The sequence below is a fragment of the Vulpes vulpes genome, chromosome 15 (assembly GCF_048418805.1).
Source record: "Vulpes vulpes isolate BD-2025 chromosome 15, VulVul3, whole genome shotgun sequence".
Classification (NCBI taxonomy): Eukaryota; Metazoa; Chordata; class Mammalia; order Carnivora; family Canidae; genus Vulpes; species Vulpes vulpes.
The window spans coordinates 81,147,428-81,381,602 of NC_132794.1; the positions used below are offsets into that span (position 1 = coordinate 81,147,428).

General features: G+C 45.2%; 3 protein-coding genes and 1 pseudogene across 23 annotated transcripts; 3 read left to right on the forward strand and 1 right to left on the reverse strand.

Moving 5' to 3' along the window:
* Window positions 1-22,252: 22,252 nt before the first annotated feature.
* LOC112913545 (dolichyl-diphosphooligosaccharide--protein glycosyltransferase subunit TMEM258 pseudogene) lies at window positions 22,253-22,614 on the forward strand (annotated as a pseudogene).
* A 44,876-nt stretch (window positions 22,615-67,490) lies between these two features.
* Window positions 67,491-157,182, forward strand: RASGEF1A (RasGEF domain family member 1A). 12 transcript variants are annotated; one of them, XM_072739451.1, is made up of 15 exons: window positions 67,546-67,667; window positions 131,470-131,634; window positions 134,034-134,172; window positions 145,365-145,565; window positions 147,969-148,094; window positions 149,474-149,611; window positions 150,381-150,602; window positions 151,163-151,237; window positions 151,574-151,666; window positions 152,159-152,261; window positions 152,349-152,428; window positions 153,337-153,528; window positions 154,396-154,519; window positions 155,001-155,073; window positions 155,374-157,182. In XM_072739451.1, the coding sequence occupies exons 4-15, from the start codon at window positions 145,371-145,373 to the stop codon at window positions 155,396-155,398; spliced, it is 1,446 nt and encodes a 481-aa protein (XP_072595552.1). In that variant the 5' UTR covers window positions 67,546-67,667; window positions 131,470-131,634; window positions 134,034-134,172; window positions 145,365-145,370; the 3' UTR covers window positions 155,399-157,182. The 12 variants fall into 12 exon arrangements, with proteins under 12 accessions (XP_072595548.1, XP_072595552.1, XP_072595547.1 ...); XM_072739446.1 differs by having other exon boundaries at window positions 67,549-67,667; window positions 131,448-131,634; XM_072739448.1 differs by lacking the exon at window positions 67,546-67,667 and adding an exon at window positions 125,670-125,784 and having other exon boundaries at window positions 131,448-131,634.
* Window positions 157,183-164,378: 7,196 nt separating this feature from the next.
* LOC112913570 (aurora kinase A-like) lies at window positions 164,379-165,705 on the forward strand. Its single transcript, XM_072739461.1, is given in 2 exon segments — window positions 164,379-165,163; window positions 165,165-165,705. Coding segments are annotated over 2 exon segments (1,212 nt in total). The 5' UTR covers window positions 164,379-164,417; the 3' UTR covers window positions 165,631-165,705.
* Window positions 165,706-167,107: 1,402 nt separating this feature from the next.
* CSGALNACT2 (chondroitin sulfate N-acetylgalactosaminyltransferase 2) lies at window positions 167,108-223,180 on the reverse strand. Of its 10 annotated transcripts, XR_011997490.1 has the most exons (10): window positions 222,984-223,170; window positions 195,100-196,037; window positions 192,675-192,891; window positions 190,954-191,055; window positions 189,978-190,069; window positions 189,047-189,320; window positions 187,532-187,710; window positions 185,633-185,727; window positions 174,619-174,700; window positions 167,482-169,179 (listed from the first exon to the last, which is right to left on the reverse strand). XR_011997490.1 is itself a non-coding variant. In XM_025990390.2 (8 exons), exons 2-8 carry the CDS (start codon window positions 195,758-195,760, stop codon window positions 168,887-168,889), a joined length of 1,629 nt encoding a protein of 542 aa, XP_025846175.1. In that variant the 5' UTR covers window positions 195,761-196,037; window positions 222,984-223,180; the 3' UTR covers window positions 167,108-168,886. The 10 variants fall into 10 exon arrangements, 6 of the variants coding, with proteins under 6 accessions (XP_025846175.1, XP_072595560.1, XP_072595559.1 ...); XR_011997489.1 differs by lacking the exon at window positions 189,978-190,069 and having other exon boundaries at window positions 167,108-169,179; XR_011997491.1 differs by lacking the exon at window positions 189,047-189,320 and having other exon boundaries at window positions 167,108-169,179.
* Window positions 223,181-234,175: the final 10,995 nt, after the last annotated feature.

Consider the following 234,175-nt stretch of genomic DNA (forward strand, 5'->3'; position numbering starts at 1 on the left):
AGATTAGTTTGCATTTTCTGGAATTTTATATAGATAAATTCATACAGTATATACTCATTTGTCTGGCTTCTTCCCATCAGCATAATTGCTTTGAGATTCATCCGTCTTACTGTGTTCACTCTTTTTATTGCTGAGTAGTGTTTCATTTTACGGATGTGCCATAATTTGTTTATCCATTCTCAAGCTGATGGACATTTTAGGTCGTTTCTCTTGTTTGGCTATTGCAAATAAAGCTCCTAAGAATGTTAGTGCATAAATCTTTATTTGGGCATATATTTTCTTTCTTTTCTTTTTTTTAAGGCTTTATTTATTTGAGAAAGAAAGAGCATGGATGGGGGAGGGGCAGATAAATAAGCAGACTCCTCACTGAGCAGGGAGCCCTACACTGGGCTCAGGCTCCATCCCAGGACTCTGAGATCATGACCTGAATGGAAGGGAGACACTTAAAGACTGAGCCACCCAGGTGCCCCCATAAATTTTCATTAAACTTGGGTAAATAGCCAGGAGTGGAATGACAGAGTTGAATGAAATTTGTGTGTTGAAATTTATAAAAACCTGCTAAAGGGCAGCCCGGATGGCTCAGCGGTTTAGTGCCACCTTCAGCCTAGGTCCTGATCCTAGAGACCCCGGATTGAGTCCCACACTGGGCTTCCTGCGTGGAGCCTGCTTCTCCTGCCTGTGTCTCTGCTTCTCTCTCTTCTGTGTTTCTCATGAATAAATAAATAATAATAAAAAATAAAAACCTACTAAACCTTTTTCCATAGTGGTTGCACTATTTATGTTCCACCAGTGTAGAAAGTTCCAGGCTCTCCACATCCTTGCTGACACTGGTCTTTTTGACTGTAGCCATCCTAGTGGCTATGTAGTGGTATCTCTCTGTGGTTTTAATTTACACTTCCTTCATGACTAATGATGTCAGGCACCTTTTCCTGCACTTATTTGCCATGAGTTTATCTTCTTTGCTGAAGTGATTATTCATATTTTTTAACCCATTTTTTAAAAAATAGGAACAAAATCTTGTGCAAGTAAGTGCTCACAACCTTCTCCTTCCTCTGTCTTCTGACGAGGTGTTGGTGCTTTTGCTGCTTCTAAAGGGGCAGAGATGGGAAAAAGGGGCATGGGTCTAGAATGATTTATTTAGAACAGACCTGGGAGTATGGGAGCAGGGAGGGAAGGAATCAAAGAATCCTGTTGAAGGAGAAGAAGGCTAGGAGCTAGGGAGAGAGGAGGGCAGAGCTAGGGGATCTGCTGTGAGGATCCTCCCTTCACAGTCTGTCCCAGAAAAACCTAGGCTCTTTGTGTCTGCTTGCTCAAAGCTTTTGGAACTGGGTCAGTGTTACGTTTGGCTGTGTGGCTACACTGAGATGTTGGGGCCAGAGGTGGGGAGTGGTTTTATTTGAGTGTTACATAAACATTGAGCAGTTGCAGTTTTACTCTTGGTCTTGGTCTTAGCAACAAAAGTACAGTGATGGAGAGGGACAGGGTGGGGAAGCATTTAAAAATATATATATATTAAAACATTTTTATTTTGCAATAATTATAGATCCATGAAAAGTTTTGCAGAAATATGTACAAGGAAGTGTCACCCTTCACCCATTTGTCCCCAAAGGTAACATCTTCCCTATATACAGTATGATATAAAACCAGGAAATTGGCAGTGCTTATTCAGATTTCACAGTTTCACCTGCACTTGTGTGTGTGTGAATGTGAATAGTTCTGTGCAATTTTATCACAAGTATAGATTCATGTAACTAGCACTACACTTAAGACACAGAACAGCTGTAACCCCAAGACTCCCTCCATCCCTCTCTCTCCCTCTCCTCTTCTCTTAACCACCGGTGACCAGTAATCTGATTTCCATCTCTATCATTTTGTCATTTAAAAAATGTTACATAAATGGAATCATTCAGTGTATTGCCTTTTGAGGTTGAATCAGTGTTGCTTTTCTCACTCAACACAATTCACTTGAAATGCATCCAAGCTGTTAAAGGTATCAGTACACTGTTCCATTTTATTGCTAATTCTTGGTATGGATGTACCACAGTTTGTTTAACCACTCACCCACTGAAGGACATTTCGCCCTACCCCCCCACCCCCAGTTTTTAGCAATTGAGAATAATGCTGCTATGAACATTTGTGATCAGATTTTGGAGTGAACATAAGTTTTCATTTCTCTGTGGCAGATGTCTAAGAATGTGATTGCTGGGTTGTACAGTGAGTGTATATTTAGTTTTATATGAAACTACCAGATTATTTCCCAGAATGGTTGTACCATTTTACATTCCCACCAGCAACGTATGCATGATCTAGCTTCTTTGTATTGTCGCCAGCATTTGGTGCCTCCACTATTTTTTATTTTTGTCATTCTGATAGGCATGTAGTGATACCTGATTGTGGTTTTAATTCACATTTCCCTAATGGCTAATGATGTTTAACATCCTTTGATGTGTTTATTTGCCCATGTATATGTTCTTTGGTGAGATGTATATTCATGTCTTTTGCTCACTCACTGAGGAGATTTTTAAAAAATTGGGTTGTCTTCTTATTGGGGTAAAAGAGTTCTTTATATTCCAGATTCAAGTCCTTTATCAGCTGTGTATTTTGCAAATATTTTCTCCAAGTTTCTGGCTTTTCTTTCCATTTTCATAGCAGCATCTTGTATCTTTTGAAGAACAAAATTTTAATTTTGATGAACTCTACTGGTTTTTGTTTTGTTACGGATGATGCTGTTTGTGTGCTTTATTTAAGCAGTCTTTGCCAAACTAAAGGTCACTAAAATTTTCAGAAATTTTCTCTTGCGTTTTCTTCCAGAAGTTTGTGCTAATTACACATAATTATCTTCAGTGTTTGATTGCTGAAATGACCTATAGGACTCATACAGTTTATACTCATCTTTTATTACAGGCGTTGCAGCTCCAGCAGAAGAAGGAAATGCACTGGAGGGGTCTGAAGATCTCAGGTGGAAGCTTCTTTGAACATCTACCACTCAGTTACCCAGGATGCACTTTGATTTCAGGTCTCAAACTACTTGTGTACTGTGTATGCAAAGCGCCTCAGTACTGGAAGCCTAAGTCTACTCATGATGGGTCTTATATTTATATTGAGCTGGTCACAAAGGCACATTACAGCTATGTGACCAGCCTAACTTGTAACATCCCCCAGGCCTCATTAAGACTGGGTACACATAACCAATTCAGTGATTACTGAACAGTGTTGACAGGCTGGTGGTCCTGCTCTGAAACAACTCACTACCTATGGGTTAGGACATCATTTATCTTTAGTTAATATAGTCTACAGTGTTGGCCAAGGGTCAGTACCTTGAGATAAATGTGTAGTTAACCCAGATCAGCTGAAGTTAACCCATGCTATATAAACATTACAGTTTTAGATTGTACATTTAGGTTTATGATTTATTTTGAGTTAATTTTTGCATATACAATTGATTTATGTGTATTGATATTGTATCTTCCAACCTGTTAAACTGATCAGTGAAGATTTTTAGGGGTCTAGTGGTTTGTGGCATAGTTAAACATTCCCTCCAAAGTAAAAGGCAAATTATTACCTCCCACCAATAAGAAGAAAGCACAATGTTTAGTAAGCTTCTTTGGGTCTGAGGTTGGTATATTCCCTGGGTGGGAATATTGCTCTGGCCCATTTACTGAATTACATGGAAGGCTTTTGGTATTGACTGGGGCCCTGAGCAGGATAGGGCTCTGTATTAAGTCAGGCTGTGCTGCTGGCAGCCCTGTCACTTGCACCATACAGTCTAGCAGATCTTATTGTATTTGTGTTATCTGTGTTAGGAAAAGATGCTATCTGGAGTTTATGGCAAGCACCTATGGGAGAGTCACAATGTTGACCCCTAGGGTTCTGGATCAAGGCCATGTCATCTATAATTGAGGATTATATATATACCATCCAAAAAACCCAACCCATTCCAACCTACCAGCTCCTAGTGTGTTATTTCCATATCCCTGATGGTGCTCCTGATGGAACCCACCAAGACGGTTCAAGTGATTCTACAGCCAGAACTGCCCATCTTGAGCTGGGGTCTACCAGACCCACCAGGTCATCAGGTCAGTGGGCCCACCAGTAGTTTACAGTACTGGTGCTACAGTAAGATGGTAGTAGCTCATCCCATATTGGACATGCGGCTTACAGGGTCAGGTGGCACAAATAACTTGTACAAGCAGGTGGCCAAAGCCCTGTGTCACTCACTAATGTTGCATCAGGGCCTCTCAGCTTATAAGAAGGGTCCCTTATATACAGCTTACAGAGGAGGGGGGACATGATAAAGCTTGAGCCATGAACAGGTAGGTTGAGATAAGCCAAAAATGCTGCTATATGACAGTCTCCTACGAGGTGGCCCTGAAAAACAGTGCTGAGGGGGAAATTTCTCAATGGGCAGAAATTCAGACAGTGTCATTCACTTTGTGTGTAAAGAGGTGGACTGGTGATTGGAATATATATGAGCTCAGGGTAGTGACTCATGGCTTGGCTGGCTAAGCAGGAATCTAGAAGGCGAAATATTGGAGGATATGGTTGATTGAAAATTACATCCCCATCCTCCAAAGATATGTCCATATTCTAATCCTAGAACCTTTGGACAAAGGGTCTTTGCATATATAATTAATTTAAGTATTTTGAGATAGGAGCATCTGGATTATCTGAGTGGGCCCTAAATGCCATCACATTTGTCCTTATAATACAGAAACAAAGGGAGAGTAGACACACACAGAAGAGAAGGCCATGTGATCATGGAAGCAGAGATTGGAGTGATGTAGCCCCAAGCAGAGAGAGAGAGAGGCAGAGACACAGGCAGAGGGAGGAGCAGGCTCCATGCAGGGAGCCCGACATGGGACTGGATCATGGGTCTCCAGAATCATGCCCCGGGCCGAAGGCGGTGCTAAACTGCTGAGCCACCCGGGCTGCTCTGTTCATTATTTTAAGAACTAGCATATCTGTATCAGTCAGAGTTCATGTCATCACAGTCTTATTTATAATGACCTTCTTCACCACCCATTCTGTATTCCCTTTACCTTTAGCAAGCACCTCAGCTGGTATGATTCTCTACCTGGTAGGGTGACCCAAATCTTCATTCCTGAATGGTCTGGGCCATTAGCAGTTGTGTCTGACTTGGCTGTTGCAGTTTTCTTTTCTTTACTTTTTTAAAAAAAGATTTTATTTATATATTCATAAGAGACACAGAGAGAGAGGCAAAGACATAGGCAGAGGGAGAAGCAGGCTTCCTGTGGGGAGCTCAATGCGGGACTTGATCCCAGGATCCCAGGATCACTACCTGAGCCAAAGGCAGATGCTCAACTACTGAGATACCTAGGTGCCCCTGATACTGTTTTCCATTGATTTTAATCACAGAGCATCGTAGTATAAGAGACTCCCTAAGGGATCTTCTGTATTCCAGACACATTTCCTTACCCCCATTGTGTAGTAGCAGCCCAATTTGCCCTTGGTAATCAGGATCAATCACCCTATATAACACAATGACTTCCTTATTTGCTTGTTGGTTCAAAGCCCAAAGTAGTCAGGTGGCGGTCTCAACTTCTAGTTCAATGGAATCATTGGGTCTTCAGGGGTCAATATTCCTCCCTTTGAAACTAGGGCTTCTAGGTTAGTGGAGCATAATGCAGTGAGGGTAAGAAGCAAAATTTTTGCTAGTGGATCTTGAGGGATAATAGTGAGTAGAACCACTTCCATTTCCACTTCTTAATTCCTGAAGCCATGAATCCTGGCTATGGGGAAAATAGCATCATATATTGAATGCTGCTTTCTGCATCCTGCAAGGCACTGTGACAGTCCCTCAAGGTATTTCTCCCTACCTGGCACCAAAATGAAGTCTTTGAAGGGCTCTTCCACCATTATGTCAAGCCAACTGCTTTAGGATGATGGGAAACATGGTAAGATCAGTGGATTCCATGAGCATTTCTTCATTTCCATCTCCATTTCTTCACTCCATTTGCTGTGATTTGAGTTCTTTCACCAGAAGTGATGCTGTGTAGAACATAGGGCATTCTGTAAGTCCACAGATGGCAGTTTGGGCAGAAGCATTGTAGGCAGGAAAGGGGAGTCTATATCCAGAGTAAGCTTTTATTTCCATACGATCAAAGTTCTTGCTGTCCCTTCATGATGGAAGGTGTCCAACATAATCAACTTGGGAATGGCACCATACTGGGGACTTAGTCTCTGCTGCTGGCAAGTGTGCCAGTGGCTATAGCCAGGCTGATCTTGGTGAATGATCCCTGTTGCTGATCCCAGGCATAACCTCCATCCCTGCTATTAGGGCCACTGCTACTAAGCCCATCAGGTGATGAGGAGGGTGGCTGGGAAAAGGGGCTGAGTAGTAACCATGGAATGGGTCATCCTATCTACTTGATTATTAAAATCCTCCTCTGCTGTGGTCACCCTTTGGTGAGCATTCACACAGGACACAAATTATGTTTCTTAGCCCAGAGAGGTCTATCCACACACCTTTTCCCCAAACTTCACCATGACTAATTTTCCAGTTGTGTACCTTCCAAATCCCTGATTGTCTAACCCAACAATCGACAGACTCATGCCTCTGGCCATCTCTCCTTCCAGGAAAAATAATCAGGTTTATTGTTACTCTCCAAGATCAGTCTGTCTTCTGCACAGGCCAGTTGAGTGGGGATGGTAGAAGTCACCACCCCTGCAACCTTTAAGTCCTTGATGGTGGCACTAATCTCTGCAGACCTTCCAGTAATTGCTTTTGGTTTACTGTTTTTCTAGGCAGAGGCAGTTCTAGTGGCTCCTACTTGGCCTTTCCTGCCATAACAGCCCTCACTCCCCAGGTCAGGGAACCAATGTGAGAATTCTGCCAGTTGTTGAGTATGTCTATTCCAATTCTGGAACTGGACAAGTAACCAACCACGGGGTGGCATCAGGGATCCACTGTGCCCATTGTGAGATGAACCTGAGCTAAAACTCCATGGATCACCCGTCCTCCCTAAGCTCTGAATGTGGGTTTCCAGGAGTTAGTTCAGAGTTACTGTCCAATAATCTCTGAAAGGTATAATTACTTCTCTTTCTCTAATGCACAGCAGTGACCCTGGCAAACAGCTGTTGGTTCCTTTGGGGAAGGCTAAGAGAACGATTAATGTATAAATTTTTGTCAGTTTAGTGGGGTCCTTCCTCAAGGGGACCTGACCTCCCCTTTATTTAAGAAGTTCTGAGTCTGTAAAATGGTTTAAGCCTGGATTTTTTATAAATATTTTATTTATTTATTCAGAGAGAGAGAGAGAGAGAGAGAAGAGAGAGAGAGAAGAGGAGAGAGGCAGAGACACAGGCAGAGGGAGAAGCAGTTTCCATGCAGGAAGCCCGATGTGGGACTTGATCCCAGGACTCCAGGATCATGCCCTGGGCCGAAGGCAGGTGCTAAACCGCTGAGCCGCCCAGGGATCCCCTTAAGCCTGGAAATTGAATGAAGCCTATGACTCTCTATTTTTATGATTCAAATGAGACTTCTGTTCACCTGAGCTAGAATTCTACTAGTATATTTTATTTTATTTTTTTATATATTTTTATTTTTATTTTTTATTATTTATTTATGATAGTCACAGAGAGAGAGAGAGAGGCAGAGACATAGGCAGAGGGAGAAGCAGGCTCCATGCACCGAGAGCCCGATGTGGGATTCGATCCCGGGTCTCCAGGATCGCGCCCTGGGCCAAAGGCAGGTGCCGAACCGCTGCGCCACCCAGGGATCCCTACTAGTATATTTTAAAATGAGAGTTTAGTAGACTGCTCATCTATTTCTCTTCTAGGGACACCATGGTCAATTAGCTAACATCATAGGTCTTTGTGAGTCAGACTATTCTGATTACTGCACTGATGGTGTTGTCCATAACCACTTTGCCTGTTGGTGATTGAGGGCCATCATTTGGCCCCTGCCACCTCATGATCCAATCATCCCCATTGCATTTGGGGATCCCAATTCAGATGCATGGGTCAAAGTGAGAGTGCAAGAGCCTTGTTGAGGAGCAATGCCTATGAAAATAAAGCAGGATGACACAGTCCTGGGCAGATGGAGACTCAGTCCATGATGCAGGCCTGAGGAAGGCTTGGTCAACCTCATAGGGGCTCAGAGCAAGGACTGCCTTTTGAATAGTGCAGCACTGAGTGGAGATGGTCAAGTGAGCCTCCTGGCTTGCTCAGTTATCTGGGGCTGCTGTGGAAGAGTGGACTTTGGTTCCAATACCATGGATGAACAGAGAAACATAAATTATCGTAACTTGCAAGGTCTTCCAATAATCCTGATTTCAGGGCAGCCCAGGTGGCTCAGCAGTTTAGCACTGCCTTCAGCCCAGGGCCTGATCCTGGAGTCCCGGGATCGAGTCCCACGTCAGCCTCCCTGCATGGAGCCTGCTTCTCCCTCTGCCTGTGTCTCTGCCTCTCTCTCTCCCTCTATCATGAATAAATAAATAAAATCTTAAAAAAAAAAAACCCTGATTTCATTAATTGATATTGAAAGTTTGTGGCCTGCCAAAGGAGCCTGGGTGGTACCTGCCCACAGTGACCATACCTTGTCCTCTAGTGAAGGTTTGGGGAAATTATTGTAAATAACAAAGAGCACCACATTTTGTGCCAACTGACTCAGTCTGTGAATAAATCTCTGGTTCCTATCTGTGCATTTGCCTGTTTAGTCAAGGATAACTGTACATGTTGACACCTGGCATAGTCCTATCTCCCAGGAGCACCTGAGGCTGGGGGTCACCCACAGCTTTGGCCTACAGGACCCCTGACATCAAAGAGAAAACTTAGAATCTGAATTATTCTTTGCTATGGCAGTACAATTTATTTTCCTTCCCTTGGTTCTCAGCCTTTGTCCTTCATCTCCCAGAGAGAGGCCATGGGACAAGAATAAATTTGTGAGCCAGGCTGAAAACTAGGTGAGTATAAAGATCTAGAGTCTTGGAGCTCACAGAAATGCTCAGAATGGCAGTCAACATGCAGAAAGATTTAAGCCCTGGAGACTGCATCTAACTCCTTACTTTGCTATGCACTGGCTGTGGGATGTGGAAGTTCCTTTAACTTCTCTGTGCTTCCCAGCTAATGAGATAACCACAGAACCTACCTCACCAGGCTGAGAATGCAATGAGTTACCCTATGTAGAGAACTCAGAACAGTCAGTGAGGGCTCAGTAAGTGTGGCCTGTCATTAAATCTACCAGCTGTCGAAATGCTGAAATAAAATAATTTCTCCATGCTTTAGTAAGCCCTGTCTACCCCACAGCACTGTCCTGATGGCCAAATGAAAGTTCTTTGCTGCCTGTCCTAAACCAGTCCCCCAATGGAAAGAACTCTCCAGAAGAAAATGGCTCCCCAAACTATGTGCTCAAAATTCCTCTTGATAACCAGACCCAGGTTTCAGGCGTTCAGGCAGGGGACAGCTCAGCTCTGAGCTCCTGAGGACACCTCATGGGCAGCCTTGCCATCCTGTCTGAGTCCCTTTGGGCTTCATTCCAAGCATCCTGAGGTGCATCACAGTCTCCAGTTCCACTGTGGGGCCATGGTCTTCACTTCATTGTTGTCTGTCATCCTAGGTTGTCTTTTTGGATCCGTTTCTTGGGCTTTACAGAGGATGTTTCTTTAATTTTTTTTTTTTTTTCCTAAATAGAATGAGCATGAGCAGGGTGAGGGGTAGAGGGAGAAGCAGGGAGCTCTATGGGGGGCTCCATCCCGGGACTCCAGGATCATGACCTGAGCCGAAAGCAGACGCTTAACTGAGTCACCCAGGCGCCCCTGTACAGGAAGTTTCTTTGGGGAGTTATGGGGGCTCAAGAGTGGCCAGGGGGAAGCTATTTTTTATGCAACCTGGGCATTAGTGGCATTGCCTGGGAACACTTTTGTAAGTCTCTGTACCTAGTCTTCTGGCCTCTTTACCCCTAGCGGTAAGGGATGTTCGCCCCCCACTTTTTAATTTTTTAAAAGATTTTATTTACGAGAGACACACACAGAGGTAGAGACCCAGGCAGAGGGAGAAGCAGGCTCCATGCAGGGAGCCCAACGCGGGACTCGATCCCGGGTCTCCAGGACCACACTCTGGGCTGAAGGCGGCGCTAAACTGCTGCGCCACCGGGGCTGCCCTTAATTTCATTTTATCTTAAAGTAATCTCTACACCCAGTGTGGGGGTCCGAACTCATAACTCCAAGATCAAGCGTCACCTCCTATGCTAACTGAGCCAGCCAGGTGGCCCTGCCTCTTTCTATTTTTGCCAGTCCCCAGCGACGAGGCTTCGCCGGGGCGTCGGGCAGGCTCACTCAGCCACCGCACCCCCGCCGCCACGGGTCGGCCTCCTGGCCCCGCCCCTCACCGCGCTGCCGACCAATCCTGGGCTCCGCTCCCCGCGCGTCACAATAGCGCCGTCGGGAGCGCTTCCCGCAGGCGGGTCCCCGGCGCGGTGTTGCCATGGGGACTGCAAACAGCCGGGCCCGGAGGAGAGAGGAGGACTTTCCCTAGAGGAAGCCGCCTCACCTCGGGAGACACGCACAGGTACCCAAGGAGCAGGTGAGTGGTTGAGGGGCTGCGGCCGTGCGAAACCAAGTCTTTCAGAGCTCCCTGCCCGGCCCTCGCGTTGGTTTCTGAAGATTTGGGCCCCTCCTCCCGTCTCTCACCTGTGTCACCAGATTCCTTCTACTTGTGTCCTGGCCTCTCAGGTCCTTGACTCCTCTCCGACACCAGAGTTGTTTCTTCCTCAACAGCCATTCCTTTCTTCTTCGTCAAAGTAATGACATTCTTCGGGCGTCTCGAGCGAAGTGTGCAGAGCCAAGCCTCCCCTTGACGGTCTTTGCCGTCGTCAGACATTGGATTGGAGGGGACAGCCTGACCCGATTCTGACCCGTGGATCCGGAGACCTGGGACTGGGTGTGTGTGGTCTGGGCGTGTGGTCTCCGTAAATGCCGTTTGGAGCTGTGGCACCCTCAGTGGCCACCAGCAAGGAAAATCCACTTGGGGAGGAGGGCTTGGAGTCGTGCTTACAGTGGCTGGGAGGTTGAACTATCTGACACTCCACTGGTAATACCCATTTCTCATCCCCCGGCCACACCTCCAAGCTTTGAGCTTTACCTCACCTTCCCACTTCCTTGAAGTTCTTTTCCCAGTTTGCTTGAGGTGGCCTGCCTTGGTCTTTTCTCAGTGGGCCCCCTGCACCTCACCTTCTCCACCCTGGATGGAGGCAGTACCACAGGATTAGCCCTCCGACCTTTCCTCATTGTTTCTTCATCCCACTAACGGATGTTACTGAAACTGTAGGTTTAAGTCTTGTGGGCTGAACTCTCCCAACCACTGTCTCCAGTCCGTTTTCCTGGACACAAGGCCCAAATAGCCAACTATCTTATGTACATCTACACGTGGGTGTCTAATAACTATCTAAAGTTGAGCATGTTCAAAATAAAATTGATGACTGTCCTTCAGCATTCCCCATTTCCAGGAAAGGAGCCAGCTTTACCTGGAGGCCCAGGGCTTGCCCTGTTTTCTCACTCATATCCTGTCTGGTCCTGTCTAAATCCCATTGCTCTCCACTGCTCCTGCTCTAAACTATTGCAAGACCCTAAGAAGGGATCCCTCTGTTGTTTCTCTGGAATCTAATCAACTCTCCCTACATTTTATTTTATTTTATTTATTTTTATTTATTTATGATAGACACAGAGAAAGAGAGAGAGAGAGAGAGGCAGAGACACAGGCAGAGATAGAAGCAGGCTCCATGCAGGGAGCCCGATGTGGGACTCGATCCCGGGACTCCAGGATCGCACCCTGGGCCAAAGGCAGGCGCGAAACCGCTGAGCCACCCAGGGATCCCCCTCTGCCTACATTTTAAATGAGAGCACATCACTGTGACTTGGGCAGCTGGCTCCCTGCTGCCTCCCCTGCTTCCTTGCTCGGCTCACACTCACCCCTATGCAGTCTCCTAATGTAACAAGCTCATTGTTGCTTCTAGGACATTTACCTTCCCCAGCCATCATATCTAAACCTGCCCACTGGTCTAAGGCACTCCCAAACGGGTAATATTCCAAAGAAAGAAATATCACTAATAAGCATGTGAAATGGTTTTCAGCTTAACAGTGGTGATTGAATTACTGGGCCTGGACCTTAAGCTTGGCAGGTGGCTTGCTTTGGCCAATGAAACTCTTGTGGCTGTGATGTGAGCAGATGCTTTTTCTTCTCTGTTTCTGCCATTTTGAGCAGAAGAATATGCCCAGGTTCCCTGTTGCTCCCAGGAGAATTAAAGACCCAGAGAGCAGACCTGAGGCCAGACTAAGCCAAGCCTGTTGGCTGAGGCCCAACCACCCCACAGGTGCATGAATATGAAACAGACTCTTATATGCCAGAGAGACTTTGTGGCTGGCTGTTACAGAGCATGATTCTAGCAATAGCTAACTGATATGCTTTCATGGGAACTTTTATAATTCACAAAGACATATAATTTTTCATCTAGGAAACTGGCAGTAGTATATACAGATAGAGAGACCATGAAATATGCATTTGGCAAAGGTTCGGGAAACAGGAATGTTAGTTTACTGCTAGTAAGAGTGTATATGGGTAGCAACCTGTTTGGAAGCCTTTTTGTTTTTTTTTAATTTTTTTTTAATTTTTATTTATTTATGATAGTCACAGAGAGAGAGAGAGGGGCAGAGACACAGGCAGAGGGAGAAGCAGGCTCCATGCACCGGGAGCCCGACGTGGGATTCGATCCTGGGTCTCCAGGATCGCGCCCTGGGCCAAAGGCAGGCGCCAAACCGCTGCGCCACCCAGGGATCCCTGGAAGCCTTTTTGTTTGTTTGTTTTCTTCTCAGTGGACTCCATGCTGGGCATGGGGCTTGAACTCACCACCCTGAGATCAAGACCTGAGCTTAGATGAAGAGTCAGATGCTTAACCAACTGAGTCACCTGGATGCTCCCTTGTTGGGAAGTCTTATTTGGCTATTTATGTCAAAATTCTTTTTTTTTTTTCCCCAAAGGATTTTTAAAAAGATTTTATTTATTCATGAGAGACACACAGAGAGAGGCAGAGAAACAGGCAGAGAGAGAAGCAGGCTCCATGCAGGGAGCCCGATGTGGGACTCAATCCCCGGACTCCAGGATCACACCCTGGGCCAAAGGCAGGCGCTTAACCGCTGAGCCACCCAGGCATCCCATTGCATCAAAATTCTTAAACTAACTCAATAATTCTACTACTAAAAATTTGTTCTAAGAAACAATTAAGGGCATGCACTAGATAATTATCAACAAGGGTATTTACTAAAATGTTATTTCAAAGGGTAGTGAAATGTAAATGTTAGCAGGGGATGTTGTTGCTTTATAATTTCCAAACAATACATACTGAGCATTTCTGAGAGAAACATCTATTATGTGGGGGATCCCTGGGTGACGCAGCAGTTTGGCGCCTGCCTTTGGCCCAGGGCGCGATCCTGGAGACCGGGGATCGAATCCCACGTCGGGCTCCCGGTGCATGGAGCTTGCTTCTCCCTCTGCCTGTCTCTCTGCCTCTCTCTCTCTCTCTCTGTGTGACATACATAAATAAATAAATAAAAAAAATTAAAGAAACATATATTATGTGGAATTCTTGGCAATGTGCCAGGCAAGTAGGTCTCGGAGGGAGGACCGGGCCCCATGTATCCATGGCCTACTTTCTGTCCCATTGCCCAGAGTTCACCGTCAGGTTTCGCAACATGCAGAGCACCTCAGCTATGGATGTTTGCTTATCTGTCCTGCTCCTGGGGGAGCAGAAATTCTGCCCTGAAGAAGTGGAGGCAAAAATGGAAACAGGAGGAGTTCTCCAGTAGGGAGAGAGTGCAAATAGGTACAGGGGCTTTGGCAGGAGCCTAGAGCTGCAGTGGGGGAGGGAACAACATTGTTCTAGAGAAGCTATAGAAACATAATGTACTGATTTCCCAGGGCTGCTCCCATGTCATCAATGAGTTCTCTTGATGAAGAAGCACTTACTCAGGATCTTAGCTCATCTCCAGGATGGGGCTGAAACAGACAGTGGTCATCAAAGCTCAAAAGGACAGTCTTCCTTCAGGTCTCCAAGTGAAAATGAGATATAACACCATGGTCACTCATAATGCTATGCTGTTCTAACTTATTTGCACATGTTAATTCATTTAAGATTCATAACAAGCCAAAGTGGTGAGGCTTTCCTCATTATTCTATGGAAAGGGAGAACAGAAATGCAGACAGGCCATGGCTAGTTTGTAGCAGAACTGGGGCACAAATTCAGGAGTTGGTTTATTTAGGTTCCATACGCTTAGCCACTGTGGCTTAGATCCCAGCTGGTTGTCAGCCTGGCTCTCAAATACCTTCTCTGCCTCGCTGCCTTGCTCTGGGAAAAGGAACAGACTCGTGGATTGTCCTGGCTGGCCACATCAGGGACTGCTGCAAAATGTAAGATTACTTCTTAATACCAAGATTCCTTTGGGGGTAGAGCTGAAGCAGAAGATGATCATGGGAAAGTGTGAGCTTCAGATGCCTCCCTAGGCGTGAGCCTAGTTATCTGTCATCTCATCCTGGGGGCTGGGGGCTGGGGAGCAGGAGGCATGCTGGGCTGTCACCAAGTTTTCATTTTCTTCTCCATTAGAACCTAGGCCTGTCACTGTCTGTCTATTCATGGAATTTGTGAGTGAGCATGAAGGCCCATTGACTGAAGATGTGTGACTTTGTTCCCCTTGGACACTGAGGGCAATGCAGTACCAATGCACAATGCAATGACACACAAGTCTCCATGGATTCCTGAAACACAGGTCAGTGCCCCAGCCCCAGAGTCATGGTGATTTGCTTATTTCTTTTATAAACCAGGAGTTCTTACTCAGTTCCCTTGGATAGTCTTACAGGTAATGTTAGCTGATGCTAAGAATCCCGTACCCATGAATCTTTTTTTTATAGTGTCCTTTGCTTAGTATCTAACCAGTCCCTTCCACTCTGGATTTCAGACAGTCCTTTGTTGGACATGCAATTTCTGGCTTTTAGCTTATAATGGATCTTCTGGCAAGCATGATAGGAAAGCAGAAACCATCTGCTGAAGATAAGACTGAGTGGTTAAATTACAATAGTAACCAGCAATATCATAATTAAGAGAAGTAACCTTCTGTGGAGTTTGATACAGGACTATACTACAAGGATGTCCCCACATTCACATAGCCAGGCTTTTCAAGTCATCCTGTAAAGCATACAAACTCTAAAATGTTTTTATTAGTATATTTTATTAATGCTTGTACATTTGCCTATACAAAATTAAACTCTGAATGATAGAACTTTACTTTTAGATTTTATAGCTTTTCCTACCCTGTAGGCTGGATAAGTAAGTCAGCAGGTCAACTCTTTATGCACTTGGGATTTTTTTTTTTTAAATAATTTATCTTTTATTGAAATTATTGAATACTTTATATTACAGTAAATTCGATTGAAAAAAATGAGAGAAGAAATCAATTTTAAAAAATACACTCATGTTGAAATCAAAATTAGCCAGCCAAACCGAGTACAAACCAAGGAATTCTGTAGGGTAGTTTGCTTTTCAGTATATGAATACCACTGAGTCTATATACAATTCTATAATTCGAGAAAAGTCATTCATTAAACACTTCAAGAAAGGTGCCAACAGCCAGGGAAGGACAGTGGCCACGCCCTCCCGTCCTGCAGCACTGAGAGGCCAACCCAGCACCCCCAGAGCAGGAATCCCAAGTGCAACGTTTATGCAATGTTGCACTAATAAAAAAATGTGGAGCTAACTAAATGTAAGTGATAGTACCATGCCTGTTATTTCTAGAGTCTCTTGCACGTGATTGCCATGTCAGGGTGATAAGGTAAGGGAACAATCCTTTGGGGCTGGTGGCTATCCAGGAAATACCAAAGTGGGGTTGAGTGTAAAACCATGCTGACAGTCTTGGTCTTTTTGAGTTTAGTGTCTGACTGTAAGAAAAACAACATCTGAAAGAGACTTGTCTGAAGAGACTGGCCTCTTGTTTGGGGCTGAATCCTAAGTACTTGAGAAGAAGACCCAGGTACCAAGCCACAGATAGAGAATGTTCTAGAGCATATGAATCTAGTCCTTCCAGGATACATCATAAATGTTGTAAAACTACAAAGAAAATCGATCAAGGAAATCATTACAGCTGAAGATAATATGTGGACCCCGTTAGGGTCAGGGGTTATGTTTATATTCAAGGCCAGCCGTTTGTACCCTTGAGATGGAGATTCAGGCTCAGGCACACAGAGGATATCTGAGGTAATGGTGTGTTCCATTTCATAGGCTGAGTCTTTACTTATGAATCCACTGGTCCATATTTATCAGTGTTTTTTATATCTTACTTTTGTAACATCTCGTATAAAATATTTATTCTTTGAAGGTGAGAAACATGATTTTTAAAAAAGATTTTATTTATTTATTCATGAGAGACAGAGAGAGAGAGAGGCAGAGACACAGGCAGAGGGAGAAGCAAGACTCCATGCAGGGAGCCTGATGTGGGACTCGATCCTGGGACTCTAGGATCACCCCTTAGCCGAAGGCAGGTGCTCAAACGCTGAACCACCCAGATGTCCCAAGAAACATGATTACACACAAAAACTTGAATGCAACAAAATCTGTGAGAGCCTAGGGCACAACCCTTGAGTCTCCCTCACATAAGTGTCCTATGCAAATATGGTTCAGGAAAAACTCACCTTCAGGATGAGTTAAGGAGAAAGAACCAGCAAAGGATCACTTTGAAGATACGCCTAAAAAGAGAAGTAAAGGAAACACAAATGGATAAGGAAGAAGACTGTTGCCTTGCCTTGAGTTGCATGGAAAGCTGACCAAACATCTTGTATCACATGGCACATAAAGGAGTCACATCTGCAAACAAGGGACACATGTTGTGATACGAGAGCTAAGGGGAGAGTGGCAGGACCTCAGAGGAAGTGAAAGCGACCTGGCAGAGCTCAGAGATGGAAAAGGCCAACTGGGAAATGATGTCTGGGAGCAGGCAGTGGGGAAAGGAGTCGCTGTTTTCCATGATACAGCCTTACAAAGGTATTTGGCTCTTCAAACTATGTGACATATAACTATGATTTGAAACATTTACAAAGAGCCTCTTTCTTCACTCCGCCCAATGTCTGAGCCCTCTGGACAGATTCCCTTGCAGGACTCCTTAGCAGTCTGGCTCATTGCATCTGGACATCTGAGCACTGAATAAAAGGTGAAGATATGGGACCTGGAAGTGACGCAGAGACAAGAGTTTAGGTTGTATACCATTACCACAGAAACATCCTGTCATGTGCTCTGGATGCAGCTTCTCAGGGTGGGACCAGAGGCAGACTAGGAGGAGTGTCAACCTCTACTCCACACAGTATTTCTGAGCAGCTGTTCTCCTGCTATGTCTCTTCTCTCCCCTAATCTTTCCAGACCATTGGGTTCTTGGGAAACATCAGTTTCCTGGGGCTCAGTGAGGAATGGGGAAGCTTCACTTCTAGCTTAGTGTGTGAGGGTGGCATAGCAAGTATCAGATGAGAAGCCTGTCACAGGACAGAGCAGAATAAACACCAGCTAAAGGAGATAATTAGTGGAGGACCCAGAGAATGAAAGACCAGAGTGAGTGAAGTGAGGAGGTTCATTATGCATCAAAGAAGACAAGAGAGTGGAAAAACAAGTCTTGGAATGAAAATGCATGAAGAGGGCTATATGTACCAGAAGACCCATGTGGCCCCAAGAACTCAACATCTCTGACTCTGGCTTAGAAGAAGCCCAAGCCTTCAGGCTGTGGCAAGGTCAGGGCTTTTAATGAAATAGCATCTGTTAAGGAGGACCGGGTGACCTAAGGGCTATACTGCCCAAGGATCCATGGCCTGGGCCAGTTTCTTGATGTGTTCTAGAAGCCAGTGCTTATTACCACTTTATTCTTGGAGACATTGAGTGAATCAACAATGAACTGAGCCAAAATTTAAAAATATCTGCACAGAAATGTAACAAGTGCTGAGAATATGGCCAGATTGTGATAGAAGGCCAACGCAACAGAACTACCTTTTGAAAAACCCACAAGGCTGAAATCCAAAAGTTAGCTCCCAGAAGATATATTCATAAAATTTTTTCCAGAAGAATCACATCTGAGTCAAGAGGGCTCTTTTGGCCCACCCCTTGGAATTTGGAAAGTCCTTCACAACCTATCAGTGATGTCCAAAACTGGTTCTCTCATTGCTGAATGTGCCTGAGAACTGGACTCTGCCTTGCCCAAGGAAGCACCCAAGGACCTCAAAGAAGTCAAGCTGGGTACAGAAGGCACAAGGCCATTCATGCTGGTGCTCTAGAGGGGCACGCCAGCCTGCAGAGGTTCACAGGGTCAGAGTGAACAGCCATGAAGGCCTTAGATATACAGAAAGGAAGAGAGAAAGGGAAGGTACGAGAAAGTGTAGAAATACAAAGCAACAAGCAAAACCCACCAAAGCAAGTAAAAACTTAACAAGGAGAGGAGTCAAGAACTGTAGGAAAAGTGACAAAACTGTGGGCCCATCTGGAATGTAGGCGAGTATCTTTGGTACCAGAGAGCCACTGCCCTCCTCACCTCTGCTAGTGGCTATAGGGCAAATTCTGGTCAAGAACAATACAGAAATGACTACTCTGAAAGTTGTCATTGTAGTGCATCTCAAACTGAAGTGTTTCAAAGACAAGGAATATAAAATCTCTAGGAAGACCTGGGGATGTGATCTCAAGGCAAAGTTCCTTTCTTTTTCACAGAGTAGAATTTGGGCTCAAAGTGAGGCCTCCCTTTGGCCTCAATTTCACTTAGGGATTGAGAAGTTTAATGTAAATGTAATTCTTTTCAAGAATGTTTCCCTCCTCCCCCAATTTCTAGAATTTATTGTTTTATGAAGTTTGAAGTTTTAAATTTTATGAATCTATGCCAAAAATATCTTTTTTTGGTATTTTTTTATTGGAGTTCGATTTGCCAACGTATAGTATAACACCCAGTGCTCATCTTGTCAAAAAATATCTTATGTTTAAGGATCTCCCTAGTTATGTATTTGTGACTTTATGTGAAAAAAAAAATTTCAAAATTAAGAATAATTAAAAGAATGCTTTTGTTTTACATTATTTTAAAGAAGCTCACCCAGAGAGTCTGCTGTGCACTGCGGGATGGGCACCATCCATCCTGTCAAAAGGAACTAGGATATGAAGAATTCAGAGTTTATGACCATGTTCCTGCTGGACTCTTGAAAAAGCACTTTACTCGTCATCCCATTTGGCCCTCAGGACTGTGCTGTGAGGGAGATGGGGTCCCCAAGGGTCACTGAAGTTACCATACCTCCTCCTCCACAATAAGGACAGTGTCAGGAGAGCCACACTAAAGAGCTCCTGGTGCTTCACCTCAGTGAGAACCTACAACCACCAATTTCTGAAGTGAAAGAAGGCCTGACTCATGGGGTCACTTGTTCAAGATCACACAGTCTGTGGCTGAGAGGTCCTGTCTTCTGGATCCCAGGACATCTGACCCTGAGCTCACCCTTGGTGTACCTCCTCAGCCTCACTTTCATCTGTCTCAGTCTCCCCAGCATTGGGCAAAGGGGCTCCAGTGGAGTTACTTCTTCACAAGAATCACTTTTCTCCACCAAACGTTTGATCATGGAGGGGGCTGTGAGCTCAGGCGCTATTCTATGGGTGATGGAGTTTATCATCATCATTTGCCCATCAGCATTTGCTGTTACCATTGATGCTGTGGCTCCTGAAACTGTGCAGGTTCTTATTGTTTCCATGAATTATTATTTCAGTTTGCTTAGGCTGTCTCTACTTGCCCTGTGTTCTTGTCAGAGCACTTGCGCTAAGGGCAGGGAGGTAGGGAGAGTGACCTCAGGGCCAGTGGGGCTGCAAGAGAAGCCCAAAATGTTGCATCTAGAAGCCACCCTGACTTGTGAGCCCAGAGCAACCTGCCTCTTTCCTAGTCCCTCTTTAGCTTGCTCCTGGAGTCAAGCACTCTCAATTTCATGTTGTCAAGATGCCCTTGGGACGCCCTGGTCAAGGCTGATTTTTCTGTCATCCTTCCAGGGCACTTTTATGTTGGCACAATGGTAAGATATCCCTGCTTCAGAACAAGCCTTCCTTTTGCACTGCTGGTCTAACCCCCAACTGACCACAAAGCTGCCTGGCATTCATTTTGGATGCTGTCTAAAAGGACAGGCTCAGAATTTCTGAGATAACCCCTGGAAGGCCCCCTGGGTAAACAGTTGTCTTGGTTACCTTGGTTATCTGGCTGACTCTGGCAGTGAATTAATTCCTTCTGCAAGTTCTTGACTATCTCTCCAATGGACAACCTGGCCAGCAGCTCCCTGGTTAACTGAATAACTAATTTCTTCTTGCAAGCTGGTGTGCACATGTCCATTGTGTCTGAACTGGGAAGCCTGGAGAATGCTGCCTCTGTTGGGATCTCAGGGGGTCCCTATCAGTCCTTAGAAGCAGTCCTTAGAAGCAGGTCTATCTTGAGAAACAGTCTTAATTTGAGGCCCATGGAGCCCATGTGCCTGATATCACATTCAATGTTGTGTGTAGGGATGATGTATTCAGAATTGTGGATGACAATGTAAATTTTCTGAGGAGATGGCCAGTAACATTTATTGAGTTCTCAAAGGGTCTAGGAGCCATGAGAAGTTATGAACCATTTCTCTAAGGAGACCCATCCATCTCAGAAAGGCCCAAGATTGACTCTCTGGATCCTTTTTCATTCCTGTTCCCAGACACCAAAAAGATAGGGAGGGGACTTGTAGGGAACCTTATGGTCTGGGATGAGAATGAGAATGTGGGAGGCAGTTCAGGACCTTGTGGTCTTCTGTGTCCCATTTAGAGTTCTGCAAAAAATGACTTAATGACCCCTCAGGGGTCATCAAGCTTCAAGGGTCCATGAAGTATACTGCTATGGGTGGGTGTGGGGTTCCCAGAGAGGGTCCATGTCTGCTTATACTGTGGGAATGGGATGACCTGAGTGGCCTGAGGCTAACTTCTGGGTAATTTGCCCATGAAGTGACTAAAGCATATAGCCATGTTCCCTGTTAGGCTTATAGGTCCCAAGTTTACTTTGGGACCAGTTTTCCCTGGTTCTGATCTCTTGTAGTGTGTAAACTGGTTTCTTGGGCAACTGGACTTTACTATTAGGTGACTTTATAGACACAGAAACAGGCCAGGCAGCCCAAATCAGAAACTCCTTATTTTGTACTTTACAAATACTAGGGACTTCAGTGGGAGCTAAAATTTTTGTATGTGGCCTTTCACTGATCTGGAACCTTGACAGTGGAGGGCCAGGGAGCCTTGGGATACTTGGGATATCTACAAATAGGTGGTACCTATTTGGAGGCTGTCTCACTTTCACAAGTCCTAGAAGACATTTTTCTTTGTTCTAGATCTACCTAATGATTTGTATGTTACAAACATCCTCGGCTGACATGTAATTTTTCTTGGTAAGTGGCTCCAATATGTTACTACAATGCTATTTGGTTATCCCATAGGGGCATTTTGGTTAAAAACAGACCAATGAGTGGTTCCCAATGACTGGTAATTGGATTTGTGACACAAGACACTCTGTTCTTACCCACAGACCAGATGGAAACTTGTTGCTTTCTTTTTCTTTTTTAAAAAGATTTACTAGAGATAGAGACAGAGCAAGTGGAGAGAGAGAAAGAGATAGATAGATAGATAGATAGATAGATAGATAGATAGATAGATATAGATAGATAAAGAATCTCAAGCAGACTCCCCACTGAGCATGGTGCCCAGTTTGGGGCTAGATCTCACAATCCTGAGATCATGACCTGAGCCATCCAGGAGCCCCAGAAACTGGTTGCTTTCTTTTCAGATTGCTTCTGATATTCCCCAGTGTCCATTCTGGCTCATCAGTTTCTCCTCTAGGGAAAAAGAGGTTAGGTAACATAATTCAAGTAGGAAAAAAACTGGGCCTTGATTTAAACAGAAACTCTAACCACTCAAGGGAATTCTAGATTACTTTCTTCTTTCCTCATGCCTCTTCACTTCATGCTTTACAGGAGGCTCAGAAAATGGGAAATGTGCTACATGGACTAGCAGGTAAGTTAGATCAAGCCAATGAAGCTATAGACCTCCTTGATTAGGAGGTTTGTGAAAAAGGACTGGGAGTAGGGTGAAATAGGCATGGCACTCAGCTTGGGCACATTTAAGGGTCTGTCAGAAAACCATGTAATCAAGCCAATGTGTTATTCTGGTGGTGGAGCAGTGGATTAAACTGTGCCTGGCAAAATGGAGCTCGAGGCCATGAGCCCAGGGAACCCCACTCTGTCTTCCCCCATCTGACTGTGGTGCTGTTGGCCTCTGGCATGTTCTTTACCACATAGTTCTTCATTAATAAAGTTACCTCCACATTTATGAAGTACTTGGGATATCTACAAACAGCTCCTCATCTCCTTGGTGTCTTTCTTCTTCATGGGCTTCAGAGTCCTCTTCCTTCTGCTCTGGGTTGACATCTACATATGAACTCCCAAGGGTTCCAACCAGGCAGCTTCACTAAATCCCTGCTTTTGTAAATTTTTTTACTTTTTTTTTTTTTAAAGATTTTATTTATTCATGAGAGACATATACAGAGAGAGAGGCAGAGACACAGGCAGAGGGAGAGGCAGGCTCCATGCAAGGTGCCCGATGTGGGACTTGATCCTGGGACTCTAGGACCACGCCCTGGGCCGAAGGCAGGCACTAAACCGCTGAGCCATCCAGGGATCCCCCCCCCCCACTTTTTTTTTTTTTTACTATTGCTGGAAGTGTCCCACCTGCTCCCCACAATAAAGACAGATGTGTAACAGAAACAAACAACCCAACCCTGTAATCAAGAAAATATTTTAATGTAATCTTTTAAAAAGGATTTTATTTATTTGAGAGAGAGTGAGAGTGAGAACGAGAGAGATCACAAAGGGAGAGGGAAAAGCAGACTTACCACTGAGCAGAGAGCCTGATGTGGGACTCAATTCTAGGACCCCAAGATCATGACCTGAGCCAAAGGCAGACATTCAACTAACTGAGCCACCTAGGTACCCCTTAATGTAATCCTTTAAAAAAAATCAAGACTAATGCCAAAAAATCTATGATAAAATATAATTTTAGATAAAGAAGTAACAGTGCTGTGCTCAGCTGTACTGGAATTTGATGCTGAAGGAAAAATCAGTAATGCTGATCTTTTTTTCTTTTTTAAGATTTTATTTATTTATTCATGAGAGACAGACAGAGAGAGAGAGAGGCAGGCTCCATGCAGGGAGCCCGATGTAGGACTCCAGGATCACTCCCTGAGCCGAAGGCAGATGCCCAACCACTAAGCTACCCAGGTGTCCCACTGATCTTCCTTTTGTTTAAAACTGTATAGACACTGAAAGGGCCACCCCCATGTTACACTCAAATCAGATGGAGATGTGCAGAGATGGTTTCAGATAGACTATCCAGGGGTACTGCAGCTCAGTGTCTACACTAATAGGACATCACTATTGGGCTGCCTTCTTCAGCTCAATCTCTCCTACGAGACTCTCATAAACAACCTTATTACTCATTCTAACATCATCTGGGAAGACCCATCAGCTCCTGATTAGGAGGCAGGAAACAACAATTTAGACATTAAAACTCTTTGAACCTTTGCTTTGCTGTGTCCACCAATCCTAAACTATTATATCATGACCCTTTTGCAGTTCTAAGCCTTCGAGTTGAAAGGCCCACACTCAACCAGACTTCAAAACATCTTGGCCTTGTTTTTTCCAACCAACAGGCCCCACAACACTCTGTTGCGGTTGTGTTCTCCCTTCTCAGTTTCATCTTATGGAAGGAAAAGGAGGGAAGGAAGGAGGTAAGGGAGGAGGAGGGAGGGAAGGGGAAAAAAGAGGAAGACAGGAAAGGAATGAAGAAAAAAGAAAACAATGGGTATATCAGATGATTTTCTTTCTATTCTCAGTCTTCTATTTATTATGCAAACAGTAAAGAGAAGTCAAGAGAAAAATAATCACCTAAGATACAATCTTGTGGAGGAATTAAATTTGTTTTTTATCTTTTCCAGTATCTGTTAAAACCACTAATAATTTAAAATAATCCAAAGAGATCATAAGTGGATTTTTATATTCCCCATATTTTTAAGTAAAATAAAAATGGAAAAATCCTGAGGCCACACCCAGCATAAGCAGATGGCGTAGCTGTGTCTGCACTGGTTTGGGAGGGATCATATCAACCCTGAGCTAAACCTGAGAACAAAAGGTATCAGTGAGTCCCTCTATTCTGGATGTCTCCTCCTTAGTGTTACAGCATGGGGGTTTATTGAACGAATATTTCCTGACATTAACATCTGAAAGAATTTTGGTCACTCAATCTTAAGAATAACACAAGTAGAAATATCATAATAATTGAAGAAGCAGAAGTTGAGAGACAAAAATAGTAGTACCTGTTCCCATAAGATTAGTATATACCTCAATCTACAGCATCATTTACACTGCAGTGGACTTCTGGCAAGTGATATCCTTTCAGGGTTCATTTTTATCCTTTGAAGAACTGAGGTGAAATCTCTGCAGCATTTCTTCCTGAGTTAAAGCATGCTGTTTGGGAGTGGGGTAGCCATGCACCCATTCAAAAGGGTATCTTTTCCAGCCTCCCTAGCAGCTGGATTCCCTGTGTAATCCCTGTGACTGTATTTCAGGCAATATGTACAGAAAAGATTGTATGTGGTTTCTGAGCAGCGTTCTTCTTATTTCTTTTTTAAGATTTTATTTATTTATTAGACACACACACACACACACACACACACAGGCAGAGGGAGAAGCAGGCTTCATGCAGGGTGCTCGATGCGGGACTTGAACCCAGGTCTCCAGGATCACACCCTGGGCTGAAGGCAGTGTTAAATCGCTAAGCCACTGGGGCTGCCCGTGAGCAGCGTTCTTAATAGGGAGGGTGTGCACCCTTCTCTTCTTATCTTTGCCCAGAATGTGTGTGGGCACACACACGTGGCCAGAGCTCTAGCAGCAATTCTGGGCCATCCTGCTCTAGAATGGCAGTGCAGAGAACCATGAACCTTCATCCCTGTGGATAAACAGAGTGCTATCCATGTTTGTACTATAGCTCTTTGGGCTTTGTTTTGGAATAGAGTTAATCCTTCCTGATAAAGTCCCTCTCTCTTGGAGTTGCTGTGTGGACATCCAGGGGAAATCTCTATGTTGGCCTCTGTGGTGTACATCTGAGAGAAAGCCTGAAAGGTCACAAAGTTGAATGTCTAACATCACTAAGCTCATCACAGGAGGACTTTAGATTGCCAATTTTTTTTCTGCTGCTTTTTTGTTTTTATTAATTTTCTATAGTCAACAAGTATCACATAATAAAAATGAAAACAGAATATAAAGAAAAGATTAAGGATATTGGCAGATAATTCACAGAACCAGAAGTGTACTTTTGCTGCCATGAAAAAATGTTCAACTTCTTGAGTTATTACATGAAAACCCAATCCTGAGACTCTCTTTTGCAGTTCTCCTAAAAGCAGATTATTTTCACATAATAATACCCAGGATAATAGAAGACACTGTGAGCCAACTGTCACAAATATATATAAAACCTCCCCAGTGAGGCATAGGACAGATGGGGGTGGGAGATGTGGTAGGGGCAAGAGAGTTTGCTAAAGTACTTCTTGTGGCAAGAAAGAAATAGATACTGTTAAGTTTAAGAAACAAATACAAATAAATATAAGTATGGGTCTTAAGAACAACCACCATAAAAAAGAGTGCATTGCTTTTTAAAATTAATTATTTTTGTGAGAGACTGCATGCCCATGGGGGTTTGGGAGTGGCAGAGGGCAAAGGAGAGAGAGAATCTCAAGCAGGCTCCTCACTCAGCACTGAGCCAGATGTGGGGCTTGATCTCATGACCCTGAGATCATGATCTGAGCTGAAATCAAGTCAGAGGCTTAACCAACTAAGCCACTCAGATACCCCCAGAGTACATTGCTTTTAAAGCACCGGTGAAATATTCCCCCCAATTTTTTAAAAAGATTTATTTATTTATTCATGATAGACATAGAGAGAGAGAGACAGAGAGACAGAGAGGCAGAGGGAGAAGCAGGTTCCATGCTGGGAGCCTGACGCGGGACTCAGTCCCGGGACCCCAGGATCGTGCCCTGGGCCAAAGGCAGGCGCCAAACCACTGAGCCACCCAGGGATCCCTCTATTCCCTAAAATTTGATCTGTACAATGGACATATGTAAGAAAAGTAGACAAAACCTCTTAGTAAACTAGATCTATAGGGGAATTTCCTTAATCTTGTTAAAGTTACAAACCCAATCTTATAATATCTACTTAATTTACAACTTTAGAAGCATTCTCTTTAAAACCAAGCACAAGATCTGATGACCACATTATAACTCAATAGTTAATGGTACCTGGGGGGCTCAGTTGGTTAAGGGTCTGCCTTCGGCTCAGGTCATGATCTCAGAGTCCCAGGATTGAGCCCCAAGTCAGGCTCCCTGCTCAGCTCTCACTTTGCTGCTCCCACTGCTTGTGCTCTCTGTCTCTCACTCTCTCTCTCTCAAATAAATAATCTTTTTTTTTTAAATAAATAATCTTAAAAAAAAATACCCTCCATAATTAAACGTAGTTACAGAGCCTGGCAAAACTCTAGAATAAGAAAGGATGGGGGCGGGGAGGATAGGTAGGTAGGTATGTAGATAGATAGATAGGAATAAATGAGAGGAAAGAATGTAAAGAGGGAATAACACTGACATAATCTGTAGGCAATGTGATCATCTACTGAGAACATCTACTACACAAACCACTATGTATTTTGCCCTAGAGCATCATGAAGCTTCTCCATGGTCTGGATGTCTTCTTCTAAAATGAGTGGGAAATATCAGAAAGGGAGACAGAACATGAGAGACTCCTAACTCTGGGAAACGAACTAGGGGTGGTAGAAAGGGAGGTCGGCGGGGGGTGGGGGTGATTGGGTGACGGGCACTTCGGGGGGCACTTGATGGGATGAGCACTGGGTGTTATTCTATATGTTGGCAAATTGAACACCAATAAAAACTAAATTTATAAAAAAAAGAAAAAAAATGGATGTCTTCTCCTTATGCCCAGGTTGTCTTTAGGGAAGGAGGGAGGAAATATCCAGACAACGGTAATTCCAACAGTAGAAAAGTCCTTGTTTCCACCTCTAGCATCCCAAGGTTAGCATGAGAGACAGAAAGACTTGGGATTACCACAGCTTCTAAATATTTTTTAAAGATGTGTGCACATGCAGGGGAGAGAGGGACAAGAGAGGGGAGCAGGAGGAGCCTAACACAGGGCTCAATCTGTGGACCCTGCGATCATGACCTGAGCCAAAGGCAGATAGATGCACAACTTAATGAGCCATCCAGGTGCCCCCCAAAAGCTAGCTTTTCTGTTTTTTACTGTATTAATACCTTTTGTATCAGTACAAAAATATTATGTGTACTGATACATGTGTACACACACACCCTTATCTTGACCAAAGAAGTGCAAGTCAGAATCAGAAAAGTATTCACTGACATTTCATGTGGGCCATTAGCTTTTAGGTTTTACGTTAGAAAGGTTGGTAATTGTGTAATTGCATGCCCATCTAAGAGGAGGAAAAATCAAGTGTATGTACTTCACAAGAAATAAAGCCAAAAGCTAACAACAGCCAAAGGCAATTCTGATTTACCTTTTCTGGCATCAACTCCAGGATATGTTTTGATTGAAAATTCAAGGAGCAGTACAGGATCCCAGTGATTGTTTCCAGGAAGTGAGCCCAGAGAATGTGAAGGCATTTATAGTTAAACCCTGGTTAAATGTTTACATCTTTAGGAATATGTTTCCTTTGATGAGCATTTCTTGCTTTTCCAGGATGAATTAGAGATAAATTGATGGGACATGGCAAATCAAGCATTTAGCCCTGTGCCTGACAGGCTGAGGCTTCAATTCTGCAAACTCAGATGGTACAGATGGCCATGTGCTCACATGGCCAGCCCCTTCAGGACTCAAGGATGAAAAACTAGGGAGGTGTCATGACATGTCACATGGGCTGCATTGGTGGGAGTCGAGAGGACTTCAGTATTTCATTCCATCCACATGGTGAGCAAGTAGGACGTGTGGAAGACTCTCCATATGTTTTCAGGAAACATATGTAAGAAAAAAGCCAAGTCCTTATTAACAATCTAATTTATGGTGTAAGCCTAGCCATTTGAGTAAATAAAAATAAAATGTTAATCTGTCAGGCCAAATGCAGATTGAGATGCACAGTTGCTAAAGAATTATTAAATAAGTGGCAAGCTTCATATGAAAAGGAAAAAATTTGGAATGTCAATATTTTCTAATTCATAAGAGATTAGTTCTCAATTGAAAAATAATAGAATAAGACTTAGGTGGAAAGTAGAGTTTCTGTGTCAAATCTGTCCAACATGGCTCTGTTCAAATCACCTGGAGGGATTTTCTTAAAGTTTTTTTCTTTTTTTTTCTTTTTTTTAAGATTCATTTATTTTATTTGAGAGAGCAAGAGAGAGAGTGAGCATGCATGCACCACATGCACACACTGGGGAGAAGCAGAGGGAAAGGGAGAAAGAATCTCGAGATTCTTTGATGAATTCAGACCCTGACTCAATCTCATGATGCTGAGATCATGACCTGAGCTGAAATCAAGAGTCAGACACTTAACCGACTGAGCCACCAGGTGCCCCTAAAGATTTTATTTTTAAGTAATATCTATACCCAACATGGGGCTTGATCCTACAACCCCAAAATCAAGAGTCCCATGCTCTGCTGACTGAGCCAGCCAGGCACCCCTAGAGGGATTTTAAATATATGGATGCCTGAGGTCTTACCTGGAATATCAGTACAGGGGGCCTGGGACTAAGCTGGGAAATGGACAGTTTTAAGAGTCTCCAGATTTTACATTTAATTGACAGTGATGCTAAGTCAGCATTTCATTTTCTCTCCAAAATCAGATTAAAAACAATTATGATCTTCAGATAAAATAGGTGAAGCTGAAATGCTGAACCACCAACAGGGAGAGGAGCCATGATAAACTGGTAGAGGAGGAAGGGCTCAGAATGGGCTGCAGGAGGGGTGCCCATCCTGAGCAGCAAAATGTAAGTACCTTTCTTGCAAGATCAGAATGGGGTACAGCAGCCTCCTCTGTATGGAGAAGGAGTGGGTACACATAAGGAATCTCACACCTAAGCCATATAGGCAGAAAAGAGTTTGATGGAGAAAAGGGGGGCTTTCCCCCAAGTCTACCAATGTCTGTTCACTGTTAGTGAGAATTGATAAACCCACGAAAAGGGCAGCCCTGGGTGGCTCAGCGGTTTAGCACTGCCATCAGCCCAGGGCCTGATCCTGGAGACCCCGGGATTGAGTCCCACATCAGGCTCTCTGCATGGAGCCTGCTTCTCCCTCTGCCTGTGTCTCTGCCTCTGTGTGTGTGTGTGTGTGTGTGTGTGTGTCATGAATAAATAAATAAAATCTTAAAAAAAAAAACCATGAAAACATGTGAATGGCATGGAGCAGTTGGCCATCTCTGAGGGTTGGAATATCTACATGGTGGCCACTTGGGAGACTACTTGTTGCCATCTAGCAGGGCTGACTTGAGGCATCTCCTAAGTTCCAGCCATTCCTGTCCAAAGGAGTACACCCCAGCAGGACTCGGGTAGACGGCTTCCTTGTTCTAGATAGTCTGGATAGATAACAGCGGAGAGCCTGAGGATGACACAAAGGTCCTTCTACAAAAGAATGGAGACATTTTGTGGAATGCTGCCTGGCAGAGACAATGACCAACAAATGTCACCATTTCCTCCAACTTGGAGCATGCTCTCAAATAAAATGTTGATTATGAAAAGCAAATCACAAAGATATACAGCATAAAACCACTTCTTTGAAAGTCTAAGCATATGTAAAACAGGGTGTACTGATAAAAAAAGACATTGAATATCTATGAAGAATAATAGGTGATTAGTAAGCACATTTAAGGCCATGGCTGGCCTGCAGTGGGGGCAGTATAAGAACCCCAAAGATGGTGATAATACCCAATTCTGCAATCTAAGTGCCCAGGTACATTGGACTTTGTGTCATTTTCTTTTTTTTTCTTTAAAGATTTATTTTTAAAATTTATTTATTTATTCATGAGAGACAGAGAGAAGAGGCAGAGACACAGGAAGAGGGAGATGCAGGCTCCATGCAGGGAGCCTGACGCAGCACTTGATCCCAGGTCTCCAGGATCAGGCCCTGGGCTGCAGGCGGTGCTAAACTGCTGTGCCACCGGGGCTGCCTGCCATTTTCTTCTCTATCTTAGATATATATTTTATATTTCATATATTCTCTCATGTCTCAGATATTTCATTTTTTAAGATGGAAAAAGATAATCACATGAAAACCTTGACTAGTCCTGGGCCCTGTTTCATATGAAACTTCTGCAAAGAGCTGACTCGGAAAATACCTCAAAGGAGATGCATTATCAGAAAGGAATCAGAAAAGGATCCACACAAAGACATTATGAGGAAAAGGGAAGCAAGAGGAAAACAAGAATGCTCAGACTTACTATAAAGCCAACAAAAATGGAGACCATACAACAAAAATGTTGTACTGACAGAGACTGGTTGGGGGAGTGGTTTCAAATACTTTGACAAAATGAAATGTGGAACTGCAACTTGGCCCTGCACCCTTGCTACAGGTCAGGGAGGAACCAGAATGTTCCCTGACATAGGAGATATTCTTAGGGATTTCCCCAGTCTCTCATCTATCATTATAGTTCAGCCATTCAAGGCATTTCAAATGCTGTCTATTTTGAACTCACTCAGTTTGGAGGTCTTCCTGTGTGCCAGGTGCTGTGCCTTCTCTTTGGTGTCTGGAGGTAGAGGTGATGATCACATGGTGCCATGGGAGGGGGCATACAGGGTCCCTCCAGCAGAGGGTCTAACCAGTCCAGGGATCTGAGAAGCTCACCAGAGGAAATAGCATTCCAGATGGAGCCCAAAGGATGAGTGAAGGATGAGCAAGAGTCAGTCATGGCAGATAAAGGCCACGTGGAGGGTGGGAAGAATGTTCCAGATAGAAACAAATATGCAAAGGCCTAAAGGAAGCAGAGGGTGTGGAATCCTAAAAGAGAGGCTTGAACTGCAGGCCAAGCCCAAACAGGGATGCCTTGCAGGCCAAGTTAGAGAATGTGATGCTATCTTATAGGAATTGTTCAATACTGGCTGTTTTAAGCAAGGGAAGTATATGATCAGACTGGTTTATTTTAGACAATTCACTCTTCCATCACATCAATTTTTGCCTGATTAAGACCTTTAAACTATCTACTCTCCTACTTTTTTTTTTTTTTTTTTAAGATTTTATTTATCTGACAGAGCACAAGTGGGGGAGCAACAGGCAGAGGAGAGGGAGAAGCACTCTCCACTGAGCAAGTAGTCTGACGTGGGGCTCGATCCCAGGAGCCTGGGATCATGACCTGAGCCAAAGGCAGATGCTCAACTGACTGAGCCACCCAGGCGCCCCTACTCTTCTACCCTTATCTATCACAGGCGCCCCTACTCTTCTACCCTTATCTATCACCTTCCTACATAGTTCCAATTCCAGGGATCATCATCATAAACACTCCCTCAGATCAACTTTCCCCTCTCTGGCTCTACTTTTATTGCTGGACTCACCTGGCTGTACCCCACAATGCAGCCTATAACACTCAGGTAAGAACAAGATGTTGGGGATCCCTGGGTGGCGCAGCGGTTTGGCGCCTGCCTTTGGCCCAGGGCGCGATCCTGGAGACCCCGGATCGAATCCCACGTCAGGCTCCCGGTGCATGGAGCCTGCTTCTCCCTCTGCCTATGTCTCTGCCTCTCTCTCTCTCTCTCTCTCTCTCTCTCTGTGACTATCATAAATAAATTAAAAAAATTAAAAAAAAAAAAAGAACAAAATGTTGGCTGGATTGTATTTTTTCTGGAGGCTCTAAGGAAGAATCTGTTTCCTTACCTTTTCCAACTTCTTGGATCTACCCATATTTCCTGACTTGTAGCCTTGCATCACTCCAGCCCCGGCTTCTGTCCTCAGATCTCCTCTGATTCTCCTGTCCTCCTTTTTCCCTTGTGATTACATGAAGGCCACCTAGATAATTCAGGATAATCTCCCCATCTTAAGATCTTTAATCACACCCATAAAGCCCCTTTTTCTATGTAAGGTCCCATTTCTAGTTTTCAGTGCTTAGGATATGGATGAACCATTATTCTGCCCACACACCATCTTGTAGGACAATATATCATACCCTCTTCATTCTCCTCACTTTCCCAGCTCTGTCTCTGCACCCTATCACATTTCTTTGGAGAAATAGACTCCATTAGACCAGAATTTCCTTGTCATCCTGCCATTTAAATCACCTCCACCAGGCACCTGGATAGCTCAGTCTGTTAAGCATCTGCCTTTGGCTCAGGTCATGATTTTGGGGTCCTGGGATGGAGTCCTCCATTGGGCTCCATGCTCAGCAGGGAGTCTGCTTCTCCCTCTGATCCTCCCCCAACTTGTGCACACACTCTGTGTCTCAAAAATAAATAAATTAAAATCTTAAAAAAGTAATCACCCCCACCCTGCACCTTGGATTCACACCCAGCTGGGCCTCCTGTCATCCTAGATGTTGTGTCCCTGCTCCCATCTATAGTGAGGACTTTTACCCTTGCTCTGGCTCTTCTCAGCAGACAGTTCTCGGTGGTCTCTCGTGTTTCTGCACATTTAGCTAGGCACTGACCTTTGTTCCAGATAATCTTCATTTAGCAAACAGCCTTGGAAGATAGAGATGCTATCTAACCCTGGAGCAAAGGGCAGGCACGTGTCCTTTATCAGCATTGGTGAAACTTGGCAGCCTAACTTGTTAGCCTGCAAACGGGGTAAAATCTCTCTTTCAGTTCTCAGCAGAATCCATCTCCTCAAGCTTCTTCACACCTCACTTAAAAAAAATTTTTTTAAATTTATTTATTCATGAGAGACACACAGAGAGCCAGACAGAGACACAGGCAGAGGGAGAAGCAGGCTCCATGCAGGGAGCCGGATGTGGGACTCGATCTGGGGACTCCAGGATCATGCCCTGAGCCAAAGGTAGACGCTCAACCGCTGAGCTACCCACGCATCCCACACTTACTTTTCTCTATCATCCATTGATCCCTTTCTAATGGCTCTTTCTCATCAGCATATAGTCATGTTCTGGCATGTCTCTTCTCAAAACCAAAAAGAAACCCAAAACCACTCCTGTTTGATGCCTCCTTGCCTTCCTGCTACAAATCTACTTTGTTCTCTTTTCAGCAAAAAAATCATAAAACTATTGTCTATAGCGGTGCTGCCCAATAGAACTTCTTGGATAGTGGAAATGTTCTGTCTCTGCGTTAACTAATTTGGCAGCCACTAGCCTCATGTGGCTGTTGAACAATTGAATGTGGCTAGTATAACAGGAATGAAATTTTAATTTAATTTCAATTAAATTTAAATAGCCACATGTAGTTAGTGGCCATGATATTGGAGAGACAGATCTATGGTGACTCATCATTTCACATGCTCTGTCCTTTTCCTATATGACTTCTCAGCTGTACTTGACCTAATTGACTGGTCCGTTATTCTGAGACATTTAGTCTCTGGCTTCCATGACTCAGCTCTTTTAATCCTACTGTATCACTCTCCAACTCAGTCTCCTTGATTGGCCTCCTCTGCTTGACCTATAAGTGTCTGAATACCATAAAGATCCATCCTATACCCTGCATTCCTCTCCAAGTGACCTCATCCAGTCACCTAGCATTAGATATTATCTACAGGCTGATGAGTCCCAAGTGTGTACCTCTAGCCCTGTACTCTTCCCTGGGCACTGAACACTCATCCAGTTGTCTACTTTACATATCCGTGTGGGTGTTCAACAAGCATCTCAAATTTAATACATCCAAAATAGAACATTTGATTTCCTTACAACCTGTTCTTTCAGCTTTTCTATCCCAAGAAATGCACCCTCTCTACCCAATTGCTTAAGACAAAAACCTGAGAGTCTTTGCCCAACCTTACTGTCAATGCTGCGGGCTCTGCCTCCAAAATATATTCATATTTATGTCTTCTGTCTCTACTGCTAATACTTGACTTTAAGCTTCCATCCTTGCTTCTGATTTATGGCAATAGCATCACCACTGCTTTCTCTTGCTGCATTCTACATATGATGACTGCACAGCAGCCAGAAGGAGCCTCAGAAGTACAAATTGTTTTGGGGCACTTGGCTGGCTCAGTCGGTTAAGCATCTGACTCTGGATTTGGGCTCAGGTCATGATCTCAGGGTTGTGAGATTGAGCCCTGTGTTGGGCTCCATGCTCAACACAGAGTCTGCTTTCCTTCCCCCTCTGCTCCTCTTCCCCACCCTGCTTGCACGCTCTCTCTCAAATAAATAATTTTTTTAAAGATTTTATTTATTTATTCTTGAGAAATAGAAGGAGAGACAGAGCCAGAGACACAGGCAGAGACAGAGCCAGAAACACAGGCAGAGGGAGAAGCAGGCTCCATGCACCGAGAGCCCGACGTGGGATTTGATCCCGGGTCTCCAGGATCGCGCCCTGGGCCAAAGGCAGGCGCCAAACCGCTGCGCCACCCAGGGATCCCTCAAATAAATAATTTTTTTAAAAAAGTACAAATAGTTTTCAAGATGTTTTTAAAAAAATCCTCTAGTAGCTTTCTCTTGCATATAAAATATCAGATCAGTAAGCCTGTCAGCCCACCTGGAAACCTCCCACCTTTGGGTCTTGTGTGAGATTCTGTACTAGGCTTATTGTTTAAACCACTTTCATTTAGATTTACTGTTACTTGAAGCCAAAAACATTCTAACTGACCTAATGCTCATTAGAGAGCAGCATATGAGTAATTGAAAGTTAGAAATGAATGAAATAACCCAAACTAGAGAACTGATTATGGAATCATTATTGTGCAATGGCATCGTATACAGGAGAGAAAATATGTCATGGGCATCTGTTTATTGATATTAAATTATGCTTATTGTGTAATGTCAAATTTAAAAAGCAAATTTCAGTGGCATTTATATATGAATACACATACACATAGATACATACATATACACACCCATTATAATGAGTGTACAATTTGTTTCAAACGGACATAAACACACCCTGTAGATGCATGTGCACATTTTACAGTGGTTATTATTGGGTAGTAGGATTACAAGTTTTTGTTCTTTATGATTCTTGATATTTTTCCTTTTTTTGCCATTCAATTTTATAATAAACAGCAATAAAAGATATTTGACACAAAAATACTATTTTTAGGGTGCAACTGGTTAAGCAGATTGCCTTATTTATTCCAGCTTTATTGAGATATAGTTGACATCCTCATGATTGTTTAGTCTCTTCCTTTACTCACTTCCTTTACTTACTCACTTTGTCAAGGAGCTGTCAGTTCAACTTCAGGTGTCCTGCAGGAGAATTGCATTTAGAAATATTCTCAGAACATGTGGGAAGAAAGGTGTCTGCAGGGGACAACTAGGCTGAATGAAGCATGAAGGGGGTGGGTCCTGATTTCCCTTCCCACACAGTGGACAGATGGGATGGTGACTTCCCTAGTCTATCCATCCCGCTCATGCCAGAAGACCTGCGACAGCTGCCCATATTCAGCCACCCCAGCCACAATGGTGCCAGATGTAGTCACCAGAGGGTGAGCAGAATTCAGCTGATGTTTTGAATTGCTCTCTTGACCATCAAACCAGCATAACCTGGCTTCTGTTTCATAATGCCAATCTGTGTAGCGGAGTTCCTATACTATTGCGGTATGGGTAGATCCCCACTTACTAGAGTTAGGTATTTAAAAAAAATTCCCTCTTCTCTTCAGGGACATAATAAGGGGTACTTCATCCTGATGTGACTTTGCAGTGTGTGTTTGTGGGAGAACATGTGTTCTCCTCCCCACAAGGCCCCGAGCCTGCCGGATGCTCCTGCTGTTGAGTACAGGACACCCAGGACACAGACACTGGGCCACTGCCTAAGGAAACCTGCATACACCTAAACAAATCAAGGGAGTCTGTGTTCATGGATGGGATGATGCAACATCAGTAAGATGGCAATTCTCTCCAAAATGTCTATAGATTCAATGCAATCTTTTTCAAAATTCTAGCAGGAATTTTCTGCAGAAATTGGCAGGCTTATCTCTGCAGGCAAAGACAGCCAAAAGAATTCTGAAAAAGAACAGAATTGGAGGACTTACATTTCCTGACTTCAAAATACTGTAAAGCTTCAGTAAAAAAAAAAAAAACAAACAAAAAACAGCATGGTACTGGCATGTGGACAGACCTATATATCAATGGAACAGACTTGAGAGGCCAGAAATAAACCCTTACGTTTATGGTTAATTGGTTTTCAACAGAAATGTCAAGGCAATTCAATGGAGGGAAAGGATAGTCATTTTAACAAGTGGATCTGGGACAAAGTAGGTTAGTGGTTGCCTGGGGATGGGGTAGGAGTGGGGAAGGACTGCAATATGGGGTGATAGAAATGTTCTAAACGTGGACTGTGGTGATGGTGGCTTCATTCTATAAATTAACGAAAAATCATTGAATTCACACTTAAAATGGGTGAATTTTATAGGCGGTGTAGAGGAAGACACCTCAGCCGGGGGTTGGGTTGGATGTAGGCGAGGTGAGATGTACCAGCTGAGTGGAGCGCTGAGGTGGGCGGGTCTGAGCTGGCCTCCCCACCCCCTTGTGGGGCCTTTCAAAGCCTTATTAGCTTCTTCATTTGTATAAACTGGAGGAACTGCCACTTGCAGTTGGTGCCCTTTGAGGCCCTTGGCATAAGAAAAGCAGTGCCCTCTCCTGTGGTCTCACTCAGCCCTCGGGGCCAGGGAGGGAGACCTGTCTGGGAGCCTCCCTATCTTGGCTTCAGAGTCTCCCCACCCCCACCGACCCTAACATCCACCCCCACCCCCCACCCCACCCGCGCCGGAGGCCAGGAGAATCTGAGGGCAGCGCTGTCTTGCAGGAGCATTGTGGACCTCCTGTACACTTAACTTTTCTCATGGCTGCATTTAAAATGTTAAAGCATGTACTTCTCAGGTACAATTCATTTTAAAACTATATTTATTTTTATTTAATTTAAAAAATATATTTTAAAGGATTTTATTTATTTATTTGACAGAGAGAGAGAGAGAGAGAGAGAGAGCGAGCAAAAGCAGGAAGAGTGGCAGGCAGAAGAAGAGGGAAAAACAGAGAGCCAGACTGGGGCTTGATCCCAGGACCCTGGAATCATGACCTTCGTTGAAGACAGACACTTAACTGACTGAGCCACCCAGGCACCCACTAAAGAGATTTAATTTTTAAGTAATCTCTATATGCATGTGGGGCTTGAATTTCTAACCCTGAGATTAAGAGTTGCATGATCTACCAATTGATCCAGTCAGGTGCCCCAATACTGTATTTTATTAATCTCCTATATCCCAACTATCATCTGACATGTAATCAATATAATAATTATTAGCAAGATAGTTTATATCTTCTTTTTCTTACAAAGTCTTCCAAATGTGATGTGTATTTTACACTCACAGCACATCGCAGTTTGAGCCAGCCATTGTGCAAATGCCCATCAAGCTGCCTGGGGCTCCTGATCCCTGCAGTGGATGGTGCAGTCTTGATGTATCTGACAAACACAGGGCAAGATTCCATGTTACACTGTAAAAAGTGTGGCCATCTTTATAAAATATTGCTGTGGGTCCTCCTGGGTAGCTCAGTTGGTTAAGTCTCTAACCCTTTATCTCAGCTCAGGTCTTGATCTCAGGGTTGTGAGTTCAAGCCTTGCACTGGGCTCCAAACTGGGCATGGAGCCTATTTTAAACAAACCAACCAACAAAAAACTAAATGCATTAAGGGTGCCTGGGTGGCTCAGTCTGTTAAAGCATCTGACTCTTAATTTCGGCTCAGATCTTTATCTCAGGGTTGTGAGCCTTTTTAAAAAAAATACTGCTGCAAGAATTCCTAACTTATTGTGCAACCTAAATCCAATCCATTAAAAAAATATGTAGCCCATCCTGTACAGTTCTTCCTGTATCTTTCCAAAGTACCTTTACACCACTCCCTTATCTTGACTCCACACGGAGGAGAGGCTGCATTATCCCCACTTCCCCAAGCAGATTGCAACCTTTTGGGTCCAGGAGTTCAGAGTTCTCATTCTGGTTCTGCCACCTTTAAGCTGTGTGGCCTAGGGCAAGTCTTCTGACCTCCTTAGGCTCAGTTTTGTTATTTTAAAAATGTGGATGATAATAACATCCCTTTTGTAAAACAAATATTTATTGAGCTCTAGAGAATAAGGCCTAGCATTGTTCTAGATGATTGGATGCAGTGGTAAAAAAGCCCTGCCATCATGGAACTCACATTGGAGGCAGCTGCATCCCCTTCCTGAGCTATTGAGAGAATTTCAGCAAAACAATGCATGCACACAGGCACTCAGCAAGCTTCAGCTTGGTCAGAAGGACTGCTGGGGAATACAGGTAGTCATGCCTTCTTCATCGTCATCATCATCACCATCCTCTTTTCAATGCTCTTCCTCCTAAGACAGGCAAAATATGTTCCCACAGACTATGACACACAGGAACTTGTGCTTCAAATTAAGAGTCTGAATCTTTTGGGACAAAGGAAGAACTGGCTGGAAAAAAAAGCATTTCAAGCACATCATCACTAGCACTATAATCACTTAAAAACAGTTAAGTCAACCATGAAATTAATAAGGAGCAGAAATCTGTGTTCCGTTCCATTCAGATCGCCATGACTGGCTTCACATTTACTGAGATATATGCCTCCCATGATCATCCTGTGCCACCAAGGAGTGTCCCTCTTTGGAGATAATATTCTCATTAATGCTAGACAAACAGAATGCAGGCTTCAGCAGCAGTCCCAGCCCCAAGAATATCTGACCATGTGACAAGTGTCTCTCCTCTTGAGAAGACTAGGCTGGAGGTAAGGAGAGAGATCTTCTCAACGTGGCTCTGCCCTACATCCTGTTCACTCTATCCACCAAGACCAGTGTACCTGTGCTCTGCCTCTAGCCTCTGATCTTTCAACCCATACCATCATGCCTCTACCAGAGTGGAGCCAGAGTGACCTGGGGAGTTCCATAGGAAATCCCAGTTGTAACTAAGGTGGACAGAGGGACACATGATACTCAGGGAGATGGCACATAGAGGCAGATGGGAGTTCTCCTAGAGTCCAATTAGATTGGTCAGGAAGAGGGCATGGTTGTCTTTAGGAGGTGGGCAGCCCACGTGTGGATCAGCATTGCTTTGTCAGGAGCAAACCCCTTAGCTCTGCTGAAGCCCAGCTATGTTTCTCCCTTGAGCCTTTCTCTAGAATCAAGGGAGGGCTTCCCTGACGTGGCTAACAAGGACCCTGTTTTGCCATCCCTAGTTTCTCCATCCATGATCCTGGGCCCTCAGAAAGTGAGCCCAGTGATCTAAGGCAAAAGGCTTTTGCTCACAGATATTGTCTGGATCCAGAGGACTGTGGGGGCCACTTCCCCTGACAGGGTTCAGTTCAATGAACTTTAGCAACACAGTCTTTCACCACCAAGTCCAGAGGCCTCAGGCAGGATGAGGACTGGAGTCCTTGGTCCAGGCACTACCACCAAGCTCCTTGGCCCACAGGATGAGCCTTCACAGTCTCACATGGTTTTCTTTCTGGAAATCACCCAGTTGCAAGAGCTCAGAGTTGGGAGGGTTTTCAGAGACTCTAAAGTCCAGCGTGTGCACTTTTATACCTCAACATTTCAGAAATCAGAACATGCCTCTCCATTGGCAGTCTTGACTTTGTGTAGCCTAAGTGGCAGCCCTGAAGTTAATACTGCTTCCTGCACATGTCACTCCTCCTAGCTTGACTGGATGACCTCAGCGCCTCAATGTTTGCATTAACAAACCATTGAAGGACCACTGCGGGAAGAAATGAATCCTGGAGGTGTCTGAAACATTCTGCTGACACCTACTGGTAAGATTGAGAAAGTACTAGCATCAAACCTTGCAGAATGGGGAGCAGTGGCATGGGAAAGTATCCAGAAAGAGATAGCAGGGTGTTATGTTCAAAAATGCCACATCTGATGGCACAGAGGATGGTATTGTGTGGAAAAATGTGGGCATTGATGTGTCAGAGTCAGAAAGTGAACCTCAACACCTCTCTCTCTGGGTGTGTCTCTCTCTCACACACACACATATACACTCTTTCTGCCCTGGGGATAAAGTACCTCCCATGACTGGGCAGAGACTGGAGTTCTTTCCTCTTCTTTCTGTCCCTGGGGGCTGTTGTGACTGGGAAAGCAGCCCAGGAATCCATATTAAGAATCACTAAGCCCCAGCAGCTGTTTTCACATTTTCGCCTGCTCTTTGCCTCAAACCAAATCAGATCCTTTATATTTGCATTTGATTATATTCTAATTACACCAATAATACACGAACATGTTGTTATTTAAAACAATGAAACTTGGGCGGCCCAGGTGGTTCAGCGGTTTAGCGCCGCCTTCAGTCCAGGGCCTGATCCTGGAGACCGGGAAATGGAGTCCTACATCAGGCTCCCTGCATGGAGCCTGCTTCTCCCTCTGCCTGTCTCTGTCTCTGTCTCTGTCTCTCTGTCTCTGTCTCTATCTCTGTCTCTCTGTCTCTCATGAGTAAATAAATAAAATCTTTAAAAAAATAAAAATCTTTTTTAAAAAATAGCATCTTACAGTTGCTATTTCCTCCTGCATGGCCACTCCCTCCCTGCCACCAAGCCCAAGGCCTTCTCCAAAGATGACATAACTGATGTGTGTATCCCTGGTGAGAGTATTTTTCCTCAATTTGCTTTTGCATAATTTGGATTTAGTCTGTAAGTTAAATGGTTAACATAAATGGTATCTTATGTATTCATGCTTTTGCAATATGCTTTCTCCACTTAATAACATAATCGTGGAAGAACTTCTCATATTAATGCGTATAGGACAACCTCACTCTGAACTGCTGAATAGTCATAATTTATTTACACATTTCTGTGTTGATAGACATTTGGGTTATTTTATTTTATATATTTGCATGGCTATTATAAACAGTGCTAAATAAACATTCTTGTATATCGTGTTTATGCCTATGTACAGGAAGTGGAATTTTTTGGTCTAAGGGACTGTATATTTCCATTTTAGAAGATATGGACAAATTGGCCTCCAAATTGCTATACCTATTTGCACCCCTGCCAGTCCTAAGTAGTATCAGTATTGACAGTTTTTTCCAAGTTAATGAGAGAAAAATGTATCTCAAATCTTGAGGTTGCATATTTTTTTCATGTCTCTTGGCTATTTCTATTTCTTCTTCTTTGACCTACTTGTTCAATCCTCACACCCCTGCATCACTGAATTTTCCTTACTGATGTCATAAGGACTGTCTTGCCTATTATATTCTTGCCTGTGATAGATGTGGTGTCTGTTGTCTTCATGCTGTAACTTGTCTTTTACATTTGCATCTAGTAACTTTTTTAAAAAGATTTTATTCCTTTATTTGACAGAGAGAGAGAGCGAGCGAGAGAGAGCGAGCACAAGCAGGGGGAAGGGCAGAAGGAGAGACAGAAGCAGATTCCCCGCTGAGTAAAGCCCAATCCGGGACTTGATCCTAGGACTCTGGGATCATGACCTGAGTCGAAGGCACTTAACCGACTGAGCCACTCAGGCACCCCTCTTGTGTCTTTTATTGTAGAGAAAGTTTTTCTTTTAAATTCAATGTAGCCAGATACATTAATCATTTATTTTACAGATTTTGTAATCTGTGTCTTAAGAATGACTTTCCCACTTCAATATATATTCTATAATATTTTCTTCACTTTTAAATGTATTTTAAAACATTTCCTTCAGGGCACCTGGGCGGCTCAGTCAGTTGGGTGGCTCAGTCAGATTCTCTCTCTGCACTGCCCCACCCCTACCCTGTGTGCATGTGCATGCAGGCTCTCTCTTTTTCTTTTTTAAAAAGATTTTATTTATTTATTCATGAGAGACACACAGAAAAAGGCAGAAACATAGGCAGAGGGAGCAGCAGACTCCCTGCGGGGAGCCTGATGTGGGACTCCATCCCAGGACCCTAGGATCACGCCCTGAGCTAAAGGCAGACGCTCAATTGCTGAGCCACCCAGGCATCCCTCTCATCCCTCTTCTCTTTATATAAATAAATAAATAAATAAATAAATAAATAAATAAATAAATATTTATATTTCCTTCAAATGATTTTTATTATTTTATTGGGATAAATCAACTGGGTTTGAGTATTGGGAGGAAGCTACCTACCACTATTATGTTACAAATTGATGGTCATTCTAGTACCATTTTTTGAATGTATATTTTTACATTCTTAGTTTATATAGTAAATTCCTAAACGCATGAGGCAGTGTCAGTTTCAGGACACTATCTTCTTTCAAAGTGAATATCTATATGTTTATTCTTACATATTGTTTCAATTATAATAGTTTATTATAGATTTTTATGTATCATAGAAAATTTCTACCTCATTGCTTTCCTACCTACATTGCATTCTTGAACATTTTCTCCTTCAAATAAAAGAATCTGCTCATCAATTTCATTGGGAAAATCTTGTGTGGTTTTAATTAATGCCGAATTTAAATTCTATACTAATCTGGGGGAAAACTGACATGTTTGCACATGGCAGAGCCACCCAGAATCTGTCCAAACAGCACTACTGTGTTCCCGGGGTCTGCTTTGGGTTTTACCCATTACCTGTGTGTTTTTTTTCCCCATTATATGTTCGTTTTTATTTCATTACTTACTTTCTTTTTTCCCAATCACTTTATTTAACTTTTCTTGGGTTTATTTTGATGCTGGCATTCCTGCTTTTGAACTAAGATAGTGGTTCATTTATTTCTAATCTTTCTTTTTCTCTAATAAATGCATTTAAGGTTTTAAATTTTCTTTGGATACTGCTTTGAAAATATTTGAAATATATATTTATTTTTTGCTTTGAAAATATTTTGCAAATTTAAAACATGGAGTACTTTGTCATCCATTTCCCAGTAGTTGGTAATTTCTGTTGTGATGTTCTTTAAAATCCAAGAGTTATTTGGAAGTGTTTTGTAATTTGGGGGATTACTCATTTGCAGCCAGTGAATATGGGCTTCCTAAATTATACTTTTGGATTTAAGAAATACTTAGAAGTTTATATCAGGAAATTTTTGTGTTTTTTAAAGATTAGTTCTATTGTTGGTAGAAAGATTTTATTTTTTATTTATTTATTTTTTTTAATTTTTTTTTTTTTTTATGATAGTCACAGAGAGAGAGAGAGGCAGAGACATAGGCAGAGGGAGAAGCAGGCTCCATGCACCGGGAGCCCGATGTGGGATTCGATCCCGGGTCTCCAAGATCGCGCCCTGGGCCAAAGGCAGGCGCCAAACCGCTGCGCCACCCAGGGATCCCAGGTAGAAAGATTTTAATGAAATAATTTAAATTATCTGTGTATCTACCTATCATCTGTCATTTTTTCATTTTCTCTGTTGATTTCTCAACAAAATGCATTAAAAATTCCCACTCTAAGGGGAGTTATTTTAATATTTCCTGATATTTCCATCAGTTTTTAAAAATGGTTTTCCCCTCCAGTTTTATTGAGATATAATGAACACACAGCACTATATAAGTTTAAGGTGTACAGCATGACTAGACATACATATATATTGCAAAATGATTACCCCAATAAGTCTAGTTGGCATCCATCACCCTCTATAGTTAAAAAAATTTTCCCCTTGTGATGAGAAATTTTAGGATTTACTCTTAGCAACTTTCATATATACCATTAAGCACTGTTAACTATTGTCATCATGTTGTACATTATATCCCCAGTGCTTATTTATCTTATAAGTAGAAGTTTGTAGCTTTTGAACACCTTCACCCAGTTCCCTACCCACATCTCCTTCCTGCCTCTTAGCAACCGTAAATCCAATCTTTCTTTCTCTTTTAAAATATTTTATTTATTAGAGAGAGAGAGAGAGAGAGAGAGAGAGAGAGAAAGCACAAGCAGGGGAAGCTGCAGGCAGAGGGAGAGGTAGAAGCAGTTCCCCCACTGAGCAAGGAGCCTGATGTGGGGTTGATCCCAGGACCTTTGCATCATGACCAGAGCCAAAGGCAGATGCCCAACTGACTGAGCCACTCAGGTGCCCCTTGATCTCTTTTTCAAGAAGTTTGGGGTTTTAAGATTCCACATATCAGAGAGATCATACAGTATCTCTGTTGTCTCAAACAGCAGGATTTCCTTCTTTTTGAATGACTCCATTCTATCTATCTATCATCTATCTATCTATCTATCTATCTATCTATCTATCTATCTATCTATTTTTAAGATTTTATTTTTAAGTAATCTCTACATCCAACATGAGGCTTGAACTTATAACATGAGTCACATACTCCACTGACTGAACCAGCCAGGTGCCCCTCTATCTATCTGTATCATAATATCTCCATATCTCATATTTTGCAGGCTCTTTCCATGTATTGGCTATTGTAAATATGTTGCAATGAACATGATGGGTGCAGATATATCTTCAACATAGAGACTTTCCTTCAGATATATACCCAGAAGTGAAATTGCTAGATCATATGGTAGTTCTATTTTTAATTTTTAAGGAACCACCATACTGTTTTTCATAGTGGTTGTACCACTTTGTATGTTCACAAACAGTACACGAGTTCCCTTTTTTCCACATCCTTGAGAACATTTATTTCTCCTATTTTTTGTTGATAGCCATTCTGATAGATGTGAGGTGATAATTTATGTGGTTTTGATTTGCATTTCCCTGATGATGAGTGATGTTGATCATCTTTTCATGTACCTATAGGCCACTTGAATATCTTCTTTGGAATAATGTCTATTCAGTTATTTGCCCATTTTAAAATTGGAACATTTTTTTTTGCCATTGATGTTTACAAGTTCTTTATATATTTTGGATTAACCCCTTAGCAGATACATGATTTGTGAATATTTTCTCCCATTCAGTAGGTTGCCTTTTCATTTTGTTGATCGTTTCCTTTGCTGTGCAGAAGCTTATTGGTTTGATGTAGTCCCACTTGTTTATTTTTTATTTTGTTGCTTATGCTTTAGATGTCCTAACCCAACAATCTATGTCAAGAAGAATTTCCTCTATGTTTTCTTCTAGGAATTTTGTGATTTTAGGTCTAACAACTAAGTTTTTAATCCATTTTGAGTTAATTTTTGTGAGTGGTGTAAGGGATCTAGTTTCATTCTTTTACATGTGAGAAATAACTATTGAGATATAATTCACAAGCTATAGAATTCATACATGTAAACTGTGCAATTCAGTATTTTGGGCATATTAAATTATTAACTAAAAATGGTAAAACATAACAAAATTTGCCATTTTATTTGGTTTATAATTTTTATTATTTAAAAAGATTTTCTTTGTTTTTTTTTTTTTTTTTGTGAGAGACACAGAGAGAGGCAGAGGGAGAAGCAGGCTCCATGCAGGGAGCCTGACGTGGGACTCGATCTCGGAACCCTGGGATCACGCCCTGAGCCAAAGGCAGAGGCTCAACCACTATTCCACTCAGGCATCCCTTATTTATTATTATTATTATTATTATTATTTAAATATTTATTTATTCATGAGAGACAGAGAGAGAGAGAGGCAGAGACACAGGCAGAGGGGGTAGCAGGCTCCCCATGGGGATCCTGATGCAGGACTTGATGTGGGACTCGATCCCAGGACTCCAGGATTACGCCCTGGGCCAAAGGCAGATGCCCAACCACTGAGCCACCTAGGCTTCCCTTATGAGCAGGAGAGGAGGGACAGAGGGAGAGAGAATTTTTTTTTGAGAGAGAGAATCTTTTTTTTTTTTTCTCATGGAAAATTGCAATATCCTTTATTTTATTTATTTATTATTATTATTATTTTTTATTGGAGTTCAAGTTGCCAACATATAGCATATCACCCAATGCTCATACCATCAAGTGCCCCCCACAGTGCCCGTCACCCCATTCCCCCCCCCACCTCCCTTTCCACTACTCCTTGTTCATTTCGCAGAGTTAGGTGTGTCTCATGTTCTGACATCCTCACTGATATTTCTCACTCATTTTCTCTCCTTTCCCCTTTATTCCCTTTCACTATTTTTATATTCCCCAAATGAATGAGACCATATAATGTTTGTCCTTTTCTGATTGACTTACTTCACTCAGCATAATACCCTCCAGTTCCATCCACGTTGAAGCAAATGGTGGGTATTTGTCGTTTCTAATGGCTGAGTAATATTCCATTGTATGCATAAACCACATCTTCTTCATCCATTCATCTTTCGATAGACAGCGAGGCTCCTTCCACAGTTTGGCTATTGTGGACATTGCTGCTAGAAACATCGGGGTGCAGGTGTCCCGGCGTTTCACTGCATCTGTATCTTTGGGGTAAATCCCCAGCAGTGCAATTGCTGGGTCGTAGGGCAGGTCTATTTTTAACTCTTTGAGGAACCTCCACAGTTTTCCAGAGTGGCTGCACCGCTTCACATTCCCACCAACAGTGCAAGAGGGTTCCTCTTCTCCACATCCTCTCCAACATTTGTTGTTTCCTGTCTTGTTAATTTTCCCCCATTTTCACTGGTGTGAGGTGGTATCTCATTGTGGTTTTGATTTGTATTTCCCGGAGAGAGAGAATCTTAAGTAGGCTCCACGTCCAGCACGCTGCTGGACGAAGGACTCAATCTCACAACAGCAGATCTTGACTTGAGTTGAGACTTAACTGACTGAGCCACCCAGGGGTCCCTAAAACTTGCCATTTTAAAGTGTAGCATTCAGTGGCATCAATTACATTCACAATGTTATATAACTATCAACAGTATTTCCAAAACTTTTTCATCATTTCAAAGAGAAACTCTGTATCCATTAAATAAAAACTCTCCTTCCTCTCCTCAGCCCCTGGTAATCTTTTTTTTTTTTTTTAAATATTTTATTTATTTATTCATGAGAGACACAGGGAGAGAGAGAAAGAGAGGCAGAGACACAGGCAGAGGGAGAAGCAGGCTCCACGCAGGGAGCCTGATGTGGGACTCGATTCCAGGACTCCAGGATCACGCCCTGGGCGGAAGGCAGGCGCCAAACCGCTGAGCCACCCAAGGATCCCCAGCCCCTGGTAATCTTTAATCTATTTTTAGTCTCTGGATTTGCCTATTCTGGGTGACTTATATAGGGAAATCATACAATATTTGTACTTTTGTGTCTGGTTTATTTCACTTAGTATATTGTTTTCTTTCTTTTTTTAAATATTTTATTTAGTTGAGAGAGACACGAGCAGGGGGGAAGGGCAGAGGGAGAGGAAGAGGCAGACTCCCCGCTGAGCAGGGGGCCCCCCCTTAGGACTTGATCCCAGGACTCTAGGATCATGACCTGAGCCAAAGGCATCTGCTTAACCGACTGAGCCACCCAGGCACCCAGTATATTGTTTTCAAAATTCATCCGTGCTGTAGTGTGTATCAGGGCTTCACTCCTTTGTATGGCTGAATAGTATTTCATTGTATTTATGTAACATATTTTGTTAATCTATTCATTTGTTGATGGCAATTAAGTTGTCTGCACCTTTTGGCTACCCTGAATAATGATGCCAAACACTGGGATACAAGTATTTATTTCAGTTCTTGTTTCTGTTCCATGGTTTCTATTTCTAGGTATCAATACCTAAGAATAGAAGTGCTGAGTCATACAATAAATCCATGTTTAGCTTTTTGAAGAACTGCCAAACTGGTTCCCAGAGCAGTGGCACCATTTTAACACTCCCATCAGCAATCTATGAGGGTTTCAAAGCTGTGCCTTTGGTGTCTAATCCAAGAAACCACTGCCACATCCAATGCCATAAAAATGTCATCTATGTTTTCTTCTAAGAGTTTTATATAGTTTTAGCTCTTATTTTTAGATCTTTGATCCATTTTGAGTTAATGTTATATATGATGTTAGGTAGGGTTACAACATCATTCTTTTGCATATGGATATCCAGTTTTTCCAGTACCATTTGTTGAAAAGACTGTCCTTTCCCATTTAATGGTCTTGGCACCTTTGTCAAAAATCATTTGATCATATAATAAGGATTTACTTCTGGGTTCTCTATTTTGATCCTTTGGTCTCTATGTCTGTCTTTATGCCAATACCACACTGTTTTGATTTTTGTTGATTTGTAGTAAATTTTGAAATCAGAAACTGAGACCCCCAAGCTTTGTTCTTTTATCAAGATGTTTTGTCTATTTGGAATCCCTTTATAGTCCATATAAATTTTAGGATGGATTTAAAAAATTTCTGTAAAAAACATCATTGGGATTTGATAGGGATTGCACTGATTCTGTAGATCATGTTGCATAGTATTGTCATTTTAATAATATTAAGTCTTCCAATCAATGAACATGGGATGTCTTGTCATTAATCTATGTCTTCTTTAGTTTATTTCAGCAACATTTTGTGGTTTTCAGCATATAAATCTTTAAGGTTCTTAATAAAATTATTTCTAATTATTTTACTCTTTTCAATGCTATTGTAAATGGAATTTAAAAAATTCCTTTAGATTGCTCATTACAAGTATATAGAAATACAACTGACTTTTGTGTATCAATTTTATATCCTATAACTTGACTGAATCATTTATTTGCTCTAGCAATTTTTTTGTGTGACTTCCTTTGGGTTGTCTACATATAAAGTCTGGTGCTTGCTTTGGCAGCACATATACTATGTATAAAGTCTGCAAATAGAAAAAATTTTACTTTTTCCTTTCCAATTTGGGTGCTTATTTTGCCCTTTTCATGACTAATTGCTCTAGCTAGAACTCTTAGTATTATGATGAATAGAAGTTGTAAGAATGGACATCCTTGCTTCATCCTGATATTTACAGGAAAAGCTTTTAGTCTTTCACCATTGAATATGTTATTAGCTGTGGGTTTTTCATATATGACGTTTATGATGTTGAAGTAGTTTCTTCCCATTTCTAGTTTTTCTGGGTGCTTTTATCAAGAAAGGGTGTGGAATTTTGTCAGATGTGCACTTGTGTGCATGTTTTCTTTTAATTGCATCCATGTCGATAGAATATCAATGGATTTTTCTTTTACTGTACTCAATCTGAGATGTTTGTTGTTTTAATAGGAGAATGATGTACCTCAGTCTCATGTATTGTGATTAAGGATGTGCTTGGTTTGATTCCTGCCAGTGTATTTTGTGCTTTCAGTTTCATGCTATTTTGTTGGTTTTACATTTCCTTTTCCTTTCCTCTTGTTATATTAAGTTTACTCCATTTATTTTATTCTCAGGAATATGTTAAGCCATGAGAGAATAGTGCAACTCTTGCAGTTTAATCTCATGGTATGTTCCTTAAGTTTTAACATATTGCTAAACTTTTTTCTGTTGATGCCTAGCATTGATCTCTATTTCTATTCTCTTTATAAACAAAACAAAATTCTCAGCACATTTTTTTTTTACCTCTACCTCTTCCATCATTTCTTATGAAGTTAAGAAGTAGTATTCTTTTCCAGATTATTATTATATATTTATTATCTGTACTTTTTTCAAATTAACATTATTGGTTTTCTTTTTATCATAGCCTCTTGTATTCCTTATCTTCCTCTATACCTATTTTGCATTCTGCTAGAATAAATATTTTCATAATTCTTTCTCAAGTTTATGGGTATTAAAAGTCATACATAAGTGATGTATGTCTGAAGACTTAAAAATTATTCCTTAAATGGATACTTCTCTATAAACAAAATCTATATTTAAAATTATTTTCACTCAGGATTTTGAAGGTACTATTCCATATAAGTTGTATGTTTGTAAAAAAGGAGAGACTTTATGTACATTTTTTTTCTATTCCTTCAGATAAAAATCTCTTTTACTTTAAATCTCTGAAAGTTTTAGGTATATCTATCTTCAGAAGTCTGGAATTTCACTGAGCTATTATGAGGTTTGTGTGTGTGCAAGTCAATGAGTTTTAGTAAATTTATTTATTTTTAGAGAGAAAGAACAAGCTGGAGGGGCAGAGAGAGAGAGAGAATCTTAAGCCGACTCTGCACCCAAGCGTGGAGACTGATGCAGGGCTGGATCCCATGACTCTGGGATCATGATCTGAGCTGAAATCAAGAGTTGGACACTTAATTATTTATTTATTAAAAAAGATTTATGGATGCCTGGGTGGCTCAGTGGTTGAGCGTCTGCCTCTTGCTTCGGTTATGATCCCCAGGTCCTGGGATCGAGTTTTGCATCGGGCTCCCCCTGGGGAGCCTGCTTCTCCCTCTGCCTGTGTCTTTGCCTTTCTTTGTCTATCTGTCATAAATAAATAAATAAAATATTTTAAAAAAAGATTTATTTATTTGGGAGATGGAGAGAACACAAGTTGAGAGGGAGGGACAGAGGAAGAGGAGAGAGAGAGAATCTCAAGCAGACGTCCTGATGAGAGCAGAGCCCAATTTGGGGCTCAATCCTAAGACCATAAGATCATGACCTAAGCCAAAATCAAGAGTCAGTTGTTTAACCAACCCAGGCACCCCTGATTTTTAGTAAATTTAAAGAGTTGTACAAACATTGACAGAATTCAGTTCTAAACATTTCCATCACCCCAAAAAGATCTTTTAAGCCCGTCTTCAGTAGGTACTTATTCCTATTCGCAGACCCAGGAAATAACTAATCTACTTTCTGTCTATAGATTCATCTGTTTTGGACATTTTAAAAAAATGAAGTGATATAGTGCATGGTTTTTTGCTTCTAGTTTCTTTCATTTTGCATAATGTTTTTTTTTTTAAGATTTTATTTATTTATTCATGAGAGACACAGAGAAAGAGGCAGAGACATAGGTGGAGGGAGAAGCAGGTTCCCCATCAGGAACTCAATGTGGGACTCGATTACAGGACCCTGGGATCACAACGTGATCCAAAGACAGATGCTCAACCATGGAGCCACCCAGGTGCCCCTGCATCATATTTTTAAGGTTCTTTGTGTTGTACTTCTTTACTTTTTATTGCCAAATAGTGCTCCTTTGTATGGATAAATCACACTTTGTTTATCAGTTGGTGGACATTTGGGTTATTTACACTTTTTGTCTCTTGTGAATAATGCTGCTATAAACATTTGCATACGCATCTTTGTGAGGAGATAGACTTTAATTTCTCTTGGGTAGAAATCTAGGTGTGGGACAGCCTGGGTGGCTCAGTGGTTTAGTGCCGCCTTCAGCCCAAGGCATGATCCTGGAGACCCGGAATCGAGTCCCACGTCGGGCTCCCTGCATGGAGCCTGCTTCTCCCTCTGCCTGTGTCTCTGCCTCTCTTTCTCTCTCTCTCTCTCTCTCTCTGTCTCTTATGAATAAATAAATAAAATCTTAAAAAAAAAGAAATCTAGGTGTGGAATTGCTTGGGTTATATGACAAATTTACGTTTACCTTTTAAAGAAACTGCCAAAATGTTTTTCAAAGCATTTGCATCATTTAAATGTCATCAGCAATGTGAGTGTTCTAGTTTCTCCAAATTCTCACCAACACTTTTTATGATCTTTTTGATTATAGCGACCCTGGTGGTTGGGAAATGATATCTCACTGTGGCTTTAATTTTCATATCCCTAAATAATTAAAGGTGTTGAACATCTTTTCATTTGTGTATCAGCCCTTTCCATGTATCATTTGATGATATATCTCTTCAAATCTTTTGCCCATTTTAAAATTATGTTGTTTGGCTTTTAAAAATATTATTTACTGAGTTGTAAGAGATCTTTATTTATTCCAAATATATTTTTTAAAAATCAGGTATAAAATTTAAAAACATTTTCTTCTAGACTGTGTCTTGCCAGTTAATTTTCTTAATCATGTCTTTTGAAGTATAAAAGTTTTAAGTTTTGATTAAGTCTAATCTATTTTATCTTTGGTTGCTTGTACTTTAGGTTTCATATCTAAGAAACCATTATTTAAGCCAAAGTCATAATAATTTACACCTGTTTACTTCTAGAAGCTGTATAGTTTTAGCTTTTACATTCAAGTTTTAGATGTATTTTCAGTTAATTTTTATATATGGCTTGAGGTAGGGGTCCAATCCATTCTCTTGCATGTGAGTATTGAGTTGTTCCAGCACCATTTGTTGAAAAGATTATTCTTTTCTCCTTTGAATTGTCTTGGCAACTGGGGTGCCTGGGTAGCTCAGTCAGTTAAGGATCTGCCTTCAGCTCAGGTCACAGTCTCAGGGTCCTGGGATTGAGCCCCAGATTGGGCTCTCTGCTCAGCATTGAGTCTGCTTCTCTCTCTGCGATCTCCCTGGCTCTCATTCTTTGCTCTCTCTCAAATAAATAAATAAAATCTAAAAAAATAAAAAAAAAAAGAAAAAAGAATTGTCTTTGCAACCTTTCCAAAACCAATTGCTCATAAATACAAGGGTTTATTTTTGGACTTTCAATTATATTCCATTGATCTATATATCTATCTTTGTCTTAATACCATATAATCTTGATTATTGTAGCTTTGTAGTAAGTTTCGAAATTAGGAAGAATGAGTCCTCCAACTTAGTTCTTCTCCCCTGCCAAGATGGTTTTAGTTATTTTGGGCTCCTTAAATTTTCAAATGGATTTTAGGATCAGCTTGTCAATTTCTTCAAGGAATTCATCTGGGATTTTGATAGAGATTGCTTTAATCTGTAGATCAATTTGGGGAGTACTGCCATCTTAACAATATTCGGTCTTCCCATCATAAACACAGAATGTATTTCCATGTATTTAAGTTTTCTTAAATTTCTTCCAATTATGTCTATAGTTTTCAGTGTACAAGTCTTAAGTTTCTTCTGTTAAATTTATTTATAAATGTTTTATAATTTTTGATACAATTGTAAGTGGAATTTGTTATGGGTTGAATTTTATCTCCCAAAACCCATATGTTGAAGTCCTAACCTTTAGTATCCTAGAATGTGACCTGATTTAGAGTTAGTCTCTATGGAGATAATCAAGTTAAAATGGGAATATTAGAGTATGTCCTAATTCAATTTGACTGATGTCTTTATAAGAAATAGAAATTAGTATGCAGATATGCACACAGTGAGAACATCATGTGAAGATCAAAGTTATGCTGCCATAAGCCAAAGAACTACCAGAAGCTAGGAAAGAGGCCTGGAACAGATTCTTCTCTCACAGCCCTCAGAAGAAATCAATCCTGCCAATACCTTTAATTTTGGATCTCTAGCTTCCAGAACTGTGAGACAAGAAATTTCTGTTTAAGCCACCCAGCTGGTGGAATGTTGTTATGGCAGCTTTTGCAAACTAATACAGACTTATTTTCAGATTGTTCTTATGTGGTGTATAAAAATACAACTGATTTTTGTATATTGATTTTACAAATACAGCAAGGTTTACCTGAAACCTTGCTGAACTCATTTATTAGCTCTAATAATTTGTGTGTGTGTGTGTGTGTGTGTCTGTTCTTTAGGATTTTCTACATTCTAGATTATGTTATCTGCAAACAGGGATAGTTTTACTTCTTCCTTTCCAATCTGGATGGCTTCAAGATTTGTAATTGAATATTTTTCTGGCTTTTTGTTCACTCACATCTCTCTATGGATACTAATTATACTTACTCTAACATCTATTCTGTTTTCTTGATTAACTCTAGGTCCTTAAATATTGATTTCCATTGGATGCATTTAGTTCCTCTTTTGTGTTTATTTTCCTTGGTTGTGTGTTAAATTACAGGGACATATGATTGTGTTCATTCTTGCCTTTGCCATATCCTGTTTATCCACATAGGAACATTCCTGCAAGCCCTGCCCAAGGAACATGTGTAAGCCGAGCAGTCAGTTGTGAGCCCCAGTGGTGGAAGTTCCTGGAAAGGGGTGACTTGTCTTCTTGGAAGTTGCCCCAGACTCTGTCAGGTCTCTGAAGCCCAAGTGCCTATACCTATTGTCTCTGTCCTGGAGCAAGTGAAGGGGGAGGACAGAAGGCCTAACCCCCAATTTTTGCCCCTAGAATCCCCAACCCTCACCCCTCAGTAGCCCAGGTCCCTCTGCTCTTGTGAATCCTTCCTCTCAGAGCCTCAGAACCCACTTTTGGAGTAGTCTTCTCTTGATATGGTTTCCTAAAAAAATATCTTGCTATTGTACAAATTTATTCCCACAAGGGACTAGAAAACTGACCTCATTGGTTTCATCCTCTCATCTGTATGACAGATGCACTATTTCTCTCTTAAAAGGTCAACATAGAGGGGATCTCTGGGTGGCTCAGCATTTTAGTGCCTGCCTATGGCCCAGGGCGTGATCCTGGAATTCCGGGATCGAGTCCCGTGTCGGGCTCCCAGCATGGAGCCTGCTTCTCCCTCTGCCTCTCTCTCTCTCTCTCTCTCTCTCATGAATAAATAAATAAAATAAAAAAAAAGTCAACATGGAAATGGACACAGAACACATTTTGGGAAGCCCCTGTGCATTGAGGTGCATTCAGTGCTCAAGACTGCCCTCATCACCTTATTGCAAGTAAATTAGGAAAGTGCCTGCACAGCGCTGGCCTGTCTGTGGGGCTCTGAGACCCTGACCAGTGCATGGCCAGACTCTGTGAGAACTTAGAGGAGCAGAAAAGACCAAGCACCCTTTCAACCTTGGGCCAACCCCTGGAGAATTCCAGAAATTCCAAGCTGACAGTGCCCATCATGATGAATACCCAAGCCCATGGTAGTGGCCCTGTGATTGGTGCTCATGCTTAGCTTGGAGGTGCTCATGGGAGTGTCTGTTCACACATGCAGTGTTCACACATACACCCTCTACTCCTGCTTCACATATGTGCACCCACATAGACATGCATATACACTACCCATGCCCAAGCATGGATGTGCATACATAGGTGCACCCACACAGTTTTATTCTTCAGTTTTTCTCTTTCTTTTTCCATAGTTATCTCTGCTTCTTTATTTTTTCCTATTCCTTTTCTACTCTTTCTCAAGGAATCTTTTCTTCCTTCATCTGTCTCCTTCTCTGTTCTCGCAGCCTCATTTTTGGTTTTCTGTGTTATTTTACCAGCCATTGGCTATGCTGCAGACAGGGCAGCAGAGGTTGATTCAACACCACTCACTCCACCATGCCAGCCCCTTATGGGGACGTGGCCCCAGAGCATGGGATGTAAGGCTGATGCTGCTCCACTGCCCCTAATTAAGTGGGGCTGGGTCATGCTAGGGGGCATATAGTGATGTGAAAATCAGAACCAGAGACCCAATGCAGTGAGCTCACACAGCAAAGACACTGCCGTCCTGTGATGAGGCCCAAGGTGCCCACCCAGACCACCTACTGTGCCATCCCTTATTCCCTGGGCAGGGGTTTATGGGACATTCCCTCTAGGAGCAGCTGTGGTTCTAATCCTGTGGTCATCAGAGGAAGTGCCTCTGGTGCAACCTGGAAGAATGGCTGGGGTCTGGCTATGTATAACTCAAGACCAGGTAAGAGGCCCCACAATGAAGGGGACGGGCCTGTTCCTGAGTGATCTGAATTCTGCTTCATCCCTGCCATTGGCTTGGAGCAGGTTTCCCAACCTCTCAGGGCTTAGTCTCCCTCTGTGTATAATGGCTGCCTGTTTCCCTCATAGAATGTGGGCGTAACAGGATCTGAGAGAGCGGCCATCTTGCCTAGCTAAGTGAACAGGAATCCTTTCTTGCATTTCCCACATTGCCCACAAAAAACTGTGCCTGTTTTTTCTATGAATTCATTCACTCATTCACTTATTTAATGAACATGTGCACAGGGTGTGACACCATGCATTGAGGGTACAGCAACATTATCCAGCCCTGACCCTTTGAAAACCGTCTTGTTTCCTCTTTCACACACTCCTTCTCTCTTCTCCAGGAGACCTTTAGCTGATGGGCCCTCCCAACCCAGAACCCATGGACTACTTTTTGAAGCTGACGTTTAAAAGCAGATAAACCAGAATGATGGGGAAAACTTTCTTGTCAGTTATAATCTGTTTAGATTAAAAACAAATATTGTTAACAGTGTACCTACATAGGAACTTTATCTTCAGTAGGATTTTTGATCCAAATGAGAAGAGTCATTTAATTTGTGAGGAGAGATAGAAGTTGGATTTTGATAAACACATCAACCTCCAGAAAGACAGAAGTGCTCAACTGGTGGGAACATAATTCTCTCATGTGACTCTCCCCTTTCTAGAAGAGAAAGGGGCAGGGAAGGGGAGATAGGAAGGGGGCATCCACACACCAGGCTGTCCTGGCCTATTTGGGTCAGGAGCCTGGGAGATGGGAGAAGCAGGCAATGTGGCCCAAGAGGCTCCATGTCCTTCCTCTTTAAGACCAACCGGGACGCCTGGGTGGTTCAGTGGTTTGGCGCCTGCCTTCAGCCCAGGGCGTGATCCTGGAGACCCCGGATCATGTCGGGCTCCCTGCATGGAGCCTGCTTCGCTCTCTCTGCCTGTGTCTCTGCCTCTCTCTCATTAATGAAAAATAAATAAAATCTAAAAAAAAAAAAAAGACCAACCATACCTTTTTTTCCAAGGAGGCTCAGTGTGCTGTGTGGGAGATAAGGGACTAACTGTACTTCCTGAGAAATTCTATTGGCCTCCAGGAATTATGACTCTCAAATGAATGTTTCTGTTGTTCAAAAGCAGTATCCAGTCTTGGAGAGCTTGCTCTGCTTGTCTAGTTAAGCATGTTTTGGGAGGTGTGTGTATGTATTGTCAACCTCTGTTCACTGCCATGTGCTAGGCACTCTCCTGGTGTCTTCCATATGTTACCCTCTACTTTATCTGAAGAAGGGGCATCAGTTTACTCCACTTGGCTAATATGGAAACTGCTGCTTGTAGGGTACAAGAGACTTGCCCAAGTTCAAATAGCCAGTGAGTGGCAGATCTGGGATGGGAATTAGCTATGGCTACCTCCAAGTCCTCTGAGGCCACAGTCCTCTCTCTCTAGTGCAGGTATCCCTACTGTCCTCTTTTGCCTCTCAGTTTGGGATACCAGCCCTTACCTTCAAACTCCATGCTTTGTGGGCTTCTAGTGATTCCTTATTGAGAGGCACCTTGGGCTTCCAAAGAAGAGAATTACATGGCCAGGAAGGCTCACAAACTGACCTTCAGCAGCATAAGAGTGAAGGAAATGGAAATGACCAGAGAGTGACTATAGGAAAAATTTCACTCCACCTCCAGGATAGTAGGTCCATTGTAATGCCACCATGATGTTCCACCTTCACGGCCCTCAGCTGGAGACCTGCTAGTGACTCAGTGTCCAGAAAGAAAAGGCTCAATTCACAAGTTCCCAATATGCAGCCAAGAAGGAGGTCATATTTATTGAGTGTATGTTGGGCCAGACACCTTTTAGTGGAATTCTTCCCTTGGGCAGTGCTATCAGAAAGACATGATTGTCTCGCTGAACAGGTGAATAACAGAGTCTGGGAGGTTGACAGTGCATGATTATTTGGGCATTAATATTGGCCTTCCTGCCAGATTCTGCTGCAGGAACAGAGACCCTATAAGCCCGGCACCAAGTAATTCCATTTGTTGTTTGAATCCAAAATTTAAATGGCCTTTGATTACCCAGAGGAGGAAGGCTATGGAGCTCGGATGTGGTATATTATTTACTCCAGAATCATTGCCCCAGGAATTTTCTGCCCTTGGAGCCATGTAGTACAGAACAGGGACATTCGTACGAGGCAGATCTGGGTTATAGTCCTGGATTTACCACTCATTGGCTGTGCCTTAGTTTCTCAGAGTCAGTTTCTTGTCTAAAATGGGAGCAGCAGCAGCACCCATCCCACAGGACTGCTATGACAATCAGAAGAGAAGAGAGATTAGTGGATGTGTGATATAGGAAGTGGTCAGAAGGTAACCCCGCAGGAGCAGAGAAGGAACAGTGTTGTACCACTCAGTTGTTCTGGGAACAGGGAGTTTCAATTCAAATGGAGCTACTACCCAACACAGCAGCTATGTGGGAACTTGCAGTGTCATCTCAGTGGGACTTTCTCTCTCTTGCAGTGATTCCTACCACTCTTGGGATTTTCATACTTTAGAAAGGTGCAGCTGGATACTCAAGAAAGGGCATGTCAGCTGTCTGTGGCATTTGCAGGGTACTTGGGCACACCCCTACCCTGACTCCTTCTAGTATCCTTAAGGAGGCCCTTCTATCCTGACAGCCAGAAGGCCAGAAATTCCCTTAGACGCTGGCCGGGGCTCTGTCCTTGGTGCTGATCAACATCACACCCGCTACTGGTGGCCAGCTGCCAAGGACCCCTCAGGCAGAGTGGGCCTTTCAGTCTTTGTATGAAGCTGGATTTGGCTCCAGAGTTGTAAGTTCCTGAGCCTTCAGAGTATCTGAAACCTGACACCACCTGGCTGTCCTGTTTCAGAAGCAGGTGCTAAGGCCCTGTTTGGCCTTGGGAGCAGCACAGCATGCGCACCCTGCTGCTTGTAGGGCAGTGGCCAATAGGCCGGGGTGGCTGGAACAGAAGCAGCTGCCATGGAGGCACTCTCCTACCAGAGGCATAAGCATTCCACCAAGGTGGAAGGACATCAGTTCTGGCCATTGCCTCAAGTAAGTGTTGCTTTGATGTACTCTTTTCCTTTCTATGCAGTGATTTTTTTTAAAAAACCCCCAATCTTCTGTGAAATTAAAAAAATTGGACATCTTTAAGAGACAAGTTGAATCCCAGCCTTGGATACTCAGGGGCCTGGACTTGGTACCATCTCCTGGGGCAGAGTCCTTTGGCTCCTCCATAGGACTTCCTGCCTCAGGGTGGGGACTGAACCTCAGAAGTCCCCATGTACCTCCCTCAAGGATACCCCTGGCTGAATCATACTTATAGTATCCTGATCAAGATTCAGGCTATGTTTCTAGCATACATATATATAAAGTTGCTTGGATGAAGCTGGAATTGGGGGCTCTGAGGTCTCATACCCAACCTTCTTCCCACTCCTTGGGAACCCACAGAGGTCACACTGAAAACCATGACCATAGAAAGAGCCTTGTAAACTGAGAGTCCAGGTGAGGTGAACAGAAAAGTACAGCCTGGGGGCATTTTGAAGTTCTCCCTCCAACTTCCCTACCTTTCAACTCCTCCTGGCCCTGCTAATTTGCAAAGGTAAATTACTGTAGAATAGCTTAAGGTAGGAGTTCTTAGCTCAGATGAGATAGAATGTCTCAGTTCAGAAAACTTGCCCATAATTATGCTCTACAGGCAGGGAAAAAAATCTTTAGTTTTTGTATTTAATGCAATAGACTCTCAGATAAAATGGCTACATTCATATACAAGTCTAACTTGTTTCCAAATTTCCATTGAAATGACCATCAACAGAATATAAAAATAGGAAAAGAATGGATCAATGATAAGAATTGAAGTGTGACATTGCCAAACCAGAAATTCAGATATTCAAGATAGTCTTCCAGAAAAAAAATGGGACAAGATCAAATAGAAAGGAGGGCTGACCTGACCCTTGGCAGAACCCCAAGATCATTCTGTTTGGAGATCCAGGTACTGGCAGCAAGGAGAGCTGGGGGCACAATTGGATTCCACCCTCCTTATGAGAAAAGACTAGAACCTTCGGTCATGGCAAAGATGGAGTATAAAGTTATGCTTGATATGTGTACAATAAAAAGTGTTACCACACTAAGCAAAGAATGAGGATACCACCCCAACCATGGTTGCCATAATAAATATGGTTAAGAGGAATGGTTCTGATCAGGGTTAGAAATGTCTGGATTTTTATTTAATCTTCAGTATCTGAGTGGCTTTGGAGAATTACTTGGTTATCTTGGAACATCAGTTTCATCCATCAATGAGGGTTATTTTAGGATCCACTTCATAGAGCTGTGAGGATTAAATACAATAATCCACATTATGGGCTTACTCACAGGTAATGTTTACCTGGGTAAACATTACTTTCTGAATATAGCAGTGGTTTCCAATGCTGGGTAAGCAAGGTGATCCATTTACATCTATTTATTTAAAATAGAGAAATACAGCTTTACAAATGGTTAATATGCAGACATAATCCAAACGTGAGATAGATTTTGGTCATATCTAGTAAAAAGGCCATGTACTTGGGGCTGAGCAGGAGCTCTCATGCAGAAAATGATCAGTGATCCTCTCACACATTTCCTGCCTTCTGAATTTTGTGCCTATCATGGTTTCCCTGGGCCCAGCTAAGGATACATATAGATTATATATTTTTTTAATAGTTGAATCTTTGCTTATATTGTCTTTGGCTTTAGTCTTAATGTAATGCTGAATGAATTAAGAAGTAGTCCCTCTACTTCCATTTTGTAGATTAGATTGTAGAGAATTGGTATAGTTTCTTTCTAGAATGTTTGGTAGAGTCCATCAGTAAGCCCATCTGGGCCTAGTGTTTTGTAAGGTTATAAACTATTGATTCAGTCTCTTTAATAGATTTGGACCTATTCAGATTGTGTATTTCTCCTTGTGTGAATTTTGGCAGATTATGTTTTTCAAAGAATTGGTCTGTTTCATCTAGGTTATCAAATTTGTAGAGATAGAGTTGTTCATCTTTCTCTATTATTCTTTTAATGTCCATGGGGTCTGTAGTGATGTCCCTCTTTCATTTCTAATATTAGTAATTTGTGCCCTCTCAATTTCTTACCCTGGCTAGAGGCTTATCCATTTTATTTATATTTTCAAAGAACTAGTTTTTGGTTTCATTGATTTTTCTCTATTGATTACTGCTCTAATTTTTATTATTTCTCTTCTTTGGTTTACTTTGGATTTAATTTGCTCTTCTTTTCCTAGTTTTCAAAGGGAAAATCTTAGATGATTGATTTTAGGTCTTTCTTCTTTTTAAATATATGCATCCAATGTTACAAAGTTCCTGTTCACTTCCTCTGGAGGTTGGGGAGTGGTGCTCAAAGTTCCACTCTGGAACTCAAAGTTCCAGGTTTCTAGTCACAGTTTGGTCTTTCTGGTAACCAGCCTCAGCCTGAAGCTATCTAGCACTTGCCAAGAGACATTTTATTAGAACAAAAGGTGCTTCTATCACTCAGGAAATTCGAAGGCATTTAGGAGCTCTATGTCAGGAACTGGGGACAAGGACCAAACATATATTTCTTATTATATTACAGAAATTCAGGCAGATTGGAGGGAGACAATCTTGCTGAGCATCCTAGCTCTGAATGGGAAGAGAAGACAGGGTGAGACCTAGGAGGCATATGGGAGGTCTCATATGTTTTTTGAAAATGAAGAGGGTTAGATGTTTATATAGAGGACACTAAAGAGAGAAATGGGGGAAAGTATATTTGAATACACAGTATTAAAGAGGAGGTAGGGGGGAGGATGGCATCCAGAACAGAGGACAAGAAAGTGCCTGTGAGAAAAAGGGTTGTGTTCTCCATCAGGAAAGGAAGGAAAGAAGAATGGGATGCAGACAAATGTGTAAATTTGAGAATGCATGAGACAATTCCTGATGATGGTTTTGAATTTCCCTGTGAGGTAAAAGAGGGATAATCATCACTGACAAGGAGGGAAATAGAGAGAAGCTTGGGGTTTGGGAAAGGTCTGAAGGACTTGAAATTATTGGTAATGTTTAGAGAATTTGAGACAAGTAGTTGAAAAACTCAAACCATAAAGGAAGAGGGCCTAAATAGGACTCTAGTACACAAATTAAGACATTCTTTCCATCAAAAGACAAAGGAGTAACATATAAGTCACAAATGGAGAGAAGATTTCCAAATAACAGGACGTTTCCCAAAATGTAACATATTTAACTCTTATTGCACTGGCACTTAGGATATACAGAAAGCTTCTAAATCAATAAGAAAAAGAATAATCAATAGAAAACTGAGCAAAAACCTTGAATAGGAATTTTACTAAAGACTAAACCCAGGGGTGTCTGGGTGGCTCAGTCGATTAAGCATCCAACTATTGATTTCAGCTCAGGTCATGATCTCGGGGTTGGGAGATCAAACCTCTGCACTGGGCATGGAGCCTGCTTAAGATGTTCTCTCTCTGCCCCGCACTGCTACTCAGACTGTCTCTAAAAAATAAAAAAAGAATAAACCCATGGGACGCCTGGGAGGCTCAGCGGTTGAGCATCTGCCTTTGGCCCAGGGTGTGATCCTGGGGTCCCGGGATCGAGTCCCACATCGGGCTTCCTGCGAGAAGCCTGCTTCTCTCTCTGCCTGTGTCTTTGCCTCTCTCTCTCTGTGTCTCTCATGAATAAATAAATAAAATATTTTTTTTAAAGACTAAACCGAAATGACTAATAGATATCTGAAAAAGATGTTTTATATCATTTATCATCAGGAAAGTGAAATTTTTAAAAAAGATTTTATTTATTCATGAGAATAAAGGACACATATTCCCAAATTTGGGGGATTAGGACATAGACTTTTTTGGCCATTATTCTGCTTACTACAGATTGGAACAAGCAGTGGGGAGAGGTAGAGGGAGAAGCAGACTCCCTGCTAGGAAGGGAGCCCGATGTGGGACTCCATCCCAGGACTCTGGGATCATGACCTGAGCTGAAGGCAGTCACTTAACTGACTGAGCCACCCAGGCACCCTATAATTTCTTCTTTAAAAATATTAATTGTAGTTATATGTCCCTAGGATACCCATGTGGGAAGGAAATTTTACCTGTTTTGATCATTGTTCTGACATAATAGCTAAAGTAGTGCCTGGCACATGGTAGGTGCTCAATAAATATTTGTTTAGTGACTGACTAATAGAAAAAATATGTTAGCTTCCCAAACATCAACTAGTAGTAGACCAAAAAAGTATAACAGAATACCAAACAATAGTCAATATTAATTAACTACACTCATCAATGTGCTGAATCTCACAAACATAATATTGATGATACAAGTAAGTGACTGTAAAAATACAGAGTATGATTCTATTCACAAAAGTTCAAAAACAGGCATACATATCTAGGGATAAAAGTTTAAACATAGACAGGGAAATAAATATCAGGATAATGATTACCTCTGGGAGGGAGGTGGTGGGGAAAGCGTACAAGAGCAAGCAATTGGGGAAGGACACAGAGGGAGCTTCTCTTGTACTGGCAGTGCCCTATTTCCAAACCTAAGTCCTGGTTCCACTGGTTTTCTTGTTGTGATTATTCCTGAAACTGTCATACACATTTCATACATTATTCTGTGTGTAGCACATATTTTCACAATTTAAGAAAAGGAAAGAAGTGCATTTGGGTGGCTCAATCAATTAAGTGTCTGACTCTTGATTTCGGCTCAGATCACGATCTCAGGGCCCTGGGATCGAGCCCCACATCAGGCTCTGTGCTCAAGCAGAGAGTCTACTCGAAGATTTTTCTCTCTCCTCACTCATGCTCTTCCTCTCTCTCTCTCTCCCCCCAATCCAATAAATAATCTTTTAAAAGAAAAAGAAAGAAAGATCTATAGGAGGATGACTGAGTAGTGTTGAGTTCTCAGTTCCATTGACAAATTTATTGTGAATTTAGAGTGATAGCAGGGCTGTGTGATTGCCTCTACCAGCACTTAGATACCTGAGGGGACATCTGGAGAAGGCAGAGTTGGATTTATCTGTCACTGGAGTTTCATCAAGTGAGAGACATGAGGGTAAAAGAATCAAGAAAATCCAGGGTGTTGGCAAGGGAACAACTGAAAACCTGCTCTACGGAAACAAGGCTAAAAAGGAAGACAAGTGAAGTTGGGAGGGAGAATGCTGAAATCCTCAGAAAAACTAGTTTGGATGGATAATCAGAGATCTAGAGGACCTAGCGCAGTCAGTGACCTGCACTCCACAGAAGTAAAAAGCTGTAAGCCAGTGCCATCTTTGTGATGAGAGGTCTTGAAGGGGAATACATTTGAGGCAAGACAGTGTCTGGGTGCAACAGGAACAGTGGGTGGCTGTTTTAGTTCCCATAACCTCCAGAAATCCCTCTACCCTAAGGCCAGCGCAAATAAAACAACCTTCAAAGTACTACCAGTGTCCAGCTATGCAGACATGCCTTGGAATGTGCTCTGGAGCATGGACAGCAAGACTGCTTGGGGCAAAAGGACTGTTGGCTTTTCTCTTTTTCTCTGATTCAAGTACTTTTGGCTTTATCTGTAGCACACGTCGATTTGCAAACACTTATCTTCATGAGCATGGCTACCCTGTTCTAAGCAACCATCATTCATCATCTGACTATTGGAACAGCCTTTAACTGCTCCCTCCAATTCCTCTGTGCACCCTATAGACTTCCTCATTTTGTAGCAACAGTGGCAATACTATATTCATTGGCAGTAATAAGTCATCCTGATTACCTTCATAATAATAGATACAAAAAGGAGGGGAAAACCAAAAAAATACCTAAACAAAAAAGAGATGACAAGGTCACAAGAAACCTCTAATTATATTGGAGATTAAAATAAGTTTTTAGGGGCGCCTGGGTGGCTCAGTTGGTTGAGCTTCTGCCTTCGGCTCAGGTCATGATCCCGGGTCGTGGGATCGATCCTGGCATTGGGCTTCCTGCTCCACAAAGAGTCTGCTTCTCCCTCTCCCTCTGCCTGCCACTCCCCCTGCTTGTGCATGAGCGCAGGCTCTCTCTCTTAGTCAAAAATAAATAAATAAACAAACAAACAAATAAATAAAATCTTTTAAAAAATGAAATTATTTCTTAATTTACAGATAGTAAAATTCACTCTTTAGAGTACAGTTACTTTAGGTTTTGACAAATGCATAGTCATGTGACCACCACCACCACAAATCAAGACACAGATACACTTTCAGGTCCCTACCATTTTCCCTATGCTGGAGTCATCCTTCCCTACCCCTCAGTCCCACCAACCCCTGGGGAACACCAATCTATTCTCCACTGTGTAATTTTGCCTTTTCTAGAAGTCATATAAATGGAATCATACAGTTTGAATCTTTTTGAGTCTGGCTTCTTTCACTTAGCATAATGCCCTTGAGAATCGTTCATGTTGTTGAGTGGTATTCCATTGTATGGATGTGCTACAATTTGTTTATCCTTTCACTCATTGAGGGACTTTTGGGTTGTTTCCAGTTTGTCTCAAGAACTTGACAGAATACGAACTACATTCAGTAGCAATATAGATTTGGACTTGATTAGCCGACCTGACCTAACTGATATATGCAGAGTATTCATTCCTTTCAAGGGCATATGGGACATTTACCAAAATAGAACATATTCTGGGCCATAAATGTATGAGTAGATTTCAGAGAATTGAAGTCATTCAGAGTTCATCCTCTGCCTGTTATATAACTAAACTGGAACTCAATAATAGGAAGATAACTAGAAAATCACCTAGTATTTGGAAACTAACCAACACCCTTCCAAATAATTCATGGACCAAAAGAGAATCAAAATGGAAATTGAAGAATATCTTGAGCTAACTGATAATAAAAAACCCTGAAAACTTGTGAGACAGTAAAGCAGTGCTTGAAATGTATAGCTTTAAATGCATATAGTAGAAAAGAAGTTTGAAAATCAATGAGCCTAGCTTCCAACTTAAGAAACTGAAAAACAAAACAAAACAAAACAATAAATATCTTCCCCAAAGCAGAGATACAGACATAATAAAACAAAGGGTAGACAGCAATGAACTAGAAGGTATAATAAATAAAACAAAGTCAAAAGTTTTCTTTGAAAAAGATTATAAAATTGACAAAACTCTAGCAAGACTGATCAAGAGAAGAAAGAGAAAACAAAGATTCTCAACATCAGAATGAAACGTGGGACACCACTATATATTATGCAGACATCTGAGGGCTAATATAAGGATGTTATGAACAACTGGTCAGTAAATTTGAAAATCTAGCCAAATTAAAAATATTTCAAAAAGACAATTTATCAAAAGTGACTTTGGAAGAATTAGCTAATCTGCAAGGCCCTAGATCTATTAAAGAAAATGAATCTAATTTAAAACCTTCCCATCGTGAAAATCAAGGTGCAGATGGTTATTAATATTCTCGTTGAAAACCAATTGAGAGCACAAATTTATGATTTGTGTATTATCACTTATGTATATTATACTTTAAAAGTTATATATGTTCACTTAATAATAACAAATGCTCGCTTAAATATAGTGGTGGGTGGGGGTACTGATGAAACAAAATTGGCCACATATTGATGACTGTTGATGTTGGGCCAGTGGGCTTACTACTTTCTTAGCTCCTACTTTTGTAAATGTTTGAAATTTTCCGTAACAAAATATTTTTGTCAGGAAAAGCCAGACCATAAGATAATTCTGCAAAACCCTCCACCAGCTTGGCATTGAGTCAAAGCCACAATGGGCCAATGGCCAATCAGGCTCTCCCTGATCTGGTCACTTTGGCACTTCCTGGAATCTCACTCTCTACCACACTTGCCACTCTGTCTCCTCGTTATTTGCTTGCACACACTCAACGCATATTCTTACATCTGGGTCTGTGCACGTGGGGTTGTTTCCTTTGCCTCAAATATTCATTCTTCGGACTTAGTGTGACTTGCTTCAGTCAGGTCTTGGCTCAGATGTCATTCCTTCTGCAAAGACTTCTCTGACCTGCCAAAATAAAAGAATTCCACAAACTGGACTCCCTATGCCCTGTCTTTGCCATGCTTTTCTCCAGAGCATCTGCATCATCTGACCTATAAAATATTTTCTTGTGCTTTTTATTTACTGCCTGCTTCCCACAAGAATGGAAACTTCAACCAGACAGGAGGATTCACACCTGTTTCCCAGTACCCAGAATGACACCCAGCGTACTATAGGCACTCAATAAACATGTACTGAATGAGTGAATGTGAAAGGTCCCCAGCCCCACCAAGGGGGGTCTACGGAGTATTTACTTCCCCTTTCCTTCCACCCAAACCTCTTCATCCTGTGAGCTTCCTGGCCCTAGACCTGTTCCACTGTAAAGGTCACTCCTGACACCTGAAGTTGTGACCAGAGAGGGAGGATGCCTGTTCAGAGAACAAGAAGCTTCACTGGGAGGCAGAAGACCTGGATCCCCCTTCCTCCTCATAGTGGTTTTGGAGAAATGGGGACTATAGAATCTCTCAGGGTGGTTTTCGCCTGCCTGATCCTGATCCTGCAGGGTCATGTCACTTCCCTACCATCAGTTTACTCATCTGCAATGGGAACAAAACCAACACCAACTTCACAAGATGGTTGTAATGGTTAAGGGGAATAATCAAAGGGACCAAGAGTTGTCTACGGAAGCGGTTCCAGAAGCCAAAATTTGGGCGTCTCTAGGGAGTCCCCACAGGTTCTTTCACAAACACGGTGGTCACATCACCTTTGGGGGTTGTTTGTGGGACTACCTTTTCGCAAATGGAGGCTGGCTCGCTGTCTCCCTGCGCTCTGTCTATGCCTCCTACCCCAGGTCCCGTCCTGCGCCCGGTGCCCCGCCCACGCGCTTTACCTCCTTCCACCCCGCGCCGCGCTTCCCCTCTCCACGCGCCCGCCCGCGCCCTCCCCGGCCTGCGCCCGCCCCGCACCCTCGCCCCGCGCTCTCGCGCCCGCCCGCTCCGTGCCCGCTCCGCGCCCGCTCCGCGCCCGCTCCGTGCCCGCCCCGCGCTCGCTCGCGCTCCCCGGCGCCGGCTGCGGAGGGAGCCGCTCTGCCCGCAGCTGGCGCAGCGCGGGGGCGGCTGCGGGTGGGCGGGTGCCGCGGGCCCCGGCGCCGAGCATGAGCCGCCGCCGGCGCGGGCAGCGCGCTGCTTGGGGCCCGACTGCTGCGCGAGGGCTGCGCGGGAGCTTCGCCGGCCGGGACCGAGGTAGGCAGCGGGCGCCGAGCCTCAGTCCCTCGGTCCCTCCCTCTCCCGCGGGCTGTCCTCCCCGGTCTCCGGCGCGGGCGGGGCGCACGCGGGCCGCGGGTCCCGCCCGGCGCGACTGTCGCGGGGCCAGGGAGGGCACCGGCTGCCGGCGCGGGCCGCGGGGCGCGCGTGGAGTTGCCGAGAACTCCGCCCCGGGCTGGACAGCGCCAGGACCCCGGTCCCCGAGCGCCTGCAGGGCCCCGGGCGGTCTGTCTGGGCGTGGCGGGAGCGCACTCGGCAGGCGGGCGTGGGCACCGGCTGGCAGGTCCGCTGCCCCCGGCTTCGCGTGGGGGAGGGGCTGGGAAATCCGAGGAGCTTGGGGCTGCGCAGTTGGAAGTTTCCATTTGCTTGTCTGCATTCTGGGCCCCGCGGTGGCTTCTCACGCCCTTGCTGTTTGGCGAGGAATTGGGGCGTGAGCTCAGCATTTGAAGGGAGACGACCAGATACCCCTCTCTGCACCTTGGGCAAGGGTCATTTCAAGGACCGTGCTCTCTTTGCCCCAGGCCTTGCAGGGCTTGGGGCAGGTGCAGTTGGTTCTGGGCTGCGTGTGTGAGGGAGGGAGGGGGCGCCTGATGTCTGGGAGACAGGCATCAGGCCCTTGCCCCCTGCATCCCTAGCGGCTTCTGAGCGCTGGAGCTGGGGGATGTTTACGGGAGGTTGCCTGCCTCTTGGGAGCCACCTGGGGGCTAAGATGTGGTGGTGGCCAGCCTCCTTCATTGGCTGCTTGGAGCTGTGAGCCCCATCTGGTTCACCCTCCCCACTACTGTCATTCTTTTCCCACCCCCTGGAGCAAAGGCAAGGCCCAGGTGGCCACCTGCCCTTGGAGTCCAGGACATATAGAGTCAGGTTGGCGTTCAGGGGAACCTCAAAGAAGCAGTGGTCTGCTCTGACCCTCTGGGGGTCTTCCGCCTCCTTCTGGACACAGTCTTGCCCAGTTCAGCCTAGCTTCTCTCCCTGTAGGAGGCCTAGGGTGCAGAGCAGCAGCTCCCGTTATGAGCAGGGAACTAAGGAGTTGGGAGGCCACAGGTCTTGACTTCTGAACTGCAGCCAGGTTGCAGGCCTCCCAGGGACTCAGCTTCCCCATCTCTAAATGGTTTCAGTGACTTTTAGGGGTATTTCCCCCAACATCCAGGGACACTTTGCATTGGAACCTCAGGACCCCAGCCCAGAATAGGAGGAGGGAATCTAGAGTGGAAGGAAGTAGAAGACGTTGGCTCTGGACATGTGGATGAGTTCTGTGCCCTGCTAGCTTTTATTTGTTGTTAGAGACATGGGTCATAGTGACCAGCAGCACTCGGGGTGGTCATGGCTAGGTAGGGGGTGGCAGTAGAACCTGTAGGCCCTGCCCTGAGAAGGGAATGAGTACTAGTAGAGACTTCCCAGAGGAGGTCTGTGTACTCTTGCATATGGCTGTGTACTCCCAGGGCAGCTGTGTACTCTTGCATATGGCTCCTGGGTTTAAGAGCACAAGTAGCTGTCCCCAGGTATGCCATGGGGGCCTGAAAGCCAGCCAGCAAGTTTGTTTTTCTCTGAGAGGCATCCTTGAACTGCCAGCCTGATGGCTCTCTTCCACCTGGCAAATTGTGGAAATGGAACAGTTCACACAGAGCAGAGGGTTTTTTTGGTGTAACTTAGCAACTGAAGGCAGAGGAAGAGGATGGGGGAGAAATGCCAGCGCCACTGGCATTGGTGCTGGGCTGTCTTGAGTGAGGCCAGTGGCTGGTGGGCCTGGCTGAATGGGGAGGGCATCCCAATGCAAGTGGCCCCCTTAGGCTGACCAGCTGAGGAACAGACCCACTGGTCCATCCCCTGGGTCCTTCAAAGGAGAGTAACTGGGGGCGGAGATGCTCAGGTATGGCCTGAGAAACCCCTGAGTACACCTGCCTCCCTGGCTGCAAAATGATGGGCTGAATGGGCAGTATTGGAATAGATTTGGTTGATTTTTAGATTTTAACCACAAAACCCTCAAGCCACATGTTTCACAGGAGCCAAATTTGTCAAATAGGCCAAGTAAAGGTACAGGACTTGGGGCATCCAGCCAGAGTCCTCACAAGTGGTGGTGCTGGCATAGACTAGTGTGGGGTGCATACCTCTGCATCACCCTACCCTAGAATAGGGGCTCTGGGCCTCCCCAACAGGGCCTGCTGGGGGCAGGTCCCAGGGCCCTGGTGGCAGAGAGGGCTGGTGATGCAGATGGGGCCCTGTCCAGGTGGTCCTAGCACTGTTGCTGCCCCCTGCTGGGGCTCCTCCTCCCTCCCTCTTTTCCTCCTGAGGCCATCTGCTTCAGCCCTGGTCTGCTCTGGCTGTTTTTCTCTGAGAGCTTCCAAACGTTGAGCAGAAATCTTCCTCCTGTAACTCCCACCCACTCCAGGCTGCCTCTCAGTTCCTTTGCCCTTGCTTGCCCACCTCCCTCCTGTGGATGAGTGTTTACTTAGCAACTTGTCTTCCAGGCAGAATCTGAGGAGGGAGCAGAGTAGAAGGGAGGGGTGCCTGTCATCACGGGGTGCTGAAGTGGCATCAGGTAGGGAAGCTGCCAGGCCCACGGCTATGAGGGGAGGGCCTCTGACACCTACTGGTCACACGTCAGGGACCCCTGACCTGCAGGGGCCTGGGAGGATGCTCTGCTCTTTCTTCAGAGTATATGCTCTTCTCACCTCTTTCTGAGCACAGAGCCTGGGGCCGTGGGTGTGTGTGTTTATGTGTCAAAGAGTGAACACAAGGATGCCTGGCTGGCACAGAGTCGGCTCTGGGTCCGTTCAGAATGCCCCTGTACTGGGGATGCCAGGCAGTCCCAAACTGACAACCCTAGAGCAGGGTTTGGGAAGGTCAGCAAATTGTCAGCCTGGCAGTGGTGTGGCAGGAACCATGGGAGGGAAAGCCTGAAAGCCCCATTGTGTCCTGGCCTGTTCAGAGTGTAGGAGGGACAGAGACCAGGGCTCATCCTGGGGAATGGGGGGCCTTGGGGATTCACCTCCTGGGACAGGCTTCAGAGAGGTTGTGAGAGGTGTCTGGCCAACAGTATGAGAGTGTTAGGATCCATACAGATGCCTGCCAGGAGGGTGGCGGTATGCCTCCAGTCTGCCGCTGACCCTGCCAGAGGGTGGGCCATAGGATGGCCTCAGGTGTCTGAATGCTCTGGTCTGCAGAAGCATTTCCTAAGAACCACATAGGTGCCTTTGAGTATGGTCCAGGGAAACCCCCAGTGATCCTCTGGGGAAGTTTCTACCCACCTCACTTATTTGCCAGGAAGCCCCTCAGGATCCATGCGGTGGTGCCGGGATGTGGACATAGCACAGGAGAAAAGAGCCTCTCACTCCACCTCCCCACCACGAGCACCTGTGCTGGGTCTGGGGGGACAGGCTGAGGGCCTGTGCTGCCCTGGGTGGTGGGTGGTGGTGGGAGCTCAGAACCTGCCATATCCCTTCTGAGTGGCTGTGGGGTTTTCTGCTGTGCAGGGTGAATTCAGGGAGCAGTGGGGAAGAAGCAGCTCAAGGAGAGGCTTGGCACTGGGCCTCACTGAGTCTCCCTGACTCTTTAGAGGAGAACATCCCATTTTGCCCATGGGTCATACACCCTGAGCCCTCTGAGAGAGGGAGCCAGCCCTGGGGGCAAGACATTAGGCACCCAGGGGGACTTCATTCCATTCGGCCAGCTCTTGTATCATTTCCTCACAGGTGAGGTGTTGCTGTCTTAAGTTGATAGGTGATATCGTCAAAGGTGATATTATTTTCTTTAAAAACATTTTCTTTTAAAGATTATTGTTCGTGGGGGGGGGGGAGAGAGAGAGAGAGAGAGAGAGAGAGAGAATGCGAGTAGGGGGAGAGGCAGAGGGAGAAGGAGAGAGAATCTCCAGCAGACTCCATGCTGAGCTTGGAGCCCTACTCAGAGCTCCATCCCAGGACCCTGAGATCATGACCTGAGCCAAAATCAAGAGTCTGACACTCACCTGACTGAGCCACCAGGCACGCCAACTTTCATGAAGCTTCTTCCAGTTTAAATACAACAACAAACTGCTGCTCTCTGCTATCTCCCCCACCAGCTATTTTCCCCTTTCTCTCCTCCCCCCTGCAAGTAGGCTGCCTTTGAAGCTGTGTTCTCTGCTTACTCATTCCACATCCTCACTTCCCACTCCCTTCCAGCCCACTCCAATCTGGCACGCCCTCTTCACTCCTGGAAAATGCTCTTCAGGTGCCCGTGGACATCTACAGCCCTAGTGGTGTTCACTGCTCCTTCTCCCAGGCACTTGTCCCCTGGACTCTGCAGGCCCACTCCTGTGCCCCCATGTCCTCTGGCCACCCTGCAGACCTCTCTGCAGGCTCCCCCTCTTCTCCTGGGGCCACTCACTAGTCGTGTTCCTCAGAATGTGGACCTATACCGTCTCCTCCCCAGCCATGGCCTCTGGTCCCTCCATGATGCTGATCCCATTCTAACCCATATCAGCCCAGCCTGTTCTCTGGGCTCTATCAGCATTCCAGCCAGTGCCTGCTAGATGCCTCATGGATGACCATGGGCAGCCTGTCCATTGTCATTGTGCCCCTGAACCTCTCCTATTCCAGCCTTCCCGTCGGAGCAGTTGGGATGGCCAGGTCTACCCTCACATTGATTGAGTGGTCAGCCAGTCACCCCAGACCTCTCTCCCAAGCCCCTTTCCCCTGGCCACTGCTACCTCCACAGGTCGGGCTAAGCCCTTCAGCCCCGGACATCTGCAGCAGCATCTTTCCCCTGCGATTCCTTCCCCACACCACAGCCAGGTGACCTTTTTAACCTTCTCTTTGTAAAATGAACCTTCTGTTCCCATGCAGGATGTCTTTTCCCCACCTCGTTGGCTCTCAGCCTTCCTTGAGGGTGCCCTCCTGCATGGGTGTGTGGTGCAGGGTGCTCTGGGCCCTCTGCAGCACGTTGCCCCCATGTAGTTGTCTGTCTGTGATCTCTTGCAGTCAAGTGCACACTTGGCCTGTTGGCTCCAGTTGCCCCCTCAGCTCCGAGATGGTGGCTGGGCTAGTGGATTCATAGAGCCTTCCTGGAATATGTGTGAAAGCGTGAGCTTGTGCGTGTGATGGGGCAGAGACATGCAGCTCTGTGTGGGAACATGGGCAGGGGGCACCTGGCCTGGACTATGTTGCTGTCCCCGCGCAGGGAGAGGAGAGGGGAGCAGACCCAAAGCTCTGGGACAGACAAGGGGCAGTCTCTGGGGAGCTGGACTTTCTCAGGAAGGAGTAGTGGGGGTAGGGCTAGGAGGCCAGGCCCCTGCTTGTTGTCACCACCACTTCCGTTTCTCCAAGTGTCACCCTCAGACTCTACCTTGAAGAGAGAGTTCTCCCTGGATCTGGTTGCCATGGCAACACTGTTAACAAAGAGTAGCTTTGGTGGAGGAGGCTGGCTCACCCAGAAGCTGAGGGGGCTGGGAGAGGGTGTGCCTGTTCTGATGGGTTTATTAGCTGAGCTGGTTTCCCACCCCCAGAGCTACCTGAACTGCATGGACCCCTCCCCGGATCCTTTCCATCTGTGGGGCTCTCTGAGCCTCTGATCTTCTGACCCTTGCCATGTGAATGTCATGAAGTCTCTAGATTCCACCTGGATCCCAGCCACAGCTAGGTCACCTGAGCAGACCCAGGGAGGCTTCTGACTTGGGATGTGGGAGGATGTGCCCAGTCCCAGCCCTGGCACTTCCTGGGGTGAGGAACCCTATTTTCTTGCTGTAGAAACCCAGGCTTGGAGGCCAGAACTTCTCCTACCTAGGATTTCCTCTTCAGGAAAGAGGGTTTGTGTTCCAGCCCCTTCCAGCTGTGAACTGTGAACATTTGGGTTCCCTTCCTCCTCTGAGGCTATGGTCTTGATTACACGCGGTAAGGGCGCACAGCGCTGGGTGAGAGCCTGGAGCTTTGTGGCCCTGGCTGTAGTGACTGGGGAGGGTTGGTCCCTCTTGCTGGGACCCAGGTCTCTGCCCTTAGAGCTGAGAGACAGGGATCCTCAGAGCTGAGGGACAGGGATGCAGGAGGGAGGCTGGCTGGTGAACCAGCTGGGAGCGGGGGCAGTGGTTAGTGTCCCATGGGGTTGGAAGCTCACATAGAAGAAGCTCATGGAGTTCCTAGGGGGAGCCTCCGCAGCTTTCATGAGTTAATCACTCAGGGCAGGCAAGAGGCTGTCAGTTATTCATTTTATTATTGTTGGTATTAGTAGTGGGTGGCCCCTGCTCGTGGATGAGGCCAGGAATACAACATCAGGCCTGCCCTTGGGAAAGCCCACCTCATTTCTACCCTGCCCATGGAAGGCCAGGGCCCTTCCTGCTGAGCTCCACCACATGAAGGGGCCTCCCCTATCCTGCACTACCTACCCCCACTGGCGTGGGAGCCCAGATGACTACCTTCAAGGTGAGTGTGTCTGTGAGTGATCCTGTGAGGGATCGCTGGAGCGGGTGACCTGGGAACACTTGGTCCCTGGGCTCCCACTGCTGGGTCAGCAGATGGGGTTTCTCAAGGATTTAGAAGCGGGGACTGACAGTGAGCAGGATTGGCCAGAGTCCAAGCTGTCACTCTGGGGAAGACCATGACGGCCAGATTACTTCCAAGAACAAGGGGGGAGGAGTGGAGGGAGCACATATGGGGCGGGGCCTGGAGGGGAGCCACCCACAACCCTAGCATCACCACCTGGACCATGCCCCCAGCGATGCAGTGGCTGAGGTGCTTAAGGGTACTTGCAGAAGAAGCAGGAGGTCAAGTATCTGCAATAAAAACACCTCAAGAAGCAGGAGGTCAAGTATCTGCCATAAAAACACCTCAAGAAATATCACAAAAACACTGTGATTCAGACCATGTTTTCTACCTACAATGCAGTAACGACAGAAATTAATAACAAAACATAATTCTAAAAAGTCTAATATTTGGAAAATTTTAAACACATGTATAAATATGCAGTGGGTCAAAGAAGAAATAATAATAGAAATTAGATTTCCCTGATGGCAAGTGATGCAGAGCATTTTCTCATGTGCATGTTGGCCATGTCTATGTCTTCCTCTGTGAGATTTCTCTTCATGTCTTTTGCCCATTTCATGATTGGATTGTTTGTTTCTTTGGTGTTGAGTTTAATAAGTTCTTTATAGATTTTGGAAACTAGCCCTTTATCTGATACGTCATTTGCAAATATCTTCTCCCATTCTGTAGGTTGTCTTTTAGTTTTGTTGACTGTATCCTTTGCTGTGCAAAAGCTTCTTATCTTGATGAAGTCCCAATAGTTCATTTTTGCTTTTGTTTCTTTTGCCTTCGTGGATGTATCTTGCAAGAAGTTACTGTGGCTGAGTTAAAAAAAAATCAAACCACAATGAGATACCACCTCACACCAGTAAGAATGGGGAAAATTAACAAGGCAGGAAACCACAAATGTTGGAGAGGATGCGGAGAAAAGGGAACCCTCTTACACTGTTGGGAATGTGAACTGGTGCAGCCACTCTGGACAACTGTGTGGAGGGTCCTCAAAGAGTTAAAAATAGACCTGCCCTATGACCCAGCAATTGCACTGTTGGGGATTTACCCCAAAGATACAGATGCAATGAAACGCCGGGACACCTGCACCCCGATGTTTATAGCAGCAATGTCCACAGCACCCCAATGTTTCTAGCAGCAATGTCCACAATAGCCACACTGTGGAAGGAGCCTCGGTGTCCATCGAAAGATGAATGGATAAAGAAGATGTGATCTATGTATACAATGGAATATTACTCAGCCATTAGAAATGACAAATACCCACCATTTGCTTCAACGTGGATGGAACTGGAGGGTATTATGCTGAGTGAAGTAAGTCAATCGGAGAAGGACAAACATTATATGTTCTCATTCATTTGGGGAATATAAATAATAGTGAAAGGGAATAGAAGGGAAGGGAGAAGAAATGTGTGGGAAATATCAGAAAGGGAGACAGAACATAAAGACTCCTAACTCTGGGAAACGAACTAGGGGTGGTGGAAGGGGAGGAGGGCGGGGGGTGGGGGTGAATGGGTGACGGGCACTGAGGGGGGCACTTGACGGGATGAGCACTGGGTGTTATTCTGTATGTTGGTAAATTGAACACCAATAAAAAATAAATTTATTATAAAAAAAAAGAAATTAGATGGTAATGGAATTAAGTGATAAAAATGTGAAGAGGGAAACTTGTGGGACACAGCCGCCATCACCAGCTGACCCTGCCTGGAGAGCCCTCAGTCTTTGAGAAATCCATAAACAGGTGCCTCCTCCCTGGCCCCGGAGGTGGGAAAGAGGCTGGGAAGCTGTGGGGGGTTGGAGTCAGGGAGCTGGTGGCCAGGTCTCGCGTGGACTGCAAGGGTGCCTAAGGGAGGTGAAAAATCTCCCAGCGTCTCCTTGTGGTCAGGCCAGCCTGGGGGCCATGGGAGCTGTCCTGCCGGTGATCCTGTAGGGACTGGGGGTTTTAAAGCATGCTGTCTGGCCAAGGTGGCCTGTAGCTCACAGCCTGTCACGTGTACAGTTGGGCTGATTTTGAAGAGCTGTTATTTTGTGAGGTGAGTGGGGCACTATTAGGGGATGAAAAGGAAGTACTAGTGCCAGGAACAGCTCAAGGTTCCAAGTGGAGAGAGGAAAGAACAGCAGGCAGTGTGGGGGAGGCCAGAGTCCTTGGACCACCTGTCTGCTCAGACCTTGGTACGTGGGGCATGTGTGAGGGCTCTGTGTGTGTGCGTGCATGTGTGTGTACATGTGTATGTGTATATGTGTGTGTCTGTGTACATGCATTCACCTGCTAGCACCAGGAAGGGGTCCTTGGCCAGCTCTTAGTCCCAAGGGTTCTGCCGTGGGTTTTACTAATAAGTGATTTAATTTAATGTCATAATTTTTTTTAATGCTGGCATCCTTATACTAGTTTTGTTGATGAGCTTCCTCTCTGGAGACAAGGGCAGAAACAGAATTTGAACCCAGGTCTTTCCTCTGTGCCAGGGAGCTCTTTGGAGAGTGGGTAATGTGCTTCCGTAGCGCCTCCTTTCACTTTCCTGTCCCCTTCCTGCTACCTCTCCTTGGGTCCAGGCCCTGAGCTGCCCCCTGTGACCACCTGCTGCCCTCAGGCTTCTCTGACCTCACATGCCTCAGGTCTCAGCTTGGACAGGGCTCCCTGCACATGGCATTGTCACTTTCTGGGGCCATTAGGATGCTCTTCCTCTGGACTGTAGAGTGCCAGGGATCTCAAACAGCAGTGACTAGCTTCTGAGTGTGTCCTGTGTGCCAGGAACTCTTCTATGTGCTTTGCCTGCACTCATGTCATGCACACCTTTGAGAGACATGGCTTAGGTCAGCTTCCCCGGATATAGAACCTGAGATAGGGATTTGGATGCAAGGCATGTAGAGGATATGCTCTTGAGAGACACCTCTAAGGGGATGAATAAGGAGGGGTAGGAAAGGAGAGGAGGCCGGGCACAGGTGCCATTTCAGGCAGAGTCTCACTTCAGCCTAACTCTGGGGGGGAACTCCAGAGTGTAGACCGCATCGGATCCATCTCACTGTGAGGCAGGGAGACCCCCTGAACTGGTCGGCTGTTGGCTGTTGTCCCTTCCAGTCATCTGGAGAAGGTTGCAAATGTGAAGTGTGCAGCATGCCAGCACCTCTGGGGACAGATGCCCCAGGCTGAGAGGAGGGCCCAGTGGTCTGCGTGGGCCCCGCAGTACCACCCCAGGGGTGCAGGGCACTGTTACCACTCCTAGGAAAGAAGCTACCTGCTTTTCCCACAGTCCCCGCTAGTCCTTGGAGGGCTCAAGACGCAACCTTCGGTCTGGCGTGCTGTGGCCTGGCTCACGGAGCACTGGCCACTTTGCCACGAAGGCTCATCTTCCTGGGGTATATGCTAATGTGTCCATGACTTCTGCTTTGTGCTGCTTACAGGTGGGCCCCAGGACTAAGTGCTGTGCTGGTGTGTGGAGGGACTCTGTCAGTTTGTTCAGGGAAGGGCTCACTGATGGGCATGGTTGTCAGCCCTGACCTGATGGTGGGAGGCTGGGCAGGCCAGGGTTGGAAGAACCTGAGAACGACGGCTGTCCAGCGCCCACCAGACTTGAGAGAGGGACATGGCCCTGGGCCAGTGAGGATAGTGTGGGGTAAGGACTCCTGGCCAGGGGCTGTGGTACCTGCATTCCAGCCCTAGACACTGGCTTACTGCCTGTTCTCTGCTGTCCTGCCTGGGGCTCGTGAGCTCCCTGGGGTCCCCGCTCAGGCACGTCCTGTAGCAGGACACTCATGAACACTTCCAGGCTTCTTGCAGCCTAATTCAGGGGTGGGGGCATGCAAGACTGACTGAAGAGGTGTGGAGAGGCTGAGCAAGTGGGCAGACAGTGAGGGCCAGTGTGGGTGTGGTTGGCACAAGGATGGGCAGTGGGCCTGGCCCATGAGATGCCCAGTCCAACTGCCCTGCTAGACCGGCAACCCACCCCATACTGGCCAGCACCCTCTGTGGCTCCCTGCCATCTAAACCACTTGGTCTGCCCTAACCACACATGGCATCACACACAGTATAACAGGTGGCTTTGTGGGCAGCCCCATGAGGAGCGGAGGACAACAAGCCCCAAGCTGGCTGTGAGGATCAGGGCAGGGGCAGGGAGAACTCTGACTGAGCCCTGACTTCACCTCTCGGCTGCCCTCCCAGGAGGATGTCTTCACCCTGCCCCTGCCCTTGACCTCAGGCCTCCTGACAGGGCAGGCTCATTTGGCAGTGCCAGCAGTGGGCGCCTCCACCCATGAATCTCCAACACCAGGGTTAGACACACTCATACCCACCTACTCAGGTGATGCTGAGTTGAATTAAACTGAATTGCATCTCAGTTAGCCTGTCTTTCAGTGATAGGTTGACTGGGGTAGGGTTCTTAGAGCCCTGGGGCCCTGGGTAGCTCAGGGTCAGGTAGGCCTCTGTGAAAGTGCTTCCATGAATGTATGGCCACCTGTCCTCTGTGCAGCCCCAGCAGCTCTCAGCTTACCTGTCATGGGTGAAGCTCTTATCTAGGGTCGTAAATGGTCTCCTACAGGAAACCCCTGTGCCTCTACAGCTCTGATGTTGGAGGCCCTCGTGTCCTGGCCCTAGCCTGCCATGTTCACTGGGCTGTAGCCATGTGCCTTGGCCAGAAGTGCTGACTGCCCAGTTTGCCAGGCCCTGGATGGTGGGGGGAGGGCATGCTGTGTCCCCATGAGTCTGTCAGTCCTGAAGGGGCACACTGTTGTCCAGGCTTGCACGGATGGCCAGACCAAGGCTCCCGAGTTCCCCAGGGAAGCCAGTGAAGAGGAATCCTGGCTGCAAACAGGCATTTTATTGCAGGGATTAAAATGATAAACACAGCCCAATGTGACAGACACCAGGGCTGGTGTTGGAGAATGATAATGTGTGTGTCTCAGGCCTGCTCTGGGATGGGCAGGGTGCCCTGGCCTTGGGAACCTGTCATCGCCCAGGGCTCTGTGCTCTCAGAACCAGGGCGAGAGAGGTCGGAGGGGCCTTGGCAGCAGAACCTTGCTTCATAGGACACTGGTGCTGGAGGGTCTGCAGGCCAAATAGGATGGAGGTGGAGGCTGAGACTTAGAGGAGTGGTGGGACCCAGGTGCCAGGAGGTGAGGTGGATGTGGAGGGGTGAGTAGACACAAGTGGGCCCAAGGAGAGTGTGGAAATTATCTTCTGTGTAGCAGCAATGCTCCAAGGGGCTGAGAACCCTTCTCCATTTGGGAGAGCTCAGGCCTGCCCCTCCTTGCCATCTCACTGTGACCTCTGGGGCCATATGAAACTCACTCTGTGAAGTGCTGTCTGCCCTTCAGCTCTCACCTGAGAGGGACCTGGGGAGAGCCAATGAAAAACCAAAAGAATGTGGGGGAGATTTCTTTCTTTCTTTCTTTTGCAGTTCCCTGTTTTATTTTATTTTATTAAAAAATTTTTTTATTGGAGTTCAATTTGCCAACCTATAGCATAACACCCAGTGCTCATCCCACCAAGTGCCCCCCTCAGTGCCCATCACTCAGTCACCCCAACCCCCCGCCCACCTCCCCTTCCATTACCCCTTGTTCATTTCCCAGAGTTAGGAGTCTCTCATGTTTTATCACTCTCACTGATATTTCCATTTTCTCTCCTTTCCCTTTATTCTCTTTCGCTAATTTTTATATTCCCCAATGAATGAGACAGTATCATGTTTGTCTTTTCCGATTGACTTATTTCACTTAGCATAATACCCTCCAGGTCCATCCACGTCGAAGCAAATGGTATTTGTCGTTTCTAATGGCTGAGGAATATTCCATTGTATACATAAACCACATCTTCTTTATCCATTCATCTTTCAATGGACATCGAGGCTCCTTCCACAGTTTGGCTATTGCGGACATTGCTGCTAGAAACATCGGGGTGCAGGTGTTCCAGAGTTTCACTGCATCTATATCTTTGGGGTAAATCCCCAACAGTGCAATTGCTGGGTCGTAGGGCAGGTCTATTTTTAACTCTTTGAGGAACCTCCACACAGTTGTCCAGAGTGGCTGCACCAGTTCACATTCCCACCAGCAGTGCAAGAGGGTTCCCTTTTCTCCGCATCCTCTCCAACATTTGTTGTTTCGTGTCTTGTTAATTTTCCCCATTCTCACTGGTGTGAGGTGGTATCTCATTGTGGTTTTGATTTGTATTTCCCTGATGGCAAGTGATGCGGAGCATTTTCTCATGTGCTTGTTGGCCATGTCTATGTCTTCCTCTGTGAGATTTCTGTTCATGTCTTTTGCCCATTTCATGATTGGATTGTTTGTTTCTTTGCTGTTGAGTTTAATAAATTCTTTATAGATCTTGGAAACTAGCCCTTTATCTGATACATCATTTGCAGATATCTTCTCCCATTCTGTAGGTTGTCTTTTTGTTTTGTTGACTGTTTCTTTTGTTGTGCAGAAGCTTCTTATCTTGATGAAGTCCCAATCGTTCATTTTTGCTTTCGTTTCTCTTGCCTTCATGGATGTATTTTGCAAGAAGTTGCTGTGACCAAGTTCAAAAAGGGTGTTGCCTGTGTTCTCCTCTAGGATTTTGATGGAATCTTGTCTCACATTTAAATCTTTCATCCATTTTGAGTTTATCTTTGTGTATGGTGTAAGAGAGTGGTCTAGTTTCATTCTTCTGCATGTAGCTGTCCAATTTTCCCAGCACCATTTATTGAAGAGGCTGTCTTTTTTCCAGTGGATAGTCTTTCCTCTTTTATTGAATATTAGTTGACCATAAAGTTGAGGGTCCACTTCTGGATTCTCTATTCTGTTCTATTGATCTATGTGTCTGTTTTTGTGCCAGTACCACACTGTCTTGATGACCACAGCTTTGTAGTACAACCTGAAATCTGGCATTGTGATGCCCCCACCTATGGTTTTCTTTTTTAAAATTCCCCTGCTATTCGGGGTCTTTTCTGATTCCACACAAATCTTAAGATGATTTGTTCCAACTCTCTGAAGCAAGTCCATGGTATTTTGATAGGGATTGCATTAAACGTGTAAATTGCCCTGGGTAACATTGACATTTTCACAATATTTATTGTTCCAATCCATGAGCATGGAATATTTTTTCATCTCTTTGTGTCTCCCTCAAATTCTTTCAGAAATATTCTGTAGTTTTTCGGGTATAGATCCTTTACGTCTTTAGTTAGGTTTATTCCTAGGTATCTTATGCTTTTGGGTGCAATTGTAAATGGGATTGACTCCTTAATTTCTCTTTCTTCAATCTCATTGTTAGTGTATAGAAATGCCACCGATTTCTGGGCATTGATTTTGTATCCTGCCACACTGCCAAATTGCTGTATGAGTTCTAGCAATCTTGGGGTGGAGGCTTTTGGGTTTTCTATGTAGAGTATCATGTCATCGGCGAAGAGGGAGAGTTTGACTTCTTTGCCAATTTGAATGCCTTTAATGTCTTTTTGTGGTCTGATTGCTGAGGCTAGGACTTCTAGTACTATGTTGAATAGCAGTGGTGAGAGTGGACATCCCTGTCTTGTTCCTGATCTTAGGGGAAAGGCTCCCAGTGCTTCCCCTTTGAGAATGATATTTGCTGTGGGCTTTTTGTAGATGGCTTTTAAGATGTTGAGGAATGTTCCCTCTATCCTTACGCTCTGAAGTGTTTTGATCAGGAATCGATGCTGTGTTTTATCAAATGCTTTCTCTGCATCTATTGAGAGGATCATATGGTTCTTGTTTTTTCTCTTGTTGATATGATCAATCACATCGATTGCTTTACGAGTGTTGAACCAGCCTTGCATCTCGGGGATAAATCCCACTTGGTCATGGTGAATAATCTTCTTAATGTATTGTTGGATCCTGTTGGCTAGTATCTTGTTGAAAATTTTTGCATCCATGTTCATCACGGATATTGGTCTATATTTCTCCTTTTTGGTGGGGTCTTTGTCTGGTTTTGGAATTAAGGTGATGCTGGCCTCATAGAAGGAGTTTGAAGTACTCCATCTCTTTCTATCTTTCCAAACAGCTTTAGTAGGATAGGTATGGTTTCTTCTTTAAACGTTTGATAGAATTCGCCTGGGAAGCCATCTGGCCCTGGACTTTTGTGTCTTGGGAGGTTTTGGATGACTGCTTCAATTTCCTCCCTGGTTGTCGGCCTGTTCAGGTTTTCTATTTCTTCCTGTTCCAGTTTTGGTAGTTTGTGGTATTCCAGAAATGCGTCCATTTCTTCTAGAGTGCCTAATTTATTGGCGTATAGCTGCTCATAATAAGTTTTTAAAATCGTTTGTATTTCCTTGGTATTGGTGGTGATCTCTCCTTTCTCATTCAGGATTTTATTAATTTGAGTCTTTTCTCTCTTTTTTAAAATAAGGCTGGCTAACGGTTTATCTATCCTATTAATTCTTTCAAAGAACCAACTCCTGGTTTTGTTGATCTGTTCCACAGTTCTTCTGGTCTCTATTTCATTGAGTTCTGCTCGAATCTTTATTAATTCTCTTCTTCTGCTGGGTGTAGGATCTATTTGCTGTTCTCCAGCTCCTTTAGGTGCAAGGTTAGCTTTTGTATTTGAGTTCTTTCCAGTTTTTGGATGGATGCTTGTATTGTGATGTATTTCTGGGGGGGGAGATTTCTAATCATCATCCCAACCGCTGAGTATGTGTGGAGGACCAGCATGTCCAGGGTGAAGTAGAACAAAAAAAATCCAGAAATAGTTAGGAAATGGACAGAACAGGTAATTGGAAGGTGCTTGGAGGAAGTGGGAGGGAGTGTGGGGGGCTTTTGTTTAGAATAGAGTAATTAGGGCAGCCTCACTGGAAGGTAGAGCTTCAGCCCCTTGGACATCTAGGGGCAGGGGCCTCTTTGCAGAGGGAACAGCTGGTCCCAGGCCTCGAGATGGACGTATGTCACCATGTCCAGGAAGCCAAGAAAGCCAGGGGACACATAGTCCATGGCCGGCGGTAACTGTAGGCCATTGATGACATGTCACTCTGGGGTGAGCTATGGACTTATGGCTTTACTGGGACCTCGTGCCTCCTCTGCAGCTTAGCCATGTGCTTGTGTGGATGGCCCCAACAGACGGGCCACTGACCTGCCACATCAGCTGTGTCCTCAGCCCTGTGCTTTCCCCAGGAGAGAGCTTAGTGGAGGAGCCTGCTTGGGAATGTAGCTACATTGAATTTGAGGTGCCCTGGGAAGCTAATAGAGACATGACCTGTGTGTGGCCACGTGGGTAGGGACTCTGGAAAAGTCACTCTGGGTTCCTAACCCAAGGTACCTCACCTTCTTTCTCACCACTCTCCCTAATCACCCCCCCTTCCTTCCCTAGGATTCCTGCCCAGCCTCCTCTTAGGACTGCCCTTCCTTCTCCGCAGTTTGTAAAGTTTGGTGTATTGTATTTATATCATGAGGCATCCAACAAGTAAAATGGGTCTATGTGGAGCATGTCTCCTCCCATCCCTGCCAGCTCCTAAAGGCAGAGACCGAATTATTATCTGTTTCAGGTTTCCTCCTGACATTTCTGGTCCATATCCATGAACAACACGTTATTATTTGTTACGCACAGGGCAGTGACATATTTTGCTTCTCTTGCTTCATGGAGCATCTTGGGGCCCCATTTCAGTGTGCATGGAGTGGAGCTGCTATTTTTATTTATTTATTTTTAAATATGAGAGAGAAAGTGCCTGTGTGACTGGGGCAAGGGGCAGAAGGAGAGGGAGGGAGAATCTCAAGCAGATTCCATGCTGAACACAGAGCCTGATGTGAGGCCCCATCTCAGTGATCATGACCTGAGGTAAAATCATGAGTCAGACACTTAACCATCTGAGCCATCCAGGTGCCCTGCCTTGGCGTTTTTAACCTCAGTATGATCTTCCACCAGTGGTTGCATGGTTATTCATTCATCCAGGCCCTGAAAAGTAGTCATTTAGATGGTGTCCACTCTCCTTTTATAAGCAGTACTGTGGCAAGCGTCCTTGCCTGGATATCATTTTGCTCCAAGTATGAGCATATTTGTAGGATAAATCCCTCAATATAGAACATCAGGGTGAAATGGAGGTGCATTTGTAATTTTGATAGATTTTGCTAAGTTGTCCTCCTCATCCATAGTAATTCATATTTGTTGGTGATATATATAAACACCTGTTCTCCACTCCCTTATTTTTGCCAATTTGATAGGTGAAAAATGGAATTTGTCACAATGTTAGTTAGCATTTCTCTTACTATGAGTGAGATTTTAACATACTTTTGTATGTATAAGATTCATCTGTATTCTCTTTGGTGCACTGGTATCTGAATTATTAACACAGTATTTCTGTTGGGCTGATGATGGTATTTTTCTTTTTTCTTTTTTTTAAAGATTTTTTTTATTCATGAGAGACACAAAGAGAGAGGCAGAGACATAGGCAGAGGGAGAAGCAGGTTCATTGCGGGGAGCGTGATGTGGGACTCCATCCCAGGACCCTGAGATCACAACCTGAGCCAAAGGCAGACGCTCAACCACTGAGCCACCCAGGTGTCCCTGATGGTATTTTTCTTATTTATTCATAGAAGCTTTCTATATATTAGGAAACTGACAGTTGGAGCATGAGTTGCAAATCTTTTCCTCAATTTATTTTATTTTCATTTTGTTTGTTATAATTTTTGCCATGCAGAATCTAAAAAATTTATGTAGGCAGTATCGTACATATTATGTTTGAACCTTGTGAAATTACTGTTTCTACAGGTCAAAAATGGTTGCCAATCAGTAATTTCACAAAGTTCAAACTATTAGAAAAACTTCTGTACCCTGAAACTATAAATAAATACTCTCATGTGTTCCCCTCATAGGCTTATGGTTTTGTTTTTCAAATGTATTTGGTTTATCTGGTAGGACTCCAACTTTATTTTTTTTCAGATGGCCATCCATTTGACCAACACCACTTATTAAACAATTACCATTTCTTTACTGATTTGAAATATCACCTTTATTCATACTAAGCTGCCATATGTGTTTGGGGTTATTTCAAGACTTTCTTGTTTGCTTCATTGCTCTGACTGTAAATTCCTGTGCTGATACCATGTTTCAAGTTTAACTGTTATCATGAAATTTTCAAACAAAAAATGTAAAGAGGACAGAATCATGAACTTCCATATTCACTCATATTTTTATCTTCCTTCCTTCCTTCCTTCCTTCCTTCCTTCCTTCCTTCCTTCCTTCCTCCCTCCCTCCCTCCATTTCCTTCCCTTCCCTTCCCTTCCCTTCCCTTCCCTTCCCTTCCCTTCCCTTCCTCCCTCTCTCTCTCCTTCCTTCTTTTTTTCTTTCCTTTTTCTTTTATTTTTCCTTTGGCTGAAGTATTTAAATAAAATCCTTGACCTCTGTAATTTGCCCCTATATACTCTGGCAGTGAATTTCTCAAACAAACAAGGCCATCTCCAAACAGAGTCACGTGGTCATTATCACACTTAACAGGATTGTTAGCAGTTCCTTGCTGTCATCTAGCACCCAGCACATATTCTGTTTTCCTTAGTTGTCTTAAAAATGCTCTTCTGTAGTTGACTTGTAAAGTTAATAACCATGCTGAATCCATGTGTGGCATGTGGCTTTTATTTGACACAGTCTGTGTAGTTTGAAGTAGCCCTTGCTTCCCTGGTCACCTCTCTTGAAGCCATTGGCTTGTGTCAGAACCGTGGTGAGTCTGTGTCTCTACAATGTCCTATTTTTGAGATATGTCTGTTTGCTTCCTCACAGCGTCATTTCACCAGTTCCCCGACTCCTTAGTATTTTCTCCAGACCGAGTTGAGCTCAGACAACTTCATTTTACGGGGCTCCACATTATTTGGCAAGAATGCTTTGTGTTGCTGGCCTGTACTCTGCCCGAGTCTGTCACAGTGGGACTGGAGGCAGTGGGCGTGGATGTGGGGGCCATGAATGTGGGGGCCATGGGCCCTCACCCGCTGCGTCGGTTCCATCCTTCTGGCAGTTTCAGCCCTTGACAACCACTGTCTGAGTCAAGTATCCCATCAAGGACTGCAACACGGCACCTTCCTAACTTCCCAGTGCACATGCAGGATTCTTCTATAAAGAACGTTCTCTCATCAACTGGGCTATTTGGTTCCCCAAAAGGATCTCAGTCAAAAAGGCAAGGGAAATGCTAAATTCTTTCTTTGCCAACACATGGCTGATTTTGCAATCTGTGCTTATCTCCATAACTCAGCAGCCTCAGCCCACCACACCCTTTCTCATCCAGTTGCTTTTGCCATTTTGTTCAGACATCACTCTTTCTTTACCCTAGTGTTGTTCTATCTGCTGGGAGCTTGCCTTGTAGACTGTGCTGGTATTTCCCATGGCTGGCACTGCAGCTGGCCGGTCCCTGTTTGTGACGTCCCAACCCATGGGAGTGGTCGGCCCAACCTGGGTTTCTCATCAGTCCTGATATGTTGAGGGGCGACCTTACAGCAGGTGAGGTTCTTCCCCCAGATTGCTAGAACTTTAGTGTCGCAGAGATGCCTGCACGTTTGGGAGGCTGGTGAAGGGGATGTGTGGATAAGCCTCCCTGGATCTGGGGAAGAAGTGCATCCCAACTGTCTTGTTCTCTCTCTGTCCACTGGTGTGAGCCTCACATTCTGCATTAGGAATGTGAGGAGGGTGAGAGGGGAAGCTGAAGGCCACGACAGGCTCAGATCTATTGAAACCGAAGAGGTGCTTTTGCATGGTGGAGAACATCAGGTGAAGTCAGACCCATGGCACCCATGGCAGAGTTCCCAGCTGGGAGAGATGCTGTCCCCAGAGCACTGGAGAGGCAGGGCATCCTGGGGTAGAGAGAGAGCTGGGTGATGAAGAAAGGCCTTAGGAGCTGGTTCATAACAGCCTCTCAAGGCAGAGATTGAGGTCCCAGAGAGGGCAGGGCCAATGGGAAGCGTCAGCCCTGTGAGTCCCTGGGCTCCCAAACTCAGTGCTCTGAGGCATCTATGCTGACTTTGAGGGGTCTGAGCTCTGCCCCTGAGCTGCTGTGCCTGCCTTTGGGGTCTGATGAGGGCCCCTGCAGGTGGGTGGATACCAGGAGGGTCAGGGGCAGTGGGCAGAGTGTCCCTGACTTCACTGGCCAGAAGCACCCACTAGGAGCAGATTCCATTCCTAAAGCCCTCTTTGCCCTCTCTTGCCAAAGGCCCCTCACAGCCTGGCATTGCTGCCTGGCAGCACCAGGCTTAGAACAGGGCTCCAGCAGCAGGGGTTTCCTTGTGCGTGTATTAAGGGTTCAGTGTCTAGGTAGCCTCCCCTCCATTCCCCTCCCTGTGGAGCTGATGCTCCCAGGTGGTGCTCCTTGCCCCCAGGCCTTCAGGTGGTCTGTCAAATGAATGAACCCACAGAAGCTGCCTTCCCAATGATGCAGTGCTGGGGCTACAGTGGTGGCCATACTGGGAGCTGTCTGGCCTGCTGAATCTACACTGGTAGACACTATGGGAGGTATGCCACCTGTAGCAGGGGCTTGGCTGAGTGGGGGGCTGGAGAGTCTTCCCCCACAGAAGCATTGAGGAATTCTGCAGGCAGTGAACAGGAGCCCAGAGGCAGGGGCAAAAACACTGTGAGAAAGCAGGTTGCTGGAAGCTCCTAGGACCCCCCCCCCCCCCCCGGTGTGTGGGGCAGTGCTGGGCAAGGGAACAGCAAGCCTAGGGTGGCCTTCCTCTTGAGCCATCTGCTTCCTAGCCCTGCCTCACCTGGTCTGGGCTCCAGGTGACCCCAAGGCCGCCTCTGGTTGGGCCTGGTGGGGCACTGGGCTCAGAGTTCAGCGCCTTCTTGCTTCTGCTTCCCAGGCCCTCCCTCTCCCATCTAAGATTTTAGATCATTGGTTCTCAAAGTGGGATACTGGGGCCAGCAGCATCAATATCCCTTTGGATCTTAAAAAAAAAAAAAAAAAAAAAAAAAGAAATACAGATTCTCAGGCCCTGAATCAGACCTCCTGAATCAGATACTCTAGGGGAGGAGGCTGCAGTGTGTGTTTTAATAAGCCCTCCAGGGGATTTCAATGCCCATGAAAGCCTGAGAATCATTTCTTAAGAGTGAACAGCTCAGCCCAGGGTTCAGGCATGGATGAGAATAAGACCCTCACTCTTGGTTCTGAAAACTTCCCAGGCCTCAGCCTGTGGTTCTGAGCCCAATGAACCCTACTGAGTGCCACTAGGGTCAGCCCAGAATGTTCTGTCCATTTGGGTCCCAGATGTTCACTGTGTTGAGGCCTGGGTATGTATATGACCACCAAAGGCACACAGTGCAGGGACCTTTGAGTTCAACACAGAACAGGAGCCTTGCTGTTCATCATATTTGCTTTGGTCTCTAGAGAGCTGCCTGTGGCATTCAGCTGATTCAGCCTTGGTCACAGCAGAAACCTTTCCCGGCCCAGGCTGACTCCACTTTTGGGATGGTCCTCAGGGGCTTTGGTCCATGTCTTTATCTAAAACCCTGTAGGGGAGGTTAGTGACTGGCCCAGGGCCAGGATGTGGGGGGGCTCACTTCTCGGGGCAGCCCTGCCTGTCACCCCCATACACATTCAGCTCAGACAGTCACTTGGGAGTCACTGGACCCAGTTACTCAGAGCACAGATGAATCAGACTTCCCGTAATTGGCATTCAGGAACTTGGGAGCTTGGAAGGGTTTCCAGGACACCGGGTGGCGGGAGGGTTTGCTGACATCTCTTGTTGGCATCTCTCTCCTGGCCCGGGGGAACAACATTCAGATCAAAGAGCCACTTCTTGCCTGGTTAAATCCTCTTTAAATGGATCATTTGACAAAGGATACCTGACTTTGGGTAAGGGAGGGGGTGGGACAGGAGGGAAGGGCATCATACTTTGCGGGCCCTTTATATGAGATCTTTCCACTCTCACAGAGCCTTAAGATAGCGGTTCTCCAGTTCCTCAGAAGCACAGAATAGTCTCAGAGAGGCTGAGAAATCCAACAAAAGGTACGCAGCAGGAAGGCTCAGAACTGGGGCTCAGACCTGGTCTGGCTGTCCCCACAGTCCCAGGCCCTCTCATCCCGTAAACCCAAGGTACGAGGTCCAGGAGCAAGTGTGTGGTCTGGGACTCTCCTCTCCCTCCTCCCTCTCGTAGAAATACAGGGAAAAATGTTTAGTCATGAAATAAGTCAACTTGATGTCCTTACCTTTGTATTTGATGGAACTGTAATGTGTTTCTGGTTTCTGAAGCTTCTGGAGGGGACACAGTGGGCAGAATCTGTACAGCCCCTTGGGGCGGGGTAGGGGGAAAGACAGGTGCTCCTGGGTGGGCGTGGGGGCCCCCTGGGTGGGGCAGCCAAGGAAGCAGCTGTGGGCTGAGGCTCCTGGGGTGGTGTTGGCGAGGCCGCGACCTCGCACGCAGCATGGTCCTCCTGGTCTGCCCGCCAGTTGGGCACAGGGTGCTGGACATGCCTCAGGGGAGGCGCAGGTTCCTTGGCGAGGTCCCGGTGCTCACAGCACCCGCAGCCTGGCTGGCCTTCCACCGGCAGAGGGCCAAGCTAAGTCAGGCCTGATGGGTAGGGGGCTGTTTGTGAGGAGCTGTCCAGGGAGGTCCATGGGGACACCATGCCTCCAGAGACCGTCTACCTACATGGCCTAGGCTGCAGCATCTGCCTTTCCCTCACCTGGCCCCGAGCACAGAAGGGGCCCTGCACCAAGTACAAGGGGCTGGAGAGGTGAAGAAATGTCACCAGAGAGCTCAGGGAGAGGATCTTACCCCCTAGCCCCTGCTCTCCCACTGAGCCACCCAGCTCTCACCCTCCCCAGGGTCCTGGGTAGATGTGGGGAGAGACTTGTCCCAGGGAGAATGGGGGACAGGAGCCTCTGACCCTTCAGAGTCGGGGGAAGTCCCAGGTGGGGGAGGGTACAACTGATGTGAAACCCCATTCTATTCATTCACCTGTGTAGCTGGGCTCACTGTCCCTGGAGCCCCCGGCCTGCCGCCCACCCAGCCTTTTTCCTTAGGTCATCCACAGTGCCCCTTCCCGTGGTTTCCTCTCTACCACGGATGCTTCCCTCCCTCTCTACCTCTGCCCACCCTTAGCTCCACCCCTCCGGGTCTCTCTTTACCCACTGCCCCATGGCAGGAGAGTGCATCCCCTCCCCATCTCCAGCTAGGCCATCGCCCTTGCTCTGTAACTAAGCCCCCAGCCTTGCCCTGCACTCTGGTCCACTCCTCAGGTTGAATTCCTGGGAGCCTGTACCCTGGGCTGCTGCAGGTCCTGTGCGTGGAGCTGATGTTCTGGCACGACTGTGTGTCTCTAGGTGAAGGCCTATCTGGACCTTCAAGACCCCTGCCTAGGCTGGGCCCCACCCTGACTCCGCCTGGGTGGCTGCCTGTTTCTGCACTGCCTCCCTTACACCCTGTGGCTGTGCCGTGTCCTGGCTCCTGCCCACGCCTGATGGTCACCATACCCTACTCTGCACCCCTCCTGACTTCCACCTTCCTCCCCTGCAGCTGAGCCACCTGTCCTTGTCCCACCCTTCCCACAGGGGAACAGAACACCAAAGCAAAGCTGAGGAAGTTCCAGCGAGGCCAGGCCAGGGTGACCTCTGGGGGCTATGTGGTCAGAGGAAGAAGGAGAGGGAGTGTCCACAGGGCCCCTGCAGCCCCTCCTCCCTCTCTCGGCCCTGCCTGTGGCCCAGAGACCCTGGAGACATGCCTACGGGCCTGCCCTCCCATTCTGGAGGTGCAGGTGTGGGCTATGGACACAGGGGGCTTGGGTGCACTCTGTGGGTTGGGCACCTGGGGTGCCTATGCCTCATGATGCTCTGTCAGGGGCACTGTGGGAACCTCACCTGCATCAACTCCTCTAGTCTCATCAGTCCTGAGAAATAGGGCAGTTCCTGTCCCCATTTTACAGGTGAGGAAACTGAGAGGTTAAGGGAGGTACAAGCTGGCTCCTGGATGCACTAGTGCCTGCAGAGAAGGGGGCGCTGCAGGGGAGGCAGGCCCAGGCGTGGGGTTTCAAGGTGCAACTCACTTCAGGAATCATGGGGCCCCTTGGTGGGCCTTGGACCCGTGGTGTCCCATTTGGAGATCCCTGTGGAGACATTACTGCAGGTGGCAAGGCCTGTCCTCATTCTTCCTCTGGGGCCTGTGAGGCCCAGGGGCTGGGGGAGGGAAGGGGCCTCCCCGATCAGATGCAGTGAGAGGGCCCCAGAAAGCACACTGAGGGGTGCCCGTAGGTTCTCTGAAGGCTATGGATTTTCAAACACCCAGGCCTGTTGTCGGGGCTGTTGGGTTCCATTGTGGTTTCTGTTACCTGGCTTAGCAGACGGCAACTCCGTCGACATGCTACTGGTAAAGGCCTGGGCTCTGTGTGCAGTCTCCTGTGGCTTGGAGGCCCTGTGCCACCCCTGGCAGATCTGGCTTTTGAGTTTGCCCACAGCACCCCAGTAGAGCTGGCTTGAGAAACATCAACTCAGGCAATTTCTCTGGCTGCTTCTGCTGGGTGGGTAAGGTGCCCAGACATTCCTTTCATTTTCCTGTTCCCACAATGCAGTGAGCCACTCTAGTAGCTCAGAGCCAAGGCCCCTGGCCTGGCTGGGCCCAGGACAAGCAGCATGGTACAGCTTTCCCATCTGTGTGGAAGACAGCCAGGTCGAGGCTGTCCCAGCTCTCTCATGGGTGCACAGATGCTCAGCGCACCCTGCCTCACTAGACCCCGAAGACTGTTTCCCTGAGGACCTCATGGCGGTTGATCGGCCACCTTCCCTTGTCATCCTTTCCCTTGGCCTACCTAGCTCTGTTGCCTCTTGCTGACAAGAGTCCCATGGGCCTTTAATGGTTTTGGGGCCTCCTCAGGATGCGGATGGTGGGAGGTGTTAGCAACACCAGGTTGAGGCCCTGTTCAGAGATGCCTGGAAATCAGAAATGCTTCCTGCCTGGGAGCTGCTGGGCTATAGGTCTAGGCTCTGTGACACATCTCCCCTGCAAGCCTGGACCCCCTGACCTGACTCCCCAGCACTGAGCTGTTGCTCAGGCCTGGGCTCTCCTCCCTTTCCTTCGTGTCTAAAGCTGGGGGCCAGGAAGCAGGGAGACCACCTTCCGACATGATCCCCCACAATGGAGAGCTTAGGGAGCATGCAGGCGGTGAGGGTGCAGCTCTGGTTGGAGCTAGCTTTGCCACCTCCCACCTTGCACATATTGCTGCTCCCTCTGGGTCTCAGATGTCTTCTCTGTAAAACAAGGTGACCTATAAGCTGTGTTCCATGGCACGGTGATGCTGCACATTGCTGGGGACCTGGGCTTTCTCTGGCCTGTCCCCTGGCCCTCTTCCCCCACCTGGCATGAGGCCCCCAGGGCTCCACCTAACTCAGTCTCTCAGGGTCCAGGTCCAGGAGTGGGTGGGCCCTGGCCCACCGGCTACGTGTTGGGAAGTGCCGCACCACTACACAGCTTGGCCTGGCCCTGGGTCAGTCAGCAGCCCAGCCCACAGTCATGGGCTCCCTGCAGACCAGGGGACCAGGGCCACCTCGGGGTCTCTTTCTGCAGTGCTTCTCCCAGGCAGGGGACTAGCACACAGTCTCTACTGTAAATAATCTGACAGAGGTGGCAGGGGAGTGAGGAAGGGGAGAGAGGGAGGGAAGACCAGAAGGACCTCCCTAATTCACATGCATGACATAGCTTTTAGTGTTGCTTGGCAGCCAGAGGAGAATGGAAGGTGACAGAGAGGAGCCCAGACCTTACCAGTGCCCCAGCCCTACTCAGTGTCTAACCTTCAGTGGACAGACAAAGCTGGGAATCAGGCCCCAGGTGGCTCCAGGTTCTCCAACCAGGGCTGTCTTCCCAGAGGAGCCAAGGGTGATGAGGCTCCTAGGAATGGCCACACACCTAACACCTGATGGTCCTGAGCCAGAAACTGGGTGTCTCCCTCCCCCAGTACTGGGCTCTGGGGTCCCCCTGATGTGGGAGTCTGGGCTTTGTTTCTACTTTGACCCTGGCCAGTGTCCTATGTCCTTGGACAGACTGTTTCACATCTCTGATCTCTGACCAAGAGTTTGCACTCTTGGAATATGGGCCAGTAGTGCTCATGGGAGTTACCGTGAGGAGTGAATGACATAGATGTGATGTTTCAATCCCAGGGCCATTCAGTCCTCAAGGGCATGCTGAACACCTGTAAGTGGGGGTGCAGGACACTCCCCTGTCCCCAGAAACTTGTAGTCTAAGAGAAGATGAGGGTGACAGGTTCCCCCAGATTACCCCAGGCTTTTGGATAAATTGGACAAAAGTGCAGCTCTGAGACTGGATCAGGACTGGGGTCAGCTCTGCAGTCAGAAGACAGTCTCTGGGATGACTGCCCAAGACACTAGAGGGATCCAGACCCAGAGTGGCAATCAAGGCAAGGGTGGTGGTATTGGGTGTGAGGGACAGAGGGTGCCAGTGGATGCTGGCTCCCGGGAGGGGCCTGTGTCAGGACAGTGACTTTGGGAGGGTTTTCCTGCATCCCCAGGCACTTTTCTCCTTGGCATTTCCACCTCAGCCGAGCCAGAGGGCCTGGGCTGAGCTGGGTGGGGCTCCATTCTGCTGAGCAGTGACCAGGCAGTGGTGGAGGGAACTTCCCAGGAAGGTGCTGGAAACCCCAGAGCCTCCTGGTTTCCTCTCCAAATGCCTGGGAATTCAGCGGCCTCTGCCCAGGAGGAAAATCCCCAACTTTCCCAGCAGTGCTCTGTGGACAGGGCTGCTGAGGCCCAGAGCCTACAGTGGGTGTGTGGGGTCCCCTGTGGTCAGACCCCAAGGGGGACATGTCAAGTGTTACTCATGTCATTGCTCGCATGCCCTGAAGAGGCAGCCTCTTTTCGTCCCTCCTGTTAGCCATGACTTTGGGGACTCTAGGGAAGATCCCTGCCTGAAGCTCACCCCACAGTGACTGTGAACCACAGCAGTAGTTTTGGACTTGCTTTGGCAACAGACACTCTGCTCAGTAAACACAGCCTTCCAGAGGGGCGCCACTGCGCACTGGACCTCCAGGCCCGCCACCTCCTGCTCCTGCACCGCAGGGCCCAAGGGACCTTGTGTGGCAGCGCTGTGCTGTGCATGTGAAGGCGCCGGTGCCAGGCCCTCCTAGCCCACAGGACTGGACTAGACATGTGAGAGAGGGAGGGACCTGGGGACTGGGGGCAGCAGTGTCACTGTGAGCCAGGAGGTGGAGAGGAGGGGAGAGGAAAGACCAGGCGCGAAGATCACAGGCCTCAGTGGGCGCCGAGGCGGGTCCTAGAGGCAGCAGTGGGGCCCATGGGCGTGCAGGAGGTCTCCAGCCCCTCTCAGCTATCTTGGTATCATTGTCGCAGTGAGGTGCTCGGGAGGCCTGAGGGCAACCTCCTCTGTACCCCCTGCCCTCTCTGTGTGCCCTCCAGTTCCTGGGCTTCCCACATCAGGTGTTATGTCCAGCCAGTTTCCTCCTCAGACCCCTCTGGCTGGGATCTTGGGAAGCATTTTTGGAGGGATGCCTGTTGGCCAGACACCCATGTGTGCTGACACGCACCAGGGCCCTGCATGTCTCCCTTGGTCCTCAGAGCAGCCTGGCAAGGTAGGGGAGGATGTGCCAGACCCAGGCCCTGCTCCTGAGCACAGCAGGGGCAGGCGGGCAGAGCCGTCGGCTGTGCCTGTGTGGCTGCAGAGCGGCTGCTGCATGTGGGTGGCCTCCAGAGCCCACGTCAGATGGCCTTGTGCCGTGGAGCACAGGAGGTGTATGAGGCCCCTTTCTGGTACCACCGCAGCCACATTCTGGTGCTCTGAAGCAGAGTTGGTTGCCTTGGCCCTGGGACCTGTGCAGAGTGGCTGCCCCATGATGCCACAAACTTAATGGCTTCAGTAACCCTTACTATGCCTTTACGGCTCTGTGGGTCAGAAGTCAGTACAGTCTCAGTGGGTGAAGGTTGAGGGGCCCGGCTGTTCCTCCTCTCCGGAGGCTCTGCTTCCCGGGGGGCTTGTTCCCTATGTTGTAGAACTGAGCTCCCCCTTCCTGCTGGCTGCTGGCTGAGGCTGTCTCTCGGCCCCGAGGCCTTGCCCCTGGCTCCCTATGTCTCCGAGCCAGCAGTGGGGGTGTTGGACCCATGTCTCCAGCCCTGCCCCACTGCAACACCTCTTTCTCTGGCCACTTTGTTTGTTTCTCCCTGAGTTAACACTTATGTGATTAGATTAGGCCCGCTTGGATGATCCAGGATGATCTCCCCAACTCAAGAGCTGTAATTTAATCACATCTGCGAAGTTCCTTTGGCTGTGTAGACTTTTGGCCAAAAGTCCCTTTTGTCACATTCACAGTTACAAGGATCAGGATATGGACATCTTTGAGGACCATGTCCACTGTTGGGGCCTTACATGAGCATCCGAGAAGCCTCTTTAAGAGGGGCTTTAGGTAATCACAGCCCAGGGCAGACCTGGTTGAGGATCCCCTGCAGACCAGCCTGGTTTGGGGGTATCTGGTCCCAGCACCCTCCCCATGCCACACGTGGGAGTGTAGGGGAATGACAGTCCCTCATAGTGGGACTTTCCCTGTCTAGGGGTGGACCCTAGGGAACGTGTGGTGGTCCTTCCCATGATCTGGCTCCTGGTGACCTCTTGAGGTCCTGAGGGAGGGGGCACATGCCCTACAAGCAGAGTTTGGGGTGAGGCATTTGCCCCCACCGGGGAAGCTGTCAAGCAGGATTGAAGATGAGTGGTCAGAGTGCAGGGGGAGCATCCACTCAGAGCAGGGAGCTTGGGACGGGGGCGGAAAGGGTCCCTGGGGCTTCTGTCAGGGTGCTGGCAGCCAGAGATCCCCAACCCAGCTACCCCTGCCACAGGCAGGAAGGTCAGACTCTCTGCCTCAGCTGGATGACCAGCCCTTCCTGTGGGCGATTCTCAGGCCTGTGAACACGCGGCTGCAGAGGTGGTTGCCAGCCACCTACTCAGTTCAGATGGTTCTGGCAGCCCAGCCCAGCCCAGCCCAGAGCTGGCCTCCTCTGGGCTTGGTGCCTTGCTAGAGGTACCAAGCTTAGGGCAGAGAGGGGAGAGCAGATCTAGAAAGAAAGAACACTGTGGGTGTTTACCATGTGCTTTGGGGCTCTGAGTATGTGAACCCCTGTTTCCCTCCCTCCTGTCATTCATTTGTCTGTGTGCACTGCACCCTCACTCCCCCCCGCCGGCCCCAGCCCAGGCCCCTGCTGGATGCTCTGTCTGGCCCCGAGTCCCTGCCTCATGGCCTTCTAGCCACCGTGAACATGCTTTCTCTCCTGGATGTGAGCCTGGACCTGTATCAAGGCCTATCCCACCCTACTGCATTCCACTGTCAAAGCCCTGGGCTTCCAGGTTGAGTTTCTCTGCCTGCACCAGGCCTGGCTTGGGGAGGTCAGCTCTGCTTCATCTTGGGTGCTCTGCTCCACCTGCTGACACCTTTTGATCTGGGAGTCCCCTGATAGGGAGAATGTGTGTGTTGGGGTTGGACAGCAACCCAGCACGGGGTTGGGAGGGGTACCTTAGTTGGCCTACCCGGGGCTCCAGGGCCTGTCTGTTCTTGGGCATCTGACCTGGGCACGTCTCCATGCTGGGTGCTCCCAGCATTGGTGGGGGGGACAGGTGCCCCCTGTGTCCTCATTTAGAACTCTGGCACTGCACCCCATGGCCAGGGTCAGGTAGAAGCTCGGTGTCACTCCTGTGTGTCCTCAGGGGTGCACCACCCCCCTGCCCCGAGGCCTGCCCCTGCCTGTTCCCACATTACCAGTGATCAGACATGTCATGGGGACTCCCAGGGCACAGCCCTTCACTCGTCTTCCTGTGAGCCCAGTAGTAACACAGGAAACCAGGACTTATGAGGGGCGGGGGCTGGTCCAGGCCACCCAGCCAGAGGCAGAGCTGGGCCAGAGCACAGCTTGTGTCCTTGTCCAGTAGCACCCTGTCCACTCTCAGGGTCCAGTCCTGGAGGAGCAGTCGGTGGGTAGAGGCGGTTCCCAGCAGCCGGTGGCACTGAACGAGGTTGCTGAGCCCTGAGTGCTGAGGCCCCACCCAGATTTCCCACAGTCCTGATGGGACCCAGCTCTCTAGCCGCCACAGCCAGCACCCTTCCCAGTCTCCTCAGGGGCTGCAAAATGAACAGGCCTGAGCTGCTTCCCTGGCCACATTTGGAGGTGAGCTGGCACAGCTGTGGGCTCTGGGTTGACATCTCAGTTTTCATAGCTGCTTGTGCCCATCACACATGCCCAAGCCTCCTGCTCTGTTGCAAATGAGGAACAGCAAATCAATTGATGTGGCTTTTTCTTTTCTTTTCAATACATGTGTGGGTATGTTCCTGCCCCAGCATTTGTGCCTCATGGGGAGCTCCTAGTAAAGCTCTGCCTCACAGGATGGCGAGGGGGTGGGCTGGGAGGTGCAGGCAGCATGCAGCTTCACCCCACGCTGGGGAGGGGGCCTGCTGCCGAGCTTACTGGGCCACTTCTCACAAGCACTTGAGGTGGCTGCTACCAGCTGATGGGCACTACGTGCTGGGACAGGGGCAGAAATAGAAATTGAGTCTTAGAAATGGGGTCACATAACAAGTAAAGCCAGGCTCCGACCCCCAGAGTAGCCTCTTTGCATGGCCCTTCCTGTTGGATGTCTGGGTTTCTGGTACCTCCCCAGCCCTCCCTTGTGGGTCGCAGAGGTGACTATTGCCTTCTGTGCCTTGCAGCCCTACAGGGGCCTCATTATGCTGTTTGCAATGCAGTTTGCTCTGCCCTGTGTGATGACCAGGCCCAGAGGACTCTTATTTTGCGAATTGGGGCAGAGGCCTTCTCACACCAGACCCTCCAGGTGCTCAGCAGACTGCAGGAGCCTCTGCCTGGCCCAGAACAGGTCCTGCCAGCAAGTCTCTGCCCAAGGACCCAGGGGTCTCAGTCCCCTCAGCCCTGTCCTGCCCTAGCCTCTGGCCCTCTTTCTGCTGCCCTATAGGAAGCTGTGCTTGGCTGGGTGGCAGGTGGAAAGACTGCTGAGTCGTCATACCCCTTAGGTGCCTTTAACGTTTTTTTGGCCTGACCTAGGGGCTGGGCAAGCACAGACAGGGAAGGGACTGGCCTGAGGGGTCAGTGGTCCCCAGTACACCCACACCCAGTGATCCTCAAACCTGGCTGCACATTAGAATCCCCCTCAAGCTGGCAGGAAGCATAAATTCCCAGGCCACATCCCCAGAGACTGGTTTAGTCAGTCTGGGGGTGGAGCCCAGGGATCCATTTTTAGCCATCTTGTTGGGTGGGGTTGGGGGACACTTTTTGAGAGTGAATTATGTCAGAAAACAGGCAGAAAGGGAACTGTCCTTGGTCCACTGGGACAGTTGTTTCCTGGTGGTTGGTGAACATGTGCATTGAACTGGAAGCCCATCTCTTCATCACCAAGCCAAGAGCCATCCAAGTGGCTCGGTGCTGTAGTGGGCCCTCCACCCCCAGGTGGCCCTGTGTGTGGTTGTGCAGTGCTGGGAGAGGGTGCCGGGCTGGGAGCTGTGTCCTCCCTCCCCGGTAGACATCACATGCTGCCTTTTCTAGAAGAGGAGACTGACATTCAGAGAGGTGAAAGGCTTGTGCCACCTCCCTCAGTGAGGGATGCAGAGCCGGGGACCTCGCCAGGCTGCCTGGCTCTGCTCCAGGCACTGTGCCACCTCCCTCAGGGGCTCTACCCGAAGAGGGCACTGAATAATCTTGCTTTAAAAATAAACGTGAAACTCACAAATGGAAACATCTGCGAGAGCATTGCCCTGATTAAGGAACTCTCAGACCCTGCAGCCAAATGCCTCAATAGCAGCTCCCCACCCAGGCCAGGCCCCTTACTCTGAGAATGCGGTCTCTTGCCCCCTCCACACCTGACCAGGGACCTCTGCCCAGGGTCCTTGGCCTCAGTGCTCACTGGGAATGTTGAGCCCAGATTCCCCGGGGATGGAGAGTGAATTGTTAATGTGCCTTCTAGCTCATCGTAAAGAAGATTTATTCATAGCAAAAATCTGTATCTGAATAAAGGCTGAGCCCTCACTGGGAGCCTGACAGCAGACAAGGCGTAATCCCACCCATCTCTGGAACCTGTCCTCAAGCCCTGTGTCCGTCCTTCCTGCTCTTCCTGAGAAGAGGTGCTTGCTCTACAGAGCAAGACCGCCCCCCCCTCCCCGCACCCAGCCCCAACAGAGGCTGGACTCAGGCTAGGGGGCTCCCTGCAGGCTCAGCATGTTGTTCTCAGGGCCTCTTCCAAATTGGAGGTGACATGATGTGTGTGGCAGGTGGTTTCAAACTTTTTTTAGCAATGAAAGAAACCCAAGATAATGCAAAATAGATCCTAAGGACCAGCTTTATTTGAAAGGGCGTGGGAAAGATGGCTGAGAGGGGAGACAGTCATAGGATGATCCCAGGAATAGTATGGCTGTGGAGGCTCCTGATCTGTAAGCCCTGGCACGGAGGAGGTATGTGTGCAGGGAGCGGGGCAGGCAGGCAGGAAGAGCATTCTGAGCAGAGGGAATAGCCTGTGCAGAGTTCTGTGGGGGAGGGAGCAGAGCCACCCAGAAGCAGTGGGGATGGGGTCAAGGAGAGTCTGCACCTTGCTAGCCACTTCACCAGGTTTTGTCTTCCTTGAAGCAGTGGGAAGCCATTGGAATGTTTTAAGAAGTAGGGGCAGGCAAAAGCCTCACACAAGATCCTATCTGTAGAGCGGTTAGCAGCTGGGGAGGGGCTGAAATGAGGGAGGGTAGCAGTGAAACAGTGACTCCTGGGAAGAGGTTCCCTGGGGGAGACAGATGGTCACTTGGACTAGGTTGCCAATGAGGGTGGATAGACAGAAGTGGTCAGACATGGGAAATATAGGGGAGGCAAAACTGCTGGGACCAGGTGGTGGATTGGATATGGGGCAGAGGGGAGGTCTTCGTAGCTCTTTTACAATCATTTCTTTTAAGATTTGTTGCCTAAAGTATGTGTTTCCTCTAGGGTCGGTTCTTCCCTTGGCCCTTTGTCCTTTTGCCTTCACGGAAGAGGTCTGGGGGCTGGCTGAGCTCTCCCTTGCTGTCTTGGGGTCAGACTGTATCCCAACAAGTCTTGCCTCTTGCATGGAATTCCTAGACAGACGGGAGCAGGGGGGCCCAGGTGAGTCAGCACCTGGCGGCGGGGCCTGCTGTGAGCAGCACCGCCCCTCCCCTTAGTGTCTGAGCTTTGAGGGCTTCACTTGGGGCATCTGGCTCCCCCTTGGAGGCCTGCTTAGAGGACAGCTCTCCTGCAGCGCCAGTCGCCAGTCGGTGGGAGTGTGCCACTCTGGATCTCAGGGTCATAAGTTCGAGCACCACATTGGATGTAGAAATTACTTTAAAAAATAAAGAAGACAGCTTTCTATGTGGGGTCTACCCCACCTCCCAGCCTGGTAATGACTTGTCCATATCCTGTGGCAGGAGGGTGGGGTGAGCTCTCCCTGGGGCAGACCTCCACAAGGCCTTCTGTCTGGATGCCCACTTCTCCCCTGAAAGGTGGGGCTTCCTGCTCAGGCTTTTCTGTGACTTCGTTCATCCAGCCACCCCCACCCGCCTTCTGTTTTCCGGAGGTGTGAGTCACTCTTGTCCACCAATGACCCACCCTCAACCACAACTTTTCCTCCGTGTTCCTTTATCTTATGGAGGTAGGGAAGGGTGAAAAGCAAGTGCATGTGCACCATTTGCCATCTTGAACTAGAAGTCAGAAGAATTTCTTCCTGCAAAAAGTGCTCTTATCAATCCATAGGTGTTTTACCATTTCTCAGGCCTAAAGTTGTGATGGCATCTTTCATTTCCCTTTTCTCAAAACTCACATCTGATTAATGAACAAACTCCATCCTTGATAAAGTCCCCGGCCTGCTACTTCCCCTGCACAGGCCATCCCCTCAAGCACGTGGAGTTTGCAAGAGTATCTACCTCATCTCTTGTATTGATCTTGCCCCTTCGTTTTGTCTCCATAAGCCAACAAGCGTGGTTAAAAGAGGTTGTGTCATTCTTCACTCAAACCCTCCAGTGGGAAGTAAAGAAAGTATGTGGATGGAAGAAAGAGGCAGGGAACATCGTAGATAGACACAGACACCAGAGATCTAAAGAGAAGCCCTCTACTGGTGTGAACAGTGTCCCCAAAATTCATGTCCATCTGGAATCTGTGATGTCACATTATTTGGAAATAGGGTCTTTGCCGATGTAATCAAGTTAAAATGAGGCCATACTGGATTAGGGTGGGCCTTAGCTGGGTGTCCTTGTAAGGAGAGGGAGATATAGAGACATGGAGGGAAGAAGCCATGTGATGATGAAGGCCGAGATGGAAGGGATGCATTGATAAGCCAAAGAATACTGAGCATTGCTGGCAGCCACAAGAAGCTAGGGAGATTCAAGGAAGGGCTCTTCCTTGGAACCTCAGAGGGAACATCGTGCTGCCAATACCTTGATTTCAGACATCTAGCTTCCTAAACTGTGAAAGGATAAATTTCTGTTGTTTTAAATGACCAGTTTGTGGTTGTTTATATGGCAACCTTAGGAAACTAATCCAAGCCCTTTTCCTGGCCCACAGAGGTCAGGGTTCAAGGCCCAGCAGGATCTGTGCCTACTTCTACCACCCTCACTCACCCCTGCAACACAGGTCTTTGAGTAGGTTGTTCCCTGAACAGGCCATGTATGCTTGTGTCCTAGGGATATCCCCTTAGATCCAGATGAATTACTTCAGGTGTTACTGAGAAGTCATTTTATCAGAAGGGCCTTCCCTGACTGCCTGATGGAAACAGCAAAGCCCCTGGCTCCCTCCCCTCCCCCACCCCATCTACTCTGGGTGCTCCCTGCTTGCTCTGGTTCTCTTCCTGGCACTTACTGCCAGCTGGCATGTATTCACTTGTTTACTATTTGTGTCTTTCCTCTATTGTGTAAGCCTCATGAAGGCCAGGACTTTGTCAATTGTATTTATGACTGTATCAGCAGTGCCTAGAACAGTGTAAGGCATATACTCACTATGTAATCACTGAATGAATAAGAAAAAAAAAATCCATGAGCCAGTTGAAAAAAGGAGAGAACCCCCCAAACCAGTAATTCAAGGCAAAAATGCTTCAGTCTCACTCATAATTAAAGAAATACAAATTGAATCTGTAATGAGATCATTCTCACCTATTATTAGATTATAGTGAAAGTGAGGGGAATTGGGTGCTGTCTCAATGTCCCAGTGGAGTGAACTTGGGCCATCTCTTTCCTCCTTTTTGAAAAAGTTGTAATACATAATTCATATAAAATTCGCCTTTACAAGCGAATAATTCAGTGGTTTTTGGTATATTCACAGGCTGTAGAATCACTCCTGCTATCTAATTCCGCTACCTTTTCTTAACCATAGAAAGAAACCCCCATCCTCATTAGTAGCTGCTTCCCATCCCCTACCTGGCAGCCCTTGGCAGCCGCTATCTATTGTGTGACCCAGAATTTGCCTATTCTGTACATTTCATGTAAATGGAATCATAAAACATGTGGCCTTTTGTGTCTCGTGTCTTTCACTTAACATGATGCTCTCAAGGTTCATCCATGTTGTAGCATGTACTTTATTCCTTTTAATTATAATATTTCATTGTGTGGATACACATTTTCTTTTTTTTTTAATTAAGATTTATTTATTTTTAGAGAGAGAAAGAGAGGGCAGGAGGGAGGGGCAGAAGGAGAGGGAAACAAGCAGACTCCCCACTGAGTGGGGAGATAGACACAGGGCTCCATCCCAGGACCCTAACATCATGGTCTGAGCCAAAATCAAGAGTTGGACATTTAACCACTTGAGCCACCCAGACACCCGCAATACATTTTCTTGATCCATTCATCAGTTGATGAACACTGAGTTATTTTCACTTTGTAGCTAATATTAATAATGCTGCTGTGAGCATTTACATACAAGGTTTTATGTGGGCATGAACTTTTAAATATCTTGGCTATATACCTGGGACTGTAACTACTGAAAACCATGTTTAAAATCTTAAGGAACTACCAGAGTGTTTTCCAAAGCAACTACACAACTTTACAGTGTTACCAGCACTGTACTAGAGTTCCAATTCCTCAGTAGTTTCATTAACACTTGTTATTATCCATCTTTTTTTATTATAGCCACCCTAGTGGGTGTGAAGTGGTGTCTCATAGTAGTTTTGATTTGTATTTCCCTAACAACGAATGAGCAATTTTTTATGTGCTCATTTGTCATTTGTTATTTTCCTTGGAGAAATGTCTATTCAGATTGTTTGCCCATTTTTAATTTGGTTATTTGTCTATTATTATTGAATTGTAAGAGTTCTTTATATAATCTGGATAGTTCTGATATAATCTTATCATATATAGTATAGTATACAAATACTTTCTCCCATTCTGGAGGTTGTCACTTTGGTATATTTATAGTATATTTTGAAGGAAAAACATTTTTATTGTGATGAAGTCCAGTTCATGTCCTTATTATTTGGTTGCTTATTCTTTCAGTGTCGTATCTAAGAAACTGTTGCCTAATTCAAAAGCTACAGAGTTTTCACATCTGTGTTTTCTTCTAAGAGTTCTATGGTTTTAGCTCTTATACATAGGTCTTGGATCCATTTGGAGGATCCATGATGTAGGGTATGGGTTCAACTTCATTCTTTGACAGAAGGCTATTCAGCTGTCTCAGCACCATTTGTTGAAAGGACTGTTTCTTACCCAATGAATTGCCTTGCCACTCTTGTTGAGAATCAATTGAACATAGATACATGGGTTTTTTTTCTGAGTTCTCATCCTGTTCCTTGGTCTCTATGTCTGTCCTTGTGCCAGTATCACACAGACTTGATTACTATAGCTTTGCATTAAGTTTTAAAATGGGGAAAGTGTGAGTCTTTCAACTTTTTTCTTCTTTTTGTTATCTCCCCATCGGGGAATCAAACCCCAGTCTCCTGCATGACAGGCGGGGATACTCACCACTATACCAATGAGGAGAACCTTTTTTCTTCTTTTTAAAAAAGGGTGATTTAGCTGTTCTAGGTCCCTTCCATTTCCATGTGAATTTTAGGAACAAGTTGTCAATTTCATCAAAAATCCCCCTGAAAAACACATCTCCAACACAGCTAGAATTGTGATAGGGCTCACAGTGACTCTGAAGATCAATTTGGGGAACATTGTCATCTTAACAGTAATGTCTTCCAATTCATGAACATGGGATGTCCTAATGACATATTTCATTATTTAAGACTGAATTAATTTTTTTCCAAATATGTTTTGTAGTTTTCAGTATACAAGCCTTGCATTTCTTTTGTTAAATTTATTCCTAAGCAGTTTATTCTTTTTGATACTATTTTGTGAATACAATTATTGCCAGTATATAGAATTATAACTGATTTTTGTATATTGATCTTTTATCCTGCAGCCTCTTAGAACTTATTGGTTCCAATATCCAATAACGTGTGTGTGTGTGTGTGTGTGTGTGTGTGTGTAGTCCTTAGGATTTTCTATCTACAAGATCATGTCACTTGCAAGTAGAGACCATTTTACTCTTTCCTTCCAATGTGTATGCCTTTTATATGTGTGCCCTTACCTAATTGCCCTCATTAGAACTTCCAGTACAATATTGAATAGAAATTGAGATCTTTCTTCTTTTAAAACATAGACATTTGCAGCTGTAAATTTCCATCTAAGGAGTATTTTAGCTGCGTTCTATAAGTTTTGGTATGTTGTGTCTTCGTGTGCATTTATCTTAAGGCATTTAAAAACATTCCTTGTGATTTCTTCTTTGCCCTGTGGTTATTTAGGAGCATGTTGTATAATTTTCACATATTTGTGAATTTTCCAAGTTTTTTTATGTTATTGATTTCTGCTATTCCATGGTGGTTACAGAACATACTTTGTATGTTTTTATCTCTTTTAACTTTATTAAGACTTGATTTATGGCCTAACATATGGTCTGTTTGGGAGAATGTTCCATGTATGTTTGGGAAGAATATGTATTCTTCTGTCTAGTTGGTTTACAGTATTGTTCAAATCTGTTTCCTTAGTGATCTACTGTTTAGTTGTTTTATTTATTATTGAAAGTGGAGTATTGAAGTTGAGTACTATTTTTGTTGAATTGTCTATTTCCCCCCCTCAGTTCTATCAGTTTTTGCTTCTTAAATTTTGGGGCTCTGTTTTTAGGTGCATATATTTATAGTTGTTTACCTCTTGTTGGATTGACCTTTTTATCATTATAAAATCTCCTTTTTTTCAGTAGTAACAATTTTTAGCAGTCTTAGAAACATCTATTCTTTTTGAAACATCTATTTTTTAAAAAGATTTTATTTGTGTGTGTGTGTGAGAGAGAGAGCGAGAGCGAGCAAGCATGAGCAAGGGGACGGGAAGAGGGAGAAGGAGAGGGACTAGCAGACTTCTGCTGAGCAGGTAGCCCAACTTGGAGCTCCATCTCAGGACCCTGAGGTCGTGACGTGAGGCCAAGTCAGGTGCTTAACTGACTGAGCCACCCAGGCACCCCAGAAACATATATTTCATATGTCTTCATACACAGCTGTACATTATTGCAGAATTACTAATATATCCAATAACTGCATAACATGGTTCAAAATAATGAGTAAGTAGCAATCTTAGAAATAGGTTTAAAAAATAGCATGGAGCTATTGAACTCAACCCTGAGATCAAGACCTGAGCTGAGCTCAAGTCCTGAGCTGAGATCAAGAGTCAGATGTTTAACCAACTGAGCCACCCAGGTGCCCCTTACAAATAGCTCCTTAACATGAGTCTTTTTTGTGTGTGTGAGTCTTAAAACAATGCTGTAATTGATTAGAGACTGATATCATATCCATATACCAAAATAACAGTTTTCTCAACCTTCTGAACAAGTGACACTCTAGGAACCTCTTTTGTGTTTGTGTCTATTAACATGTCTCTACATGAGTTACAGACCTGTAAGCACATCTTTTCACAGAAATAAAACTGTTCTCATCTTAACAAGCCTGCAGTGTACATAGAAACTTTTTTTAGTATGTGTTTAATCAGTTTTCCTATATACAATACCAATTGGTCAACATATATACCTAATGAAGTTATACTCTTCTAAATTTTCTGAGATAGTGGCATTCTGAGAAATATTTTTTGTATACGTATTTAAAGTTTTCTAACATGTATTACAGAAATATATTTATTGAAATATTATTCTCAACTGGCCAAGTGTGAAAGAATCACACAAACGTCTTTTTCACATATCTAGTAACAATTTTTTTCTTAAAGTCTATTTTGTCTGATAAATTCTATGTTATCTGATGTTAAAGTCTATTTTGTCTGATACAGCCATTCCAGCTTTCCTTTGGTTATTCTTTACACAGAATATCTTTTCCTATTCAACCTATTTGTTCTTGAATCCAAAGTGTGTCTCTTGTAGAAAGCATATTGTTGGATCATGTTTTTAAATCCATTTTGCCAATCTCTGACTTTTGATTGAAGTGTTTAATTCATTTGCATTTAATATAATTACTAGTGAGATAGGGTTTGCTATTTGCTTTTCATATGTAATGTCATTTTTGTTCTTCTGTTTCTCCCTTGTTGCCTTCTTTTGTGTTGAATAGTTGTTTTGAAGAACCATTTTAATTCCCCTGTCATTTCTTTTACTATATATTTTTGAGTTTTTACCTTAGTTGTGCTTACCATTATCACCTTAATTTTTAACAATGTAGTTCAGAATAATACTAACTTAATGTCAGTAGCATACAAAAACTTTGCTCCTCTGCAGTTGTTACCTTCCTTCTCTTTTGTGCTCTTATTGTCATAAAATTTACATCCTTATACATTGTGTACTCATCAGTACATACTTTTTTTAAATTTTTTATTTATTTATGATAGTCACAGAGAGAGAGAGAGAGGCAGAGACACAGGCGGAGGGAGAAGCAGGCTCCATGCACCGGGAGCCTGATGTGGGATTCGATCCCGGGTCTCCAGGATCGCGCCCTGGGCCAAAGGCAGGCGCCAAACCGCTGCGCCACCCAGGGATCCCTCATCAGTACATACTTATAATTACTGACTTATGCAGTTGTCTTTTAATTCAGATAGGAGAAAAAAGTTATAAGTGCCAAATACATTTATACTGTCTTTTATATTTATGTATATAGTTACTTTTACTAGTGCTCTTTATTTTTGCATGTTTCTGGCTAGTGTCCTTTCATTTCAGCCTGAAGGACTCTCTTTAGTAGTTATTGTAGGTTAAGTATCCTTGTGATGAGTTCTCTGTTGTATTTATCTGGGCAATTTCTCCTTTGTTTTTGAAGGATAGTTTTTCTGCATAAAGATTTGTTGGTTGATTTCTTTCTTTCTTTCTTTCTTTCTTTCTTTCTTTCTTTCTTTCTTTCTTTCTTTCTTTCTTTCTTTCTTCTTTCAGATTTTATTTATTTGAGAGAGAGTGTGCAGGAGCAGAGGGACAGGAAGAGGGAGAAGAAGAGGGAGAATTAGACACCTGTTGAAGCAGACATCCTGCTGAGTGGGAAACCTGACATGGGACTTGATCCCAGGACCCTGATATCATGACTTGAGCCAAAGTCAGATGCTTAACCAACAGAGACACTCAAGCCCCTGATACCTCTCTTTTTCTTTCAGTTCTTTGTGTATGTTATCCCACTGCTTTCTGCCCTCCAGGATTTCTGATGAGAAATCTACTTGGAGTTTGTTGAGCCTTTTGGATGTGTAGATTCATTTTTTAAAATCAAATTTGGAAAGTTTCAGCCATGATACTTCACATATTCTTACTGGTCCTTCCCCTACCTTCCCTCTTTTTCTGGGACTCCCATTATACATATGTTGGCATGCACGATGGTATCTGAGGCTCTGTTTATTTTTCTTCATTATTTTTAGTCTCTGTTCCTCAGACTAGATGATAGGAATTGACTTACCTTCAGGTTCACTGATTATTTTTTTCTATCTGTTCAAATCTGCTGTTGAGCCCTTCTAGTTAAAATTTTTATTTAATTATTAGTTGCTATAGTTTTCTTTTTTCTTTTTTAAAAGTATTTTATTCATGAAAGACACCCAGAAAGAGAGGAAGAGACATAGGCCGAGGGAGAAGCAGACTCCCCACAGGGAACCCAATGTGGGACTCCTTCCCAGAACTCCGGGATCATGCCCTGAGCTGAAGGCAGATGCTCAACCACAGAGACACCCAGGCATCATCCCTGTTATAGTTTTCAAAACCAGAATATATATATATCCCTTTATTGATATCCTCCATTTGGTTAAGCAGGTTCCATATTTCCTTAGTTATTTAGACATAGTTTCCTTAATTTTTAAAATTATTTTCCCCCAGTTTTATTGAGATATAATTGACATATTAAATTATATAATTTTAAGGTATACAATATAATGATTTGATACATTATATATTTCAAAGTGTTTACACTATAAGTTAGTCAACATCTATCACTTCACATAATTGCAAATTTTTTTCCTTCTGATAACTTTAAAGATTTACTCTCTTAGCAACTTTCAAATATATTATAGACTATTGTTAACTATAGTCATCATGTTGTATGGTACATCCTCAGAATTTACTTAAGGAATGTATACCTTTTGACCACTTTCACCTAATTCCCCTACCCCCTACCTCCTGCTTCTGGCAATCCCAGATCTGATCTCTGTTTCTATGAGTTTGGTTGTTATAAATTTCACATAAAAGCGAAATATACACCAATTTTTTCTTTCTCTGTATGACTTCTTTCACTTAGCATAATGCCCTCAAGTTCCATCCATGTTGTTGCAAAAGTCAGGATTTCTTTCTATTTTATGGCTGAATAGTATTCTATTCACATTTTCTGTATTCATTCAGTGATGGACATTTACGTTTCCATGTCTTGGCTATTGTAAATAATGCTGCAGTATCCATACTTGTTGGCATAGAGTTTTTGTTTCCTTTGAATCTCTACTCAGAAGTGGAATTGCCAGATCATATGGTAGCTCTATTTTTAATTGTTTGAGGAACCTCCATACTGGTTTTCATAGTGGCTGCACCAATTTACTGTTAGAATGGCTATCATCAAAAAGACAAGATGTAACAAATGTTGGTGAGGAGGTGGAGAAAAGAGAACCCTTGTGCACTGTTGGTAGAGTATCTTTTCACATACCTCTTAAGAGGCTATTTGAATATCTTCTTTGGAAAAATGTCTATTCAGGTCCTATGCCCATTTTATTTTATTTTAAAAATTATTTATTTATTTATTCATGACACACACACACACACACACACAGAGAGAGAGAGAGAGAGAGAGAGAGAGAGAGGCAGAGATACAGGCCAAGGGAGAGGCAGGCTCCATGCAGGGAGCCCGACATGGGACTTGATCCTGGGTCTCCAGAATCATGCCCTGGGCTGAAGGCAGCACTAAACCGCTGAGCCACCTGGACTGCCCCCTTTGCCCATTTTAAATGGGATTGTTTGTGTTCTATTTATCTAGCTAGCTGTTAAGTAATATGAATTTCTTATATATTTTAAATATTAACCCCTTATCAAATGTGTGCTTTGCAAATATTTTCACTCATTCTGTAAGTTGCCTTACTTAATTTCTTTGAATACATTTTAATTTTTTAAAAGATTTTATTTATTCATGAGAGACACAGAGAGAGAGGCAAGAGGCAGAGACATGGGCAAGGGAGAAGCAGGCTCCCCACAGGGAGCCCAGTGTAGGACTTGATCCCTGCACCCTGGGATCACTCCCTGAGCTGAAGGCAGATGCTTAACTGCTGAGCAACCCAGGCATCCCTCTTTGAATACATTTTAAATGGCTGACTTTTTGTTTTAACGAGTCAAGTGTCTGAGGATATCTGGCTGGCTCAGTTCGAAGAATGTGAGACTTTTGATCTTGAGGTCATGAGTTTGAGTCCCACATTAGGGGTAGAGATTACTTACAAAAAATAAGTCAAATGTCTGGACTTCCCCAGGGACAGTTGTTAGTGGTTGCTTTTTTTGCTTGTAGGTTTTATTTTCTTGCATGTCTTCTAATTTTTTGTTGCAAACTGGATATTCTAAATAATTTATTCTTACTTTTCAGGATTTATTGTTATTGCTGTTTGTTGAGGCCATTGTGATTTCTTTGTATAGTGACTTTTCTGAATTAGTTCTGCAGAGTGACCACTAGAGTTTCTTTTTGGTTATCTTAGTTGTCATTTAATAATTGGGCAGGAGCTCCTTAAATGCCTGGAACCAGTAAGTCTCTTAGTCTCTGCCCAGGGGCTCTGTTTGCCTGTTGGGGCACACCTTCAGCTCTTGGCTAGGTAGTGGACAGCTCTGTCTTAGCCTTCACTTCCTGCTTCCAAGTCAGCTGGAGCCAGCAGAGGGTCTTCCCAGGGCTTATCTAAGGATGTGCACATGCCTGGGCATACACGTGGCTTCTGGGTCCCCAGGAATACATTGCAACTTCTTACAGCCCCTACGGACCTCTCATTACTGAGCTTTGTCTTTTAAGCTCCTTGATTAGTCTACTCTGCTGTTATTCACTGCCTCAGGCAGCTGTGAAGTTAAATGCCTGTAATTGTTTCTGACAATCAACCCAGGGGAATAGGCTTTTCCAATTGGATGAGCTCTAAGTTAGGTCAAATGCAGACATCCTTGCAAAGGGGATCTTCCAGGGAACCACCAGACAGGTAAAATAATGACAGTTTTCTGAGAATGAGGGCTTGAAAAAGTTTTAGTCCTGTTCTGCACTCTGCAGTGGCTTCTAGGCTACTGATTTTCATGACAGGTAGGGTGTCTTGTTTTTCAAGGCATGGGGAGCTAATTGAGTGGAGGATGGGATTATGGCAAATTAAATGCCACATAGCTTACAATTCTTAGGTTCGGTTTTGTTTTTGTTTTGAGAATAGATGCTTCCTGATTTGCTCCAAGTCCCTGACTCATTACAAAGTTCTAAAAAAAGTTGATTCTGATAATTTTTGCTAGTTTTCTTGGGGAGAAAGATTTTATGGGGAGAGTTTTCAGAGGTGCTTGCTCTACCATGTCATTGATACCTGACCATCCTTTCTTGAGAGCACTTCTGTGATGTCTCTTTAAATTTATAATACACCGGGCAGCCGTGGTGACTCAGCGGTTTAGCGTAGCCTTCAGCCCAGGGCCTGATACTGGAGATGTGGGACTGAGTCCCATGTCTGCATGGAGCCTGCTTCTCTCTCTGCTTATGTCTCTGCCTCTCTCTCTCCCTCTGTGTCTCTTGTGAATAAATAAATAAAATCTTAAAAAAATTTATAATACACATAATCTTTGATCTGATACATCCTATTTTAGGAGTTTATCCTTCAGATATGCTCACATGTTTGCATAAAGACCCTTGGCCAAAGATGCTAAGTGTAGGAATGTTTGTGGTGACCATACCCCACCTGAATGCCTTTTGCTAGGGGAACTGTCATGCATGTGACAGCCCAGCTACCTAGCAGAGTATCCTGCAGCTATTATAGAACCTGAGGAATTGCCCAGAAAAAAGAACAAGTTGGAAATAGTGTGTGAAGTAGGAGCATTTTAGTTCAGAAAAAGAACCCTGTATGCCCATGTAAATAATTTCATGAACTTAGAATGTTCTGGAAGGTTGCACATAAGACACTGTTAATAGTGACTATCTCTGGGGAGGGGCTGGGGTGAGAGGGGACTTACTTTTTCTTATATAATCTTTTGTAGTTGGTGTCAGCTGGGAGAATGAAGAACACTTCTCTGCAGGCCACGCCTACCACTCTACCTCCTACAGGATTCTCAGGACAGGGGTGGGCCCCCAGGGGGAAAGCGCATGTGCTCTTGTCTCAGCTCTGTGACTTCATCAGGTATCTTCAGGATAGCCCTGTCCAGTCCTGGCCCTGGGCTGCCACTCACTGAGGGCCAGGAACAGGTACTGGCCAGGGGACCACAGCTCTCTGGGGTAAGAGGAGAGGGTACAACAGCATCCTTCAAGAGCCAGTGATTCTGAGAAAGAAAAATAGCCCTTACAGTAATGTCTGTGTCTTCTCAGGAATAGGCATATGCACAGCATACAGGTTTGTGCACACAGAGCTCACCTCGTATCCAGTTAGCAACGAATCCCTTTCCACCAGCCTGGAGCGTTATTCTCTCCAGTTCAAGAGAGACTCTGGCTGTGCACAGACGCTCACCGTCAGGCAGCTTCAGTCCTCCCAAAGGAGGAGGGCCTAACTCCTAGAGGCCCACTGCCTTCTAACACACCTGACAGCCCAACCAGCCTCACCTCTGATGCTCCTTGGGGGTCCTCCGGTGCTCCTCCCTGCTCAGATGTCTGAGTGGCTGTCAGGGCCTCCTTGTCCACCATAGACAGCCTCTCCCACTGAAGGGCAGGGCTAGAGGAGGGCCCACGGGATCCTCACAGAGGCCCTGGAGCCTTTTCAGGGTTGCAGGACTTTGGAAGGACTATTTGTGACCATATCTGAAGGTGTGGGGACAGGACAATGAACAAGGTGATCAGAGGAGGGACCCAAACTCTTCCTCAAACTTACAATAAAGTATGAGTAAACTGTCAAGAAATGTAACTATCTAAAATATTTGAAGTCAGTGAAGTAAATAGAGAAGCTCAAGCATAGGAGACCACATATTGTTCTGTGGGTAAAAACTCTTCTGAAGGTGGAGCTCAAATGTAACCTGTATCAAGCCCCGGCACACCTCTGCCTGTTGGGCCTCTTCTCTCCCACCAGTTCAAGGATGGTATTGGGTTCAGATAGCTGCCCACAGGGCATGAGGGGTGGGTCTCCATGTGCCTTTGCCCAAGGGATTCTAGAAGCCTCTATTCTTCTCCAAGAGGGAGAATGGGGTAGTCCCAGCCAGACTAGGCTATACAGAGAAATGTCTTAGTGTCTGGGGACTCTGCATGTGGAGGGCTCCTCAAGGACTCCTGCAGGGCTGGCTGAAGCTGGACATCCTAGCATGGAGAGCCTGGGGAGCTCCTGTTTTTGGGCATCTGACCTTAGGACCAGGCTGAGGCTCACTTGTGAGCAGTTATGTCTTATTGAACTGGAGGGCCTGAGTGAACCAGTTGCCCTGGAATGGGTGGCAGGGACAGTGAGGGATGAGCCAGGAATATTATTCTAGAGGGTAAAAAAAGAGAGGGGCCTGGGCTGGGAATGTGTGCAGAACCAGAAGAAATAAGAGTGGCATTGCAGGCTCCTCCTTCTAGAAATGTGGATGAGAAGAGATTGGAAGGCAGCCCAAGAAGGGTCAGGGACACTGTTGATTACAGGTCTGGACCAGTGTGGAGGGGGCGAGGAGATGGGGCAGAAAGGCTAAAGAGTGGGGTGTGGAGGAGGCAGAGGGAGGGGGCAAGGCCACAGGGTCAGCTCCTAGCACTGACCTACACAGCGGCTGGAGGCTCTTTTTAAGGGGAAGGGTGAAGTGGGAGAGCCCACCAGGAGCCCCCAGGGACAGGGAGCCAGTGAGGAGCTCCAGGAACATGAGGGCTTTGGGAAGGAGTTGCAGAGCTGGCCAAGCACAAGGGGAAACTAAGAGCTCCATGAGAAAGGAGTCTATTCCTCACTTGCTGACAGCTCTGCGTCCCCCAGGGCAGGCTGGACCTGAGTATCCCTCCAACACACACACACACACACACACACACACACACACACACACACCACCCCACACACAAGAAGATCTCAAATGTGAGCTCTCTGGCAGTCTCCTCTGAGGACTGTGAACAGTAGCCAAGTAACCTGGTGGAGAGGAGAGGATATAGCCCTCTGATCCAGTCCTACCACACCTTCTCTGGGCATCCCTAAGACATTGCAAGTCCCCCTGTTCCAAACGAGGAGCCTGACCTAGATGTGATTGTGAGGGGGACAGCACTTTGCAGAGGGCAGGGGAGAGGTCTGGCCTCAGCCCTGGAGGAGAGGCAGATTGGGGAGTGGCCAGCCCGGTGACAAGCAGCCCTTAGGCTGTACAGAGATGGCTAGCCTGGATCTAATAGAGTGAAGCTTCCATCCACATCCAGCTGAAAACTACCTACTGCCATGCCGCCCAAATGGGTTAAAGCTGGCACCCCAGGTATACTGGGGCTGCTCAGGGTCTCATGTGGGGGTGTCAGAACCCTGCAAGGCTTTCCGTAACAGAAGAGGTGAGAGCCTCCCAGGTAGCCCCCTTCCCCAGGCCCAAACTCAGCCATTCTGCTGAGCTTCTGGGGAACTTCCAGGACAGCCAGGAGGGTCTAGGTGTCTCTCACCATATAGGCTCCCACACTGGTTTTTCTGTGCCTTGAATACACAGAGTTCTTTCCAGCTTTGGGGCTTTTGCACTTCCTATGCTCTCCACTTGGTATGCCCCTAGTACCTTTAGAGGATGGCTCTAACCCAGCATGAGGGTCTCTGCTCCCAGCTCATCTCCCAGGGAGGCCTCCTGGGACTGACAGGCTCTGTTTTGTTCATTTGTTTACTTGTTGACCATGCACTGCTCCTGTGGCCCTGAGAGTAAACCCTGAGAGCAAACCCTGAGAGCAGTGACCATGTCTCTGAGAACTTGGCACATAGTAAATGTTCATTACCTTTTAAAAAATGAGTAAGTGAATAGGTCTAGTCAGAAATGCAAATTCCCAGATAATTGTTGAAGAACCCACCAATGAGGAGCTAGGGGAAAGGATGCAGATCCAGTGAGGTGCCTCCTCCTCCTCCTAATCGTCACCTGAAGCAGACATCACTAATGTAGCCCAGTGCATTCAATTCCATGGAGCTCTGACATGAGCTCCGATCCTCACAGTGAGGCCCTCCAGGGAGCCACTAGCTCTTGAGAGGTGATGAGAGGAAGACTAGGGTATAAGGTGCATGTTATGAGTGGGCTGGCAGTCCTTGGGTGAGGACCTTCAGGATGTGCCAAGTCAGGAAGGCTTTCTGGAGGAGGTGACAGGGTGTACACTGGGAGCAGAAAGGGAAGAAGGACAGTTTGGAGGGTGGGTAGTAACATAAGTCTTAGAGGTAAGAATCAAGTAGACATGTCCTGAAGACAGTCAAAAGCTACTTGTGTGGAAGGAGGGCACTTGTTAGGCTAGCTCAGGGGCCCACTTGCCTGCCTTCAAATAGCTCCCACAGCATGTCACTGCCTGCCACCAAGTAGAGCCTTCTGGTTGGCTAGCTGGAGGGAGAAGCTCGTGGGATGCATGGAGAGGAGTGACGAGCACTGCTGACCACACACACCCAGGAGTGAGGCAGCATGTCAAACTCTCCCAGGTTCTTTATGACAGAGACGAGACACCAGCCCACCTATATGTCTGGATAGTGCTACTCCCATGCAGTTGTGCCACCCGATACAGCCTTTCCTGACACCCCTCCAGGATGGTCCTCGGCTTCTCTGACCTCCTCGTTCCCTACCCCCATCTGCCCTGGGCACCCTCCAAGCTTTGGTTATATACCAGCTGGTGGGAGTAAGTCTGCCGTCTCCAGGAGCCTGTCAGCTAGCTCAAGCCTCAAGTCTTGGTTTTAGAAAAAGAATATGCTTTGCATTAGGCTGATGACAGAGCCATTCACATTCTTTGGAGAAAATTTGGGAAGTACTTGACAAAGATAAATGAAGAGCAAAGAGGGCATGAGAAGAGGCCAGTATGCGGCACGCACCCTGATTAACCTTTCAGTGTGTATGTACCAGTTGGTTTTATGAGCACATGTACACGTGTATGCATACAAAAACACATATAGGCACACACTTGCATACCCACACATGAGTGTGCACGCAACACATGTGCACACTCCTGCACAAAGCCTACATGTGCAATTACAGGCACACATACGTGCTCATATAAAAAGTCGTATGTGTACTCTTGCACACACACACACACACACACACGGGTGTGTTGTGCTTTAAGCCATGCCTGCTGTCAAGAAGTGACTTCTGTCCTGTGAGGTGCCTTGTGGAAACCCATCTCTGGCTCCACTTCTGGCCTCCTCCTACCCTGGCCTTCCCTGGCAGGTGTGCTAACACTCTGTATTACCTTTCACATTAATTTTACAGGTGAAAATTGATTACTCAGGGATTTTTGTTGCCATGAAGCAATTTGCTCCTTGTTGAGGGCTTTCCAGCATTCTTATTTGCACAAGACTGAAGCCCCCCACCACCCTCCTTTCTGGGTTCAGAGGTGGCAGCTCTGCAGGGTGCACAAGGACCTTCATACCGTGTCCTCTGTGCACGTGATGGGGTGGGTGTTAAGAGCTTTGTGGGGGGAAGGGGTTTCCTCTATCTTTCTCTTGACAACTCCTGCCCTCACCACCCCCACAGATACTTTTATTAGGCTCCTCAGGAGGGTCTGGTTTATGTCATGACAGGTTTCATGTGGGGAAGTCACCTGCCCCAGTCCCTGCCTGCGGGGTGGCCCCTCACTCTCTGCCTGGACCTCCCACACACCTGCCCTCCACCCCCTGAGTTTCACTGGGTTCCACTGCCCTGTGTTTCTGCCCTCCTTTCCTTGAATGGCTTCTGATTGTCCCCTCTGAGCATCGCCCTTCAGTCCCATGGCCCAGCTCTCCAATCTGGGTTCTGATGCCATCTCCAAGAGTTTTGAGTCCCCCCCCCCCCCCGACACCCAGGGAGGCAGGATCTCTGGGGACTGGGTCTGGCAGGTGCCTTTTCTACAAATTCCGAGAAGATTTTTCAGGTTTAAGAGCCTCTGTCTAGAGGAAACCCCTGGCCCAGCCTGCCCGCCTTTTCTGGTACCCTCACCCCTGTGGCAGCTCCATGCCACTGAGTCTTGGCGGGGGGCGGGGGGACCAGCGTGGACCCACGGCCTGCAGAGCCAGCGGAGCGGGACAGCACATGACTCCAGGAAGAGCTTCCGGAGACACCTTGTCCTCTTGGCCTCTAGGAGGCAGAAGCAAATGGACGGATTCTTGGAAGTCTTGTGTGAAAAGACATCACTAATCCTCCATGACACTTTAAGGCATTTCCTGATGGAGGGCATCTGTACAGGTGGAGATTCTGATTCTCAGATGACTGAAGGGACCTGCGGGTTCTGGCTTCCCGCCTGGCAGGGGCCTCCCGCAGGGCTGTCCTGCGGACCTACAGTGGGACCCTGGCGAGCAGGCAGGCACACCAGATAGCCAGCCAGTAGGGGGACCTTAGAAGGGTCTTCCTCAGCTGCTGCAGGGTCTCTTGGAACATTTGGGAGGAAGCAGCTCTGTGATCAAAACTTTGAGAAATGCTCTATCCAGTGCTCCCTCCAGAGTGGGGCTGCCACAAAAGGGTGACAGGCCAAGGGGTAAGTGGGCCGAGAGCCAGCTTACCTCCTGCTTGTGACCATGCCTTCCTGGGGGTAAGGAGGACTTTTTTCTAATTAGACTAGAATTTCCAACCCTTATTGGATCTACAAGACACTGAAAAGCCCTGAGTAGGGAGCCCAGTGTGCCCAGCATTGATCCAGATCCCTGATCTCCTGTAGCCCATCAGGGAGCACAGGCCAGAGGCCACGAGATTCTCGGGGGCCAAGCTGGCCCCATGTTTGCACCGCTCTGTTCTGCAGCTTTAAGCAGCTTCCAGGCCATGCTCTGGGCCCTGTCTCCTCACCTAAGTGTCATTGTGGAGGTTGTGGCCAAACTGCATTGGTTTGCAGGTTGATGCAAACCCAGACAGCAGCTCCACCGAGAGCCACCTGCTCAGTGCTTGTAATCATAGTGACCACACGGCTGGGGCATTGTGCAGGTGAGGTCAGATGAAGTGGATGGGAACGACACTCTGCGGCAGAAGCAGAAGACAGTGGGCTGGGCTGTCCTGCACCCCCTCCTTTGGGTGCTGATGGCATCCCAGCCCCTGCAGTGGAACAGGGCATCTCTCTGGGCCTCTGCCCCCGCCCTGTAGGATGGAGTAAGGGGACAGGCTAGACAGAGGGGTCCTGTCCTCTGCCCCTGTGCCTCCTCCCCATGTCATCCCTGATTTGGTGCTCACTGGATGTCCTCCTCCCTCCCAGACAGGGCCGGTCATGTGGCCTCCCTGTCCTGCCAGGCTACTGGTTCAGCTCTCTCTGCCCTCTCTCTTCTGAAAGGCCACAGGAGAACCAGGGCCCTCCAAACTGTATTTGGCTCTCAGCACCGTCTTGTGAGAAAGAATGTTATGTGTGTTGTTTTCATTCCGGGCTGGGGAGGGTGGACTGAGGCTACAGTAGCTGTGAACCGGTCAAGGACGGTCTGCTAGTGACACCACAGTCCATGCACAGCTCACTGCGAGTCCCCTGTGCTTCCCTACCATCCAGGGACCAACCACTCTCCTGGACAGAGTGGCCTGCTATCCCCCAAGGCCTAGCTCAGGTGATGCACTTTGGGGGACCCAGCCTCAGGGTCTCTGCCCCCCTCCCTGGCCCAGGGCCCTACAGAACCCAGAAGTCTCACCGCAGACCTGCCCTCCCAGCAACCACTCCAGGGTCAGCTTTCTGGCAACACGGCTTCCAAATCTAGAGGCTGTATCCCCTCGGCAAAGGGAGCATTCTCTGAAGACAACCACTGCCGGTGAAACCAGGCCCCTCAACGTCAGGGCAGCCTTTCAGCGTGGCCAATGCCCATGCCAGACAAATGGAAACTTTTGGGGGGCAACTGACAGATAGGGCCTTGCCTCTCCAGCCCGGCAGGAATCTGACAGTGGTGAGCAGCCAGCTTCCTCTGCATTTCCGCTGCTGGCACCTGTCAGGGGGGCATGTCTGGGCTTCCTTTGGGGGTGCTTCTCTTCTCACCTTTCCTCAGTAGAGCATTCCCTTTCCTCCTCTGTTCTCAGAAGATGAATGCTGGCTGCTGGTTTCACACAATGACAGGAAAACCACCTCACTCTGTAAACTGGCCTGGCCCAGGGTTGTCACCCAAAGGGAAGCCTCACTTGTGAGAAATTAATTTACTTCTTCATGAGCAGGAATCTTGAGTGTGGCCTCTCCGAGGCCTTTTGTAGGGTAGTAGAAAGGGCCAGAGTGTGGCCTTCAGCAGCCCTGGTGGTATTCACTTGCCCATCCCACGCTGGTTCCTGGGCCAGCTTAACCACTGGTGGGCACCAGGGCAGTGTCCTGGGTCAGGTCACTCCATCTCTGCCTGGTGATCCGTATAGTGGTCGATGGTCCATACTCTGACCACCTCTGCCAGCCAGGACTAGGGAGACTCAGTGCGAAGGGGCAACAGGACCTGGGGGAACATACCCCGGTCCAGAGCACTGCTAGGATCTGACCCCCACCCCTTCCTTGGAAGGACAGGACCCACAGCCAGATCTGTGTCTTTTCTTCCCTCCTCCTGGCCTGGGTCCCACCTCAGAACCTCACCAGGACAGAAGAAGGACCCCCCTCCTACCTACCTTTCCTCCCTCTCCAGAAGCAGAAGCCAGACTAGGAGCACCGATGGTTCTCCTTATACACCCCCAGCTCTCCCTCCAAAGGGCGTGTTCTCTCTAACAGCTTAAAGTTCTTTTTTTTAATTAATTAATTAATTAATTAATTAATTAATGATAGTCACACAGAGAGAGAGAGAGAGAGGCAGAGACACAGGCAGAGGGAGAAGCGGGCTCCATGCACCAGGAGCCTGACGTGGGATTCGATCCTGGGTCTCCAGGATCGCGCCCTGGGCCAAAGGCAGGCGCTAAACCGCTGCGCCACCCAGGGATCCCTCTCTAACAGCTTAGTACCTTCTGGCACCCTTTGCAGGAGCAGGGCTCTCCTGCAGAGATCCAGGATCTTCGTGTCCTCTCAGCCTCCACCCTTGGTACCCCCAGGCTCTACCTCGGACCCCCCTGGGACTGGTGAGGACTCCCTGAGGAGTTGTGCTCTCTGGATGCAGACCCAGGACACCGGCAGAATGGACAGAGAGGGTGAGCCAGAGCCAGGCCAAGTGGAAGGAGGTGCACCAGGGCCTCTAGTCTTTGGGCAAGGGCTCTCCAGGGCCTTGGGAACATCCTGTTTTCCCAAAGTGAGTGTTGAGGTATAGAGATGTACAGAGGTAAGGTAGCCCCTCAGGGACTCCAGCACCATCCCTAAGGGTGATGCCCATCCCCGGCATTGAGTCCCCATGTAGCCCACTTCACCCCTCTGTATTGCTGCCATCCTCTGATCCCTGTGTACTGGGAGGGGCAAGGGCAGGCCTACAGAAGGCAGGAGGGGCTGGGCAGAGGGGAGGGGCACCCTGGCTTTGGGAAGAGTCTGTGAGTTAGTTATGAGTAGTTAGTTACATGCTGGGTCAAAAAACATGGTTAGTTACTCACCCTCAGGGCAGGTGGGCGGCTTGCCCCCAATCTGTTATGATGTCAGGACGAAGGGGAGGGCCACAGGGCAAGGACAAGTGCTGGTGGTAGGCAGAGGGCTGGGAGGTTCCTGCCCCCAGATGGGGATGGGGGAGGTCATTCATTTAGGCAGAGCCCTGACCTCTGTGGTATGAGGGAGGCCAGAAGGTTAGCTGTCCTCCCCAACTCTGCCTACCCCCACCGTTTCCTTCAGTGATGCCTAAAACCATAGTGATTTGTTTGCTCAGAATGTGATTCCCCCAAGGTGAGTGTTAATGGGACGGTTTTAGGGAGGTGCAGAGGCCTGTGCGGCTTCCCCAGTGGACATCAGATAGTGCCCGATTGGTCCAGGTCTCTTGGGGATTGCATCGAAGCTGAGGAGAACTGGCACTCCTTCCCCTCCCCCGGTGGCAGGCACAGCCCATGGGTATGAGCTCCATAGGGGAACCATGGCCACTCAGGGAGTTGACCGGCTCACAGGCCACACTGTGTCATGCAGGTTCCTAGTAAATGCTCTTAGCAAGGGCTTGGGAAAAGAGTGTTGCTGAGTGTAGACAGCCCAGGCTATCTCCCAGGGGAGCCTAGAACCTCTGGACAGTGTGACCCTGGGAAGTAGAAGTTTCTAGAAGTGCTCAGTTTATTTTACTTTGTGTCTTGCCAACCACGCTCACAGTTGTGTGTCTCAAACCCTGCTTTATACCCGGAAACAATAACTGAGAGAGTAGCATGCCTTGCCCATGACGCTGAGAGGTTGGAGATGGAGCTCTGCCCACACAGCTACTCTGGGTGACAAGGGGGCCAGTGGGCTGGAAGTCAGCGCAGGAAGCAGAGCCCCACTGTCATCTGCCCCCTTGCCCTCTGTGCCTGCTCCTGTGTGGTCTCGCAGTTGCCATTCAAACTGGCAGCCGGGCCTCCCCTGACCCCAGAGCTCAGGCCTCTGAGGTCTTAGCCTATGCAAGGCCTTCGTTGTCCTTGTTGACACCCCCTGTGGGGGCACTTGGGTTCCTGCTTCCTCTGTTCTGTGAGGTCCGTCAACCCAATTTAGGTCACCTTCCATCTTCCAACCAACACCTGGCAAGTGGTACCTTTTAAAAGACAGGAGCAGGTGTTTTCACAGAGGGGCCTTTGTTCTTGGGCAGATGCGGAGAGGGAGGCTAAGGCCCCTGGGGCCCCGAGATGCTCCTTCTCCCACATCAGCTTCCCTCAGCTGGGGCTCACAGAGTACTCAGAAGGTCCCTGAGCTCAGGTGGCTTCTTCCTGACCCATGTCATTATCTTTTTCGTTCTCAACTTTTTATTTTATTTTTTGTAAGATTTTATTTATTTATTCATGAGAGACACAGAGAGAGAGAGAGGCAGAGGCAGGCGCCCTGCAGGTAGCCCGATGCGGGACTTGATCCCAGGATCCCGGGATCATGCCTTGGGCCGAAGGCAGATGCTCAGTTGCTGAGCCACCCAGGTGCCACATTGTTCTCAACTTTTTAAACATAAATTGTTTCAAAGTGTGCCATATAGCCAGAAAAGTGCCTGAGTCACAAGCGTGAAGCCCCGGTGATTTTTCATGGGATGAATACATGGGTGACTGGCCCCAACCCCAGCAGCGCCCTCGGAGCTTGATGTACACGGGATCCTGATCCCATGTGCCTGGCTTTCGTGCCTGGCTTTTTTAGCTGCACATGATTTGGTGAGATTGGTCCTTGTGGGTGGTTGACTCTGTCTAGCCTCATTGCTGTGGGGCTCTCCCGGATGAATACCCCGCAGCTCACGTGGAGGGCAGCCGGCAGCATCCCAGTTAGTGCCATTGTGAATAGTGCTGCTATAAATGCTCCTCGATGTGCCTTTTGGTGTGAATATGTCAGCATTTCTACGGGGGCTACACCCAGGGAGGAATTCCTGGGCTTTCCAGGCACAAGTGGACCATCTTCCCATGGGACCCTACCAGTTCTTGCTCCCACTGCCAGCTGCTCAGAGTTTCCACTGGGCCACAGCCTCCCTGGCACTTGGCACTTTCTGCCTTTTCATTTTAGCCATTTTGGTGGGTGTACGGCAGCGTCACACTGTGGTTTTAATTTCCCTTCCGTGATGACGAATGAGGTTGAGTGTTATTTCCTTTTTCTTACATTTATCACCATGTTAGAGATCCTTTTTTATGCAATGCCTCTTCAACTTGCCCATTTTTTCAAAATTGAGTCTTTTGACACTTTTGATTTGTTGGAGTTCTTCATATATTGTGGATATGAGGCCCATGCTGGATATCTACATCTACATTTGTATCTGCACATATATGCACAGACACACACAGACACTTATTCAACAGATCAGTGCCGAGTGCCCCCATGCACAAACATCACAATTATTGGGGCACAGCAGTGAGCAGGAGAGACAAAGGGCCTGTACTCATGGAGGCCGAGTTCTCCCTAGAGATTAATGAGCAAATAGGAATGTGTGGACTGCAGTACAGTAAGGAGAAAAGGGGGCAGGAAGTGCCGCAGTGGAGGTTAAAGTCTGTAAATATGTCACTGGGCAGGTGACGTGTCTGTAAGGACCTCCAGGGAGAGCCTTGCTGATGCAGGGGGAGGGAGGGAGGACAGGCCTTCGGGGGCTGGCACACAGCGAGCAAGGGCTCAGTGGAATGTGGCAGGCTTCAGATGGGGACAAGTCGTCGGGTCACTGGGACTCTGGCTTTCCTTCATTGGGAGTTTTAGGCAGAGGAGGATGGGCCCTGATGCAGACTGAACAGGCCCCTCACCTCGAGTCTCAAGTGTAGGTGGAAGGAGGGACACGGGTCAGAAGTCTGTTGCAGTAGGTCTAGCCTCCTGTCCCAGGGTCCCCTCTGTCCCAGATGTCTGCACTGGCGAGGGTGTCCAGGGTCACTGTCATGGCTTCCCTGCTCTTTGCCTTCCTTGGAGTGTCCTCTCATGGTCACCGGATGGAGACGCGGTTCTTGGCCTCACATGCAGCTGTCATCATCTGGGGTATCCTTCCTCTGTACCTTGTCTTTCCAGAAGCTCCCAGGAGATGTCTACTGGCCATTCCACACCTGGATCATTCTCTACTTTCTAAAGCCAAACCTGGCAGTCTCCATAAGCCCTCCCTACAGGATCTTACTCCCTGCACCCAGCTCTACCCACAGCTTCAAGCTAGGGAACAGGCCAGCAGGGGTCAGCCCTGGCATGCCCATCCCCCCACCTCTTTGGGCACCAGGAAGGGTATAGATATAGTCCAGATTCATACATGAATGCTGAGGTCACACCTGTGAGCAAAGGAGAGAATGCCCTCTGTGTCTATAGGGACATTCCCATTGTTGAGACAATGGGCAGAAGGGCCCTCCTTCCTCCTGGGGAAGCATCTACCTTATTTTGGTCCTTGGGGATGCTGGTGAAATCTGTAGGTGAACACCTGGGAGAAATGGCTCTGTGACTGTACAGGAAGGTGCTATGGAGCTGCATATCAGCTCAGCCACCCCCTCTGGGCTGTACCGTTTAGACCAGCAGAGGAGAAGACTTGTTCTGGGAGCAGGGGGTGGCAGGTGTGTTAATTGCCCACATGGACTTCCTGAGACCATACTGTGGCCACCTTAGGGCCCAGATATAACACAGGGTTGACAGTTAGAGCTGAGGATCACAGGGTGCCTGGCAGGCTTCCCCAGGGCAAGAACCCAGGCTTCACCCTTCTTGGTGCTCTGGAGCCATCTGAAAGGATAGGGTGGACAGACAGGCGCAGGACCCAAAAGCCAGGCTAGTCCCAGTGCTACAAGTCACCTGCAGAGGCCACCATAAACTTTGTATCTTCCAGCTGGCCTGAAATGAGATGCAGAAGCAGCAGGGGGAAAGGGCAACGTGAAAGCTTGGAGGGCTGATGTGCCAATGGTCTGTGGCCCTGGCCATTTCTGCCTGTGCTTCTTCCCACCCCCCCACGGCCCACCCGTAGGAGCTGCACGAGGCTGCAGTTAACAGTGCCAGGTGCTAGAGCAGTGAGACCTGGGCTCCAGTCCTAACAGAGAGTGAGGGGTTGGTGGGCAGAGCTCCAAGAGATAGACGCCTGTTTCCAAACTCTTGCATCTTCTAGGGGGAGGTAGGTGAGGGGACCCTGCACAGCCCCTAATTATGCAAGACAGAAATAACCGTCCCCGGAACTCAGCCTGGTGACCAATCTTGGGACTGTTAAGAGAGCAGGCCAACAAGAAGGGGTAACTGGGAGGAGAGATGCTGTTTCACCAGGCTGCTGGACAGAGGGTGGGCCTGTGGGCCTGGTGTGGACACAGAGTCACCTCTGCCCCTCCGTGCCCCAGGGCTTGCGAGTGAACTCTCTTGGGCTTATCTCAGCCTATCTCTGGGCATCCTCTCCTCTCTGTAGCGTGCAAGCTGAGAATCTCCCTGCTCCTCCCTAGTGGTGACTCCCCCATTTGGTTTCCCACCTCAGCCTCGGAGCCCTCCAGTTCCAGGTCTCCCAGGGAAGGTGCTCTTGGCTCAGTCCATCTTTTCCATCCAAATTATCAGAGCCCAGGTTGGGGTCCACGGCAGGCACACGATGGAGGGGGTGACGTGTCACCTGACAGGATTCCTTCGGAGTGCTGGGGCTTCCGGGGGTGGAGTGACGGCTCACTGTGCCATGTGCCAGGCCCGCCCCACGCCATGTCTCAGATTAGTCCTCCCACAAAAGCAGCTGCCGTAGCCCCCGTGTTCACTCAAGGAAATGGAAGAACAGAGTTCCGTGTGACGCTTGCGACCAGAGTGAGCGCCCCGTCAAGGGAAGCATTCAAGCCAAGTGCTGGCCAAGCACCTGCTCTGTAGTGGATGTCAACGATGAGGTGAGGTCGCAAAGGTGGAAGAGAGGCTCAAAGGGAGGAGATGGGGTCACAGCGGGGCTCTCCGCGAGCGGGATCTCGCCGACGCATCTGCTCGTACCCGGCACCGAGTCCCGACCCACAGAGCCCCCCAGCGCCCGGTGGCTCATCGCGCCCCGCAGCACTGACGCGCTGGTGCGGCCGCCAGACGGACGGCACGGCCCGCGCCCCTGCGCTCCCAGCGCCCCGAGGCCCCGCGCAGGGCCCCTGCGCCCTCGCCCGCACTTGCCCTCCTCGCCCAAGCCGGGCGGCGCCCCGCCCCCGGCCCCGCCCCTCGGCCCCTTCCCTACCCCTTCCCTCCGCGCCCCGCCCTCGGCCCCGCCCCGCCCCTCGGCCCCGCCCTCAGCCCCGCCCCTTCCATCGGCCCCTTCCCTACCCCTTCCCTCCCCGCCCCGCCCCTCGGCCCCGCCCTCGGCCCCGCCCCGCCCCTCGGCCCCTTCCCGCCCCCTTCCCGCCCCTGCCCCCGCCCCGTTTCTGGCGCGACCCCGCGGGCCTCGGCCCCACCCAGGCCCTCGGGTGCCCCGCCCCGCCCCGCCCCGCGCGGGGCCGCGAGCGAGCCGGAGGGCAGCGGCCCCGGGGAGCCCGCGGGGGGCGGGGCGGGGGCGGGGCTTCCTCGGCGCTCGGGGAGACGAGCGGCCGCGCTCCGGGCGCTCGCGGCGCCGGGGCTCAGCGCGGGGAGCAGCGGCCAGGATGTTTCTGGAGCCCCAGGTAGGGCTGCGGCACGTGGCAGGTGCAGGTGCCGGATGGCGAGGCGGCGACGTGGGGGCGCACGCAGGCCGAGCCCTCGGTGGCGGCAAGACCGCGGGCAGGGCTTCTGCGCCGCCGAGAGCTCGGGAAGAGGCGCTGTCCTCCGGCAGTCCGTGGACCCTCCGCACCAGCCTGGCCCTGCTCGGCTCCGAAGGAGCCTGCCCTAGGGAGCCACTCCCTCTGCAGGTCTCCGCTGGGGCACCTGCTGCCAGGTGGGCGGCGCCAGGGCTCGGAATGGGTGGATGCCCTGGGCTGCTACTGCTCTTCCTGGCTCGGCTTGCTGATACTAGTGAGCGTCTATGGCTGAGGGGCACCTGCACGCGTCGCAGGGGCCCTTGTGGTGTGAATAGGGCCAGGGAGGCAGGAGACAGCAGCCCCAGCAGCATGACCGGGAGGAGGGTGGCTGCCTTGGGACTGGCAGTCAGGTTTGTTAGAGCCCGGACAACCCTGGATCCTTTCCCAGACTTGAGGGGTGCAGAACCACCTGTTTGCCCTGGAGGAGGTGGGGGAGAGGAGGAGGTCTGTGACGAAGTGGGCTCGTGGGAGGTGTGTATGTGTGTGTGCCATGTGTGGGCGAGAGTGAGAGTATGTGAAAATGCAGGCGTGTTTATATATGGGATGTGTGTGTGAGTGAGAGAGGGAGAAGGAGGGAGAGGTGTGTATGGGGGCAGGGTGGTGCCTGTGTGGGCCTACAAATGCCCGTATATTTAAGGAGAGTGAGCTCCAGGGTGGGGCTTCAAGGAGTGTGGGCTCCAAGGCGAGGGGTAGCGTCCTTGCTGCTGCAAAGGAGACAGAACATGTCCTGGATGTAATCTTGATCATGAGGCAGCGTGCTGCATTTCCATGGCTGTTTATTAGAATCCACCCTTTGAAACAGATTGGCAGTGTGACTCAGGTACGAGGAGCTGCCTCTGTTCCCAGCCCCCTTCTCATGCAGCTGGCCCCACAGACCTGGAGCTCAGGCCCAGTGTGTGTGGGGGGGAGGCAGGGACACAGAGGGGGGGCCTCCGCTGAGCTGGCCAGCCCTGGCTGTGCCAAAGTCGCAGGCCTCGTTTGTTTGTTCATTCATCACTTGTTCAGCACACATTGATTGAACACCTGTTGTGTGCAGGTTCTGTGGATTCAGCAGGGGACCAAACACCACATTCCCTGTCCTCATGGAGCCCACCTTCTAGCAAGTGAGAATAGGGGAAAGCACCATCAGTAGATACAACATGAGGGGTGCTTGGTTGGCTCTATTGGATGACCGTGCGACTCCTGAGCTGCATGTTCGGTGCAGAAATTTCTTAAAAAAAAAAACTTAGAAAAAAATTAAATATGATGTGGAATGTTGCATGGTGATGATAAAGAGAAAAGGTAAGGTGAGAAAGAGGAATGGGACCTAGGGAGAGTACATGGGTCAGAATAACTCAGGGTATCTGCAGAAACAGATCAACCCTGTGAACCCAGTGGGTTTTAACAACACTGCAATTTGGATCCTGCCCCAAGCCTTCCTGAGGCCCTGTGTGGAGTGGAAGAGAGGCTCCTGCACTAGCGTGGTAATCCCCAGCTCAGAGTGCCGCCTGCACTTCTGCTCCCTGCTCTTGAGCCAGATGAGTTGCGTGGCCCTGCTCAGTATCACTAGGATGGGCAGTGACCATCCTGCTCAGACTGGCTAGAAGGGCCCAGTGTACTGACCCCCACTGCTGTTTGCACCTGGGGTAGGATGGTGAGGGGACACCTCGGAACATGTGCCATGTACGGTGTGCAGGAAGAGCAGAGGGGAAGAAGGGAAGGAGGTGGTAGTGCGATTGGAGGGCACACTGGGAAAGTGCTAGGCAGGACTTTGAAGAGGAAACCACCTATGTGTCCAGAGAACAGATGGAGGCTGGGTGTCAGGAGCAGAGCAGGCCAGAGGGACAGGAAGGGGAGCCAGCAGCGTGACCCAGGGGCTCAGGTCAGGGAGCTGCGGTGCAGGGCAGAAGGGCCCATCCAGAAGCGCCCTGAAGCTTGGTGAGAGGCCTTGCGGGGGGCGGGGGGAGCGGAGAGGTGGCACTGGGGGCAGCAAGGGGCAGGTTGACCCCAGGAAGAAGGACATTGCCCCTAGCAAAAGGTGAGGAAAGATGCAGGGAGCACCGTTGAGGTGGGCAGGAGGCAGAAACAGTTTGACATCCTCCCAGGGGAGATGTCACCTGGCAATGGGAGGGCGGAGGTCTGGCGTGGAGTGCTGATTTGGAGCCCTGGCGTCTCCCATCCTATGGGCCCCTTGCTGCCCTCTTGCTGCCTTCTGGCTGTACAGCTCACGCCAGTGCCTGCTGCCTCTGGGCAGCTTGGCCTGGGCACCACACCGCCAGCTTGCTGGTCCTGCCTGCTGGGATGGGGGCCCTTTGTGTGAGTTTCCCCAGGGACAGCAGGGTGGGCCAAGGGCACTGTAGAGTCCGGTGTTGACCTGGCTGCTGTGTGTATCAGGGACTGGCAGAAGTCCTGGGGACAGCATGGCCTGCCTACCTAGTAAGCACAGGACCGCCATAGTCTGGTCTTCAAGGGCTAGGCAGTCGTGAGGGCTGCTTGGGGGACAGTCACAGGCTGGCCTTGGAATGCATAGGGTTTGGCTCAGGCATTGTGTGGCCTGTGTTGGGGTTGGGGTCTCTGTGGAGGCTGCCCATACCCTCTGTCCCTCTGGGCTTTGTGGGCCTTATCCTCCAGGGGAGCTGCTGAGGAGTGACCAGAGGATGGCTGCGTCTGTCAGCACTGCTGCGTCAGCCAGGAGACCTGTCCTGTCTCCATGCTCTTACTTCTCCTAACCTCCTGGAAAATCCCTGGTCATCCTTGGAAGCCCATCTCAAAATCACCTTTTCCAGGAAGCCTTCCTTGACTCCTTCCTACGGAGTTAGTCCTCTCCACCCTTGTACTTCCTCAGCATTCAGCACAGACTCTGGTCCTGAGTTGCTCACGCTGCATGGTGGTGTTGCACCTGTCTGCTCTGGCAGATACTGAGGCCCATGGGTTCTTCCATTTCCAGGTATGCAGCACAGGTCAGTAGGGCCTCATGGATGTTTGTTGACTGACTAAGTGAGGGAAGGAAGGAATAAACATGAGAACTGGACATGGCCCGAGGAGACTGCTTAGTTCTGCCTCCTTGTTTTACACATGGGGAAATTGAGGCCCGCAGTAGCCTGGCTTACTTGAGTTTAGGTAGGAGGTTGGGTGTAGAACTGGCTCCCAGACCAGGATGCCTCCATTATGCTGGGTTTTGGACTGTCCGGGTCCCTGTGGTCTCCAGGACAAAGGGGCCCCAGCGGCAGACAGGTGGAGGGGCCCCAGGGCAAGCAGTCAGGTGGGAGCATGTGGACAAAGGCAGTGGTGTTTCAGGGTCTCAGGAGGAGTAAGGCAGCCATCGACCTTTAGTGGGGTCTCTCAGTCTCTCCCCTCAGGAGAGTCCCAGGCTTGCGAGGGCTTCAGCCCTGTGGCCTCCTGTCCTTGGTGGCGTTTCTCTGGCAAAGCCACTGGCGGGCACCTCAGCCTGCAGTGGAACAAGCCGCCTTCGCTGTCCTGCTCACACCCACCTGCCTGCCGAGGCCCAGCCGCAGCAGTTCCCAGATGTCACGGCTACCCCCTGCCTGAGGTGGGGCTGGCCACTGAGTCAGAGTCCCCAGTCCCAGGACTGGGTCTCACTTGGCCTTCAAGAGGTCACCGCGCCAGTAACCCAGGGGAAGGGGGGGCTCCAGGCTCCAGGGTCACGGCTGCAGCAGTGCCGGGGAGCAGGAGGAGCTGACGTCCATTCTGCTCCCGGAGCCTGGCCTTCCTGTGAGCCGTGGGCAGCGGCCTTGGAGGAGTGCCCCTGCGGGTTCCCAGGGGAGGCTAGTGCCAGCCTGGAGGGTGCAGCGGTGCAGTGTCACGGTGTGTGGCCGGGTGGCTGACCTGGGTGGCCCTTGTATCCTTGGCCAAAGGTGGGGCCACCTGCAGAGCTGGGAGGTCCCGGGACAGCTGCTCACACACACCTCTCCCTACTGCTGCCGCTGGACTGAGCATCCGGCACCTGCTCCACATGGGGGGGATATCTTTGGGGACAAGGACACTTTGTACCCAGGGGAGGTAGATAGCTAAGCTGTTCATTTTTTTAAAAATGAATATTAAATAATTGATAAGTGAATTCTTTCTTACTAGTTTGAACAGCTTTTCAGTTTGGCCTCCTAGAAAACCTAAGAAATTAATCAGATTACCTGCACAAGGAACATTCTAGCTCTTCATTTCTAATGTATCTTTTATTTATTTTCTTATCTTATTGTGTTTTCTGAAAGGGGCAAAGCAACATTAAATAATAGCAGTTGTCCTTGGCTTGATCTTCATTTTAATGAGAAGGCCTCTAATGTTTTACTGAGTCTGAAATTGGCTCTAAATTTCAATGGTTTGGATATTCTTCATCATGAACAGTATGCTCCTCTCCTCTCGCATTAATTGCCAAGAGTGTACAGCGAGAATGGATATTAAATTTCATTGAAAGCTTTCCTATATCTAGCAAGATCATCAAATTCCTTTCCTCCTTGGACCTATTAATGTGTTGACTTATTAGCTTTCCTGAGCTAAATCATCCTCATGTTTCTGGAATAAATCCCACTGGGTCAGACTCAATTGTGCCTTAAAATGCTTCTGGGTTCATTCTACTGATAAGTTGCTTAGGGTATTTTTCATCCATATTCATAAGTAAGAATTTATCTGTACTTTTTATTAGGGGACAGATTTGTCACATTTATAAATCATAGTTATGTCAGCTTTGTAAAACGAATAGGAAAGGTTTCCAATATGAATTTCATAGTTGAAATAGTTTAAATATCTTATAAAATTATCTTATTCTCCAAGGCTTGGAATAATTCATTTTAGAAACTGTCTCAGCCAGGAGTTGGTTTAATTTTTCCCTAAGGTTTGGTTGGCTGTCAACTTTAATTTGCACTATGGTTATTGGTCTTTTGGGGGTTTAAACATTTTTTGTTTATTTTGGTTATTTATATTTTCTAAATAAAATCCCTGTTCAAATGCTTTTGGACCTTTTAGCACAGATTTATATAGTTGATTCTTTTATAGTTTCTTTTCTATATCTGAGACTGGATTCCCTTTTTCATTCCTAGTAGCTGTATTTTTGCATTTTCTCCCTCCTACCATCTTCCCCCTACTTCTCCCTTCATCCCTCCCTCCCAACCTCCTTCCTCCTTCCCTTTATTCCACCCTTTTGTTGATTAGAACTGCGAGAGGTTTATCCTTCTATTTTGTGTTTTCAAAAGAAAAATCAGCTCTTACATTCAGTCAGCAAGTTTTACTCTCTCCTTAGTTAAATACACTAATTTATATTTTAGTAATTCCTTCCACTTTGCTTTGCTGTAGGTCTGTTTTGTTTTGAAGCTCTTTTTAGCTTTTTGAGTCAAGTGCTGAGTTCATTTTCATTTTTTTTGTTTACTTAAAATATATTGAAGTCTATGAATGTTTCTCTGAGAGCAGCTTTGGCCATATCAAATTTCATGACGCATTTTCTTGTAAGGGTTATTTCTCTGATATGTCTGTAATTGGAGTTTTGATTGTCTCTTTAACACAAACATGACTTAGGGAAGCTTTCTTTTCTTTTTTTTTTTTTTTTGTTTCTTTTTTTTAAGATTTATTTGTTTATTCATTCAGAGAGAGAGAGAGGCAGAGACACAGGCAGAGCTTCGGAGAAGCAGGCTCCATGCAGGGAGCCCAACGTGGGACTCCATCCTGGGTCTCCAGGATCACACCTTGGGCTGCAGGCTGCGCTAAACCACTGCGCTACCGGGGCTGCCCTTAAGGAAGCTTTCTAATCAAGTGGGTAGACTTCTTTGGTTCACAGTTTGTTTATTAATAACCAGCTATTATGTTAAGTTGTGTCCACAATGTTCGGTTACCCGTACATTTCTGTTGGGAGACTCTTTTGGGGTTTCATTGGTTATAGGATGTGTGAACAATGCAGATGAATACTCTGGATGGAAGGTATTCCATGTACTGTCTCTTCATGCTTCCATGCCTCTGGTTCAAGGGAAGACACTGCACTGTTTTCATTCCTTTCTACCCCTTAACTCTGGGTATCCACCACTTGTCAGAAATTGTAGAAAATATCAGTTGTTGTTCTGCTCTCTATCTGGTCCATGAAGAGGAGCTCACTGCATTGTGCTTGGACTTTGACAGCTGACCCATTTCCTGGGCACAGCAGGGCAGGCGTATTCTCCTATTCGCTTTTCACTTTCAATCCTTGGCAGAAAGAAACAGCCTGCTGGGGAGGGGATGTGGCTAGGCCCCCAGCTCTGCCCTGTCAGATCATGTGGCCTGGGGCTATCCTCAGCCTTCTGGTCTACACCTCATGGAAGGTGGACAGTAATGCCTTGGAGAGTGCTATGGGATGTGCAGGATGGCCCAGTGGGTAGAAGGCTCTCCGTGAATGTCACCCATTGCCAGTGAGGTTGCTGAGCTGTTTCAGGGAGGTCCTGAAATCCTCCCAGCATGGGATTTCTTGGGGGCACATCATTGGTTGGCCCTGGGACCCTGACATGACCACCCCGCTCATCCTGGCCTCAGCGCTGCACTCATCGGGCCCTTCTCTGCACAATCCAAGCAGGTGACTCTACCTGGGCCAGGCCGTGTCCATCTCAGAGGGTCCTGGCTGGCTGCTACCTGCCTCATCTTACATCTGCTCCCCTTTCTCCTGAGCCTGTGCTGATGGTTCTAAGTTTTATGTCAGATCATGGTGGTCACACTCACCAGGCTTCAGATCTCAGACAGACTCCTACTTTGGAGTTGTAAGATCTGGGCTGATGATATAAGTAAGCCCTTTCAGCCTTTGTTCCTTCCTCTGGAAGATGGGATGACAGCTGTTGTGCTAGCAGCATATGTAGTGCCTTATGTGGGGAAGTGTGCTACCCTGGGGAGGGATGGAGGCAGTTGGGCCCTTGGTACTCCTGGGGGCTGGCTGGGATCTCGCTACTGGTCATGAGCCCCCAGGGCCGGGGGACATCGGGGGTGTGGCAGTAAAGCTGCTGTGTACAAGGGAGTGGACATAGGAAGTGGCCCAGGGAGTGGAAACGGCTCTATGGGTCCAGCAGGGAGGAGCTGGGAGCCCCCTTGCCCTCCACCCCAAGGCTACACAGAACCCTTCTACTCCCAGCACAGCAGGGTCCTGGGGCACTCCTCGGGGCGTCTGCAAGGAGGGTGACAGTTCAAGCAAAGGAAATTGATTTTTATTTGTTTTAAACACAAAGGAAAATCGTTGCTTAGCCTAATTAGATGTCATTTGAAAATAAAGGAACTGTGTGTTCTTATTTTTCTATACCCCAGCAACCCTAGGCAGCCTTGGAGGTGGAGGCTGACGCTTACACCTAGGAAGGTCTGAGTCACAGCCTGTCCCGCTCCCTACCCCACCCATCCTGGGGAGCCCAGCCTCCCTGCCTCTCAAGGACCCTCAGCTCTGATGCAGTCCCCTCACTGTCCCCCTCCTGGAACCCCGGCTCTTCTTGCCTGATGGGCAGAGCCCCAGTGACAGGGCAGGTTCTGAGCAGCAGCTTCTTAGGTGGCTGCTCCATGTAGAAAAGGGACCCTAGAGGAGCGAGTCCGGTAGAGGTGGGGATCTGTGCCCTGTTCCCCTTTGGGACACCTTGAGAAGACTCCCAGAAATGACAGGACTGGCTCGCAAGTGATCCGTTGGGACACTCTTCTGTCCTGGCCTGTGGCCGGCCGCTTAACCTCCAGGAGTGCAAGCTGCACCACATGTGGGAGTGTTGGGGTGACCCCTGTGGAATCCAGTGGGGTGGGCCCCAGGGGAAGGAGGCCCTGGGGACTGCCCCCGTCCCAGGGCCCTCAGCCACGAGTGGGAGGCCGCGTGCCAGTCCGCCGCCCTGCGGGAAAGGGCAAGGATTCTCTGAAATCCTACCTGCTCCATCCCGGGACCTCTCAAGGCTCAATAACGGGATGGTTATCGGTGGACAATGACATTTTGTCCCCTGAGCAGCCACCAGAAGAAGCTGACTGGACAGAAAGGGAGAAAAGAAGGAGGGGAAAAATGAGGAAAAAAGCCGGGCTCTGCAGAATTTGTATTTAGGAGTGTGAAGAGGAGATGGCAAGATTCCTTCACTCAATTCAAATAGTATTTGGTGCTAGAAAGGAATTCAGAAGGAAAAAAAAAAAATGAATCATGCGTCTGTAACAAAGCTTTAATTATCAGCATTGCTCCCTAGGCTAGGCCTTTGTCGAGGAGGCGCCCGGGGAGGTGCTGCCCGGCTCTGGTTCCCACAGCAGCCGCCTCCTGGCTGGAGTCCACCCTGCAGCCCCCCGCCAGGCCCCAGACTGCCCCCCAGGCCCACAGCGGACACCAAGGTAAACACGGCCCTTCCTCATGGCATTTGTGATGTGATTTCCAGAAGCTTAGTTTATGTAAAAAATGTTACTGCTTGCCCTCCAGGAGCTCCTGATGCCCACTCGGCTGGGAGGACGGAGAGGTAGGAGCTGCAGGGTGCTCCCGTGGCCCGATCTGCAGGGATGGGACCAGCCATGTCCTCCCAAGGCCTTCCCTGCTGGAAAGTCCATGCGGATGAGGAGGGAGGAGGGCTGAGGACCTGTCCACAGGGGTGTGTCACCCCCACCCCTCCCCACCCTGGGCAGGGGCCAAGCAGCCACCCTGAGGCCAGAACCAGCTCAGAGCCCCACTTGCCAGGGCAGGGCAGTGCCAGATCAATGGGTCTGTCTGGAGGCAGGAGGTAACTTCTCCCCACTTTTCTCCTGTGTGCAGGAGGGGACTCTGCTGTTCTGGGCACGAGGAGTTGAGTGAGAGGGACCTCAGAGATGGGGTCAGGAGAGGCCAGCACCAGCCTCCAAAATCTGTGTCTAGGAAGGCAGCAGGTAGCTTTGATGACAAGTCCACCCCAATCAGCTGATACTGAGCATGTCCTGAGTGTGGTGGCCTCACTGCATGCTTACTACCACCTGTGATATAGGTGCTGGAGGTGCTGATTTTTTGCAGAGGAGGATGTGGCTCCAGCTTGTGGCATGGTCAGACCTTACTGCCAGTCCACTGGACTTCCAGCTCACGCTTGCAGCCAGACCCCAAATACTTGCAGCATGTGGCCCCAGCAGACAGGACCAGGGCTCTCTGGTGCTTAAGGGAGACACATTACAGCTCAAAGTTAGGAGGGTCTGAGAGCCAGTGTGTGGGGAGGAGGAGGACAGCCCCCAAGAGGGAGGTTCCTGCCTTAGGAGTGTCTGAATTCAGGCTGGGGGCTGCTTGTGTCCTTCTGCTACTGGGGGCAGCCCTCCATTCCTGGGAGTGAAGGAGCCAGAGGCGGATGGACAGCAGGTCTGAAGGAAGCTGCTCCCCTGTGGCCCAAGCTGCTCCAACCACTTGAGCCAGAGGGCAGGCCACTCTGGGGGCTGGGGCAACCTATGGCTTGCAGGGTCTTGGCTCCTAGAAGCTCTTGCACCCACCAGAATCTATGGAAATGACTGTGAGCTGAGCACACAGATCCTCTCAAGCAGGTGTTATCTATGCCCTTTGCGGATGATGCCCTGAGGGCCACTGGCAGGTCACTGGGCCATCTGCCCCAAGAGCTGCCAGCACCACCTGGCCCTAAGTCAGGGTGGATCCACTAAAGGTTTACCAAAATATTTTGCATATGCACAAGGAACCCTATAAAAGTGGTGGGGGGGGCATGCATTTTTAAAAAAGATTTTATTTATTCATTCATGAGAGATACGCAGAGAGAGGCCGGAACTAGGCAGAGGGAGAAGCAGGCTCCATGCAGGGAGCCCAGTGCGGGACTCGATCCCAGGATCAGGCCTTGAGCCAAAGGCAGACACTCAACCACTGAGGCACCCAGGTGTCCCCAGGGGGCATGCATGTAAACAAGCATTTCATTTACAATTTTGATTTGTCTTGCAACCTCCTGCCTAGAGTTTCCTGCGTGTAAAGTGAGGGTCCCCTCAGCCAATTCCTCTCCCCAGTCTGTACCTCAAAGGGGTCACCTTCAGATTCCAGGAGAGCCTCTTGGAAGGCATGCTTCATCCTGGACCCACACCAGAGGAGTCTCCCCAGAGACCTATGTAGGCAGTAGAGGAAGGCAGAGAGGGTGCCCTGCCCACTGCAGCCCGACACATTTAGTATGGCTGAAAGGCAATCAGGAAATATTTGTTTGGATGTGAGCAAGCAAGACATGCTCCAGGGAAGATTTCCAGAGAGCCAGTGGGATGAAGGCTCATAGGTTGTAGGGCCTGGAAGCCTTGACACCAGCCCTTCTTTTTGTTCACCATGCTCTTCCTTTTCTAGAAGTCTCCTTCAAGTCTGCTCAGACCCTACCTCCTTAGGGAGGTCATTCTCTCCATCTGGTTAGATTACCATCTGCTCTGTCCCCACACTCCAGATCCTCTTCTCCTCTTCCTATTCTAGAGTGCTGATTCTTTTTAAACCCCCAATATTGCATCCATTGATATGGGTCATTATGCCTGGCAGCTACAGCCTGCTCCAGTAGGGGCTCCGTGGGCACAGAGATCCTGTTTGCTTCATTGCTGGGTCTCCAGTGTCTAGGTAGGTCTTTGTTAACATCTGTGGATGGATGGATGGATGGATGGATGGATGCATGGATGGACAAGGAGTTGGGTTCTGTGGAACATTCCACCTCCTACTCCGCCCCAGTACAAATGATTTTAGAGAAGCAGACAGCCGTAGAAGGGTGATGGGGTCCATTGTGCTCCTGCCTGACCTTGGCTGCCCCAGAGTCCCCAGCAGAGCTGGTCTGTGTGTGTTGCTGGCCCTGGTCCAAGTAGCCAGCATGATTTTCTCCCCAGTTGCGGCCTCTGAGTGCCAACGGGGCTCCTGCCTGCTCCCACCAAGGCTGGATTTTTCTGGAGCCAGGATGTAACCCAAGATAGCTCCATGAATACACTCATTCTGAAATCTCTGCCAAAGGCTGCCCTCTTGATTAAGTGGCCCACCAAGGGTGGGGTGAAAGCACTGGCACCCAGCTCCATCCAGGAGCACTTTCTCCCAACCCCCACCCTGTCTCTCTGTCTCTCTTTATCCTCCAGCCAAAAGAGGGGAGACTGGCAAAATGTGTAATTTTCAGTTGCTAATTGTGATGCCCTGCAGCTTGCTGAGCTAAAAATAGTCTTCGTTTTTGTTGAGTAGGTTAAAAAATAGAAGCCCACGTGCTGCCTCCAAAAGAAGCACCCCTTGCGAAGCTGGCAGAGGCAAGGCCGACGGGTGCCCCTCATCCACCTCCTGGCAGATCATGGGGGACTCATGCAGGATGGGCCCCGAAGGCCATTTTTATTCCAGTTTTCTAGGAAGCTAGTCTTAACTTCACATTTGTAGATGGGCTTCTGGGTACCCACCAGTTCCTGGAATTACATGCAGAATGCCATGGGGATGTGCATTGATTCATGTGTCCAGGGCGATGGCTTCATCCAGTGCTCAGAGGGTCATACCCAGCCAGGGACGTTGATGAGCAGAAATGACAGTGCTGAGAAGGAGCAGGGAGGTGGGCAGACGTACTCACAGCTGCCCCCCAGAGCCACATTATACAGATGCCCTGAACTCAGTGCCTTCATCTGAGAAATGGGTGTCTCTGTGCTGCCCCCTGGGTTAGGGGACATTGCATCAAGTGAGATGTGTGATGCCTAGCATATGGCCGGGCTCCAACCCCTGATGACAAACATTTGAAGGTTAGTCAAAAGAAAGCTTATCCCTGCTTTTGTGTTTCTCAGAAATTTCTGGAATTGCAGACTCTGTGATCTGGAAGGGGTGCTAAAATTCTGACTGCCCTGGGAACCTGCCCAAGCTCCTACCCTTCAGAGTCGAGTGAAGGCCTGACCCTGTTCCTGTCCTGCTGTGCAGGAGGCCATTCCCTCCAAAGGCTGCCGTCCCCACTATCAACTGGGGCAGAGTTGGCTTTGTCTGAGGTTAGCCAGTTATCTTTTGTGTTCTTCCAATAGTCCCCCTGGGGCTGAAGGAAGCGCTTGCTTCCTGCAGATGCCCTGTTGGGGTTGAGCTCTGTCTCCCATTTCCCAGGATCTGCCTTGGGGAAAGAGCTGGTGTTGGGAGCTGGTAAGCTGGGCTTTGGAGGCCAGGAGGCCTGAGGGCTCGGCAAGCCCACCAGTGTGGCAGGCTGCGGTCCCTCCCTTGAGGAGGCTCCTGCCCCAGCTGGCCACTCTGAGTCCCTTCCTGCCCAGAGCCGGCCGGGGAAAGGCCCTACGGGATGAAGCAGCGACCTGGAGGCTCCCTCCAGGGCTGGGAGGCCAGAGATGAGGGCCAGTTGTCTGAGAGCAGACGCTGGGCATGGGGACACCTCCAGGAAGGCATACAGGCCTGCCTGGACAGTTGTGAACACAGAAGACTCTGCAACAGATACTGCAGGCATCAGAATCAGTGTCATTTATATTCCTTACCCAACAATGTTCCAGTAAACCGTTGGCGACAACATCAGCTCATTGACTGTGGGAGTGCTCTGCAGGACACTGGGCGGTGTCGGGCCTCCCCGGGGCCTCACTGGATGGCTTGGCACAGGAAGCAGGAGAAGCACTTGGGAAGGAGTGTAGCCCTTACCCAGGCCTGGGCCAACATGAGGGGCACATTTGGGTGCTCACAGCAGGTTCCGGCCCTCATGGTGAGGCCCTGGCCCTCTGTCAGAGCAGCTGTGCAGGCCATCTAGGGCGCAGCTGGAGTTTGTGGGTAGAAGGACGGTACAGCAGGTCACAAAAAGTGTGCATGGCTCTCCCTCCCAGGGCGTGTGTGGCCTTTGCACACATGTGGCCAGAAGCAGATGCCCTCCTGTGTTGCTCCCCGAAGGAGGGCCTGGACCCCTCAGGGCCCCAGTCTGCTGGCGCCGAATCAGGAAACAGCGTGGTCGTGTGTGATACTCACGTCTCTAGCTGAAGTCTCTGAAGGAGGCTACAAAAGGGAATTTGATTCATAATCTTCTACAGAAAACTCCTAGAAACCCTCTTTTTCCTCCACTGCCGGGTCTCTTGGGGCGCTGAGGCTGCCTACCTTCTTGCCACTTACTCTCCTGAAGTCTCTGAGACCATCTGCCCCCACTCACTGCACTTCCTTCTCTTCCTCCAGGGCCCTCTGCTCACTCCTGATGCTTTTGTCACTGTGTGTTTTCCTTACAAGGTTTGCATGTGTGTGTGCAGACTTGAGATGCGGGGCAGCTGCAAATACTCAGAAGCTAAGAACTTTGGCCACGTCCCTAAGACGGGCCTTGACTCTGAGCTGCATCAGGCCGAGCTCCGGACCCCCGGGAAGGCACCTGGATGGAGGAGTGTGTGCAAGCGGTCCCTCAGCTGGGCCCAGCAGAGCCTGGAGCAGGGTGTTCACCTCCTGTACTAAGGCTGCCCGGTGTGTGAGCGCAGTTCTGGGCCAGAAGCCGATCTTGTGCGTTCTCCCCTCCTGCGCTCCCCACCCCTGATGTGAAGCTCAGGGGCCAGCGCCCTGTCCCATAAACTCGGCCATCAGCATGTGCCTGTTGCAGGCATGGCGTGGGGGGAAGGGGGTGTAGGGGACAGAGGGCACAGAAGCAAGACAAATGGATGCTCTTCTCCCAGCCCAGCTTCCCCAGAGATTGGAGCCTGAGCCAAAGCTAAAGTGCCCGCACTTACCCCCGAGTGTGGTCCAGAGATGCAGGGGCGAGGGAAGGGGAGCGAATGGGTATGGGGATGCCTTCCTGTAGGAGTCCATCTCACTGGGTGTCTTTGGAGAGGCTCTGTAAGACTTTTGTACCTCCAGCAGTCCATCTGGGGTGGGGAAGGGGAGTTTACCTGTGCTTCCATGTCCCGTTGATCCGAGTCCCCTCTGGGGTGTAACCTGTCCCCGCTACAACTTTTGGGTTGTGCATGGGGCCTGGACGGATCCACAGGACATGGCCCCAGCGAGAACCCACAGCTGAGGGTGATGGTGCGAGCCCCGAGGCCAGAGGCTGGTCAGAAGCCGTGGCAGCCAGTACTGGCCACTCCGTTGTCATTGAGGCAAGGCACAGACATGGTGGCACACAGTGGCATCTAGCACCACTCCCAAAGATGCTGGCTTCCAGTTTCTCATCTAGCCCTCACCATCACTCTGTCAGGGAAGTGGGGCAGGAAACTATACCCAACTGATAGCAGAGGGAACCGAGGCTCAGAGCAGCTCAGAGACTTCCCCAGTGTCCTTGAGACAGTGTCTCCTGACTTATTCTGGACTCTCTCACTGAAGTTCCAGACCTGAACCCCATGAAAGGGCCCGGGCAGGTGTGGGTGGGTGGTCACTATTGGGGTGAAGATGAGCATTCAAGGAATGCAGGTGAGGTTTCTGGGGGTTTTTCCAAGGTCATGTCCCTTATCAGACCATGGAGGAGGAACAGGAGTGAGCCCCGAAGCAGGGGTAGCTGCAGGGCCCCATGGTAGCCGTTTCATTTTCTGGGGAGCAGCAACAGATAGGCCAGATGGAGCAGAGTGGGGGGCGGGTACCTGGAAAGGGGCAGAAGGATGGAGAGAGGTCAACGGTTGCAGCTCGTTGCTTTGCCCGCCTGGCCTACCTCACCTCTGGCCAGCCTCCTGGACCCTGCTGGCAGCAGGTAGCTAAGGGTCCCTTGGCCTGCGCCTCTCCCAGGCCAGCCCTCTCTGCCTGCCCCCATCCCACTCCAGCTGCCACAGTGCCACTCTGCCAGGGCAGGGGCAGTAGCTTCTCACCTGGCTGCCCGGCAGAGCCAAGTAAGACCAGGCATGAAACAGGCAAGTGCTGGCACTCAGCGCAGAGCCAAGTGTCTGCCGGGCTGGCAGGAGGGCCCTCCCGCCTGTGCCTGGGTACCTGGGCCCCTGGGCCTGGCCTGGTACCCATCTGGCCCCATGCGGAAGGTGGGAAGCTCTCGAGGCCCAGCTTCCAGGAGATGGTGAATCACGCTCACCTGCCTCGCTGTGAGCCAAGTGCATCTCTAATGAGAAGGTGCTTGCCTTCCTGCCCGAACAGGGGAGCTGAGGGGAGGCAGAGGAGGTCGGGTGTAAGTGGCCTCCCCTCCCCCCAGGAGGCTGCTGCTTTGTCCAGGTGGGAGGTGTGGGTTCTGACCTCAGGACCTGCAGAGGCTGGTGTGAAGGCTGGCCCACCCTGGCTCCGTCCTCCTGGGCCGGGGCTCAGGAGGCTTCCAGAGCTCTCCTCCGAGTGTCCATAGCCTCCAGTCATGTCTGGGCTTAGCCAAAGGCAGAAGAAGTGAAAGAGAGGCTCCCTGTACCCCTTGTTCCCATTTTCACCTGGAAGACCCTGAAAACTGCCACGGCCTGGACGGGACCCCGGGCCAGTTAAATCAGGGTTGTGGGGGGCCAGGGCGGGCAGAACGTTTTTTTAAACACCCAGGTGATTTCGGGGCAGCCACAGCGCTGGCCGAGGTGAAGCTGGCTCGCTTCGCTTGCAGGCTGACGCTCTCAAGGGCACAAGTATGTCCCACGAAAACTCCGTGTCGCCGAGGTAGGCCTGGGCTGGAACTCGAGGTCCTGCATTTTAGCGAGTCTCCAGGTGAAGGTGCTGCTGGGTGGGCCATGCTGGGAGCCGCGAAGCTTTAGAAGAGGGTCTAAAACTCCTGAGAGTGGGTGAGTTCTGACTCAGGCCGAGGTGCACCACCTACAAGTTTCCTGGTGCTACTGCTGCTGTGGCTCCAGCACCACACTGGTTTTAGGGTATCTGTGTAGGGCCGGGCCCTCTGAGGCCTCTGGGGGCCTGTGTCTAGAATAATCTTGCACCTCTGTGTCCTGGGAACCCACATGGCCTGTGCGGGGTGCTGAGCAGGCACGTCCTGGGAGTTGGCTCCTCCGGGACAGGGAGGTGATAGCATGTCTCATGTGCAACACTGTGCACATTTCATCCTCCCTGCAAATCTCGGAAGTAGCACACACCCTGTGCCCATCCCACAGGCGAAGAAATTAAGGTTGAGGATCCTGACAAAGTGACAGGTGGCTAAGCCAATTTCAGATTCAGGTCTCCCTGATGGCCTTCACTGCCATCTGGGTGCTGCTGGAATCTAGCTGTGTGACCTGGGCCAGTTACTTAGTCTCTCTGTGCCTTGTCCTCATCTGCAGCATATGGAGAATAACGGGTTTTATGAGAGTTCTTGTGGGGTTCTTGTGAGGATTTTTTAAAAAAGATCTTATTTGAGAGAGCATGAGCACAAGTGGGGCGGCAGAGGGAGAAGCAGCGCCCCCCCCACCCCCCCCACTGAGCAGGGAGCCGAAGTGGGACTTGATCCCAGGACACTGGGACCCTGACCTGAGCCGAGGGCAGACGCTTAACCAACTGAGCCATCCAAGCGCCCTATTATGAGGATTAACGAGAGGACTCAGTGTCGCTGATGGCTTGTGTGATGTCCTCAATCTGAGCTTTGTTTCTTATTATGATTGCGCTTGCTGTGTGATACTCATCAGGACAGGAGCCCAGATATCCTGGGCGTTCCACTCTGAGTGGCCCTTCCTTGAGAAGTGGGCCAGTTGGGAAAATAGACACGAAGGAGTGTGGCCAGTGACACAGTTCTGCTCTTGCTGGGATGGGAGAGGAGGACCCCAGTTGCAAGAACAGAAGGGACCACAAGGCCAGGGGGGTGGCCAGCAGAAATGCCAGGCAGGCAGAGGGCTCAGCAAGGGTTGTCCTCATCTCCACTTAATGGCTACAGAAATTGAGGCAGATTAGATTTGTCCAGGGGCAAGGAGCTGGCTGTTGTGTAGTGGGATTCAAAACGGAGGGTGCTCTAAATCTTTGCCCACTTGGCATTGAGCCTGGAGACCCCTCAATGCTTATGGCTGGGTGGGGGGCTCTGTTAGGGACAGAGAAGGGAGCAAGGAAGGGGCTCTGACAGGTCCCCAGGACCCATGAACTCAGTACACAGAGGAGGGGAGAGAGGAGGACATGTGGGCAGCATCCCTGGGTGGGTCCCCGGGCAGGATGGATGCTGGGGTGGTCCCATACAGCCCCTGTGGGCCCTCCCTGTTGTCTGTGTGGGTTCCAGGCCCCCGCCTTGAAGCCTGCCTTCTCCGGGGACCTGAGGTGGTGGCTGTGCTTCTATCCACACGCCCAGCCCTGGGCATCAGCCTCTTTAATGTGCTTTTATAAAAAGTACTGATTTCAAAGTCAGCTTCTTTGCACTAAAAAACAAAGTTATTTTATTTTATTTTTTCAAAGTTATTTTAAAAATGACAATCGGACGTACCATTTAGAAAAGCTACCAAATAGCTTGCAAATGTGTAGAATGGAAAGTGAAAGTCTCATCCTTCCCCAGTTCCGTTGCAGTGAAGTCTGTGATTAGTGTGGTGGTGACGGCCACACATTTCTGTGCATTTATGTAAGCCTATATTGATGTCATTGAAAAATGGGCACTATGGGATCTTGTACAGTTGGGGGGATGGTCATGGGGTTCTCAGTCCAGATGCTGCAGGAGGGGCTGCTGCCCCAGGCTGAAGGGATGGGCCCCTCCTGGCAGCTCCATCCTGTGGTCTTCTGGGCTGTGGTGAACAGGGTGTGGTGGGGTGCACTGGAGGACCAGAGCCCCAGCGGGGGAGGAGTGGGGTGATGACTGCGGGGCCGGCCATGGGCAGGTGCGAGGTGTGGTCAGGTGGCTGCCAGAGGCATGTGGACTTGAGCCCCCTCGGAAGCCCCCCAGACAGCTCGGTCACACACAGATGGAAGACGGTGCCTGAGTTTCTGACCTGGCAGGTCTGGGCCAGGGCCTGAGAATGTGCATGCCAGCACGTGTTGAGGGGTGTGTTCTGTGAGTCTGAAACCCCATCCCCAAGTGAGGCAGCTGAGTCTGGGGATCAAGGACCTTTCAATCTCTGGGGCTTTTCTTGAGTTTTCACTCTCCTTACAACGAAGTTTTTGGGAATTCTAAGGCAGTCTTCAGGTGTTTGCAGGTAAGCCTGTGTTATTTAGGCTGAGGGTCCTTTTTCCCTCATGTGAGGCTCAGCTGATGTGCTGTGGGGTGGAAGTCGGATCTGCTCGTGTAGACCTTGGAGAGCCAGGGCCCTCTCACAGCAATAAAATAATCATGACTACTATTTGCTCATTGGGTAAACTGAGGCCACACTGGCTCAGAAGCCTGCCCCAGTTTGGATCAGAAAGCAGGCGAGGGCTGGGAGGAGCAGCAGCAGCAGAGGTGAGCACTATGGGAGCCCAAGGAGGGTGTATGCAGTTTCCACTCCCCTAAACAGGAGGAGGTGGCCTCCACCCCTAGGGAAGCAGAGCAGCATGGCTGACTGGGGAGGCCGGGGCTGGGGCACTGGGGCCTGCTCACCAGTACTCAGTGCTCACCAGATACGGAGAGAGCTCAAGAAGGCGCCCCGTTCCTCTGCTCCAACCTAGACCTGCCTGCCCTCTAAGTGGGGAGAGGGTGAGACTAGTCCAGCCAGTAGCACAGGCCACTCTGGCTGGCAGGAGGGGGAGCACGCACACGGGCCCTAACTTTAGAGGCCTTGGGCTGGCAAATGTGCCTCCCTCTGAGCCCCACGCAGCACCTCCCAGGCACTGACAGCTGCCCCGGGCACTGGGAAGCGGAGGCCCAGGAGGGCTGCAGAGTCTCCTAGGCCTCATGAAGACTTCCAGTAGAGGCCCTGCTGCAGGGTGAGGTGGGCACCCTCCTCCTGGTCCTGCCAGGCCACTGTGGGCAGCCCCAGCTGTGGGAGCCCTGAGCACCCCAGACTGCTGTCTGATGTATATGTCTAATAGGCAGTTCAAATTCAGCTCCAAAAGCAAGTTCCACATCTTTCCTCAAACCCCACCCTCATGTTCTTCCCCATGCTGGTTAATCCTCAGGCCCAAGACCATCCTTCACAGCATCTGGAGTTGACCCTGCTTCCCTCCTCTACCACCTGATCTGAGCCATCTCTTCCTGGGTTATAGCAAAACCCACCAATTGTTTTTCAGATCCCTCCCTTGCTGGGTCTCCACACAGCAGAAATAGTGACCTTCACCCTGAGTCACTCGGAGTCCCTGTGCCTGCTGTCTCACTCAGAGGAGGTGCACATGGCCCCCTGCCCCCAGCCTAGGTGTGCATAGTCTGGCTTGTTACTCCTCAGACCATTCTCCCTGCTTCTTCCCTCTACACACACTGGTCTCAGGATCTTGGCATCTGCTGTCCCTTATGCCTAGAATGTTCCTTTCTTATCCCAGGATGCTGCATGACTAACAGCATCAGTCTATCCCAGTGGTACCACCTGAGGCTGCTTTGACCACCCCTACATGCTTGGTCTTCTCCTCCATAGTTTTCTCTTCTTCACTGGGATGTAACCCCAGGAGGCAGGGTTCTGTGTGTCTGGGCTGTGGGAATGGGGCCTGCTATGCACAGAGCAGGTGCTGAAGAAACATTTATCAGATACCCAGTAGCTGCAGGGCTGCCAGGGGGCCTGTCTGCCCACCTCTGATGCCCACCCATGGGTGGGGTGCCCCTCCTGGCCCTGGTGAGAGCCTCCTGGTAGGGCTCTCACCGTGCACCTGCACACACTCAGGTTGCAGGCCAGCCTAGGAGGAGGAGGGCCTGGCGATTGGGCCTGTGATGCCTTTTTCTTCTTCCCAGGAAACTATGCCCCAGACGTCCGTCGTCTTCTCCAGCATACTCGGGCCCAGCCATAGTGGACAAGTGCAGCCCGGCATGGGGGAGCGAGGAAGCGGGGCCAGTAGCTCTGGGGACCTTGTCTTCCAAGAGGGTCGCCTCATCTCTGGGTCCCTGGAGGCCTTGATGGAGCACCTGGTCCCCACAGTGGACTATTACCCGGATGTGAGTGCCACGACCTGGAGATGGGTGGGATGAGTGGGGGCCACCTGGGTTTCAGGGGAGGTTGCTTCTGGGATGGGTAAGGAGGCCCGGACCGAGAACTGAAGAGAGCAGTGTGGTAGGGGAAGGTCATCAGGGAGCCTCAGCCCTGCTTCCTGCTCTGCCCCCTGCTCCCAGCCTAGGGGAGAGGCACCTTCAGTGACTTCCCTGCTTACCTCAGGCAGCTGGGAGATGGCCTTGATGGCACAAGGAAGGATACACAAGGGGGTGAAACAGGGACCTGAGCTCTGGCAGGGATGTCAGGGAGGAAGAGCAGTCTAAGGGGTAAGGCTGGTGCCTTGGAGTCCTGATGAGGGTCCACCCACCCTGCATGTGTGTCCTGTCCCTGAGCTGGGAAGGTTGTTTTGTGCGTGAACTGCCATCGTCCAGAAAAAGAGGAGACAGGCCCGCCACGCTTGGCCAGCATACAGACCCCCAGGCGTGTGCCTGCGTTCAAATCCTCCCTCTTCATTTCAAGATGCCATTGGTACATTCTTAGAAGGAGTCCCTTGTCGTGTGGCTTCCCTTCTGCCTCTGCTAGGGGCCATCTCGTAGGTACAGTGGTGTTAGGCCTGCTGCTCCCCAGGAGGGTCAGGCTGCAGCAGCATCCCAGCCACGACCCCCCTCTGTCCTGAGGGCAGAGCTGTGCTCCCCGCCTGCAGGGGCTGCCCCTCCCCACTCTCCAGCTTGTACCTAATGCTGCTGGAGCCTACTCAGCATCTAGGTGTGCCTGTGCCCTCCGGCCCAACATGGCACGCCTCCCACCTACCCCCGCCATAGGGCTCCATCCTTCTTGAAAACCCTTCCAGACCTGGGCTGGGGCTGGGATTGGTGGTGCAGCTGGGAAGAGGGGCCTTGAGGCCCTGAAACAGCCTAGGGCAGGGTATCAGCCTCCCAGGGGCTGGCACCTCCAACTCCAGCTCTGCTCTGTGGCCTCGTGGCGGCGGCTACTCCTCACTTAGGTCTGTCCCAGAAGGGCCTTCTTGGCTGCTACTCAGGATTATCCCCCAAATGCTATGCCTTTGTTCCCCGAGCGAGTAAGGGGGCGGTAGAGCAGAAAGGTAGGGCTGCCAGAGTCCAGCTAGGCATCAGCTCCTCTGCCAGCTTCCTGGGTACCCCCAGCCTCCCCCTGCTGCCCCTGCCCCATGTACGCTGGCAACTGGGGATGCATGCACACCAGTAAATCTCTGCGCTCCTTGGAAATGCATGGCTCCACCCTGCGAGCTTTTGTCACTTTGACTAAGAACTCCAAGGTGTGATGCCCGGGTGACTTTCATCACACGTCTGAGCCATCTGCTTAGAAAGGGGCCACCCAGCAGGGATCTCTGAGCACCCATGTTGCACAGCTTGGGGACAGGTCATGGGAAGTGTGAGTATTAGGGGATGTGGTTGGAGGAACCCCTGCGGTTCCCAGGAGAGCCTCCTTTAATGGCCTCTGGAGGCTGCATTGGGGGCAGTGAGGGCCTGAGGCTCTGAATCCCGAGTCCTGTTCCACAAGGCCTTGTGGGCCCAGAGTGCAGGCAAAGGGTCCCAGGCCCTCCAGCCTGCAGCAGTCATGCAGGGGTAGACTCCCCAGGAGAGCTCCAAGCAGCTTCCCCCACTCCCAAGTCCACCCTGTCTGTAGGCAGGGGCCAATGTAGAGATCTCACAGGTGCTGACCCAGGTCACACGAAATGCTTCCGAGAACCCTGGGCCCCGGGGCCTGTTCCCTTTTAGTCCAGGTCATGAGGACCTATCAGAATCTTGTACCACACAGCCCAGTGACAAGAGCACATGGCTGTGGGACAGAGGGGCCTTGGTGTGCCAGGTGGAGATAAGGCCCACAGTTGGTTAGTGACTGCACTGGGGCTTGCAGCCATCCGCTGGTGCTGGGTGCTGGGTGCTGGGTGCAGGGCCTGAGACTGCCCCACCCTGCCCTCAAGTTGCTTCCCCTGGCAAGGCCAGTAACTATCTGGAGAAGCAGCATGCTTGGAGCCTGGCCCCAGGAGCACTGTGTGAGGTTGGGAGAATCCCACCAACATTCAAGGTTGGGTGTTCTCTCCCATCGTGGGGTAAGACGGGGTGGAGGAGAATCCCAGCAGAGCAAGCTGCTGGGAGCTGAGCTTGTTGGGGGAAGCCTCCAGGGGCTGCTCGGAAGGGGGATTTACTTTGTGCTTTGCAAGGGGGCGGGGCGGGGGTGGGGGCAGGATTTGGGTAACTGAGAGAAAGGGAAGGGCAGTCAAGGCACAGCAAAGCATGTGGGAGAAGGCACGGCCGCTGGGTGGTGCTGTCGGGCCGCCATGGGGCTCGCTGGCCCTGACCTCACCGGTTGGGGCCGCACCAGGCCGGACCTGCTCCTCATCCTCTCTCCTTGCCTCTTTTCTTCAGAGGACATACATCTTTACCTTCCTCTTGAGCTCCCGGGTCTTCATCCCCCCTCATGACCTGCTGGCCCGTGTGGGGCAGATCTGCCTGGAGCAGAGGCAGCAGCTGGAGACTCCTGGGTCTGAGAAGGTAAAGGTGCTGATGGGTGCTACCTGTCTCCGTGCCCCCAGCTCCTGGCTTGCTCACAGCTAGGAGAGAAGCTGGCAGGACAGGTCTGGCTGAGCCCAGCCCAGGGCCCTCCCTGATTGGGCAAGGTTGGCTTGTCTCTGGCCCCCTGGGCACCCCTGGGGCATGGCTCCCTGTGGGGCATGGGGTGCACACACAGCTCAGCACTCTTCATGGGATGCTGCAAATAACTGTTCTTGGTGGGTACTCACACCTCTTTCCAGGAAAGACAGCCCTGCCAGCAATCCTGGTCAGTGCCGGGACCCCAGCTGGTAGGAAAACCACTCTGGGTATCGGTCAGCCCAGCTGACTCTCCTGCCTGGAGTGGTTTTCAGGAGGGCTCTTTTCCCTGTTGCTCTTCTGATTGAGCCAGGCTTTGGTGGCCAGGATGGCCGTGGGCATGTGCTTTGGAAGAAGCGGCTTCTAGAAGTCTGGTCTGGTGCAGAAGACGGGGTGGTAGGTATGCCATCCGAGAACTGGCAGGGCTTAGTCTGGGCTGCAGCAGAGCATATCCTGCCCCCCATTTGCTAATGACTTTGTCCTCTATGTTCCCTCCACCAGACCAGGCCTCACCGTGCACCTGCACATGCTCAGGATGCAGGCCAGCCGCGGGGGGAGAACCAGCTGGGCCTGTGGCCAGGATCAGGCAGGCTGGAGGCAGCTCAGCAGGGGTGGGGCAGATGTGGGCCAAAAAATGTGGGGATGAGGAGTGGCTAGAGGCCCACAGGGCAGCAAGAACAGTCCGGAGGGCAGGCCCAGGCAGGCAGGGAGCTGGTCAGTGCTGAGGAGGAGCCGTGGTGGGCACAGAAGGGGTGCCGGCACATGTGGTCATTTTAGTGGGACAGTGGGGGGCTGGGCACTGAGGACCAGCATTGGGCACACCCTCCTCGGGCCTTATGTGTGTGGCCCCGGCAACGGCAGGGGTGCCCGCCCACCTTTAGTGACATGAAGCTGGGAGAGGGGATGCCTCTGAGCATCTGCACCCCTTCCCAGCACTTGCCAACCTGCTTTTAACTGAGAGGCGGCAGGTGAGAGTCTCTCATTCAATAATTTTGCTTGGTTTTCAGTTATTTTAAATGGGTGACTTCTAATAACAACAAAGGAAATTAGATTTCTATGTCATGGTAGAGGATAAATTTTTTTGAAAATGAAATTTAAGTGAAATTGCTGTACTAAGGGAATATGAAACAAAGCAGGTACAACAAAATCCACAGGGGACAAGGAGGGGATGATCCTCCCAAGCACCCTCACCCCAGACCCGGAGGAGAGGGGGAGGCTCGTACCACTTGTCATCTCATTGCCCACTGTGGAGGGTGACTTTGCTCTACGCCCTGCCACCTCAGGCCAAGCTCAAGTCTTTCTCAGCCAAGATCGTACAGCTATTGAAGGAGTGGACGGAGGCCTTCCCCTATGACTTCCAGGATGAGAAGGCGATGGCCGAACTGAAGGCCATCACTCACCGGGTCACACTGTGTGATGAGGTGAGGTCTTCCCTGGAGCCCTGCAGAGCTCCGTGGGTGTATGTCTGGGGGAGAGGGTCTACTCTCACAGGAGGGCGGGTCTTCAGGGACAGCTCTCTATACAGTCTTCTATGCTGTCACCTTTTAAGATGACTGGGTGGCTCCATTTGTACCCATCCCCAAACTGCTCAGCTGTCCAGCAATGGGCCTTGGCACGCTTGGCATGTGGGAGACCCTGTGGCCTAAGTAGTGGGCTGGAATGAGCCCAGGCCCTACCCTTTCCTGGGTTTGGGGTGAGTGGAATGGGAGCCTAGTAAAAGCCTGTTTGCACTTCTGGCCTCCCAGCTCACTCCCGGCCTTTTGCGGAGATAGGAAACCTGGGGGGTACTCTGTGTGCTCCGCATCTTGTCTGGTTTGAGGGCTCACAAAGCCCAGGGAGAGCTCTGGGCAGGGCCAGGGCTGTTCCCCGCCCTGCAGGTAGTGGAGGTTCCCCGTCCGAGAGGATGCTCTCTTCCCTAGGCTGGGAAAGCCATGGTTTTCTACCCCTGGCTTTGGCCTGGCCCTCAGCTCCCATCCCCACAGCTTAGGCAGCTGAGCCACCCTCAGCAGGACTTAGAGGAGCTCTCACTGTGTTCCATTCTGTCCTCAAAGGCCCAAATATTCATGGCAGATTTGAGTAGGGATGTGGGCTCAAAGTTAGGCATATCCTTAGGGAGGAGATGGGTTCCTCTGGAGAGGCGATGGTCTTGCCAGCCCACACCAGCACCTTCACTGTCCCCTACCTTCACAGGAGAATGGCACAGTGAAGAAGGCCATTGCCCAAATGACACAGAGCCTGCTGCTGTCTCTGGCTGCCCGAAGCCAGCTACAGGAGCTTCGGGAGAAGCTCCGCTCACCAGCCATGGACAAAGGGTCTGTCCTCAAGGCTAAGCCCCCAGCCACTCAGAAGGACATCCTGGGCGTGTGCTGCGACCCCCTGGTGCTGGCCCAGCAGCTGACTCATATAGAGCTGGTCAGTGCCACAGCATGCACTGCTTGGGGTAGGATGTATCACCGATGCTCACTCATCGGTGCCTCCTCGCTGGTCAGACTGGGGAGTCAGGTGAAGCTCACTTGCCAGCTGAAACCTCTGCTTCTGGGTCCCCAGGATCACAGCAGCCCTTTGTGCATGGGAGGGGCTGGGGTGATGGGACTGCAGTGGCCCCAGGATAGAGGACTGGCCCAGGAGGTGAAGGGCTTGGAGGGGGAGAGCCAGTTCCCCCCACCCCGTCACCTCGTCTTGCCTATGCCGTGGGCTGGAAGGTACCCTGTAGCTAGCTGCCACTGCCCCAAGGCCTCACTCCCATGAAGCCCTGTTTCCTCCCCTCCCAGGGGAAGGTCTTCCAGACCCCGAGGGTACATTTGGGGGTGGGGGTGGGCAGAACCTGCCCACTGGCTGGAGGCTCTGATCAAGGAGAGGCTGTGGCACACACTGCAGGAAGGTCTTGACTGCCACTCTGAACGTGGCCCACACCTTGGGTATGGGGCCCAAGAATGGCAGGCTTGTCACCTTCCCGTCCTTGCCCATTCTAGGAGAGGGTCAGCAGCATTCACCCTGAGGACCTGATGCAGATCGTCAGCCACATGGACTCCCGGGACAAGCACAGGGTGAGGGGCTGCTGTGTGCTCGGGGGTGGCCTTAAGGGGGGTCCCTGTCTATACCCCATGAAGGGTGGGGGCCTCACAACTAAATGGGTCTGGCCTAGTGCCTATTCCAGGGGGTCTGCAGACAGCAGTGCAGGGTGATACAGACTGGAAGGGGCCAGTGTTCCCAGGAGCTTGGGGAGGGGCGTACTGGGAGCCCTGGGCCTGTCCAGCTGCCCATAGCCCACTGTCCTTTTCAGTCTCTTTTGGCCATGGTGCCAGCTCATTCTGGGGGTACGACTGGGGTGGCACCTGCTGGCAGGGTCCTCATGCTCCCCGTGATTTGCTGTGCTCTACCAGTGCCGAGGGGACCTGACCAAGACTTATAGCCTGGAGGCCTATGACAACTGGTTCAACTGCCTTAGCATGCTAGTGGCCACTGAGGTGTGCCGGGTAAGCACTGCACGGCCCATGTGTGTAGGGTGGCACTGTCCCTTCTCCAAACCCACGAGGCTGCCTGGGGCTCTGACTTCTGTACCCCTCAGATGATAAAACTCTGAAAGTGGAGACAGAAGCCTCCATTCCAGGGCCACCAACATCCCTGCTACCCCTACCACCACTATCCGCCGTCCCCTCCCCACCCCGGTGCCCTGGCCAGTCTCACAGTGATTGAGACACACCCATCCGTGGAGTGTACCAGCACAGTCTGTGAGTTTATCTGGGGCTCCCTTAGTGATCTCGGACTGCTCTCCTGCCCCTTTGCCCAGCATCGAAAATGCCATTGCTGCATTTCCTGCCTCTGCAGCCCATGGGAATCTCCCCAACCCTGGGTCTGACAGCTCTGAGGGCCCAGGGTGGCTCCTGTCCAGCCTGCCCTTCAGGGACTGGTGGTGGAGGGATGCTCGTACGGTGGGCTCACCCTGAGGCTGTCTGGCTGCTCTCAAGGTGGTGAAGAAGAAGCACCGGACCCGCATGCTAGAGTTCTTTATTGATGTGGCCCGGGAGTGCTTCAACATCGGGAATTTCAACTCCATGATGGCCATCATCTGTGAGTGTCCAGGCCCTGGGGGCTTCCTAGCCAGCTCTTGCATGGCCTGCCTACCCCCATCCTGACCCTACCCGCTGTTCCCTGCAGCTGGCATGAACCTCAGTCCTGTGGCGAGGCTGAAGAAAACGTGGTCCAAAGTCAAGACGGCCAAATTTGATGTCTTGGAGGTAGGAACCTCAGCCTCATCCTGCATTGGCCTGAGGAAGGGTGGGCGTCCCATCATGCTCTGCCTCCTTGCTGAGAACCCACTGCCCACAGTGCCATCTGGTGTAGGGCATGTTGAGCTGGCCTGGCTGCTCTAGGAGGTGGGTAGCTGAAGCTCTCCTCAGCCCTTGGGACTTTAGTCAGAACTGGCATTGCCTAAAGCAAGTTCTGGAGAGTGGTTAGGAATCAGGTTGAGAAACATGGGCCCATGAGCCCTGTGCTGGGTGATGCTGACTAAGCAGACTGGCCTTTTCCTGGCTTGAATTCCTGTGGTCCTGGATTATCTGGGTGGCCCAGGAGTGGACAGGCCTTCCCCAATATATTTGATCACAGAATCCACTTTTTAAAAAAAAAATTGTATTTATTCATTCATGAAAGACACAGAGAAAGGCAGAGACACAGGCAGAGGGAGAAGCAAGCTCCCTGCAGGGAGCCTGATGTGGGACTCGATGCCAGGACCCTGGGATCATGCACTGAGCCAAAGGCAGATGCTCAACCACTAAGCCACCCAGGCGTCCCCAGAATCCACTTTCTATAAACATCTTGCAGAGCTTGTCAGGTTTGGGAGGTGTTGGCCCCAGTAGAGGGGCAGTGGAAGGTTTTGAAAGGAAAGTGAGAGCCAGGCTCAGCAGGGCAGGGAAGAGGTGTGTGTGAGCTGTGAGACTTCTCTAACTTTCCTGATGATGCTTGGGCCCAGACCCAGTGCTGAGCCAGATGCTCACTCCTGGTAAGGAGGCCTCCTCTGGTGACGGTCCAGGCTGCCCAGTGGGGAAGTACCTTCCCCATCACTGTTTCCTGACCTTCAAGGGGGCTCTGAACAAGTCAGGTGCAGGGAGAGCCCTGCCCACCACATCCTCCCATCTGCCCACAGCACCACATGGACCCATCCAGCAATTTCTGCAACTATCGCACCGCCCTGCAGGGGGCCACGCAAAGGTCCCAGATGGCTAACAGCAGCCGAGAGAAGATTGTCATCCCTGTGTTCAACCTTTTCGTTAAGGACATTTACTTCTTGCACAAAATCCATACCAACCACCTGCCCAATGGGCATGTTAACTTCAAGGTGAGCTCAGACCCCTTGTGGTCCAAGGGGAGGGGGGCCAAACTGTCCCAACACAAGGCAGGACAGACCCCTCAGCCTTATCCTAGGGCAGACAGTCTGTGCCATTAGGCTGCAAGGCGGTGACCCTGGTACAGAAAGGCCTTTAAGACTGAAAGCTCCAGGGGGGCTATGTGTGCTGTTTATGAAGTATCAGGGTGACGCCAACCCTTCTGGGTGGATGCTCTGGTTATAGGGCTTGGAACCACAGGGAACTTGTATTTACCCAGGACCCTGGTCCCAACAGGTAGACAGAGAAGGGGGCTATACCTTCTGGGGGGTTTGGGAGGGAGGAAGGCTTTAGGCAAGAAGAGACTTGAGCAGGAAGGAAGCAGCAACAGAATTCCAGATGGAAGCTAAGGGTTGCTGGCCAAGGGTGGGAAGGTAGGACAAAGGTGATCGGGGAGGTGTAGGGGAAGTGAGGTTGTCCAGTGTTTACCTCACACAGGTAAGGGGTATGAAGGAATTAGGGATCCTTACACAGGCCCTAAAGAGTGAGATCATGGCATGTTCTGGTTGGTGGTGTTGTGCCAGGTGTGGCCTGCATACGTGCCTCAGCCTGGAGTCTCAGATGGGGACCTCTTGGGTCTTACACAGCGGGGGCACCGATCCTGCCACAGCCTGATGGTCTAGGCAAAGAGCAAGCAAAGGTCTTGGGGACACTTACTGGCTCTCATGCTGCATCAGGTGCTGCTGTGGCCACAAAGTCAGCTGACTAGGGTCACTGTCCCATCTTGCTGGGATGCAGAATGAAACCAGAACCTAACCCTAACCAAGGATTTCAAGCTGAAAATGACAAATGAACATCCAGTTGGTCTTCTGTATTTTCAGAAATTTTGGGAGATCTCCAGACAGATCCATGAGTTCATGACATGGACTCAGGTAGAGTGTCCCTTCGAGAAGGACAAGAAGATTCAGAATTACCTGCTCACGGCACCCATCTACAGCGAGGAAGGTGAGGCCCAGCTCCCCGTGGCAGCACACCCATGTCCCCACACCGTACATGTCACCCTGACTCCCCCACGTCCAGGGCCTCTGCCCTCATGGGGTTGCCCTGGGAGGCGGGTCTGATCATTGTCCTCATGTTATACAGGAGCAGCTCAGCCCACAGGGGTGAGTACATGAGGTTGGGCAGTGGGTAGATGACAGGATGAGGACAAGGAGAGAGAGGGCTCTGGAAGCCACCCGAGAGAGCCAGAGCATGGTTGGGTTAGTGCTGCAGGACCAGAAATTTCTCAGTCCCTAAGTCCCTAAGAAGGAAGCTGGGAGCTCTAGATCTCATGGGGCCTATCACCTCATGAAACAGAGACTTGTGGAAAAGTCCAGACCAGAGGTCATTGTCCTTGCCCAGCTGCTCCCCTAGAAAGGGTTAACTGGCGTGGTGTGCAGACTGACTGCACGTGGACATGGGTTCTGAGGGGCTTCTCATCTCGCAGCTCTCTTCATCGCCTCCTTTGAAAGTGAAGGTCCTGAAAACCACATGGAAAAAGATAGCTGGAAGACTCTCAGGTAAGAAAACCCCAGGGACAGGCCTGTGAGCCCCTGAGACTAGTCCCATGCCTGGGTCTACAGGAAGGGAGAGGACTGGGGAGCATGATCTGTCCTTCTGAAAGGCGGCCAGGGGGTACCTCCACACAGACTGCCAGTCGGTGGGAGGCTGGACTTGGGTCCACGTGTCCCTGACCCTTCCCCTGCTGGCCGGTTCCTAGAATCCAGGCCCTCCCCAGATAGCATGGCCCGCCCTCTGCCTGCTTAGGGGAAGGGCCTGCCAACCACCTGACCATTTCCTTGTGCCCTGCCTACCTCTAGGACCACTCTCCTTAACAGAGCCTGAAGGCACGGATGCAGCCGACAGACGCTGGATGAAGCACACACATGCACTGAGTTTTAATCTTGATTGATAAGGGTTGAGATGAGGAGGCCTCACTGGTTGGGGTCCATTTTGTATATAACTTTTATGAAAAATATTTCATGCATCAACCTTTGGCACTTACAAAGTTTTTTTTGTTGTTGTTGTTTATTTTAAATAACAGGGCAGGGCCCTGCTTTGGGGAGGGGTGGGGAAAGAGTATCATGGGAGATGGCATCCATGATAACATCTTATTCTAATGAAATGTAGATTTTTATTTTCTACTTTTGATTATTAACATCTTATGAAAAAATATTAAAAAAAAAAAAAACCCAACCAAAACCAATGTGAGCCCTGCCTGCTTGGACGCCCTTCCAGCCAGTGTCTCTGATGTCGGGGTTAGTGCCTTAGAGAGTACTGGAGGGCCGGTCTCCCGCTCTGTTCCTTTAGCCCTCAGGCAGCCAGTGCTCCGGAATCGCCAGGAAAGCTGTGCCCTGGGCCACGAGGCACCTGCCCTGAGAGCCTAGGCCAGAGAGGCTCCAGCAGGAAGGGCTTGGCTGGCCGGGGGGCTTCATTTGCATCCTTCTAGAAGCAAACCTGAGTACGGGCTTTCCAAAGTTTACATTTTCATTTTCCTTTATCAGGGATTTAGGGGTTTGGGGAGGGCCAGGGGGATACCTGGCAGCATATTTTCTGTTGGAATATGTCTGGCAAATTGTTCAACTACATTATAGGAAAAGAGAAAATCTAAAATAACATAGGGGAGGATATGGTGCAATTGTCCGTTTTCTAGGCTGTAACAGGTACACGGAGCTGTAATGAAGAGAGTACGAAGCCGACTTGAGGATGGGGAGATTTAAAGCAGTTCTTGAAACTCCAGTACAAAGTGAAAAGAAGCCACTCACAAAGCGCCCTCTAGTGGCCTGCCTCCTCCGGCCCTCTAGGTGGGGGTGCCGGAGGGAATCTAACAGAACATCACACCAGACTGCTGGAGCCCACTCCTAAAACTGCCCAGCATGTGGAGGTATTGTCCACACCCAAACTTGAGGAGTCTACTCCATTTTCTGTCTTTCTGGCTGTGGGATGGCAAGTCCTGATCCCTCAAAAGCCAGCGGTGGGTCATCTGCTTGCTCTCCCCTCACAGTGGGGCTTTCATTCAGCACAAGCAGATGTGGAACTACTCACCCTTGTTTCTCTCTATGCCTGGCTTCCTTCTGCAGGAGCCACTGGGCTGCGATGCCTGAGTGAGGATGGGGCAGTTAGTTGCTAATTCCCAAAGCTCCTAGGAGAGCCTGGAGAAGTGGAGGTGAGGCCTCAGGAAGGGGTGGCTCTGAGATCCACTGCTGACTGCAGCCTTGGGTGGAGCCAGAATATTTACACTGTATTGTCACAGTGTTTTCGCACTTTTCAGACATTCTAGATAGTACATATTGTATCTTGATAGTACATATTGCTTTGTTTATGTATTTGAAAAAAAGGAAGGCTAAAAACTTGAGACTATATATTTGGAATACAATGTTAGAACTTTCCCTCTTGCTTTAAGGAGCTTTCATGTCAATGTGCACTCACTCCACTGGGTCATCAGTTCTAGTACCTACCTGATACAGTGTCTATGTTTGCTACTTTATTTTCCCACTTTGATACACACCCTATGATGTTTTGGTATTTTGAGATGAACTCTGAGTACAAAGCTGTACCATAATGCAGGATGTCAGCTGTTGGTATGACTGGACCTTTTGCATCAATAAAAGAACATGTTGCTCCCCTTGCATGCTTGCTCTGTGTGTGTAGCTGGTGAGGCCTGAGGGCTGCTGGCAGGAGGTGTGGGGATGTCTAGGTCCTCCATGGCCTTTCAAAGAATGAGCAAGGAACTCTCATCTACACAACACATTCAGACAAAGGGCTTTTCAAATAAATAATGCAAGATCGGACAAGAGGTACGTTCTACTCTGCTTTCCTCAAAGTAAGATCCAAAACTGTATTATAAGCTGATCGTATCACTTGGCCCTGTCAGTTGGGGAAACCTACCCTAAATAAGATTGTAAAGGCTCCTTTACTGCAGGACTAATCAGAACCATCAGTGTCCCTGGGCACTGTGGGTCTCTCCTGGAGCAGGGCAAGTTGGGGACACCTCCTGACCTCTTTCTGCAAAAGTCTGCAGAATGCAGTTCTAGATGGGGCTCTTTGTGTTGTGAAGAGTCACATTTAAGAGCACTAAAGAAAAAGATTTGTTGAAAGGGATGTTTGTGAAATGGGAAGGAAAAGAAATGAGACACTTGGCTTCCATTCCAAACTCCTACCTGTTTTCCTCTCTAGCCTGTCCTATTGCCACGCTGTCATTAACGCCCAGGCTGGATGAGATCTACTCTCCAGCTCAATGAACCTTATTCTGCTCCCTTAGAACTAACTCAAGTGCATTTTCAAATGTATTCAGTGTTTGTTATGCCCTTTGGACCAGCAATGCAGAAAACTTTCTGTGATGGCATGCTCTATCTGCACTGCTGCTAGTGACATATAGGTACTGAGCACTGAAATGTGGCCCATGCAACTGAGGAATGGAATTTCTAATTTTAGGTTTAAATAGCTAGTGGCCACTGTATTGGGTGGAAGGTTAGGCCTGTGGAGTTTGGCACCTGATGCCCTTCCAGTGGCTTGTGGAGTGGATGGCACACAATAGGTGTGCCAATAGGTGCTTAGCTGTTTGTGGAGCAAATGAGACACCTATGAGGATGCCTAAGTGAGTTTTGGGTAAATGACATTTTTTAGGTCTTTATAATCCAATGGAATTCTTAATCTCCTGGTAGTTATTTTTGAAAGTTTCTACCTATCTCCGCTGAAGAAGGGGCAGCACATCATTTGGCGTGTGTTTGGCCACGGGGCTTAGGCCTGGGAGTGGGTGGTGAGCTCACCTGGCTAGCCATAGTGCTCTCCTTCACCCACGGGGTAGGGTAGTCCCTCCAGGGCAGTGCTTCTCAAGTTGTGGCTCTTTGGCCACAGTGACAGCAGTGCTGGAAACTTGCTCAGACTGTTCTCAGGGCCCCACTGCAGGCTTGCTAAAGGAGGGTGGGGAACATAGAACATTTGGGAAGCTCTTCTGCTGACCTCACAGCCTGCTGCTCCAGGTCCATCCCACTTCCCCCAAGTGAACTCTGCTTCACAGGCACACTGAACCTCCATGCCAGAGTGCACCTCCTGTAATACACTGTGCTCTTGTCTTTACATTCTTCCAGTCTCCTTACAGCTTCCCTGGTGAGTAGTGCACTGTGCTCCTCTGGGCCCCACCTGTTCTCTCACATCAAACCATTGGCACCTATCTCACCCATCACTCTTGGCCCTCTGTGTAGGAGCCACTTGTGTAGCTGTATGGCCAGCAACCAGCATGGTGTGCAGCTCCTACCACCACCATATGATGACTGGATGCTACCTTTCACTTCACACAAACATTTGAGGAACAAAAATCTTTGTGACAATATCAGCTGTGACAGGAAATAAGCTACAAGGATCTCTCCTAAGGCCATGGAGACTTCTGTGACAAAACTAAGATTAGTACCCACCCACTACAACCTGTACATAAAACATGTCATGTTCCCCAGGGGAGGCAAGACAGGATAAGAGCAAGGAATAAAAAATTATACTATTTGGATTCAAGTCCTTGTTTCCTGTTCTCAGCTGGGTATCCTTGGAAAAGTTGTTTACCCTTAAAGCCTCCATTTTCTCATGATTAAATGGAATTACAATATCGTCTCATAGGGCTGTTGTAATGATACATGGCAAAAAGTGCAGTACTTGATTCATCAGAAGCAGTCAGGGTCAGCTGGGTACCAGCAGTGGCACCCCTGATGAAATTGAACCCCCACTTCTCTAGCAGAAAGCACAATCTCCTGGAAAAAGTGAAACAAGGAATTATAATTGACCTTCTCAAAGGAACAACTGAAGGCCTGGTCAATACAAATATATTCTGACATTACTACAGAGTCATTTAAGTGTTAAAATAGGGGTGCCTGGGTGGCTCAGTGGTTGGGTGTCTGCCTTTGGCTCAAGTTGTGATCCCAGGTCCTGGGATCAAGTCCCACATTGGGCTCCCTGTGGGGAGCCTGTTTCTCCCTCTGCCTATGTCTCTGCCTCTCTCTGTGTCTCTCATGAATAAATTAATATCTTTAAAAAAATGTTAAATGTAACCAGCAAACATATATGGGAAAAATTCCCACAAATTTGGGATTCAAAACTACTTTCTAAATGAAAAGCCTACTACCCACACACAGGCTAGTAATCTTAGATCATACCAGCACAGTTTCTATTTTTATTCCCAGAAGGGAAGTCATGATACTGTGAGGAAGGTGAAGGACTGCCATTCCCCGCTCCCCCAAGTATCTATCCCAACATACCCTAAGCTCTTAGGTATGGATCTTCAGCAACAATGTTGAGGAAATAGTGTTGTCAAGAATAAATGAAAATGGGACACCTGGCTGGCTCAATTGGTGGAGCATGTTACTCTTGGTTTTGGGACTGTAAATTTGAGCTCCACAGTGAGTGTAGAGATTACATTAAAAAAATATAAGATAGTTATGCACCTATTTCTGGCAGTATTAGATTAAGTAAGTGTTTGCCTGCCGAAATCAACTGCTAAAGTCATACAAAATTAAAATATCCAAGGAAAAACTCAGGTCAAGGAAACTGAAGCCAGCTTTTGCTCTGAGGGCAAGGATTATGAGCTTCCATTTTCAAGTCCACCTAGGGATAGAGAAGAAAGTACAGGGCCTGTTCAAGAAGAGAGGCCAAATAGGAGACCCCAGCCCATAACGCTGACATCCCAAAGAACCACTCTTCATGTAACATTGAACTTGAAATAAAATGCTCCCACCAGAGAGGTTAAAGAAAACTGCCTGTTTTGAACCTTGGCACTGAATGGAGGCCAGAAAGACTTACACTGCTAATTTGTAACCATAAGTTAGTGAATTTCATTAAGTTTGCAGCACACATCACACTTGTCAAAAAAAAAGTTAAGCTGAGAATCTAGTTTAACATGGCTCTGAATGGGTACTATCCTTAAGTTAGCCAGTAGAAGCAAACATTGAGATTTTAGTTTTAAAAGTTTCTCCTTAGCTGTCTAATCTGTTTAATCCACCTGATGGACTTTTAAAATTCATTTGCATTTCTTGAAGAACCAAATGGATGTTCTTCCCCGAATTCATTTGGTCATAATTCTGAAGAAATTATCAGAATGTAATACAGAGAGATAAAGACTGGAAAATATGAAATGGGTTAAAAAACACAAAGAGCATGGTGGACACAACAAGAAGTCTAACACGTTATTCAGAGCTTTTGAAAGAGAGAATGACAGAGACAATCAAAGTACAATAGCTGAAAATCTTTCAGAACTGATAAAAGATAAGAATAACCCAAGGAACCAGAATCTCAAGCAAGATCAGCAAAAACCAAAAAACCCAAAAACACCCAGCACACAGACATATCATAGTGACACAGAACAGAAATAGAGGAGATCTTGAAGGCAACCAGGGAAAAGGTTGATTACTTAAAAGGAGTATCAACTGTTAAGCTGATAGCTTATAACTTCACAAGGGAAGTAACTGAAGCCAGAAGACAGTGCTTCTTTTTCAGTGCTAAAAAGAATTCCCAACCTAGAATTCTATACCCTTCAAAAAATAGTTTTTAAATGAGATAAAGATACTTACAAACCAAAGTGGAGTTTGCTATCAGCAGACCTTCACTAAAAGAAATTCTAAAGGTTGAATCATACACTATATTCAAAATTATTTCCAGATGCATCATAGATCTAAGAACAGAAGGCTCAACAAAGATGAGAAAGGAAGTTATAGGCAACCTTAATAAAGCCTCTAAAAGAAAATATGAAAATTTCTTCTTTACTTTGGAGTAGACAAAGGTTTCTTAAATTGGGATAACCAAAATCACTAGGCATAAAAGAAAAATGATAAAATGGACACTATTAAAATTAAGAGCTTTTATTAACACATAACATTAAGAGAATGAGTAATAGTCCCCTGCCTATGAGAAGATTTGCAATACATAGGTCTGACAAAAGACTCACATCCAGAATACTGAAGTAACTAACTCCTAACAATCAATTTTATTTTATTTTATTTTATTTTATTTTATTTTATTTTATTTTATTTTATTTTATTTTATTTTATTATTTATTTTATTTTTTCCTAACAATCAATTTTTTAAAAGGCAATTAAAAAGAAGGTAAAAAATTTTACTAGGCATTTCACAAAAGATATTCAAATAGCCAATAAGCATATGAAAAGATAATTAATATCATTTCCCTAGTGATAAACTAAACTACTAAAACCAAAATGAGATAATTGTACACACTCAACAGAGATTAAAGAGTCTAAATTGAAAACACTGTGTTGGGACAATGTGACACAACTGGATCCCTCAATGTGGCTGATAGGAATCAGTTATTTGAAAGGACTGAAAAAATTGGCCAGCCCCTGACAAGGTTAATCAAGGAAAAACAAAAGGCACAAATAACACCAGGAATGAAAGAATGGCTATCACTATAGATTCTGTACATATTACAGAAATAAGAGGATATTGTAAACAACTTTGTATATTTCACCTAAATTTTCAAATTTATCACTATAAACTCTTAGAAGATTGCACTTTATCTAAAATAATCAAAACTGAATTTTAAAAAAGATTTATTTATTTACTTTAGAGAGAGTGCGAGACAGCATGAGCAGGAGGGGCAGAGGGACAGGAAGGGAGAATCTCAAGTGTGCTGAGTGCAGAGCCTGATGCTGGGCTCAATCTTACGACCCTGAGATCATGACCTGGGACAAAACCAAGGGTTAGATGCTTACCAACTGTGTCACCCAAGCCCCCCAAAAACTGACTTTAAAAGAAATAGAAAATCTGAATAGTTCTCCAATCACTAAATAAATTGAACCAGTGATCAGAAATCTTCCCATATAGAAAACTTCACAGTCAGGTGGCTTTCAGGCAGTTCTGCCAAATATTCAAGGAAGAAGTAATTTCAGTCTTACAAAACTTCTTTAAAAACAGAATTAGAAAGAACACCTGTAATTTGCTTTACAGGTTAGCATAACCTTAATAAAAAAGCCCACCAAGTATGACAGGGGGCATTCTTACTCATGAACACAGATGAAAAACACAGGAAATATATATATGCATACACACTTTCACACACACACACACACACACACACACACACACACACACACACACCACACAAACTGAATCCAGCAATGTATAAGGATAATACATCATGAAAGACTGGAGTTTACTCTAGGAATGCAAAGGTACTTCAGGAAACTGATTAACTCAATTTTACATATCAAAGATGGAAAAAAACCATATGATCATCTCAACAGATACAGTAAAAGTATTTGATAAATGCTCTCAAGCATGATGAAAACTCACCAAGTAGTAATATAAAGTGACTCTGTTAACTTGATTAAGAATAGTTACAAAAACACCTCCAGCAAATACCATAATTTACTGATGAAACTAAGAGTGTTCCTCTTGAAATCAGAAACACGGGCAGGAAGTCCACTATTGTCACCTCCAGTGAATGCTGCACAATAAATTCCAATAAGCACAGGAAGACGAGAAAAATAAGGATATAAAAATTGAAAAGAAAATTTTCACTACTCATAGACTTATGATTCCATAACAGAAAAAATACAAAAGGAATTAGAAATACATTACTAGAATTAAGTGCTTTGGCAAGGTCGCTGAACACAAAAGCAACAGTACTTCCAAATACTAGCAATAGGTAATACAAAAAATAAAAATTACAATGTTATATAAAATGCAAGGGAAAAATCTATAAAGTAATACATGTAAAACCACTGTGTGAAAAGTGTAAAATTTAATTGAAAGACAATAAAGACCTAAAGAAATATGTCATTTTAAGGGCTGGAAGACTCCATATCATAAAGATGTAAATTTTCCCCCAAAGTGATCTTATAGATTCCATGAGTCCAGTCAAATTCATGAAAATTTTGAGGCACCTGGGTGGCTCAGTCAGTTAAGCATCCACCTTTGGCTTAGGTCATAGGAATCATTCTTAGGAATTGAGCCCTGTGTCTCCCTCTGCTCCCTGCTCATGCATGCTCTTGCTATCTTCTGTGTCTTTCTCTCAAATAAATAAAATCTTTAAAAAAAATTCATGAAGGTTTTGTGAAACTTAACTAGCTTATTCTAAAATTTATGGGAGGGGCAACCCGGGTGGCTCAGCGGTTCAGTGCCGTCTTCAGCCCAGGGTGTGATCCTGGAGACCCGGGATTGAGTCCCATGTCAGGCTCCCTGTGGGGAGCCTGCTTCTCCCTCTGCCTGTGTCTCTGCCTCTCTTTTTCTTTCTCTCTGTGTGTCTCTCATGAATAAAAAAATAAAATCTTTAAAAAATAAAATAAAATAAAATTCATGGGAAAGTACCAGGGCTATAAAGAGCCATGGCAATCTTTAAAAATAAAGCAAGTGGGACTAGCTCTCAGAGATACAAAGCTAAGTAGTATAAACTACTATAAACTTTATAGTAATTTAGACTATGATGTAATGGTATGGTGATGGACAGAAAGCCTAACTGAGCAGATGAGTGCCCAGAACCAGACCTGTGCATTTGGACATCTGATGGATGAGAGTGGTTCTGTAGGTAAAATAGACTATATTGTAAGGTGATGCTGGAAAAAAGTATAATGTAATCCTTACCTCATGTCATACACAAAAAGCTCTTCTAATTAGGTTAAAGACCTAACCAGGAAAAGCAAAGCTATATATGAGGTATTTAGAAGACAATATAGAACAATAGCTTTAAGCCATCTTTCCTTAATATGAGGTCATAAATCAGTAATAAAAAGTAGAATACATAAAGGAAAAAAATTAGTCACATTCGAGTTAATTTTTATTAATGAAAAAGTACCATCAAGAATGGGAAAAGCTGGAGCGCTCCGGAGGACTCGGCGGCTTGGGTCGGAGGCTGGAGCCGGCGGGCATTATGGACAAATCTAAAGAAAACTGCATTGCAGGGCCTGTTAAGACTGCAATTGCACTTGGTGATGGTCCAAAACGTGTTCTGGTGACTCAGCAAGTTCCTTCACAGAATCCATTATCTGCAAATAGTGGCCAGGCCCAGCAGGTCTTGTGTCCTTCAAATTCTTCCCAGCGAGTTCCTCCACAAACCCAAAAGCTCGTCTCCAGCCATAAACCTGCTCAGAATCTGAAGCAGAAGCAATTGCAGGCAACTGGTGTCCCTCGTCCTGCCTCTAGGTCACTGAATAATACCCAAAAGAGTGAGCAACCCTCGTCATCAGCCCCTGGAAATAATTCTGAAAAGGAACTGGCAACAAAACAGAAAAATGAAGAATCAAAAAAAAGGCAATGGGCTTTGGAAGATTTTGAAATTGGTCGCCCACTGGGTAAAGGAAAGTTTGGTAATGTTTACTTGGCAAGGGAAAAACAAAGCAAGTTTATCCTGGCTATTAAAGTATTATTTAAAGCTCAACTGGAGAAAGCAGGAGTTGAACATCAGCTGAGAAGAGAAGTAGAAATACAGTCCCACCTTAGGCATCCAAATATTCTTAGGCTGTATGGTTATTTCCATGATGCCACCAGAGTTTACCTAATTCTAGAATATGCACCTCTTGGAGCTGTCTACAGAGAACTTCAGAAACTGTCAAAGTTTGATGAGCAGAGAACTGCTAATATCACAGAGTTGGCAGATGCCCTGTCTTACTGTCACTCAAAGAGTCATTCACAGAGACATTAAGCCAGAGAACCTACTCCTTGGATCAGCTGGAGAGCTTAAGATTGCAGATTTTGGGTGGTCAGTACATGCTCCATCCTCCAGGAGAACCACCCTGTGTGGCACCCTGGATTACTTGCCCCCAGAGATGATTGAAGGCCGAATGCATGATGAGAAGGTGGATCTCTGGAGCCTCGGGGTTCTTTGCTATGAATTTCTAGTTGGGAAGCCTCCTTTTGAGGCAAGCACATACCAAGAGACCTACAAAAGAATATCACGGGTTGAATTCACATTCCCTGACTTCGTGCCGGAGGGAGCCAGGGATCTCATTTCAAGACTGTTGAAACATAATCCCAGCCAAAGAACAACTCTCAAGGATGTACTTGAACACCCGTGGATCATGGCTAACTCATCAAAACCATCAAGTAGCCAAAAAAGCAAAGACTCAACTAGCAAACAGTCTTAAGGATTGTGCAGGGGGAGAAACCTGAGAGGCAGGGCTGCTGATACTGCTGATGGCCTGCCTGTGACGGAGGGCGCTGCAGACAAAGGCCTACTGCGCAGGTGGTGCCTCGGCCTCCCCACTCGAGTCTACTTAAGTGAACAGTACGCTCTGGAGTGAAAGTAGCCACAGGAATTGTGGCAGTGTCACTAGTTTCACAATTTGGAGGTGAGGTTCACCTGGACCTCCCCACAGCCTGTTCCGAGTCAGGCCTCCTTGTGGAGGACCCACTCCGGGTCCTACTGCAGGGAGAGTGGCCACCTCGCCGTGACTCCATCAGTGAAAGAGGCGTGCAATAACCTTCCAAGTACCTACGTGTGTGTGTAACTTATTGGGTGGCCAAATCTGGTAAAGCTGTCAGGATGAACATGTGATTCTTTCTTTTAAATGTTAAAATAAAGATTTTTATAAAGAAAAAAAAAAAAAGAATGGGAAAAGCTAAGCCACATCCCTTGGAAAAGATATTTAACCAACAGGAATTGGTATCCAGAATATGTGAAGAATTCCTATGAACTGATAATAATGGGCAAGAAGACTGAAATGCAAACAGTAACTACAATTCATGCCTAAGGTCTATTAAATTAGCAAGAATTGGGGCACTTGGGTAGTTCAGTGGTTGAGCCTCTGCCTTTGGCTCAGGGCATGATCCCAGGGTCCTAGGAGTGCTGCATCAGGCTCCCTGCAAGGAGCCTGCTTCTCCCTCTGCCAGTGTTTCTGCCTCTCTCTGTGTGTCTCTCATGAATAAATAAAATTTTAAAAAATTAGCAAGAATTAGTAAGCCTGACAAAATTAAGTATTGCCAAAGATGCAAAATGATCTCTTTCACAGTACTGGAGATCCACTTTTGAAAGGAAACTGAATGTATATACAACTGATGGCCCAGTATTATTACTCCTAAAGAAATTCTTGCACGCTTAGATATGTAAAGCAGTATTCATGACAAGATTGCTTCTGATAGCAAAAGCAAATAACAAAAAACTATTAACAACCCAAGCATCTATAAACAATAGAACTACTGAATATTTAGTATATTCAGAGTGGAATACTAGTTAGTAATAAAAATGAGGTTTGAGACTAACATGAATGGATCTCAAAAATATAATAATGAAAGAGAATATATAATATGCATATAAATTCAGAAACAGGCAAAACTAAAGTCTTTTGGGTAGAGATACATATCCAGTAGGGAAAATGAAGAACAACAAGTGAAAAATCATCATAGAAATCAGAATGGTTACTATTATGGGGAGTGAGGGTATGTGATCAAGAAGTGGCATACATATAGAGGCCTTTCACTGATAATGTTATCTAAATCTGGGTAGCTGGTACACTTAATCTAGGTAGCTGTTTGCTTTATAATTCATTAAATTACACAATTACATGTTATATACTTTTAGTATTTATGGTATTTTGCAACAGAAATTAATTTGGCACATTTTCATTTAACTTTTGGTAATAAAATACTTTATTGGTACCGTTTAATGTCAAAAACACAGTAATACTGTTTCCATTGCTTAGCTTCCATTTTTAAATTAAAGCTCATTTAAAAAAAAGAAGAGAAAAGGTAAAATCATTTGACTCTATCAAAAAACAAGCTGCAAACTTACCTGTGCAAATAATTAGGTTCTTCCACTTTAAATACCTAAATTCACTGGTCTTCATAATAAATAATGGTATATAAGAGGAGACATTGGCCTGAATAATTCTGCAGAGAACATTTTATACGTCTTTAAAAAAGCCTAAATGCTACCCAACTTAAAACTTTTAAGAATAATTTGTAAGAGTTACTGTAAAATGAATTCATGTAAGCACCAAGAAATTTGGGATTTATAATATTTCAGATGATATGATTTACTGAGTACAAAGAGTATGATTTTTCTTCGTGAATTTGTGTTTATATACAAATAGAAAGGATACAAGATAGGTTCCTTTTAAAAGCCAAAGATTCAAAATCTGTGAATGACTTTTACCATATTTCTAATTTCTGGATCTAGCAATGGACCCTATGGTAAAAGATCCATGTGTGATAAATAACATAGTACAGTCCTATCTGAATATAACTTCTTATTCATCTTGCCTCATTAATATAATTTATACCTCAATTAAAATATTCTATCTGCAAACAATATATTTCTCTAAAATATTTTGTAATTCAGATTGCCATCCAGACCACCTTCTCCTCTGCCTCTTTTCTCAAATCATTGTAATTTTATGGTATACCTCATTAAATTGTTTTTTTTTTCTCCCTTCAGTGAAACTGTCAACTCAAAGCACCACACTATTACAAACATAGATATAGCATATATTAACATACTAGAAAAAAGATAATACATATGGATCTATGCTAAATGAGACAATGCAAACCAAAAAACACACAACACCATGCTATGTTCATCTATTCTGAAGCACTACAAGAAGGCCCTGATAGCACCCTGGCTCATGTAAACTGATGTTCCCAGATATCACTAGTGCCCTGTACTCCAACATAATTAAATGTTCTAATAAAGACATTTCCACATTTGTTTGCTTAAAACAATCTACAGCAACTTTGACTACTAATCTTGAAAATGATGATAACACATTATAGTTTTAATCAAGTCATAGATTCTAAGCTAAGTATTTTCTATTATCATCCATTTATTTAATAACACATTCAGGGAGCTAAGCAACATTCAGTTTAAGGGGTTTTTACTTCGCTCTCTTTTGATTGTGAATTTCAGATGTGTCCCTTAGTCATCCTCTGCTTCAGTGAAAGAGGATTCTTCAAGCAACTGATTAAAGATCTTAATTTAAAAGCAGGTTGACTAAGTGGTCAGCAGCTGAAGAACTCTTGTCTACATACTGCATCCATAATACTCTGTCCTCTCTGGAGGAACTGGATGCCCCTGACCTACCATGAGCATAACACATTCCATCCCTCAACCCAGAGGCAGCCAGGGTACATTAGAACATGGGTAGAAACTAACTCAAAACTACTTTTGGGGCAAACACCAGATTTCAATTTGTCAGCAATTCCATAGTGTGGTTTTCTCAAGAAACAGGCTTTGCATTGAAACACTTGCTTTCTCTTCTCATATCAAGTTAAACTGCTAAAGTAATATCAGAAAGAGCACAAAAGATAAGCATGTCTTCTCTGAAAGAGGCACTGCATCTGGAATTGGAATTAAGGCTAAATAAATAATGCTGGTTTGTGGTTTAGACAAATGTGCCAATGGTTACGTTAACCAACAGCTTCGCTCTTTGTCCTGTATGCCTGTTTGTGAAGATGCGTCTCTATCTCCTCCCTGAAGACCAGCATTCCTAGGTGCGAGTGAGAGGCCTCATTCATGGCTTTGGACTGGATGCACATACGGTACTGTTCAGGAGTCAACTCATCAGCACAGCGTTTCTCATGCCAGAGGTGGAAAAGACCAGGAACTGGAGTCCGAATCACAATCAGGTCACCATGTAAGTATTTTCGATAAAGATGAACATCTTCTCCACCCCAACCTTTTACTTCCATGTCAAATCCACCTGCAGGATGAAAATTGACATATCGGTAACTCCCTGTCAACCAAAGCACAACTGCTAAGAATTAAGATGTTCTACTTCAAATGAGATGGCACAGCACAGCCTAAAGATACCCGATAGAGGACTGACATCTGGTTTGGAAGTCCAGTTAGGAGCTGACTTCTAGCAGCAAAGGCCTGTTGTTGGGAGTATCAAAATGAGATTAAATATTTGAGAATGCTTTGTAAATGTCTAAGTTATATAGTAAATCTAGAGAAAGTCAAAGGAGAAGGAAATATATAAATCACCCATAATTTCACCACTACTAATATGATTAACATATTTATCCACAGAGATACAAGTTTCTCTGGGCCACAGACAACTTTCCAGAGGAGAAAACAGAAGAAATGGCTAGGTTGAACATATACATTTGAGAAGGGGAACATGGATGATTTAAAGCCACAGGAATGGATGAAATTACTAAAGGAATTTAGAAAGAAAATAGGCCCAGATCTAAATACTAAGTAATGCCAATACCTACAGGTTAAACATACAGAGAAAAAGAAATCAGCAAAAGAGACTGACAAATGGCCCCAGAGGATGAAGAAAATTCTGGAGAATGAGCTATCAGTAGTCAAATGAAAAAAGTATCTTCAGGAAGAAAGGGTCAAGCATGTGCTGCTCAGTTAAGAATTTAAAAAAAAGGACACCTAAGTGGCTCAGCAGTTGAGCATCTGCCTTTGGCTCAGGGCATGATCCCAGAGTCAGGGATCGAGTCCCGCATTGTGCTCCCTGCTAGGAGCTTGCCTCTCCTGCCTCTCTCTGTGTGTCTCTCATGAATAAATAAAATCCTAAAAAAAAAAAAAAAAGGATTAAAAAAAACCCCCAAAAAACCAAATAGACCTGGCAACATAAATGTCACTTATAACCTTCCCTACTACAATAATTCTAATGGAGCGATGGAACAAATGGCTAACTGGACCAGGTGAACACATGAAATGGGAGATAAAGTTGAGACTAGTTTCACATTGGTTTAAGCTAAACTTTCTTAAAGAATCATAGAGAACATAAGCCATTTGGATTTTTTTTTTTTTTTTGACCATTCGGAATTTTTTGAAGAACAGGCAAACATTCTTAAAAACTGAAAACAAATTAATTCTTTAATTAAGAGCAAGATTTCTAAATTATGTCTTCTGTCAAATAATTATATACCACTTAATTTTACACTCACAGGATGACAATAATCCTGAGATCTCTGAAAAGTATTGCTTTAAATAGTCATAGCTTTTATAAAACACTATGTCTAATACATATTGGTTTTTCTTCTTTGTAGATAAAAGTTCTTCAAATATTAGAGATGGTATAGATACTTAAAACAAATGAGGGACTTCCAGTTTCTGGTCTAGCATATACATCACTTAGAAGTCAAACCATCCTAACAACAAGTGAAAAGTGAAACAAACTGAAAAATAAACAACTCCTCCCAGATCCCTCAGAGAAATAAGGTCACAGATCAAATTGCCACCACCAAATTGGAGAATCAGGCAGGTAAAATGGAATCACAACTATTAGAGCAGAAAGCCACCAGTAGAAATCTCCAGGGGAACCAGTCTGAGGTAGGGGAAAAAAAAATGGAACTGTAATTGACAAATGGCTAGAGGCTCAGTGGACAAGTATAAAAGTTGAAAACTCCAGATTGGGGGGCATAGAATGGTCCCTACACTTGTGTGAGTTTTACCTTCAGGAGCTCTAGTAGGTTTTCACTGTGAAGATTACAGCAAAATACCCTAGTGCTTTCAGCAGGGGCAGTGGGAACATAATCATTCTGAAACATGCCAGAGCACTTTATTCTTAATAAGGCCTGCCTCAGGAGAAACTATTTTACTAGAGTCAAACCTACCTGGGGAAAGGACATACCCAACTGCAGCCCACTCTAGCCATCCTGTCTCACTTAAGGTTGGGGATGGTGTCTGAGAAACACTTATGAAGTTAATGGTCCAGATACATAATCTCACTAAGGAACTGAGACCTAATCACAGGACTACAGAATACTTCCTCTTTCCCCACACCTCACCACCTATTACTAGTTTACTGCAGTTTCCTTTGCCCAATACATCATGTTCAGTTATGAAGAAAAAATGAGGCATACTAAAAGACAAAAAACAGATTGAAGACACAGAGCAAGCATCAGAACCAGATTCAGCCAGGAGTACTGAAATTGTCAGCCTGGGAATTTAAAACAACTATAACTGATATGCTAAGGGCTCTAATAGAAAAAATAGGCAACAATCAAGAACAGATGGTAATGTAAGCAGAGAGTGAGAGATTCTATGAAAGAATAAAAAAGAAATGCTAAAGATAAACAATGTAACAAAGGAAGAATGCCTTTGTACTGGCTGAGGAAAGAGTCTCTAAGCTTGAGGATATGTCAATAGAAACTTCCAAAATTGAAAAGGCAAAAACGAAGAGGACTGGGGGGGGGGGGGGGGGGGGGGGGGGGACAGATCAGAATAGTTTATAAGAATTGTATACAAAAGGTATAACAAATGTGTAATGGAAATACCAGAAGGAGAGGAAAGAAAGGAACAGAAGCTCTAAAATCAAAGACGCCAAATTCCAAACAAGTGCTGCTGAGAGGCCAGGGGCTCCCTTTCTCATCCAGCCTAGAGTCAAAAGGTAGAGGCTCCACTTCAAGGAAGGAGTGGGACTCCTGATCCCCCACCCCATGTCCTACTTATAACACAGGGGTGGCACTCTGAGAGAAGTGTGCCATTGTCCCCCCCCCCCCCCCCCCCCCGTCCTCCAGAGGAGGGCTCAGCAATTTTTCCCAGGGGAGAAAGCACTGCATAAGAACAAACTGCCTCAAAGCTCTTCCCAAAGGAACTAACTTTATTTCAGTGTGCAGAAGTTCAAGCCTAAGGGGGCTCTTGAAAATAATGGAGAATTTGGTGGTAAGCAATTAAGAGAAGGTTGATGGGTCCATTAGAGCAATAAACTAAAAATGTAGGCCGGCTAGTTTACTGGAGAGAAACAGGGAAAGAGACAAATAAGAAGAACCCTTGTGAGGTCTGAACAAAACTCAAAGACATGCTTCAAAAACTATCTTGCAAAAGGGGTTCAATTTAATTGGGTCAGACTGTGGAAAAATTTATGTCACAGAGCTTTGTCAAAAACAAGAGAGCAATCAGTGAGCAATGAGTGGAGCCTAACAGGTGGGAGTGTTACTGCAGAGACAGTAAAAGACAGCCTTACTAGGGGCACCTGGGTGGCTCAGTCAGTTGAGTGCCTAACTTCGGCTCAGGTTGTGATCTTGGGGTCCTGGGATTGAGCTCTGCATCGGGCTTCACACTCAGTGGGGAGTCTGCTTCTCCCTCTCCCTGTACCTCTCCTCCTGCTCCTGCTCACTCTCTTTCTCTCAAATAAATAAATAAAATCTTGAGAGAGAGAGAGAGAGAGAGAGAGAGAGAGAGGGAACCCTACTAAATCCATGTCATCCCAGGGTGACTGTGCACATGCCCTAAAGAGTGTCAGGAGAGGCTTCATATTGCTGGGGAATGGGGAGATAAAATTCACTGAAATAGTAAAGCCAAGTCAATAAACAAGCAAAAAAAAAAAAAAAAAAAACAACAAAAAACAAGCCCTGGAGTCAGGAGGAATCAATATTCAGGCTTGCCATAATATATTACCTAAAATGTCCAGTTTTCAAGAAAGAAATTACGAGGCATATAAAGAAACAGAAAAATATATATACCCATATACCAGAAAAAAAGTAGGCAATAGAAACTGTGAGAGGGCCCAGATGTCAGTTTTTACAAAATTTCAAAACCATTATAAATATGTTCAAAGAATTAAAAGAAATCATGCTTAAAGAAGAGAAGGGAAGATGACAATGTTTCATCAAATAGAGATTATCAATGAAGAGACAGAAATTATACATATAAAAATAAATTCTGGAGCTAAAAAAGGACAACGTGGGCAGCCTGGGTGGCTCAGCGGTTTAGTGCCACCTTCAGCCCAGGGTCTGATCCTGGAGACCCAAGATTGAGTCCCACGTCAGGCTCCCTGCATGAAGCCTGCTTCTCCCTCTGCCTGTGTCTCTGCCTCTCTCTCTCTCTGTGTCTGTCATGAATAAATAAAATCTTAAAAAAAAAAAAAGGACAACGCAAATGAAAAATTCATTAGAGCAGCTCAGTATAGATCTGAACAAAGAATCAGTAAACTTGAAGATAGATCAATTGAGATTATGCATTCCAAAGAAAAGAGAGAGAGAAAAAAAAAAAAAGAAAAGAGAGAAAGAAAATAATGAAAAATGAAGAGAGTCTCAGAGAAATGTGGGACACCATTAGCTATACCCAGCACATACCAAACAGGAATATAAGGAGAAAATAATGAATAAGGAGCAGTGAGAAATGACATAGGTTAGAAAGCAATGATGTATTCTTGCTGTTTTACTGAGCCAGAATCCGGGGAAAGGGCATTAGTTTCATTTAATAGTCATTTTATTGCTATTTGCTGATTTTTCTAGGATTTAGATGTTACAATGTTAAAGAGATAAGGTGGAGGAATTTCTAAAACAAATGGCTGATTATATAAATCAATGTAAGATGGGCCTAAAAAGTACACAAAATATATTCTAATATATAAATATATATATATAAATATATACATGTGTATATTATATAGGTGTGTCTGTGTGTATATATATATACGTATATATGTGTTTATATATGTACATACACACTCATGCATAAATATATAAAATATATTCTTATATGCTGTGGAAATGCAGCCACTGACTGATCAGGAGATGTGGAACCAAGTTTCAGCCTGCTTTCTTATACTGTCCTCTAACAATGTATTTTTTTTTGCTGAAGCTAAAGTGGGGCAGGAGGCTTAGACCAGATTCTTCAGGGTCATCTTTGGCTTCAAGGAGTGGATGACTAAGCCAATTGACTCCAAGTTCCGCACTCCAACTTCAACCAGAGCTAAAGACTGGCTGTCTTAAATACTAGGATTTTCATAATAGATCAATAGACAATTAAAGTGGTTTCATCTCTAAATAAAAAAATACAAAAGCCCTTGGACTAGATAATCTAACATTACTTCCAGATGCAACAATCCAGGAGCACAACACCAAAGTTAGGTAGAGAGCTTTCATAAGGATATTCAAAACAATTGCAAATATTGGTAATAAGCCAAACAGATGTTTTTAAAAACTAGTGTTTTGATTTAAAGAAACAAGTAAATATTCTATTTCATTTTTATTTTATGATCTCATTTTTTCTACTTAGAGACATTAATTATAAACTTACTTTTGCTTTTCACATCTCCAGATGCCTCTTTGAGCTAATCTCATTCATAATTTAATAGGAAAACACTCGATTCTGAGACCTTTTAGAAAAATGCCATAAGGTACTACAGTAAATATATACAGCCCTATCCTTAAATGTAAGGTATACTTACCTATGGTCAGGAAATCTGATCGATACTGACAAGTCATTCCAAAGCCAAAATCTCGCCAAAAGCCAGAATCCTTTTTGTGAACCTTCATTTAAAAAAAAGAAATTCAATTTAATCCCTCAAGAATCAGAAGTTTCAATCAACAATGAAAGAAATTAAAATTCTTTCCAAATAATTTTTCCTGTCATTTATGTGACCGATAATGGATCACATGATCCATTAATCATTCACATGATTAAATCTTTACAAAACCAACAAAAATACAGTATTCTCCATCAGCAAAGGGTTCTTGCCACATTCAATTTAACTGAATTTAAGCCCTGTACAACGTGCCAGCTAAGGTTACTAATAAACAGTATGGTGCCTGAACTCAAGGAGCTTACATTCCATTCTGGGAATAGAAGTTGCACAAATACATATTGTAATACACTAATTTTTTCTAAATAGTAGACCTTATTTGGTGCCTTTCTTCATTCTTTTGCCCTTTTCTGACTATGTACAGTTTTGCTCTGCTAATTACCTGGTCCCATGTAACCCATGAGCTTTGTTCCTTCCACCTGTAGCTTTAGATTGGGCCATGATGACTCTATACCAGTGGCACAGTGTCAACCCATTTATTATAGGAATTGATTCACTAACAGGAGTTAGACAAAATTCAGGCCAACGTGGTAAAAGGGAAGTGCTGTTTGGGAACTCGGGAAAACAAAGTCCTTTCATTCCTCTGAGAGAGCTACTAGAAAAGACATTTGCTTTTTTTGGATGGTGTAGAGAAGGAGTCAGCAAACTACAGCCTCCAGGGTAAATCTGGCCTGCCGCCTGTTTTTGAAAATAATTTTATTGGAATACAGCTACAGTCATCTGTTTACAAACTGTCTAGGTGTATTTTCATGGCACAGTAGCACAGTTGAGTAGTTGCAACAGGGATTTAGCTATATGGCCCACAAAGCCAAAATATTTTCTATGCGGCTTTGTATAGAGTAAGTTTGCCAACTTTTGGTGTAGGGCGTAGATGTGAAGCTTGGAACTGCTACAGTTCCTTGTAGTTTTCCACTACAAGGGAAACCAGCTTTAAAATGAAGCTGTCATCATCGAAGTACAAGCAGAGAAAGAAAATCAGGGTTTTGATGATATGCAACCCCAGAATCAAGGAAGAAAAGCTGAAGCCTGATAAATATTCTTTATTTATTCATGCATTCAGCAAGTATTTTAATCTATCAGACATAGTACTGGGAGCTGGACACAGCAATGAATAGAGATGACAAAGTCTCTGCCATCAGAGTCTCTGTTTTGTTGGAAAAATAGGAAATAAATAAAAAAAATTTATATCTTAGGTGGTAATACATGCTAGGAAGAAAAAAATGTAGCAGGACAAGGGGAGAGCATGAGAAAGAGAAAGCCTAGTTTAGATATAATGGCCATAGGGGCCTCTCTGAGAAGATAATATTTGAGTAGGGACCCTAATGAAATACTGAAGTCAGCTGTGAAATATCTAAAGGAGATCATTCCAGACAAAAAGGGTAACATATATGATGGCTATGAAGGGAATGAGTAGGGCAAAAGCAGAGGAATGAAGTCCTGTGGACAAGAAAGGGCTATTAGCATTTTTAAAAGATAACTGGGATTACAGTATTTTTGTATGCATATGGTAATAATCTAGAAGAAGCATAACATTAGAATAGGAGAGTGTGAAGAATGGCTGGAGGTGAGTCCTTGTTCAGGCACGAGATGAGCTCTAGTTCAAGAGAATAGGACAGGGTGGCCTTACATGTGCAATTCCTCCACTGTCAATGGAGAGAGGCTGATGAAAGATGAAGCAAGGTGTGCAGAGAGCGAGGAGTGGTGAGGGGTGCTGGGAGACACAAGAAGGAGAACATCGGGCAGCCTGGGTGGCTCAGCAGTTTAGTGCCGCCTTCAGCCCAGGGCGTGATCCTGGAGACCCGGGATTGAGTCCCACGTTAGACTCTCTGCATGGAGCCTGTTTCTCCCTCTGCCTGTGTCTCTGTGCCTCTCTCTCTCTGTCTCTCATGAATAAATAAATAAAATCGTTTTTTTTTTTTTTTTTTTTTTAAAAAGGGAGGACATCATGGCTGGCTTGCAGGGATGGACAGTGGGTAGACTATGGTCAGGATCAGGATGTCAGGGCAGCTGCAGAACCCTGAGGCCTGTGGTCATGTATTTAAAGCAGTGGTCCTATAGTGATGCGGTGTGTTTCTTACCTTCCCCATTCCACTGCTCAGGGGCCCGGGTAAGAGTTGCCCTTAACCAGGCTGGGGTTGTGGGGTTGTAAGAGAAAACACTGGACAGGGTGAGGGATGAAGGGGAGTATAGCAAGAAAGCTGTGGATAATGACTATGGAGTTGGGGGTTGGATAAGGAGGGATGTGAGGATGTGGACATGAGGATGACAGAAAGGAGAGAGGCAACTCATCCAAGTGCAAGGTCCTGAGACAGCCTCCTCAAAAAAAATGAAGTTGGACCTAGGGTCTGAGATAAAGAGGAGTAAGTCAAGTGAAAGATGTTCTGGGGAAAAGCTCTAGACAAAAGAACAGGTTGTGCAAAGAGCTGGAGATTGGAGAGAGCGTCGTGAATGAAGGGACCACGTTACAGACAGAAGTATAGGTGCCCACAAATGTAGACCAGAGCTCAGCAAACTTCTGTAAAATAGGCAGTAAATATCTTAGGCTCTGAAGAACATAATGTCTGTCATAACTATTCAACTTAGCCACTACAGTGTGAAAGCTGACAATAAGTAATCAAATGAGCATGCTGTGATCCAATAAATTATATTTATGGCCACTGAAATTTTTATTTCATATCATTTTAATGTGCCATGAAATATTATTTTGAAAATATTTTTTAACCATTCTTCATTCATGGGCCATAGAAAACTAGGCAGTAAGCTGTTTTGGCCAGCAGGTTGTAGACTCCTAACCCCTGCTTTAAGGGACCCACTGGGCCATAACAGAGAGAATGGGATACCTGGTCACATACTTTGGCTTTATCCCATTAACAATGGGAATTCTCTGAAGAGTCAGAGCAGAAGAAGTCATGTCATCAGATGACATTTTTGAAAGATCACTCTGGCTACAGGACAGAGAAGAGATATAAGAGGGGACAAGAAGGAATGCTGAGTTATAGGGATGCCTGGGTGGCTCAGTAGTTGAGCGTCTGTCTTCAGCTCAGGGTGTGATCCCGACATCTGGGATCCAGTCCCGTACTGGGCTCCCTGCAGGGAGCCTGCTTCTCCCTCTGCCTACGTCTCTGCCTCTCTCTGTGTCTTTCATGAATGAATACATAAATCTTTAAAAAAAAAAGGAGGTAACAGTTATAATCTGGGAATGGAAACCTAATGGTTTAGACTATCATGATATATTCAAAAAGGAAAAATTGCATGGAGGTAAAAAAAAGATTGAGAACAAGTTATCAGTGACTGAATGGGCAGGAGTTGGGGTTAAAGTGAACAATCAACTAAAGGTGACAGCAGGCTGCTGTCCTGAATAATGGGTGTGTGGTAGTGCCATTTCCCAAGAGTGGGGATACTGGGGAAAGGGCCAGCCCAGAGCTAAAAGATGTAGAGCTGGGTTCTGGACATAATGAATATGAGTGATCTGTAAGATAGACACATGGAAATTACTGCAGATAGCAGGAATGAAGGGAATATACAGGACTGCAGAGGAGGCAAATCTTGAGGGGAGCGGGGGAGAGTCTGAAAAAGCTGCTGTATGTAAAGGAGGAGTTGGCTGGAAACAGAACAAGGCAGCACTGAGGACTCAGCTTAAGTTGGAGCTAATAAGTGAGGTATGTATTTTCTTTTCTTTCTTTCTTTCTTTCTTTCTTTCTTTCTTTCTTTCCTTTCTTTCTTTCTTTCTTTTTTTTTTTTTTTTTGCAGAGGGAGGGCTTCTGCCTCTTCTAGAATGTAAAGCTCCTGGATGGCAGGACTTTTTGTTGATTTTGATCACTGCTATATCCACAGCACCTAGAACAGTGCAACACACATGGCAGGCTTTTAATAAACATTTCTCAAATGAAAAAATAAATTTATAGAGGCATAATTTCTGTGGCAAAACCAGGTTCCAATATTCTTATTTCCTTAGTCAAAACATAATCCTGGCACAAATATTAATACCCCCCACCCCCCGGCCCCACAAATAAAACAAAATATCCACTTTGACACTTCTACCCCATAACAATTTTCATTTTACAGATACTATGGCTTCCTTTATAACTTAGTTTCTTTAAAAAAAAAAAATCCCCAACTATTATCATACTTGGGGAAAGGAGTCACTGGTTTTGATTTTTGAACCAACATATTTCCACTGTCTGTAATCCCCAACTGTTAATATTTTATTGCATTTTTATCTGTCCCTCTACTGGGCACATGGAGGATGCAGCTATCCACCCATAACATACATCTCCAGCCTCCAGCCCCTCACAGGCTGCCAGGTTCACAAGTCCATGTGGCAACTTGACACTTTCCCTTGGAGGTCTAATAAACAAAATATACACCTACCATACTCAGGTTAAATCCCTGATCTCTCCTTCTGCTATTCTTGTCTTTTTCTCACTCCTTACATCTAATCTACCAGCAAGTTCTGTCAGCCAAATCATACCCAAACCTTTCTCCACAATTACCATCCGTACCAAGCCACAGTCACCTCCCTGGTGCACTGCAAAAGCCTAACCGGCTATTTGCAACTGGAGCCACACACCATACATTCCCCACAGAATCAAAACCCTAAGGCTTTCTATCACACTTAGCCTAAACTTAAACTCCTTATAGCTCTACATGACTGGCCCAGCTTTGTGTCCTGTTGCCTACTATGCTCTAGCCACCTTAGGAAACCCATTAGCTGTTCCTTCTGCCTGGAACTGCCTTTCCCATCACTAAGTAGCAGGTTCTTTCCTGGTATTTGGATGGCCTCTCCAACAGTCTCATCTCAGAAAGGCCTTTCTGACTAAACATACCACAGAAACACCTAATCACTTTTCACAACTCAGCCTGTTTTAATGATCTGCATGTTATTTATTAATTGCTTTTATCTTCTGTCTCTTCCTACCAGAATAAAGATTCTTGTGAATAATAACTGTCTGTATGGTTCTAGGTGCTAGGGGTTCCAGAAGTGAATAGTGGCTGGCATAGATTGAACTCATTGGATGAATTAATAGGAGAAGCAGTTTTTGCAGTTGATAAGAGTGGAGACACACTACCCTGGCTCCTGGCCCTATTCCTGCCAGCTGTACATTTGGGCAGGCACTCAACCATCATATAGCTGTGTCCTCATCTGTAAAATAGGGGTAATAATAGCATCTATCTCAGAGGTGTAAGGAGGATTAAATGAGTTAACATGCATGAAAAACAGAACAGTACTGTACACACAGGAAAGGGTACATAAAAAATCAGCTATTATTAGCATGAAAATATCATCTAAAATACCCATAATTTCCCATTTTTTAAACTTTATATTTTCCTCTATATTTCATGAAGATTTTCCTCTTGCTACATATGCACAACCCTATGTACTATAATTCAATTTATTATTTTATTATTTAATTTATTTATTATTTTATTATTAGTAGAGTTTTGCTTGCTTCCAATATGTATTGCTATTCTACAGTTCTGTTTCCTCAGGAGAGACTCCTGGGAGTGGAGATTACTGGATCAGAGGGATGGAACTGTTTGAAAACTCCTGACCCAGAAAGCTTGCCTGTATTCCTACACCACCAGCAGGAATGGAAGAACTCCTACCCCATCAACCTCACTTGCATGGCTGTTTTAAAAACAGTGATTTTACAGCAGCAAGAAAGTATTGCACTGCTGTTTTTTTTTTTTTTTAAGATTTTATTTATTCATGAGAGACACAGAGAGAGAGGCAGAGACAGAGGCAGAGGGAGAAGCAGGCTCCCAGTGGAGAGCCCGAGGCGGACCTGATCCTGGGACTGCGGGATCACACCCTGAGCCAAAGGCAGGCGCTCAACTGCTGAGCCACCCAGGCATCCCTGAACTGCTGTTTTTATTTATTCTTAGTAAGGTTGGTTATTTAAAAATGTTTACTGTGGGGAAGCCTGGGTGGCTCAGCGGTTTAGCGCCTGCCTTCAGCCCAGGGCATGATCCTGGAGTTCCGGGGTCAAGTCCCACATTGGGCTCCCTGCGTGGAGCCTGCTTCTCCCTCTGCCTGTGTCTCTGCCTCTCTCTCTCTCTGTCTCTCATGAATAAATAAATTAAAAACTTTAAAAAAATGTTTACTATGAATTATTACCAACTGTCTTTTAGCCATTTTTTTCCTACTGGTGTATTTCTGGTTTACTTTTAATATCAAGGAGATAATATTACACCATTAAGGAGAACAAGCTTTTGTCTTAAGTGGGGAGACTGAAGTTTAGAAACAGTAACTTGCAAAGGTCACAAAGTAGTAAAACTACAACTTGAAGTGAAGTATTTAGACTCATTTTTTTTTTTTTTTTTGGAATCCTTGGGTGGCTCAGTGGTTTAGTGCCATCTTCAGCCCAGGGCATGATCCTGGAGTCCCGGGATCGAGTCCCCACACTGGGCTCCCTGCATGGAGGCTGCTTCTCCCTCTGCCTGTGTCTCTGCCTCTCTCTCTCTCTCTGTGTCTCTCATGAATAAATAAAATCTTAAAAAAAAAAAACTTATTTTTTTTGCATAATATCTAGAATTAACCCACATTCAAATCATTCTTTTCCCACATCCTCCCAAACTGGACAAGAATATTAGCATGCTTTTACATTCCTCTTAACCCTCACATGTTGACTCCATTTAGCACTTTGTTTATCAAGTATTTTTTTTAAATAAACTTCTTATTCTGGAGTAATTTTAGAGTTACAGGGAAGTTGCAAAGTAGTAAAGAGAGTTCCCATATACTTCTCACCTAGTTTTAACTTCCTCTAAATGTTATTATTTTACATTGTTGTGGAATATCTATAAAAACGAAGTATCCAACACTGGTACATTACTATTATCCAAATTTTAGATTTAGATCTAAACTGGATTCCACCAGTTTTTCCTTTAATGTTCTTTTTTTCTGTTCCAGGATCCAGTCCAAGGGCCCACACTGCATTTATTTGTTATGTCTCCTTGAGAAACTGTGACAGTTTCTCAGTGTTCCTTGTTTTTGATGATCGTGACACTTTTAAAAAATCTATTATTATTATTATTTTTAGTAATCCCTATAACCGATGTGAAGCTCAAACTCATGACCCTGAGATTAAGAGTTGCATGATCTTCCAACTGAGCCAGCTAGGCATCCCTGATGTTGACACTTTTAAGGAGTATTGGTGGGGTTTGAAGTGTTTCTAATGATTAGGTTTTTTGGCCACAGAAGTGAAATGCCCTTCTTGCTACATCAAATCAGGAGTGCATAAATAATACTGGTAATATTAACTTCATTACTTGGTTTAAGGTGGTGTCTACCAGGTTTCTCCACTGAAAAGTTAGTTCTTTCCATACTCAATTCTTCACATATGAGTCACCTAGCTCCACCTAATGGAAAAGAAAGCATCTACATAAGTTATCTGGAATTCTGTAGCGAAAATTTAGCTCTTCTTCCTTATCTATCTTATCAGTCTAACCACTGATTTATTATTTATTCACTCTCTAAATTAATCATATCAGTATGGACTCATGGATTTTATTTTATGCTTGGGGTTACAATCCAATACTATGTAATTTATTTATTTATTTTTTGTTATTTATTTTGTTGCTCAAATTGTTCCTGCTTTGCCAGTTCTTTCAAGCTCGGGTCCCTATGTTATTTTTTAAATTTTTTTTGTTATTTATTTTGTTGCTCAAATTGTTCCTGCTTTGCCAGTTCTTTCAAGCTCATGTCCCTTTGACATATCTTCAACTTTACTTTCTGGAGCTTTAGGCTCCTTGATGTCCTGTCCCGGCACTAAGATTTGGGAGCTGGGCACTCTTCTTATTCTTGGGGTATCACTGCTTCTAGGTCCTCTCAGAGGAAAGAGCAAGGTAATACACATGTGTATACCCTTTGAATTTTAAATCTCCAATTGCTGTTCTTTTTTTTTTTTTTTTACATGTTTCATCAACAACTGTTAAACAAAACAGGGGTTTAATTTTTGGGGACTACTGTTTTATTCTCAGGTCTTCTTTCAAACAGGTCCATTTCTCAATCTGCTGAAGAGGTCTGTTAGAAGTAAACTTTGAATCCTTGAATATTCAACAATATCTATTTTGCCCTCAAACAGGTCAGATATGAATTACAGAATTAAAGTTATTTTTCTCACAATGTTCAAGGTATTGTTTTATTGTCTTCTGGCACCAATATTACCAAAAAGAAGGCAAATGACGATTCTTATTCCTTTGTAGACAAGTCCTCAAATGCCAGAAGACTTGTCTTTCCTCAGCTTTTTGAAGTTTTCTTCTATTTCCTCCGTTGTCTATTCTCTCTTTTCTCTCCCTCTGGAATTCCTATTTAATAGGAGTTTAAATAGGAGCTTACTGAGTAATTTCTCATTTCTCTTTTTTTCTCTCACATTATCTCTTGGTCATCGTGTGCACAGGTGGCTTGTTTTCTAGTTTACAAGTTTGTTTCAACTGTGACCATTCCACTATTCAGCTCATTTAGTGAATTTTAGATTTTTAGAATTTCCAAGTTCTGACCTTTTTCAGCAACAAATCTGGTCTTATGAATTTAATGTTTTCTTTCCCTAAAGGCATATTTATCTTAAAGGTGTTTTCATACTGTATTCATATCCTCATGTGTTATCCTTTCTGTTTATTAAAATTTGGTGCTTCTCTTTCATAGTGTTGGTTTGGCTAGTCTAGGTTAACTGCTACTGATCTTTGTTTCAAAAATTATTGTTCAGGGGTGCTGGGTGGCTCGGTTAAGTGTCTAACTCTTGATCTCAGCTCAGGTCTTGATCTCAGGGTCTTGAGTTTAAGTGCCACGCTGGGCTCCATATGGGGTGTGGAGCATACTTTAAAAAGAAAAAAATCATTGTTCAATAATCCTCGGCTATTAGCCAGGATTACAAGGGCCTATCTCCAGTAATAGTGGAAGAGGGGCCAAATGTGGTCTCGGGCACAATGTGCCAACAGCAGCTCCTTTTCAGAGCCTAGGCCTCCTTATCCATCCTACAACTCAATATTCCCAAAACCCTCAACTGCCTCTCTTATTCTCTGTGATGCCTGTTGCTCAGCACATGCCTAGAGAAGAATACGCACTCATCATTCTCTGTCTTCTATGAACTCAGAGGATACAGAGAAGTCACATTGTGGGTTCTCTTGAACATGTTCCAGATTCTTCTCTCCTCTGTCAATCCTATGCCAACTACTGTCATCTTATATGAATTTCTCAAAATCTTCTACCAAGGCACTTTTCTCATTCTGCAATGCTAATATGCTTTCTTCTTTTTAGAGTGTTGGTCTGAGGAAAATGTTGGCTTCATATAATTTATTAAGTAGATCATATGGAACTAATTTAACCTGTTCTTCAAAAGTTTGGAAAAAATCACCAGTAAAACATAGGTATAATCTATGCACCCGAGGGTAATTTTTTGATAACTGTTCTAATTTTTTAAGTGTTTCTTAGTCTTTTCAGAGCTTCCATCTCTTATTTATAAGACTTTGGAAAGATACACATTTTATTTATAAAATGCTAACAAACTCTGCTCATATTAATAGTTTATAAATTCTCAAATCTTTTTAGAATTTTTAAAATTTACCATATAAAATTGATTTCTCTCAGTTGTTGTATTTTCCTTTTACCCCAAACCTGCCTACTCTGATCAAAAAAAATTTTTTGCACACAAAGAATAAGCTCCTATATATTAGTTAAACTATTATTTTTGGTTCCTTAATTTCTGCCTTATCTGTATTTCTTTCCTCAGAGTTATTTTTTAACATCTTAAATTGACTTAGTTCATTTGTTTCCATTTTTATATAATGTTAACAATAAAAGATTAGACTAAGTGCAATATAGTATTCTGGACTGGAACCTGAACAGGAAAAAGACATTAGTAGAAAAATTGGTGAAATCCTAAATCTACAAAAACCTAATGTTAATTTCTAATTTTGACAAATTGTAACATAAGATATTAATCTTAGGGAAAACTGGGTGAACTACAGGAACGCTCTATACTATCTTTCCAACGTTTCTGTAAATCTGAATTATTCTAACATAATGTTTATTTAAAATTTAAAAAACTTATATAATTCTTTTTTTTTTTTTTTTTTTTTTTAGATTTTATTTATTCATTCATGAGAGACACACACACACACAGAGGCAGAGACATAGGCAGAGGGAGAAGCAGGCTCTCCTTCGGGAGCCTGATGTGGGACTCGATCCCCAAACTCCAGGATCGCACCCTGAGAGGAAAGCAGGGCTCAACCGCTAAGCCATCCAGGCATCCCAAAAGCTTATATAACTCTATTAATAAGTTCTGTTCTATGGCATTCCCATGCCATGACTTTTTAAGCAATTTCCCACAGAATATTGTTCCTTCTTAGTTTATTTAGTAGTTTAATTTCTAGTTAATATTTTAAAAGTAAAATTTATTTTTAGTATTACTGAAAATAGATTGGCAAAAGTGACTAAAATTTTCATATTCTAGAACATTAAGTTTTCTCTGTGCCCTCAACTTCTTTTCCCTTCTAGAATGATATTTAATTCTAAAACAATAAATGGGAAAGCATCTTATGGGGGGGGTAAAAGAGACTATGAAATGTATTTATAATGACTACAGTTTTGGGGAGCACCTGGGTGGCTCAGTCAGTTAAATACCTGCCTTTGGCTCAGGTCATGATCTGGGGGTGCTGAGTGAGCCCCACATTGGGCTCCTTGCTCAGTGGGGAGCCTGCTTCTCCCTTTCTCTCTGCTGCTCCCCCTGCTTGTATTCTGTCAGATAAATAAAATCTGAAAAAAAAAAAAAAAAAACTAACTACAGTTTTCTGTTGAAACTTTCTTTTCTACTTGTGAAACAAACATAATGGAACCTAGCAAGGATCTTAGTGGCCTTTCACAACTGACAATGAGTCTTACCAGCTGCTGCTCCACAGGTGGTGGTATGTCCTGACTGGCATAAACAATGGCAGGGTTATAAAGACTGAACACCACAGGGTAAAACACCTTCTTACCTATAAATTGAAATATATGGTTACATCACACAACAAAGTCATAAAACAAAAAACTGATTAGTATTGTGTTATCATTATCTAATTAAAGTCTTTCTTTGGTCACATAAATATGACTTTATCAATATTCTGTTTTGTCAATTTTCAGGCTACTAAACATCATGCTGATTTGATGAACATAATGATGATTTTACAACGTATCAGTAAGACAAGCTACAAAATTATAACCTATAATAGACTAAAAAACAGACTAAAGGGTGTTATACACATTTACTCCCTTTGACTTTGGAGAGATACACAAAGGTGCTCTCTCAGTTATTCAATAGGTGAGCTATTTATTACTCATCATTTCATCTAGTAGCAGTGATAGACACAGGTTAACCTCTGACAATCACCAAGAACTTAGGAATGTCTGTTAAATCCACCCCTCAAAACAAGTCATGGAAACAGTAAATCCAAAGGATACTATACAATGAACAGATTTGTAGAGAATAATTAAAATATGGAAGTGCAGATATATTTGGGAAAGTTGGGAAGAGTTAAAAATACCTGATCTAACAGCCTCTGTAGAAGGCCTTGTCATTAGCATTCAAATTGACAGCACTGAGGGGACTATAAAGACTCAGGAGCCCATCTCTCCTCCTATAGAGAACCCCCTGCTAAGCCTGGCCTCAATCAGATGTGATAATAGGAGGTGCTGAGGAACTGTCAAGTACCTGTGGCAATGTGGCATCCTTCCCATTACAAGATCCCTACTAGATGCTCATCTCACTTTTGTTAAAACTCACTGAGGGATGGGGAGCTCAATTCTCACAGGCAAATCTATTTTTAAGACATTAAAATATTTCTTTTACATTGAGCAAATATGTTTCCTTCAAATTCCACATTGTGAACTTCATGCTGTCTGGTGTAACAAAAGTAAACCTAATTCTCATTTATTCACTAGGCTCTCAAAGAGTTCCTGACAATTATCCCTAATAAAAATAATTAACAGGGTAATAATCTGCATGATATGAATAGTTCTACACAAAAAACATTTAGTGGAGGATTTTTTTTGGGGGGGTACATGTGAAAACTTCCTTTTCACATTTAAAGTAAGATTTGATTTATAAAAATGTCATCTGCTCATACATTTTCAAAAAAATACTTATAACATAAAGCCAAGTTAATAAATCATCCCCAAATACATAGTATGGACACCAAGCACCATCTATATCTAGGCTTCTTCATGTGTGTGTGCCTCTGTCTTGGCACCACCTGTCTGAGGTAGAGTGCTTCTGACTCTCACACATCTCCACATTGTCTGCTTGGCTCTTTTTTTTTTTTTTTTTTTTTTGATTAAATGCTCCTTCCTCCTTGTCAATCTTAAGATTTTCTTTGCTTTTGTTTATTTGGATTCAAATGTTGGCAATGGAACTGGGCCACAAGAGAACAAGGGTATGAACTTCAGACTTCAGAGAGGCAAATTTTCACTTTTCTACTTAATACTTCAGTTAAAGTATGCCAAATATGACTTTAAGAAAAAATAATTAATTTTTTAAAAAAGATTTCATATATTTATTCATGAGAGACACACACAGAGAGAGAAAGAGAGGCAGAGACACAGGCAGAGGGAGAAGCAGGCTCCCTGCAGGGAGCCCAATATGGGACTTGGTTGCAGGACCCCAGGATCACGCCCTGAGCTCAAGGCAGATGTTCAACCACTGAGCCACTCAGGCATCCCAAGAAAACATAATTAACTTGATTCAAAATATGGGACACTGTTCTAAATTTCTACACTCAGATCATCTACCAACATTCTACGCACCTGGCTCAGCATTTAACCGGCAGCTGTTAAGGAATTCGGCTGAGAAATATATATCAACATCACAGAAAAACATCAAGACCTCTCCTTTGTCCCAAGCTCGGGCACCCACATTTAGTCCTTGTCCACGATTAAATTCTTCATTCAATGAGACCAAAGTGTAATTGTGAAAATTAGACTCACTAGGAGAAAAGCATATACAACAAAGGATAAATTCCACTTAAAGTTTAACAACTCTGTTCTTTCAACAAAACTTACAAAATGTGTTTTATACTTCAAGTATTTTAAAATTTTGGTTCTACAGTCATACAGGGAAAGGAAATCATCAGCTTCACATGTATGATCATCATCAGGAACAGATATTCAATAATTGTCCATATTTGAGGCAACATGCTGGTGGTATCAGCTTAAAAAGTGTTGAGGGGTCACTGCCCTTCGGGATCTTGAGAACTTATTGGGCAGATAAGAAATTATACATGGAAAAATGGCTATAATGTTTGGTAATAAACAATGCATTGCATATGAATGGTACACACAAAGAATGCTCCTGTGTTTTTCAGATCTTTGCTCACACATCAAAGGGATACCCTTCATACCACTTGTGAAGTTGCTCCAACCTCTCTCTTTAATCTATTCCCCTGCCCAGCTTTGTTTTCCTCAGCACCACCAGACATGTTTCTTTGAGTGTCTCCCCCATTGGAATGTAAACACCATGAAAGCAGGGATTTTGTTTTGTTCATTACTGTGGATACAGTGTGCCTCCTCAAAGAGTAGGAGTTCAATAAATATTTGCTAAATGAACGAATGAATAGCAGTTCTGAGAAAAAAGATTGCTTTTGTCTGAGAGTAGAGAAGATGTTAGAAGCAGAATTTAAGTTATGCCTTGACTAAAATCCTAAAGTCAGTAGTGAGTTTAAAGGTTATGCCAATTAATTATTCTCAAAAGCACAGAGGTAAGAAAGTAGAAAGCATTTTAGAGAACAGGTATCAGACAAATCAGATTAGAACAAAGGGATCCTAAAATGGTAACAATGAGAGAGAAGACCAGAAAAGGGTCAGACTGAGGAGTGCCTTCTGTGAGAAGTAAAAGAAGTTGGTCAGTGTCCTCAAGGCAAGGAGGAGTTTTTCTGCCAGGGCAGCGGTTCTCACAGTAAAGTCCCCTCACCCATAGCATCAGCCTTCCCTGGGAAACCATTAGAAATGCAAATTCTTGGGCCCCACCCTAAACCCCTGAATCAGATATTAGGAGTAATTCTGAGCATCTGTGTCTTTCTTGGGACAAGTTACTCCAGGTGACTCTGATGTTAAAGTTGGAGAACTGCTGTGCTAGGGTATGGCCAGGTCAAAAAGGCACATTTAAGGAAGATTACTCTTTAAAACAGTATAGGATGGGGAATGGAGAGATGGAAGCAAATGCTCAAATAGTGTATACAGTGGACTCCACATGCTCTGAATGGCCACACTGATCTTCTCATGGGATGTAAATCTCTTCCTTCTTTCGGGAAAACTGATTATTACCTCACACCCCCAGCACCCGGTGGAGGAACTAATCGTAGAACACTCCCAACCACAGTAATTTCCTAAGGGTGGAGACCAGACTCAGGCTGGGACAATCACAATACCCCCACCCCACCTGGCCATAGTGACCCGCTCAAGAATGGGCAAAACTCCTTCCCTGGGCTTTTCTCAACTGGATCTGGGAGAAAGCTCTTTCCTCTCTGATGGCAAAGCTGAGAAGATGTGAGCCCAAAGCCGCCAACAGCCATATACCTCACATGTGGAAGAAGCCAATCTGCAATAGGAGAATGAAGTCAACATGCAGAGAAAAACAGACAAGAAGACAACAAGAGAATTTTCATGGTATTCAAGTCTCTGATTCCAGTCCCTAAGATATCAAAGCTGTTTTGGTTTTCTTATCCAAATTTGGCTATAATAATCCCTTTAGTTTGGGAGCTATCCAAGATTCTTCCATAACACTCCTAGTTTCCTTAAGCCAGTTCAAGATAGGTTTCCATCATGTGCCACAGAGGAGTCTTAATTAATGCAGGGACAACTTCAGTAGTGCCGATGTAAGTGCTGGCACTTAGTAGGTGACCTGAAAATGATAAAAAGGGATGAGAAGGGAAGAAAGGGGAGGGGAATTTGGGTTAGGGTGGTGGCAACAGCAAGGAAACAACAGGGAAGAGGTCCTGTGTAGTTAGCAAGAACTGACTAGAAGTAAAGAATGAAAGATGCTAGCTCTCAGGCATTAAGCTCAGGGGATCATGAGAATGGTCAGTCTGAACAGAAAGAGGGCCACCAGGAGAAGCAGCTAATGTGTAGGGGGAGAAAAGACAGTATTTGTTTTTTATACATGTGCTGTAAGAGTCCCTTCTGAGTAGGGGCTTGTAACACCCTCTTCTGTGCCCGTCTATTCCAACCACCCTAGTCAGACTCCCAAGCAGTGTACCTGGAACATAGTCGGTGGGACTCAATGAATGTTAGTTGAACGATTCGAGAAGAATGGCCGGCCAAATCTGGACTCTTAGGGAATGGCCACAACTAGCAGAAAGGTAAAGAAGCAGGTAAAGGATACAGAGTTGGCTTGGTCCAAAAAGACAATCAACTAATATCTCACATTGTAACATATTTATATTTACAAATTATATACATTTTACAAACATGTCAAGAAGGAAGTATTGGTTAGGCATCAAATGTAAAAAAGTGGATCAAAGAGGATGACAGAGAAAGGTTAAGTTTGGCAATTAGGTCATAACTTTGGGCCCATAACTTAGAGATGAAAAGGCTGGAAAGCTATAGAATTAATACTGGAGTATTAACGAATTATTAATTAAATCATTCAAACCTCTGAGTACCTACTATGTGCCAGGTACTGTATAAGTTGTCTGATTAGATAACTACTGTTCTGTGAGATTTAGCTATGAAAGGACAGAAACCTACCAGTAGCTACTGGTACTACAGAGTCAGGTGGTGGTGGCTTGAGGACAGGAGAGACCTAAGCATCATTTGCAGGGCAAGAAGAAGGAACTTGGGAAAATGGAAGGAAAGAAAAGTGACAAATGAGAGAAAAGCTCAGGAGATGATATCAAAGTTAAGGGATTAGATTTAGAAAAAGGAGAAGAGTCTAACAGAAGGGAATGAAGAAGTAATAAATGGAGGGCAAAGAAACAGAAGTTGGGTGGGCCACAGAGTGAGAATGCCCAGATCATGCCAGGGTGTCTGCTAAAAGGGACAGGGAAGATGAATCATTTAGAGTTGCATGAGTAAACTGAGGGATTGAAATGAGGAACTTATTAGCACCACCACTCATGTGCTCAGCCAACTTTTAAATAGCAGCTATTCAAAATTAACTCATTAAATATCTAAAATTTTCATTCTTTTAATGTTACATATCAAGGACTTCAATTTGGACATGGCTCACCAACCTTGTGACAGATTCTAGGATAGACTTGACTTTAGATAGTCCTTCTTTACCAAAATACACCACTGTGAGATGAATTCTCTTGTCCTGATGAATACACACATCCCTAACAGAATTAAAAAATAAAGTTCACTCAAGAAAATACATAAGGCATAACTCATTCAGAAAGCAATCACATGAAGCTTTAATAAAACAAATGAGGCATTATTCATTTAGAATGACACTGCATGAAGCCTTAATATAAAAGTGGCAATATTGCTGAATTATTAAAGGCGTGAGAGCAAATGTATAACAACATAAGCAAATGAATATAGCCCTTGGAGGTCCATGGAAGTTGCCATATTTCAAAATATTTTTTGAACTTTTGCTTTGGTATTGCCTTCAGAAACAAATTACAAGCTACTTAAGGAAATAAGTCTAATCAGTTCAAAACCAAACAAATAAATATTCAAGTTGTTGGTCAAGAGTTATTTTGTCCTTAGGCTGGCAATTCCACATTATACCTATCATCAAGGAATAAATATTTGCCATGGCTGAGATTACTTACTGTAAAGAATAATGTAGCATCTGAAAGCAATTCCAAGAAAGGCAGTAAAAAAATGCTTTAGGAAATCAGATCTCAAGTGAGCTATTTCAAATAGGGAAAACTCATTTGGAAGCATAATTTCTAGATATTCTGCTACAGAACAGCATTAACTTTTAAATACAATAATTTTAATATGAGAATGAAGACTGGGATTATAAAGCACTAAAACTAGCATATTAAAATATTAAAAACATGGCAATTGTTAAATTAAAACAAAAAGGCAAAATTTTCCTCAAATAGCTACCCTAATGTATACTAGTTAATTTTTTTAATGTTTTAGCATTTAAAAATATCCACATTTACTGATTAAAAAAAGGAAAAACTTCTTTTAAAAATCGTTAAAGTCTCTGCTTCTCAAGATGGAATAACTCTCCCATTTTTTTTTTTGTTTTTATTTATTTATTCATGAGAGACCAAGAGAGAAAGGCAGAGACACAGGCAGAGGGAGAAGCAGGCTCCCTGCAGGGAGCCCAATGTGGGACTCAATCCCGGGTCCCCAGGACCATGCCCCGAGCCAAAGGCAGATGCTCGAACGCCGAGCCACTCCCATTGGAGTGGCTTCCATTGACTCCATTGGATATTCCAGTGACTTCCATTGGAGTTGGAGTGTCCCAACTCTCCCATTTTTAGTTGAATGTTTGTATTTCTAAAATTTATTTCAATTTTAAAATTCCAATCGTTCTCAAGGGAATTTTCTGGCAAATAATAATGTCTTACATGTTGATTAGCAATTATGAGTGTAGAGATTTGTTAAAAGTCATGAAACCTGTATTCTTAAAATATGTGGGTTTTACTGTATGTAAATTATGCCTCAATAAAGTTATTTTTAAAAATTCAATTTGCACTAAAATGAATTCACACACAATTATAAAGGTCATCAAATGTAGTTTCTAATAGTTATCACTATTTCTTTTTTTTTTTTTTATCACTCTCTATTTCAAAGTTCAAACTGTCAATAACACAATATTTAATACATGCTTTATAAAAAAGAAAATATCAAAAATTAAAATTCCCCAAAGCTTATAAAATTACTTTGTAATTCTAAGTAATCACACTCAGTGAAGATAAATTAAGTAAATTCTGCATGAAATCTGATTTTTTAGGAGTGCTTAGCCAAATCATTAAGCCCTGAGAATTACCTGAAGTTCTGCATAAACTGTGCAAATGCTTCAGTTCTTTCAGCAAGTGGCACAATGATATTAATAATTGATCTAGTAATGTCAATCATCTCGCTCTTCACTTTCATGAGAGGTCCAAAAGGGCGGAAGAGGGTCACATGTCTATATTCCATAAGGTCTGCCTTCTTAAAAAAAAGTTCATATTGTGTGCCCTTATCTCTCTCGGTGCGATAATAACCTAAAGGAAAGAGTTAGGGACAAAGACGTCTCTATGTCAAAGTTTATAAATTCGATGTGAATACTGATTTTACTCAAAGATCCAGAGTACCAAAACAGACACGTAATGTTTTCAATCATTTTGTGAAAATATTTATCCCACTCACTGTACATCTGTAAAAACAATTATTTCTTAAAAGGAGAGATTTAGAAAATGTTCAAACTGCTCTATTATTCAATCTATAAATATGCTCCAAATCACAATTATTCCTTTTCACATTTTTTTTTTTTAGTAGTAGAGCCTATCCACACAGTAATTATATAATGAAAATAAATTACTTCTACCAAAATTAAATTCTAGACCTGAGAGTCAAAACTTCTATTGCTCGGTTTGGTTCAATTAAAATGAATGGAGTGCCTTTGTGTCACTCATTGGTGGTATAAAGAGGATGATACAGTCCTGGTTTTGAGGAAGTCAGTCTGGTGAAGGAAACAGAAAAATAAGGAAATAAAAACAATACAGTGATATATATCTCACTCTACACTCTCTCTCTCTCTCTTTCTGAAGAGAGTGAAGTCAGACAAAGAAAAATTAGTTCCAATTTAAACTTGGTGATCTGAGATATTTCACGGAGAAAAGTTTGTAAGTCAACTGGGCAAAATGACTTTTAAGTGTGACATTCAGGAGAGAGAGAAGTAAATGTGTGAGTCAGTCAATGCCTGGGAATAAAACAATGAACAAGACAGACCAATCCCACTCTCTCCTGAGGCGTACAGCTTAAGAGAACTACAAATCAGGAAATGGGCAACACCATATACTATGACAAGTGCTATGAGAGGGGATACAAGGTAGAGGTTATAAGAACACAGAGGAAGCACTGTTATCTTAAGACCTGTAGGTTGGAGAGACTTCTAAGTGAAGTGACATCTAAGCTAAAGTCTGTAAGAGGCCTAGGAGTTACTGAATAATCAGTATTTTTTTTTTTCTTTTTGTCAGGGAGTAGCAGAGTCAAAGAAAAGTGGGGGACAAAATATGTCCCGTCCCATACAGAGAAAAATCCTGTCAGGGAAAGAATCTAAAGAGAGTTATGAGATAAGCTGAAGTTGCAGAATATAAAACTGATGTGGCTTCCTTTCTTTTTTAGGCAGATATGAAGACATTTTATACTTTATTTCCTCAGCAGCTTCCAATTCTACCATAAGCTACAAATATGGTGAAAAGATAAAAGGCTGAGCTTGGAAAAAAATTTGAAGAGTTTTGAGAGAAACAAGCCATCCAAAATTGTAGTAAAAGTGACAACAGAAAACAGAAGTGGCTACAATGAAAAGACAGCTGAAGTACCATGGAAAAGCACAATGCCTTTCCTGATGGCCTCCAAAGGTCTTAAGGTACTACTATATTATAGCAAGTGCTATCCAGGACGATTCCAGGCCAAAGAAACTACATGTGGTATACTGTTTAAAAATCAAGCAAAGAGAACTTTTAGGAGAGATTTATATCCAAAATGGTTTTAAGTTTGTAATTAAGTATCTAGCAGGAGGTATTAAGATGGCGAGGGATGGGGATCTGTATTTCTGTTTATATCAATCAGCAAATATCTTAAACTTACAGAAGTGTTCCTCAACTTTTGAGTCATTCCCCATCTTGATATGTATAAATCTTATGCCCTTTTTGCAGTCTCTATTAGGAAAACAGGTTATTTCTTTACTTTTCCAAATGCCAAATAAGCTTTTCAAAACTATGTGTGCCCTCATGATGTTCTGACATGTGCTTTGCCGCCCTCTAAAATACAGAATATCCATCAATCTGCTAAATTAGGGTTTTTTCTTTCCTTTATCGAATGGTTTTCAAATCATGAACCTTAGTTTACACATTTTGAAAAATGCAAAAAAGTAACATCAAGACCAGATAAGAGAGGAATGTAAATACATATATGTACAAATACATACATACCCCTAAGAATCCTTTAACTTGATCCCTATATAGTATTCTTCTATATAAACCTAGATTTATTCTGTTTCCCTGCTCCTCTATTTTATTATGGTCACATTATAACATTTTTTTTTAAAGCCACTTCAAACTCTTGGTAGAATGAAGTGGGTAATAACTTAAATATTTCAATACTATAATGACTGACTATATCACCAGCATTGTCATACTAATGTAATTATGAATTGTATTATTATAATTATATAATTATATTATTATGAATTATATTTTTCACATTACCTTCTACAAAGTCATTTTCATTAAATATCATTTTCTCTCCAAGGGGACCGTCCTCATCTTCCTGTTCCTCATCTTCATCAGGATTATTAATGACCTCCAAGCCAGCTTCAATAACTTCTACCAATTCATCTCGCTTGTCTTTTCTAACTGGCTTTTCCTCAGGATGGCGAGTGAGACCCATTTCCAACTGGAATACTTTCATTAAAGTAAAACTTTCAAAGGGAATGACTCCATACTCACTAGGTAATTTGGCTCCTATGCTAACTTCAGCTTTGTCAATCTGGGAATGAAGAAACTCTAAAAGATCACTAGGTGTTTGTTCTTTGTTGCCTTGATAGCCTATGCCATTAGGCCCTACATTCTTTCTCTCTTGTAATGATCTCATCTTCTCACTCATTTCTTGTAATTCTTGTTTTAGTTGGGCAATTTGACGTTTTAGACTGGTAGCCCTGGTCTGATAATGTTCTTCTTGCTCCTGTAGGAGGGCTTGATAATACTCTTTACCATAATTTTCCCCAATAATACCAGGAAGAGGTGCATTTCCATCTGTCTGGGGGGCACATTCCAGAAGGTACAAAAATAATACCAAACTGCAGAGTAAAGCAAGACCCAACAGGAGCCAGTGGGTCCGGGTCTGAAGAATCAGTCCTCTTCTAGGCATTCTTATTAATGTGGACTTGCCTGATGAGATAAGTTCTTTGGTTGTTCATACCTTTAGCAAAAGGTTATCAAAAATTAAAAGCAAAATCAGAATTTCCACTAAAGGTACCAAAACGAACTCTGCTACAGCTTAAAAAATGTCTTCCTTCAGCAGTGATGACTACTTGCAGAAATGAGAAAGAGTGCATACTTCCTGTATTGTTACCATGATATCCAGAATAAAGAAATCTGATCCCTACAGAATCAGATAAAATTCCATTATTTGGGTGATGATTTTTCTGAAAGAAACAGAGAGAATCAATCAGAATCTTATTTCCTTAAGCATATCAATTTGTTGATAGTTTCAGTAAACTTAGCAATGTGACTACTATATGTAGAACACCGCGAGAAGTGCTAATACAATGTAGAATATTCAGTAAATGCCGAGAAAGTATTAAGAGAAATACCTTACAGAAAACTAAAATGCCACGTGTAATACTTGTAACCAGAATGTCTACACATCCATAACCTCCTGAATGAATCAAAGAAACACTAAAATTATGTTTAGCATGCTTTGTGTTACACAGATACTACTATTTCTAATTACTTGAAAACTGTATCACTTATAACTCTTTATTAATATAGTATTCAGATTAATATGCCATTTCCAACCTAGAGCATATCACCATTTGGGAACTGAGTTTCCATAAATTGTTTTTGTTATATTGATAATGGCTTACTAGAGAGAGAGATATTTTCTTCCAGTTCATTTAATTCAAGCATTCTACTTCATTAATTTCTATGGTTAAACTCAACCAATATAAGAGCCTTAAAATTAAGTGTGTGTGTGAGGGGAGGGACAATTCCAAAAGGTCACAAACATCTGGAAAACATATTAAGAAGCACTTAACATCGAAAGTCCTCCCACAGATTATTTGAACATTAGATCATATAATTCTTTCCACTGTATTACACAGCAACAGATTTCCTACAAGTCTAGAAAGGCTTAGAGTCTATTTAAAGAAAAAACAAGACCATTTTAATGTTTATCTACTGGGAAAAAATGCAAAAAATCACTTATAATCACATACTACTGGTTATGGTATGGTGTGAGCTCTTTCGTATTTCTTTTTAAACTAAAGATCTTTAATTCAATAAATAGAGAATGTTAAAATTTAGGAGACAGGGGATAAGGAGGCCTCCGCTGCAGAGTGAACTTTTGTTCTAACAAAGAATTTGTCAGGAAGGATATGTGATACTCCAGCAGGTTTTTAATAGAGATGGTTTCCACCAGTGCAGCAGAACCTATGGAGGATCACTGGGGAACATTAGTCCTATCACTTTCTTAGTGATCAAGAAAGCCTGAATGCCTTTCCCTTCCCTTTCCCTCTCTCTTCCCTTCCCTCTCTCTTCCCTTCCCTCTCTCTTCCCCTCCCTCTCTCTTCCCTTCCCTTCCCTTCCCTTTCCTTCTCCCTTCCCTTCCCTTCCCTCTTCCCTTCCCTTCTCTCTTCCCTTCCCTTCCCTTCTCTCTTCCCTTCCCTTCCTTCTCTCTCCCCTTCCCTCTTCCCTTCTCTCTTCCCTTCCCTTCCCTTCCCTTCCCTTCCCTTCCCTTCCCTTCCCTTCCCTTCCCTTCCCTTCTTCTCTCTTTCTCTTTCCTTGTGGCACATATCTGTATAAAAATGTAAGACAGATTCAAACTTCTTATGGCTAGTAGACCACAAATAATGGACTTAACTACCCTTAGCCATTTATTGCTTTCTTTAACCAAATGACAAGCAAGTATCATGAAAATTTTAATTCACTACAAGGAAGTTTTAATAGGATGACATCTGTTTTACTGATTGTAAATCTTGTTTTAAGTGATGTAGGAAAAAAAGGGAAAAAATTCCAATATAAAGAGAAGTATCACATTTAAAAAAGATGCAAAGTTAATATTAGCCCTAGGATTCTACCATGTCTCAAAACCATAATTCTTAGTATAAGAAATGACTTGAATGTCATTATTTGAAAGATAAAACTCAGAAGTATTTCTTTTAACTATCTATAAGTTATTACTAGCCTTATTAGGGAAAAGAAAGACTAAAACTGAAAATGTAGAGCCATAATCTTGTATTAGTTAATAAAGCTATACATACTTAACTAGGTTCTAGGTAGTTTTGCATAAGCATCTTTGCCAAAAGCATTTTTGCTGCATAACTAATAGGCCATAAGGCAATTCTGCTCTAAAAGATTAAAAAATAACTGATTGACAGTTTGGTTTCACTTCTCCATTGATGCAGTACTCCTGTTTTTATATTATATAAATCTTAGCCTTTATAATGGTCTATACAGTGGTAGAGTTTTGAACCTACATTTCCCACAGAACTTTGGAATGTCTATCAATGGACGCCTAACAATATGCCAAGAACAAACAACAGTGTAGAAGACTTTCACAATACAATAGATAGCTCAGTTACAATATGTATCCTGGTATTGGGAAACTGATGCCTCTTTTTAATGAAGGAAAAAAATTTCAGGAAAAACAAAACGCAATGCTGAACAAGGACATGAATCAACAAGCCAAAAAAAAAAAAAAAAGTGTAACACTATGAACAGAAGACGAGGACAATTGCTTAGGTACAATCCACAAAATAAAATCAGTTATTTCTGTAATATTGCCATGAATCTACACACATTTTAAACATAAATATTCTGTATTATACAACAGTCTTTTAAATTTTGTTATTCATTATGTCCTTTTTAATAAATGTCCCTCTTTTTTTGTTTTCATGATTTTATCTTTAATGTTAAGTTGCTTTACAGCCAATTAGCTATGCAGTAAAAATGCTGGGTGGCTCAGCAGTTTAGTACCACCTTCAGCCCAGGGCCTGATCCTGGAGACCCAGGATCTAGTCCCAGGTCAGGCTCCCTACATGGAACCTGCTTCTCCCTCTGCCTGTGTCTCTGCCTCTCTCTCTCTCTCTCTCTCTCTCTCTCTCTCTGTGTGTGTGTCTCTCATGAATAAATAAAATCTTAAAAAATAATAATAATAAAATAAAAAAATGCTTATGGTAAAGATGCTAATGGAAAAAATACGGGACACGATTTAACTATACTATAGTCAAACTATTTTGAAATGAAATTTGATAACAGTATTTATAAATAACAGTATTTATAATAAATACTATAACAGTATTTATTATAGTATTTATTCTATACCTCTACCTTTTGTTAATATGGTACCTCATAGTTTTTTCTTTATATAGACAATATATTTTTAAACTGTGCAATACGACTCATTTAGTGGGTCATTCATTACTAAATAAAGGTTTACTTTTCAGTGAAATAGAACAGGAAATACCAGTCTACACCACATATAGTAAGTTTTGTATTGCAATTATATGTATGTATATGTATCAGATCTCCAAATAATATTTATTTATAAGGGGGCTGCGGCCCAAAAATCCTGAAAAATACTGGTTTATAAAGTATTTGTATATATTTCCTATGTCATCCTTTTAAAAGAGTATTGATACTATCTTCATTTTGGATAGGACAAATAAGCTCAAAAATGAAAGGTTTAATTAGGGTTCTATAACAATTAAGTGGTATTATTGATGAGGTTTTGGAATATGGGTGGGGTCCAGAGCCGATGACCAAGAAAGAATTCTTGAGACGTCTTTGGTGCAAAATGGTGGTTTTATTAAAGCACGCACGGGACAGGAGCTGTGGACAGGAAGAGCGGCTGCCCAGAGCCTGTGAGGGGTGGCTGATTATATACTTGAAGAATTGGGGGAGGTTAAGCAAAAATGGAGATTTCAGAAGGATTTTCATATGCTAAGGAGGACCTACAAGATACTGGAGGTCTTGCCATTGTTAAGTTACAGATTGCTTTTTCCCTCTAGCAAGGTATTAACATGAAGACAACTGGAAACTTCCTGAAGAATATCACACATATACCACCCTGGGTGGGGGATTTTTTGCGGGATTGTCAACTATGCCTTGTGCAGCTAGCTCAGTTCCCGCATCATTATTAAAGCCAAGTTCTGTATTTTCCCTCCCTTAAGCAAAATATGGGTTTTTAACACCTTACATGCTTACCTTTCAGTTAAATCTCTTACAACTGAGTATTACTCACTGAAATAAAAGTTGCTGAAAGCAAAAATTGCTGTAATTACTTTAGAATATAAATGTTATTTGCATGGTTCTGTGATTGTTAAAAATAAAAGGTATCAATTAAAGTCTTACTTGCCTAGTTCCTGAAGGGAACTCTTTAGCCAAATCCTAAAAGACTAGATTATAACAGCTCTAAATACATTAAGTATGTTGGAGAAAACATCCATTTTTCAGTTGTTACACCCTGATTGCCATCATTCACGTGATGTGTTTATATGATAGACAAGGTTCATTCATAACCCAGAGTTAATCCCAAGCAACTTTCTATGCACAAACAGCAAATAGTTAAGTGTTGTAAGGAGAGAATGAGATAACTGCGGAGATGAGAAAATGATGCTGTTATGATACATAATATAAAATCAAAGATTTCAGAGTTAAAGGAAACCTCAGGAGCCACCTATTTTCTTACTCTTTAAAACAGACTAAAGAGACTTCCTTCTATAGCCTAGGTAGAACAGGGACCAGATTTACTCCTCCACTTGAAACAATCAAAAATCAAACAATAAAATCCAGAACCCACCCCTCTCAGTATAAAACAAAGGTTTTCAAGATACTAAATATTAAGTAATAAAAGTCAGTGATCCCTAGGAGAAACAAAAAAAAAATAAACAATTGCCCAGCTTACTGCCTTAGTTTCCAGGCCATAACACTGGGAGTCTCCTCCTAAGCTGAACCAGGCTGATTTGCTGAAATGGAGCTGACAGTCTGAGGAGACCAAGGCAGCTAGGTTGAAAGGACATAGTACCAGAGGAGAGAGCTGCACAGAGAACTCAAGAGATCTGAAGAGCACATTTTAGGTATTGAGCAGACCACTGACCATTGTAGACATTAAAAAAAAAAAAAAACAAAAAAAAAAACAGAAGCTTAAAAAAAAAAAAAAAAAAAAAAAAGAAGAAGAAGAAGAAGACACACAACTCAGCATTCATACAGGGCCAGGAATAATTGCATGTTCCCACCAGACAGACTGGAAAACCTCAAAATTCATGGAGCATTGGGTAGAGTACTCAAAAAGGTCTTGCCTCAGTAATGGAAAAAAATTAACTCTAAACTAAACATGGCTCTGGTCTTGCCTAACTAAAAGCAAGACTTGAAAAGATCAAATTGTTTTCAAGTAACTGCACAACAACCCTCAAAATATTTATAGAAATATAAAAAATATCTAATACCCAGCAAAATAAAATTCACAGTGTCTGACATCAAAACAAAAATGATCAAGCAAAGAAAAATAAAAATACAACTCATAATAAGAATAATCATGACTGAATCTGATCTAGAACTGACAGAGATGCTAGAATTCATAAACAAGGACATTAAAATAGTTATAACTATATTGAAAAAGATATTCATGTTCAAAAAACTAAGCAGAAACAAAGACAACATAAAAACTGAACTTCATGAGATGAAAGATACATTGCATGGGATTAACAGTAGATAAGATATTTCAGAATAAAATATTAATGAATTGGAAACACTGCAATAGAAATTATGCAAAATACAGAAGAAAAAAAGTGAAGAACATGCATAGAGCACGTAGAAAGCTGTCTGATGGCTTCAAGCAGTCTAGTACCTATGTAATTGCATACTAATTACATAATTGGAGACTCTAAAGAAAGGAGAGTGGGCAAGGAGAAATATTTAAAGAAATAAGTCTGAAAACTTTCCAAATTTGATGAATACTAGAATATAAGAAGCTCAATGAATACCAGATATAAATGTCATAAAGAAAACTAAAGCCAGCGTGCTTAGGTGGTTCAGTCGGTTAGGCGTCTATCTTTAGCTTGGGTCATGTTCGCGGGGTCCTGGGATTGAGTCCTACATCAGGCCCCCTGCTCAGTGGACAGCCTACTTCTCCCTCTCCCTCTGCCTGCTGCTCCCCCTGCTCATGCTCGTGCTCTCTCAAATAAATAAATAAAATCTTTTTTTAAAAAAAAAAGAAAACTAAAGCCAGGCACATGATAATCAAATTGCTCAAATCCTATGATAAATACAATCTTGAAAGTGGCCAGAAGAAAAGAACACACTACATATAAGAACCAAAGAGAGTGGAGCAACATCTTTGAAGAACTGAAAGGAAAAATATGTTAACCTAGAATTCCATATGCAGAAAAAGTATCTGTTAAGAACAAAGGCAAAATAATTCTTAGGGTGCTGGGTGCTTCAGTCAGTAAAGTGTCGGATTCTTGATTTTGGCTCAGTTCATGATCTTGGGGTCATAGGATGGAGCCGCATGTGGGTTCTTAGCTTGGTGGGGAGTCTGCTTGAGATTTCTCTCCCTATCCCTCTGACCACCTCCCACCCCTGCACACACACACACTCTCTCTCTCGCATATAAATAAATAAATCCTTAAAAAAATTCTTCAGATGTTAAAAAGCTAAAAGAAGAATTCATCGCCATCAGACCTGCACTACAAATTCTTTTGGCAGAAAATGATACCAGATAGAACTAGGAATCTATACAAAGCAATGAAGAAACCAAAAAAGTTAACAATATGGATAATTCTAAGTTCTCAAATCATTTAAATCCCTTTAAAATACAGACACAAACCACTGAAACTGATTCAAGAAGAAACAGTAAATATGAACAGACCTATGTTGAGACTAAAAAATCACAAAACTACTCAAAGAAAAATCCAGGCCCAGATGTCTTCACTAGTAGACTCTATCAATCATTTGTAAGAATTAATACCAATTCTTCACAAACTCTTTCAAAAAATAGAATATACTTCCCAACTCATTCTATGATGTCAATATTACTTTGATATCAAAACCAGATAAAGACATCAAAAGAAAACTATAGACCAATATTCCTTTATGATACAGACACAAAAATCCTCAACAAAATATTAGTGCACTGGAGAGAATCCAAGATGGCAGAGGAGCAGGAGACCTTAGTTTTTGTCTGCTCCCAGGAATTTAGTTAGATATTAAATCATTCTGAACACTTGTGAACTCAACTGGAGATCTAAGAAAAGAATAGCTGCAACTCTACAAACAGAAAAGCGACCACTTTCTACAAGGTAGAAGGTACGTATAAGTGAAACTGATGCGATATATGGGTAGACAGACGTGTGTGTCGGGGGGGAGCCTCTGTCAGTCAGGTACTGGAAAGTGGTATAGCTGCGGAGCACTAAATCAGAACTTTTATAACTCTGCTCTGGTGAGGAATGTCCCTGATTGAAAGGTGTTTAGATGGTGAAGTGGTGGCAGAATCCTAGGTGGGACAGTGTGGTTTCAAGATCCCCAAGATCACAGAAAGAAGGAGGGTGCCTGAGTGCAGCAGATTCCCGAGCATCGGAGCAGGGGAAATGGCTGTAATGAGCTGGCCCAGAAGTGGGCTCTCAGATCAGGACTGCTTTCCCAGCAGGGGCCCCAAAACGGCAGAACCAGCAAGACAAGACCCCTTCCCCCTCCCGCTGAACTAGCTGCAGTTGCCAGCTGCAGGATTCTGCAGGGTTTGAGACTCAAAACAGGGGCCACATGCCTGAGATAGAAACGCTCAGTCACAGCCCGGATGAGCACGGGAGTGTGGCCTTCAACCAAGGAGAGGGGAGTGATTAATTGCTTTTCGCTGAGGGTGCACTGAGGAGTGGGGCCCCGAGCTGTCAGCTTACCGCAATGGCGGCCATTTTCACTCATCCTCTAAAGCCTTCAGGAAACAAAAGCCACATGGAGCAATCTGGAGCCTCTTACTTAGCCTGGCTCCCTGGCAAGGGTGGTGCAATTCCGCCTGGGGCAAAAACACCTGAGAATCAACGCCCGGAAGATCAGCAAGAACATCCAGCCAAGACCAAGTGTATCGATCTGTGAGAACTGCAAAACTCCAGCACTAGGGGAAAATAGCATAATTCTTTAGTCTTTCAATTTTAATTTTTTTCTTTCCTTTTTCAACCAATTTCTTATTTTAGCAACTCTTTAAAAATTTTTTTAAAATTTTCATTTTACAGTTTACATTCTATCCTTTCATCGTGTTTAGTTTTTCTGGGTACATATTTAAGTTTTTCATTCATTACCATTTTGGGACCTAGTTTTTTAACAGACCAAAATATACACAGGATCCAGTGTATTACTCTATTCTGTTCACCTGTCTGATTATATTCTTTTTTTTTTTTTTTTTTTTTTGGTTTTGAGTCTTTTCTGATTTGTTTAGTGTATATTTCTCTGGGGTTGTTGCCATTTTAGTATTTTTATCTTTTGTTCATCTAGTCTCTGGAAAGAATGACAAGACAGAAAAACCTCAAAAAAGAGAACAAGAGGCAGTACTGACTGCTAGAGGCCTAATCAGTATGGATATAAATAAGATGTTGGAACTAGAGTTCAGAATAAGAATTATAAAGATACTAGCTGGGCTTGAAAAAAAAGCAAAGAAGGCACTAGAGAATCCCTTTCTAGAGAAATAAAAGAACTAAAATCTAATCAAGTTGAAATAAAAAGGCTATTAATGAGATGCAATAAAAAATGGAGGCTCTAACTGCTAGGATAAATGAGAAAGAAGAAAAAATTAGTGATATAAAAGACAGAATGATGGAGGATAAAGAAGCTGAGAAAAAGAAAAGTAAAAAACTATTGGATCACAAGGGGAGAATTCGAGAGATAACTGCTACCATAAAGTGAAACAATATTAGAATAATTGGGATCCTAGAAAAGGAAAGAGAGAGAGGGACAGAAGATATATTGGAGCAAATTATAGGGGGAGAACTTCCTTAATCTGGGGAAGGAAACAGGCATCCAAGTCCAGGAGGCACAGAGAACTCTCCTCAAAATTAATAAAAATAGGTCAACAACCTGACATATAATGGTGAAACTTGCAAATTTCAGAGACAAAGAGAAAATCCCGAAAGCAGCTCAGGACAAGAGGTCCATAACCTACAAGGGTAGAAACATTAGACTGGCAGCCGACCTACCAACAGAGACCTGGCAGGCCAGAAAGGATTGGAATGATATATTGAGGGGGCTACATGAGAAAAACATGCAGTCAAGAATACTTTATCCAGCTAAGATATCATTCAGAATAGAGGGAGAGAGGGACACTTGGGTGGCTCAGTGGTTGAGTGTCTGCCTTTGGCTCTGGTCATGATCTGGATTCCTGGTTCAGAGTCCTGTCAGGCTCCCCGCAGGGAGCCTCTCTCTCTCTGCCTCTCCCTCTGTGTCTGTCATGAATAAATATATAAAATTTAAAAACAAAACAAAACAAAACAAAAAACAAAAGGAGAGAGAAAAAGCTTCCAGGACAAACAGAAACTAAAAGATTCTGTGATCACCAAACTATCCCACAAGAAATATTAAAGGGATCCTTTAAGCAAAGAGAGAGCCCAAAAGAAACATAGAACAGAAAAGAACACAGAAAGTCACAGAATACAGAAACAGTGACTTTAATGGCAAGTAATACAATGGCACTAAATTCATATCTTTCAATAATTACTCTGAATGCAAATAGGCTAAATGCCTCAATCAAAAGACACAGTGTATCAGATTGGATAAAAAGCAAGACCAATCAATGTGCTGTCTGCAAAACACTCATTTAGACCCAAAGACACCTCCAGATTTAAAGTGAGGATGTGGAAAACCATTTATCATGCTAATGGACATCAAAAGAGAGCTGATAAGGCAATCTTTTTATCAGACAAATCAGATTTTATTTTATTTTTTAAGATTTTATTTATTTATTCATGAGAGACACAGAGAAAGAGGCAGAGACACAGGCAGAGGGAGAAGCAGGCTTCATGCAGGGAGCCTGACATGGGACTCGATCCTGGGTCTCCAGAATCATGCCTTGGGCCGAAGGCAGGTGATAAACCACTGAACCACCCGGGGATCCCCAAATTAGATTTTAAACCAGACTGTAATAAGAGATGAAGAAAGACACTATATCATAATTAAAGGGTCTATCCAACAATAAGATCTAACAATTGCAAATATTTATGCCCCAAACATGGAAGTAGCCAATTATATAAGCCAGTTAATAACAAAAATAAAGAAACACAATGATAATAATAATAATAATAATAATAATATAATAATAATAATAGTAAGGGACTTTAACACTCCACTCACTACAATGAATAGATCATCTAAGCAGAAGACCAACAAAGAAAGAAAGATGGACTTCACAGATATATTTACAACATTCCATCCTAAAGTAACAGAATACATATCCTTCTCGAGTCCACATGGAACATTCTCCAGGATAGATCACATACTGGATCAAATCAGGTATCAATTGGTACCAAAAGACTGAGATCATTCCCTGCCTATTTTTGGACCACAATGCTTAGAAACTGAAACTCAATCACAGAGGAAATTTGGAAAGAGTTCAAATACATGGAGGCTAAAGAGCATCCTACTAAAGAATGAGTAGGCTAACCAGGAAATTAAGAAGAATTTTTAAAAATTAATGGAAACAAAATAAAACCACAACTGTTCAAAACCTTTGGGATGCAGCAAAGCCAATCCTAAGAGGGAAGTATATAGCAATATAAGTCTTTCTCAAGAAACAAGAAAGGTCTCAAGTACACAACCAAACCTTATACCTAAAGCAGTTGAAGAAAGAACAGCAAATAAAGCCTAAACCTATCAGGAGAAGAGACATAATAAAGATTAGAGCAGAAATCAATGAAATAGAAACCAAAAGAACAGTAGAACAGATCAATGAAACTAAGAGCTGGTTCTTTGAAAGAATTAATAAGATTGATTAAACCCCTGGCAAGACTAAAGAGAAAGGACCCAGATAAATAAAATCATGAATGAAAGAGAAGAGATCACAACCAACACCAAAGAAATACAAACCAGTTATTAAGAACATATTATGAGCAACTATATGCCAACAAATTAGGCAATTTGGAAGAAATGGATGCATTCCTAGGGACATATAAACTACCAAAACTGAAACAGGAATTAACAGAAAACCTGAACAGGCCCATATCCAACAAAGAAATTGAAGCAGCAATCAGAAATCTCCCAACAAACAAGAGTCCAGGGCTGGATGTCTTCCCAGGTGAATTCTACCAAACATTTCAGGAAGAATTAATACTTATTCTTCTGAAGCTGTTCCAAAAAACAGAAATGGAACGGAACTTCCAAACTCGTTCTATGAGGCCAGCATTATCTTGATCTCAAAACCAAAGACCCCACCAAAAAGAATTACAGACCAATCTCCTTGATGAACATGGATGCAAAAATTCTCACCAAAATACTAACCAATAGGATCCAACAGTACACTAAAAGGATTATTCACCACAACCAAGTGGGATTTATTCCTAGGCTGTAAGGGTGGTTCAACATCCACAAATCAATCAATGTGATACACTATATTAATAAAAAGACAAAAACCATACGATCCTCTCAATAGATGCAGAAAAAGCATTTGACAAAGTACAGCCCCTTTTCTTGATTTAAACTCTTCACAGTGTAGGGATAGAGAGAACATACCTCAATATCATAAAAGTTGCATATGAAAAGCCCACAGTGAATATCATTCTCAGTGGGGAAAAACTGAAAGCTTTCCCCTAAGGTCAGGAACATGGTTGGGATGTCCACTATCACCACTGCTATTCAACATAGGACTAGAAGTCCTAGCCTTAGCAATCAGACAACAAAATGAAAGGCATCCAAATCAGCAAGGAAGTAGTCAAACTCTCACTCTTTGCAGATGACATGATACTCTATATGGAAAACCCAAAAGACTCCACTCCAAAATTGCCAGAACTCATAGAGGAATTCAGCAAAGTGGCAGGATATAAGATCAATGCACAGAAATCAGCTGCATTTCTATACACTAACAATGAGACAGAATAAAGAGAAATTAAGGATTCGATCCCATTTACAATTGCACCCAAAACCACAAGATACCTAGGAATAAACCTATCCAAAGAGGCAGAGGACCTGTACTCAGAAAACTATAGAACATTTATGAAAGAAATTGAGGAAGACACAAAGAAATGGAAAAACACTGCATGCACATGGATTGGAAGAACATATATTGTTAAAATGCCTATGCTATGTAGAGTGATCTATACATTCAATGTAATCCCTATCAAAATACCATCAACTTATTTCACACAATTGGAAAAAATAATCCTAAAATTTGTATGGAATCAGAAAAGACCCTAAATAATCAAAGGAATGTTGAAAAAGAAAACTGAAACTGGTGGCATCACAATTTCAGACTTTAAGTTCTATTACAAAACTGTAATCATCAAGACAGTATGGTACTGGCACAAAAACAGACCCTTAGATCAACAGGACAGAAGAGAGAATCTAGAAATGTACCCTCGACTCTACGGTCAACTAATCTTCAACAAAGAAGCAAAGAATATCCAATGGAAAAAAAGACAGTCTCTTCAACAAACGGTGTTGGGAAAATTGGACAGCCACTTGAGGAAGAATGAAACCGGGCCATTTCCTCACACCATACACAAAAACAGACTTAAAATGGATGAAAGACCTGAACGTGAGACCGGAATCCATCAAAATCCTACAGGAGAATACAGGCAGCAACCTTTGTGACCTTGGCTGCAGCAACTTCTTCCTAGACATGACTCCAAAAGCAAGGGAAACAAAGGCAAAAATGGACTATTGGGACTTGACATCAAGAAAAAAAGCTTTTGCACAGCAAAGGAAACAGTCAACAAAACCAAAAGAAACCAAAAGAATGAGAAAAGATATTTACAAATGACATATCAGATAAAGAGCTAGTGTCCAAAATCTATAAAGAACTTACCAAACTCAACACCCAAAGAACAAATAATCCAATTAAGAAATGGGCAGAAGACATGAACAGACATTTCTCTAAAGACATAAATGGTTAAGAAACACATGAAAAAATGCTCTACCTCACTTGGCATCAGGGAAATACAAATCAAAACTACAATGAGATACCACTTCACACCAGTCAGAATGGCTAAAATTAACAAGTCAGGAAATGACAGGTTGGTGAGGATGTAGAGAAAGGGGAACCCTGTACATTGTTGATGGGAATGCAAGCTGGTACAGCAACTCTGGAAAACAGTATGGAGGTTTCTCAGAAAGATGAAAATAGAGCTACCCTACCCTATGACCCAGCAATTGCACTACTGGTTATTTACCTCAAAGACACAATTGTAGTGATCCGAAGGGGCACCTGCACCCCATTGTTCAAATAGCAGCAATGTTCAAAATAGCCAAACTATGGCAAGACCCCAGATGTCCATTAACAGATAAATGGATAAAGATGTGATGTGTGTGTGTGTGTGTGTGTATATATGTATATATATATACACACACACACAAACAGAATACTACTCAGCCATGAAAAAAATTGAAATCTTGCCATTTGCAATGATGTGTATAGAACCATAGGATATCATTGCTAAATGAAATAATTCAATCAGAGATAATTATCATATGATCTCACTCACATGTGGAATTTAAGAAACAAAACAGGAGATCATAGAGGAAGAGAGGAAAAAAATAAAACAAAATGAAATCAGAAAGGAAAACAAACCATAAGAGACTCTTAATCATAGGAAACAAACTGAGGGTTGCTGGAGGGGAGGGGGGCAAGGGGATTGGGTAACTGCATGATGGACATTAAGAAGGGCATGTGATATAATGAGCACTGGGTATTATATAAGACTGACAAATCACTAACCTCTACCTCTGAAACCAGTACAACACTATGTTAATTAACTGAATTTAAATAAAAATTAAAAAAATTAGTACACTGAATCCATCAACACATAAAAAGTATTATATAACACAACCAAGTGAGATTTATCCCAGAAATGCAAGGTTGGTTTATCATCTAAAAATCAATGATTTTGGGGTGTCTGAGTGGTTCAGTTGGTTAAGCATCTGCCTTTGGGTCAGGTCATGTTCTTAGGTTCCTGCTCCGTTGGGAGTCAGCTTCTCCCTGTCCCTCCACCCACTCTCAACCCTTCCCTGCTCATGTATGCATGTGCTGTTTCTCTCTCTCTCAGGTAAATACATAAAATCTTTTAAAAAATTAAAATCAATTAATTTATTATGTCATATCAATAAAGGACAAAACTCATATGATCATATCAATCGACAAAGCATTTGACAAAATTTGGCACCTTTTCTTAATAAAACCACAAAACAAACTAATAATATAAGGACGCTTCCTCAACCTTATAAAGGGCATATACTAAAAAAACCCCATAGCTAACTTCACATATAATGGTGACAGACTGCATGCCTTTCTCTTAAGATCAGGAATAAGACAAAGATGTCTGTTCTCATCACTTCTTATTAACACTGTACTGAAGGAGGTTCTAGTCAGGGCAATTAGGCAAGAAAATGAACTAGAATGAAACCTAGGTTGGAAAGGAAGAAGTCAAATGTTTGCAGATAATGTGATCTTGTATATAGAAAATCCTAAGGAATTCCCTAAAAATCTATTATAGCTAATAAATGAGTTTAGTCAAGTTGTTTATATATTGAATATAAAAATCAAGTGTATTTCTACATGCCAGCAATGAAAATCTAAAAATGAAATTAAGAAAACAATTTGATATATACCAAAAAGAATAAAATGCTTAGAAATAATTTTAACAAAAGAAGTGTGAGATTCATACTCTGAAAATTATAAAATATTACTGAAAGAAATTAAAGAAGATTTAAATAAATGGAAAGACACCTATGCTCATGGATTGGAAGACTTAATGTTATTAAAACACTGATATTCTCCAAATTGATTTACAGATTCAACACAATTCTCTACAGAATCCCAGATGACTTCTTTTTGGAAATTGACAAGCCTAAAATTCACGGAACCCAGAATAGTCAACATAGTCTAGAGAATGGAGAACAAAATTGAAGGACTCACTCTTTCCCATTTCAAAACTTACTTCAAAGCTACAGTAATCAAGATAGTGTGGAGGGGACCCGGATGGCCCAGTTGATTAAGCATCTGATTTTGGCTCAGATTGAAAACTAAGGGCCCTGGATCGAGCTCTGTGTTGGGCTCCCCACTCAGTGGGGAGTCTGCTTGTCCCTGTCCCTCTTCCTCTGCTCCTTCCTCCACTTGTGCTCTGCCTCAAATAATTTTTTTTTTTTAAAGATAGTGTGGTACTAGGATAGGAATAGACATATAGATCAATTTAGGGTTCAGAAATAAGCCTTCACATTAAGTCAACTGATTTCCACAAGGTGGAAAGATAATTCAATGGAGAATAGTCTTTTCAATAAATGGTGCTAGGACAACCAGATATTCACATGCAAAAGAATGAAACTGGACTCCCACCCTATAATAAATTTTTAACTATAATAAAAATTTAACTCCAAGTGGTTCAAAGATCTAAATGTAAGAGTTAAAATTATAAAGCTCTTAGGAAACATAAGTGTAAATATCTGTGGTTTTCAATTAGGCAGTGATTGGTTAGATATGACACAAAAAGACCAAAGACAAAATAAATAAATTGAACTTCATTAAAATTAAAAACTTTTGTCCTGCAAAGGATATCCTCAATAAAGTAAAAGACAACTAGGGTATGGGGGAAATATTTGTAAATCATGTATCTATTGATAGGGATCTGAATCAAGAATACATAAAGAACTCTTAACAACTTATATTGAAAGTATAAATAACCCAATGGGCAAAAGATCTGATTAGTCATTTCTCTTAAAAATGGCCTATAAGAGAAAGGAGAGATCATGACCAACACCAAAGAAATACAAACGATTTTAAAAACATATTATGAGCAGCAATACACCAATAAATTAGGCAATCTAGAAGAAATGGACGCATTCCTGGAAAGCCACAAACGACCAAAACTGGAACTGGAAGAAATAGAAAACCTGAACAGGCCAATAACCAGGGAGGAAATTGAAGCAGTCAACTCCCAAGACACAAAAGTCCAGGGCCAGATGGTTTCCCTGGGGAATTCTATCAAACGTTTAAAGAAGAAACCATACCTATTCTACTAAAGCTGTTTGGAAAGATAGAAAGAGATGGAGTACTTCCAAACTCATTCTATGAGGCCAGCACCACCCTAATTCCAAAACCAAAGACCACACCAAAAAGGAGAATTATAGACCAATATCCCTGATGAACATGGATGCAAAAATTCTCAACAAGATACTAGCCAATAGGATACAACAATACATTAAGAAAATTATTCACCATGACCAAGTAGGATTTATCCTCGGGATGCAAGGCTGGTTCAACACTTGTAAAACAATCAATGTGATTCATCATATCAACAAGAGAAAAAACAAGAACCATATGATCCTCTCAATAGATGCAGAGAAAGCATTTGACAAAATACAGCATCCATTCCTGATCAAAACTCTTCAGAGTGTAGGGATAGAGGAAAGGGAACTTTCCTCAACATCTTAAAAGCCATCTACGAAAAGCCCACAGCAAATATCATTCTCAATGGGGAAGCACTGGGAGCCTTTCCCCTAAGATCAGGAACAAGACAGGGAGGTCCACTCTCACCACTGCTATTCAACATAGTACTAGAAGTCCTAGCCTCAGCAATCAGGCAGCAAAAAGAAATAAAAGGCATTCAAATTGGCCAATAAGTCAAACTCTCCCACTTCACCGATGACATGATACTCTACATAGAAAACGCAAAAGACTCCACCCCAAGATTGCTAGAACTCATATAGCAATTTGGCAGCGTGGCAGGATACAAAATCAATGCCCAGAAGTCAGTGGCATTTCTATACACTAACAATGAGACTGAAGAAAGAGAAATTAAGGAGTCAGTCCCACTTACAATTGCACCCAAAAGCATAAGATACCTAGGAATCAACCTAACCAAAGAGGTAAAGGATCGATACCCTAAAAACTATAGAACACTTCTGAAAGAAATTGAGGAAGACACAAAGAGATTGAAAAATATTCCATGCTCATGGATTGGAAGAATTAATATTGTGAAAATGTCAATATTACCTAGGGCAATTTACACGTTTAATGCAATCCCTATCAAAATACCATGGACTTTATTCAGAGAGTTGGAACAAATTACTTTAAGATTTGTGTGGAATCACAAAAGACCCCGAATAGCAGGGGAATTTTAAAAAAGAAAACCATAGCTGGGGGCATCACAATGCCAGATTTCAGGTTGTACTACAAAGCTGTGATCATCAAGACAGTGTGGTACTGGCACAAAAACAGACACATAGATCAATGGAACAGAATAGAGAAGCCAGAAGTGGACCCTCAACTTTATGGTCAACTAATATTTCACAAAGCAGGAAAGACTATCCACTGGAAAAAAGACAGCCTCTTCAATAAATGGTGCTGGGAAAATGGGACATCCACATGCAGAAGAATGAAACTAGACCACTCTCTTGCACCAGACACAAAGATAAACTCAAAATGGATGAAAGATCTTAATGTGACACAAGAATCCATCAAAATCCTAGAGGAGAACACAGGCAACACCCTTTTTGAACTTGGCCACAGCAACTTCTTGCAAGATACATCCATGAAGGCAAGAGAAACAAAAGCAAAAATGAACTATTGGGACTTCATCAAGATAAGAAGCTTTTGCACAGCAAAGGATACAGTCAACAAAACTCAAAGACAACCTACAGAATGGGAGAAGAGATTTGCAAATGACGTATCAGATAAAGGGCTACTATCCAAGATCTATAAAGAACTTATTAAACTCAACAGCAAAGAAACAAACAATCCAATCATGAAATGGGCAAAAGACATGAACAGAAATCTCACAGAGGAAGGCCTAGACATGGCCAACAAGCACATGAGAAATGCTCTGCATCACTTGCCATCAGGGAAATACAAATCAAAACCACAATGAGATCCCACCTCACACCAGTGAGAATGGGGAAAATTAACAAAGCAGGAAACCACAAATGTTGGATAGGATGTGGAGAAAGGGGAACCCTCCTGCACTGTTGGTGGGAATGTGAACTGGTGCAGCCACTCTGGAAAACTGTGTGGAGGTTCCTCAAAGAGTTAAAAATAGATCTGCCCTATGACCCAGCATTTGCACTGCTGGGGATTTACCCCAAAGATACAGATGCAATGAAACGCCGGGACGCCTGCACCCCGATGTTTATAGCAGCAATGTCCGCAATAGCCAAACTGTGGAAGGAGCCTTGGTGTCCACTGAAAGATGAATGGATAAAGAAGATGTGGTTTATGTATACAATGGAATATTACTCAGCCATTAGAAACGACAAATACCCACCATTTGCTTCGATGTGTATGGAACTGGAGGGTATTATGCTGAGTGAAGTAAGTCAATCGGAGAAGGACAGACCTTATATGGTCTCATTCATTTGGGGAATATAAAAAATAGTGAAAGGGAATAAAGGGGAAAGGAGAAAAAATGAGTGGGAAATACCAGAAAGGGAGACAGAACATGAGAGACTCCTAACTCTGGGAAACGAACTAGGGGTGGTGGAAGGGGCGGTGGGCGGGGGTGGAGGTGACTCGGATACGGGCACTGAGGGGGGCACTTGATGGGATGAGCACTGGGTATTATTCTATATGTTGGCAAATTGAAAATCAATAAAAATAAATGTATAAAAAATGGTCTATAAGCACGTGAAGATGGCTCAACATCATTAGCCAGTATGGAAATGAAAATCAAAATTATACCAAGATACTACTTCATATCCACTAGGATAGAATTCACAAATCTAAATGAAAAACCTAAAACTATACAATTAGAAGCAAGCACAGAAGAAAATCTTTGTGACCTTAAGTTAGGCAAAGGCTTCTTTGATCCAACAGTAACAGCATAACTGATAAACTGGACTTCATCAAAATTTATTAACTTGTCCTCTTTGAAATATATTGTTAAGAGAATGAATAGACAAATTACAGACCTGGAGAAAATAGGTGCAAAGCATATATCTGATAAAGGACTTATATTCAGCATATATACTTAAAAACTATCAAAATGTGGTAACAGAAAAAAACACAACTCAGTTAAAACTTGGCAAAAAGCACAAACACTTCAAATAATCCCATGAAAAAAATATTCAACACTGTCAAACCACAAGGAGATACCATTACACAGAATGGCTAATTTTAGAAAAGTTAAAATTAAAAAGTGATGTGTTGGTGACAATGTGGAAGAACTACAACTTTCATATCCTGCTGGTGGGAATGTAAAATGACTTTACAGTTTCCTAACAAGTTAAACGTAAGCCTATCTTGATTCAGTCATTTCATTCCTAGATATTGATCTGAGAGAAATGAAAGCATATGTTTGTACAAAGATTTGTATACAAATACTCATAGTTTTATAGGTAATAGCCAAAAACTAGAAACAACTCAAGTGTTTACAAGTGAATGGATAAATAAACTGGTATAGCCATTCTGATACATGTATCATAATGGGTGAATCTCAGTAATTATTCTTAGTGACAGACAACAGAAGATTATATACTGTATGATTCCATTTATATAAAATTCCAGAAAATGTAAGCAATTTGTAGCGATAGAAAACAGTATGAGTCAGTGGTTGCCTGCTGGGGGGGGGGGGGGTGGGTGGGAATAGAGGGTCAGAGAAGTGGTAACAGGAAGCAATTATAAAAGAGCACAGGAAACTTTTAGGAATGATAGATATGATCTATCATTTTGACTGTGGTGATGATTTCAAAGGTGTATACATATGTTCAAATTATCAAATTATATACTTTAAATATATATAGTTTACTGTATGTCAATGATACTTCAATGAAGCTATTTACAAAATAAAACAAAATCAGATTTAGTTTTAGTAGTAGCACCAAAGAAACATTTTAGAAAAACTCCATTGTGTTCATTAAGACAAGCATGAAGATTTGTTGATTCCAAGTTTGAATTTAAAACACAAAAATAAGAGGGTTACCTGGCTGGCTAAGTCAGTAGAGCATAGAACTCTTGGTTTTGGGGTTGTGAGTTTGAGTCCTACACTGGGTGTAGAGATTACTTAAAAATAAAAAATCTTGGGCAGCCCCGGTGGCGCAGCGGTTTAGCACCGCCTGCAGCCCGGGGTATGATCCTGGAGACCCGGGATCGAGTCCCACATCGGGCTCCCTGCATGGAGCCTGCTTCTCCCTCTGCCTGCTTCTCCCTCTGCTTGTGTCTCTGCCTGCGTCTCTATGAATAAATAAATAAAATCTTTAAAAATAAATAAAATAAAATAAAAAATAAAAAGTCTTTAAAAAAACAAAAACAAAATTAAACAACTGCTCTCTAAAAAAAGCAGAACTTATATTACTCTGAAGGTCTCATTACATCTGTTCTATTTGCATTGTGATTTTGAGACAACAGAAAAGCGCTAAACACAGTTCATTCTATGACACTGATCCTACACATAATAATATGACTTTTAAGCAGTTTCTACTCAATCTTTTGATTCTATAATTTTATAGTACTACTTACACATATTTCATACATAATTTCCATGATACTTATACTGCAGTGTGTCAAAATAACCTCTGCAGTAAGAGTAACCTACTACGTTTTGCAAAATACAATCCATTTGAATCTATTTATTTTAAAAGTTCTATTCCATATAGTCTTCCTAAATTTTTGTACAATTTCTTACTAAAGTTTTCAAAACCTAAATTTATAATTTTTAGCTCATTTTTTACATAACAAAAACAAAGTTACAAAATTATTTGGAAAACATAAGCACTGTCAGAAAAACAAACTAAGACATTACGAAGTATAAATAAATATTTATAAGGGAAGGAATTAGAACCTTTTATTTCTTCAGCAATTGATGAGTTACAATGATACATGGATTTTTTTTTAACATGTTATTGAATAAATGGTTTGTAAGTCTTTAGAAATAAAAGTACTGATCACCAGAAAGTAGTACTCATTCATAACAAATGTTTAAGTACCTACTATGCCTTAAGCACTGCTATGGATTGAATGCTTCTCTCCCCAGCCCCCATTCATATGTTGAAGTCCTAACCTCCAATGTGATAATATTAGGGATAAGGCTTTTGGGAGGTTAAGTAGGTCATGAGGGTCCACCCTTCCTTAATGGGATTAGTGCTTTTATGAAAGAGATCCCAGAGAGCATCATAGCCCTCTTTCAGCCATGTGAAGATACAGGTTGGCAGTCTGTAATAACCCAGAAAAGGGCCCTCACCAGAGCTCGACTATGCTGGCACTCTGATCTCAGACTAAGAGAAATAAGTTTCTATTATTCATAAGCCAGTCTATGGTACTTTGTTATAGCTGTCTTAATTGATTAAGACAGTCACACTGTGTTGGGAGCTAAGAACAAGTAATACCAGATCATTTTGAGAAGTGTTTCTGGGGAAAATTATATTCAAGGTACCCAGATTTCAGCAAAACAAGTAATAGTAATATTCATGCTAACATTATAGGTAAAACAGAAATATGTGTCAAAAGTAGCCTGTGGCACAGGAAAAACAACTACAAAAATCAAGTAGATATAATAGCTACTTAATAATTGTATAATCTTGGGCAGGCATAATACTTACCTATCTGGCTTTCATCTATAAAATGAAGTATTTGTCTAAAATGACCAAGGTCCAACCTTCCAAGATGTTTCAATTCCTTTCATTAAAGATAAACTACAAATAGACACAGACACACACACACACACACACACACACACACCTTATTTTTTGGAGGGCAAATTTGATTTAATGTACATGCTTTTTAATCCAGCAATTCACAATTCCACTTTTAAGATTTTTAAGACTCCATACTGGGGCAGCCTGAGTGGCTCAGCGGTTTAGCGCCACCTTCAGCCCAGGGTGTGATCCTGGGAGCCCAGGGTCGAGTCCCATGTCAGGCTCCCTGCATGGAGCCTGCTGCTCTCTCTGCCTGTGTCTCTGCCTCTCTCTCTCTCTCCCCCTCTCTCTTTGGGTCTCTCATGAATAAATACAAAATCTTAAAAAAAAAAAAAAAAAGGACTCCATACTACATAAATACTCATACTAGTGTGTAATCACATCTATGTTTACTACTGCTATATGTAACAGCAAAATAAAAGCAACTTAAAGTCTATCAAAAGGAGAAAGATTAAGTAAACTGTAGATATTTATACAATAGAGTATTCAAAAGGAATGAGTTTGACCCAGATGTTTTAACACAGATGATACCTATAAAATGGTATTAACAGATTATAAACTTTTCTCTTAGTTTATCTTGTCCATATAATAGGCTTGGGAGCCAGATGGGCTAAATTCATACATCTGCTCTACAACTTTCTAATTCTTTATTATTCTTTAATCTCTGTAAGCTTTTCTCATCTGTTTAGTAGGAATACAGTATTGCAGTATTATTTTAACAATTAGTCAATTAAAACATGACAAGCATTAAGTGCTCAGTGTTAGGTGTTATTCCCCTTAGGCAAAGTTTTGTTTTGTTGTTAATGGAGTCAAATGGTCTCTTCCTGCAGGACTTCTCCATTTTAGCTTTCCTACTAGAAATAATCCTAAACAGCCAATTCTTACCATGTATTAAATAGCCAATTCTTACCATGCTCTTGTCACTAATTTGAAATACCGTTTTTGTCATAAGCAAAATTCCTATGCATATGGAGGTCTATTTCTGGCTCTAAACCAGGGGTTAACAAACATTTCAGGTAAAGGGCCATGTAGTGAATTATCACAACCATTTAGCTCTGCCCTGGAGCACAAAAACAGCCACAGAAAATGTGTAAATAGGGTGTCATCTGGGTGGCTCAGCAGTTGAGCTTCTGCCTTTGGTTCAGGGCATGATCCCGGGTCTGGATCGAGTACCACATCAGGCTCCCTGCGTGGAGCCTGCTTCTCCCTCTGCCTACGTCTCTGCTTCTCTGTCTCTCATGAATAAATAAATGAAGAAAAAAAAAAAAAAGGAAATGTGTAAATGAGTGAGCATAGTTGTATTCCAATGGATACTGAAAGTTGAACTACCTATAATTAATCTCACAAAATATTATTCTTCTTTTGTTTTCATTTTTTGTTTGTTTTCAAGCACTTAAAAATATAAAAGCCACTCCACTCTTAGGTCACAGGTCATACTAAATATAGGTGGCCAGTCATATTTGGCAATTCATGGTCTGAATCTTTACATTTTTGTATACTTAAATTTTTTTTACATTTCTAAAATTTCACAAAATAAATACACATGGGAAAAAAGTTAAATATTAGGGTATAAAGGGAAACTTCTTCCTTCTAGCCCAGAGGCCCAGGTCTCTTCACCAGTTTTCATGTATCCTTCCAAATCTACTGCCACTATATTAAACATCCCAGCATAACATGTGGAACCATGTTATTTCACCTATAGAATAAATTTCTGAAAATGGAACTGCTAAGTCAAAGTTCCTTAAAGTTTTTATTCCAGCATGTAAATTGGTCAGTATCTAATCTATAGCTTTTCCCTTGCTCAGGTTAAGCCTTCCAAGATGGCTTTACCTATTTCCCACCTTCCCAAACAACTTTTAAAATCATGTTAAGTATTTGTTCCAGATTATAGACTTTAACTACTAAGTTCTATGAATCCTTCCTGAGCATGTCTTAGTTATCATTATTAATGCCTTGTAGCCAAGAAATAAATTATACTATTTTCTTTGGTCACTATTTCTTGATTTCCACATCTATTTTTCTTGGATTAATTTTTTACTTGAGGGACACCTGGGTGGCTCAGCGACTGAGTGTCTGCCTTTGGCTCAGGGCATGATCCTGAGAGCAGGGAGCCTGCTTCTCCCTCTGTGTCTCTCATGAATAAATAAGTAAAATCTTTGAAAAAAAATTTTTTTTTCACTTGATACAATACATCCTAGGGTATTCCTAGTGGGTGTGGGTGAAAATAACTTTGTTTTGTCCCTACTTTTTTTTTTAAGATTTTTTTTTTTTTTTTAAAGAATAAGAGAGTGAGTGAGCATGGGTTGAGGCAGAGGGAGAAAGAAACTCCAGCAGATTCCTCGCTGAGCTCGGAGCCTGACATGGGGCGTGATCTCAGAACCCCAAGATCATGACCTGAACTAAAACTAAGAGTCAGAAGCTTAGTTGACTGTGCTGCCCAGAGGCCCCTATTTTGCCCCCACTTTGAATGACAGGTATAATTTCTTAGTTCAAAATATGTCTCATAAGTACTTTTTAAACACTGCTCCACTGTTATCTAACATTCCATGTTCCAGATTAGAAGTCTAAGTGCAAATTTTGTTTTCACTCCTTTATAGGCAGCTTATGGAAGCTTATGAGACTGTATATTAATTTATTCATGAAGTTCATAACTTTCATTGGAATGTATCTTTGTGTGTCTATCGATACTCTTAAGACTCTCAGTCTAGTCCACTGTCTAGTCCATTCATAAACTCAGATACTTTGAAATTTCCTCGTTTCCTTCCTTTCTTCTTTTGACATAGTATTTTGTTTCCATTCTACCATAAGGTAAGAATGCAAAATCTGGTATCTATTTTGATTTGCGAGGGGGAGAAGAAAGGAGGAGAGTGGGAAACAGGGACTGTTAGCACAACCAGAAACCCTTAACCCATGCCACATCTTTCTACAAGCCTGCTAAAAAGGTATACTTACTGATCATTCCCACTACACAGATGAAATGGAGACCAAAGAGGGAAGGGCTGATTTAGATTTGCCAGTACTTCATCTTCTGATACATCTTTCTAGAGGCCCAAGATTCTGCCTGGATACACCTACCCTCATGATTTTTGTGGTTGTTTCTCCTTTTCTAATTTCTATTCCTTCCTAGAACTGCTATGAGATTTTCACTGACTCTTCTGGATCTATTTTTCATGTCATAGCTATTTTTTCCCCTACTTTCTATGTTTTAATATTCAAGAACTGTTTGTTTTCAGGGCAGCCTGAATATGTTCAATAGGCATGATGCCCTCCCAAATCTGAACATACTAATAGTAATTTCAAAGTTTTCTTCTGTTTCTTACATCAACTCTATTGATTCAGGTCTATTTCTATGTATTTGTTCAGCCTGGGGCATCTCTCATATGCTACTGATTTCTGTTGTTTGTCCCCATTATAAATGTATCAGCAACTCAGCATCTGTTGGAAATCACTGTACTCCTGGGTAAATTCACATTTGTAACAATTTTATATTTACACACAGTACTTATATAGTACGTTAGCAACAAGATAAGTTCTTTGACTTGCAGTCCCATGATTCTTCAATCCATTTTTAGTCCTATCCTTGTGGTGTTTCGTTTCCCCTAACAACCACCAACTTGAGTAACACAGTTCTTACCTAAGTGTTATGCAATAAGCTTCAGGGATAGATCGTCACCAGCTCTATCTAACAGACTTATCTAAGAGTTAAACAAATAATGACAGTCTGGCAGAAGATTGTTACAGGTGTGCAACCAAATAAATAAATAATAATATAGTAATGAATCACTTAAGTCTTGAACTCAAAATAGTTATCCTTTTTACAGAAGTTAAAAGAAATTATACTGAAAAAGAAAGACTCTATCTTGGCTCAAACCATTTTCTGCCTACCTTATGATAGTTATTCCACAGCTGAAGAAATGCACATAGGTGTTCACCAATAACATTTATAAGAATGTTCCTAGCATTCTTCAAAATATGTAAAAATAGAAATTGAAAACACAAATATCCATCAACAGAAGAATAGTCATATAGTCTTATCAATGGAATATTGAACAGCAATTTTAAAAATGAACTTGAAACATCATGGGTGAATCTCACAAGCAATGTGCTGAGCATAAACAAAACAGATAATGACAGAAATCAGAACACTGATGTGGGTGGGTAAGAGTAAAACTCGGAAGAAGCAGAGGGAAACTCCTGGGATGATGGAAATGTTCTATAAGTGTAATTTGGTGTAGCTTATGGTTACACAAGTTATTAAATATATAAAAACCCACTCAGTTGTGCAATTAAGATTTATGTACCTGATGACTTCATCTGTATTTCATACTTAAATAAAAAAGTTGAGAAAGAAAAAAAAATGTAATTTCCAAACTGTCTGGAATGAAAACTATGCATATTTATGTCGATATTCAATAAATATTGGAACAGTTAACCATATTTAGCCATAAATATTGGAAACCCAACACCCTTTTTACATTTAGTCATAAGACAGCTTTAGACACATCAGGATAATAATACAGAATGAAGGTTAACATTGTTAGTCATAAAACACTTGGTTTCCCACCTCCAAGTATGGAAGGACTGTTTTAATACAACATTTTTATTTATTTATCTTTTAGATTTACTTATTTATGAGAGACACACAGAGAGAGGCAGAGACACAAGCAGAGGGAGAAGCAGGCTCCCTGCGGGGAGCCCTATGTGGGACTCGATCCCAGGGCTCCGGGATGACGCCTGAGCCTAAGGCAGATGCTCAAATACTGGGCCACTCAGGTGCCCCTTAATACAACATTTAAAGACAACATTGATTCCACCAGAAATGAGGACTCAGCTCCTGAGAATCTTCAATGAGATTAAATGTCCAGACACTGCATATAAATCTCAAGGACAGGCTGAAAGATAAAAGCTTAAGATTTATAACTGAATTTTCATCCTGCCAATAATGTCACCACACACGCACACACTTAAAGCATCACTATTGCGTTTAGAAATGATTCCTCCGAAAGTTGTTCAGGAATAGCGCAATTTTCCAGATGAAGACTGAAAATGCAAGAGGCTCCCGGTCCTGTAGCCTCCTCGGCCGCACTGATTCCTACACAAATGTGCATCTCTGAAAGGCGCCTGCTTTCCTGTCGGGCAGATACAGACAGAAGCGGCGAGGGGCTGCTGTCAAGAGAACACTACGTTAGCGCCCCACGGAGGCAACAGCTGACTAGAGAGTTTACGCACGGAGAGAAGCGGGGAGGATGGCGCGTTAGATGAAAAAAGAAAGTGGTAAAAATGAAACACACCCAAAGCAACGGTCCTCTGACAGCATCGTTCTCCAAAGAGAACTCAAACTGCTCCGAAAAGCTGTGACTCTTCCTGACACCGCAGCGGTCCTCCGAGGGCTTGTCCAGGAGGGGACCCCATCCGATAGGGGCCTCCCGCCCCCGTCCCAACCCCCGAGCTCGCCCGTGAAGCGACCCGACCCGGACCGGGACCCGCAGCCCTCCGCCCGGGCCCGAGCCGCGAGAGCCGCGAGAGCCGCGGACCGGCGACGCTGCGTGGGGCCGCGTACTCACCGCGCTCACCCGTGCATGCAAGGCCACCACCGCCCGGCTACGCCTCCTCCCCGGCTGCAGGCAGACACCAGCGGCGCCCGGCGCGCAGGGGACACCACCGCCTCCGAGCCCCCCGCGCTCCGCCGCGCCGACAACCGCCACTTCCGGCGCGCGTGAGGAAATGAGGCTGCCGCCGCGGCGCGCGCCCGCCCCGCCCCGCCCCGCCCACGCGGCCCCGCCCACGCCCCGGCCCCGCCCACTGCCGACCCCGACGGCCCCGCCCACTTTCCCGCCCGCGCCCACTGTCGGGCTTAGGAAGCCTAGAAACTGGCATATGGTTCTGATTAATCAATTGTCTATTTAAAGTGTGTGTGTGTGCGCGCGCAGCTCGATAAATGATCTGTGGAGACCGGGAGATTGCCCCAGGCAGAAAACCGTTTCCGCCGGAGCAAGAGTCTGCGGAGACCCGAGTACCAGCCGGCGGCGCACGGCGGACTCTAGGAGTGGGAGGCACTCGGCTGAGGATGACAGCTCTGTCCTGCCCGGGCCCCCTGTCCTGGGAGCTTGAAGGGTTGATGAATGCCTTGGTGGACGCTGAGCTAAGGACTGATAGGTCGCCAGAGGTGTTCGGGCAGCCTCGAGGGTGCTGGGCTGCGCGTGGACCGCAGCAAGGAAGTCCTGAGCTGCCGCTGGGCCTTTGGACCAGGATTTCCTTGTATGTGAACCGAGGGATTTGAGGTAGACATTGTGGAAGACGGCTTGAGATCTGATATTGTCTGATTTTAGTGGGGGGAGGGGGGAGAAGGCCCTCCCCAGCATCCCCTCTACTCAACTGCTTATTTCAGGGCATCCCCAAGGCACTTTGTCCTGCCCGAGGGAGATGGTCTGAGCAGGGGAGGGGATGTCAGGCAGCACCAGCCCCTGCCTGTGTCTGGGCAGGACACGAAGGTTCTAAGGGCAGCTCTGGGGTCTGGCCTCCCATCAGGCTCGGCTTTCCTCAGCGCAGGTTACCACACAGCCTCTCTTAGCCTTTTTCCTCAAGCTGTGTTGTAGGGACAATAACAATAGCAGACGCTTCCCTAAGGTTGTTGTGAAGGTTAAAAGCAATTCTGTGTCTGAAGGGTTTGGCACTCTACCTGGCAGGTGGCAGGCAATTGAAGGTTACTGTCACCATTGAATACATTACTTAGAGCAGAAAATGGAGGCGACTATGGGATGCATCCTGTAGAAGTAGCATTCCCAGAAAGGAGGACTTGCTCCTAATCACAGCTGTCTTCACTGGATGATGGTTATTGGGATGTCTTTAATACAGATAGTCTTCTCAGATATGTCTGTGGGAAATCCCACAGGTAAGAGAGTCTGGATAGCCTTCTTCTAAGATAGGCTTGCTGAATGTCCAGCCTCTTCCTTTTTTTTTTTTTTTTTTTTAAAGATTTATTTATTTATTTATTCATGAGAGACGCAGAGACACAGGCAGAAGGAGAAGCAGGCTCCATGCAGGGAGCCCGATGTGGGACTCGATCCCCGGTCTCCAGGATCATGCCCCGGGCAGAAGGCAGTGCTAAACCGCTGAGCCACCGGGGCTGCCCTCCAGCGTCTTCCTAATTTCAAGTTGTCATTCCTCTTTCATGTCATTTCTGCGCAAATGTAAATAAACATTTATAGTGTTAACACTCCTTCCCCAAATCTGGCCCAAGACTAAATAATTCATCTAGTCATAGATTCCATGGGTCTGTGACCTTCTGAGGATAAGGACCATGTCTTTTTCCTCTACCAGTACTTTATACATAGGAAGTGTTCAATAAATGTGAATTGAATTGATTAAAATAAGAACACACAAGGATCTCTCCCTTACTCAGAATCTCTGCCACTTGACTAGCCCCTTGAGCAGATGGCAGGAATGATTAAGTTTACTGTCTGACATAATTAAGCTTTCTGTCTGGATGCCTAGTTATGCTCCAGTATGGCAATCAGTCTTGTGTGAGTCTATGTAGTATAAATTAGTTATCTAGTGTTTTTTTAAAAGATATTTGTTCATGAAACACACACACACACACACGCACACACACATACACAGAGAGAGAGAGAGAGAGAAAGAGAGAGAGAGAGAGAGAGAAAGAGAGAGGCAGAAACACAGGCAGAGGGAGAAGCAAGATCCACTCAATCCCAGGACCCCAGGATCACGCCCTGGGCTGAAGGTGGCACTAAACTGCTGAGCCACCTGCGCGTCCCAAGTTATCTAGTGTTTAAGCCTGCCATGGTTGTTTGTCCTATAAGTCTGAGGATCCAACTTGGGAGTGTGAATGGAAAGGTGAAGTATTCTCTCTTGGGAGAATTAGAGAGTGGGTACAGAGCACAACATTGGTGGATTTAAGAGGTTAAGACAGAAGTTCTTTGGGCAGCCCAGGTGGCTCAGCGGTTTAGCGCTGCCTGCAGCCCCAGGGTGTGATTCTGGAGACCCAGGATTGAGTCCCACGTCAGGCTCCCTGCATGGAGCCTGCTTCTCTCTCTGCCTGTGTCTCTGCCTCTCTTTCACTCTCTCTGAATAAATAAATCTTTTTTTAAAAAAAGAGGTTAAGACAGAAGTTCTTTAAATACTTAAAGTGTTACTGCAAGTAAATATAAATGGCAGGCCACTGAACTGTCAGAGGATTACATTCCCAGGGTGGCAGCTTTGAAGCTCTCAATCCAAGTCTAAGTCCACTACATATCCTCAGTTAAGATGTTGTAATCTGCCTGTATTTGACATTCCTGATGATGGCCCTTAGGAAGTCTACAGAAAAAGGAGTATCTGGACCTGTCTTCTACTCTCATATCCAATCATGGCAAATGCTTAGGCTGTCCTCTCTTTCTGCTGTCCTTGGACACTTTAAATTGGATGAGGACTATCTACTCCCCCAGGGCAGGAACATGGCCTCTCCTTTTTCTCTCAGGCACCCCTAAACCAGGCCCAGGACCTGACCCATTATAGGTGCTCTCTGCATACCCACAGATGCGTGAATGAATAAATACTAGTATTCATTCTACAGCTATAACTTTCCTCTAGTGGGGGCCAAAGTAATAGCAAGATAAGCCTCTACTTCCACTAACCAGATGCAAAACAGCCTCACTTCCTGTTGTGCTGCAATGCACAGTAGAACCACTCCCATCCATGTTAAACATTCTATCCTTTGTCTACCTCCACTAGCCTTATAAGTGCTGGGTTTTCTTCTTTATTTATAGCATTTGTTTTTCTTCCTTTGTCCTACACTTTCCTTACTGATCATGCCATGTAGCCACATCTGGCACAAGCAGAATATGCACTCAGCAGCAAGTGCTTCTCTCAGTGCTCCCTCTGTTTTAACCCCTCTAATCCTCTTGACATCCCTGTGGAGTAGGTTATGGTCCTCAGTTTACAGTGAAAGAAACAGAAACTCAGAGAAGAAACTGCAGAGGCTCTCCCAGGACAGGACCTGACATGAAATCAAAGCAGCAGGGTTAGGGTCAGCTGTCACTGAATTTGAATCCCCCATTAGAATTGTTGTTTTTAAAATAAATTGAGATTCTGCCATCAATGGATTTGAATTGTTAGCTTTTTATTATTTTTTGAATTGCTAAATCAAATACTAGCTGTATATAATTTATATTTTGAGAGATAATGAGTAATTCAAGTTCTGTGGCAAGTAATGGTGATATACATAAAATAAATAGTTCCATTGAGAAAAATACTAACGTACTGTTGTGGTATATTAATACCAGAAGAATGTAGTTTTTTTTCCCCCAACAATCTCTGACGCTTCTTTTTTTTTACCTGTAAAACTTTCCCACTCCCTAAGCCTGCTTTTGAGCTCCTGCCAAATGAAAGTGATAGGGGCTGACTTCCTTGCTATAGCAAGCTCTGAATAGGCTTTGCCTATTCTCATTCCAACCATCTTTGTTTCCACCGTTTTCCCAGTGGCGCCACCAAGATATGCTCTTCCCTGCTTATTGCCTCAGACCAGAGGCTTCAATCAGGCATGGTATTCACAGAGGCCCCCTATGAATTGCTGTTCTTGGTTTATCAAGTCTGTAAGGATATGGTAAATTGGCATTGGGTCTGACCACTGCTCGCTTTGCATGGAGTTTCTTGGCTATTTCTTAGTTTGGGAATCTGGTTTTGTTATCGATTTCCATTTGTTAGGCATCTTTGATGGAATCAGTCCATTCCTTTCATCCCCTTTTGCTGTCTTTTATGTTTTGTGTACTTTCTAAGTGTTGTTTATCATATGGAGAATCATAGGATAGAACACTGGCACAGCCCTAGAACCCTGTTGCTCAAGCTGGTTCACAGACCTGAGTTTGGTCTTCTCTCCACGCCAGTGTCCATCCATACACGGTATTTCCCCCCATGTCTTCCTTGTGTCCAAATTTCCCTCTTCTTGTAAGGGTACGAATCATCGGATTAGGGGCCACCTTAATGCAGCATGACCTCATCTTAACATGATTGCATCCATAAAGACCCTATTTTCGGATAAGGTCAATTTCACAGGCTCTGGAAGTACGGACTTGAACTTATCTTTTGGGGGCACAATTCTACCCACTATAGATGGCAACCTCACCAATTTCTGATAGATTCAGGTGCTACTCTTTCTGCATTAAACCCTGCCACTTTTGCTCAGTCTTTTCCTAGGAGTAAACATATGGCAGATGGTGAGCATTTTAAATAACCCACAATTTTCTCTATTTCCCAGACCATAACTATGAGCCTTGAGCCGTTGATTGCAAAACATTCCTTCCTGCTCTGTGACATTGTCTCTTCAAAGGTAACAGGGAGAAACTTACTTTGCAATACTAAATGCACACCAGAGTACTTGGGACTATTTGTGAGATTCCATAGAATCCCTTTACTCAGAAGCAAGCTGATTCTGCTCTGGATTCTCCATTATATTTGATACACACCCCCAGATAATTTTCTTACCTGGGGGTGTGTATCAAATATACCTGACACTTTCTGGGCTAAAAATTCTACTGTAATGGAATAAGAATAATTGGAGTAGAATCTATTAAAGTTTAGAGAGAACCTACCAAACCATTACCCAAACTTCTCCAATATCCCTTGAAACCAAAAGCAAAGGAAGGGATTAAGTCTATAGTTGAAGTCTTATATCCAAAGATCTTCTTGTACCCTACCCTTGTAATATGCCCATCCTGGCAGTAAAGAATGGCCTCAGGGCCATTCACAAAATTGTTATTCCCCATTCTCTGGCCCATATACCATCCTGTGAGCCACTTGCTGAAGACACTGGCTGTAGTGAATCTTTGCTCAGCTTTTTTCAATGTGCTTCTAGAACAGGACAGTCAATAACTTTTTGTACATATTAATAGCAAATTTCCACAACATAAACCCTACAATTTTAACCATTAAGTATACAGTTCAGTGGCATGAAGTACATTTACATTGTTCTACATAGCCATCTCCACTATCCAGCTCCAGAACTTTTTCCTCATCCCACACTGAAACTCTTCCCCCATAAATACTAACTCCCCACTTTACCTTCTCCCAGCCCCTGGCAACCAACATTCTACTTTCTGCCTCTATGAATTTGACTGCTCTATGTAACTCATGTGAATGGACTCACATACTATTTGTCTTTTTTTTTTAATTTTTTAATTTATTTATGATAGTCACACACACAGAGAGAGAGAGAGAGAGAGAGGCAGAGACACAGGCAGAGGGAGAAGCAGGCTCCATGCACCGGGAGCCCGATGTGGGATTCGATCCCGGGTCTCCAGGATCGTGCCCTAGGCCAAAGGCAGGTGCCAAACTGCTGTGCCACCCAGGGATCCTACTATTTGTCTTTTGAATATGTGTTTGAATGACGACAGTACCTTTCTTACCTTCACCCGGGGAAGATAACTGTCCTTCAGGATGGTCATGCCCCAAGGGTTCACTGAAGTATCCTACTATTTTTCTCAAGTTGTTAATCAAGATCTAAATGATCTAATTTTAATTAAATGAAAAGTAAAAATGAAAAAAAATTAAATGATCTAATTTAAGTTATCTAAATTTCCCTTGTGATTGTTAGGACACCATATGTAGATGATCTCCTACTCTACTCAGAGAAAAAAGGATTCCATTTACTTATTCTCAGCCTAGGAAGAAGGTCATAATATTTCAAAAGACAAATTGCCATTTTGCCAAAATACAGTCTGTTATTTAGGATGTGGTTCAATAGAAGGGGAAAACATTCTCTTCTGATAGACTAAAACCTACTCAAATCTATGGTAGCTCCTTCACAAAATCACATCTGAGAGGACTTAAAGGTTTATTTATTTATTTTTAAGGATTTTATTTATTCATGAAAGACACACAGAGGGAGAGAGAGAGAGAAAGAGAGAGAGAGAGAAGCAGAAACATAGGCAGAGGGTGAAGCAGGCTCCTCGCAGGGAACCTAATGTGGGACTCAATTCTGGACCCTGGGATCATGCCCTGAGCCAAAGGCAGATGCTCAACTGCTGAGGTATCCAGGCATCCCAGGATTTAAAGGTTACACTAGATTTTTCAGCACCCATTGGTGCTAAATTTTTTTTTTTTTTCTAAAATTTTCTGTGATTTTTATACCTCTTTATGAACTAAGTTCTTAGTAAGAGATTCTCTCCTCTGGGAGCGCCAAAATGAACAGACTTTCTGGAACCTGAAGGTGGCTCCTCAGTGGCCTCTTTCCCTAGACATCTGAAACAACAGAAGGCCCTTCTGTCTATTTGTGCATGAGCAATCTGGACAAGACCTTGGAGTTTCACGGGAACCATCCAAAACCCATCACTTACTACCTAGCCTTCCCTTGACATGCTATATGCCCCTAGTGTTAGGGCAGGTGTTCTGCTGCAAAATTTGTGGATGCTTCTGCTGAGCTAGTTCCAGGCTCCTCGCTTGACCTCATGATCCTTCCTGAAGTAGAGACATTACTATTGACTGGAAACAGCACTTCTCAGCCAGCTGCTTAACATCTTATGAAATTCTATTACTCTCTCCCTCTCAGGTACTACTTACTGCTACAATACCCTGAAACCAGGCATTCTGCTTCTCTTAGCAGAAGGGGAGCCTAGTGATCATTTTACCTCAGATAATTTGGGAACTCTCTGTACCTTACTCATATGTATTATTGTCTCATATTGAGAACCCTGAACTAATCCTGTTTGCTGATGGATCATTCTCGAAGCTGGAAGATATCAAGCAGCATGTACTATCATTAATTGAAGATCTCCTTTAGAATTTAGTCCTCTCCTGAGGTAAAATCAGTCAAAATGGCAGAAGGTGTTGCATTTACTACAGCTTGTTAACTAGCCAAAGACTAGAGGGTAAACATATAATATAGACAGGAAATATGTTTTTGGGGTGCCACACAACTTTGGGATGCTAGAACCCCCACAAAAATGGACAAGTTAAGCAACTTTTAGATGCATTCTATTTCCTACAAAGGTGACTACTATGAAGGTCGAGAACCATGCAAAAAGAGACAACAATATTGAAGCTAAAGTAAACGCTCTGCAGATCATGATGCCAAACAACTAAATTTTCTCCCTGAAACTATTCATGGAGCACAAATTGATTACTACCTTAAATTGACACTGGAGAAGCTGTAAAGAGACAGCTGCATTGTTCTAAATTTCATGTGGGTAAGTCATGGTGTGTGCCAATCCTAATACTGTCCTTGGATCAGTGACACAGGGAAGGTGGGGCAGGCTCTACAGTGCCTTATGGGTAAAAGCTACTTGCTCTGTAAAACTGACCCTCAGGACCTGTATGGAATTTATTCTTGGCCTGGGTTAGGATTCTGGGTTCAAAGCATCTGACAGGGGTTATTAATTGTTCTCATTCTTGTTTATGTCATAGGGGTAGTAAAACTGGTCCACTGCATTCTATCCAGGGTCTGAAATGCTTCTGCACAGCTACTTTCCTCATCAGATGATCCTCATGGTGATACAACAGAAAGGCTGAGAAGACTTCATGATACAGTTGGCCATGTAGAGGACTGAACAATCGATCTCAAAGTGGTGAAGATCTGGATTTCTAGACTTCCCTAAATTCACCAACTTCTCACAAGCAAGAAAATGATCAGAAAGGAAGACTGAGAGACAATATGCAGACATACAATGACCAGACCACATGTAAACTGAGAAGCCCTGACCCACACCTCTGTAGGAACTGGCCCAGAATGGTCGGGGCTTGGTCTATGACTGCCACGTTCCCCACTTTTGCTATTTCCAAATCAGAACCAATCAGAGAGAGCCAAATATGTTCCCAAAGCAAATCTCATAAGATGCCCGACTTCTAGGTAGCCTACCTTCCGCTTCCCCCTGCCAACAACTTCCAAGCACAACGTGCCTGAAGCCTCTCTCCCTCACCCCCTTTTTTTACTGTAAAGCTTTTCCCTCCTCTGCCTGCCTTCGAGTTTCTGTCAAAACCAACTGATGGTGGTTGACTCTCTTACTATAGCAAGTTCAGAATAAATAACCTCTGCTTGTTCTCATTTGGATGGTCTTTACTTATTTCCATGAAACTTAAGATTATAGATAATTGGGGTCCTCTGAAAAAAATACAATTTTCTACCACAGTGCTTTTTTTAAAAAAAGATTTTATTTATTCATGAGAGACACAGAGAGAGAGAAGCAGAGGGAGAAGCAGGCTCCCCAAGGGGAGCCTGATGTGGGACTTGATCCCAGAACCCCGGGATCATGACCTGAGCCAAAGGTGGATGCTCAACCACTGAGTCACCCAAGTCCCCCACACAATACTTCTTTTACTTCAATGACTATCTCATGAAAGACCAGAATCCTTTCATCCTCTGTATCACTCCTTTTCTTAAAAATCTGATAATCTTTTCTTTCCACACATTAGGAAGTCCCCCAAACCCTTGGCACGCACCTGACCTGCCAGGCCCTGTAGCCACAGACCCTCCAGGGGAATTTTCTCTTTGAAGCTCCCAGGATGGGGATCCCTGGGTGGCTCAGCGGTTTGGTGCCTGCCTTTGGCCCAGGGCGTGATCCTGGAGTCCCGGGATCGAGTCCCACGTCAGGCTCCTGGCAGCAGCCTGCTTCTCCCTCTGCCTGTGTCTCTGCCTCTCTCTCTCTCTCTCTCTCTCTCTCTCTCTCTCTGTGTCTAAAATAAATAAATAAATCTTTAAAAAAAATAAATAAAAATAAAGCTCCCAGGAGGCACAACATGTGAAGCATGTCATAGGCCCTTGGTGAAAGCAGCATCTGAGGATAGGGGCTGTGACACAGGCACCGTGTGGGCTCCCTACAGTCCTCTGGGCAAAGTCCCTTGCCTCAGGGAGTAAGAGGCAGTCTCGCGTTCTTCCTTCTTCCAGTCTCGACCCTTCCCAAACCATAGAAATGACTTTCCTCCACAGGGGAAATGACATGTGCAGAAAAGGACTGGCATGGAGATGCGAGACAAGAGCAGCCAAAAAACATATGTTTTATTCTGGTACTGTTTACAAAACTGACCAAGATTAAAAGAAACAGGGACACTTAAAATGAACTTCACATTTTTATTCATGAAATTGATCATTTTCATGGTAAATATTATGTTTATGAAATATCAAAATGATTTCCTTCTCAAAAAGTTACTTTTGTGGTTTTTGTTTTTTAGTTTTGGAATGTACTTACCTTGCCTGCTCATGCTAACTTTGAACTTGAATTGCTGTGTCCTCTGAATGGATGCAGGGCTATGGTGCCTCCCGGTGTGGAACAGAACTCCTGAAGTCATATTGGTTGGGTTGGAGTGGTCTTGGGTTGTGACTCCTTCCATGCTGCCTGGCCCAGTTCCTTGTGACACTGATGTTTCTGCAGTCACCAAGTTCCTGTAGATGGCTTCCCTGTCACAACTCTGGGCCAGGCTCACATTGAGAGATGTCAGTTGGCCAGGTCCTGTGATTTAGCACATCCCACAAAACATCTGCAAAATTATCTCATTACTTGACATAGGCATCAAAACCTGAGTTGCAAAGATTAACCGTGATTTCTTTTGGGCATTGATAGTGCGTGCCTCTTTGACTCTGGGTGTGATGCTCACTCTTGCTGCTGTTACACTGTCCCCCCCGCCCCCATCCAGCCTTGGCTGCAGAATGGATAGGTGCTCCAAACTGAAAAATTCTCTACATAGAGGTTCTGATTTTTTGTGATGTCAGCTAAGAACAGTTCCTGTGAATCCCTAGAGTTCTAACAAGGCCATCAAGGTTGCTGCCTGGGGAGAAGAGATGAGAGAACAGAATAGGCAGACTCAGTGGAGGGGTGTTTTCTGCACAAGGACAAGAGCAGAGGATAAACTCTGTGAATATCTTCATGCTGAAGGGATGAGGAAGCTCCTCCACCACTACGTGTACCCTTCAGACCACCATGTCTTTCCAGAGCCACAGAGTTAGGGATTTCTCAGGCATCGTCTAGAACCACCCTAAATGCCACCTGCTAAATATCCTATACATGAATATGCCCAAGGGAGGAGAGGAAACCATTCACTGGGGGAAATGATGCTTTATTTATACTGGGGAAGATTATGCTTTTCCTTTGAATTTTCTATTACATATAAAGTATTTGCCCAAGCCCCATTCTCAGGCATTATAATCAACTAAATTTCCACTCTTAAAATAAGCTGCCCTTATGGTAGAAAAGCATCGTTTGTGGAAATTGGTGGAGAAATGTGCTTTTTAAGACAAATAAACCAAACATACAAACACTCCTAATGGAAGTTCAATGCTCTTGAAAAAGGGGGCTTTTAGTATTTTAGTATTAGCTTTTCTCAGCATGGGTTTCTAAACGGTCAGAGGAAAAGACTGTAATAAATCGCTCACCCTAGAAATTACGTTTACTTCCAGCCCCTGTGATTCAGATTGAAGGGGGACGTCAAGAGTGGACATGGGTGCTGAGGGCCAGAAGCCAGAGCTCCGAGGGCCAGGGGCAGTCCGTCCAGGTGTGTGTGTGTGTGTGTGTGTGCACGTGTGTACACATAAACGTGGGAAATGACATAGGCTTTTGGCATCTAGTGCACGACACACTCAGAAATCAGATTTATATTGGTAACAACTTGTGTTTGCCAACTGACCTATCTGCTCCCTGCCAGGCATTTGAGGAGACGTTCAGAGAATCCATGCATAACCCAGCAGAAAGATTTGGTCTTTTAAGCTTATGGTAGTTCAGGGCAAAAGTTTGTCACTGACTGTACCAGACTGTCAATTATGGCTATGCATTTTGCA

Coding starts and splice junctions, on each gene's coding strand:
- RASGEF1A (XM_025990338.2), top strand. Junction 150,603..151,162: donor AGCTGACTCATATAGAGCTG/GTCAGTGCCACA, acceptor TGCCCATTCTAG/GAGAGGGTCAGCAGCATTCA. Junction 151,667..152,158: donor TGGCCACTGAGGTGTGCCGG/GTAAGCACTGCA, acceptor GCTGCTCTCAAG/GTGGTGAAGAAGAAGCACCG.
- CSGALNACT2 (XM_025990390.2), bottom strand. CDS start 195,760: ATGCCTAGAAGAGGACTGATTCTTCAGACCCGGACCCACTGGCTCCTG. Junction 192,892..195,099: donor TGAAAATGACTTTGTAGAAG/GTAATGTGAAAA, acceptor TCTTTCCTTTAG/GTTATTATCGCACCGAGAGA. Junction 174,701..185,632: donor CACCTGTGGAGCAGCAGCTG/GTAAGACTCATT, acceptor TTTTAAATGAAG/GTTCACAAAAAGGATTCTGG.